This window comes from Serinus canaria, chromosome 8 (assembly GCF_022539315.1).
Source record: "Serinus canaria isolate serCan28SL12 chromosome 8, serCan2020, whole genome shotgun sequence".
NCBI lineage: Eukaryota > Metazoa > Chordata > Aves > Passeriformes > Fringillidae > Serinus > Serinus canaria.
Genome location: NC_066322.1, coordinates 23,265,947 through 23,550,630, shown reverse-complemented (window position 1 = coordinate 23,550,630; position 284,684 = coordinate 23,265,947). Strand labels below are relative to the sequence as shown.

Below are 284,684 nucleotides of genomic sequence, written 5' to 3'. Positions count from 1 at the left end.
TAAAAATTATATGAAAACATTCTGGCCACTCTCAAACCAGTGAAAGGCAGTAGCAATATGCAGTTCTGTGTTGTTATCACAAAATTCAGCTCTATTTCTTTCTTTGAAGTCCAAAGACCTCTGTGAAGTGGGGTTTTCTCACCAGCTTCTTCTGCTGCTGAACAGTAAGGAGAGGTGAGGGGAAAGCCAGGACAGGTTGACAGGATGATGGGGAGAAGGCTGAACATCTTGCCCAACCCTCCCTGAGTCTGCTTTGGTACAACCTTTTCTGAAGAACTGCACAGAAAATCTACTGATGTCCCCTATCCCTGAGCAGGGTCCCAAATGGATTGAGTGGGGTGCCAGTCTCCTGTCACCCCCTTCAGAAAACATCTCTGCAAGAAGGAGAGATTCAAGTCTGCCTCAAATGGGGGTCAGATGGTGCTTTTCATAGCAAAAAGACAATGGATACCCAGAAGAATGTCAGTCACCAGTGACCATGGGGACTGGAAGGGAATGTGACCTTAGGAATAAAAGAGAGAAACATTTCCTCCACAGTCTGAGCCTGTGGCAGTCCATGTTCATTGTAGTTTTACAAAACCATCTGAGGGTCACTAACAACTTCCCTAAATTGCTGAACCACAGCAGAGGGAGGAGTTGGGCACATGATTGTGTATTAATACCAACCCAGGTGATCCAGCTAAATATAGGGATAATGCAGCCTTTCCTGGGTGGGGGTAAGAGATGAAAGCCTTACTGACAGTGCTAGAGGAGAAGAAAGGAAAGCTGCAAGAGTTCTGCATCAGCTCCAACAGCATCTGCAGTGTGCTGCTGCTGCTGGGATGGGGTGCTTCAGGCTCCAAAAATGATGGAGGCATCTCCCATAAGGTTACTCTTGCCCTGGGAGTCTGAAGAAACTTTAAGCCAAACTAAATATTAACCTGCCTCCAAGGACTGTGGCAGTGTCATTTTTTATGGGTGTGCTACGTTTGAGACCATGCAAACATCTGTTACTGGTTTGTTGTTTGTTTGGAGTCTCTGTGTTTGTGTGTGTGTGTGAGTGTGTGTGTGTGAGTGTGAGTGTGTGTGTGTGTGTGTGTGTGTGCACTTTTCAGAGGGGGAAAGAACTGCCAGTCTCTGGAGCTCACTGTGATTCAGAGGCCCAGGTGCTGTGCTAAAGAAAAGTGGGATTGAACCACATTAAAAAAAACACCTAAAAGATCCTTAAACAAGCCTCTGCTAATGTTCAGAGGAGGACCACTCCATCTGGCTCCTACAAACCCTTGGTTTTCATCTCCTGTGCAATGGTCCAGGGAGATTTCCCACCTTTGCACAACTAAGGTAAGGAAATGCAAAGTGTGGCTGCCTCCCTCGGTGGCCCTGGGGCTGTCCTGACCTCTGTGACCTGCTCTTGGCATTGCAAAGGCGTGGGGCAAGCCTGAACCTGCAGATCATGCTATTTGTGACTTCTGCTCTCAACCAAAAAGGGGAGGGCAGTTCTCAGTACCCAGTGTCTGTCCAGCAAAGCCTCTCACAAATGGAAGAACTCTGTCCCATCAGCTTTGTTGGAAACCTTTCTCACAGTTCCTTGTGCATCTCCTTTCCCCAGATGTGTCTGGGTGGTGTGCAAGGCCTGATTGAATCTCAAGTGTAAAGACCAGCTGAAAACAGGGGGTCTAAAGGCACCTGACAGCAGTGGCTGTGTCATTTGGTGTCATAGCAGGGGTCAGTCTGCCCTCAAACATCTTCCTCACTCCGTGTCAGACCTTGAGGTGTCTGCATGAGCAGGACCTCACATTTCATTAGTTCATTAATGTGCAGAAGGTGGAGGAAGAAGCCTTACCTATTTGACTCTTAGCAGTCACCCACGCTTGTGGCTTTAGCTGGTGGTGGAGCAGTTAAATGAAGGAAAAAACAGAGTAACTTAGAGACTGAGCACATCTCAGGGATCAAAAAGCAGAGGATGACTGTTTTTCTGTTTTTGTTTCAATGAGGATCAAATCAATGTCCTAAAACACATCCCAGGAGCTGGGGAATGAGACCACTCAGTTCATCTCTGCAACAACCTGTGCTCCTGTCCTTCCTTTTGGAAAATAACTGCCCCATTAATCTTATTCCATTTAACTGGATTAAGTGTCATCTATATTTTGTGTGCTGTGACCAGAGAGGAGCCTGCACACCATGCATAATCTCATGATGCATTTGTGTACAACCAAAGAAACACTGGAGGAGGTTCAGCCTCGCCCAGCTCCGTGGTGTTGGACAGGGAGGAAATCAGCCCAATAATTTCTGAGACTGCATGGAAATGCACCAAAGGTTGTGTTTCTGTGGTCCAAAATAGCATTAGGCCTGCTTGGAGTGTGACTAACCATTTCCAAAATAAAAGGAGCCTGTTTTTTCCTCGCCATGGTGGGGGCCAGCACTGATGTCCCACCTGGGCATGTACAGGGTTTGGGGGGACACAGTGTCACTGTGGCCACTCAATTTCCATTGAAACAGCAATAAACTCTTCTTGGTTCCCTACCCCAATGGTGCAAAGCTGTATTGGGCTGTATTTGAAGAGGACTTTTAGGGTACAAATCCCAAGCACTATGATTTGTTTCAACATGCATGTCCTGCTTGTAAAGTGCTGTGTAAAACCCAGTGTTGCTCTCAGCCAAAAGGGTATGAGGAACAATGCAAATGATTCAGAAATGTGAGTGCTGCAGAGCCCATAAAACACAGCAGATGTAAATAAAGCCAGCAAAAGAAAGTCTGCATCCTACAAAGCTGTACTGCAAAAGACTCTCATAACAATGGTTGCAGAACATAATTTGTATTGTAGGACAAGCCCATGGTATCCTCTATGGCAAAAAAAAAATCGTATGTAAATCACAAGAATCTTTTCCAAGATGCTCTAAAAATACATAAATCTTGCAGGCAAGGAGATGAGTTGGAGACTGGTACACAATTTGCCCTGCAGCAGGCCAGGGAATTCGATCTGCTGCTGAAAGAGAAACGATTTTCCTAGATTTATAGACTGTAAATATTTTATTTACTCTCCAAAGAAGGAGTCCAAAGAATGTATACAAAGGGTGTGCAGGGCTGTGTCTTCTTTGGTTTGGTGTGGCTGTGAAAACAAATTGAAGCATTACTGGAAGCCAAGGGAGTTCAGGTGTCCTTTGGTCCCACTCTCCACAGGAGGGATGGGGAGATTCCTCAGGCACATCCATCCTGCAGTGTCCTCACACTTAGCTTTCTTCCAGCTGGGTCTAAGTGAGCTGTGAGAGAGCACAGCCTCTCCCTGCTCTGTACCCTCCAGGCTGTGCCTAAGGGCACTGAGCAGGGGGTGCTGTGTGCACTCTCCAAGTCTCACTGGAGGTAGCACTAATATTTACCTGTTTGCATTTCAAATGAGAGGGAGTCTATTTAACATCATCAGCAATTTGGTCAATATTGACAGGTGGAGAGCTGGATGATGTTTTCATTAACTCCAGCGCTCTACAGCTCTGTGGATTTCCCCAGGAGATTGTTTTCTGTCACCAGAGTGTGACCAAGACTGTGGAGGAAGGGCACTTATAGGGCTGTCTACTAAAATCCCAGGTTGTTTCCTGAATGATGCTAAAAGCCCCTCCAAGGTTTATTCTCCATCACTGCTGCTTCTGTCCCAGAAACCAGATGTCTGTGCTTGGTCCTTTAAGCACCTTCTCTCCCTCCTCCCTCTCTGTGGGCTCAGGTTGAGCCCCACAAATCCTCAGCTCCACATGGAGAACTCCATTTTTGTCCTTTTCCTGCCACACCACCCCTGTCTGTGGTACAGCTGATACTTGTCCTTCAGCATCTGTGTTATAATAATAATATAGGTGTGACTGTGATTGTCCATTCCTAGGGTGTGGTTAGCTGGGAAGAGGAACACAGTGGATTTCTTTATTCATGGGTACCCTTGAGAAAGCACATTATGGGATATGCTGATTACACTGCAGTTTTCAGGGGCAGCCATCACAGCATTCTGTAGACAGAAGTGGATTTGTTCTCAGAATTGGTCCAAGGAAATTGGTCCTGATTCCCATGCTAGAGATGGAAAAGCAAAGGCAGAAAAGCAAGATGACTTGCTCGAGGAGTTGTCTGTGGAGGAAGAGTGGGAGTGGAAATCCCATCTGCCAAAGAAGGGATTAATCCAGACTACAGGAAACGTGGGAGATGACTCAGCTGCAGATGATAGGAAGGTTGAAATGCAACTGAAAGCTGGCCTGAAATCTGGATCAATGTGAGAGAGAGGAGCTGCATTTTTGAAATGGTGCAGAAGAAAGCCCCTGTACATGTGCAGCTGAAAGGGGAACCAGTGCCTGGGCCTGGGTTTATCAGCCAGAAAACAGAGACTGTGAACTGCAAGGTCATCTCCACTTGGCTGGAGCCCTGCTGGGCAGCAGGCTGGGAGCAGAGCTGCCTGCACACAGAGAGGCTGAATTCCAGCCTCTGAGCAAAACACCCTCCCTGGATCAATAGTTCTGTTCACTGCAGAGCTTGCTAGGCAGGGTCACAAGAAAGGAGTTGTTCTTCTCCTACTGAAAATTCTCCATTTCTAGCCAGTAACCATTGCCAGTTTCTGTCTGTTGTATGTTGCTGGGCTTAAGTTCATGTTACTTCACATATTTTAATATTTTCTATCTTTAAAAGTCATGGCAAAATAGTCCTCTGTCATGCTCCTAAGTGTTTTTATCATTCAGGGCTTTTTTTTGCATAGTGGCAGAGATTTAGGTGAAATCTAAAATTACAGACACAAATTATTCATAAGAATTTCAGAAAGTTATTCTACACTGGACCAAGTCTATCACTCACCTATGGTAGTTTTTCACTTTTCAAATATTTCCCAGGCAAACAATTCCCAGGAAGATTTTTTCAACTCTTAACTCCAATCTTTGTATTCAACCACCAAAACACACTTTGACCTCTGCATCATCTGCTGCTCCTACTCAGCTCAGTTCTTTGATAATTCACAGAATTCACAGAATGACTGGGTTGGAAGAGACCTTAAAGATCATCGAGTCCAACCCATGCCCCAGCACCTCAACTAAACCATGGCACTGAGTGCCACATCCAGGCTTTTTTTAAACACATCCAGGGATGGTGACTCCACCACCTCCCTGGGCAGACCATTCCAGAACTTTATCACCCTTTCTGTGAAAAAGCTCTTCCTAATATCCAACCTGTATTTCTCTTGGCACAGCTTGAGACTGTGTCCTCAGGTTCTGTAATCCACACTGATGTCATGAAAGACATCATAGGAACAACATAGTGAAAAAACCAGTGAAAAACCCAACATAGTGAAAAAACTTTATTCCTGAAATAAAGAAAAAGCGTGTCTTCGGCACAGGATGAAAATTTCCTGTCAGCAATGACTTAGCAACTGTTTTCTCACTGGCTTCAGGATTTCACAGTGCTCTTAATGAAAAATATTTCACAGTGCTCTTAATGAAGAAATATTGCACGGTGTGAGTAAAACTCCAGGCTTGGATCACGCAGCACTGGAAGAACTCACCTGTGCCTTCCTTCCAGCTGCTGGCAGAGCAGACACCTTGGTGCAGAGCAGTGCCCAGAGGAGCAGAGACCCCACAGGAATGAGCAGAGCCCAGTGAAATGCAAGCAGGAAGGTTTTCCCTGCTCTGACAGCTCCTGTCCCCCCGTGGGCTGCAGGCTGGGAGCAGAGATGCTTTCACAGCAGCTCTTCTGAGTTGCAGAGAGCAGAACACGAGGCAAATGTAAATCCTCAGGACAGGGCACCTCAGGCAGCTGAGTCTGGAAAGCAACTCTGGCTCACTTGCAGGGAAGGCTGGTGGGGTGGCTGGAGCAGTTCCCTTGGCAGCCTTGCAGCAGATGAACTCTGGGTTGTGGCCGTGCTGTGAGGTGGCTGTCTGTGTTTCTGCAGCTCCTGTTTGTGCACACCCTGGGGCTGCAACCTGCTGCTGCTTCTGTATCTTCAGCTGAAAGGGAAAACAAGGAAGTCTTGCCTCCCGTGGCCCCAGGATGCTGCATCTCCTCTGAGCCAGACCAGAAGTGTCCTGAGCTCTCCCCCTTATTGTCACTGGCATCTCTTGTGACCACTGCCCAAGGATTAAAATGAGCTGTCCAAGGAAACAGAGCATTCCTGCTTGATGTGAAGCAACTGTCCTACCTGGGATCCACACCATCCTGACAGAGGTATTTGCTGATTTCATCAGCAGAAATAACCCCTCCCTTCTGATAGTTGGTTTTAATTTACCTCATCCCTGCAACAAAATTTCCTCTGGACGCCAGTGAGGGGTAAAAGAAACTTCAAGAAATAAAGACCCAATAAAATATAAATAAAATATACCCCTAAAGGGTGTAGTATTTTAGAAGAAAGGCATCCTTCAAAGCAGTCCAGTGGGTAGTGAACATGATGCCTTCAAAGCTGGCAAGCACCCAAACCAGCTTCAGTGTTTGGATAACTGAACATCCTTCTCTGGAACCCAACTGTGGGAGAAACTGATGCAAAGATAAAAATTTCATTTGCAAAGAAGAGAAGAACTGGCAGAGACATACACATATTGAGACCTGAAGAGAGAATTTCTCCATAAAATTACACATTGATCTGGTTTTATTGCTGTGGAGTTTGAAGTCTTGAATGGTGCTGTAAATGCCCTGGTATCTTTGCAGTCCCTCACTGGTCAGGCACTGCCCAGGCTCCCCAGGGAATGGGCACAGCCCCAAGGCTGCCAGAGCTCCAGGAGGGTTTGGACAATGCTCTCAGGGATGCACAGGCTGGGATTGTTGGGGTGTCTGGGCAGGGCCTGGAATTGGATTCTGTGATCCCTCCCCAACCTATTGGGTTGATGTCAAGTCTGTCACCAAAATTAAATATTGTAATACAGTTTAGTTCCTGTAGTCCTTAGGGCCACAATACCACTTTTATCCTGAGTCATTGCTAACAGCAGCCTGCCCTAGGTTTAAGGGAAGCTGCAATAAATTTTTGACTGGGTCAAGTCAAAATCCTACCCTTTCCTGAGGTGAGCTGAGCTGTAATTCCCACCTCTGTGCAGTGACCAAGGCTGAGCAGCCAGCTCAGGATAGTGCTGGGCAGGTGACGGGCACTCATCAGAGGGACAGTGCTGTCCAGACAGGCACAGTCCCTCTGGAGTGAGCCATGGAAGGATGGAGAAGTCAGTGCAAACTGAGGAAAATGTTTAGGTGTCACATGGAATGAAGTGAAGAAGATAGGAATTAGCTTAATAATTGGGAAATTATTAGTTTTCAAAACAAAACCCTGTGGATTCAGTCCTCAGCCCTCGCTGTGTTTCCATACAGGACCAGAGGTTTCTCTGGGGAAACCTGTACAGAACCACACACCTGTGGCAGGGTGGGCTCCCAAGGGACCCACCAGCTACTGCTTCTTGATCCAATGCTGCAGCAATTCCTTGCCAGGAAAGGGAGAAAATGCCCATTTGAGTGTGCAACATGCCCATTTATTAGCAATTTCATGTTCTGGATCTCAGCTTATTCATAGAAGGATCATCTGAGTGTTGAAGGGAAAATTCAGCTGGTAGTCTGCAATGGCAGTGACACCTCCCCGAAACTCCAGGTGGGATTTTTGCTTTCTGAGAGCAAAACCACACCAGGGTTATGACCCTGTGAGAGGCTGAGTGAAAGCAGACCCAGCCATCAACGCTGATCTGAGAAGGAAATGTGTTGGAGGTATCAGCAGGAAAACACTAGACAAATTCAAAATGCACACAGGCTAACTTTAAAGGTAAAGGAGAAAACTCCTTTGGGGCAAATGAGAGGAGATTTCTTCTCTGGAAGGAAATCTCTTGAAGAAAATCTATTCTTCACAGCAAACAGCTGGTATATTAGGGGGAATATATTTAAAGCAGCTTAATATTATTGAAGGGTGTGCAAGCTTAATCATATTCATTGACATGTCTTCTTGAAAGGCAAAGTCAGATAGACAGAGGACCAGGGAAGTGATCAGATTTTATGATCAGCCCTGAAAAAAAGGCATGGAGTAATAAAGCAACTGTGGAAAGAGAAGGAACAGTTTGCCACACTGAGCCTTGTACCACGGACTCAGGATGTTCATCTTTGGTCTGGTTTGTGTGTATTTTATTGTTCCATTTCCAAACTTCCTATCTGATAGCATGGGAAGAAATATGTATTCTAGGCAGATACCTCCATAAAGTACAGATTTGTTTAGTGGAAAGCCGGATGTTTTCAATGACATGTGGGAATGCTGAAGCTAAAAAACATTAAAATAGCTACAGCTTGTGGTGCATGTCAACACAGAGGGAGCCTGCTCAAGAACACTGTGCAATGAGCTGCCCTTCTTCCACTGGGGTGGAAGTTATTGCCTGGTTTTTCCTGTTGTATGAAAAATGTGCTGCATTAAAGATTTGCTTTAGCAAAGTATTTTATTCTCCCCGTTGAAAAAAGTGAAGAATAAATCCTTTCATTTTCAATGAGAATTTCAGATTTTTGAAATCTGAGTCTTCCTTGTTGCTCCACGTCACGTTTGGAAGATGTGATTGGGATTTGGAGTGGGGAAGGGATTGTTCAAAGCTTCTCCACAATGCCATGTGTGATTAAAAAAAGTCTTTTAAAAATCTCATTGAAATAATGTGTATTCCTGATTTAACTCTCAAATTTCTATGCATTTGCCTGTGAGAAGACAGCCCTGTATGTGCTCCTGCTGCAGTGTTTAATTCCTGCCAAAGGAGCTTTCTGGAAGGCAGCTGGAACTGTGTCATTTTCTGTAACTGATTATTTTAAATACACTGGACTTCCATACAATGGCAACTGGCCTTTGAGCAAGGCCATCAAGAAACTGAAATAAGACACAACCTTGGCAGTTTCCAGGACACAAATGGAGCACATGTACAATGGACATGATTAGAGAAATGTTATTTTGTTAGCAGTGGGAAAACACTAAGGAGGAAGGAGAAATTTTGAAGGGTTTACAAACCACACCAGAAATGAGGGTAGCTTCTAGCTGCAGCTGGAGCTGATGCTTTTTCCTCTTGCTGTACATTGTAGAGGGTGATCTTGTCCCCCCAGTGAGTTGCAGCTGGGTCAGTTGCTGAAGATTGGAGGTGGGCCTGATCTTAACAGGCCACACCTGCAATCAATGAGAACTAGTGCTAGATAAGAGTAAGGAAAGAGGAGTGAGGAGAGTCAGATTGCTGCCAGGACCTGGCACAGTCAGTGTGTAGAGGAGCTGCCTGTGAGCAACATCAAGAAGGTATGAAGCTCTGATAATGTGAAATCCTCGTACTATGATGATGATAGAACCTTTGCTATGTAAGACAACAGTACATGTCAGCTTAAAATTCCAGCTCTATAGAAGAAAAGAATCTTCTACCACGAGGGTAGAGAAAAGCTGACATCGGTTGCTCAGAGAGGCTGTAAGAGCTCCATCTTTGGAGACATCCAAAATTTAACTGGACATGATTCCAAGCAGCTCTCTGTGCCTGCACTGATGAGGAAGTGGGAGTGAGTGGAGGTCCTCTGGAGGCCCTTCCCAACCCCTGTGGTTCTGTGCCAACAGCAGCTTGGTCTCTTTCATCTGCACATCAAATACCACTGAGAGCTGGATCTGTACAGCGTTCAGTGATCCCACCTGTAATTATAAAAGTGCTCAGCAACATCCCTTTCTGTCTTGTGTTTAATTTAGAATATCTTTTCTCAGATTTAAAACAAGAGAAACTGCCACCATTCCTGTTCAGCAGCAGCTTGGTGAGCAAGTACCTGAGCAGGTATGAGCCCAGCTGGAAATCCTGGAACACAACTGCAGCCCAGGAGGATTAACTGGAACAGCAACAGCGGCTGCAGCTCCGGTCCCCGGCTCAAACCTGGAGCACAGACCTGCCAGGAGATGACATTAATTTGTTTCAGGGGATGTCCTTGCATCACAGAGAGCAAACCCACGGCTGCAGTGTGTCACAGGGACCCCGAGGGCACCGGGGATGACGTGCACCTGCGACACGTGGTGGCCTCACGCTGCAGGAGGGAAAGCTTTCAGCCCTGCTCAGCAGTGCCATGCAGGACAGGATGTGAAGGAGGATGTGTCCCCCCTCAAAACAATGTGAGGCTTATTTTTTTAATCTAGTCAAAATACAGAGATTGAAACTTGGCTGCAAAACCTGGGCCAGCCTGTCTACAGCAGCGGAGTGAACCAAGTTATTGAGCCTTGGTCCTTGGAGGTGCCTTTGGAATTTTACACCATGGGATTCTGAATGCCTGCTCCATTTTTTTAGGGATACCTTTCTGGTTAAGCTGAAAAGTTATATTAATTTCTCAAAGCTTTGTCTACTTATGCCTACATTCCTGTTAAGCTCAAACTGCTTCATGGGAGTGACAGCTCAGATGTGAGTGAAGGGCCAAGTGAAAATTATGTGGAGATCTCATTTGACAAGGCCACTTCAGACAAAAGAAATGTTAAACAAATAGCCTTACACAATGGGAAATGGTGAACTTGGGCTGACCCTCGCTGGTGGCTGGGTGCCAAAGGAAAGTTTGAAGCTACCCACATGTTCCCTTTTGGAGAGCTCTCTGGGTTTAATGTCCGGCGTTTGTATACCATTTAAAATGGAAAATGAAGAGTGTTTAATTATCTTCCCAGGGTATGACAGCTGATGGAAATTAAAATGTCTGCCCAGAACTCTGCTTCACAGAGCAAATCCTGGTAATTACTCAGATGATATAAACCTGGGCCATGTTAAGCCCTAGACCACAAATAGACGAGACTGGATAATTTTGCAATGCAAAGATAGTACCAAAGAAAATGAAATTATTCAGGTGCATCTCCCTGGATGAGCGTTGCTTTTGGGCTGCCATCTGCTGCCACAGGCACCTACAAAGACCATGGTCTGGCTAACTTCAGATTTGTCTGCTTGGGCAGGGAACACAAACACTGGGGGAGAATATCTTTTCTCAGGGTAGATGGAGTTAGAAGAAACTTTTCAGCTTTTAGGACCGCAAGTCCTTCAAATTTTAAAATAAAACTTCATTTTCCCTGCCTAATATAAACCAAACCATGGCCAGGAATATGAACTCTGCCTACCACAAAAACACCCTAATATCCAGTCACCTTGCCATTACCTTCTGGTATCCCAGATTTACTTTTTGTTGGCCGCTACAGAAAAGCTGCAGTCCAATATTTTAAATATTCTGATCATTGCTGCCTGGAGTAACGGCAGGAAAACAAATTACTGAAGGGCTTGATCTCATGGAGAAAAAGCCACTCTTTGAAATGGAGAGCTGCCACCATGATGTGATGGCACCAGTCACAGCTGCAGGAAAATGCAGCTCAGGGTTTGAGGGAGGGGGAGCACAGACCCCTGGCCAAGCTGTTTTGTGCTGGGCACTCCCTTCTAACTCAAGATGAACCTGAGGTTCAAATGCAAGCGCCCTGAGAGGCTAGAAGGTGATTAGGGATGGGTTTGGGGGTGTTGGTCTCTCCTCCCAAGGAACAAGCAAAGGGACAAGAGAAAACAGACCATGTTGCACCAGGAACGTTGTAGTTTGGATGTTGGAAAATGTTCTTTGTCCAAAAGGTTGTCAAGCACTGGTACAGTCTGCCCAGGGCAGTTGTTGAGGGAGTCCCCATCCCTGGAGAGATTTCAAAGCCATGAGGACGTGGCACTTGGGGACATATTTTAGTTGTGGGGCAGCTGTTGGATTCCATGGGCTCAGAGCTCTTTTCCAACCTGAACGACTCTAAGATTTTGTGGTTCTATGTACCCCACCCCAGCCCTCATTTTTGGCAAGAACATTTCTTCCTCCTGGTAGGAGAAGGAGGGATATCTCCAGATGCTCAGAGCTCTGAGTCAAAGATGCTGTAGTTGACTGGAGAAGCTCATGGACTTGCTGGAATTACAGCCTGTTTCTCCCCATCCCTTTCCTGTGATGGCTGCAAGAGGAGCCATGGAGCCCTCAGACCCAGGCTCAGGGCACAGGTGAGATCAGACTGACACTGCCTGCATGTTCTCACTCCTCCTGGGATTTTGGATGACTGGGTTTCAGAGTAAGCTGTCTTGTGGGGATCCTGAGGAGCTGCCACAAACCCAGCTGCTGGCAAACCTTTTCCTGGTGAACTTGCTGGGTTGGACATGTTTTTCTGGGAGGAATGTTTGTGCTCTCCTCTCCTGCCACAGGTTCCTGAGGCAGAGAAGGGTGGCTGATGGCCTGGTTGCACTGATGCCATGACACTGTGGGACAAGGCTGGCTAGTCAGGGAACACAAGTGCCAGGCAAATCCTTCTCCTTGAGAGGCCTTTGAAACCCCCATGGCCACCTCATGGAAATACCATTGTACAAAATGGGCCTGAGGAGTGGTTTGTCTTCTGAGGAGAAGACAAGCTGGGTAAAATGTCATTATTGAATAGCAGGAGGAGCAAAACAGGTCAGTCCTTCTCATTAAATCCTTCCTTTGCAGAGATGATTTGACCCCAAGGAGCTGTAAAAACAGGCTGCAAAGCAGCTGAGCCTCCCCCATGGGCCACACTGCAGCAGTGGTGGGTGCTTTAATACCTGAATCCACAGACTCCTTGCAAGATAATTGCCCATCTCCCTTAATTCAGCTGACACCAGCTGAACACTTTCCAGCGTGATGACATGCTCAGTGCAGTTTTCAGGGACAAATTATAAATATTAAAACAAATTATAAACATTTCTAGCTACAGGCTAAACACAGTTTGGTTTGCCAAGTGGGGCTGAATGTGAGATGTATTTCTGCTGATGCAGGAAGACCCATGAACAAGTCACCCAGCTTTCAGATCCTTTCCTCTGCAAAAACACTAATCCATGGCACTAAAGTTACTGTGGAAACTATCAAAATTATAAAAAAGAACTCTTGCAGCCTGGTTTCTTGCAGACAGTCCCACACTGCTGCACCTCTTGCTCTGCTAGAGCTCCAGGTCCAGCAAACCTCCTACAACACACAATCATAGAGCTCTGCTCTCTTCAAAACAGCTTCAGTTCTGCTCTCCTGGATCTTTTCTTTCATCAGTTCCTCTCTCATGTCACCATGACCACCACTGAAAATGTTCTCTCTTCACCAGCCAGAGGACTGCACAAGCAGTTCCCTTGAGTTTCATTCCTGTGGGTTAGGTGGTGAGTACATCCATGGCCAGCAGCATCTGCTAAAGGCAATCTCCAGGAGGAAAGTTCTCCCTGTTGTTCCCTCTGTGGCAGCACCAAAAAGACATCTTTTCCCTACGTGCTTCTCTATTCTTATGAAGTTTAGAGAACTTTATTTTTATTTTTTTTAAGCTCTTTACTGCAGCCTGGTTACTCCTTTGGATTAAGCTGATCCCAGTCTGATGGTAACAGCCCCATTTCCACAGGAAACCAGGCTAAAAGCCCTCTCCTCACCTGCACTTGGAAGCTGCCGGTTTGACAATCTGCCAGAGCCTGCTTGACAAAGGCAGACCTTCCCATTCTTCCTCCTGAAATTACTTTCCCATGGAGCCTAAAGGTGAACTGCCAGGTCATTGATCTCACTGCAAACAAGGTATTGGCAGGAGATCTCCGTGGGGACAGAGTGTCTGGCAATGACACATGCTGGCTGCTCCTTACATTGAGCTGTCACTAACTGCTCCCAAAATGAAGAGGAGTCACCAAAAGTGAGCCACAGGCCATTGGACTTATTTCCATCAGTAGATCCAAAAAAAGTCACCCACTCAAAAGTTAGAACAAGGGCATGGCTTGTCACAACTTTATTTCAGCTTCAGTTCCCTTGCAAGTTCATCCAGTTTTTGAGTGGAGCCCTTGCTTTAATCTTTAGAGGAGCTCTTAATGCCAAGTCAACACAGGAGGCTGCCTCTTCCTCGTTACATTTTTAATCCAGGCAATGTCCACAACTGATCTGATAGCCTGGCCACACAAAGAGTCTTGCTGGCACCACTTGGGGACAAGACCCTGTGGTCCAGAGGAGGTCCTTGTCTAGCCTGTGAGAGCAGTTTTGGGGCCCATTTTCCACTTCTGCAGCAGAAGGCAGTGTCACATCAAAGCACACACTAACCACGCGTTCCTGAGCTCTGTCTGCTCCGGGGAAAAGTGTCTGTGAGCCAGTGAACTGCAGCTGAGAGAACTGATTAAAGTTGGATATGAAACTTTCATGCTGGCACTTCTGAGTGCTTGTACTTGCAGATCTAACAGCCCCTGTTTAACACCAAAGTTTGCAAATGTTCAGGCTTTTGAAAAGGAAAATGAGCTCCTGACTGCATCCAGAAATCCCACCCTGAGCCCATCAGAACCAACCTGGGCCACCAAGAAGGCTGAAACCCTTCCATGTGCTGCCCAGACCTCTGCCTTAATGCCCTGAGTGATGGGTGATGGGGCAGAGAGCACCCTCAGCAAGTCTGCAGGTGACACAAACCTGGGAGGAATGGCTGAGGGACCCGGATGGAAGTGCCATCCATGGGCATCTCAGCAGCCTGGGCTGGCAGGAGCCACACAAATTTCAACAAGATGTACAAGGTCCTGCCCCTCTGGAGCACCAACTCCAGGCACAAGAAGGTGCTGGGGGCCAACCAGCTGGCAAACAGCTTGGCAGAAACCCTTCCCTGGCTTCCCCAGATCCTGGCTGGGGTGCCCTGCCTGAGTCCCAGTGAGAGGAGCAGGTGGTACCTGCCTGCCCGCAGCTCTGACTGCCTGGATTTGTGCAGATCACCACGGAAAGATGTAGAACAGTCATTTCAAGAGCTTGGCATGAGGTTTTTTGTGCTGTGGAAGGGACTCAGGGTTCTGCTAAAGGAAATGGAAACCAGCAGAACTTGTGCATGATCTGATTCACAGCCTTCTGCTCCTACCTTGTACCTCCAAGTCTATTTTAATGCAGTAAGAGTTGGGACATACACCCTTTTTTCCATGATGTCTGTCTGTCTGGGACAGTGAAATCAAAAGAAAGTTTTTAACATCAGGAGGAGAACAAATGAATTACCATGCTCAGAACCCTGGGGAGATCAATTTCTCAATGCCTACAGAAGTCTGAGAAGAGCCAGGGTTTCAATATTCTCTTATTGGAAGCTGGGACAGTGTGAGAGAGCAGGATGAAATGTCTGAAAAACCTGACTCTTGTCAGGCCCCAGTACCAAATGTGACTGAGGATATTTCAGCACATCCCAACATGCTCTTGCAACTCAGCAGAAAACTTCTTTGTCACAAGAGGAGCTCAAGGAGCAGCATGGAGCAGGAGAGGGTCCCCTATTGATTTGCATCTGTGGGAATGATTTTGTAATTTGTCTTGTTAGCCACAACCTCACTCAGTAGGAGAGATTTGTGGCTGCAGCAAGGAATTTATTAAAGCAACACATGGCACTGACCAACAGTTTATTCCTAACATGATGAAGAGGAGCTGGATTTTCCCTTTTTCCTTTATCTTGTGGAAGTGTCCAACCCATGCAGGAGACAGAAATCTCATTTTTACACAGCAGTGCCCCCTGCCCAGGGTAGGCAGTGTCTGCCAGAGGAGAGAAGAGCTGGGGCTGTGCACACTGAAGGGGTTGGAGGTGCTGTCTGCAGCAGAAATTGGCAGGGGAGAGAGAGACTTTCTCCTGAATTATTCAGAGCTGTTAACTAGAAGCCAGCCTAGGGTGAGATGAGGCCATGGCATTAATTTTGGTGTAGTTTAGACCAAGACAAAATGAGTGGCAAACCTATTTTCACTGTCCATACACAAACACAGCTCCTCTGACGTGTCAGGGCTTTCAGCTTTATCATCCACTGGTATTCTCTCACCAGAAGAGATGGCAAATTTAATCACACCACAACACGGGTATCACTGGTCACCAAAGCCTGAGTGCACAAAGATGCTTTGCAATTCACATCCTACCCCTTCACCAGGCTTTGAGTTTGTTCAGGGAGGATGAGTTACATGGTCAAAAATTACACACGTGGTGGGTTTCATGGCTACCAGCCAGAAGAGTCTGCACTCCAAACATGGCACTTGGTGCCTCTGGCTAAGCCTGGTAAGAAGCAATCATAAAAACAGCTCTGGGGGAAGCAGCTGGCTTGACTTTTATCTTGGTTTTCTAAATTATGCATCTAAGTCATGTTTCTAAGTTTACCCTCCCTAGAAAAAGGCCAAAGTTTAACTGGCTTTTCCCCCTCTAACTTCTTTGGCCACAAAAGTTTCCAGTGGTGGAACAAATTCCTTCCAAATGCCAATCAGCAGCCTCAAACCCAGCATCCTCATCTGCAGCCCCTGGGGGAATCTCACCCTGCACTGGGGCCTGCAGATGATGAGTTTTAGCCCAGCAGTGTCCAGGGGAAGGAATATTTCTTTCCCATTCCCCTGGGGGCTTCAGGGCCATTTACAGGCTGAAAGAGCTCAGCATGACATGGGTGTGAACTTCTTGGGTTTTTCCACTGGAGCTGGGTGCCTGAGGCACTGCAGTGATGCTGTACATCTGCCCAGCACACCAAGCATTATTGGTGGGCAAGAGAGGGACAAAAAGAGCAGTGTCCTCGAGTTTCTCAGACCCTGGGACAGATCCAAGCAGTGTGGCTGTATCTTCAGCAATTTACATTGTGCCATGGGTGTTAACCATGGCAAAGGTGATCAAAGAATGCAGTTGGTGCTCCCTGTTCATCAGACAATCCTCAGTGCTCTCAGCTTCCCCCTTGCTGTGGTGCTGCTGACCAGGTCCTCTCACCTGAGCTCAGCAGGTAAGAGGACCTGGCCAGTGGCTCATGGCTGGGTTCTCATGGGCCTCACATGGCTCCTGCAGGAGAGCAGGATGAGCACAGGTTCCTGCAGGAGAGCGGGATGAGCACAGGTTCCTGCAGGAGAGCGGGATGAGCACAGGTTCCTGCAGGAGAGCGGGACGAGCACAGGCTCCTGCAGGAGAGCGGGATGAGCACAGGCTCCTGCAGGAGAGCGGGATGAGCACAGGTTCCTGCAGGAGAGCGGGACGAGCACAGGTTCCTGCAGGAGAGCGGGATGAGCACAGGCTCCTGCAGGAGAGCAGGATGAGCACAGGTTCCTGCAGGAGAGCGGGATGAGCACAGGGTTCCTGCAGGAGAGCGGGATGAGCACAGGTTCCTGCAGGAGAGCGGGATGAGCACAGGCTCCTGCAGGAGAGCAGGATGAGCACAGGCTCCTGCAGGAGAGCGGGACGAGCACAGGTTCCTGCAGGCACAGCGGGATGAGCACAGGTTCCTGCAGGAGAGCAGGATGAGCACAGGTTCCTGCAGGAGAGCGGGATGAGCACAGGTTCCTGCAGGCACAGCGGGATGAGCACAGGTTCCTGCAGGAGAGCGGGACGAGCACAGGCTCCTGCAGGAGAGCGGGACGAGCACAGGTTCCTGCAGGAGAGCGGGACGAGCACAGGTTCCTGCAGGAGAGCGGGATGAGCACAGGCTCCTGCAGGAGAGCAGGATGAGCACAGGTTCCTGCAGGAGAGCGGGATGAGCACAGGTTCCTGCAGGAGAGCAGGATGAGCACAGGTTCCTGTAGGCAGAGCAGGAAGATTAACCTGGGATGCTTCTGGAAAAATCTTGCCATGCAACTTTCCACCAACAGATGTGAGATTTGTGGTCAGGGTCCCTGCTGCTCCCTGACTCCTCTCAGGAATGAGGTTGTCAAAGACACTGTCCTCTACATTTGCCTTCACTTTGGAAGTAGTGTCAAAGAGCTCTCAGTCCACATCCATCCTCTCTTCCCCTGTTTTACCAGTGACCTGCTGCCTTGGATTTGCAGCTGAAGTCGAGTCAAAGCTTCCAGATTTTAACCCCAAAATCAGGTTTATCGAAACAGGATCCACTTTCTAATAATTTCTCTGTCAGTTGCTCTAGCATTTGGGACACTTCAGTGTCCAAATGTCATAAAATCATGAAATGGTTCAGGCTGGAAGAGACCTCAAAGCCCATCCTACCCCCTCCATGGGCAGGGACACTTTCCACTGTCCCAGGGTGCTCCAAGCCCCATCCAGCCTGGCCTTGGGCACTGCCAGGGATGAGGCAGCCACAGCCTCTCTGGGCACCCTGTGCCAGGGCCTGCCCACCCCATTAGAGAGACAAAACTAGCCATTTCTGGAGGCTAGGTTCCTAATTCAGAAATCCAAGATAAAGCATTGCCTTGGAATGGCATTCCAGCCCCCAGCAGCTCAGGGCAGGCCCAGCTCAGCTCATGCCCAGGTTCTGTGCCAGTCTCCCTGTGGAGATGGTCCCTCACCAGCCTGGCTGGAGCCAAGCAGGGCCCCAGGAAGGGCAGGGACACCAGGAGAGCCTGGGGGTCTCTGCTCCCTCCAGCCAAGGAGAGCTCCCACCACCATGGCCAAGCACGGCAGCGGTGCCTGCAGGGAGAGGAGGGCACGGACACCCTGGCACAGCTCAGGGCTGGCACTGCCTGTCCCTGCAGCAGCAGCAGCTCCTGGAATACCTGCCTCTGTGGAATACCTGCCTGTGTGATAGGGCCATTTCCTAGGAGAGACTCTCAGCCACTCCCAGGTTTCACGTCTTCGCTCCCCAGGGCTTCTGGAAACAAATGGAAAGTATTTTCCTCCTGATGTTTTTAGCAAGCATATGCCAGGAACTGGCAGGAAAGACTTAGCATACTATTTGATTTTTATTTTTTTTTTTAGCATGTCGTGGGTGTAAAATCTCAGGGCAGTGACTCAGGACACGAGGGGAATACCATTTCCTGATGGATGCAGGGCTGAGCCCAGGCATCCATGGTGACTCCCCCAGCCCTGCCCATGCCACTTGTCATCCTGACCTTATGTTCCAGTCCGAGGGCAAAGGGGCCTATTTTTTCCTTTCTGTTAATTTTAAAGAGATAAATATAGAGTGAAGCGACCTCCAACCCCCTTGGAAGTCTTTGAGTTTAAAGCCAAACATGTGAAATTCAGCAGTAGCTCTTTTTTATTTATGGGCTGCTCATTGTTTAGCTTAGCATGAGGTTGTGCTGTGTGCCTACCAGCGTGGTTAATTAGCACCAGTTAATTAGCACCAGGTCAGCAAGCTCTGCAGAACAATGACGTGTTTTTTGCTAAAAGATTATTTTCTAAGGAAAAAAAAATATATATAGTGTCCAATAAATAAAAATAAAAATAAAAATAAAGATAAAAAAATAAAATAAAAATAAAATAAAATAAAAATAAAAATAAATAGTGTCCAATGTTGAAACATGATGGGTTGTAGTCTTCAATAAAATTTCCCAAATACATATTTTTGTTTTGAAGAGCCACCTAGGTAGCTCTGGCCCCACTGAATTCACCAGGGCTCAGGTCTGGATTCCCCCCTGACTCTGATACAACTCCCTGCAGTTTTTATCACCCAGAGCATGAGTTAGAGACAACAAGAGATGGTCATCTCTAAGGAAAAAATTCTGTTCCCGGAACAGCAGCTCTGAGAAGGACCCAAGTGAGCAGCACTGACCAAAAATGGGCTGTGATATAAAATTGGCTTGAAATTGAGACCCTTCCTGGAACTGTCCAAAGCTTTTTATTTTACCCAGGGTGACTGCAGGACTAATAGGACACATGTCCATTAGTCTGCAGGAGGTTACTGGAATGAATAATAATGGATTTGACAGCAACCCCGAGGTAACTCAGTGGCTCTGATGCTGCTTCCCAATTCTCCCATGTTTGGCTTTCATTCTCCCTGATTTCTGCTTTCTGCCACATGAAGGAAATTTAAAAAAAAATTATTGGGACATTATTTTATGGGGAAAAAAATTAAAATTAAACTATGACCCAGATTTCTGTTTAGAGAGGACTTTGCTTAAGGGTCAGGGAAAGGGGCACAGCTACAGTGTCCCCTTGGAGAGCCAGGCTTTTCCCAAAAGGCTGGGGAAGCACGAGGTTACAATGATAGGTGACTGGATCACAGAACAGTTGAGGTTGGAGATCTCTCCAGGTGTTTCTGGAGGTGACCAATCCAGCCCTCCACAAAGCTGGACCAGCTTGCCCAGGACTGCATCCAGGGCTGGATAGCTCACAGCCTCTCCTGACAGCCTGCTGCTTTGTCCATCCACCTGCACAACAAACAAGTTCTCCCTATGTTTACGTGGAATTTCACACATTTCTCTTTGTGCCTCTTGCCTCTTATCCAGGCACCACTGAGAAGACCCTAATTCATCTTCACCCCTTTCCATCTATTTTCAGGTAGGACAGAGACACAAGCAAAGTTTCCTCATGGAAGATGAACATGAAGGTTGGACCTGAGGAGGACTTATGGGGACTTAACCATAGTTAAGTTTGCTAAAATAGGAGCTGTAACTGTATTAGGATCATCTGTGACTCCAGAAGAGCCCCAGCCATTATCTTTTATGTCAGAGGGAAGCACCAAAGCTTTCTCCTGGAAAAAGCAAGAGCACTTTTCCAAAGTTTGCATTCACCCCAAAGCTGCTGCAGATGGAGGAGATCCCAGGCTGTGGCTGGGGACAGGAGGCCACTGGCACCCTCCAAGGGCAGGAGGGTGCTCTTTTCAGCCAGGAAAAGGTGATTTTGGAGAGTGGGTGCTCTCAGGGCCACGTGGAACTGCCAGCATAGCCTGGGGAGGTGCAGAGGAGGGAGAGCAAAAAGCAGAACTCCCAAGGACTCCTTCCAGAATAGAGGGAAGCTCTTCCCAGGCTGAGCCCATGGAGGCATGGCACAGCTTGATAAGTGCCTGCAGAGACACCATGAGTGTGAGCCATGGTGTGAGAGGGGAACCAGTGTCTTCTTGAGGGCACAGAGAGCTGCAAATGTCTGGCCAGGCAGAGCTCAGAGCAGATGCCTGCTTGCAGAGTGTCCTGCTGCCTCCAGAGAGGGCCAGCATCTCCATCCATCACTTCCTGAGCTCTGCAGGATGAAGGGATGTTCCTGGGGAAGGGATTGCACCAGCTGGGAGCTGCTCACTGTGCTTTGATGCTTTTGTACAAAGTGCCTGAGTGAGAAGGAAGAAAGGGACCTGGGAAACCAAATTTGTATGAATTTTGCACAGAGCTCTGTGCTCAGGCTGGCAGTCCTAACCATGCTGCATTTTCATGTCACTGAGAAGAAAAGCATTTGGTTCTGAGATAGCTCTGAGTAGCACTTTATCTCTGGGTGGTTGTTCTCCCTCTGGCATGGGGGGAAGTGCTGTGCTCTCGAGTGACATTCCTTGTTGTAAACAGAGATGGGAGCTCTGTCTGTTATGGGAAGCATTTCCTCAGCCAGGACACAGAGAGAGCACAGCTCCTGCTAGACCCCAGGCAGAAATGCTCATTTGAGTCACCACCACATCCAGCCTGGAGCAAAGGCTGGGCTGCTGGTCCCCAGCTGAAGCACAGGGACCCTGTGCTGTGATGGGACACCATCCTGGGTGCCTTGTGCCTCCAGATCCACCTTCTCAGCAGGCTTCCCTGTGAAGCACAGCTGGAGCTCAGGGCCCTGGGTCAGGCACCCAGCTTTGAACTGGGCTCCTGTGGGGTCACTGAGTGCCACAAGTGGGAGCAAACTGGCTACAGAACCTGGGCATTAACTGGATTTGAATCACTTGCATTTCCATGATGGGAAAAGATTTCAGATCTCCACCCACTTTTATGTAGCTTTTGAAACTTAAATAAATTCCAAGTGTGAATTTGGGCTTGTTCAGCTTCTTTATTTGAGTCAAATTCTGCATCAGTTGTAGTCGTGAAACATCCTTCCCCTCCACGTCTATCAAAGGCTGAATGTACAAATAATTTCCAAAACCATTTGGCATTTTCACACAAATTGTTTCACTTCTGCATTAACAGTCCATACCCAGGGAGCAGCATCACTCTCTGGTACAACCACTCACCCCCTGCCATGTCAAGCTGTTCCCTGGAGATGGATACCACTGGCCCTTTGAAAACACCCAGCATGCTGCAACATCCTCAAAGCTCCCATAGGTTCAGGATGGCTGTTCTTGTCCTCTGGAGACACAAACAAAGCACAGAATGTACCAGTTGGGATGTACCAGAGTAGATCTGTACCAGAAAATATGTTGCTTGCTTCTATGACAACACTGGAGACATGAGGGAAATAAGACACTGCACATCCCACACATGAAAGAGCTGAAGCTGCCTGCGATCCTGCAGTGACCATAAAGCCATCTCATCAATTAATATTTATTTATTTCATGACTCAGGTGTCCCTTGGTGCACAGCACCTGAGTCTGACATCTCCCTCCACAGCAAGTCTTGAGCTGACTGTAGCTGTGGTGCCTCTGATCCCAATTTTAGGAGCCCTGAGGTGAAGGGAGCCTGGGTGCCAGCCCTGTCTTCTGCTCTCCTGATCTAACAGGGAAGAAGACAACCTCCCTCCCACTCTGCAAACAAGATTATCTGTCAGTGGTCTGGTACTGCAGAATTTAAGTACTATCTCTACCAAGGCTGCTCCTAAAAGCAAGGTCCAAGTGCTGGAATGCAGGGTCAGAAATTTGGGGCTTTTTCTTTTCCCCCTCCACCAGGGTGCTTGGAAGATAAAATGTCCTGCTGGAACCTCATGTGCTGTGGAAGCAGCATGAGAGTGAGGACAGCACGGGGTGCCCATGGAAAGGTTTCTGGCCGTGCCTTTGTGCAGGGCACAGAGTTGTGGCTCCCAGTGGAGAGTGGCCAGGGCACTCACAGCCCATCCATGTCCCCAGCCCCACCTGCAGAGGAAGGAGGGAACGATAACTCCAGGAGTGACTCCAGGTGTAAGTGGAGCCCTAACCTGCACCCCACTCCCAGAATGGGTCAGTGGGGATCAAGAATGGATTCTCACAAGCAGGAAACACTGTGAGATCTCCTGACTGAGACCTGTCCTGTTCAAGGGACCAGGAGCTGCCTGCAGCCCTGAAGGAGCTGTGAGTGAGTGAGGGCTCACTTGGGCTGACTCCTCATCCCCCCTCCAGGAGCTCCTGAGATGGGCAGGTTTGAAGGTGACATGCAGGGTTATTTGCTGTCACTGTGCACCTTCCCCTTAGTTCTCTGCTTCTAACTTCACCTGAGCCAGTGGGAGCAGGGGGAGAATTTTCCTGAATAATGTCAGCTTGTAGCTAAGAGCTTGGCATCTGGTGGATCAGAGGCTGAAATCATTTGTGCTGCTGTCTGCACAAGGCTGGGAGGGATGCAGAGGAGGCAGCTTTAATTAAAACCAGCAGCCATAGATCATGAAGCAGCCTTATCAATTTGCAGGGCTCTGGAGAGTGCTGGGCAGTGGGGATGGGGATGGCCCCCAGCAGGACCTGGAATAACAGCTGGGCAAGGAGCAGAGATCCTGGGGCAAAGCAAACCTATCAGCCCTGGTTCTGGCCTTCTCTCCCCAGACAGAGCCCTAAACCCAGCCCACTGAGCCATGTGTGACAGGGCTGAGCCAATGCTCCCAGGAGCTCCCTGAGAGGCTGCTCCATCCTGCTGGCCAGCCTCTGGGGTCAGGCTTTGGGTGGGGGACATCCTGGGGACACAGCCACCCCCAGCCAGTGCTGGGTCAGTCTGAAACTCCTCTAGACTCCTACACCACTGAATGGCCTCAGGTATTTGATGTGGGCAGCAGTGGAGATGAGAAATATTTTGTATATATGTACAAAAATAAATTTACATCCCATCCCTGGAAGTGTTCAAAGGCCAGGCTGGACAGGGCTTGGAGCAACCAGATAATGGAAGGTGTCCCTGCCCATGGCAGGGAATGGAACAAGATGATCTCTAAGGTCCCTTCCAACCCAAACCAGCCTGTGATCCTATAACTATATGCATAAAAAAAGCATTTTAAAAAATCTTGCTTACAAAATCTTTATGCAGCAGTGCATTAAAAAAAAAAAAAATCTCTGTGCTGATTGTGCTGGAGAGAACATCCAACTGTAGAAGGCAATATCTATAAATGCCTGTTCTAAAAGGTGAAGCAGCACATTTAAAGAGAAGCCTTTGGCTTTGTGCTCAGGGTTAAGGCAGGCTGAAGCTCTGCATTCTGCCCCTGGCCGTGGATTTGCATCACCAGAGTCTGATCTGGTGCTCAGCGGGGCTCAAACTGGGAATATGCCTTTGCTTTTCATTAGAGGTTTGGATTTGCTGAAAGCAGCTAGATGTATTATTCATGAGCATCTCCTGTGGAAGTCACAGACCAGTTTTCCTGGACTGCATTCAATGGAACAGATTTCCATGGAGCACGGCAATGGGGCTGAATGTCTTGTGTGACACTTCTGTCAGCTACGCTCAGGGAAACTCATGAACATCCCAATCCACAAGAGACTACAGAGTTACAGAGTTTGCTGCCTCTAGGAATTTGAAAATTACAAGTCAGGCCTCAGTCATAACTTCTTTTTTTTCTTTTCTTCTTCTTTTTTTTTTTTTTTTGTCTTTTTAATACAATGAAACCTCAGGGTCTCTATTTGCTTAGTGGTGTGTAAGCACTGAGTTCTTGTCCTCAAATACTCAGGCCCTCATAGTTGTGGAAATAAATCTATTTCCAAATGAAAAGCCAGATTCTCTGGCAGTAGCAGCTCTAGAGAAGCTGACTGCATGTTTCATAACTCTTCTGGGGTGAGCTGAACACCCCTGCAGGTTATTGCTACCACCTGAGGTGGATCTCCTCCATCTGGACTTGTGTGTAGGGCAGGTTATCAACCCTGAGCTTAGGAACTGGGAGCTGGTTTTAAAAATCTCCCAAACTGAGCCTTCCCAACCAAGCAAGGAACATCTGAGGGAAGAGCTTGAATCTGTGGGCTTGATGAAGTGTCCAAGGCCAGGCTGGACAGGGCTTGGATCAACCTGGGCTAGTGGAAGGTGTCCCTGCACTTGTTGGGGTGGAACTGAAGGAACTTTAAGGTTCCTTCCAACCCAAACCATTCTGGATTCTCTGGTTCTGTGCTTATCTCCAAATGATGGCTATGAAAAGGGAACTTTCCTGGCTCCTCTTGTCCTGGGGGTTGCTGGAGCCTGCACAGTCTGTGCTGGCAGCAGGGGCAGAGAAGCTGGCAAAGCACAGAGGTGCCCTCTGCTCTTGCTTTAGGATGACACAAAGAGATTATTTTAATCTTAGGTCTGAACTGCTGCCAAGCTTTATTTTATATATATATATATATATATATATATATATATATATATATGTATTTATATATAAAGGAAGGCAAGCATGGGAAACTTATGGGTACATTTTAGCCATGTGAATTATGCTGCATCTGTTCCCATTCATTTTCCCTCCTCCAGTTCCCACATCTGACTCCTTGGACCGATCCCATTGCTCTGCCAGGAGAGTGGTGGCAAACAAGCACCCAGGGATGGTGTTCAGCTCAGATATTGAGGTGCTGGATCAGCTGCAGTTGGGAAAAGCAGCACACACAGAGGACTCAAAACTTCAGATGCAGTAAAGTTTCATGATGGAAACCAGCAGCTACCCAGCTTGTGTCCCTCCCCCTTGGAAGACAACATAAGCAGAAGTCTTTCAGAAGTCACTCATTTCTGTGAAATGCTGCCCCTATACATCCTTAATTGTGGAAACTTTGGGGTTGCCAAGTGGCTTCTGAAGAAGGTATGGAGCACTGGTCTGGATGTGATGTTGGCTCAAGTTCATCAGCTGCATTTAAGCACCCAACACTTTGCCTCTTTTAACACGAATTGCTGTTGAGCATTTTATTTCACAGCTGATCTCTTGAAACCAAGTCCCTGTTTGTGAGGAAATGGGGCATCTCCAAAGCAAACTGGGCTGTGCTTCCTCCTGTGCTCACCTGGGCTGGTAGGGCAGTGCCTGGGGTTCAGGTTGCACTGGAAACACTCAGCACAGCTCTGCTGACAACCTTTCCACCCCAGCAGTTAATCTCTCCTGCTGGCAACCATCACTGTTTACCCATCCAAACTGAATGTCCCTTCCTGGAGCGTGTCCCTGCCAGCACAGCCTGGTGGGATGGAGGCAGCTGGCTCTGAGAAACTCACTTACAGCTAAGCCTCTGCTCCAGGGGACCTCAGACACCCAGTGCCACAGTTGTGTCCCCAAAGACCAGGAGCTGCCTTTCCCTTCTCCCAGAGGGAAAGCTGGGGTGTTCCTCAGGGCTGGAAGAGGATCAGGCTGTGAGGACCAGCTGTGCCACCTCGCTCAGAGCTGCCCTGAGTGTGGCAACCCAGGGCTTGTAAGAACTCCCAGTGGCAGCAGGTTCCTCCTCTCACAAATTCCTGAAGCTTTTGGGGAGGGTTGAGCCTTGCTGGGCTGTCAGGTTCTAAGGAGCTGGGCCTAGGAGAGGGGAATTAGAGCCTGTGGGAAGCTTTCACCTAGAAAGCCAAGCTCTGACTCAAGCAGCTGTGCTGGCTTTGTGCAGTGGCCTCCCATTGTGGGTGTTCACAGGGGCTGGGAATGCTCCCTGGCATGGGAGGTGTTCCCATTCTGTCAGGGCAGACAGAGAAAGGGCATGGAAGGGAAGTAAAATAATGGAAGCTCTGTTAGCCTGTCCTAAAGCATGAAAAAGCTCAAATAAAATTGCATGGGCTTTTTGAGAGCTCAGGAGATTGTGGAGGGCACATCTGTGTGTGCCATCTGGGATGAGAGCTCTCCCAGCTCTCATTTGGTGCTGGGGAGGTTGGACTGCTGGATATCAGAGAATTTGGCTGCTGCCATGTCACAGCAGGCTGAGTCATTGACTGCTGGGTCCCAAAAGTGCTCTGCTTTTCCTCCTGCCCTCTGCTCCTGTGCTGCTCACAGGTATCAATCAGCCTGCAGGGTGAGCAGGGATGTGCAGACCCTTGGGATCTCCCCAGCACAGAGTTACAGGAGACTTCTGACTCAAAGCTGGGTTTCAGCTATTGTTCTCTGGGTTTGGGGGAGTTTTTATCTGTTTATTTTACCTTAGCAAACGAGTCAAGCTTCTTATTTCTTCAGGAAAACAAACTCTTCAAGCAGATGGCAATCCTTGGGAAGCTGCAGGGGTGCTGAGGTTCCATGCTCATTTCTGATGGCCCATCTGGCCAAGGCTGGACTCTGGAGCCTCAGACTCCCTGCTCGAGCATCAACAGGATTGCCTCTTGTGGAACTTGCCAAAAAGAATAATTTTGGAGGAGGGTGGGATATTTTTGCTCTCAGCCCTTGTACAACACCAAGTCTTGTGGGGGCACCTAGAAGGGATCTGTGTTTCCTAAAACACAAGAGCTCTGATGGTCAACAAGTGAGAGAGCTTTTATTCAGGCTTTTAAAATATCTGCATAACTCTAGGTTTGGTGTGCAAAGTTTTCTGTGTTTTTATTGTATCCTTGCAATCTCCTTTTGGCTTTGACCTTTGAAGGACAGTAAAATGAATCTGTTTATAAGAATGCTGAGCCAATGTGGAGACACCTGGGTTTTCTTGCTTCTTCTTATTTTTTAGGGACCTTCAGCAAGTTGCTTAGCTTCTTTTGACCTTCCCATCTTCCCTGGCTTAGGCACATGGGGAACTTAAGAAGAATGCACTGTAAGAGACTCAGTAGTACTGTTACTTGTGAATGAAAAATGAGAATAACTTAGAGATAAAAGATTGTTAACATAGAGGGAATGTCTCCTGGAAACTTAATGCAGGCTATCAAACGCTCAGTGTATTGAAAATGTTCATAAAATCAGATTTTTATTCTTGCAGAACTTTTAAATGGCTCCTAAGATTGATGAGTACTGGCTGGCTGTGTATGTGGAGACTTGCCTGGAATTAATTTAAATTTCCTTGGAGATCATGCGACTTTCTCGAGGCCAAACATCCCAAATCAAATATTTCTTGTGACAACCAGCACGTTTGCTCAATGCCTCTGTGACAGATGCAAGCCTGCTGCTCTCTTGCTGAAGAAGAGTAGGGCAAAGCAGTGATATCACCGTCCAATTAAGGCTGTGGGTAAGAGGCTGGGAAGGGCAGAGGACAGCCTGTCCTGCTCTTGGACAGGGCTCACATAGCCTGGTGACACAATTATAAATGTCCCAACAGGTCTGCCCAGCCTCTGCTGGGTTTGCTCACTGTAAACAAGTCCCCAGAGCCATGTCACATGAGCTGGGGTGTCCTCCAAGCAGATCTCTCACTCTGGGAGATGGAGATGGAATGTGTCCCAGGACCCTGCAGGGGGAGGGACAGGAGGGGACAACGACCCCAGTCCTGGTGAGGCCTGTCTGCAGCCACATTTTAAGGAGAACCAGCAAAGGGCTTTCAGGCACAACTACAAGAAGAGTTGTTCCCCCTGTTTGCTGTGAGTGGGGGCAGGAGGGCACACTCAGGTGCTGAGCATTCACCACTGGGGCTTTGCTGGTGTAGCAATCGGAGACAGCCAGGAGCAAGCTCAGCCTGGTGGGCACGGGTCAGTGCAGGAGGGGCTCAGCCCATGTCTGTGCAGTGGAACACTGCCCTGCCCCAGCTGGGTGTGAAACCACCCTGGGGGTCTCACCTGCACAGCCCCAGGGGGATGCAAAACAAGGGGTGGCCACTCACCACCTCAGCTGCCAAAATTTGGGGGGGGAGAGACAATTGCAAGTGCTAAAGATGCCAATTAGACCTCCAAATAAAGATGCCAATTAGACCTCCAAATGAATTGTCCTCTGTGGCTGGGAGAAGCAGCACTACTCAGCAATACATGGGAAGCTGTGTGGGTGTCAACAGAGACTTCAAGCAGCCCGTTGAGGCTGATGTTTTATTCCTGGTGGAATTTGTTCATTTAGTGTTTCCCTAGTAGACATTTGGAGTAAGGTCCCTGCTTGCTCAGAAGCTCTCAGTGAGGTTTTTAATGTCAGTGTTGATTAGGAACATGGATTTTATGATGAGGTGCTCCATTGTGATATCCTCTGGATAATTATTTCCTACCTGTGTTCAAACAAAACGTTAAATCAACACAACACTAAAATCTTCCTATGAGCTCAGTGCTTAATTACATTTTCTTCAAATGGATGCTAAATGACAAAGATATCTTTTCATGGACCAGAATTCATCACTATTGCCTTATTTTATTCAAACTTATCAATACCTGTCTGTTCCTTTCTGTGCAAAAATAATCTCCTCTGGTGCAGAATTCTCTCTTCCAAGGGCCATTAACAGCAAATCATTCTATGGGTATTTAGCTAAAGAACATTTGAAATTTTCAGCTGAAAAAAAGGAAATGGATTGAAAAACCCTTTGAAAACTGGAAGACTCTACTGGCATCATCACTCAGCTCTTGGGCTGATAAATCAGAGCTTTGCCAGCTTTGTGTCTCTCCAGGAGTGCCAGTAAGTAAGGTACAAGGTTTTTTTTTCTCAGAGCCTTGATGTTTGTCTGTGGCAGGAATGGAGCTTTGGACTGGTTGGGCATCAGAAATCCCCTCTGGAGAGCAAGATCCATCTGTTTTCCCAATCTCTGCCTGGGTTCTGTGCTTGGTTACGTGACTTCCCCTTGAGAACATTTCCTCTGAATATTGTTCATAAATATTTCCAAGAAACCAACAAACTATTGTTTGGCTTCTGTCTTTATCTTGTTCTTTTTTTTTTTCTTTTTTCTTTTTTTTTTCCTGGACTGCTTTTCAGCAGGGAACATTGCTGCTGTGGGTCTTTTCAGCAGGTTGGGGAGGGAGGGGGTATTGTTCCTGGGTTTGGGGCAGTTTGTTTGGATGGCTGTTGACTTTGTTGTTGTTTTTTTCCCTCCATTCCTGACAGTCTGGGGAAGTAGGTGGTTCCCTGTTTTGTTTTCTTGACCGTTTGTGAATTATTTATACAGACAGGCTTTTCTGGGAGGGAGGTTTTCTTTGGGTTTTGCTGTTTGCTTGTAGGGTTTGTTATATCTTGGGGCACTTTTTGTTGTTGTTCAGCTTTTGCTACCCTGAAGTTCAGTTTGCCCTTTGTGACTTCCAAGGGGCTCCTGTGGCTGGGAGCTCCTGTAGCTGATTCTGGACAGCCTGACTTACAACCTAAAAGTACTTTTCCCTTTAATCCCAGTGCTCAGGGAGAGTGCAGGCCCAGGAGCTGGGCTTTGATGATCCTTGTGGGTCCCTTCCAACTCTGGATATTCTGGGACTGAGCCTGTGGATGAGGGAAAGCAGTGGATGCCACTTGTCTTTAGTCAGGCTTTGATGCAGCATCCCTCAATTTTCTGGTGTCCAGTTTGGGAACACTGCCAGGATCCCAGGGCCAGTGGTTTGTGCTCTGTCTGGAGGATCTCACCAGGGGGGTTACTCAGGGATTCCCCCAAGCCCTGTCCTGCTCCTGCTCCTGCTTTGGGAAGGAGGGTGACTGGAGGCATCTGGCTTTGAAGAAAGTGGCTTGGGAAGGATGAGCAGTGAGCCCACTGCCAGGTCATCCAGGACTTCCAATGGAGCTATTCCTGGATTTTCAGGCTTAGGAATACTTTTTGCATTGCTCTAAAGTACCCAAATAGCCCCTCTGAGCTTTATTTCCTCAAGTGCTGATCCTACAAGGCATTAACAAAACTCCAACACACACAAAAAACCCAAGAAAACCCCAAAGAACCACAGACACAAAACCCCCAAACACAGAAAAACCACTCCAAATAATCCCAAGCACATTCATTCATTTGCTTTGCCACTCTACAGGTCACACTGGGTATTTTACCTGCCTGCCTTAGCCAATTCCCAAAAAAGGCCACCCACAGAATGTGTTTTATCCCCAAGGCATCCCTTCAAACAGGTTTCTTCCCTGTCTGTCAGCCTGCCCTGCTGAGTGTAACTGGGCATCTCCAGTGCAACAGGTCAGCTTTAAAAGAGCCAACAAAATTTACCACTGTTTGCACAAATGGCAAAAACTTGGATTTTCTGTATTTTTGGTTGAACAAAATAAAATCTGGAAGCTAAAATATTAGGCTGGGGTGTTTTTCCTCATTCCTTGTCATGACTTCTGCATGCACTAAAAGTTATGAGATGGAAGGAGCTTCCTCCTGCCTTGCTTTCTTCCCCTCACCTTATGCACCCTGAAGTTTGGTAGGTGAACATCTGGGAGGAGCAGATCTGGACCAGCCACAGAGGAGGGCTCCTGCAAGCCTGAGAGAGGCAGTACCACCTCTCCTGCCATGCCTTCCCACTTGAACTTCCACCTACAGCAAAACTGGTCCCAGCCTTCTCACCAACTCCCTGACCTGGGAGCACCAGGATGTTTTTAAACCCAAGGTGCCCTGAAGCTGTTTCATCAGCTCTGTCAAAGGTCACAGTTCCCCAGTGAACTCTCCTGCCAGGTGGAGCCTGTTTTGGGGAAGTGGCCATGGCTCCAGACCTGGACCCCCTTTCTGTAGAGGGTGATCTTGTCCCCCAATAAGTTGCAGCTGTTTCAGTTGCTGAAGATTGGAGGTGGGCCTGATCTTAACAGGCCACACCTGCAATCAATAAGAACTAGTGCTATATAAGAGTAAGGAAAGAGGAGTGAGGAGAGTCAGATTGCTGCCAGGACCTGGAGAAGTCAGTGTGTAGAGGAGCTGCCTGTGAGCAACATCAAGAAGGTATGAAGCTCTGGTAATATGAAATCCTTGTACTGTGATGATGATAGAACCTTTGCTATCTAAGACAACAAATGGTGACCCCGACGTGATTTGGGACTAAACTATATTGCCCTGTGGATTTGGAGGAAACTGGATTTGACCAAATAACCCCGTGGATTTGGGAACAGGACTTGAACACTAAACTATTGGCAAAATATATCAATTACAGCTATTGGTGTTTGCTAAATATGAGTGTAAAAGACCTTGAAGATAAGTGCTTTTGTAAATTAGGAAAAGCTGTAGAACTAAACTAATATTTAGAAATATATATCTGTCTGTGCTGTAACATGCTGTTTTGAACATTTGTATAACTCTTAATTCTAAATGAAATATACAAATATGTAATAGTGTTAATTTATTTGAATATGTACTTCTGGAAATGCTGCAACTGTGGTTAAAAGAAAAAGGGGGAATTGTAGAGGGTGATCTTGTCCCCCAGTGAGCTGCAGCTGGGTCAGTTGCTGAAGATTGGAGGTGGGTCTGATCTTAACAGGCCACACCTGCAGTCAATAAGAACTAGTGCTATATAAGAGTAAGGAAAGAGGAGTGAGGAGAGTCAGATTACTGCCAGGACCTGGAGAAGTCAGTGTGTAGAGGAGCTGCCTGTATCAAGAAGGTATGAAGCTCTGATAATATGAAATCCTCGTGCTATGATGATGATAGAACCTTTGCTATCTAAGACAACACCTTTCCCCCTTTTCCTGGGCTCCTTCCCTTACCCACACTGAAATCTCTCAGCTGGGAAGAAACTCTGACTTTCCATTCCTTTGGCAATTATCAATTCCCTTCTTATGCAGCCCTAAAAAAGTAAAAATGAGCAGGCAGTTCCTTCATCACCTTCATGAGAAGACGTGGAAATATTGTAAGCTGATTTCACTCCTGTCTCGTTAAAGGGAAAGAAATAGCCAGTGGTATAAATATGCAATTAAAAATAGCAGCAATTAGAGTGTCTCAAGAATGAAACAGGAGCTTGCTGTGAGGTAGAGCTGCTTTCCCTTTTGCCTGTGCTTCTAATTCCAAACTCTTTGACGTTGGGATCTAATCTTAACAGCTGATGCTCAACTCCTGGTTTTGCCCACGCGTGTTAAATGTCATGATGCAAACTCAGCTCTGCCCCAGACCTCTGCTGCCTGTCTGTGGTGCCAGGATAGCCACACCTGGAAACCCCTGCATGCTTTTGCATGGATCAGCTGCATTTTTTCGTGGACAGAGAAAAAGCTGCCTTCTGGGGTGAGCCTGGGCCTCCTGCTCTCTCGTGTGCTGCTTGGAAAAGCAATATATGATGCAAGCTGAGACCTCAGCATCACTAAAGATCAAACAGTCCCTGCAATGGCCCTGTGTCATAGAATCCTGCAATGTCTTGGCTTGGAAGGGACCTGGAAAATTATTTTATTCCAACTCCCTGCCATGGGCAGGGACACTTTCCACTAGCCCAGGTTGCTCAGAGCTATTTCAGCAGAGCTCATTGGTGCAGGACAGGGTGGGAGCCTCTGGAAACCCCAGCTGCAATTCTGCAGCATCCTTGAGGCTGTTTGGAACTCTGAGAGACTTGAGTGAATTAAAATACTTTTCAAATGAATTCCCCAATCCAGATACCCACCTGCACCCCAGTTGCTCAAGGCTGGCAGTTGTGGCTGACCCACTGTTTGCCCACCATTATGTCCATGTTGTGCTTTTCTAGTTGACGTTTCAGAGCTTGCCAACACAGAGGTGACCACAAAGGGTATATTTCCATTAATCCTTCCCATGCCATGCTTCTGGAGCCAGCTGCTCCTCCTGCACCAGTCCATGTCCCTCTGTGAAGACATTGGGATGGGATAGGATGGGCAGAAGTGATGGCAAATGGAGATTTCAAGTCCCTGTGTTGCTCAGCATCCAATCCCTCGTGCCTGCAGCTGCCTTCAGTCAGAAAAACAGAACACTTAAAAACCAGCACGTTTTTCCCTCCTCTCCATTCTTGTTGACATATCCTAGTTGTATTTCTAGTCCATTTTTGACATATTGTTAGTAAAACCTGGAAGGTTAGAGGCTGCACAGGGAGGCAGCAGCAGCCAGGCTCAGTTTCAAGGAGTGCTCTCCATCTGGGGATCACAGCTCTGTGCAGAGCAGGGAGGGGCCCTGAATGTTTCAGGCACTGTCTCCCACCTGCAGCAAGGAATTACACGGGCACAAAGCAGCACCTTGTGCTCCTGACACATCCTGTCCCCTCCACAGCAAAGAGCTGCTGCTACCAGACCTGTGTCTAGACACTATTGACACTCAGACCCTGGCTGAGAATAACAGCATCCAGTGAGTTCCTCAGGTTCTGGGCTGTGTGTGGCTGGCCCCAGACATGTGCAGAACTCTGCACACAAGTGGGGGGATGAAGAGGACCCTCAGAGCCTGGATCCCTCTCCAGCTCCCCCTCCCTGCATGGATGCACTCACCTGGGAGCAGTGCAGATGGAGTTTTACAGGGATTAGGCACTGCAGGGCTGCTGGCCTCACAAAGAGCTATTTCAGCATTCCTGTCCCCTGTGCTGCTGAGGGCAAATGGATGCTGACTCAACCCTCTGAGCAGCCCTGTGTCCCTGCCTGTCACCATCATCTCTCAGTTCTTGCTGTAACATCTGTGTTTGTCCCTGATGAGATGGCAATTTCCTTGGGGCAGGGAGCACGACTCAAACAGAGGAGTTTAATTACCCCAAACACCCTTTCCATTGCTCCTGCAGGGATTTTGGCTTCCATAGCTCCTGTTTGGATGAAGCCATGGCTCAGGGAAGTGGCTCTACCAACAGGCACCTGTGTCTGGGGTGGAGACAGTGCCTGCAGCAGTGCCAAGCTCTGAAGTTCTCCTCACTGCAGGGATGTCCTGCAGGAAGGAGGAATGGATGGTGGATGGGGAGGACACAGCAGGGTGAGCCAAAAGCAAACAGGTCTGCACAGTGCTCCTGGCTGCCAGCAGAGCTGAGGTGGGCTCAGCACACCTTGGCCATCAGGTCTGGGTGGGTATTGGCTGCAGTTCCTGGTTGGTGCTACCACAAGATGCAGATCCTTGTCTGAATGCTTGGATGAAGTGTTTGCCTCTTTTGTTGCTTTGTTTCCAGAGAGTTTTGCTTAACAGGCCATGCAGTGGGATGTTTTTTCCTGCTGCAGGTCAAAAGGAAATGGGGAAGAACTGGATTTTTTAGGTAAAGCAGGGACCTGCCTCCTGCATGGCATCAGAGCAGCCAGTATGGAAAAGCAGCATCTGCCTGAGATGTGAAAGACACCCAGAAACAGGGACCCAACCCTTGATGCCAACACCCATCTGCTTTTTAACAGATGCCTCTTCATCTCCACTCCTGGGAGGTGCAGGACTGCCCCAAACACAGCTTTTACTCATCCTGTCACAGTCCCCTGCTCCACGGGCTCCAAGAGCACTTGGAATGTTGTCCCCAGCTCTGTGCAATCCCCATGCTCTGTATGCTTCTCCTCCAGGCCTTTAGCTGAAAGCACAGCAGCATCTCCTGGAGCAGGGTGGCTACTGCAAGCTCAGCTGCCCAAGTGCCACCACCAAACCCCCAGCAGAGTTCCCTCCATTCCAGACCCTCTGGATTTGCTCCCACGGTGCCAGGGATGCCCCAGGGGCAGTGTGTGTCCTGCACATTTCCTCACCTTGGTGAGAAGGAGGCACCTGCTCTTGGAAACTGCCTGCTCATTGTTCAGATATCCCTCAGGAAAGTTTATCAGACCTGACCAGGCAAACACCAGGTTGTGTGAAGCATTTGGAGGGAAACCAGGAAAAAGGAGCTGGATTGGTGGCACCACACTAAAGGAGACAGGAGGGATTCACCCTACCAACAAGACGTGCCAAATGCTGGATTTTATTCCCAAACAAATGGTCTCCTGTAAAGGAAAGCAGCTGGGGATGTGCACTGTGGGCATCCCTGGCCCAAGGGTAAGGAAACTGGAAGAATGAGCCACCAAACCAGGTCCTCTGCATGGACATCAGGCAGAGTGCTGTCCTTGCTCTTGTCCTCTGTGAAAATGAAGAGGCAAATGCAGAGGGGCAGTGAAAGGCACCTCAGAGGAAACAGCAGCAGAGGGGCCAGGTAGGATCTGGGTCTCAAGAGCATCTTCCCTGTTTGCAGTGACCCCACCTCGGGGTGCACAGCCTCGGGGGGCAGAGCCCAGCTGGATGCCAGCCCAAGCCCACCTGCAGCTCCCCCTCCCTTCTCCTCCTTGCATTAAAAAGGTGGAAAATCCTGGAAGCAAGCAGTTGCTCCCATGGCTTAGAGGGAGCTGGAAGGAGAGGAGGGTGGATGTGAATGCAGATTTCTTGTCTGGTGCCATGAAAAGGCACTGCTTGTACTACAACAAGCCCTGCAGCCTCAGCAGCCAAATTATTTGTTTAATTAGAACTGCCGTCCTTGATGCATCTTGACTTGCTAATTAGGATTTTAAGTGCTTGTGAAGGAGTTGGGATGTATTCCTTCAGCTTCAGACACGTCTCCATCGCCATTGCTATTCCTTCCTCCTGCCCTGTGCCATCACCTAAGTAACATCACTTCTGCTTCCAGACAAGCTCAATTCTCTAAAGCAGGAGGGAAACACAAACTTCTTTGCTTATTCATGCACAGGGAGCTCTTATTTGCATGAGAAGAGATGAGGCTGTGGAGCAGCACGCCCTAAAATCTGGGGAGAAGGGAGTCTTTGCACTAGGCAGGGAATAATGAGGCACAAACGGGGATAAACTGATTTTTTTGCTGCTGCTCTGCAGCATTTCTGGGTTTTTACACCCTGTTTTCATCACTCAAACCACCCCACTCAGCTGATCCCCAGCAATGGTGGGCTGGGAGCACCCCTGGCAATGTCAGGGGTATTGCAGAGGGCAATTGCTTTGGCAGGCAATGCAGAGGGGATGTCCTACATGACTGGATTCCAAAAGCAGGCACGGGTTTCTGAATGGGCACCACGGCTGCTGTGTCAGTCAGACTGCTAAATTGGGTTCAGCAGGAATGCTGACAGGCCTGGACAAAGGTGCAGCCAGAGGGGGACTTGTTGGATCTGGACACTAGCTGAGGACTTTGTTACACTGCCCCCACAAGCAAATGAACTTTGAATTACCCTTACAGGGAACCTCAAATGATGCTTCTTTTATTTTTCTTTTTTTTTTTGCACATAGGATCTGGCAGCTGTACAAATCACCAAAAAAAGAAAAATCCGTTATTTCACAGATTTCTTCCTAGTTTTTGGAATGTTTCTTTCTGTAAGTACGAAGATAGGAACTATTAAAAACCATTTTCAGCAGTTCTCAAAGCACACAGTCATGGCAGCTGCTATTTATGAATGATGTTTGGGAGGTTCTGTCAATGGAAGAACAAACAGATTTTTGTACGTGCACAATTCTGGATATTTAGCACACAGAGGCACTTCCCAAATGTTTTGTGAGAACAAAAAGCCCTTTCCCTGGCTGTTTACAGATGGCTTGCAAAGAATAAGTGAGAGGTTCAAGCATGGCTGAACTGAGCAGCTGCTGGGAATTCAGATAAATGATTTCCAGCCCTGCTCTCCCACAGCTCTGCTTTGGAGGCTGCAGAAAGGAGACACGTTGCAGGGTCGTGCTGTCCATCACATCAGGGGTTTGAAGGAAATCTTGCCTCATTTCCACTCCCCCCACCTGCTCTTTGGGAGCTTATTCTTTAAGCACTATCACTGCTGAAAGCTTTTTAGTGTTTAGGTTCCAGCCACGATCTCATGGGCTTTGGTGAGCTTTTGGAGCTGCAGGAAGCTTGTGTGAGCAAGGAGATGAAGACAACTCCTTGCTCCTGGATGCCACGTGCCCTGGGATGTGTCCATCCTCGTGATGAAAAATGCACACATCCTCCCCTTAGGTTTCCCCAGCATTGATTCTGAGCTTGCATGAGCGGGGCAAACTCTGTCTTTCCACATTTCCAAGGCTCTCTTGTGTACTTTCTGTAGTGATGAAGTGCTGAGATGAAGAACACAGCATTTCTCTCAAAGCCAATTCCAATTCAAGGGCCTCCAATTCCTGCATTGCCAATGTCTGCCTCCAAAAAAAGCTGAGTCAAATAATGAAATAAAGTCACCTGTGAGGTATCCTCTGCATCCCCCATCACCAGAGCTAATAAGATAATCCCCCATTAGGCTATTCAAGGCCATAAAAATGGGTTTTAAGTCCCAGAAATGTTTTACTTCAATATAAACAATGGGTTTTTCTAAGTTTCTTTTACTTCTCCTTGTTTGCTCATGAATTGGGAATCTCTCACATCCTGTACAGAAGCTGTTTAGGACATTTCTTTCTTTGTAGGTGGGGTTACTGAGCCTGCAGGAATAGTTGGCTCAGACTTTACAGGAGGCAAACTGAGGCCTCAAAGGCTATTGAAACCAAAACATAATCAAAGTAAAAATGCACTTCTCTTAGGAAGATGTTTCTGCACAGCTGGTCTAGAGCAGGAGGAAGCCCTCAGTGGTGCAACAGGGCTTGTTAGACTGGACCTACCACTCTGCTGTGCTTGAAACTTGTGGAGAGAACGTCCTCCCACCTCTGAAATACAGGCTTCAGCCAGGGCATCCTGAGGGGAGGGTGAACCAGCAGGGTTTGTCTTACATCAGTCTAGAACATGGAATAAATATCTTCACTGTCAGATGTTTGACATCCTTTAATTTTTCATGGTGACTTGCTCTGGAGTGTCAGAGTTCCTACTGGAATATCCAGTAGAAAAAAGAAAGGATGAGTGGCGCTTGTGCTCCACTGCCCTGACACAACAAGGAAATGGAAAAACAAAAACCTTAAAATTTACATCCTTTCTGCAAGGGCCAGTAAAATGGCTCACTCTGCATCAGCTCCTACCCTCACCCATTAATTTCTCAGGCTACAGAATTTGATTAAATCTGGTCCAAGCTGATGTCCCTTGGGTGGGAATGGGTGTCACATCAACCTCTGCCCTGCTCAGGACAGGGACAACTTAGGGACATGTTCAAGGCAGATGTTGCTCTGGGTTTTGTGGCCAGCTTTGGGAATGTGTCTCCGTTTTTGGTCCCCAGACACGGTATGTATCCAAGAATGAGGTTGTTATGAGAGCCCTCAGAAACCTGAACTAAGGTAAGCAACACTCCAGACTGAAAGGTCATGGAATCATAGAACTTTTTAGGCTGAAAAAGACCTTTAAGATCAAGTCCAACTGTTCTGTCAGCACGGCCAAGGCCACCACTGACCCACGTCCCCAAGTGCAACATCTACACAGCTCTTAGATCTCTCCAGGGATGGAGACTCCACCACTACCCTGCACAGCCTGTGCCAGGGCTGGACAGCCCTTTCCATGAAGAAATTTTCCTGGTATCCAACCTGAACTTCACCTGCCACAGCTCAAGACCATTCCCTCTCCTCCTGTCCCTGTCCCTGGGAGGAGAGCCAGACCCCCCGGCTGTCCCCTCCTGTCAGGAGCTGTGCAGAGCCACAAGGTCCCTCCTGAGCCTCCTTTTCTTCAGGCTGAGCCCCTTTCCCAGCTCCCTCAGCTGCTCCTCATTGGACTTGTGCTTCAGTGGTCAAGTGGTGGTGAAAAAGCCCTGGGGGCTGGTTAGGAACTTCAGCTCCCCATGGGTAGAACCAGCTGGGCACAAAAAAATCTTTGTCATTGGCTAAATTTAGATTGTGGACTTTTCTGTAATTCAGTACCAGTAAAAGGAGGAGTTGTGACCTGGAAAACTGCTGCCTGGTTGGTGTGGAGAGGTCCCTGTCCCATCTCCTGGAGCAAACACCATTTTGTCCTGCCACCTCTGGGGAGCTGTGCCCGCATGCAGAGCAGCTCACGCCTGCTGCTGGCACAGCCAGGGCTGTGGGCAGGAAGGTCAGCAAGAAGATACATGTTCCATGAGGGATTGCTGAGCTGACAGAGAATGCCCAGGACAGACTTCACTCAAACCTGCTCACACGCTGGACCCTCCAGTCACCCCCTCTTCAGACCAAAGGCTGCTGGATCAAGTGCATAATAGAGAATTCACAGAGACCTAGGGGGACTGGGAAGCCAAGTGTTTGACAGCAGTGCTCTGCTCTCCCTGATGTTCTGACAGTTCCCCTGTCAGGCCTTATCACACAGCCACTCCTGAGTCTGAGGGATGACAAAATGAATTAGCTCAGCCGAGCTAGATGACGTTGGAAACAAACATCTTTCATCTGCTGAGTATTCCCTCTTGGAGCTGTTCCCACCCTGATGGCTGTGAGGGGCTGCTGGCAACCACACACTTCCTGCTGCTTCCTTCAGCTGAAGGATGGGCACCCAGCAATGGCATCCCAGAGCTGAGACAGGCACCTGCCAGTGGGAGCTCTCATCCTGGGACTGTCACCAGGGCTGGGCTCTGCTCAGGACCTCACCAATGGTGCAGAGCTAGAGGTCAGCAGCTCCAGTGCAGTGATGCACCACAGTGCATTGGTCAGCAAGGCATGCACAGGCTGTTGGAGGCAGAGGGAAGGTGCTCTGAGGGCCTGAAACACTCTTGGATTGCACCCATGCTCCCTCTGAAGTCAGCAGGAGCTGGCTTGTTATGATGCCTAAAGAGGCTGTCCTGGAGCAGAGGCCAGACAGAGTGAAAGGAATAAAGGAGGAATTTATTAAAAGGCCTTCAAAGGACACACCTGGGGCAGTACAAGAGACTGGCTGTGGTTCTGCCCAGGATGGATGGCCAGACACAAATTTTCCCACTTTTGTAAGTTTTGGTCTATTTCCATAACAGGGTCAATTGTCCAATTACAGCTTCAGGTGATGCAGTCCCATCCTCTCAGATTGTTCTCCTTATTTGCTGTTATTTATAGTTCTTGGGCCTAAAGCTGCAACACTGCCCTTGGTTCTCAAGCTGGAGAAGGATTGTTTTGTCTAAACACCCTGTGAAGAGAGCTTGCTAACACTTGGTATACAATTCAGAGTCACACACTAAGGCAGTACAGAATCTAAAAAATATGAAAATTAAAACTTAAAGCATCAGTTATACTATTACCTTCTCCTTCTATTTATCTTGAATGAACTCTAAAAAAAATGGTTTTAGATATCCATGCTGAGAGCATTGACACTGACATGTGAAAACCCCATCTTGGAAAACAGTCCTGCTCAAGGCAGTGGATTTTGTTTTAAAATCAGAGCAGATCAGAGGTGTCTCCCAGACCTGTGGGGTAAAACCTTGCAAGGCATCAGAGAAGGAGCCAGATTTGTGGAGGAGAGTATTGAGGATAGATTTCTTCTGCTCTAGCAGGGATTTGGGATTAGGACTTTAGTTGAGCACCTGAGAGGTGCATCTCAGTGGAAGGAGTCACCCTGCAAGTATTTGTGTTTACTGCCTGCAAAATATCAGCATGACAGAGCAGGAAGTGACCAAGGGAAGGACCAGCACCAGCCACAACTGCCCAGGGTTCACCCCACCCCAAACTGGTGTACTGACCACATCAGCCATGCTGGACCTTCAATCAGTTTGTTGCAAAGAGATCTCTGCTCATGAACATAAATTTAAATGCAAAATGAAGACCTGAATCCACCTACAGAGTGCAAAGATGAGCCCCCAGTTGCAAGACAAGCCAGTCTAAAATGAAATCAATTGCCAGTTGAGGTGCCACCTTTGTGCCACCAAAGGACACAGGAGATGCATTTCAACCCCCTTGAACAATCAGGCTTGTTCCAGCACCAGCAGTAATAGTCACTTTTCCAGACAGAATTGACATTATAAATGAGTTGTTGGTTAATTTGCTGCTATGTTAAGATCATTGATTCTACGGCTACATCCTGAAGCAACAGTGCCTGAATATAAACTACCCAGCAGCAAAATTATAACTGCATTTGGATGCAGAACACAACCTTCTTATCACCAGACTTTCAACCCAGAGTTTTGGGGTTAGTCCTGCAAAAATAGCTTGTCTGCCTGAGTGAGCATGTGAGGGCTGCTCCTCAGCCTTTAACCACCAGCAGCTGGGAAGCAGCTCAGCACTGTCTGTCTTTCCAGAGATCCAGGCCCACCTCCTTGTGGAGCTCAGAGCCATATGAAGGAGCCCAAGTGTCAGCCCCTCACCCTGCTCCAGCCAGAGCCAGAACACATCCAGATTTGGTGCTTTGGACAGGGTCATCCACCAGATTTACAGCTGGCCTGGCATTTTGAGGACATTAAAACAGCATCAGTTTTAGCACTTGTAAGGGCAGGACCCCACAGATGAGCCACGAAGATGCTGGTCCTCACCTCAGTGGTGGAATTCCATCTCTTGTGGAAAAGCTTTGTGCTGGAAGTCTAGTGGGAAGTGCCCCTGCCCATGGCAGGGTAGGTAGAACTGGGTGATCTTTAAGGTCCCTTCCTTAAAGGAAGCCTAAACCCTCCTGGGACCCTGTGATTATCTCTTTTCAAAGCTCCCCTCCAAAATTTGGCACTATATTTATAACTTCTGTCTTTCCCATCCCAGCTTTAAGGGAACACATCATGCTCCTAGGCAGGTGTTGTAAGGAAAGCTTCCAGGCAAAAAAATCTAAGGAAAGGGGGTAAAAAGCACAGGAATGTCCCTCACTGGGGGAGCAACCATGAAAAAAACCAGGGACCATGAGTAGTAAAACTAATGGTGAGGAACAAGGCAGGAGCCCAAGTCATGCAGCTGCTGGAGCAGAAAGCAGAGCCATAACAGGACAATGGGATATTTTTCCTTAAAGTTTGCATTGCTCTCCACAGGAGCACAAAAAGACCTTTGCTCACCTTGCTCTGACAAGTTATACACAGAGGTTAAAAAGATTATTAAACCTGACCGAGTGGTCCACCAGAGGAATAAAAAAAACCTTTAAGCCCAAATTATTTGGTGTAAGTAGGACAGTCCAAGCTTTATCCTTTGCCAGGAGTTTGGTTAAATAAATGCTTTTCTCTGAGTGAATAAGTGAACTTCTCAGTAAAATTTGTCAGAAAAAACTCCCAGTGGACAAGGCATTGAGAGGCCAATACTGACACATCCCCAGGCACTCAGAAATACTTTTTTTTTCCTTATCAAATCTGCTTTTGAGATAAATAGCCCCCTCTCTCACCTACCCCTGTGTGTTTTTATACACACCCACACACAGATATGTATATATGAATACATAACTATTTATTCCCAAAACTTAAAGCAGCTTTTAAATCATGTGATGAGATGTAAATACTCATCTCCCAGGCTCAGACCCATGCCTGAAATATCAGGTGTGCTCCCACCTGGTTTGGAGCTGGCTCTGGACCCATCAGATGGCAAGCAAGGGCTATAGATCCTGATCCCATACATCTCCAAGTCACTCCAGCTAAACCATGTTTCCTTGGCAGCTGAGAAGTGGGATAATAAGATTTCTACTCCAAAGATACGTGCCCAGAGCACCAGGCCTTTAATTATGCAAAGGACTGGAGCCAGCTTCCTCCTGCCTTTTCAGATAAGTGGTTTCACCGAGAGATTACAGCGAGCAGAATTTGGCACCTGGCTCTGCTGGCACCAAGGGGCTTTTGTTCTTTGCCCATGCTGTCTCCTGTGCTTCTCCCAGGATCCACCCGAGTGGATCCAGTTGCCATGTCAGCAGATTAGTGCCTACAAAAGAGCAGCAGCCCTGGGCAGACACTGAGCATCTCCCAAAACCTTGGAGCTGAGCGGTGCCGATGCTCATTTGTGCTCTTTGTCCTACATGGGAAAGGAAAAGCTGACTCCATTCTCATTCTGCTCCAGTCCCTCTGGGAGCCAGAAAAGCAGTGAGTAAGCCCTGCTCCTGCTGAGCTGGGTGCTGCTGGAGGCTGCTTTACTGCAGAACAAACTGGTTCTGTGTGTGCCAGTGGTACCTGGGCCATGGCAAATCACAGGAACCAGCAGAAATTCAGCAAATCCCTCTAATGCCAGTTTGGCAGCCTCAAAGCATCTTTCACTGTCTGATAACTAGACACAAAACCAGCCTTGTTTTCCTCTTTTTCAGTCTCATGGTGGCCGGCTGTAGCAGGACAGCTGGGCACCAAGGCAAGGGCACCTTACCCGTGGAGAGGCAGGACAGGGCTGCCTCCTGACTGGGGCCACTCCTGCTCTCAGATAGCTTCATACCCAGAAATTAGCTGAAATCAGATCTGGAAAGAGTGTCCTTTAAGTTCCTGTGGATACAATGAATTGCTGCACTAGCATGAAATGTGCAGAATATGTCTTGGGAGCTTTGGGAGAAGCAAACCCTGGTAGTAGAAGCTTGGGTGGAGGCTTTGGAAATTGCCTTGGTGTTGGGTTAATGCTTCTAAGTGAAGTGAACACTAAAGCTAACACAGACTTCAAGGGGAAGGGGTACCCCAAGGGTAAATCTTGGAGATAATTGAGATACTTTCCCTATATTTTAGTGTTTACACAGAGGAAAGACTTCATAGCTGCATATTTACAGTGACTGTACAGAGTGAGAGTGACATCTGAAGAAACATATAGGCTTTCTTCTCCAAAGAGAAAACTGGATCGAGACAAAAATGACCTAAATAAACACTGGAAGATCATAGGAAAGTATTCCTTGGAGGCAGAGAAAAGGAATACATACATGCAGATGGGTATTGTTCTTTGGAGAATTTCAGCACATCAAAGGAGGCTGGTATCAGCCCTGGAATAATATCAGAAGAAATGTCTGAGGAGAAGCAGAAGGGCTAAAAGAAATTTATCTGGGCAGAGGAAGGTACAATGGACTCCAGTTTCAAATACTGAGGTGGTTTCTGCCTTTTCCATGTATTGCTCACTGAGGTTGAGAAAGAACAACCTCTCCTAGCTCAGAATCTTGTGAGTACTGGAGAGGTGGACAAGTGGAGTTTGTGGTGGGTCCAGGAAACAACAATCACTTATTGGGCAAGTTTATATAATAAATATTATCATTTATGGGCTCAGTTTTCTATTGTGAGCACAGAATAAGGTAACTACACTTGTATCTGCTCTATCCCCATATTGGAACTGTTCAGCACCCCATTGTGTCATAAACCCAGAGTATAATTTAGGAAGGAAAAAAAGAATCAAAGCAAATGAGAGATGGACTTCAGGAATACGTCAGGTCTGTGTACACCATGGAGCACTGACCTCAGAGTGCAGTTGAAAAGGATATCATAACACATCAATCTGGAAGCAGAATGTACAGTTTATTGCAAAGAAGAAAGAGAAATCCAGGGCAGAACTTGCTCACTCCTCCTCACATCCATCTTTCACTGCAGGTAGATCAGATTACAAGAACATGCAGCTTCTGAAATGACTGTAAACTCAACTGGCAAACTGCTGGGCCTCCTGAGCACCTCTCCATGTGAAAACAGCATAAAAACTGAACAGCTTCAGGAAAGAGCTGGGTTAAGTGGCCCATCTTCAGTGTGCTGTCTGTGTGGATGAACTGACACTACTAGGCACAAAAAATAAACAAGCTGTTGAAAGCAGACCTGTGTGCTCTGAAGCAGCTGGGTGGGTTCTGCCCTCTGGTTTGTCTGGGTGGCAATGCCCATCAGGTGGTGGGTGGCTTGTGTCATTGTGTGCTGTCCCCATCAGCCCAAGAGGGCTTGGAAGATTCACTGAGCTGTATTTTCAGTGTTAGGTTCCTCCAGTTCTCAAGCCCAAGCAAAACAGCCCCTCTGCAATCCAGGCTTTGGGTGAGTTACACATTGCAGGGCTGAATTACCCTCCCCTGCTGAGACCCAGCACTGGCAAACCCAGGCCACCAACCCAAAGTCTCCCCCTCCTTCTTCAATTCCATGGCTTACACTGGCATATCTAATATTTAGGAATATTTAGAAATACCTCTGACTGCAGGGGAAAGCTGTGCCAGCCTGGAAGAACAGCTTTAGCCTGAGGTGCTCTTTCAGGAAGCTGCTGCCTGTTGAGCACTGAGAAAAGGAAACCCAAGTTTACCTTCAGCACTAATGAGAGGCTCTCCTGGGTACTCTGTAAACCTGGCCAGAGCCTATTGACCACAAGTTCAAAGACATATGAGGTTATTCTCAGGCCAAGGAGATGCTGAACTAGAGAAACACCACAAGGATCCCAGCAGACCCCAGAAAGAGGATTTGTGTTTTGAACATCAGTTTTCTCCCTTTCCTCTCATGGCTTTGCAGGAGCCTCACAGGGTCTGGGTCCATCCTGATACCTCTCACAGCAAAGCCTCTGAAAAGCTTTGCATGAAAGACATGGAAAGAAATAGGAGATTTATGTTCCTTTCCCAGCCTGAAGGACCAGCCAAGCATGTGGTGATGCATTTCAGGGCTGTATTGGGCTGGCACATCACCTGGACATGAAAAGGCTCTTCACACTAAAAAAAAACCCAATAAATGTCTGCTGTTGGAGCCACTTCCTGGGGAGGAAGTTGAAAAACTACCAGGACAGAGAGCTGGGATAGTGCCCAGTGCTTCACTGGAGAAATGATCCCAATCTCTCTGGATCTCATACCCATGGTCCAGGACCACCATAAACAGTCATGGTATTTCTAGGGGACACTGCTGCCAGCACATGGCTTTTAAGGTGTCTAAGGAATAGCCCTGGACAGCCTAAAACTGTTTGTCCACCAAGAAGAGAACTCAAAGAGCTTTTTGTACTGATGCTCCCACGCTGGATTTATTTGCTGTTATTTTCCTGCTACCTTGCTGTGCTTCTTATATACCACCTATCATGCCATTTATATACTATATTTATGCATCTACCTCTGTGCAACCCCACATGGGTGGAAAGCAATGCAGTGTCACCCAAGCTCAAGCCCTAAAGTGCCCTGGCTGGAGCAGGGATGGCAGCAGGGAGGATGCCAAGGAGAAAGAAAATTGTTCCACGAGTGATTGCAAAGGGGAGATGCAGGCACAGAGGGGGAAAGCCTTTGCAGGCACTGTAAGGGAAGGAGGAATGGCTGTGGATGTGCTCTAGGGAAGGGGAGTGGGCTGATCCCACTGGCAGAGCTGTAGGCACTGCCTGGACCAGCTCCAGCACTGGCACAGGTGCAGTCACACAGAAGAAACACATCTCCTGCCCCCTGGGGCTCAGCCTCTTTCCTGGGAAGTGAGGATTTACAAAAATAGGAAGCTGGAAATGCTACTACACAGCAGCTAAATATAGCCTGAGCAACTGAGGAGCTGCAGCCCTCACTCCAAAACCAAAGGTAGGGAAAGAACTCCTCATTCCCTGCCTGGATGAGGTGGGATGGAGGGAGCTGCTGGCCATGGTAGAGGTTCCCTGGGGAGCCTGGTCAGTGCCTCACCACCCTCTGGGGAAGAACCTTTTCCTGAGAGCCAGGCTGCCTCTCCCCTGGCACACTTCCAGCCCTTCCCTGGGTCCTGTCCCTGGTCACAGGGAGCAGAGACCAGAGCTGCCCCTCAGGAGGAGCTGCAGAACACACAACTGAGCTGCTCTTCCATAGGGCTTCTAATTTTGCCATCCTTGGAGGTGTTCAACCTGTTCCCCCCCATGACAGATGCCTTGGTTGCAGTTGCCATGTTTGCCAAATGCTGATTTTGGGGGCTGATTCCCCAAAGGCAAAGAAGCAGTGGAAGGTGGACATGGGGTTCCCACCACAGAGATGCCAGCAGTGGGGCTGGGGCTCAGCAGATGAGATCACAGTTGGTCTCTGTTTTGCTTTTTAACAGCCAGTAACCAACTTGGAAAAGTTGGTCCAGATCCAGAACGGAGGTAAGCAAATCACTGACATCACAACAAAAGGGAAATTGCAAATTTACTTTGGGAAGGGGAAAAACAACAAGAGACTCAGAAACTGAACTTCAGCACCAAGACTAATAATAAACCACAACAATTAATAAACCAAAACAATTAATTGGGAAAGGGGCCAGCAGTAAGGACAAAATGAACTAAAAGTGACATTGTTTGGTGAATGGAAAGGCTGAGGCAGCCTGATGAGGGCCCAAGCGTGGGAAGTTATCTAAAAATACACAAAGCCCCAAAGCTCTGAGCATTTCAGCACCATCTGGAGACTCTGGACAAAGAGGAGCAGCTTGCTACTGTGGGACACATTGAGGAGCAGGGTTTATGTGTCTAGATGTGTATCACAGCAGTGCACATCACCAGCTGGGGGAAACCAGGGCTCAGGACACAAACCAATCTGCCATGTATGAAGTTACAGTGGAAGGTGTCTCTGCTCATGGCAAGGGTTGGGCTGGGTGACCTTTAAAGGTCCCTTCCCACCCAAACCATTCTTCTGTGATCCTGTGATTCTAGAACTGCACACCAACCCTAGAGCAGCCACTCTTCTGGGAAGGGCACAGTAAACCCAACAAGATGTGAATATATTGGTAGAAAAACAAAACTAGGGAAAAAAAGAAAAAAAAGGTGTTTTTGCCAGTTTGCTGGGCTGAGGGAGGCAACATTCAGTCAGAGCCCAGCTCTCCATCCCAGAACACCAAGTGTCAGGAGCTGTGCTGAGCCCTGGCCAGGAGACTGGGACTAAATTAAAAATTAAAATTAAGCTCTCCTTATCTGAACCTGAACACTAGAAATTAGTAGACACTTACAGTCTTAATCTCTGTTCCTCAGATCTCTGTCTGCAAAAGGAAGCAGCATCACCCCTGCCTAATTTCCTCATCTAATTACACAGGATTACAGAGCTGGCAGCTCACTAATATTTATGCTTTGTTTGAGATTCCAGTAAAACACCCCAAAGGCAGGATTTCTGTGTTCAGTGTCACGTCCAGACACCCTTAGATTAATAACTTATAAAGAAACATACTAATGAGAAGGAGAAGAAAGACTTCTGAGTGACTCCACATTTACCAAATGGAAAAATAAGTATTGAAACCTATAACAAAGGACTTTTCAACACTTATCCACAAGGAGATCAAGTCCAGGTTCAGGATGCACAAGCAGCCTGAATTCTGGGATCTCCTAGTGCCAGGCTTTGCTCCCCTGAAACTTTCCATAACAGACCCAAATTCCCTCTTGTTCTGTGGTACCAAACCCAAGGAGGACCTTGCTTGAGGAGACATCCCTGCTCTTTACAGCTACCACAGTTGTATCAGGGCAGGGTTTAGACTGGATGTTAGGAAAAATTCCCTCATCCAAATGGCTGTCCAGCCTGGCACAGCTGCCCAGGGCAGGGGTGGATGGATCCACCCATCCCTGGAGGGATCTAAAAGCCCTCTCTATGTGGCACTTGGGGATGTGGGTTGGTGGTGGCCCTGCCAGTGCTGGGGGATGGTCGATTTCAGTGATCTTTGAGGGATTTTCCAAGGTAAATGCTTCCATGGGTCTGTTGTGGGAAGTCTGTTTCTGGCAGGACTCCAAGGATGAAAACCAGCACTTCAAAGCTGCTGGGCTGCTCAGGCCATACCAAACCCTTCCTGGGTGCTGCAGGTGGAAAGGGGCAGCAGCAGAGGACTCCACCCACTGCTCCACTTTGTTTTTGCATCCCAGAACGGTTTGGGTTGGAAGGGACCTTAAAGCTTATCTCATTCCCACCCCTGCCATGGACACATTCCACTAGCCCAGGTTGCTCCAAGCCCCATCCAACCTGGCCTTGGGCACTGCCAGGGATCCAGGGGCAGCCACAGCTTCTCTGGGCACCCTGTGCCAGGGCCTCCCCACCCTCACAGGGAACAATTCCTTCCAAATATCCCATCTAACCTTGCCCTCTGTCAGCTTAAAGCCACTCCCCTTGTCCTGTCACGACATTCCCTTGCCCAAAGTCCCTCCTCTCCAGGAAGGTTTAAGTAATACTATTTCCTTCAGGCAGGAAGAATTGCCATGGCAGGGTTTCTTCTGAGGGTTTTCCCCTTTCCTTTTGTTTAGGAGAAGCAGGAGAGGTGTGTAAGGGGAGCTCTGCAAAGCTCCAGCATTCCCAGGGGAGGAAGACTCCGGCTTGGCAGTCTCCAAGCGCCCTCTGGTGCAGACACAACCAGCAGCTCCAGCCAGCTCTGCCGGGGGATTTATCCAGAACATCCATGCCAGATGTTAATGGGGCTGTTTGGGGTTATGGAAAGGGAGGTGACAGCCACCCTGCCCTGTGAAGGCAGCGCTCTCCAGGAGAGAGAGCCCTTTGATCTCTGCTCCCTGTGCCCAGGGACAGAGCCCAGGGAAAGGCTGGAGCTGTGTCAGGGGGGTTGGGATGGCTGTCGGGGAAAGGTTCTTCCCCAGAGGGTGCTGGGCACTGCCCAGGCTCCCCAGTGAATGGGCACAGCCCCAAGGCTGCCAGAGCTCCAGGAGGGTTTGGAAAATGCTCCCAGGGATGCACAGGGTGGGATTGTTGGGAGGTCTGTGCAGGGACAGGGGCTGGACTGGATGATCCCTGTGGGACCCTTCCAGCTCAGGATATTCTGTGACTGTGTTGGCTGGACACTGGCACAGGGCTCACAAGACTTTGCTTCAGAATTTACTCAAATTTTTAGTGGCAAATGGGATTGGTCTGGTGGAATTGAGAGGATCAGCTGGTGCCTGGATTGGAGCAAAGACATAGATGGCTCTTCAGAGACCCAGCAGAAGGCAGGAAGCTTGGAAAGAAGGAGGCATTTCCAGATAGCACAGAAAGATAAATTTGAGGGTAACCAAGGGTATGAAACATGGGTCAAGAGGGCAGTGAACAATAGTAAGAAATTTATTGAGATAACTAGAGCAGTGAGAAAGAGGGGAAATAAAAAAGCAATGAAAAAATCAGCAGAGCCATTCTAGTTGGACACTGAGAGCTTGATGGCCAGGCGAGATACAAGAGGAGAAACATGTAGCCAGGTGGGGGTGCAAAGAATGACTAATGAGGCATCAGGCAATGAATTCTGTCTGTCAGGTGCTGCAAACACAACACCCAGCATGGAGCTGAGCAGGAGTCAGAGCATCATTAATTCAGTGAGGTCTGCTGCAGGCAGGGATCCGGGGTCTCAGTGGGAGCATCTGGGAAATGAGGGAATGAAACAGAAAAGCCATCAGCTCCCTGGATACTCTGAAATATGAGCTGCAGCTGCAGCTATTTTTAGAAGCATGAAATATCCTGAGTGGGAAGGGAGTCACAAGGATCAGTCATGCAGTCCAACTCCTGGCTCAGGACGCTCCCACAATCCCAGCCTGTGCATCCCTGAGAGTGTTGCCCAAACCCTCCTGGAGCTCTGGCAGCCTTGGGGCTGTGCCCATTCCCTGGGGAGCCTGGGCAGTGCCCAGCACCCTCTGGGGAAGAACCTTTCCCTGAGCTCCAGCCTTCCCTTGGGTCCTGGCCCTGGAGGACTAGAGGAGGTTAACAAGTAGTCCATTTACACAGGACATGGCTTGCAGGCTAGTTGACAGCATTTAGATTCTACTGAAATCTGCTGAAAACTACTTGGGACAAGCTTTTAAACATCTAATTCCTCTAGCTCTGCAACACTAGTAGGTCAATTAATAAATTCATATGGATTCTTTATTAGGGAAAAAAAATGTTTTAAACAAAAAAGCTTTTGCTGACAGAAAAGAGGAAGATTAAGATGGCTTAGCTTTAGCAGTAGCAGTGTTATTATCTAACTGCTGGGGCTGGGTCCCAGCAGGAGATCCTGTGGAAAACTGGGCCAAGATCAAGGATGGGTTACAAGAGCCCACATTTTCCTTCTAGTGATTTCTGAGAAACTCAAGTGTTTTGCAGAGATGCTGAGGGCCACTTTATAGGGAGTGGGATTGTGCTTAAGATGTGGAAGCAACACCCCTTTACCTGGCCTCTCCTTGCTGCCATGCCAGCATGCCCAGGAAGCAGAGACAATGCTGAGCCAGATTCCTACAGTGCTCCAGAGCTCACACAGCCACAGAGCCCTGGGAGATTCCCAGGGGAGCAGCTGCTGCCCAAACAGCCCCCCGTGTTCAGAGTGGGCTCACAAAGGGCTGTGGGAGCTCTCCTGGGCACTGCTGGCAAGCTCAGCTCCTCCTCATGGACCTGACAAGGCTCTCCTCCCTCTCCACCAGCATTTCTTCACATAAAATGTTCTCTGTGTGCTGCAAACAGTGAGGCTGCACTGGGAGAGGTGGGAGATGGTGCCAGCAGTGCCTCAAGGAGACACAGTCTGCATAAGCAAGGGCTCCCTTATGTAAGAGCCCGCTGTCAAAGCCAGGCCAAAACAGCCCTTTGCTTTTCTGTCATCCTTGACTCGGTGGGGAAGCATCAATGCAAACATCCGTCTGCAGAGAGGAAAGGCTTGCAACAATAATCTACTGCAAAATGATACTCTCCAGATTTTAAAACACCTGCTGTTGGTCAGGGCTATTCAGTGAAACGTATCAAGCTGCTCTTGGCAAATAAAACCTCAAAAAAACTCTAAAAGATAGCAGTATGGAGCCTGAAAATCTTCTGGGCTGAAATAAGTGCTGGATTGGCAGCAGTGCCATGGCTCACACTTCCATGGATGTATCACAAACACTTAAAGCAGAGTTATGCTTGAACACTTTGGGCACAGGACCAGGATGCTATGGATTCAGGAATGTTAATGAGCTACTGCTCTGAACTGACAGACTTCTATGGGAAGTCTCTTCCCATCTTTATTCAGGGCCTGGAAGACCAGAGGCTTCAGTCTGTGTGTTGTTGACTTGACAGAGAGAAATACTTCAGGGGAATGTAAAGGAGCAGCACAGCTGGCTCCAAGCTTATTTAACATCCCTGTGTTTACACTGTAATACCTATGGGACAAACAGTGCTGTGATATTATTAGTTCTTCTCTGCTTTTTTTTCTTTTTCCCTCAGAAATAAAGAATCACCACAATCTGAAGAGGCTGGAAAAAGGCCTATATAACCATTTCTCAGTGGGACACAAGAAGAAACAGAAATCAAAGCCTTCAGACATAGTTTCTCCAATTTGACCTGTGAAGCCTGGGTCAGCAGCTTTCAGTGTATAGAAAAGGAGGCTCAGGTTACGAGGCTCCACTTTTTGTGCAGAAAAGTAATAAAATGAAGGGAAAAGCCAAGCATCAGTCATGCAGCAAACTGCAAACTGGCAGTATTTCTCAGAAACTGAAGCAAATGCAAAGGAATTTGCTTTTAGGGTTAAGCATGGGTCACTTAAATAGCAAATCTGCCACATGCCACATCTGTTACAGCCTCCTTCACACAAACCAGCTCTTTTCCTGTAGGGCTGAAATACTTCCCAGCTTGTAACAAGGACAATTTACCTGGTGGCAGGTAGCCTAGCCAGGTGTAACACTTGCTTTATGGAGTAAGCCATGGATCCCAGGAAATATCAATGTCAGGGTCACATGCAGCATGGCAGGAGTCAGCACACAGGGAGCCCTTCAAGGCAGGACAGCATCAGACCAAAGTAAAATGATGGTTTCCTCCATGAAGGGAGCAATGCTGAGAAAAGCAAAGAAAAATTATTTTTCTCCATGAAACCCATGGATAGCAAAGCTTAAATGGTCTTTCATTTCCAGCTTGGTTTTTTTGATTCTCTCCCATTCTTCTACTCATGCAAGAAGATAACCTCTTGTGCTTCACCTTCTGAATGTGTGATCCTTGGCCACACAGTTGTCACACAGAAAACCCTGTGCTCAAGAAGCTGCTCTGAGATGTTATTTGATTGCCAGGGAACTCTTAAGTTTAACCTGGAGACCTTAATGGAAAAGATGTGGACAATTCCTGCAGAAGTAACTAAAAGTCAGTTATTTTCCTCTTAACTCTAAGCTGAAGCACCTCCTGGGCAATCACTTGCAATATGCAGGAGCTGCGTCCAAAGACAAAATAAAATAACTCCTAGGAATGCCAATGGCTTTAGAAACTTAGCTGGTGCCTGAAGCAGGTAACTGGTGTGCTATTACAGCATAGATGGTGACATACTTTGGTGTTTTAGTTGCCTCTGGTGCTGCTATGATCAGTTTTCCCCTGCAGGGAAAAAAATTAAAATAAGGTATTTCTGTAGAAGAGCCTTTTCTCCAAAAGCAGAGGGAAGAAAGCCAAGTTCAGAAACGTGACCTGGGGGGCAGCATGAGTGCTTCTGACAGGGCTAAGACTCTGTAAACTACAAAACCCTTCAGCCCTGCCACAAGCCCTTCAGACTTACCTGTAACCAATATTTACAGTATGGGTAAGGATGTGTTTATTCTGTTGTGTGCCTGACCAGATAAAGAAGAAGCACAGGCTTTACAAACACTTCTCAAGAGTATTTATTAGTCAGGACTGATCTGTGTCACTGAATGACTTACTTCATACCTCAAATGGCATTTCATCACAGTGCAGCTGCACGAGCCTTTGTTCTCCCTGAACACATCCTTGATATGCCAAGGCAGACTTTAGTTCACCATTTATTCACATCCAACAGTTCCTGAATTTGTTTGGGTATGAGCACAGGAGTTCAAGAAACGTTCTGTTTTCTCTGCCCAATCATTTGAAAAGTTTCGTTCTTTTCTTCCTCCACTGTTTATTATCCACATCTTCAGTATCACCAGGAGGATCTGGCATTACAAAGCCATCAGTCATTTTATAGTAGACTATTGTGGAGTCTGTCTCAACTATGGCCAAAGTAACTGACAGCAGGGTGTCAGGATCCTCTGGAGGCAGAGAGGCTTTCTTCAGTATTTCCCTTAACCTAGGAGAGGAAAAAAAAAACACTTAGAGAGGAATCCACAACCACCTACAATGGCACAAAGGTAGAATAGCACCATTTTTATCCAGTCTGTTTTCACTCTGCAAACTCATCTTCATTAAAGTGAGCAAATATCTTTTCTAATAAAAATCCAAAGTTGTATAATCAAGCAACAAAAGAAAATAACAGAGTCAGTTACACACATCTCTGCTGGAAATGGCTCAACACATGCTTCTAAGCTTTGTTTAGGTGTACTTACATGCATGTCCCTCAGCCATCCCTTATCCACCACAATCCCAGCATAGCAATCTCTACTGGCCCTGCTTTCAGCAGACTTATATAAGAAATTTAATTGAGTAACACCTGGTGTTCAGTTGGAGGACTGAATAATTAAGATGTGTTCCATTTGCAGAGGTAAGTCTTCCAGTCCTTGTGCCACAGGTCTCTGCCAGACTGTGGAAGGCCCAGGAGCCCAAGCCAGGTTTCTCTACCTCCCTGTCTAGACTAGAAGCCACAAGACTAATGCTCTTCTTCAGAACAGTCAGCCCAAATAATGTCTTCCTTAAAAGCTCAAGACAAAGTTATGCAATTTTTCCTGTTTAGCTTATTCTAAGAGTAGCATGCCAGTTACTTTATGGTTCAGAGCTCAGGACAACACTGATCCCTGGAGTCCCTGCATTCCTGGTCTGACTGGGGAGCAAGTTCTGAAGGAGTGTGGTGACCAGAGACAGACCCTGCCCCCACACATCAGGTGCAAGAGGGCTCCTCTGAGATTGCTGGGACAGGTTACATTCCAGGGGGAGTTCAGCTGTGTACCAGGATAAACCAGTCCTGGCTTCATGCACCCTGGAGAGCTCACCCAGCAGAGCACAGGCAGCTCTGAGGCACTGCAGCTGAAAACAGGGCTCTGTCTAAAGGCAGCAGCTTTCAGACTTCAATCACCATCTTCCCTCAGAACCCCTTTGATCCTCTAATAAAAGCCAAATGGAACGTGGCAGAGAATGAGCAGCAGCCTGGAAAGCCTCGCTGTTAAGCCCATGACCTTCTTAAGGATCCATCTGTGTTCTGAGCTGTGCATAATCCAGCCTGGTAAATTCAGGAGGGCCTCTCCTCCTGCCTGCACCACTGGCCCAGACACACAGCAAGGCAACACAACACATTTACTTCATGCCACAAAGATACCACGGCTGGGAAAAGCACTATCCGAGCCCTCCCACACCAGCACATTTCCTAACAACACAACAAAGTGAGAGAGACTGTGCTGGCCACTGGCAGAGACAATGCAAGAAACTCCTTCAGGTAATGGGACATCTACTCCTGTGCTCACTGCCACCTCAGCAGGCTCTGTCTGCAGGTTTTTTTGGCAGGTAACTTACCCGGAACCTCTGACTCCTGTCACTTCCAGCCCCTGTGCAGAGGTACCCCCAGCAGCACAATGTCCTGCCAAAACCCTGGCAGGGGACAGAGCCCAGGAAAAGATGACAGATCTCCTTCCTGACACATGCAGAGAGCAAGGATCTAAAAGTCACATGCAGAATCATGAAATGACTTGGGTTGGAGAGGACCTTAAAGCTCACTCAGTTCCATTCACGGGCTGGGACATTTCCCTTATCCCAGTTTGCACCAAGCCCCGTCCAACCTGGCCTTGGACACTTCCAGGGATGGGGCAGCCACAGCTTCTCTGGGCAGCTGTGCCAGGGCCTCCCCACCCTCAGCAGCCAAGTGTCTGGAGAAAGCTCTAAGCTGGCAGACTGCTGGCAGAGACCCCGTGAGGAAAGAACTATCCACAAAGCAGTGGACATTGATCTCTCTTCCTCCTGTGAATGCAATATAGAAGTAATGATAAAATGACAAATTAAAGGGCACAGCTACCCAGGAGAGATATTTTGGGAGCCAAAGAAAACAACTTGTGTTGAGTGTGGACAATGCTGTATCTGAGAGCAGACACAGGCAGAGGCCTGGATTCACCTGTCAGCCAGGGCAGAAGCTCTTTCCTATTTTTTTTAACACCTGTCACTGGTTTTCCTGATAGACTGTTAAGAGGAGGAATGGAACAGTGAGGCCACACATCTACATTTCTGATACTCATGATTTCTTCTTATACTGCCAAGCACAAACACCTGAGATTTTATTTCCCCCTATTTAGCAACTAGGACTTCAAAGATGCCCCATGATCCCAAAAGCAGCCAGGTCCTGACAACAGATTAATGACATTTCTTCTTCCTTTTCAGGAGACACGAGCTCCAGGATTTATGTAAGGAGCACAAAGACACACCATTGCATCAGGATGATCTGCTAACTCTGCTGTCCACAGATGAGGAATGACAACTGCAAATGAACCCTTTTGCCCTTCCCCCCTCCCCCCACACAGGCAGCCCCAAGACAAGGGCTCTCATTCATGCATACCACAGTAGCATCAGTGCACTGCAGCACATCTGCAAAGCGGTGAGAGGCTATCTTTTAGAGGGATAAGCTTTGGAATTCAGGAAGTCTGTGTCAGACATCCCTTGCCCTCCTCCCCTGAAGGCATCCCCAGCAGCCTCTCTGTCCAGCCTCTCCTGCTCACAACGTTCCTCTGCATCAGCAGACACTGAAAGGAGCCATGGGACCTCTGATTTTACCGTGCCTGCTGCCTGCCATGAGCAGGAAGATGAAATACTGCAGGAAAGGTATAGCTTTTGTAATCCTTTTAATGCATCAAATACTGTCTATGGAAAAATAAAGAAAGGCAAGAACCCTTTATTTCAAGGCTGCCCATCTCCTAAACAGCTGCAGTCAATGATGGAAATAAAGTCCTAGGCAAGAAGCCCACATGGTAACACCCCCAACAGAGTCAGCTGATTTAAATTACCCAGTTAATGGCTATCAATAAGCTCATTAGTGACCAGTAAAATCTGCTACACCATACAGGTGATGATAACCATAAAAGATGAATCTGCTTAAATAAAAATGGATTTAACATTTCTGAAAGCGTCAAGCATCAATGAACAGAGGAATTCAGTGCATCCAGCAGTCTGACAGATGCCAACAGCCTCAACCACCTACATTCTCCAGCACCCTGAGCAGCCTTTCCCCGAGTCAAAGCTGTGCCAGGACACACTCTGGAATTAGTGATCACTGACAGAACACTGACACCAAGGGGCCCATGACCACTCTGGGCTTGGTTCCCCAGCTGTGCTCCAACAGTGTGAGACCCACAGAAGCTGTAGGGTCAAGCCTTTGGCATGGCCTGGCTCTCTCTGGGTCTTCTTTTTCCACAGGAATTCCAGCATGCCCACTCCACTGTCTGCACAGCCAGTTTTCAGCAGAGTGGAGAGACGTGACATGAGAAAAGGTGCAGCTGAGAAACAGTTCCTGCTCTTCTGCAGGGTCCCAGTGAAAACTCAGTTGCCTGATCACTCAAATCCAGATCTGCTCCCAGCAGGCCAAATCAAGCAGGACAAAGCCCTCATTTCCCATCCAGGAAGCAAACTCACATTCACCTCATGCTCCAGGAGGTGCAAAGGACTTCACCTCAAACATTCTGTTATCCAAAGAGCTGGCATTTCTAAAACACTTTGCATTAGAAAAAGGGCTCAGAAAAGGCTTCCTAGATACAGACTAGAGTCAGTAGGGATTGCTTTTTTCTACCCAGGAATTAGTGATAGGAGCAAGCTTAACTTACTTAACATTGTGCAAGGAGCACTGCAGCTAAGGGAACAGCACTAGCAATGTCATCCTGCATCTGTCATTACTGCTGCATTCAAACTTAATGATGGCACGGAACTGACCCAGTCTTCTATTACTGTGGCAATTAATAGCTTTAAAATAAAACAAATTCCAAAACAAAACAAGAAAATCCATACAAATCTACCCAGAGAGCAGAGGGGAATGTTGCATCCCTCCCCTACCTTAATTTTGCACTATGTAGGCCCTCAACACCCATCAGAAATCTGTGCTGTGTTTCCCAATATCTGCTCCTAACAAACAAACACCAGGTGTACAGCTGGTGACCCTGAGCTTTCAACTGACTGCAAAAATCAACCAAGGGCAGAATCAAAGAATTCAAGCAGCAAGTTCTGTGATGAACAAAGCATTTCAGAGACACATCCCATGCAATGCCTCTGAGAAGCAGCATCCCTCTGCAAGCTCAGAGCAGTTTTATGGAGGTAGCATAGAGCTCCATTGAGCTGAAATGGAACTACTGCCTTCCATCCCATAAAAGCCAAAGGCTTCAATCTGCCCTTTATACTTGGATGAATAATTCCATGCAGGCTTGGCCAGCCTGAACAGCTCCCTCCCCTGCTGGCCAGGCAGGGCTGCAGAGCGCACACAAGTTGGTCTCTGTGCCCCTGCAGAGATCATTACCCCAGGCACTGGAGCGTGCCATTGTCCCAGCCTGGGCCAGCACCATGGCACAGGAACCTCCCAGAGGGCACAGTTCCTTGGATTTAGCCAGCACTGCAAACTTCACCACACCTCACCACCAGGAATGCTGCTCCAGACCCTACTGCAGGGCAGGCAGCATGAACCCAGTGCCTAGAAATATGTGGGAAGGAGCACATAGGGCTGTAAGGAGGTGTAAATGCACACCACTATTCCTTGGGATTTGTTCCCAAAACACACAAACAGGGAATGCTAGAAGAAACTCAGTTTTTGTAATGGAAAGAAAAAAATACATGCAAATAAAACACTACATGCCACATTGGTCAGGAGAAGGAATTGAAGCCCTGAGGAATATTAAAGATCTTTTTTCATGGAAGTTCAAGAAGAAAACAAGAGAAACCACACAAAAGGGAGGTATCAAAGTTCAGCAAAGTTCTACAGGACACACTTACTACTGGATGTTCAACCACAGTACTGCATAACCCACTCTGCTGCGGGAGCTGCAATCTTATTTAAAATATTGAATTAAAAAATTAAATAAAAATACTAATAAAGAGCTTACACTTAGGAGCCACTAATTATATTTTAATGTGTGATTTACTGCATGAGTAAATTATGCTTTTAGCAAGGGAGTTACTGACAAAACTGTGAAGAGGATGCAAGATTCACGTCACACTTCCAGTGCTTTAAAATAACAGGATTTTTCAGTTTATAGCAAGATTTATTTCACAGTCTACAGACTTTGAAGACAGTAAATTCCAGTCCTCAGATTTCCTTCTCAGTATGCTTATCAGCTTTAAAACAAAACATTCATGTATTGCTTTCTTCTAAAGTAAGTTAGCATTTTAACAGAATAAGCCTTTCCCAAACTTCACAGGTCTCCATGACCTCAGGCAACTTCATCCTTCATTTACAGCACTTGTACACAAAATACAAACAGAGCAGTGACGTGTCCTTTAATCTGACAGTTTATCTGCATCATTCTGCTCAGACAGAGTTATTTGTCTAGGACAGACAGTGCCCAACTCTATTAGATCTGGGACCTCACTCCCTGGTCCCTGAAGGCTCAAGGCTTTCCAGGCTCTCTGAAAATCCAGCTGCCAACACTATGAGCTCTCCTAACTTGCTGAGCTGGGTTTATGCAAGTTATTTCTGCCAGCTCTGAAGCAGCACTCCCAGGATTCACTGCTTCCTCCACAGTGGGGAGCCACAGTTCTGGAATGGACAATGAGATACTTGGCATGCTCTGAGGTGTTGTAGTGAGCAGCAAACACAGCCCAGCCTATGCACCTGCAAACTCCTCCCACAAGCAGGAGTCCCTGCTGAATTCAGAGGCTCTCCAAGCCTCAGCCAGCTGTGTGTGGGTCACAGCAGGCCAAGACAGACAAAAATTGCATCATATTCCCCAGGGCTTTGCTCACAGAAGATTTAGCAATCTTCATCTGAAGAACACACAGAGCACAAAGCCACTTCTCAAGACTCTCCTCCACAGCCCATAATTCTGTAATTTAGTGGGTTCCTGTGTAGCCACAGCTGGATGAGCAGATTCCACCCAGCTCTGCAGAAGTGGACAGTGAGCTTAGGAAGCAGAACAGCTTTTGCCTTCAGCACTTATCTGTCATGCCCCAGCTGGACATGAGGAAATTTTGTAATAGGCTAAAAAACATTGAATGGGTTTTAATTTTTGTAGGGCACTCATATTTGTCATTTGCCTAGGTGTCCTGCTGGTAATTTCCACAGCAATCTTCCTGTGGCCTTTTAAGGACACACTTCTCAGGGGCAGCCAAGTTGGGAACTTTATGAGACACCTGGGAAGGCAGAGCTTGGATGACATGGATTTCAAGCAGAGAACCACCACTATATTTCTCTGGAAGACCAAGCCCACAAGTGTGACTGACTAATACAAAATGTGAGATGTATTTAGCACATTCATAGTACTAAAATCCATTTTTTTTCCCAGTGAATCACTTCCTTTCTTCTGCCAATAAGAAAAACACAGAGCGGAATGAAAATGGAAGTCTGATTTCAAGGTGTCACTTCCAAAACCTACTGGTTAAACAAGGAAGTGCTGCCCATAAATGCTGCTGTCACTGGCTTCTTTTGCAGTTAGCACAATTCCAGGCCCAGAATAGAGACAGAACATTTTCACCTTCCCAAATCCCTCCAAGGGCTTATTTTCAACACTAAGCAAGCTGCTCTCACTTGTACTCACACCTCCTCCCCTGCTTTTAGCAGGTAACACAAAACCACAAAGTGCTGCTTTGAACAAAATGCAGATGCACATTCAACACCAAACACAAGTGTTGTACACAAATACAACCTCCCAGCCTGACAACATCCATGGGTATTGAACACATACAGGCCTTTATGGACACACCTGGCACTGCAGCCTGGGATTCAGCTCATTTTAGTGACAACACACCCTGTGGCACTGCTCTGCAGCAAAGCCTGGTTACAAACTGTACTTTTAATCAATGTGATGCATTCACTCTTTGCCTCTGCAGCACACATCCTTCCAGTACTGGATTCCAGACACTCCGGTGCCAGAGGCAGAGCAAACAGCATCACCACAGAACAAACAAGTGCAGAGGCTCCCCGTGAAAGGCTCCAATGACACAGACTAAGATAGGACATGCATGCAGTGGAATGTCTGTCATTAAAAATCAATCAGAACATACTCTTAGCCTCTACCCAATGCCAGGAATCCAAGTTTTCAGCCCAGGTGCAAACACACTATACTAACCAAGCACAACAGCTCAGCATGTAGGTAGAATTCCTCAAAGATCCCACTGATGCCTTCTATTTCCCCTAAAACCTTTGAGCTGAGAGGTGCAGCACGTACCTTTCATTCACACACAGACACATCTGCTTGCAGACAGGCTGAATGACACCCAGCATTTCACCCTGCAAGGCCTCTCAGCAGCTCTCCTCTCCTGTGCAGATCACATCTCCAAGCCCTCAGGAGTAATTGACCAATAACTTGCAAATACAATATTTTGTTCAGCACAAAACCAGTACTAAACCCCACCAATACCTAGTAAATAATCTTCTTCCCCTCACCCAACAAACAGCAAAATTATGAGAAAAGTCTGTTAGTGAGACATTGATCTGACACTTCTAAATTCCAAAATAAAAAGCAAAACCATCACTCCTAGAGTACACACACACACCTAATAAGTGCAATTAATTAACTACCTACCACTGTGTCAGGCTGCTGCCCACACAGCAAGAGGAAGCAGCAAAAAAATTTTTAGAGCCAGCTCCTAGCTAGAGTGGGAACAGAAGAAATTGAAAAATGTACAACCTTGTGATGCCTTTGAAATAGTTCAGGTTTTCAGAGTCATCATGGCAGATACCAGTAAGAGAAGGCAGCTTTTATCAGAGAGTAAATCATACCCTGTGGCTGAGGCTGCTCCGGGGGCCAGTTAAAAGAGACTAAAACTACTGAAGTGGAAGTGTTCTAGGCTGTAAATATCTGTAATGTAACAAATTCATGGCTGTGCTGTCTTCTGCTTGAAGAATTGCTTTTGCATGTGTTAGGAAATCAAGCCAAAAATCACAGGCACGTGAGACTGGATGTAAAGTGAGAGTAGTTTCCTGTTCAAAGTAGCCAAATTATAGCTTGAAAACAAAAGCAAAGCAAACCATACAAGGCTTATCCACAAGTCTGACAATAAAAAAGCTGATTCTTAGGCAGTTCCAAGAGGATTTCTTTCCTCTTAGGTCCTTTGAAGTCCAGTAACTCAGAAAGCATCATACATTTCCAAGAGTACAAAATCAGCACAGGAATGTTCAGAACATAAGCTGTGAAGGCCTTGTGTTCTAATCTTGTCTCTCAAACACATACTTTGGTGTCCACTGTTATCTCCTAGCACATATGTAAGTCCAGATAACAGGAAGTGTTTATCAGTGGGCATCAGTTTCTGCTTGACCTCCAAGAAGCACTTCCAGACAGGGAGAAGCAGAGACTGATGCAAAGCTGAGGTTTCCTTGATGTTCCAAGCTGCCTGTGTGTCTGCAGAACCCAAAATAACTCTGCTTACAGGCTGACAGGCTGCTTTCCTCTGATATTCTTCCATTTCCTCCTCCTTGCCCTCTTGACCAAGCCATCCCCAGCCTGTAAAATGTACCTGTGCCCCATTTCTGTCAGCGGTAACCCGAACCGAGCAGTGAGCACACCCTCACCTCTCGTGGCTGATCAGGATGTGTGCAGGCACTGGCACCATCACCTGGAGCCCCTCCTGCTCCCTGGCTCGGGCATGCAAACACACCAGCTGCAGCTCTGCCACGCCCACCGGCTGCACCTCGTGCCAGCTCCTCCCTGGAAAGGTTCGTGGGGGATGAGAGGGGCAGAACACAGAACACAAGTTTTAATCAGTCAAATAACAAATGCAGGATCTAAGTTAACATCTGAAGTTTTCTTTTCCCTCCTCCTTTTCTTCACAGGAAAATTCCATTCATCTGCCAAATTCCCCTCCTGAGAAGCAATCCTGCTAAAGAAATCCAAGGAGCAGGAGCAGCCTGCTGGCTCCAGAGCTGCACTGAGGGGTGGTGAAGTGATCTGACAAAACTGCTCTGCAAAAGGCACAAAGAAGATAAAACCACACAGCTTTAGTCACCTGACTCGGCACCCTGATCTGTGAAGCAGCAGGTGCTAGAAGCATGGTTAATGATCATACACAGTTCTAACCTCCTGCTTGAAGGGATAAGGATGAAGTTTTTGCTGCAGAACTACAGAAACCTTCTTTTGAAGCCTATTAAGGCATTTTCTTCAGAGGTATAACAGCAACAGATGCAGCAATTCCTGGACTGTAAAATCCCTCCCTTCCCTGACCTTGAGAAGCAGCAGGCTCCAAGCAAAACTGAAATATTTTTCTTAGGCTGGCTGGCTGCCTACTCACAGTCCCTTTTCAATAAAGCCAACTTGGAAGAAGCCAGACAGAAGTTTATATATCACATAACTCTGCTCCACTCTGAGCAGACACCAGCAGCCTACACTGGATTTCACAGGACCGTTTTGGCCAGAAAAGCCCTCCAAGATCATGGAGTTCCACCAGTGACCTGACACTGCCAGGTCCTCCACCAAGCCATGGCCCTAAGCACAACACCTACAATTTATTGTATAAATTACTATATTGTTTCATAGTATTACTACAATGGTTATAAATTACTGCTACCACACTTGCAAATGATCTTCTTTGCTAGAGGAACCACTGCCCTTTCTAGAAAACATTCCAGCACAAAACAGGCCAGCACAAAAGATTCAGACATGTGCTGAATGGTGACTTTTGTGAAACAATATGATTGAGTAATTTCACATTAATCTGCAGGTGAGGACTACTACAAGCTCAACCACTGAACTTGTCAGTTCACCTTCTGACATTTCTTTTCCTCCCCCTACCCCTCTTTTGCTTTTATTTCCATGCTGACTGCCTTTTCCCTGAACACCTCCACCAGAAAGTGCTGAGTGAAACGGCCCCTCATCTCTGCACAGGCTCCAGGGAGGCAGAGGATAGAAACTTCCAGCACAAAAACTCTCAAAATGGGCCCCAAGGCCTTTGGAAGGAAAGGTCCTGTCCCAGTGCAAACAATGAACTTAACAGCACCTAAGGGCAGAGGCATTGGTTGGGATCCAGCCACTTCCCCCATTTACCTTCCAAGAGGTCCAGGTACACCAAAAAGGCAGCGTAGACTTGAGTGCTGTCAGACACATCAAGTGACATCATTTCTGTGAACTGAGACCCAGAGAGGAGCGTTAATAAAGGAAAGTACAGGTTATACTAAGAATGCACAGACCATCTCTACAGCCAGCAGAACCACTGGAGCTTCAAACCAATTTGAAGGCAATCAGAAAGCAGGACTTGTTTCCTGACAGTATCTCAAAGGCTCCTTTTTCCGCATTCCCCGTATTTTAGCACTTAAAAAAAGCAAGCAAAATAAACAAACACAAGAGGAGTCTCAGCTATTTCTGGAACAGCTCTAGCTTTGTGGAATTTTACCTATGTCGGGGTAAATAATTGTACCTATTTTTGCTGCAACACATCAAGGTAAGACGATGGCCAAATTAAACACCTCCATGTTTTCGGTGTGGTAAAAATTAGGATGGAGTCGAAGTTTAAGGCATTTACGTTTCCCAGCTGGGATCCCATGATTTATAAACCTCCGCCCCTGCTGGCAGTGGCATTCCCCAACTACCCCACGGGCTCGATAAACCAAATATCATGGATTAGATGGGCATCTCCTTCCAGAACCCTCCAGGGGGGACCCGACGTGCACCTCGAGAGGAGAATCCTGCAGGGTCCGCCCGGGAGAGCGGGTCCCCCGAGACACCGCGGGACCTCCGCCCCGGCCTACCGTGGGATGAGCCGTGATCCAGTTGCCGCCAGCTACCCCCGACCAGCTGCCCTGTGCCCTCGGGGCCCTCCCGGCAGCGGAGGAGCCCTGGCCCGGATCGGTGACCCCCGGAGCCGGGCAATCGCCCCTCCAGCCCGGCCCGGCCGCCGGCTCCATGCTCCCCGCCTGTGTGCAACGCGGCTTCACTCCGGGCGGCGCAGCACAGCACTCCCCGGAAACTGCCGCACCGCCACGACAGTTCCGCCGCCACTCCGTTCCTACCTCTATATATATATATATATATAAACATATATAAACATGTACTCCTTTCGCGGTCCCTTCTCCTAAAGGCTCTAAAGAGTTATCAATCTGCAGTGTCCAGAGCTTTGCTGGACTGCATAAGGGACGTGCATTCAAGGTACTGCCATTAAAAGCACCTTGGGCTGCTTTACCAGAAATATCTCTGACTAATGCCAAGTGCCTCAGGTCTGGCTTATCAGCTCCATCTGCCTCGGTGACTCTTCTGATGAATTTCAAACAGTGGCTATTCTATAATAAAATTGGTATCTATGTATGTAACACATAAATTGTATCTATGTATGTAACATATAAATTGTATGTGGTTTGTAGGCACAGGAAGTAATATTTGGGCCAATCTAATTCGAGGAATTTTGTGGTAAAATGAGCAGCTGTTTTGGTTGCTTAAAAAGTATTGTGTTAGCCAGCACTTCAGTTCCCTGGGCACAGAACAGATAGCTAGATGGGATAAAAAAATCCAGTCTCCAAGACTTTAATGGAAGAGTTGACAACAGTGGTTCACTCAGCTGCTGGGAAAATAATTGGATGGATTTGAGTTCTTAGAAGCAAAGAAGCAAGTGAAAGGAGATGGATCCACATCAATCTCTAGATGAGTCAATTTACATCAGCAGGATGGAACCTCTGTTTTCCTCAATGTGGGAAACAATTTAGAAGAAATCTGCCTCAGAGAGAATTTGTCACCTGCCAAACCGAGGGATTATGCCTCTGCCAGAGACAGCTGTCATAGCTGGAATCTCCTTGTTTGGTGTAGATACTTAGAGAAGGCTGAAACAAATGGCTTAAATTGATTTCTGTGGGACTTACATCTGCAAAAAGCCGTTTCTTCCTCAAAGCTAAAATATTCCACCACAGAGTGGCTCATTGTCTTGTCACAGCAGGATGGAGTCTGGTCTTTACAAAACCCCACAGGATATAATTATGGCCACCAATAAAGAAGTCAGAATGAGCACAGATTTCTTTGTACATGGACATGAAGTCATACACATTTACAGGTGTTGGAATGACACAAATTGTCAGGTAACTGTTTACCTGAGCTCTCCAAACTTTGCCCCAGCTGTGTGTGACTGGGAGTGAGAGATGAAGATGAGCTGACTCCTTTCTCTTCTGCATGGAAGAACATCTCATGTTTCAGGCTTCTGCTGCTCTCACTCTTTTGTGCTCCACAGCAGCCAGCCAGCACAGGGAGTTGTGTGAGCAAGGGAACATGACTTTGGAGAGCAAATCACTGGCTTTGGGATGCTGCTGGAGTCTTTTCACTTGCCCCCAGCAAATCATTATGGCTCTGATGCTGCTCCCAAAATAAAAAGAAAAGAGGAGTCTGAAAAGAGCTGAAGGTAGTTTAGATTTCACTGAGGACATCAAGAGCTGCACAGGGTAAAGGCACACTCAGAGCTCTGGCAAAGGCACGCAGAGGAGGGGCTTATTTCTGCTGAAACATCCCAAAATCAGGACTGTGACCCAGCTTGAGTGTCCAGTGGATGGAAAATGCCAGCCTCAAGCCCTCCACATCAAGTACAGTTTGGCAGGGCTAGTCCCCACCCTCCAAATGCTCCCGGGGGCAGCAGGGGAATTCCGTGTGTGTGGACTGGGCTGGCTCCTGTGGAACTCTAATCACCCCATGCCCGCTGCAAGGCTGCTCCTTCTATTTGGTTAATGAATCCAAGCATGAAAGCAACATGTGGTAAACTAACCATCACAGAAAGGCCTCATTAATGTACCATTCTAGAAGGACAATGATAAAGGCATCGTGAAGGGCAAACAGGAGCAACACATTTGCACTAATTGTTCAGGAAGATGGGTACAAACCGAGAGAGTTTCTCAAATTTTAGTGCAGATGATTCTATGACCCCTGGAGATTTCTTTATTGAAGTTTTCTAGAATGATCCTTTTTGGAAAGTCATCTGATCAGGAAACTGAGACAATATAATGTAGTGTGCTTGATAAATTAGGTTCTAAAAGCAAAGAGGAGCAAACATTACATATATAGTGTGTGTGTGTGTGTGTGTGTATTTATGTATTTACTACCTGGATGCAAGCAATTCACAGTGAGATTATGGATAATGAAACAATTGTTTGCTTGCTAAAGGTTTCATCATTTTAAGTGTTGCAAGCACACAGCTAACAGTAGCACCTGCTCAAAGTGGGTCTGTCCACCTTGGAGAAACTTCCACAGCAAAACCCAAATATGCTGTGATGAAGCCCTTAGAGTTAATTAGAGATTGCATCTTGAAAAGGATCTAGCATGCCCAAATCCTATTAACTCCTAATAGAGCTATGATTACTATGTCCCTTTTAAGACCATGACCCAATAATTTTAATTGCTGGAATATGTTTTATGTATTTTTATGCTAATTTGCCATCAGTCTATTCTAGGGAACATTTCCACGGTGGGTAAGTCAATGAAGTAGAGGGAAAATCTTCCCTGTATTTCCTGTCTTCAGAAAAGAGGTGCTGAGAAAGCTGGGGTTGTTCAGCCAGGAGAGGAGAAGGCTCCAGGCAGACCTTAGAGCCCCTTCCAGTATGTGAGGGGCGCTTATAAAAAAGAGGGGGAGTGACTTTTTAAATGGGCAGATAGTGATAGGACGTAGGGGGAACATCCTTAAACTGAAAGAAAGTACACTTAGATTGGATATTAGGAAGAATTTCTTCCCTGCGAAGGTGGGGAGGCCGTGGCACAGGGTGCCCAGAGCAGCTGTGCCTGCCCCATCCCAGAAGTGTCCAAGGCCAGCTGGGATGGGTCTTGGAGCAACCTGGGGCAGTGGAAGGTGTCCCTGCCACGGCAGGGGGTTGGAATGAAATTGTCCCGAAGGTCCCTTCCAACCCAAGCCTTTCTATGATTCTACCATAATAATCTTCCAGCTGCGTTCGAGCTGGAGCAGCGCATCCCTCCCGCAGCGTGGGATGGGTGCGGGGTGTGCGGCTGCTCCGTACGGACATCCCGCGGATGTTTGCCAAAAACTTCCTGATATGAAAGCTCAAAGTTACTTTAATTCCCTACCTGTGTGGGAAGGATGAGGGCGAGATCTTCACGTAAGCCTCGAACAAAGGGACATCTCAGCGTTAGCAACCACACTCCGAAAGCCTCTTTAAAACCCAAAACTCGGATGGAGAAATGCGGGCTTTGCAGCTTTTACCGCAGGTGCTGCGCTGACCGCAGCCTCCCGGGGCTCGGGGGTGGGGACAGGGTCGCACGTGGGGTCGCTGCGGCAGCGCGGGGTCCGGCCGGTGCCGGGGGGCGGTAAGCGGGGCCGGCAGGGCGGGCGGCGGCGCCGCTCGGCTCCTCCTTCCCCTTCTCCGTCCTCTCCGTGCCCCTCCTCCCGCGTTCCCTGTGCTGGAGCTCGTTCTGCCTGCCGGCGGCTCCGCGGCTGCCCCTCGCCCATCATGGCTGCGAGCGCGCCGCTGCTGCTGCTACTGCTGCCGCCGCTGCTGCTGCGCGGCTGCGGGGCCGCGCCCGAGCCGCCCGAGCCGCCCGAGCCGCCGGGGCCCGAGCAGCCCGCGCTGCCCGAGTCGGCGCTGCTACAGCCCACCGTGCTGCTCGCCATCCTCGCCCGCAACGCCGCGCACACGCTGCCGCACGTCCTGGGCTGCATCGAGAGGCTCAGCTACCCCAAGAGCCGCATCGCGCTCTGGTAAGGGCCGGGGCGGCGCGGGGAGAGGAGAGGAGAGGAGAGGAGAGGCGGCTCTGCGGGCTCTGCCTGCTCTGCGGGCGGCGGGACCGGGGCGCGCCGCCCGGGTAGGGCGGAGGGGCGGCGGCTGCGCCCAGCCCGGGAGCCGGAGCTGTGCTGTGGCGGCCGGGGAGAGCTCGGCCCCCGTTCCGCGGTTCCCCCGCGTGTCGGCAGCGCGGTGTCTCTGCCGGCAGCCGCAGGGAGATGAGTTATCCCAGCAAAGCTGGCCTGGAGCCTGGGAACATTCAGCGCCGGAGCATGTGTCCAAATCCGCAGGCACGGAGAGCTCCGGCGGGGAGCGTGTGGCTGGCTCCCGGCTGGTAAATCCCGGGCTTTGTGGGAGCCGCTCGGGATGTTCCAGGGCTGGAGAGCGGCAAACTGGGTAGGTGGTGGTGGGCATTGAAAGGAGCATTGTTGCCAGGCTGGAGGCTGGAAGATGGATTAAAAGATGTATTCAGAAATCGCAGCATGGGGGCAGCTGCGGCGGTCAGACAGGGGTCGGGATGAAGGAATTTGAGCAGTTTGGGAACTGGTCAATCTGCCTTTGCAAGGAGACAAAGAAAAAAAATAATGTTTCAACCTGACATAAGTGTTGGGAAGAACAGGATCGCTTGGAAGAACCCCAAACAGAATTTCTTTTTTCTCTGTAGATCCCGATCCAAAGTTAGCTGAAGTCCGTGGTGGGACTCCTGTTAGCTTAAAAAGTCAATAAAGTTTCGTTTTACTTTGAAGGGGCGTGGGGAGGACCTGCCCCCCAGTCACATCACTGAAGTCACATTAAACAGATGTTTCTGTGTGTGCTTCAGTAACATGGTTGTAATTTGTCTCCAAGTACGGGGCTCTGCAGTACGTCACTGCATGGATCTTCTTTTTTGTTGTTGTTGTTTGTTTGGTTTTTTTGTGTTTTTTGTTTTGTTTCCCCCCCCCCCCCTTCTTTTCGTGTTTAAGGTGTACAAAGCAAGTTATGCTATCAGGCCAAATTCAGGGTGCCACACAAGTGTGGTGTGGAATCACAAGCTGGTGTGTGGCACTGGGTAAATTCGCATTCCTCTCTTGTGTAGATCTGTGACTCCTCATTCATTTGTTACAGTAGGAATTTTGCCAGTTGAGATTTCCTCATAGCAGATGTGTATAAAAACAGATATTATCAGACCCCACATGGCCTGTGATTCAGCTGAGCTTGGTGTTTATAAAAACTTGTGGGAGTTGCAAGTGCTGTCCTGATCACCAAAGCAGAGCACATCTAGAAATGCCTCTTGCTGTACAAGTGCAAAGTAAGTTTTATGTGTGTGGGGGGGTTAAGTCCTGCAGATAATTGGTTGGCTCTACAATTTTTTCAGTGCATTACTCGTATTATCCTCACTAGACTTAAGGTCTCTGCAATATTGTGTCAAAGTATTGTGGGGACTTTAACCTAGCTTAAAATACACTAAGGTTCTTATAAGAAATCACTCCCTTTTTAAGAGGATTGCACACAGACATAAGGCATGGCTAAGCTGGAAAATGTGCTGATGAAAATGTCAAGATTGATAAAATGAGAGTGACTAAAATTGTCACAGCCACTAGAAGAGAAGTTCTGAGGATGCTCTGCGTTGCCACAGAGAGTGAGAGGTACCTGTGGGGTGGCAGTGGTTCCTTGGAGGGGTTGAGTTCTGCTCTTCAGTAAGACTTGAGCTTTTCCAGAGCTGGGAATGTTCAGGACACAAAGTACCCACTCAGAGCAAGCTCACATATGATATCTATAAAGTCTCTTGAGAACAAGTGAAACCATTCAGTCCATTTCTGGAAGAATCTTGTGTTTCAAACAGAGTCCTTTCAACAGATGAATGCCAAGATTTACCTGCGTCCCTGTGTTACTGGGATAGCTTGGGGGGAGGAGGGCAGGAGCGTGGGGTTTGTCATGGACTTGCATTCTTCCATTGCCACTTATATCCTCCTTCAGCATTTTCTTGACTAAGTCAGCATTTTTAAATGCCCCAACATAGATCTTGAGAATGAAAACTAAAACCGTAAATCATCTCTCAAGCTCCCATATGCTCTCTCTGCGTAGCTGGAGGGCTGAAATTGAGCAGTGGATTCCTCTGACGGATTTCTAGGGGGGAAGCTTTATGAATGACAGTAAAGATGGGTTAAGAGATAATGAATTTGAAGCAGGCACTGAATTCCTTTGTGTAGTCTGTGTCAATTAATCCCAAGCTCTGTTACCCTGATACCGAGCAAAAGATGTGCGCTGGGCAGTTTTGTGTTCCCTTCTTACCTTTGGTTTTAATTATGATTTAATTCTGAAAGTGATTGTGAGCAGCCTCGGGAGGACTTGCCGGCTCCTAATGAGCCGAGCAGGCCATTTGGTCTGGGGCCAGCTGGCACGGCCAGCCATGGCCTTGCACTTAAACCCTTCCTTCCCTCCTCGATTCCCTCCGGGAATCAGGAAATGCATCCGAGCTGCTCCTGGGCCGCTCCCTGGCCCGCGTTAACCCCGGCTGTCCTTGCCGGGGACAGCAGGCCGGGTCATCCCGGGATTGTGCTGTGACTTCAGCTGGGAATTTCTGTGGGACAGCTCGGATTTCTGTGCTGGCCCTGCGCAGAACTTGGCCATCGGTGGCCTGGGAGCCTTTGGAGCCGGCCAGCCCAGCGGGAATGGCAGTCTCCTGCTTTGGCCACAGAACCCGATCTGGTCCCATGTCACCACGGAGGTGCAGTGCTGAAGGGAGCAGCTGTCCCTTCTTGTGGGGGAGGAAGGGTCACAGCTGTCCCCTCCGAGCGCCCAGATACCCAGCGCTGTGGGGAACGGGCTGGGGCCTGCAGCAGGAGAGAGCCCAGCGGGAAAACCTGGCTGTGGGACACAAGTGTCACAGCAGGAGAGAGCCTAGAGAGAAAACCTGGCTGTGGGACACAAGTGCCACAGCAGGAGAGAGCCTGAAAGGAAAACCTGGCTGTGGGACCCAAGTGTCACAGCAGGAGAGAGCCCAGCGGGAAAAGCTGGCTGTGGGACACAAGTGTCACAGCAGGAGAGAGCCTAGAGAGAAAACCTGGCTGTGGGACCCAAGTGTCACAGCAGGAGAGAGCCTGAAGAGAAAACCTGGCTGTGGGACCCAAGTGTCACAGCAGGAGAGAGCCTAGGGAGAAAACCTGGCTGTAGGACCCAAGTGTCACAGCAGGAGAGAGCCTAGAGAGAAAACCTGGCTGTGGGACACAAGTGCCACAGCAGGAGAGAGCCTGAAGGGAAAACCTGGGAACCAAGTGTCACAGCAGGAGGGAGCCTGAAGAGAAAACCTGGCTGTGGGACCCAAGTGCAGCATTTTTATAGCCACAAAGGTTCCTCTGATGTGCTGCTCATGTGGCTGAGCTTCTCCCGAAGCTCCCTGTGCTCCCAGCCCAGCTGGGAAACTTGCAGAGAAAGTGTTCAGCATTGTTCGTGCTGGGCTTGGAGAACTGCAAAGGGACAGAAAGAGATCTTTATCTTGGACAAAAATGACCCACAAGTTACACAGTCAGTGTGCCCCAACCCTCTTTTTTTTTAGTGGGCGAGGTTGTGGGGGTTTTGTTTTGAGCTTTATCAATGCTGAGTGTTTATCTGAGGTTGGTCAGTTACAGTACGGAGTGTTTGCTTGTCAGGAAGGTTCCTCTTGGCTGCAATAGACAGCCTTTTAAAAGTGTGTGTATTCAGCAGTTTATCACATTGCCTTACACTTTCCTTAGTCTCAGATTAAGTGATGGTATAGCAAGGAAAATTGCCTGTAATTTCACCTTCTGCTTCATCGTAGTGGGTCACCTGCTCTCTCCTCTCTTAGTAACCTGGGGATGGAATGCCTGCATAAATGAGTTGGTGCTTTGGAGCAGTAATTAGGTCCTTTTGTGCTTGAAAATCTGCTTTGGGGATCAGCATATGCTTATATTTCAGAAGTGATAATGTGAACAATAGTGAGCCAGGTGGAAATTTGGGATAAATCCCTTCTGAGAGATGAATGGATGTACTGTAACACAGCTCCAGTGAGGAAATAGTTTCAACTTAAAAGAACTGGTTGAAGCTAAAAATAGAAGCTGATGAGATCAGTGTAATAATTGTATTTCATAATTATGTATTATTAGACTGGAACTAGCTGATGATATCTGAGCATTTTCTTATTCTTTCGTGCTTTACTTTTCAATTGTGAAGAAATTCCACATAGAGGGCAAACTCCAATGAGATGCAGGGATCATTTAAAACTTTAATGGCTGTGATTACTCTCAGGGAAATGTTGGCTTTCAAACACCCTGTGTTTTCTGTCCTTGTCTCCGTTTCAGCAACAAGGTCACTTTAATCTTCATGGTCATTGTTAGTCACTTAGGAATGCTGACATTCCAGTCTGCTGGCTCTGCCTCTCCTGCTTCTGTCCACGGGTGTTTTGAATCCAGTTCAGGTGTGCTCACCTGTGCTGTGACTTCCATGTGGCAATATTAAAACATAGGTTTTACAAATTACCTGACTTTTCACTTGAAAAAGTCAATTTCACTTGTTCTTGGCCTGTGATTTAAATTTTAGTGGGATTGAGTTTCCCATTTGTATTTGTAGATACTTCACATTTATTTATTATGTAGTTTTAATAACAGTCAAAGACTAAGAGGGGCAAGAGTGAGATGGGATTTGCACAGCTTTGGAATTGCAGTTAAGGTAACCTTCCTGTTGTGCAAGATGTTGCAGAGAGCCTTTCTGCCAGAGAACTTGCATTTAGATGACTGCATCAAAAGAAAGAATAGGAGTAAATACTTCCAATTTCCAGCTGGGGAAATAGGGGTAGAATGGTAAAGTAACCTACATGAGATTGTTAAATTTATCAAGAGTGCAAATAGAAGAATCAAGAAATGTCAGTTATAAATACTTCCCTTGCCAAGGTTATTTTTACACCAAGATGCAGAAAAATTATATAAAAATGGAAAACCAGGGAAGGATAAAGAACTGTTCCCATCCCAATATCCATAATCACTTTTTTTTTTTACCCATGGTTTTCTCTCCCTCTTCTCAGACTTGGCAAACTGAAGCAAATGGCATCATGAAATTACTCAGTAGAAACATTTGAAGGAAAGTCAAAAATTACTGCTGTGCCTTGCTGAGGTCTGCATGGCAAAACACAAACCACTCTTCAGCTAAAAACTGTGTTGTTCTGCAGAGAAGCCATAAAAGAGGCATGAGCTGTGTGATGGCAATGTGAGGGTAGCAGGAGTTTCTTTCTTTTTCCCTGCTGTGGTCACAAATTGCCAGATTCTGATGCTTTTTGGATGACATTAAAGACCATCTTGTCCCACACTTTATACTGGGGTCTAGTACACAGCAGTGTGAATGTTGGGATGAAAGAAAAAAGGCAAAAATAATTTGTTATCACCATAAAATGAATAAATAGCCCTCCAGAGGTACAGGGATAATACCATAAAATTGAGATCTTGAAATGTGTAGGAGTTCTGTGACACTAGTGAGCATAGTACATTGTGTGTGTTTAGTCATTTTTTATACCTGAATTCTGCATGGTCTGTATCTCTGAAAATGTAGCCATTTATTTTGGCTGCTGTCTTTTGGCACCCACCTTTTGAGACAGGGGTCTACCCTGTTGTCTGTGTGTCTGTCCCTTGTGTCATGGCTGCCTGGTGCCTTGCAGTGCAGGCTGTGGGTTTAGAGACTGGAATCCAATAAAATTATCTGTTCCCCAAAAGAAACAGCAGGCAGAGTTCAGTAGCAGAGGCTGTTGTTTATGATAAGCATTTGGATATTTTCAAAGGTCAGGAAGATGTAGTTTTCAAGCTTTTTCTGTCTCTTTTCATCTGTACAAAGTAGGGATGAAAAGACCTCAAGGAGTAATCTAGTTCATTCCTGCCCAGGGCAGGGTCCCCTCCATCCCTTCCTTGTCTTTCCCTCAGGGTTGGGATTCCTCATCCAGTCCAGGCTGCCCAGGTTGTGCACTGACCTGTCTTTTGAACCACCTTCAGCTGTGGGGAAGGTGGGAGGCAGCTGTGGGTCCAAGGACCAGCTGCAACCAATATTGGCTGTTGAGTGCTCCTATTAATTTGCCCCTTTAAAAAAAAAAAAAAAAAAAAAAAAAAAGTCAATTTCACTTGTACTTGGCACACCAGCTATTTCAGCTCCTCATTTCTGGTGAATTTGGGGGTAGGGATGAGTTAGGTCTGATCCAGGGGGAACCTGTCCAATTCCTGCTGTCATATTCATGTTTCAGGGACAGAGCCCTCTCCCCTTCCCCAGTGCTTCTCCAGCTGAGCTAATGCATGGATCTCCTGGGATGGTTAGTGCTGGAATGCACCTCCAAAGGTTGGCTGCTCCCAAAGCCAGCTCTGATGAAGGCAGAGCACTGTTTCAGTTCAGGTTTTAATGTCTCCAGGGATGGGGACTCTGCAATCCCTGGGCAGCCTGTCACTGTCAAGGACTGTCCTGGAAATTCATGTGGGCTGAGGGTGGCAGACCTTTGGGATAAAGACTGTTGTTCCACCCACTTTTTCTCCTTTTTCTTTCCAATTTTCTGTTAAATGGAACTCATAATCTTTACAGAAAGCTGCCTGGTCACTGCCCATCAGATTGCTGAGGAAGGGACCCCCGGGTGTCTGAGTGCAGCTGGAGAGGGGTCAGTCCCTGGGAGGTTTGGCAGGGCCCTTCCTGAGGAGACCAAACCAGAGATTTGTGCTGAGCCAGAGATGGAAGGGCTTTTTTGATCTCTTAAATAATTGCAGGTATGTGATAATTTATGTATCTGAGTCCCCTGGGACTAAAAGTCTTTCTGCACTGGGTCAAGATTCTCTAAAACCAGATCTGTGATGCACATGGTGTGCAGAACATGGCCCAGCACTGCTGCCATCTCTCATCCCAGGAGGCTCATCTGGGCTACAGGGTGGAGGGAGGACCGAGGTGATGTGGGGTGCTGTCTGTCAGAGCCTGGAATTTCCTTCCTGTGGGATGATGTCTCAGACTTAGTATTATTGCAGTCTATTTCTGTGCATCTCATTTCCTTTATTCTGGTCAAGCATTGTGCATGTTGATGGTGCTTATGGCCAAGGGTGGATTACAGCTAAATGGGACCCACATGCACCAAAATTTCAGGGTAAAGAAAGACAGGAATCAAAAAACTTTTGGTGTTCTCTGATGAAGTGGGTTTTTTGCTCTCTTCTATGGAATGCTCAGCTCCTTCATACAGGCATGTGGCACTGCTAATAAATTCATCAATTAAGAAAATCACTATTCTTTTTTCCTTTTTTTTTAATGTGTATAATTTGCCTCATACAGTGCCTGAATTCAGATTTTAAGCATGAAATGATTAGTTTTGGTTGCATGTGCAGGCACATGCATTTGTCTGTATATCTATATCTGGTGTCCTTGGGCCAGAGCACTTTTGTTACTGTAAAATGATGCCAGTTTTCTTTCTGGAAAAGTTGACAGGTAGAGTAATAACAGTATGTTGATTTTAAACTTTTTCCATGTGATTATGGATCTGATATATACTTTCAAATGGAGTTCAGTCATTAAAGTTTTATGTGAACCACTTAGCTTGTAATAAAGTTCTGCAACAGAACACATTGTTCCTCCTCTTGACATGATGTGGCACTGCTAAAAAACAGCTAAATTTTGTACTAGAGACTGAATTCACTGCAGAGGACTGAAATTATGCTCATGGCCTATAAAGCAGAATTTCTTGTATTTCTTTGGGAGAAGTGGTTGCTTATTTGAGGTAGCTGTTAGACATTTTGGGAAGTGAAATCTTACTCAGAAGTGAAGGCTGCTTTCATTATGACCAACTGTTTAAGTAGTCAGTGTGTTTTTTCCCCTTTCTAATGTGTTACTAACTCTAGAATCAGGAAAAACTGAGCATGAAAGCTGGTAGTGTTGTTTTGGGAATATGCCTTCACCAAACTCTGTTCTTGCTCTTTTTCCAGGCATTTATTAAAACATAGATGTTGATGAGATCTTTTATCATCTGTAGTGCCTGAGTGGTTGTAATACATGGAATAAATAGATTTTCCAGCTATTTCTTTCTGTCTGGATGGACTGATAGGAATGGCCCACCTGTTATAAGCAGATCTTGATCTGGAGAAGGATTTTGATGCTGTCCCCCTGGAGCTCATAAGGATCTAAATTGATGCTGAAGCAGAAGACAGTGGGAGTCCATGTGGCACTACAATGCCATGGTAGGGCTCATTTAAGCTTTTTCACATTAGTTTTGTAAGGCTTCAGCTCCAAAAGAGAATTGTTTGCTGGATTTTTGTTTTGTTTTAAAAAGATTTTTTTCCTGTAAGGAAGAAAAACATGATTTAGAATTATGCTTCTTCTCTCCTTTCCTCACAGAGTACAGGCTTCCCTTGATTCTAAAAGGATTGTTTGCTTAGTTTTGCGCTTTGATCTCTCTGCAGAGGGAAGGTTATGTGTGGCTGCAGCCTAGTTTGAATTTTGCCCAGTGGCAACAGTGAGGTTGTATTACCTGTGAAGGGTTAGTTTATATCCTGAATCTGGTTGCAGGTGCTTATCTCTTCAGTTAGCAGCTCAGAACCTTCAGTTAGCAGCTCAGCATCTGCTCTTAAAATGGGTGCTGCATTGTACCTGTGGGGCTAGAATGAGAATTTAAGGTTAAATTCTCCCTTTGAGTTTTCCTCAGTACTTTCAGTCATTTTTGTAAGATACCTGGGAAAATTCAAGGTCAGGTTTGATGGGGCTCTGGGCAACCTGGTCTGGTTGAAGATGTCTCTCTCATTGCAGAGAGGTTGGACTGGGTGGCATGTAAAGGATCCTTCTCCCCCAAACCATTTCAGGATTGGAGGAGAAGGCTGTTTTCCAGCGTTCCTGCTTTGAACTGCTAATTGTGACAAGGAAGGTAAATATTAAAACTCTGACAAATGCAAACCCTTTGTTGTGTTTTTTTTTTGGTTGGTTAGTTGGTTGATTTTTTCCCTCTGTTTTTTAGCTCAAACATGTGAATTATTCCCTACAAGACTAGACTTCAGCCAAATGAACTTAAGTCCTGTAGTTGGACTTCTGTACATTGGTTAACCAAAAGCCTGCTTCAGGCAAGTCATAAAAAGATGTTAGCTTGGACATGTGATTTTGGACAGGAGAAGCTGCCAGAGATCTGTTCTGTCCCCACAGTTTGTGTCTAGGAGGCAAAGAGGAACGTGACCAGTGGAGCTTTGCAGCAAGACTCTTCTCTGTCCGTCAATCATCCCCAGTTCATGTGAGGAAGCAGGAATGTTACATCCTCTTTGCATCAAAAAGAGAACCAGGAAAACAAACTGTGTGAGTGAGATGGAAACGTGTTTCCAGAGCACGTGCTGAGCTCTGTGCTTGGCTGCCCTGCTCCAGGGAGCTGTTTTGCCTTTTCCTTGGGGTGTTCCAGAGTGTGTCCTTAATGCTGGGAGCCCCCCTTGTGGTTCATTGAGGGTGTGTTTTTACCCTTGCTAATTCTTCTTCTGAAAAGACAACAAGTACATTCCTTTAGTCTAACCAGAACTTGTAATTAACACCATAACTCATAAAGACAATGGCAAAAATATTTACAGTTCAGTGAAAAGCACAGCAGTTACACTAGGCTGGCAAAAATCCTAATTAAAAAAAAGACGTTGAAATATATGTCAGCATAAGAACTGCATGATTAGGGTAATGATTTGTGTTTTCATTTTGGAAAAACAGTAAAAGGCAAGCTCTTTCTCTTTTCTGTAAACTGAAGGATTAAAAGGAGTTCTAGTGTCTTCAGGAACTGCTGGCCTGCATTTTATTTCTCCTTAATTCTTGGCTACAGTTGGCTAGAATTACCAGTGGGAGAAATAGCTGGAATAGCTTTCAGGTTTGGAAATCTAAATATTCAAGCATCTGTTTTACTGGTGGGTTGTACAGGCTTAAAAAGTCAGGAGGAGGAGTGGTGTCAGTAGGGAGCAAGGTGGGATAATCTCCTGTGCTATGGACAGGATCCCTTGCTGCCTGAGTGATTACAGTGAAGTTAGGTCTTGGGAGTGGGAAGACTTTGAGAGCTCCAGTCACTTCTGCAGATCCTACAGATGGAGAAAAGGGCTGATGGTGGTGGAGTGTCTGACATGACCTTGTGATGCCCCTGGATTGAACTGGGGTTCCTTGGAGGGTTGTGGTAAGGAGTAAGATTTGGAGATGTTAATTTTCTGGTGCATTCTGTGTGCTGGTAGAGTTGGGAAGCAAATTGGTGTTCACTTGGCTGGATGGCATTTTTCTCTCTCAGCATGTGCAGAGGGTTTCTGGAAGTCCTTTACCTAGAGTGTACTGCACTTTCAGTGCCTGGAACTCCATAGCTTCTCTAGTTTGCCTTGGCTCCAGCTCCTTCACCCCTTTCAGATGGGAGGGGGATGTTGGTAGAGATGAATCCTTTGTGTCCCTTTTGCTACACAGGACAGCTTAGGTGATAGATGGGGCTGGGAGTTCCAAGCTGCTGTAGATTGAGATATGAGCAGGTTATTCAGGCCCAGGAGGTTTAGAAAAGCCAGCTGCTGTTAGGGACCAGGCACTGCATGTGCTCTGTGCCATTTGTATCTGGTTTAGCACAACCAGTTCTTGCAACAACAGAGCAGTAGCCCAGTACTGTGCTCATTTTTCCCAGTCTGACTCCCTTACCATTACTTGACTCACTCCCATGAATCAGTCTCTGGATGCTGCTGGTGTTTGCTCCAGATATGTGCTCCTTCAGTACAAAGCTCTGGATGGAGTTTCTGTTTATTTGTCTCTGAGATGGGCACCATGGTTTTGGAGGAGCATACCCAGCCTCTTCTAAATTGGTTGGTAAAGAATAATAATTGCTTTTGGGTCTTTTGCCTCCTCAAATATTTTCTTCCTCCGGCTCTGGCTGTCAGAGACTATGGTTGCACATATTTTTCAAAACACCACTCTGAAATAAGTTCAGTGTCTGTGACTGGAATATGAAAATGTCACTGGTGCTAAATACTGTCTCTTAATTTATGATTTCTTTTAAATTCAATTTTTTTTTTACTTGAAGCAGGATTTAAATGAAAATTATCATATATAATTTTAAATGGACATTAAGTTACTGAGTGTGTTTGTTGTGCCTGTTTTATCACTCCTAACATACACTCACTCCCCCTTCTCCTTCTATTTCTCACACAAACAAGTTATTGCTTCCACAAAAACTCTTGTCAATGAGATGTTTTTTCAGACTAGTGAGCTCATGGCCGTCTGCTGGCAGAACTCTGCTCTGACTTAATACAAACGAAAGCTGCTGCCAGGATTTTTTGGCTAATACCTGAGCCTTGAAGGAAGCTCTGTTTCACAGAGCAAGAATTGAGCTGCTGTCAGTGGTGCTTCCAGCAGTCTTGCCTACAAACTTCCCATCTGGATTTTGGATGAGCCAGTCTTTGTATATGTGGTGCATATTTAAGGGGGGAGGAATATATGTTCAGGGCTAGGCTGGGCCTAAGCAAGAGTTTCTTTTCTGCACTCACCAATTCATTGTGCAGTGATGTTGGTTGATTCTACCTGTGGAGTGCTTCAGTCACGTCCAGGTTTGCTCTGTTGCACTTTTGCAAGGTGCAGAATTTGTTGCTCATGGAGTGTGGGGATCAGAATGACAGGTGACAGCCAGAATAAAGTCAGTGTCCCACAGACATCTGCTGAGGAGAAATGTGCTTCAGGTCTTTTACCTCTCCAATAGAGGGAGGTCTCCAAGAAGAAATGATGGTGTGTTACATCTCCCAGCAGGAATTGCCCACCTGGCATAGCTGACCAGGCTCCCATAGCTCCTGCAGATGTGTGGCTTGTTGGGTACTACAAGGACACCTTTGGGATAACCCAGAGGTTAAGGAAAACATCTGGTTCCAATAGTTTGGACACACAGCTGGACCAAACCTCCAGCCTTTCCTCAGGTAAATGTATTTATTCCAGGTCTGCTGACCCAACAGAGGTATATTTCTTCCAGTTCTATGCTGGCATAGAAATTAAGAATATACTTGGAAGAAACCAAAATAAAGGGCTCAAACCCCTAGATTGCAGCTAATTAGATCTTGTATTGAGTTACATGATCTGAAGAGGTTAATGAAACTCTTTAAAACCAGAGTTCTACCCAACTGCAGCCCCTGATAAGCTGGCAGAAGTTTAAGAGCAGAATGATTTCTCAAAGGAGACAGAACCATCCTCTGTTTTTCCATGAACTGTCTTTATTTTGTGTATTTAAGGAATCCCTCTAGTGGCCTGGTACTTCTAGGACATATCAGCTGCTCCCTTGCAAGCTGATGTTGCTTATCAGTTGCTGCTATTGTATAGATTTGAGATGGAGCTATTGAGGGATTATTTGAAAGGCTTTAAAAGAAGGATCTGAGATAGTTTCAGATTAAATTTTTTTTTTTTTTAAGTGCTGAGGTTTTGGGGTTTTTTTGTTTGTTTGTTTGGGTTGGGGTTTGGTGGGGTTTTTTTTCAGTGAGTTTTTTGTTTGGGTTGTTTTTTGGGAGGGTTTTGTGAGTTTTTGTTTTGTTGGGGTTTTTTTGAGTCAAGCAGCTGATGATAAATCTTTGAATTCCATATGGGGCCATTAGCCTGCACTGTGCAGTAGATCATATTAAATGATCTATTGAATGTAATTCCCAAGAAACCTAATAGCTTCAGCAAATAAAGCAAGTCATTAGGTTTCATTTTATCTGCTGATACATCACATCTCTGTGTAAGCCCCAAAGTCTTCAAAGACAGTCATGTTATTTTGTCTGTGGGTGCAAATTTTGTAGTATCGAAGAAGTTGTGGCATGTTATCTGCTCTTCCCTGTGCAGTGCTGGGATTGGGGTTAGGATGGTGTTTACCCCTGGCAAAGGGAGAGCCTGGGACTGGATTCCTGCATGCTCAGCAGAGGGACTGTGGGTTCCTTGAAGCTGGACATTCTCTGCTCTTTCATTCCTCCCACAGCGATGCCTTGTTGCTGAGGTATTCCAAAAATTCAGTTTTCCAGCCTTTGCAATTGCCTCAGAGCCCCAGGGAGCTGAGATGTCCAGGCCTGGGAATGCTGCTGGACAAGTGCTGCGATGCGTGCCTGGGCTCCTGGGCCAGATCATGTCCCTGACATGTCCCTGTCCCCTGAGGGAACAGTCAAGTCCAACACCTGCAGGTGTGCTGGGGCTGGAATGAACTTTATCTCATGCACTTCATCCCTTGGAATGGAGATAGCTAAGATGGGAATCTTTCCCATTGGAAAACAGCATGCTTACGAGCCCTGCTCTGCAGAATAAAGGCACATGTGCATTTTTCAGGGCTTCCAGTTACCCAGTTTCCTAGGAACTGTCTGCTGAAAGACCTAAGTGCCCATTTCCTCTCTTTATTTACATCCAGACAGTGATGGGGGAAAAAACTACCTATCCTCAACCTGTGCATTTGTGGTCAGGATTAAACCTTTAAGAGATAAATTGTGCATTTGCATTCTTTTCCACACCTCACTTGCTGATGCAGCCTTCAGTGTTTGGCTCTCCCAGAGATTTGCCTGGCTTCAGTGGGTGCTCCCTGGAATTTGTCCCTCTCCAGTGACTGCTCCCTGAAATGCACACAGAGAACAGACCAGCAGAAGGAGAGTTGTGATGTGTCATGCAGAAGAAGCAATCCCATCCGCCAAGTGTCCCTCTGATTCCATAATCCAGTTTCCTTAGCTGGGATGGGAAATGCACAGCATTACTTGCAGAGGGCTGCAGAGCCTTTAGCTTACAAGATTAGAGTTAAGACCTCACTGTTTTTCTTTGTCTTCTCTTTAGCATTAAGTCAGCCATCAGCACAGCACCAGTTTTCCATCACTGTGAGTCCAGTCAGTCTTTTCCAAGAGACATTGTGTTCTGAGCCTGGCATCTGTAGTGTGTCCTGTGTGCTGACCCCACAGCAGCCATGTGTGCAGCACATGTGTGTCCATAGGAGCAGCCCTGTGGATTTCTGTATCCCTGAGTGAAATGTGAGATCACCAATTGAAGAGATTCAGATCCATAAATTTTAGCTAGTCCAAAGTGTTTGGAATTTAAAGTAGAAATACTTTGTTTTTAATTTTTTTTTTCTTCTCTCCAGTACTATTATTTTACTGCTCTAAAACTCTAAACCCTCAAAATCAGGGACCTCATATCAGAAAACCCAGAGTGGTTTTTTTTTTCAGTGCTGGAGGCGAAATACTTTGGATGGGAAGAGAGATTTTGTCTGTGAGTTTGTGAGAGTTTCTTAAAAGCAACACAGAGAAAAAGTTGTTCTTGATATTGGTCACAAATTTATCACTAGTCTGACAAGTACTCTGTGAATGCACTAAGTAAACTGCTCTACAAAAGCTGAGTATCTGTAGTCTATTTCAGTGTATATTTTGGAAGGAATGTTAGCTTATTTTATCATTCCTGGCCCTGACACCCACTCCTTTTTTTGTGACTTGGGAAAATCCATTAATCTTTTTGGTTTTGTTTCTCTCTCTGTAAAATGAAGCTACAATGCTGCCTCAGTGCAAGGTTGAGACCCTTGCTGTGGGTTTGGGCTTGGCCTCTGACCACTGTGATTCACATCACCTCATTCCCAGGGGTACATTGCAGAAGAGCACACCTAGCCATTCAAAGCAAGAACACTCTAAAATCTATCAGGAAAAATTTCAGAAGATTTTAATTGATGAATTCATTATTTCATCCTAGCAGAGTGGTGTTTGTTGTGTTTTTCCTCTCCCCTTATACAGGATCCTGTCAGCATATGAGGTTGTCACCTTTTCAGCTGTTTCTTCATCGGAAATGGGATGGGCAAAGTTACATCCAGGAAAACTCTCTACTTCATCTGTAAAGGTTGAATATATTTTTCCTGCTTGGCTGCAGTAGTTGTTTTTCTATTCTCTTAATTATGTATAAAACATGTTCAGCCATTTGCCAGCAAATATGATGTAATCCATTTATTTTCAAGCAGTGTACCATTCCATGCAATTCAGAGAACCTCTGTTTTCCAGGGTAACTGGCTACTTCAGGAAAATTAGACCAGAATTATGAAGTCTCAAGTTCCATGCTGGCTTCAGCAAAGTCTAACTCTAAAATAACTCACTGATGACTGTAAGTGTTAGTTTAGTGTTGGTGAAAGCAAAGTTTGGCTTAAATTCCTTTATGCCAAGGGAAGCCTGTGCCAGGGAGAGAGTAATGAAACCTGCTGTGTTTGTGTGCTGTGAATTTGCAGTGGAGCAGGGGAAGTGTCTGGTCTGATGTTAAATATTTTGTATTGTAGGTGTGTCTTGTAGGTTCACAGGGATGGTGCTTTGGTTGGGTTATTAAGCTGCTGATTCTGAGAGGGAAGAGCTGGTCAGATCTCCAGTGTTAGCACTTCAGTTCTGCTTTTTCATTGCTGATTCCTTGATCCCAGGATGTGGGAGGTTAAATGAGTTTTGTGTTTCTGTGTGGGTTGCTTTTCATGGGTCTTCTCTGAAGCTCTGATGATCCTTGAAAAGGCAAAAATCTGATATTCCTGGGTCTGTGACTAACTCGGGTGCTTTATCCTCTGGCTGTGCAACTTTGTGGAGTGCGACAAGTGGAACAAACTGCACCCTGGGCATCACCCTGGCTGGTGCCTCACACAACCTCTGCCTGCTTGGGAGGTGAGGGGACCCTGCTTCGTGCAGATGGTGGAGAGGAAGGTCTGCAAATTGCTTGGAAGATGGACACAGAGGGGAGGTCAGGCCCCCAGCATCAAACTCGGTTTGACAGTGCAGTGAAGATGTGATGTGGTGAAGAGCCTGAGCTTCCTGCAGGCATTGAAGTGCTTGGAAACAGGGTCTGAATTAATTAAGTCCACAGAGAGGGCATGAGTCAGTCCCTAAAGCCTGGCTGGCGAGTGCAATGTTATGTAAGATCATAGAAAGTGACCTTCAAGCTCATCCAGTGCCACCCCCTGCCACAGATGGGGACACCTTCCACTGTCCCAGGTTTCTCCAAGCCCTGTCCAACCTGGCCTTGAGCCACAGCTTCTCTGGGCAATGTGTGCCAGGGCCTCACCACCCTCACAGGGAACAATTCCCTCCCAATATCCCATCTAACCCTGCCCTCTGGCAGTGGGAAGCCATTCCCTGTGTCCTGTCACTCCAGGCCCTTGTCCATTCTCCAGCTCTTTTGTAGGTGTGCTCCACTACAATGTCAGCCTGGCTCCTTCTGTGGTTATCCTGTGAATTGGGAAATTCACCTCTTCCCTGCTGTAGAGGTGACAGCTCTGCAGCCATTTGCCATTTTATCATTCAGAGACAGTGACAAACCAGCTGGAACTATGCTGAGCCTTTGATTTATTTATTTTTACTTTTCTTGCATTGCCTTTTCTGTATGGTTCTTTTTAATATTAATGCAAACTGCCAAGCTGGTGCATGTGCCTTGACTTAGACAGATTGTCCTGACCTGCACTCATCATCTCCTTTCATTTCCTGACCATATGGCAGAGAGCAGCATCCTAGGATATGTGTTTTGTGGACAATATTAGCTTGCTTCAGGTGGCTCCCACCAGCTGCATCACCTTGGATATCTTTGGATGAGCTTGGAAAGAGTGTGGGTGGAGTTCATGCCTCTATTTCCAGGGGCATCTGCTATATGGCTAACTTTTGCTACTGTGTTTTGAAGTTTCTTTACCTGTTTTTGATACCCTGGGCCAGATTGAAAAGTGTTTTTAAAGCAGAAATTCTTCTCCTTTGCTTATAACTTCTTGAAAGGCCAGGTTGGACAGGGCTTGGAGTATCCTGGGCTAGTGGAAGGTATCCCCCCCCCCTAGAGGAAGGGGGGCACGATGACCTCCAGAGGTTATTTCTGTGATTTTTATCTTGTGGTGCTGAATTATCCAAGAGGGGCCAGGGGGTTCTGTTGTAAAGCCCCTGTGCAGCAGTGGGGTTGGCTGCCCCTTGGGACAGCCCTGGGGCTTGGAAGAGGAGGTGCTCCAGCAGCAGGAGGAAGGCCAGCCTGCCTGCAGGCTTGCTGTGATCTAGGGCAGTGCCTGGTTCCCTTGGGAGATACAAGATGTAAAACGTGGCAGCTCTTCTCCTCCAGAAGAATTTGTTACAGATCCATGGTTGACTTTTCTTGCTGTACCTCCTGACTGTATTTTGAAAGCAGATTCTGTGCTAAAGTTTTCCATCCCAAAGGTGACTGACTTGCTGGTACAGAAGCTAGAAGAAATAGTCAAGAAATTTACTTCTGTTTCTATTCCTCTGTGTCTGTACTACATGTTATAAACACCTGGGATTTTATCATCCTTGTGTTGCCCAGTTTTCCTGCAAGCAGCCAGTAATTCACGGCCGGCTGAGGAGAGCAGGAGTGTTTATGATGTGCCTGTGCCAGCCTTGGCCCTGTTATCTTGCTCTGTAAGAATAAACTGGAGTTATTCTTAGTGTCTAAAGCTCCATGAGTTTCTGGGTGCACAGACAGCTCATTGTGCTGCCTGCTGAGACAGTGCTGGGGATCACACAGTGAGGTTTTTAGCGGGCGGTCTGGGTCCTGGGGAGGATTTTGGCTCTGACCCTTCCAGCAGCACTGAAAGGGGAATGGTATTCCGTCAGCTGAGCGTAAACCCAACATGTTTTTCCTGTGCAGCATAGCAAATTTTGACTTGGGTATGATAGATTTTTTTTATTACCTTACCTTTCACAGGCAAACTAGAAATAGTTCACAGACATCTGCTGATCACAGTTTGAAAACTGCTGTTCTCAAGCTACCCTGAGGTTGAATTCTTTGGAAAAATTCTCACTGACTTTGTCTGCTTCTGTAATCACAGAATCACAGGAGGGTTTGGGTTGACCTTTAAGCCCATCCAGTCCCACCCCCTGCCATGGGCAGGGACATCTTCCACTAGACCAGGTTGCTCCAAGCCCCGTCCAGCCTGGCCTTGGATGCTTTCAGGGATGGGGCAGCCACAACTCTGGGACACGTCTAAGTAAGATAGCTGGTACAACACACCCTGAGGGTAATCAGCTCTAGGGGCAGGGATGGAATTACCCTCCCTTATTGGGCTTGGGTTGGTCTGTGTTCTGTGTTATCCATTCCTGGTGGGAGCATTGCAGATCCTTGGGGTGGAAAGAGTTTCCCTGAAAAGCAGTGAAAAAAAAAATTGTTGTAAATGCTTTTGCCTGTGCAAGGCAAGTCTGGAGCTCTCTCTCAGGGTCCAAACCTTTAAACTTGGCCTGGCTCCTTGAGTGAGAGCAGGGCAGAAGGAGCTGTTGGATTGACAGCAGCTGTGTGCGTGTTGACGGCGGTGCTGGGATTTCTCCATGTGTCTGTAACAATCCGTTCATCTGGCACATGCTCCTGCTGCAGCCCTCTCCGTGCCCAGACACTGAGCCCTTTCATGGAGAAGTGCAGAGTCATATTTCTGAGTGCAAATTAGCCAGGGGATTGTTAGCAGTGTGGGCTTGGCCAGGCTCATCTGAGAGCAGCTCTGGCGCTGGAGCAGGGGAGGTGTGGGCAGGCACCCCGTGTGTATGCTGCCAGCAGATGGGGGAACCCAGGGCTGGCACCCCTGCTCTCTTGGGGGGCAGCTTACACACAGGGCCAAGAGTCCTTCAGCCAAATTTGACTTGCTATCTCTCACAATTAGACTTTTCCATAGGGTGGTGCATCAGGAATATAGTGCTTGGCACTAGGCTTATTGTCCTGTGTGCCCCAGGAGTGCTCAGGACCTGTCCCAGCCTGCTGGGAGTTGCTGGGATGCTGCTGGGATGCATTGCTGATATTGCACTGGGTGACTCAAGGGTGAGGCTGCTGCACTAGGGCAGTCTCGAGCATGGGACCCTGTCTGAGTCCAGACTTACTTCCTGCCTCTAAGTCCCCTTTTCCAGGCCTTTGTGGGCAAAGGCAGATTGTTATTCTGGTGAAATGGATGTGTACTGGCAGGGCACATGTGAGCCTCAGCTTTCTCTGACTGTACAGCTCACAAGGGGCAGGGGAGGAGCAAGTACTGATGTCTTCACTCTCTGTGACCAGTCATAGGAAGGAAAATGAGGAAATGAGGAAATGGCTGGAGCTCAGGGAAAGGTTCTTCCCCAGAGGGTGCTGGGCACTGCCCACGCTCCCCAGGGAATGGGCACAGCCCCAAAGCTGCCAAGGAGGGTTTGGACAGCGCTCCCAGGGATGCACAGGGTGGGATTGTTGGGATGTCTGGGCAGGGACAGGGTTGGACTGGATGATCCTGAGGGTCCCTTCAAATTCAGCATATTCTGTGTTGATCAAAGGAGCCTTCTGGGAAGTGGGCACAGAAAAGCACAACGTGCCAGGTCAGCTCTGCAGGTCTGTGCAGTCCTGCAACGTGACTGCAAAGGTGGCATTTTTCAAGCTGTCATTTAGTGAGTGCACACATCCAGCCCTGCTGAGCTGGAAGGTGTCTCCCAGCACTTCTGCCACATTTTTTCAGGAATCCTCGTGCATACACCCAATGCTTTACTGTCGAGGTTTTCTGTGTGCACCTGAGAATGCAGGCAGGTAGCAGCCTGCTGCAGACACCTCTGGAGGGCTTGCTGCCCTTGTCCTGTTGACAGTCCTTTTCAGCCCGCAGCAACAGCAGAGGAATTCCTGGTCCACTGGAGAGGCACAGAGTGTGGATGGAAAGCAGCCCTGAGTTCAGAGCTGACCTCAGACAGACCTGTTGGGGTGGCAGTCCTGTTGCAGGGTCTGCACAGAGGGGTTGTTGAAAGGCTTCTAAAAAAATAGTAAATTACTGAGTGAAGGGCTTCCCTCAGCCCTGCTGGTGAGCTGGAGGCTGGTGAGCTGTGTTCTGAAGAGTGCTGCAGGGGGAAAAAAATCTGTGTTTCTCTGACCTTTGCATCAAGCTGTAGATAAAGTTTGAAAGTTCCAGGGAGTCTGATGTGAAAATATGGAGTAGTGTTGGTCTGCATTAACTGTTTAACTTTGAGCATCTCCTACCCATCTAAACATAGCCCCTTTGCCACTTTGTTTGTAGGACGAGCAGTTTATGGCCTATTCTTACATTTCTCTTCTCCAAATGCTTTTGGACCTCTTCTCCAAATGCTTTTGGATCTCTTCTCCAAATGCTGAATTTAGGGTTCATCTCAGAGAACACTGTTGCTGGCACTCATTGAGCTCTTCTTCCTGTTCTCTTATTCTGTTATTTTAGGTTGGTGATGGCCTCAAAGAAAAGCTGTCTGACAACTTTTGTGAAGAATGGCTTCATTGTTGCCTATCAGCAAAATTTTCACATGAAAGGGTCAGTTACTCTGTAAAGCTCTCCAGTGTCACACAAAACATCCTGCCAGTTTCCAGATCACAGAGCAGATTCTCAGTTGGTAAAAGAAATTGTCCTTTGCTCCAGAATTAGCTTAGTGTGTTTCTTACTGCTGCTTGAACTCCTAATTAATAATGTGAAGCGAAATATTCCATTTTTGTCCCTAATTTCTTATATTGGTTCTTTCAGCCAGCACTGGACAAGAGATAAAAAATCACTTGTTTGTAGTAATTTAATTACACAGTATTCCAGCAAGAGTATGTTTCTTTGTGTTGAAATTACTTTTGGTCTTGTAGGATGTTTAGAATGAAAATTATTTGTAATGAAGTCATATTTCATATTTTAAGTCAAGAGTTCTTAAAAATGTCTTGCCTGGAAGGGTACATCCTTACACAGCTGGGAGGAATGGAACATACCAGCCTCACCCACATCATTGGTTCTGTTCAGCCAGTCCTCTTTGTCTCTGGAAGGGGCTTGGAGCAACCTGGGATAGTGGAAGTTGTCCCTGACCGTGGGATAGGATGAGTTCAAAGTTCCTTCCAGCCCAAACAGTTCAGTGGTTCTGTAATTCTATGGTTCTGTGCAGAACTGGTGAAAGCTTCTGTTGGGTGGTGTGGGACAGGTTTGGGAAAGGATTTGGGTTTGTGTTTCCCTCCCTGCTGGGTGTCTGGTGGCCCATGGTGTGAGTGTTCTCACTGGGGTGAGGCAGGCTCTGAGACCTTGACCCTGCTCTATCTGCAGGCTTGGTGCAGAGACCAGAGCTTTTCAGGTGTTTCTGTTCTGGGGGAAATGGCAATGTGTTACAGGCCCATATGCAATGTAACCATGGAAAAATCAGTGGTGCTGAGCACCTAAATATGAAACCCATTCATTTTTTTGTTAGCAGAGACAAGAATATTTCTAAATTCCAGCATTCCTTCCCAGTGGCTTACACACTTGCATTAATCTCAAACAGCTGCATCAGCTGGTGTCTGAGTTAGTTGCTGGAATCAAGCTATCCTTTCAGAAATTACACAACTCTTGCAATTAATTCCTCCTTTGAACAATTGATTTCAGAGGCCAGTCACCACCCTGATCCTGCATGTATGGGATTTCCTGGGCTTCCCTTAGGGGACTTGTTCCCTTGAAGCCAATTCTGTTTGGAAATACTCACAAGATGCAGCTGGGTTTTTGTTTCTTTAAAGCTTAACAGCTTTAAAGCATGGGGAGCATGGGGAGAGCTAAAGACAGAGGGAGGACTTGGGATTGAAGTAGCAAGAACTTCCTTTGCATTGCAAGAGAATTCCCATTCCATGGATGCCAGGGAAGCTGTTGACTTCTGGCATGAGTGAGCCACAAGTGTTGATTTCGATTAGATACAAGGAAGAAGTTTTTTACAATGAGAGTTGTAAGGCCTTGGCCCACATTCCCTAGAGAAGCTGTGGCTGCCCCTGGATCTTTGGCAGTGTCCAAGGCCAGACTGGACAGGGTTTGGAGCAACTTGGGATGATGGAAGGTGCCCCTGCCCATGGCAGGAGGTGGAATGGGATGGGCTTTAACGTCCCTTCCAACCCAAATTATTCTGGGATTCCATGATTCTGACGTGGGGATTGAGGGACAGTAAAGTGAGTGATTTCTTGAGGTAGCAAAAGAGCACAGATCCTGGTGTGCACAGAAGTATGTACACACATACATCTGTGAGTCATTCACTTGGACTTGGAAGACCACTGAAGGTTTTAAAATCAGTGCTGCTGCCAACAAAATCCATTATCCACAGCTGCTGAAGGGCACTGGGAAAGAGTTAGAGGGGAGCCCTGTGTGCTGCATTCCTGTGCTCTGAGGTCCTGTTCTTGTCCAGCTGCCCAGCCTGGGGAGCAGTGCTGCTCCTGTTACTGGTTCCACGCTCCCACGCAGCTCCCTGCCACCCATCTGGGCCCAGGTGGCCTGGGGACCAAGTTAAAATAAAAAAAAAAAAGAAGGTACTTCCAAAAGTCTGTCCTTAATTAAGGAAACCCAAGAACAAATGCCAAGTCCCTATGAAGCCAAAAAGTCTTATACATACGTTAGAATTTTGGCACTTTATTTAAATGCTTAAGCAGTTCTTTGAACTTGGGCTGAATGTTCAGGCTCTGTTTATGAAGTGTGTGAGCATAGTTGTGCTGAAATAAGTGATTTAGATGGTTTGGATCTGTCCAGAGTCTCTGGACTACATTGTTGGTGTAGCCATGGGTACCTGGGAGATCTGAGTTTCAAATTCACAGATGTGAGGTAGAGCTGGCAGACCTGAAAATCATCTATTACCTGAGTCTGGTCTCTGCTGGATAAGCAAGAGCCATATCTGCCTGTCAGTGAGGGAGTGTTTGGAAGGATACAGGGAGCCCTGCTTGGTTTGTTGCATTTTTGAGATGATCCTGGGCAGGAGAGCACAGAGTAGTTGACAGTAACTCCATTTAAAATCATACAATAGACTAATCAAATGGTTTGGGTTGGAAGGGACCTTAAAGCCGATCCAGTTCCACCCCCTGCCATGGAGAGGGACACCTGCTAGAGCAGGCTGCTCCAAGCCCTGTCCAGCCTGGCCTTGGATACTTCCAGGGGTAGAAACAGACATTTTCACAGCTGAAATTAAATCCTTCTTACTGTGCTTCAGAAGTGTTTTGCTTCTGTCTTGTTTTGAGTTTTTTCCTTCCTCTTTAGAATCCCTCCCTGCTCTTCCAGTCTCTTCTGGTGCACTGTTCCTGGTCAAGGTAATTTGTCCCTGGCTCCCACTGGAAACTGCCACTTCGGGAAGGGGGGGGGTTATATTTTGACTTGGTTTTCTAAGCCTGGCAGCTTTCAGACAAAAAGAGCAGGGAGAAATGACTCGTCTGTTACTTTATTTACTGCTTGTTTTGGGAAAACTAAATCCAAATTTATGTTTGACTCATATTAGGGCTCTGTGGCTGGACTCTGCTTTTTCAGTTATTTTTGGCCAGGCTGATCTCACACCCAGCATGAGCAGGGCAGCCTGGGTGACAGGAGCTCAGCTCCACTCAGACCAGGAGCTCTTGGGGCAGCCTCAAGGCACTGAAAGCCAAAGGCTTTTATGCAGGATCTAAATTCAGAGGTTAAAACTCCCATCCTGTGCTCTGTTCATTGTGTGTCGTTAGTGTTGTGGTAAAAAACATGGGGCTGCTGGAGTAAATTATTAATAGTGGCTGGATGAAGTGGTGTGGATTTTTCCAGTGCTCTGGGGTCTGAAATCCCTGGAGTCTCCCCAGAGCACTGAGGGGACCCCCCCCCATGCAGTGCCTGTTGCTGCTGGCTGGGCTCAGGAGGTGCTCAGGTGTGGTAATCACATATCCTCTGAACAAAGAGAGACAAAGCTCTCCCAGGATTTTCCTGGAAAGCTGTGAGAAAGAATTAAAACAATTATTATCCCAATCTCTGCACCTGGCAGGCAATCTGTTTGTCAGAGATGTTTACAAGAAGGAGTTGTCCTTTCCTGACCAACAGGTGAGAGAAGATTCCTAAAGGCCAATCAGGTCTTAGGTCCATCATTGTTTCTATAAGAATGATGGATTTCTAATAACAGAAATAATAGTGTTTTTCATGCCTTCTGATGATGGAGTCTCTGTATCACCTTTGTCCCTGATACCCCTTCGGTGATACTCGGGAAAATGCTGAGTCCTGCTCTGAGGACTGAGCTTTGTCCTGGAGTGTTTGAGCACCTCTGTTAGCACAAGTTGTGGAACAGAGCACACAGAAATGTGCTTCCTCTGTAACCTCTCTCTGAATGTTTTATTGCTGCTCAGCTCTCAGGAAAAGGGCCAAGGGGAGGTACTGGTGATTTGTCCCCAGTTTCTCTGTTACAGGTGTTGGGAATGATCTACTGACAGGCTTTCCTTTGACTCTGGGCTTTGCTTTGGAGGAGACCCTGTTGGTTTAGGGCACGTGCTCATCCTATGGCTCTTGCTTCACTGGAACTCAGTATTGGACCCCATCTCATAGCAAGCCTCGTGGGTGAGTTGAGCCCCTGGCTGCAGGCAGAGAGGAACTAAGGGAGACAATTAAAGTGGATATCCCTGGGGTTTCCTGGAATTTGGTTGCATTTGCAACTTAGTTCTGCAAGCAGCAGGAGGCCTGGAAAGCCAAGTGCATCCTCCTGTGGCCCATTTTCAGTGCAACCCCAGCATCAGCAGCCTCCTGCCCGCTGTCATCCTTTGTGTGCTCTCAGCAGAGTGATGGGAAGGGCCCACTGGAACCTGGGTGTGTAGATTTGGCTCTCACAGCCATAAAGGGTGAACCCAATACCCTCCTCAAGACCAGCAGTCTTCAAAACACTGACAGAAAGGGAAAGGAAAAAGGAGCAAAAGCTCCTTACAGCTTTTGTTTTTGAAAGCTGGCTGCCTCCAGCTAGTCCTGACTCAGCTCTGCACTGCTTGAAAGTGAAGCACTGGCCCCTGTTTGAAGCTGTCCTTCCCACCCTGTTTGCTGAAGGGAGAAGGTGGTAAATGTTGAATTCAGTAGGAAAATTACTGCAGTGCCCGGGCTGTGGAGTTTGCCTCAGCTTGTGTCTCAGCATAACCCCATACTCTTGACAAGCCAGCAGCACACAGGATGCATTTTGTCCTCTAGTATTTTTCCTATACAGATGGTGAAGGTGAAAATTTTCTCCTCTGACCCAGTGCTTGAGGTAAATGAATTAAATAGCTTGGGAGAACAGGCCAGAGTGTGAAGAGGTGAAAAGGGGGGATTGTTATTTTTAATTCCCGTTTTGGGGAGGAAAAGAGGAGAACAACCATCAAAGCCTAAATTAGCTCCCCCTCGCAAACATAATTTGAGGAGACATTATCAAGCTAAAAATATGAGCAGTTTGTAAAAGGAGCTCTTTTCTGCATGTGCTGCTGCTCACATTACTGAATTAAAACAGGAGGTGCTTAACATCGTGCTTTGATTTTCCACTGTGCATGATCCATGAGTATTTTTGGGAGGGGGTACTTTGCTGAGCATGAACAATGAGGGCTTGTGTCCATGGTACAGCTCCTGTTAAAGCCAAAGTCAATATTGAAGTGGTTGTAGTTCTGTCGATATAAGCCCCTCTACGAACATTCTCACTCAAACTTTTCAAAAATGTAACTTCTGTTTATTGGAAATGGGTTTAAATCTGAGTGGGAAAAGCTGCCATGTTACTGGAATAGAGGTGTCCATCTGCAGGTATGTTCTGGTCTATTTATTAAACTTTCTTTTCTGAAAAGAGTGGGAGGAATTAGAATTTTTGCCCTCTGTTTTTTCCTGGTTGTGTTGCACAGGCTTAGGTTGTAAATCATGTAGGGGACCTTTTCTCTTTAATTAAATCCTAGATGTTTTTAATCAGCTCTTGAAAATGGTGGTGCTGATCCACTCTAAAAACAGGATTTGAACTTGGTGCCAGCTCAACAGTGTTGCTGATAGACTCCCACACAGATAATGGTGCTGTGCTCACCACCTTGCTTTCAGAAAATACACCCAAAAATCCAGGCACTAATGCCTTAGCCTAAGGGCCGTGTGGACAAGGCGTGCTCCTGGTGAGCTGAGTGGAGCTGGGTTACAGTGATCCACTCTCTTCCTCCTGTCAAGTGCAGATCATGGATCAGTAAGGATAAGAGGATGGAGTAAAAACACTTTTCCAGCACAGGCCAGTGGGCAGAGGTGGCAGCATCTCTTGTGTGACGTTTTCTCACCACTAAACTGAAGTCTTAGCTGTGTACTTGGCTTCTTGAGATGTTACAGGGTGCTACAGAAGAAGTGTTTATAACATGGAGTGTCCTGATGTGCCTCTCAGGGCTCGAGGAGCTCTTGCTCCCAGTGAGAAGTCCTGCTCACATTTTAATTAGCTTGTTTTTCTTGAGCAGGGGTTGTCATTTAAAAAAAAAAAAAAAAAAAAAAAAGAGGGAAAAATAAAGTCTGTGCCTGTTTTTCCACACAGTTTGCAGCTATTGCAAACACAAGAGCTGCTGTTTTTTTCTGGGGGAAAAGGTGAAGATACTAGTGGTTCAGGTACTACAAAAGGAGTCAGTGCTGATGCTGTTTGATCTCAAATTAATTTATCTACTAAACTAATAATGATAATTGCTTTTGTAATGGCTTGGGTTGTTTGGGGTTTTGGAGGGTTTGGCTTGGGTCTTTTTTGTTGGGTTTTTTGAGCTCAAAGCTGGAAGAGCAAAGGTTTGCCAAACTGCTAGTCATAGGGTGTGTTTCATCCAGGGTGGAACAGACTTTATTGCCTTTGAGGACTTCTGGGCTAGGAAATGCTGCTGGGTGGATAGTCCTGGAGAGAGTGCTGTCCCTCCTTTGTGCCAGAGCCTTGGCTGATCCCTGCCTTCAAGAGGCCTGCTGGGATGTGGATTTACCTTCCATGTATCACCATGACAGCCTGGGCACTAAAGTCATAGAATGATGGAATAGTTTGGGTTGGAAAATGCCATTTTCTTCCAGCAGATTCCTTGTGGGTAGATCTAGAGATCCCTTCAGCTCCCATTTCCTCATATTGCTTCTATGGGAAGAGCATCCTTCATCCCCCTCATTGTGCTTAGGGAGGCAGAGGTCTTCCTCTAACTCTGCCAGTCCCTGTCATTCAACTTCAGGGTTTCTTCTGCTAGTCAGAGATTTGGGCTTTGTGGAGCAACTCTGGTAATCATGGTAACCCTCTCCTCCGAGGTTGGATCACTCTACATTTTCATGTTGTCTTGGAAATTTGTGTTTCATTTGAGAGCTCTGGGTTTCTGTTGCAAAAAGCTCCCCATCTGAAACATTTTGGGCTTGTGTGTGCACAAAGTTGAATGGAGAAGGCTGAGATGGGAGCAGCCAACATGAAGCTGAGATTAGTTTGACATGGATGCAGCTGGAGCTTCCCCTTTCCCTGCCCAGACTGCAGCAAATCCCTTCACATATCCCCACTGATACTGTGTGAGGTTAGGACTGAGATGAGGTTAGAAAGAATGGGAAGAGGCTGGCTGAGGGGAAGAGGCACATGGACTCTGTGAGAGCTGTGTGCTTACTTTAAAGGTTCTCCATGGTCCTTAAGGCTGGTCTGGACCTGGAAAAGAGGATGTTGTGGGATGAGCTGCAGCATTCCCCAGGGTGGCCACCCTCCTCTTGGCCTCATTGTGTGATGCTCAGTTGCACTGTGGCCCCAGTGCCACCTTCTTGATGCCACTGCAGCTCCAGTGACAACCATGAACATGAAGCCATTTCCTCAGGTCTCTGGTATTTTAGGAATTCTGGAGCTGTTTGCTGACTGTGCAGCTGGAATGTGGGAGGAAAGCACAATGAGGCCTGTGGAACACTTGGTGGCTGTGGGAGCCCGAGGAGGTGTGTGAAAATGGGCTCCAGGGGATGAGCTCCATCCATGAAACACATGGAGCAAGTTGGACTTACACCAAGTCAGCACTGAGACTCTTTAGTCCAGTTTGAACTCTTTAGTCCAGAGTAGATCTACACTGCAGCACAAGGCAGGGTCTTGGACTAAAGCAAGCCCTGGAGCCATGGCTAAGCCCAGCCTTGCTCTGTCACAGGAGAGCAGTTCATGACACAGGAACCAGCCTCTAACACTTGCTGAACTTTCACTATTTATTGTTTCAGCAAACATGAACAAATATTCAACAAATAAGCCTCCTGGCCTTAAGTGATTGTGATGTTCTGACTATAAATAAACTGAAAATCCAAGTTCTTGGTTCTTTTTTACTTTAAAGCAGGCTAGGCCCCATGGGAATGGTATGTTCCTGTTGCACAAATTGAAAAGGGTTCATGTCCTGGTTTTCATCTGTAGGGTCATGTGGTGACTTGGAGTGGAGGTATTTTCCTGAAATAGCTTTGGAGTAGCTGTAGGGTTTGGGATGTGGCTCCTGTCTGCATGTCCTCTCCCCTGGCTAGAGGGAGCTCTGGCTTTAAGTAAGGTGGAGGATGTTGTGGGAAGTGCCTTTGGGTCTCTGGAGCTGGAGGATGAACCAAGAAATGTAAAGCAGTTGGGGGGAGCTTCCAGCAACCTCCCTCAGTGATGTGTTTCACACTGGCTTTACTGTCTGCACCACACCTTGTGGGACTGTTTATACTCCCAGAGGAATTTGCAGGGATGATAAATTCCCAGTGGAGCTTGCTGAGCTGTGCACTGCCACAGGACTGTGCTTTCCTGCCCATTCCAGCTAGGAAAAATGAGCAGCCCTGTCAGTGACAGGAGTTTGTGGTGGCGTCTGACACAGCAAACCCTGGTCCTGGGGAGGAGCAGCTGGGATGGGACTTGGCTCACTCATCCTGTGACTTGAAGGCTTGAGCACCTCAGGCAGAGAGCAGGGTGTGGGAGCATTTCCACGGGATTGCTGTCAGGGATGTGAATCTGTGCCTCCTGCTCCAGTCTGTTCAGCTCAACCCTGAGGGAAAAAGCCATTCTTCAGCAAGCACTGTGTCCCTCCCCTCCACTGAGGGCACATTTTAGTCATTTGTTTCAGTTATTAGATGGTTCTTCTGTCAGCCCACAGGCTTTGTGCGCTTCCCCTTTCCACAGTGGTGGGTCTCAGTCACCAGCTGCATGTCTTGTCTTTTTTTGGTGGCTGGGCTGGACAGAGAGCTCCATGGTAAAGCAGGGTTTAGTCACAAACCTTGTGCTGACGTGCTGCCTTTGCTCTTGCCTTGCCAGGGCAGCCACGGACCACAACATTGACAACACCACAGCAATCCTCAGGGAGTGGCTGAAGAATGTGCAGCACCTGTACCACGACGTGGAGTGGAGACCCATGGAGGAACCCCCGTGAGTACCTGCCAGGGCTCTTGGCTGCACAGCCCAAATTCCCAAGGTTTTCTGTTTCCAAACCAGGAGCTGGTACTAAATGTCCAAGTGTTAAAATGTGGATTGTTTGCTTTCTGGAGTCTGTCCCATTAAAATTGTTTTCTTAGGGAAAAAGGTGAGGTAAGGTCTCTAGAAAGGTCTCTGACTTTAGTGAAGCACCTCTTGCAGAATTTTGTGGAAGAAACTATTTTCCATTCAGTATTTAGCATCTGTAGCTGCTCTCTTTGCATGGTAAACAAATTACATCAAGAGCTACAGGGAATTTAAATTACCATTCTTTATTTGCAAGGAAGTAGAGAAATTATAGCCCAGCTCATAGTATCTATGAAAGCTCTGACACATCAAATATTCAGTAAGTGCTGAGCCAGAGAACTAGATTTAATTCCACATATTGTGCCTTTACATGATTTGCAAGACCATTGCTTTGAAATATGATGTGTTGGATTTTTATTACTTTAATTTTTATTTATTTTTAAGATCAGCTGTTCCTGGGTTTGATTTCTTTTCAGTTTCTTTCATCAAGGAAAATTACATCAGTTTCCTCTTCCTTTAGGCCTGCTTTTATATTCGAGTTCCTCACTGCAGTGATGGGGAGCTTGTGGTACAAACCCCCAGGGAGTGCTGGTTTAATTGACATTTTTAATCCTTTCATTTGAATTGAGTTTCCTTCGTCCTGCCAAACTTTGCTTAAGTTCTGCAAAAAAGCTTTTGAAATTCTTAGCTCCTTCCCTGACTTAACTCTGGCACTGTTTCAAAGTCCTGGATTTTTATTCCTCCTTGGGATCTGCCCTGGGTTCCCTTCCATCTTTGTTAAAAAGCCATTGCTTTTGGAGCTGAAGGCAGAGCCATGCATGTGACTTTGCTGCCGTGCTGGGGCTGGTGGGGCCGGGTGTTGGGAGATTTAGGAGCTGCTCCTGGGATGTGTTAGCAGTTCCCAGTAATTCCCAGAGCCCTGGGGGAGGCCAGGCTGCCTTCATCTCCACATCCCAGCCCTGCTGGTGCTGCTGGGCTGAGGGGGGGCTGGATTTACAGCCTAGAAAATGAGTTTGTACCCCGGGTCAGGGGAGTCAGGGAGCTGCAGGTGGGTTTGGAGGGTCCCCTCTGCTGCCACAGCAGCTCCTGCCCTGGCTGGTCTCGTCAGATAACTGGCACTGCTTGTTCTCTGGTGCCTTCTGTGCTCATGCCAGCACAGAACTTGGAATTACTCTCCCTCAAAACCTCTTCTGGTTTGCCTGAGGTAACTCTAATGCTGTTTTGCTTTCATAATGAAGGCAGCAATGGAACTCTTCTTTCCCTCCTCTCTCCTCCTTGGTCTTTCCTCCTTGGTCTTTCTTTCCTCCTTGGTCTTTCTTTCCTCCTTGGTCTTTCTTTCCTCCTTGGTCTTTCTTTCCTCCTTGGTCTTTCTTTCCTCCTTGGTCTTTCTTTCCTCCTTGGTCTTTCTTTCCTCCTTGGTCTTTCTTTCCTCCTTGGTCTTTCTTTCCTCCTTGCTCTCTCTCCTCCTTGCTCTCTCTCCTCCTTGCTCTCTCCTCCTTCTCTCCGCCTTCTCTCCGCCTTCTCTCCTCCTTCTCTCATTTTTCCCTTTTTTTCCTTTTTTTTGGTGCAATAAAGCCCAGACATGGATTACAGCCAGTTTTTGTTTCTTTTCTAGGTCTTACCCAGAAGAAGTGGGGCCGAAGCATTGGCCCAGCTCTCGATTCACTCACGTGATGAAGCTGCGGCAGGCTGCCCTGCGCACGGCCCGGGAGAAGTGGTCAGACTATATCCTGGTGAGCACCAGCTTTGAGCTATTGCTAAAGCTTTCCAGGTGCTCACCTGGGTACTGGGGGCTGTCAGAAAGTTTTCTCTCCGGCTAAAGACAAGTTGAGATGTCGTGGGTCATTTCTTGGTATGGTGAGCCAGAGACTTTGGAGTGAGGGAGGTGAGTCCTGGCTAAGCTTGGAGCTTTCTCCACAGGCATCAGGACTGAACACAGTCCTGGTGGTGGGAGGTACCTGCAAGGGTCCCCCAGGTTGAACCCCCAGCTGGTGAAATCTAAGGGAAACAGTTGTGCAGGGCAGTTGTGGGAAGATGCTGCCTTTGGTCACTGTGAGGGGGGTGTTCCCAAAGCCTCCAGTTAAGGCAGGCTGAGGTGTGAGGGCAGTTGAGGAGTTGTTCTTGATGCTTTTCACAGAAAGAACTCACCCTGAATTTCCAGTGGTGTTATTTTCCCTGGCATCTCCCTGGTCCCTGTGCTGGCATGAGGTTGTATGGAGTCAGGGAAGATCTCTGCCCACCTCATTGCTGTGCCCAGGAGCAGCAATGAGGTCACAGGAGCAGCAATGAGGTCACATGTCACAGGTTCCCTGTGACAGCCCTGTACCCTAGGGAGTCAAACCCACCAGCTCACTGCTTTTAGGGTGTTTTTTTGCTGACCTCGTGGAACCTTAAAATTGTTAAGGCTGGGGAAGGCCTGAGATCTGAGTCCAGTTGCTGACCTGCCATGTTCACCATTAAGCCACATACCCAGGTGCCAGATGCACACATTTTTCAAACACTTCCAGGAATGGTGACTCCCCCCTTGCCCTGGACAGCCTATTTCAATGCCTGGCCATTCTTTTAGAAGGAATTTTTCCTAATATCCAGTCTAAACTTCCCTGGGAGCAGAGCCTGACCCTCCTCAGCTGTCCCCTCCTGTCAGGGAGTTGTGCACAGCCAGAAGTCCCCACTGAGCCTCCTTTTCTGCAGGCTGAGCCCCTTTCCCAGCTCCCTCAGCCACTCCTGGTGCTCCATTCCCTTCTCTGGACCTGCTCCAGCCCCTCAAGGTCTTTTCTCATTGTGAGGGGCCAGAGGTGCCCTAGCAGTGGCAGCACAGGGGACAGGCACTGCTCTGGGCCGGTGCCCACACCATGGCTGCTCTTGTGCCTCTGGCTGCCTCACTCCCAAAACAGCATCAAGGGATTCATATTGTTTCATCTGTTAACAGCTTCTTTTTCCTCTTCCTTCTCTAGTTTATTGATGCAGATAATCTACTGACCAACCCAGAGACCCTGAACCTGCTGATAGCAGAAAACAAGACCCTGGTGGCACCGATGCTCGAGTCCCGCTCGCTCTACTCCAACTTCTGGTGTGGCATCACTCCCCAGGCAGGTGACCTCCAGAAGGGTGCTGGGGGCTGTGTGACTGCTGTTCTCCAGGGGCTCCTGCCCCTCCCTCTGGAGCAGCAGGCATCCTTCCTGTTCTCTGGGCTTCCCCATCTGCTGCTGTAGCCTTCTTCTGCACAGAAGCTGCTGTAGCTCTGAGGTGGTGTTAACTCAGGGTGTGATCCCACACAAACCATTCTGAACAACAGAATTTTTTTTAAGGTGGTTCCATGTTTCTGTAATGGCCTTAAACCCTTTTGTGCTTAATTTTAGGCCAGTTTTTTTCTATAGTGATGCTAATCCAAGAGGAATTTGCTTTTCTTTCCATAGATCTCCATTGTGTCCAAGTTATCTTTCTCATCTATGAACAAGGTTTTTGAAGTGGAAAAAATTGGAGTTTCCTGTTACATTTTCAATGTTACCTTTTCGTGTTACTTCTGATCCCCATAAGAACTGCACTGGGTCAGAGCACAGGCTCATCTGCAGATGTCTAGGGAATAGTATAAGGATAGGGCAAAAAAGTGAGTGTTACTTCCCTAAAATACCTTTCTTTTCTCTAGCAATCCCCTCCCAGGTTTTTGAGGAATATGTTTGTCTTTAAAGCTCTCAGTGATTTTTTTTTAATTCTACAGAAATCCCTCTCTGAATTTATTTTTTGTCACCCACTTCATCTTCTGGCAAGGAGTTCCACAGTTCATACCAAGTAATTGGATAAAAATAGCAGGAAAAGGTCCTGAACTTTCCAAATTCTTGGGAAGTAAATAGAGAGATAAGAAAGGGAGTGTGACGAGGTGTGTTTGCTTGTTTCACTTGGGTTTGTTTGCTTTATTTGAAAATGGAGATATAAACTTCATAGCAAAGGTATTGATTGTGCTTTAAGGCTAAGTCCAGAGTCAGCCAAGGTTTTCCAGTGGGGTACATCAGCCCTGCTTCCCAGGCTGGAGTGGATCTCTGCCCATGTGCACTAGCCCCAGCCCTACCCCTCCAGCAGGAAGTTTCCACCATTACCAGCACTAACTGAAAAAAGGGAGGGGAAAACCAGCAAAGGCATCTTGCAGAATTTGATTAAAATAAAAAAAATCCTGCTGGAGTGAACAGGAAAGTTCTCCCTTTATTTTTCCTTTTCTCTTGCTTCTGCATGCAGTCCCAGGGATTCATGTGCTAAACTTTGCTCTCCCAGGAGGCTTGGGGAGGGAATCACAGCTGGAGCACATCCTGAAACACATCCTTCCCCCAGCACAGGGCCACAGTGAGCCAAGCCCAGCTCCAGACAGGCTGACATTTCTCTGTCATGGAGCAAAACTGGGGAGAGGCAGCAGTGTGGGGGGGTTGGAGCCCTCCTTGCCTACACGTGGTTTATGAGCAGGAACAGCCCCAAAAACCCAGGGTGAGCCACTGGAGGAGGAAAGATGAGTGTCCAGCATCTTCACTTGTGGGCATTCTCAGGTTCAAGGGTGGGTGTGTTAACCCTTCCTTTGGTGGGAATGCCAGTCACATCTCCTCCCACCTGCTCCTTCCTGTGTCAGTCAGGATGGCTGTGTTTGGGATATCCCATCCTCACAGTGTGGTCACAGTGCACCTGAAAGGCAGAGGGAGGTGGCAGATCCATAACCAGGCCCATTGCACCACACCATGGCCCCACACAGCCCAGGGCAGAGCACTTCTGCTGGCTTTTGCTCAGCCAGTGCCTGAATGCTCATGGAAAACAGAACATAAATGGAGCTTTAACTACTTTTAGTGACTCATTGTTTCTGTAAAGCCCAGAATCTGCTCTGGATTCAACCATCCAGATGTCAGTTTGATGCTCTGGGGTTTTCTTCCTGGAGAAATTCAGTGTATTTATTACAACATGAGCCACACACTGTGGGTGTTGCACCCAGAGTGCTGGAAGTGTGGAGGAGCTCCTGGGTTCAGGGAATTTCCCTGGAGCTGACTGACCCAAGTGCCTCCTTAGGCAGAGTCAGGAGGGAGTATCAGCCCTGCTTGGCCCAGGGTGGAGGAAGCAGGGGTTCTTACACAGCTGATGGAGACTGAGATGTTGCCTTCACTGCAGTGACAACAAATGATTCTTTTTAAAGATATGGATAGGATAGAATTTATGGACAGAATTAATTTGCAGATCCTACTGTCTGGGATACTAAATGGACTTTGTGCCTGTTGAGTGTGCAGGATGTCATGGATGCTCAGCAGCTTCCAGGATCAGGCTAAGTGCAAAAAGGGTTTTGAAGAACCAGGAGAAAATAGTCTGAGGTCTCAAGCTCCATTGCAGGTAATTTTGCAGTGGAAAGGTTGGGCTCTCCAGGAGCTCCTGTAAAGTAGCTCCTGGAGCTACTTTATGTTTTGGGAAGAAGACTGTTTCTAAATACTTGACTGAGCTGTTTCCAAACTGGGGACACTGAAAAAGCTGAGAGTTGAGCCCTGAGAGTTGGTGAACCTCTGCTGGAGAGCTCAGGGTGTGAGCTCTTGGTAAGGACAGCTTTGAAACAGGAAGCTCTTGTGCCAACAGCCCCCTCTTTTTGGTTTCAGGGCTACTACAAGAGGACCTTGGAGTACCCCCTGATTCGGGAGTGGAAGAGGATGGGCTGCTTTGCTGTCCCCATGGTCCATTCCACATTCCTCATTGACCTGAGGAAGGAGGCCTCTGCCAAGCTGGCATTCTACCCCCCACACCAGGACTACACCTGGAGCTTCGATGATATCATGGTCTTTGCCTTCTCCAGTCGCCAGGCAGGTGTGTCCAGGGTCTCTGCTGGGTAGGGCTCCCTCCTAGGGACACACAGACCTCCACTGCAGCCTCGCAGCCCAGAGGTCCTGGGGGGAGCTTCCATGGGGAGTTCACACCCTGCTCCCTTTCCTCCCTGGGATCTGGCCAGGCATGACCAGCAGCAAGTGACTGGAAAGGTAGTTTTGGATTGCTGCTGGTTTCAAAGGATGTGGGTCCGGACTGTTCTTGGGGTGGGGCAGTATTTCAGAGACAAACCCTGGGGTTCCACCCTTGGCTGGTGTCACAGCAGGTGAACACAGGTGGTGCTGGGAGAGTGGAAGGTGGTCTGGGGTGAGGTATCTAAAGTTACCACTTCCAAAAGATCCATGAGGAAAGGGGTGAGGACAAGAGACTCCATAGGATCCTAGAACAGTTCAGGTTAGGAGGGACCTTACAGCTCAGCTCATTTCACACCCTGCCATGGGCACAGACACTTTTAGTCCCATTTATTTCTGGAGAGTGGCACTTGGGAATGTTCTGTCTCCAGCTGTCCAGGCTGCCAGACCTGTGTGTAGCACTGTCAGAGCTGAAGGGGGCTGCCAGGACTGTAATGGCCATCTGTGTTGTTCTTTGCCTGCTGTGGTGGGAAGGGAAAAATTTGGGGCATTATAAGAAAAAAGGGATTGGTGAAACCTCAGCAGCACCCATAAGTGCCTTCTGTTCAGAAGTGAGTGGGTTGTGGGGTGAATTACCAAGGAAAAGTTGTTCATGAATCCTCTGAATGATGTGCAGTTGGTGCTCCCTGTCCTCTGCAGAAGATTTAAAGTTAAGGATAGCAGGAAGGGCTGCTCCTGGAAGCAGGCAGGCAGGGAGAAAGCCAAAGAAAGAAGGACTGCTGTTGTTGTTGTTCTGCAGGCTGAGCCTCCCTTCCCACTGATCCCAGACCAGCACAGCAGCCACCAGCTGCCTGTAGCTTCCCTTCTAGTGGTGGGTCTGGTTGGTGATCTTGTTGTCTTGGCAGACTGAGCAGGGTGTTCTCAGAATCAGCTCCAGAGGATGAGGAGTGTCAGATAAGATGAATGATGGAGGAGAGGCAGCAAGAGCTGGGACTGGAACCCTTGGGAGGCAGAGGTGAGAATTGAATTGCAGAGCAGCTTCAGGGTCCTGACTTTCAGAGTCAGGACATGAGTGCAGAAGCACAGAGTGAGACCCCCAAGGCCATCCAGTTCAGTGTTTCCCCAGCACTGCCAAATCCATCACTGAACCGTGTCCCCAGGTTCCACCTCTTGGCTCCAGAGGAGAGTTGAGTTTTAAGTTTGGAGAGCAAAGCAGGCTGCTTAAAATCTATCCCTCCACCTCTTCCCTCTGACAGCTCTCCCAGAAGTGCAGCCTCCAACCCCTGTGGTAACTGCAGTGCATCAGCTCCAGCTGCTTCAGAAATATTTCAGGGATTCAAACCCATCATTTTTTCCTTCTGTCCTAGAACACCAGCTTTTTCCAGGACTGACCCATGACATGAAAGGCTTTGCTCCAGCTGTCTGGCCTGTTCATCTGCTCAGATTGTTGACTTGTGTCCTGAGCTCAGTTTTGTCACCCAGGATATAGCATGACATCCAAGTTCAGAAATGTGAAAAATGTGTGAGCTTTGAGGGAAACTTCTTTTTGGAGTAATTTCCCTTACTTTCCCTCAAGTCAGAAATGATCCTGGCTTTTGTCCAGGCCAAAAGCTGTGCTTAAAAAATCATCAATTCCCAACAGGCAGTCTGCTGCTGGAAGCAGCTGTTCTGTGATGCTCCAAAGAGCATCCCACCTCTGAGAGAGGACGTGGCCTGTGTGGGAGTGCTGCATCTGAGCAGAACTCACAGTGGGTGTGTTATTGCCAGCACTGGACTCTGCAGAGCCCCTTGCACTCACAGGAGAGCTTTCAGCCAGGTCAGCCTGGAGAAAAGGAGGCTCAGGTGGGAACTTAGAGACCCTTCCAGTGCCTAAAGGGGCCTCCAGGAGAGCTGGAGAGGGACTTGGGACAAGGGATGGACAGGACACAAAGAATGGCTTCCCACTGCCAGAGAGCAGGGTTAGATGGGATACTGGGAAGGAATTGCTCCCTGTGAGGGTGCTGAGGCCCTGGCACACATTGCCCAGAGAAGCTGTGGCTGCCCCTGGATCCCTGCAAGTGTCCAAGGCCAGGTTGGACGGGGCTTGGAGCAACCTGGGATAGTGGAAGGTGTCCCTGCCCATGGCAGGGGTGGAAGGAGATGGGCTTTAAGGTCCCTTCCAACCCAAGCCATTCCATGATTCCATGATCTCCTGAGCTGCCTTTCAGCCTGGGTCTCTGAAGCCCTTGAGCCAGCCAGCAGGAAGGTCTGGTCACAGGGGAGTGGGGACAATTTTGGTTCCTTAACTACAGCTGTGGTTTTAGGCTGTGACTGTAAATCCTGGACACTGCCTTTAAAGCCCTTTAAGAATAATAATACAAACACCTGTAGTTCTTCTATCCCTTGTAGCAATCATTTAACTTCATTATAAAAACAGAGCTGGAGAGTGAGTCCCCCTCCCTCCTTTATGGGAGCTTTACCATTTTCAAGTACCTTTTATCCCAGACAGAGCAGGAGCACTGGTGTGAATCTGTGCAGATTATGTTCAAGGCAGCAAAGATAGGAACAGAGATCACTGAGCCAGATAAGATTAGTTGATTAGATCAGTGCCAAATCCATTCATGTCTGCAGGTAGTAGTTTTTTATTCTGCCATTTACCTAAATTGCAGCTGACAGCTGAATGTGTTTTGGCAAGGAGCATAGCCAGCAATTTACTTGTAGAACTTAAAATGAGAGAAACACCAGAGTCATTAGTGCCAGCAGTTCCACTCTGCTAAAAATACCATGGATTAGGGGCACTAATAGATGAAAGTGTCAGCACACCAGGTAGTGTCTGCTTTTCACTTATTTCCTCGAGGGAGGGGGCTGGTTAAGCTTGTTTCATTAAAAAAAATTTAAAAAAAGAAAGACAAAAGCAGTTTTTGGCCGGTTGCTTGGGTTCTAGCAGCTTTGATTTGGGTTAATTAATAAAGCACCTTACCAGAACTCAAAAACAACAGAAATCCTTCCCTTGGCTTCTCTGGATGTGGCCTTTGAGCATGTTGCCTGATGTGAAAGGCAGAGTTACAGCCAGTGGTGAGCAAATCCTTGTCATCCCAGAGGGAAAAGCGTTCTGCTAATGCTGGGATGTTCCCACTGGGTGAGGCTGTGCCCTGCAAATGCATCTACTCCAAGGACAGGCTTTGCACCTTCTCTCTGTGTCCCACCTTCAACAAGCAGTTGCAAAAGCTTTTGAGTAGAAGGGTGTTAATGTTGTCACATCTGTTCTCCTCACTGGTGTCTCGCTCTGGGATTTTCCTCTCCTCTTCAGAGCACAGTAAAAATTAGTTCTGGAGAGCAAAGGACTGTGCTTGGTGGTGACTTGGCATTTCAAAGGATGTTATCCTATGTATTCCTCGAAGTCCTTTGCCAGCACAGGTGAAAGTGTATCACCTGTATTTCCTAGCCAAAGCAAAAGGAAGCAGTGATAAAGAATAGAATGGGTTGAGTTAGAAGGGACCTTAAGGATCTTCTTGCTTCAGGGACACCTCCCACTAGCCCAGGTTGCTCCAAGCCTCATTAAACCTGACCTTGGACACTGCCAGGGATCCAGGGGCAGCCACAACTTCTCTGGGCACCCTGTGCCAGGGCCTCAGCAGCTCCACAGGGAGCAATTCCTTCCCAATATCCAATCTAAGCCCACTCTTTCAGTGGGAAGCCATACCTCCTGTCAGCCCAGGCCCTTGGAGGGTTAGTTAGGCAGCCAGTAGGGACTGGTTTTATGGGAGAGGCCACTTGCTGTCAGCCAGGCAAAACAGAAAGTGGAACTGGAATGATTCTGACTTGTTTGCTTATGAAGCAGAACTTCTTGGGACTGAGGTCCTGGCACAAGTGTGTTTGTGGCAGTGCAGTGCCCTGGTAGCAGGCCTGATGGTAGTTTCTGCTTCTCTGTGATCCCCAGGAGTCCAGATGTTCATCTGCAACCGGGAGCACTACGGGTTCCTTCCCATGCCCCTGAAGCCACAGCAGTCGCTGCAGGAGGAGGCTGAGAATTTTGTGCACACCCTGATCGAGGCCATGAGTGAGTTGCTGTGCCCTTGCTGTGATGGATCCCCCAAGTTAATGCCTGCAGAGCCCTCCTGCCAGCAGCCCAGCTCTCATTCTCTTGGAAGCCTGCATCCCAGCCTCTCTGCTCTAATCTTGTTTTGATATGCAGTTTTCAAAATTTTCCACCACTTTTCTACCTAGGGATGTAATTGCTTCATGGTGAGGTCAACCCCATCCACAAAATCCCTCAACTTCCCCAGATCAAATGCACCTTTCACATGGAAAAGCGTGCTGCATGTCCATGTTTTATTCCTGATGTCTGTCTGGCACATGGCTGCTGGCTCTGGCTTTGCCATGTGGTGCTTCCTGCTGTTCCCATGCTGCCGTGGCTCCTCATCCTGGCTCCGGGATCCCGGGAGGGAGGGAGACACCTTCAGACAGGTAATGTCCACTGCAGGGAGTGCTCGAGGGCGACTCCGGGGTCTCTCCTCTCTTTCAGTCGATCGCCCTCCCGTGGAGCCCTCTCGGTACATCTCTGTCCCTCCGAAGCACCCTGACAAGATGGGCTTTGATGAAGTAAGGAGCCTGCTCTGCTGTTCATTGTCTTGTCTTCTCACTCATCACCTGATCCTTAACATCCCTTCCAACTTAAACCATGCCATGATTCTGTGTTTTAATCCAGCCAGGAAGAGAAGGCAGAAGTGAGGCTGTAAAAAAAGTTAACTCCCTGTTCTTGTGCTGTTTGCTCTGCATCTGACTCTGCAGAGCAGCTTGGCCTCCCTTCCATCTGTGACAGAAATTGGGCCTTTGGTAAAGCTCTCCAGCTTTCCAGTGGCAGGATTTCTTTCACCTGAGAGAGACACTGGAGAGCTGAGAGCAGGTGGAGGATCCAGGCTCTCAGCTGAGTTCTGGCCCACCTTGGATACCCCAGGGATGCAAACCATGGGAGAGGGCTGGAGAGGGACGTGCCAGGCTCTGATTGCCTGGTGTCTGTCATTCCCAGAGCCAGCAGCCCCTGTGTGTGCAGCTGCCAGGGTGGCTCTGGGACCAAGGGAGTTGTGGGGATCAGGAGAGCCTTTGTCTCCTTGGTGTGCTGTGCTCCATCTGTCTGTGGGGCTCCTGAAGCTGAACCCAACCCAGCTGCGTCTGTGTTTAAGGCACAGCTGGTCCAGGTTTTTTCCATGTTGTCCTTTGTGGCTGTGCTGTATTTATCCAGTTTATTATTCTTTCATTTGTACTGAGCTGAAATTTTTTCTGCTTCTTAGTGAGATGAGGATTTGCTCCATGGGCTACAAGGCTGTGCTTGTACCAGCCTGTCTGGAACTGAAAAATATCCCTGAGCCTCTGAGGGTTACCTGCAGTGAGGGCTTGAGTCCTCAGCCCTCCACCAGTCTCCTCAAGGCTTTGGATACAGCCCTGCCCAGACATCTCTGTTCTCCGCCTTGGCTCTCTGCTCTGGCAGGGATCATAGTGGATTTTCAGTGCCAGAAGGAATCCCAAAAATCCTTTCTTTTACCATGGCCTTGTACTTGGATGGTGGCCTTTCTGATGATCCTAAATCCAGGCAGTGGCAGTGTTCCTCTAGGATTGATGCTGCAGATGGTCATGTTACTCTGATACAAACCTAAAAATTCTGTGTCTTTGGAAATTACAGACTTGGCTCTATCTGGCCTCTCCTCATATTCTTCATCCTGAAAGAGCAAGTTTCCTCTGTGAACACCCATAAAAAGTAGTTGTTAGAGAAAAAAATCCTCTACACTTTCAACTCAAAACCAAGTTCAGCTTTTCTTTTTGACAAATTCTAGACCACCTGGAGCGAACACACACGTGGTATTTTCACAAGACCTGCTTTTCCAGTGGGGCTGCTAGAGAGGGGTGGATCAGGGCTTCCCTTCCCCTCCCTCCCAGCTGGGAGGCTGATGTCCTGGTGTCTTATTGTTCCTCCCAGATTTTCATGATCAACCTGAAGCGCCGCAAGGACCGGCGGGATCGGATGCTGCGGACGCTCTACGAGCAGGAGATTGCAGTGAAGGTAGTGGAGGCTGTGGATGGAAAGTGAGTTTTGGTTGGGCTTGAGGATGTTTTCAGAGTGGGATGTGCTTTACTGCCTCACAGCATCTCCTTGGATGCCCTGACCTACTTCCAGCAGGGCAGGGTTGGCTGCGGGGGGAGCTGAGCTTCACTTGGATCTCCCTGACCATTTGTCTGGGGCAATTCTGCTCTGTTTCTTTCCTCTTCTGCAATTATTCAATCTCTGTGAGAGAACCAGGGCACTGGGCTTCAGACTAGGGTCTAGTTCAGGTTAAAATCACAGGTTGCTGTGAATGGAGCAGTTAACTCTTGGGAATATTGTCCATCCCAGTGCTGCTTGTCAACTTACAGCTAATATTGTACATCCTAGTGCTACAGAGCTGTGGTGCTGCAGTGTTAACCCTGCCACAGCCCTCTCCAAGCTCACTCTAAGGTCTGGAGCATAAGTCTGTTGAGGAGCAGCTGGGGGGGCTCAGCCTGGAGAAGAGGAGGCTCAGGGGAGACTTTCTGGCTCTGCACAACTCCTTGACAGGAGAGGATAGCCAGGGAGGGGTCAGGGAACAAGGGAGAGGACAAGAGGAAAAAGCCTGAAGCTGTGCCAGGCTGGACAACTGAGAAAAATGACTTCATGCCAAGGGTGGTCAGACACTGGCACAGGCTGCCCAGGGCAGTGGTGGAGGCCCCAGCTCTGGGAGAACTGCTGGGTTAATGCTTGGATTTGGGGATATTAGAGGGCTTTTCCAATATTAATAATTCTATGATTCTAAGCTATGTTAAGACCTTTTAATTATGAGTAACCAAGGCAGAAATTTTGAGTCTGTGAGTTGCAAAAAGGTCTCAAGGAGGCAGGAGCCCACATACCATCTAGTGGTCTTGGAGACTTGGGATCCTATCAAGGCCTCAGAAAATTAATCAAAGCCAAGCACCTGGCAAGAGGATGGTCCCACAGGAAGTTTTTGGCAGAGTTAAAGATAATTGATGGTCTCATGAGAAGTCTTTGGCAGAGTTAAGGATACTATTTATCAGCTTGATTTAGAGGTGTTAATCAAGAAGTTAATTTTCCTTTGTGTTTTTGAGCAAAACAAGTGTAGGAATTTCTCAAGGTGTGGCTTTTCCCTGAACATCAGCAGCATTCCCCATGCTGTGCCTGTGTCTGGCTTTAAGTGACTTTTTTTTTTTGCAATGGTGATAAATACTTTGTGTTTCCCAGAGCACTGAACACGAGTCAGCTGAAAGCTCTCAGCATCGAAATGCTGCCAGGGTACCGGGACCCCTACTCCTCCAGGCCCCTGACCAGAGGAGAGATCGGCTGCTTCCTGAGCCATTACTACATCTGGAAGGAGGTGAGGGTTTTGGGGGGCCTTGAGGGTCCTGCAGAAAGGTGCTGTGTCCTGGTGCACAGCCAGACCTGGTGCAGAGCACTGGATCCAGCCCAGGTATCTGAAGTGTAGGATAGGAGTGATTTCCTTGGATTGCAGGGGTTTTCTTGAATGCAATCACCTTTCACACCTCCCCTTTCCTTTCCCAGTACATAAAGGGGCTCTAAGAGAGCTGGAGAGGGACTTGAGACAAGGGATGGAGGGACAGGACAAGGAAGAATGGCTTCCCACTGCCAGAGGTCAGGGTTAAATGGGATATTGGGAAGTTTTTCCCTGTGAGGGTGGTGAGGCCCTGGCACAGGGTGCCCAGAGAAGCTGTGGCTGCCCCTGAATCCCTGGCAGTGTCCAAGGCCAGGCTGGATGGTGCTTGGAGCAACCTGGGCTAGGGGAAGGTGTCCCTGCCCATGGAAGGGGGGTGGATCTGGATTGGCTTTAAGGTCCCTTCCAACCCAGACCATTCAGGGATTCTGTGATTCATTTGCCCTCAGCTCCAAGTGATTTTTATCAGAACATTTACATGTTTCTGCAGTCCATCCAATATCCTGCTTGCGTTTTTAGAAGAAAGGCAAGAACGTTTTAAAAAGCAAATGGGGTTAAAGAAACACTCCTGGCTTTTCCCCCTTATTCTCCATCTGAAAATGAACAAGTTCCAGTGGCTTGGCATATCATGTATATGTCACAGAGCGGTTCTCCAGCTCCCTGCCTGCGTGGTCTGGGAGGCAGTGCCAGGTCAGGGTGGCCCCAGTGACAGCAGGGCACCCATGGGGGCCACTGTGCTCACATTGGAGCCCTCGTGTTTTAGGTGGTGAGCAGGGGCCTGGAGAAGACACTGGTCATTGAGGATGATGTGCGCTTCGAGCACCAGTTCAAGAGGAAGCTCATGAAGCTGATGGACGACATCGAGCAAGCCCAGTTAGACTGGGAGCTGATGTAAGTTCTGCTCCTCTGGGAGGCCCTGGGCACGTGGGGAGGTTGGCAGCTCTGCTGGGGTATGGCAGAGGTGCAGGGTGATGCTGCGGTGCAGGGGATGGTGGCACAGTCTTCTTGGTAGCTCTTCCCACCACGAGAGATCCACACTGTGGGGCGGCTGTTGCCAGGGCACCATCCCTGCCCATGTGTGGACAACAGTGGGCAGGTTGGTTGACCTCAGCTGTGTTGGAGATGCTGACAGAGGAACCAGCACAGCTCAGTCCTGAGCCTCAGACTGTGCCATCTTAGCTCCCTTAGGAAGCCTCTCACAGCTGTCCAACCCACTGGGTTAAGACATGGATAGTGGTGCAGGATGGAAATCTGTGAGCTGGGTCAGGGGCTGCTTCTGGGACTGACCCTTTGCCCTGGCCTGGCTGGCACAAACAGTCTTGTCCTAATTGCTCCGGATTCACTGTGGTCCCCATCTCCTTGATCTTCTGACTCCTGCAGCTACATTGGCCGGAAAAGGATGCAGGTGCAGGAGCCCGAGAGAGCCGTTCCCAATGTCCGGAACCTGGTGGAAGCTGATTACTCCTACTGGACCCTGGGCTATGCCATCTCCTTCCACGGGGCTCAGAAGCTCATAGGGGCTGAGCCCTTCAGCAAGATGCTGCCCGTGGATGAATTCCTGCCCATCATGTACAACAAGCACCCTGTGTAAGTCCCTCTGTGGCTGGGGGAACAGGGGCTGGGTCTCGCTGACTGATCTTAAACCAGGTTTTTTTGGTAGCCTGGTTGGTGGGGACTCCTCGTGGTGGTTGGCTTTGTCCTGGCACAGGTGAAAGGAGGTGACAGAGGAGGTTGCCTGGGGCAGGGCTTGTGGGCTGCTTGTCTGAGGCACTTGTCTGTCTCTGGGAGCAGGCTTTGGTTGTACAGGTGTGTGTGGTTGTAAGGACATGGTTCTGGCTGTATCCCAGCAGCTACCCCCACTCCCAGACCAGTCTGCTCCCTGGACTGACCATGTCTCTCTCCCAGGGACAAGCTTGGCACCAGTGTAGGTTCCTCTGTTGCTGACAGCATTTCTCTCCTCCGTAGCACAAAGTACATGGAGTACTACGAGTCCAGAGACTTGAAGGCCTTCTCAGCAGAACCCCTGCTTGTTTACCCCACGCACTACACGGGGCAGCCGGGCTACCTCAGCGACACAGAGACCTCCACCATCTGGGACAACGAGACCGTGTCAACGGACTGGGACAGAACCCACTCCTGGAAGTCCCGGCAGCAGGGCAAGATCCACAGCGACGCCCAGAACAAGGACGCCCTGCCCTCCCAGTCCTCCCTGGACACCCCGTCAGCCAGGGATGAGCTATGACTGCCCACCTCCCCGGGACTCTGTTGACAGCTGAACCTGCCTCACACTTTAGCTTTTCACCCTTGAAAGTTGTAGAGCAGCTCTTCATGTGGTCTCCTTCCCACCACTCCCAAGGGCCGTGCACGGGATTGGGCCGGACACCTGCCCAGGCCGCCGAGGACAGGGTGGGACACCAAGGAGGAAGCAGAACAAGCATTCCAGAGCCAAGCAAAAGCCCTGGCAAGCTTTTGTTAGAAGAAACCAGCCTGGAATGACGTGGTTCCACAGTTCCTCGTGTAGAACACTGTATTTATAAAGATTAATATATAGAGGTGTACAAATGTCAGTGCCTTTCGGGATGGCTGTACCTGGGCTGCTCCCTCACTGTTACTCCTTGTAGGTCTGTAGGCTTTTACCACCCTGTTTGCTGAGCATCTGGGGGATTTGGGTTTGTTTTCCAAAGGGATCCCTATCAGAATCAAGATGTTTCCCCAAAGTGTTCAGTGCAGAAGAGCAGTGCTCCTCTGTAGTGTCTTCTCCCCGTCACACTCCCGTACAAAAACAGTGCTGGCTTCCCATCAGCTCATTTTTAATCTTGCTGCATCCCATCTAAACAGGCCTCTGAATCCAGAACAGATGTCTTGGAATGTCTGAAGTCATGGAAGCCATGCAAGTGGAGGTAGCTGGATTTATTTGTCTCTGCATTGCCTGAAGGGAATGCAGGCAGAGTTGGTCCATGTCACATCCTGCTTCACCCCTGCCTCAACTTAGTCCTTCAGGAAAACAAAACCCCACGACCTTTGGGGGTCTATTGGCAGGCCTGATTATTCAGGCCCTAAAAGCAAGTGTAGGAGTTTTGGGAACTTAAAAAGACAGAAGTTAGGTTGCAAACTCTCCTTCTAAAACCAAAAGAACCTACAGCAACGTTACTCTCTGAACAGCCCGCTAGAATTGTGTGTTACAGGACGGAAGGGCGACTTGCCTGGATATTTTTTTCATGTGAGGAGTGAACTTTTCTGTGTTTTGGATGAGTTCTGATGTTTTTGCTGTTGGCTCTCATGCCAGCAGGATATGGTGTTTATTTTTTTTAAAAAAACCTTTCTCAGAGGCCAGGTGATCATGGACTATACTGGCACAGACCCTGAGCTTCTGGGCAGCGGGAGGATTCCCTCCTGGAACTGCCATCTGGGGGCTCACCTGCTGGCAGATCTGTGCATGGAGTATGTGTGGCTGGGGTTTTGGTTTTAATTTTTGTTTGTTTTGAATAATTCCTGATCAATGTTGTGCTTTCTGCTGCAGAAGACATGTTATTACCTGTCAGCCGGTCTGATAATACATAGAACCTGGTGCAAGATGAGCAGCTCTGTGTGTTCTTCATTGTGTGGGAGTGTCCTGGATTGGTTTGGGTTGTGGAAGGCACCTCTAAAGGTCACCCAGTCCAACCCTCTGCTGTGGGCAGGGACACCTTTCACTAGACCAGGTTGCTCCAAGCCCCCTCCAGCCTAACCCTGAATGTTAACTGAGGTTAATGGAAGTCCAGCTCAAAGGATTCCTGGCTGTGTCCCTCTCCCATGGAGTCACTGGTTGTGATTCTGCAGTTCCCACCTGGAAGCCAAGTTCCTGCTGGTGTCCATGTGTGTCCTGGTGAGTATGGAGGTTGCCCCGTGGGCCCACACACAGCCTGGGTCATTCCTTCCTCACAATCTCTCTTGCTTCCTCTGTAGGTCTCTTGCTTTATGAGCCCACATGGCTGTGTGAAGGATGTTGGAAGTCTTCACCCCCTCCACCCCAGCACCAGGCCTTGGATCTCCTCCTCTGGAGTGGAATTTTTCCAGTTACAGCCTCATCTCACACATGGCCAGTGGGAGATGAGGCCACAGTTGATCATGATACCACCTCCATGCTGGCCAGAGCTCCAGTGAGTATTGTTCCTCTTCCACAGGTTAACTTCCTGTCAGTGGACCAGTCCATTGGTTCTCTTTCAAGGGTCAGGTTCCCTCCATTAAACAATAAAGTGTTCTTCATTGTCTTGTTGACATGTACAACCACAGGCCAAATATGGCAGTGCCTTAGGCACGACCTTGGGTCCCTGACACAACTTTGTAATTTTTTTTTACTCAGCTAATGGGTCTCAAAACTGAGCAGGAGCAGCAGCTTTGAACCAGCCTTCTGGCAGCTTCTTCACAAGGCAGGCTGTGGTGGCAGGCCCTGAAAATGATTAAGTGCAGTAGGGACTGCTTGGAACCCACCAGCTTGGTCTTCACTTTGGGTTAAGGATGGAAAAGTGCTGTTGTGCTCTCAGTATGGCATGTGAAATTCCAGGTTCACTAATGGATTGTATTGATCCTGAAGGAAATGGAGTGAGGTCCTGGTGTTGGGTTTTGTGGCCTGAGGTAGGTTAAAAATCAGATTCAGGTACTCTTTGTTTTGTCTTCCTTAGTGTAGCATGAGAGGCCTTTAAGTGGCCAGGGCAGCTGTAGTTCAGGGACTGAGTGTGAGACTTGTGGGCAACTTTAGGAGCCTCCCCTCATGCTGAAATGATTTGTGAGATGGCAGAAGGGGCTGTAGTGTGTAAACTGTTTATCTGAATGTTGGTATTGTGTGCAACAAGGTAATGATTGGGAGAGCAGGGGGAAAAACACCATGTTTGAGACAATGGGGAGAAATAGGTACACTGAAAGGCACTTATTTTGTATTATCTGGCCTCAGAAGTCATTCCGTGGCTCAAAAGAGAATAATTTTATGCAGAAGACATAAAACTGGTCTGCAATCTTAATTAGCCAGTTACTGAAATCTTTAAGCTGAAACCTCAAGACATAGCACAAAATATCCCTGTCTCTCAGAGGCTGTGTGCATGGCTGATGCACTGGGAGGGCTCTGGCTTTGCCGCTGAGAAGTTAAAACAGTACAAGTGGAGAGGCTGAAGAAAGTGACAAGGGAAGTGGTGTAAGGTGTTTTTGCACATCTGAAATGCACTAATAAAAGGAAATTGACTGATTCCAGACAAATATTAATGAAAAACAATTTATATACTTATCATATAAAGATTACAGGTAAGCAGTTAAAAACATAACATATATAAACATTTGCAAAGTGTAATTTTAAAATCCAGAACATTTATGTTTCAGCTTAACGCTGCCATACACCCTCTGAGGGAGCAGTACTATATACAGTAGGAGCTATGCTATGTACACAAGGAACTGCACTGTACAGACACCAAAAGCAGAGGAAACTGAACTTCTAGTTTTGCCCTAACTCTGGGCAAAGGTTAAGGCTCAGTAACAACCTCCCCTCTGTCACGCTCTAAACAAACAACTGGAATTCATAAATTGTTCAGGCTATGACCTATACCAGGCTTGTGGGACCTGCCATAGGACTCTTGGATGTACAGCAGACCTACAGTCAGTCTGTTTTACCTACCTGTAAACAGAAGTGATAAATCCAAATGTAGTGTAAAACTTACCTGAGCCCAGTGTTGCAAATTAGTGCCACAGAACTGGGGGTAAAAGGCCCAGGCATGGATAAAACTCGATTTTAACTAATGATCCTTAAGAGTCCTAAGCTGTTTGTTTGGATAATAGCTCCTAGATCTGTGCAGGGATGCACAGTGCTACCAGCAGAACCAGAGATACTCTGTATAGTTCATGTGTCTCAAATCAGGGCTGCATACAATCCAATGTCTTATGGCTTTTGAAGAGGTTCAAATCTCAGTTCCAGCAGAGGAATTGCACCTTGGGAGGACATCCTTCCTTCACATGGGAGTGCACAGAAAAGGCATCAGGTTCTGGTCCATGGCTTAACCAAGCCCAAGCCCCATTGTGACATTCAGACCTCCATCCAACACAAAGTAGTGTCTGTTTGTCCCGTTCATGACATTCATGCAAAGGCAAGTGCAGTTAATTCATTTTAAAGTTCTTTGGAAATAAGATCCAAAATGGGTCATTCTGTGGTGTAGAACAAGTGCAAAAAATTCTCAGCTGGTTCAGGCAGACATACTCAGAACTTGCTTCAGTTCTATAAAAATAAGTTCAGATGATCTTCTGTATAATACTGGCATGAAGGAGACCCTTTTCTCACAGAGATGGCTCATGGGGTGTCCTCCAGACAAATGCAGCAGCCTTTGCACCAGGGCTGCCCATTGCTCCAATTGCACATTTTCAACAGGGGATTCTGACAGATTCCCTGTAACCTGGGAGGGCAGCACAGGTGCAGCCTCAGCCCAGCAGCTCTGCCCTCTTCCTCAGGATGAAGTCGAAGTTCACGTGGCTGTTCATGCCGTAGAACACGTTGGCATCACGGGGGAACACCAGCTCTGCACAACAGGGCCACAGCAGAGTTAGTGGGGAGGGGGCACAGCAGCAGGAAAGCTGAGACAGGACAGGGAGCAGGCCAGTGTGGGCAGGGCCATCTCCCTGTTCTGCCACAGCAGCGTCGGGGAGCAGCTTCCTGCAGGAAAGGGAGCAGGGCAGGAGGGAGAGGCCAGGCCCAGGCCATGCTCAGCCTGGCAGAGGCCTTGGCAGACTCTCAGAGAAGGCTGCTGATGGGTGTAGGATCTAAGGGCCTGGTACGAGGGAGGCAGAACATCACCCCCACCCAAAATCCTGTGGTCACTCTATGGCTGTAAGGCACACATGAAGTCAGCCTGGCAGCCCAGGAGCTGGCTCTGCCTGTGGGAAGGGGGCTGTGCCGACAGAAACCACCCCTGAGCAGCCAGGGGGTTCTCACTGTCAGCTGTGACCTGTCAACAGCATTTCTAATGCTTCCCATTTTACTCTTCCTTTGAAATCCAACAGAACTTCCCAGGCAGCAGCAGAGTTCTGCTTCCCTACCTTTGTCCTCAGAGATGACCTGCACGAGCTCGTAATCTTCAACTGCATCAGGCTCGAGGTTGTGCTTCAGCAAGGCTCGCTGGGTGACATCAGGGATTCTGTCTTGGTTGGTTATCTGCAAAGATAAGGTGCAATGAGAGATTCTTCTCATTCACTCTTCTGATTTAGTAGTTAGCAAAAACCTGACTGTTCTTGAAAGAGATGTCAGAGAACTGAAATAACAGGTCAGTAACAAAGGAGCAGGTGCTGACAGATACTAAACTTAGCGTTTTTGACATTCGGAGGTGGTGGCTTTTTAGTGCAAGCTGACACAGGTACAGAGACAGTGCTAGTAAAGACAGCAGTAGATCCCAGGGTCTGCTCCCTCTGAGAGACCTCACTCTCACCAGCCACTAAAGCCCCTGTGAAGAGCTGCCCCAGCTGCTGTTGCAGGCTCCTACACTTCGTGCTTCCTTGGACATCCCGCAAAGCTTTCTGGCCTTGTAGCTGGGTTTGCTGTGTGCTGAGGAAATGCATTTGGAGCAGACACACCTCCAGAGCCTCCTGCAGTCTCACTAGCAGCCAAATGCATCAGGCCCTCAGGGAACAACTTGCTGGATTTGGGGAAGTGAGACCATTAATCAGGAACTAAAGATGCTGAGAACTACCCCACATTTGTTTCCCCCCAGCTGAGCTAAGCCACATCACCCAGGGTACAGCACCAGGGGCATTACTGGGATATGCCTGTGGAATGAGCAGAGAGAGAAATGCCTGAATTCTGGGACTGCTGGTCTGGTGAGAGGAGGGAGATTCTCCCATCTTCACTGGGAGAAGCTGTGGAATTAAAAGGTATGTCAGCTCCCTCCCCTGCAGCTCCCTGTTTCCAGAAACCAGCTCCTGGGGAAAGCTGCTCCAGGGAAAATGTACCCTCTTATGTCAAAACCTCAGTGTGCTCACAGTGCTTCACCTGGAGCTTTCTGATAAAACACAAACTCCCATTTCCAGACCAGAAACTTCCCTAAAGCTGTTTCAGAACATCTCGTTCCTACCGGGCTCCACTCCGCATGGCACCATGTGCCATTTTCCCGTTCCAGCCAGGTTTGATGAGCCAGCTCAGTGAAGGGGGGCTCCCAGAATGCAGTGATGGGTTCAGTCACCCCCCTTGGGCACAGCTGCCAATCCCAGAGTCGTGGCACTCACCAGGATGCTCTTGTAGACGCTGCCGTGGAGCCCATCCATGCTGACGCGGATGATGCAGGAGCCCTCGCTCTGCCGGTTGTACACAGGCAGCACCCTGGGGGCACTGCTCTGCACCGAGCCTGAGTCCTTGGAGGGGATGGAGCCACTCTCCAAGCCTGAGCCAGCATCACAGATGGAGCCCTTGCTGGAGCCTGAGCCCTTGTCAGAGCTGATGGAGCCCTTGTCAGAGTCATAGCCCTTGTCAGAGCCCACGGAGCTCTTGTCGTCACTGGAGGCCAGCAGGAATGAGGGTAAAGATGACACCCCTGAGGAAGGCGTGCTCGTGGAAGAGTCAGGAGAACAGGAGGATAAGGAGTAGCCAGAGATCTGCACAACAGAAAGGAAAGTGCTGTCACAAAGGGGACATTTGGTGTGTGTGGTCGTGTCATTGTGCCAGAGGAACAGGAAAAAGCTGAAGGCGCAGATAAAACTCAGTCACCCACAGTCTGCCCAGCCTGCTGGCAGGGGCATTCCTTCTGAACTGAGAACTGAACGTCACTTGATTGATTACACCATTTCAATGACAGTTTCTGTCCTGCTGGGTGTGCTCTGGCCTCACTGTAAGAGCAGGCCAGGAGGTGGCAGCAGATCCAAGGAACAGCCTGAGGCTGTGGGCAGCCAGCCAGGAAATGGGACCGGCTGGGAAGGAGCACAGGGTGTCACAGGCACTCCTGCTCCAGGTGAGAACCTTTACACAAGTGGAAATACACACACCCCTCCCCTCTGCCATTCTCCTTGAAACTGCCCCCTTCCTTCCCCTGCTCAGCATTTGCCTTTCTGCCCCTGTGCCTTCCTCAAAAGCTTCCTGACAGAACAAACCCACTGTAAGGGACAACACAGAACATTGTGCAACAGCCCCGACTGGACTACTTCCACTTTTACACATTTCTCTCTCCATTTCACTAAAACCAATGCCTTAGTCAAGACCAAGAGCCTTGGGCAAGTGCCTTGGGCCTGCCTGCAGCATGCAGAGGCCCCGGGTGTACCTTTTTCAGAGGGTCCTCAGGACTAGAGATGGGAGTCACACACACATCCTCAGTTTCAGAGTGATTGAACTCACACGATGAAACACTGGCTGAATCCGTGCTTTCCCCGGAGCTCCCTCCTACAGGAGAGCCCTTCAGGGGTTGTTCTTTGGGTGGGGTGAACACATCAGTGCCCAGAAAAAGTCTAGTATAGAAAGAAAGAAAGCATAAAAGCCAGTAAGTGAGAGCAGGGCTGAGCAAAGCTGTCCCTTGGTTCAGAGCTCTTACATTCTGGAGTTTTTTCCTCTCTGGAAGGGCCTGTTGTCATTTCCTTTGTGGTGTTTATACAGTTTGTCCAGAGGCTTTGTTAAAAGCTAACACAACACCCTCCTGACCCAGAGTGCCCACAGCTGCAAGGCCACAACCAGCTCGTGCCCCACAAGAACACTCCCCTTTCATCTCTTCACATTTTCAGGTTCATTTAACAGAAAAAAGGGCTTCAAAGGGCAAATTCACCCCCCTGCCAATTCCTGCCCTCTATTAGGGTGCCACAGGTACCAGGTTCTCTCTAGAAGGCTGGAGATACACACAATAAGGAGATCATAAGGTGTAAATTAAAGGCACTCCCTCTCCAAGACTCATTTCTAAATGCAGGTCAAGTGACTTGAAAGGAGTGTCAAAGGCAACAAGCTGGTCTGACCCACCAAGAGGAGGAGCAGGGAGCATCAGCATGCAGTTATTGATTTAATACTTAGAGAGGTGTCACTGACTGCTTTTCTACAGTATTCATTTGCAAAACACATTCAGAGTGCCGATATTTTTACTTCAGTCTTGGAGCTTTATTCCATGCAGCTTTCCCTGCATTCCTGCTAGACTCCTGTTTCCCATGTCCAGCTGCAGGCCCTGTCATCTTTGTGGTATTACACCAAATTGGACAATGTCCCCATGATTTTTTCCTCCTTCTCCAGCTGGTTGTTTCCACTATCAAATGCCTTTTTGCTAACCTTAATTTTCATATTAAAATCCTGAAAGGCATTTTTGCATGTCTATAGCAGTTTAGACTAATAAAAGACCAGACTTTATCCTCATTTACTCTGTTTTCCTGCTGCATTCAGTGAAGTTATTACACAAGAGGTACTGAATTATAATCCAGCACTAAAATGGTTTCCTTTTTGACACCACAGGAAAGATTCTTTATTCAGGTCTCTTCTACCTTTAATAATCCTCATGATTGCTTCTAGCAACACAAAGGGACAGCTTCAGCCACAAGGCTGCATTTCTCCTTAAAGCAATGCAAGACTGTGGATCCCCAGCCAGGTTCTGCAGCTGATTAAATGAGCACTGCTTGTTTGACTTATCCAGGTCCCTATTCCCACCCCAAAACCCCTCTGCCCCATCATACTCACGTGCTGATCCTCTTCACCATGCTTTTCTGGGATTTTGGAGACAGGATGTTGGTATCAGCAGCTGCTTCAGCCTCACGGGAGAGTTTGTAACTGCAGGGCAGAGGCCAGCAGGTGAATATTTGCAGACAATGTCATTTAGTTGTACAATGTCATTTAGTTGTACAGTGTTATTCAGTTGTACAATGTTATTTAGTTGTACATCTCACAGCAGCAACACTCAAGAAATCTGAGAGTCCTTCAGTTATTCTCACATCACAGAAGGTTGCAGCACCACAAAGGGGAACACTGCTCTGCCTGCACTTTACTGGGGCCAAGGGGATATTTCATCCCCTTATAATGGGTTTTAAAACTCTGCATTGTTTGCATGTCCCTGCCCTGACCTGCCCAGGTGTGTGGGGGTGAGAAGAGAGGTTTCCCAGCTGCACTGAGCACCTACCTTTCCTCCTCTGTTAAGTGTCGCTGCCTCCTGAACCACTGGATGAATTTTTGGTCTGGTAACAGGCAATAGCTGTTGCAAGAAGATTGCAGGAGCTTGATCTGGGCAATGACTTCAAATTCCTAAGAAAAGAAATAATCACATAGAAAGTCTAATTAGAAAACAAGATTATATTCATTCACACAACGAGGGATCCAGGACAAACTTAGCTTGATGTGAAGTTCCTTTTCAGCTGAGTAACTATTTCAAGAACCAGTTTTTTAACAATAAAGGTGGGATTTTTTTCCCTAGGATCCATAATGTGCACTCAGACTTGCTCCAGAGGAATGTAAAATGCTGCCCCCTTAAGGCATGTGACCAGAGTGTGCTGCTCTTCTGTAACTGCACTTGTACACACCCTACAGAATAACCCTGGATTGTTTAGGGCAGGTTACTGAGCAGTTCAGGGAGGAAATGGCTCCAGCCAAGCCCAGGTCTACTTTCAACCCAAGGATGGAGATTTGGCCTGACTTCACTCAGCCCAAGGCAACCCCAGCACCTTTACTCCTACAGGACATTACTCATCTCTGACCAACAAGGATCAGGCCAAAAGGACAGACTGACAGCACCCTCTGTACCTGGTCTGCTCTCTGCAGACTTTCACCTACAAAGGGTTTCCAGCAGGAGAAGGAAGGTATTTACTAACTGTGTGTTCTGGAAAGCAAAGGTCTCCTGCCACTAGGTCTGGTTCAGCTGCTAAGGACAAATGCCCTAGCCCAGAGGGTATCAACAAACCAAAAATCACAGAACATTCAACTTACCCTTCGTCTCTTCTCAAAATTGATCAGGCCACCCTGTTGGAAGGAAAGAGAAGGGATCAGAGAAAAGCCAGACTTGTACCTTGAGATAAATGCACAAAAATTCACACAAGTTCCAGTTAATAACACTGCATATTGCTTCCCTTTTCTTTTTGTAAACTCATTTTAAGAGCTGCAGAAGGAGAGGATGCAGAAATGTATAAATTCAGTTGGGAAGGCAGGGAGGGTATTCAGGGTTCCAAAAAACTGCCCCAAGTTACCTCAACATAGTCCTGAAGGGCTGTGTCAAGCATGATGAGATCAGTCAGGAAGGTGCCAAGGTAAGGGACCGTGCCTTGCATCACTCCCTGCAAGTGAGCAGAGCAATGCTGGATTAACTGACTGAAAAATGAGAATAATTACAATTCCAGAACACTCCTGTGTAAGAAAATGAAATTAAAGTCATCTGCTTAACCAAACATCAGTCCTATAATTAAGTTTTCTTTCATTACATCATTTTCATTAGATAATCTAGAATTTAACTCTAATTCCAGTGAGACCAGGATGCTCCCACAGGTATTACCCAGTGGTTTTGTATTACAGTATTGGCATCACTGATTCCCAACATAGGTCCCCAGGAAACCCTGCCTTTGGGAGAAGCACTGAGGACCAGGGACAGGGTCCCTCTGTCACCTACTGCAAGAGGAGGAGCAGGGGAACAGTCCTGGCCAGCCTGTGTGAGCAGCTTCTGCTTCATCCCTGTGGATTTTTACTTAATTGATTATACCTTGTGATAGTGAAGTCAAATCAAGCCACCATTTTTTCCTCTCCAAGAAGTGACCATCTTCCCCAGCCATGCACTGCATTTTAATGCTAATTAGCCACACTTTAAACTTCCAGACTGCCAGCACTTGCAGAGTTCAGGCTGGCTCTACACTTGCAAAGGAAACACTTGTTTCTACCATCCAGAAGTATCTGTATTTTTTCCAGTCAAACAACTACACAGACAAAAATCATATTCAGCACTTTTGCCTCCCTATTCCAGCTTTTTCTCCCCGTGTCCTTTTAAATCTTTGCCAGCTTAGAGACAAAAAACATTTTCACCAGCAGACTGGACCCTAGACACATTTTACAAAGCAATCTCTGTAGAAGCCTGTGCAACTTTCAAGCTGCTATGTCAGAAGCTTCATCAGCATGTTTGAAAGTAAATGAGACTTCTGCTCTGCCAGAGCTAATTCTCTTTATCACAAGAACTCCAGTATTTACAGCAGCACATATTTTACTACATGGAAATTGTGTTTCTCTCTAAAGTGTAACAAGAGTAGATAATGGAACTCTTTCTTGTAGGACCAAAAAAGAGAGCTGGAAGTGATGACCACATGTTTATATCCATCAATCCCCTCCTGCCCACTTGCTCTGGGGAAGACCTTTCTAGATTTTGCTTCTTATAGAACTGACTAATTAGGCTTAACCATGTTACCAGTTCAAAAAGGAGAGGAAAACCCCCAAACACACCTTGTTTTTTTGAAGTTGCAGTCGTTTCTGTGACTTTTTCTGATTTTCTTTCTCACTGCTGTCCAGATTTGCAAATTTGGATGTTGCTTCCTGTGAGGTAATAAAGAATTAAAGGCAATTAATGAAGGATCCAAGTGGTAAACTGGCAACTACATGCATGTAAAATAGTAATTTAACCAGACAAGTTAAGTCAGCAAGAAACACATGCTGTGCAGAAACGTGGGCCTACATACATGCTGATTTCCTGGGACTCGGATGCTGACTGGGAATTTTGGCCAAAAATCACCCAAGATGACTGTGAGGGAATTTTTCTGCAGAATGGCTTTGGCAAAGCCAAGTGCTGCTGAAAATCTCTTGGGAGTTTAAATCAGAGAAGCTCAGACATACTTCAGGTGTCCAGATGCTCTATCCCAATACTCCTGACATGAGGAATTCTGGTTAATTCCCAAATTCAGGCCTGCTACAAGTAAACATCTCCACCTTGTGTAATGCTTTGTTGTTTTTCTTATGCTGCAACACCAAAGTTCAGCCACTGTGCCTTACTGACTAATCCAAAACCAGGAAATTAAAGGAATGGGTTTTCATCCCCACAACTCCAGTTTTCCTATGAATAGATGAGATATTTCACCATAGTTCTTTAAACCTTTACTTCCCTGGATGCACAGGGGATGTTGCAGTTATGTGTTTCTTCCAGATGTGTCACAAATCATTATCAATGTCTGTTCAGGAGGAGAGAACACTGCTCCCTTTCCATGCCACCCCATCTGTCTCCAATGCCATTTTGTTTCCTCCACCCTTGGATTTGCAGGATGGACAAGTAAGGTCCAACATGGCTTCCCTTACAGGAGCTATTTATAGTGAAGGAAAACTAAGCCTTTGAGGATTCAGTGGACATTAATCCTCCAAATGGTCCAAGATGAAAAGTAGGAGAAAGGTTCTAGCTATTCTGAGGGATTTTTCTCCTCTCACTGCTTTCAAAATGTTTTTCAAATCTGCTTAGGGCAGCTGGAGGGTGATTTACTGGGAGCCAGAGGTCTGGGCTCAGTCTGAGTTGTTTTGTCTTTTAATATTTAGTTAAATAGGTTGTACTGAATTCACATTTTTCCTCTATGCTTATTATGGTCTCACCTGCTTTAAAAATTACCTACAGATGTTGATAAATGGATGATAAACAAACCAGACTGACAGATGTGAATGTGTCCACCCACCACTCCTGAGCAAAACACAGATCCCAAGGCAAGGGGCTGAGGGACAAATGCCAGACTGGCTGGACAGAACTGCCAAAGAATTAACTGCTTAGTGAGTTTATGAGGAACTTTTTTATGTAGATGGAAAAAACCTGCCACAAACATTCCTTAGTTTTTGCAGAAGAGCCTTTCCCTGCCATTCTTCCTCAGCCCTTTCAGGCTCCTGAGTTACTGGGGTTCACCCAGGAGAGTGCATAAGTCAAACTGCTCCACACAGAGCCTGCTTTGTTGTCCATCTGGCCACCCACAGAGTAGGAAGCCTGTTCCATCAGAATTCCCAGCCCCACTTCCTAGTTCTAAGAAAGGTGCAGGATAATGGGATAAACATCTTGGACTGATTCCTCAGCTGAAGGTGTGGCATTGTTCCAGTGACCTCATGGGCTGAGGGGCTGCAAGACCTGCTGTCCATCCAGATCATCTGCCAAAGTCTGCTGGCTGTGGTTATCCAGGCTAAAGCTACTGATTCTTCCAGGAACAAGGAAATCAACTCTCAGCCCAGCAAGAATTTCAGGTTTTACAGCCTGCTCTTCCCTAAAGCACCACAAAAGGTCCTTGAGGAAGAGATGAGCTTTAGCAGCTGGTTTCAAAAAGAGTTAAAGATTTCAGAGATCACAAGTTCAGAGATCTCAGATTTCATTGAGATCACAAGTTTTGAACTCACACCAGTTCTCACCTTCATCAGCAGCTCCCTACTTGTCAGGTAATTGTCATGGTCTGAGAAGATCTCAGACAGCTCTTCATACATCAGCAGGATGTCCCTGCACAGGAGAAGACAATATCATTTATGTCATTAGCAAGCACTCTAAAATCCAATTAAGTTTCTGTTTCTTTCTCATCAATTGTTAACAGTTCCACTTATAAAAGATAACAGCACCAAAATGCACCCAGTGAGATGCTGCACATCTCCTGGGAGCCTTGGTGGGACATTCTGGTGCTTCCAGCAAAGTCTGGCCTCATCTGACAGCAAAGAAACGCCATCAGCAGCCCCTGGGCAGGGCTTTGAACTGTCAGTGCAGTGTGAGAATGGATCAGGGGATACAGAGGAACAGAAAAACCCAAGTTCTTGGTTTTTGCCCTATCCCATGTATTCTGGAAAGCTGGAAGCATGTAAACGTAGGAGTAGTTTTTTGCCCAAGACTATAAACACAAGATAGGCAATATTTTGACCAGGAACACAGGGCAGCAGGAGGAAAATCCCACCTCTCTGGATACTGTCTAGCAGAGCGGTATTTTAATTTATCAAAGGGAAAGAAATCTGGTTTCCCCAAACTGAATGAGCAGAAAACCATTTTTTCTAGACAGCAACCTCTGGCATCTGTGGGGCAGGTAGTAAATATTTACACAATAAAGTGTTCCCCTGGAAGAAATATTATCTTCAGAACTGAATTTTGTAATTTGGGAATATGTTTTATGTAAATATCAGCACCAGGAGAAGAGTTGGGAGGATTTGTAGCAAGCTGAATCTCCTCAAACTTCATGGGAGAGAAGACAACAAGCAGAAATTGTGGTGACCTGAGAGTGGTGAGCATGAGCTGGGTGAGAAGCCAGCACTAGTTTTTCTAGGGAGGTTGTACAAGACCCAATATGCTAAAAAGGACAGAATCCAGTATCCCCAAGGGCAGGTTGTCCCCCTCAGTAGAAAAGAGGAGCTCACAGGAGGGGGCTGAGCCTCCCAGGAATGGGAGGTTCTCCTGACAGGGCCCATGTTAGTGAAGGAACAGAACAGGAAGGGTGACGAGAGGATGAAGAGAAGCACTGAGCCCTGTGGCCCTTGGGAACTGAGGGAGAGGCTTACTTGGAAACACACATCCAGGTGGTCTTCAGCCTATAGATGGAGTTGGACTGCAGAGCTGAAATGATGGCCCTCAAGGAGGAGAAGTTCTTCAGGATCCTGCATTCCTGTGAAAGGAGCGGTTGGAAACACAGGAGCATCAAATGTCAGCACTGCACAGACCTTGGTGCTCCTCTCTCTGAGCCCTGTCAGGCCTGCTACACATTCTCACTGCTGAGCAGCAGCTGTGCAAATACTGAGCATCAAAAATATCACTCCCCACTCCAGCCACCAAACACTTCACAAGCTTTGGCATTTAGAGCTTGTTTTCCTCACTTTCATGTATTTGTGGTGTCACAGCTTCCAGTCCTCCAAGTAAAAATAAAAGTGGAACTGAGTCCATGAAGCCATGGTGAAAGGCACAAAGGTTATACTTCTTAAAAAGCTCTTTATAGTTACCAATCCCTTTTACCCCTTGGGGAGAAAACCAGGCTTTGCCTCTTTATATGTGGTATTTAAAATGTAAACCCTCAATCATCTCAGTGTCAATTAAAAATAAAGACATGCAAAGGAATAACCTGTTATTCAAGTATGTGCACACTGTTAAAGAGAAAAACCTTCCCAGCTTTTCCAGAGTTGGGATCAAATCTGAACAGAGAGACTAGCTCATGGATGTTTCTTGTGCAGCTACTCTGTGGCAAAAGCTTGGGTGGAAAAGGATAATGAAAAACTAAAAAAAAGTAGCCCAGATTCCTCATAAAGTGGAGGGAAGCAAGAGGGCAAGTCTGGTCTGTGACTCCTGGAAATGTGCTGGTAGCTCAAGAACGAGAGCTTGGATACCACAGACTTCAGCACAGGTGTCTGTACATGCAAATCCAGCAGACAAAACACCTGCCAATTTGACTGCTGCATGGATATAAGAATGTATTCAAACTCCAATTCTGCTTATCAACATTTTTATGAATCTGATTCTTACCCTAATAATGCTTATTATGTAAAGGATCCTTACAGTGAAAACAGACATGACTGAAATAAATCATGTAGGACTGAACAAGTGTAAAGCAACCTCAGCATAAGCAAAAGTCAGACCTTAATCTATCAGCATCTCTGTTCATGAGCTGCATTAAAGTGACTGATCAGCTAAGGAGAGTACAAGCTCTCCCAGTTACTGACCCACAGAAAACTGTGCTAACTGGGAGACTCCATTTATCCAAGTGTGGCTTAAGCAGAGAGCCAGGGCCAACAGCACCTGAAGCAGGTGGGCACTTGGGTCAGATAAACACCAAGTTCTAGATCATGGGGCAGGACTCACTGGAAGTGAAAGCTATTTTTGCATGGCTTGGGGCCAAAAAAAAGCCACATAACAGCTCTTCTCCAGAGACTGACATGTTAAAGAATGAGTCCTTTCTTTTTGTTCAACCTGAAATTTAGGTTGTGGAGAACACGAATTTAGAGGCACAAATTATCAGCTTTTCTTCTTTCTTCCCAGTACAACAGGACTTTGAGCTGGAAGAACCAATTTGGAACCATCTTGAGTTAACTGCACACAGTATAATTTAGAGCACAGTAGGAATTTCATTTAATATTGGATTCAGTGTTCCCAGTGGTTCAACCAACTGCACACTAAAATTGAGCAAGCTTTCATTTGCATGTAAGAAGAATTTTTAAGACCGGTTTTAATAACTTTGTTTCATGCTGTGTCCTTCACAGAGGCAAAACCAGAAAGAATCCTGTGCAGAAACAGCTTTGATTTTAAAAATTTTAAGCATAACAGGACATTAATTATTTCATTTTTATTTTTATTTTTAAAGAAAATATTGTTTGAGTGAAATTGGCTGTTCCTGCTCAGGAACCTCAGATCTAGGTGGAGCAGAGGGTTGGCAGTAGAGAAAGTATCCAGTTTATCTTTTGAACCAAGAAAATGGATCCGAAAGTCATGAAGAGATAACAAACGCGGAACTCCGTGCTGCTAGGTTTAGTTATCAGTGAATAACTGTACTTTAATGAGTGGATTATTTTCTAACTTGGGCACCTAGCTATTCAAAACACTCATTTGCATGCACAAAGCAAGCAGCTTTCTTCAGAAGTGGGCAGCTAAGTAAATGTGCACCCAGCTGCTGTACATGTGCCATTATTCTGCAGAGTGTGCACATACATTTTTCATGTGTTTCATGCTACAACTGGAGCACTTAATGAATTAAGTAAAGGGAGAAGCACAGAATCAGCAGGGGTGTAGAACAAAATTCTCCATCCACAGAGTGAGTGGGATGAGGGCAGTGCCTTTCCTGACTTCCCCAGGCCTCCCTTCTGCCTTGGGATGATGATGAAGTTCTGTCCAGCTTGCCCCAGGAAGGAGGCCCTTATAGCTGGTGCCCTCTGCCACTTAGATCTGCACATAGAAACTGGAAATCAAACTTCCTAATCCCTTCACACAGGCAATAAAGCATCCACCAGATGATGATAAAAACAAGCAGATGTAAGTGCCACAGGAGAGGTCCAAGACCTTCCCCATACCAGCTTCCTGAACCATGCAGCTGCCAGAGCTCAGGTGCCAGGACGGAATGCTGCCTCTGGAAGCACAGAAGTTGCCAAGGTTGGAAAGCCTCTGGCTTCAGCTTTTTCTGACTGTTGTGCAGAGCTCAAGAAGAATCCATGGGATTCTCAGAAGTCAACACACATCCACATGGAAGTGCTTGAAGTGCTCTCTTCCAGAGAGGTTTTGTTTATTGCCAGCTGTCCAGTGCTCTGAGGGGAATGAGGAGCATTACAGTAAAATATTTAATCCTAGGAAATTAGCAAACTGGGTATGTAAAGCAGGCATGGAAAAAAAAAAAAACCTTCTTGCACAGATTAGGAGAAACAGGATAAGAAAATGGAATCTGCTACAATATCCTCTTGGAAACTCTGCTGAGGCACATGGAGGACAGAGCTACTGCTATCAGCTACTTGGACTTCTCTAAAGCTTCGTCATGGCCAAGTATCAACCCCATTTCCATGGTGGGGAAGAACTGAGGAGAGGAAGGGCAATATTCATTTGGCATCACAAAGAAACCAGTTAAAAACAGAAAGAATTAGAGCTAAGATGGCCTGGGACCAATGTATACAAGCCCTTTCTCCTCTCCCAACTCCTTCACTCCAAGGCACCCACCCAAAACCCATTCAACAGAATAAATGCTTTACATGTGCAATATGAATCCACTTCTCAATGATCTTGGCCCTCTGCTGGATTTTGAGCTCCCTGGTCCCCAGGATAGTGCTGATGACACATTTGGTGACTGCATTGAACTGAGTGATGGTGGCTCTGACAGTTGGAGCCAGGTTCTTGTTTTCCTTCTTATCCCTTTGAGACCAGATGGATCCCAGACAGTGGTAGGGCACAACTCTTCTGAAGAGCATCTAGAGTGAAACAGAGGTGTGGTAAGCCAACAGCTTTCTTCTAAATCTTTTATTCACATGAAGAAATACAGGTTTAGAGGACAAATTTGACCTAAATCTAATATGGTACTTAAAGGTAAATACTGGTTCTCTCTTAGTTTAAAATATCCTTTGGCATACTCTTTAAAGGCTTGATGCCCCAAAAGAACTGCCAGCTAAACAATACTGGGAAAATAAGGGACACCTTTGTATCAGCTGCATAACCAATATAAAAATTTTTTATATAATGATATTTAGAAGGGAATTGATAGAGACAAAGCAAAATCTGAGCATTACAGTCCAGAGTTCCTAGACATCTTTAAGCCACGTAGTGTTATAGTTAAAATGTGCTATTTCTCAGTGCCAATAACTTTTGCAAAAGAGGCTACATGTAAAAAACAAACAAAACCAAAAACCCTTCAAAATGACAGAAGGAAAAAGCTCAATGACTGAAACAGCTGGGATAACCACAGAGCTGTGTTCTGTGTCCCAGAAGCAGTCCTCTTCTGGAACCTTACACTTAAAGCAATGTAACTTGAAAAAATATGTCTTATTTTATGAAGTGATATTATATGCAATACTCTACATACCACATCCATGTATGTCAACTGTTCTGCCACAACGTGGTCTTGGAAAGAGGAGAATTCTTCTGGACTGCTGATCTCCAGTTCCTCCCCATCAACCAGGTCACTGGAGGAAGTGCTACAAAACCCATCTGGCCAGGATGGAAAACACCACTCAGTGAATTTATACAGCAAACAATGAATCAAAGCAGGTGTTTATTTTGCAACATTACTGTATTACAGCAGAATGCCCCAAGGGCCCTGCCTGATGTAATGGCCCCACTGTGCCACTGGAGTGAGAAAAATGACCAGAAGATTAAACTGGCAAAGAAAAGGTGGAGTAAAAAGAAACAGAGAGAACAAATCTTAGCAGAGAAGTGGCTTGACCCATTTGCTAAGTATTCTTCTGAAAGAAAAAGCATCACCACCACCCCAACAAAAATTCCTTATTGATATTCCATAGTTTTGTTAATCTATTTTTCAGTATTTACAATCTGAAAAAAAATCAAACTACAAAGACATGAGGCTGCAGTTATACCCCCAAAATACTGCATTAGGAATGCTCTTCAATCCAGAAATAAAAGACGGTACCAGATTTCCTGGCACCCTTTGTGGTTACATGGGCTGTACTGAAGACACTTTATTCCAGCAGCCTTCACCTTTTCTCTCAGGGAATTTTTCCCAGGAAATGGAATACAGTGAGCACCTAAAATATTCTGCTGAATAGTTCCTCTAAATCTGCACTGAGCAGCAGAGAGGAAGTGAGAGAGCAGAACTGTCCTCACTGAGGGACCTGAGCCAGTGCAGAAAGAAAAGGGTTCCACAGCTGCAGCCTTGTCACCTTTTGGCTCCCAGAAGCTGGGAACCAAAAATTCAAACACCAAGAAATATGCCCTCGTTTCCCATGGTAGAGGGGAAGAAACAGAAAGTGCCTGAAAATAAATCCTAATTCCTTTTACTGTAAGGCAACAGTAACCCCATAGGGAGGGAGAAGAAAATAGAGACTTGTTGAAGACTAACAACTAAAGTACTGAGTTTACTACTGGTGAGATTTCATTTACAAAAACAAAGAGTGTTATGCAAGACTTCATACCCAGTTAAAGCAGAGCATGAAAGCAACAACAGCAGATAATGTGATAGAGAATCATTGCTTTTCAAAATACTTCATTGTTCCTTCCTCCAGTAATTAACAGAACATAATCACCAATGTAAATTGCTACAGTTTTGATGTAACAAGTTATGTCTACAAGCTGATTTCCATCTGTACATTTGAATTGCACAATTTATTGGCAGAGCTCAGTGGGGTAAATGGAGACCTCTGTTCTAGGCTACTTTTCCATGGCTGTTTTGTAACAAATTTGCATAATTAAATGGACTGTACTGCTACAAGAATCTCACTCCTTTTGGCTTTGTAAAACCTCCTTTTCTTTTTGGCTCTTGAAATTCAACTGAAAATCCTCACCACTGAGCTGCAGCCCTACCCAAAACCTCACAGCATGCTTAAACCAAGGTCCTGAAGCAGAGTGTAACTTTTCCTTTTGTTTTTCATCCCTCTTTTTCTCCTTCACAGACATGTAAGCAGTCTTTTCCCTGCTCTCCAACAAGCTGGAATCCCCTTGAACTCAAGGATCTCATCATCTTAGGACCCCTCTGATCCACTCAGCCCTCTCAAAGTCTGACTGCCTCTTGAGTGTACTGAGAGCAAGCACGTGCCCCTCCTGACCCTGCAACCTCTGCCTCTCCTTGTTTTGCTTGCTCAACCTGCAAGAATTGAGGCCAGAAGCAGCTTTTATCTTCCTGTCTGGTACTGCAATCTAATCGACTGGCATGGCTGAGGGCAGCACAGAACAGAGGTTTGATTACCCAAATCAAGCTGTAGGATTACAGCCCAAATTTCAAAATTCAGAACCCAGCAGGAATGCTTTGGGACAGTAATTATGAACAAAGACTGCAGAAAATCTATCAGGAATTTTGAAAGAAAATGTACAAAGATGGAACTCTGATGAAAGTAAGGCAATCCTAAAACTCTCTTTTGCAAATCCCACAGCTTCATTTCATTGCCTTCCTCTTATTTTACTCTAATAAGCAGCCTCTATTCTGCCACAATTTAGAAAACGTTCTCATTCCTATTGGCCCACCTATGACTCAAAAATAATGTTTTCAGCTGTCAGTTGAGGAAACAAATCCAGAAGCAGGGCTGCTGGGTACTTCTGTTGACTCTGAAGAACAGATGAACCCAAATAGAGTTCTCATGAGTTTTCTTTGCTTGAGCTGGGAGAACCCAACCCAGGAAACGTCAGCACGAGCAACATCTGAGCCATCCTGCTTCCTCACCTGTGCTCAGTAAGGGCCTTGGCTCTGGGCATTCCTCCTCTTCCTGTTCATGACTGAGTTATTTTGGCATTTCACAGCATTATGCATTGACATGGTATTTCTGGAGCATCCGGCAGACGTGACTTTTATGGGATGAAAGTGGGGGGGGGGGGGTTTCTGGCATTTCCTCTATCGTTTATGGCATGAATTATTCCCTCTCACCCCTCTACCCAAGCTGGAAGTTGATTCCAGCTCTCATTCACACCCTATGTGAGCTCTCTCTGCTCCCCAGCTCTGGCACAGGAAGTTTTCTGACCAGGATACAGGGAGGTGTCAGGTTTGTGTCACTACAGTTCACTATTGTTCCAGCACACTGTGACCCACAGTAACGTAAGATTTTCCTCTGTCCTTGGATACCAGCAGCCAGCCACTCCAATAGGAAAAAACACCCACAGGCACTTCCTTAGACAAGATGGTAACTAGGAAGAAAAGCTGCAGGACTAAGCTTGTGACTCAAGCTGTATTTTGTCACAGCTCTGTACGCTGTTTTTGTTTGTTTGGGTTTTTTTGGGGGGTAGGTTAAGTGAGAAGCCCACCTAGAGAACAGCTGTGTGTTTTAACTCAGTGACAAAGTGGGAAGTGTGCTGACCATTAACCAGTTGGCTGCTGCAGCAATCTCAAAGCTTTGGCTAAATATTTGAGAAGTGCTGAATTTCCCAAGCCACCCCAGGATGAACAGACATAGGCACATCACACTGTAACACTATTTCATCCCTCACATAGAGGTTGGGTTTCCTTTTAAAAACCAAGTCAAAGGTCACTAGTGAGCCTCACAATATTATTGATAAGCATGAGAGGTGGTGAAATGTACTGCACATAAATCCCTGGGGCATCTTACAGTCTGGGAGGACAGAAAGAGAGAAGGGAATGGTAACTCACCAACAGCTTCTACTTCTTGGTTCTGAAACTGCTTCAAGAGGTTCTGCACCCTACTCTCCATGTCAGAATTGGGCATGTTGTTCTTCAGATAATCCAGCAACTTCAGCAAACACATGTAGTCAGGGGGCTCCCTGAAATCCTCCGAGCACTGATCGAGCCAGGCCCGTAAGACTGATGCTATTTCACTGCAAGGAAACAGAGAGAACACCCTGTTTGCATCCAGATGGAGCTGAGTGTACCTGCACCCAGCAGAACCACAGCACATGAGACAATCACAGCCCACCTGAAGTATCTGTGCTGAGCTGTACCACAGCCATGTTTAACAACCACCAGACATCACACACACCAACAGCACAACAGAATTTCTTCATTCCATCCTGGACCACTGGGATAAGCTCAATGCTTGCTCCATAACCACTCCCTGGGATGTGGGAAAATAGCAGAGAGGAAACAAGGTATTCATGGCTCCTTCCCAGTGGAAATGCTAAATCAAAAGCTTCCTCTGGGGCCTTTCACCACCTGCAGAGTCTGGGGATCATACTGGAGATCCACATCCCTACACACCATGTTCCTCCTTATCTACAGCCTTAGTACAAAGCCTGCCTGCTCATGAAACTGTGGCTTTCATGGAGGAAAAGGAGAAAATCCCAAACCTAACCCCCACAGGCACACACAATGAGTGGGACTGCCTCATCTGGGAGGCTAAAACCCTTGCTGCAGCACAAGCCTGCCTATGCCAGAGGCAGCCTGGGAGTGCCCAGAGAGCTGAGCTACAGGAGACACAGTGGTCCTGCTAATCTTAGTGACTGAAAATGTATCAGCAGAGTCTTGATTTCATCAGCAGCACAAACCAAGCACAGGCTGTCAAAGTACAGCAGGCAAAAAGGGCATCCCACTCATGCTGGCAGAGCAAGGAAAGGATGCTTAAGGAGCTGTAGAACCACTGGATCTTGCTCAGGTATCCCAGACTTTGTTAGGACATGCAGCTAAAAGAACATCAACCCATGGACAATCCTTCTGCAGACTGAGGGGGATGAGGGGAAAGCAGAGCTGATGACTCAGTGTGGTTTCCATCCTGCCTGAAGCGGGGAGGCAGGGGGAAGTGATGTGTTTGTTTGCTTTTCCTGATTTATGTAGGTGTTCATCCACACCCATCCATTAGATTGGTACTTAGATACTGCACAATATGTTTGTGGGATTGCCCTTAGATCCTACATTTGCAGGGATTTATCATCATTTCAACAGGATTTTGTAAGAAAATAAGACAATTTAAGCTATGGTTTTCCAGACATAATTTGCAATGTTGTTAACAATTTTCAATTCAGTGTAGCAAAAATAGAAAATTACTAAAAAAAAAAAAACAACCACTTTTCTTAAAACTTTAAGCTCCTTATTTCAGAATAAAAGGCACAATAAACACCTAAACATCCTGAGAAAAAGGCCCTGAACTTTCCATGTCTCCAAACCATTTCTATATCTCAAGTCTCTTCCAGCACAGGAAACTCTCCACTGGAGCTGTGTACAAATGCTGACACATTCCTGCTGCAAGCTGGGAAACCATAGCAGTCTCTGGTTAACTCAGCTGCTCAGCAGCATCCAAAATAAACCAATAGTTAAGAAACAGTAAAGAGAGTTTCTCCTACTCTCAGTGTCTCATCTGAATTGTGTAGGTTTTCCTCAAAACTCAATTAACTTCTAATACCAGACAGATTTCATACAAGTTGCATCCATTTTAAGTCTCTTTTTCTTTCCCTTCTTGTTCTGGTAATGTGGCAACTTTGAATTTTCAGTTAAAGTATTTGAAAATCTGTTGGCAACATTCTTTGGTTAGGCTTGCTGACAGGAGAAATGTTGGAATTATTATTTCAGAGCTATGAAAAGTATTTACAATCTAAAATTAACATGCAAACACATTCTGGATTTCAGGTTTCATTGCAAGCTGTGGCACAGCCAGCAGTGCCAGACCAGCTCCACAGCCCAAGGCCAGGAAACACCACAACAGGTAGATGCTCCCAGACTCTGCCACCACCCTCCCAGTTTCAGTTGTCCTCTCCAGCCCCACAAACACCCAGAATGCTGAACAGAGCACCAACAGTCACAAACACCACTGCCCTATGCCCACAGCATTTTCCTCTCATTCTTCCCCCAGGCAGGGAACACTGTACCTCACTCCATGCCCAAATAGTGCATTCCCTCCTGCTCTGTGCTCCTTTTCCCCACCCACACCACCCCCCCTCAGGTCCCAAAACCAGAAGCCAGGCTAGGTATTCTATTCCTACAACCATTGGCCAATTCAGCCATGATTTGGAAGGAGGAGCCTCTCCCCAGGGCAAGTTTTTGTACTAATATTGTTCACACTCCCTACACTAAGCTCAGTTTCCAGAGGCTTGGTTGGTGGCCACTTTCTTAAGCTGAACAATAAACAGAGTTTAAGACAGATACAGTCTCCCAGAGCAGGGTGAAGAGTTCACAGCTGTTACAGACACTGAATTTGCCAGCAAAATCATTTCAGTCAAGAGGGGAAATAAGAAAGAGAGAAGAGGTACACTGTGCCCCAGTGATCTCCTGCTGCCCAGCTGTTCTACTGGAGTGCCAGGGAATAATGCAGCTTTCCAGAAATGGGCTGGACACTTGCCCAAATCTTGCAGTAGCTTTATATTTGCTGTCCTTGCAAAGAAACTCTCCATACTTGACAGAATCAGATAGGAACAGGGGCCTTCCAAGAGCTCAGACAGGAAAGAAACATTATAGACTACATTTTTCATGAGTTGATTATGAGCTATAAATTTTTCCTTTCCTGCCTATAAAAAAAAAAAAAAAACACCTCAATGCTTAACTTCTGTGCTGCTGGCCACAGACTCCAGGCTCTGCTAAGCAATGCTTTCAAGTCTCACACCTATCAGAAAGTCTTTTAATTTCCACACTAGCTTTGACTGGAGCCCATCTCTGAAGGTTTCAGTCTCCAAAACCTATCCAGGTAGGTGGAGAAGTGTATCTGAGCCTGCTGGTTCACAGACTGGGATCAAGAACTCACCCACCCTCCTCTGCTCATGAGCTGCAGAAGGTCACAGGGCTGTGGCAGCTCCAGGTCCAACAGCTCTGTCAGCTCAGCAGGGCACAGGGGAGGTGGGAATTCTCCAGGGCTTTATCTCTACTAGGAAGACAACTCTATCAGTCCTGACAGGATCTGACAGGAATTAAAGACAGCTTTTCACAGAATCACAAAATTAACTAGGTTGGAAATACCTTTGAAATCATCTAGTCCAACCTATGACACCTCCTCATCAACTAAACCATGGCACTGAATGCCACATCCAGTCTTTTTTAAACACCACCAGGGACAGTGACTCCACCACCTCCCTGGGCAGACAATTCCAGAGCCCAAAGAATTTTTTCCTAATGCCTAACCTGAACTTCCCTTGGCATAACTTAAGTCTGTGTTCTCTGGTTCTGCCGGTGGTTACCTGGGAGAAGAGACCAACCCCACCTGAGCACAGCCACCTTTCAGGAGGCTGTAGAGAGTGATAAGGTCTCCCCTGAGCCTCCTTTTCTCCAGGCTGAGCACCCCCAGCTCCCTCAGTGGTTCCTCACAGGGTCTGTGTTCCCAGCCCCTCTCCAGCCTCATTGCCTCCTCTGGATGTGTTTGAGCATCTCAATGTCCTTCCCAACCTGAGGGCCCAGAACTGGAGACAGCACTCCAGGTGTGACCTCACCAGTGCTGAGGACAGGGGAAGGATGATCTCCCTGCTCCTCCTGATCCAGGCCAGGCCCATTGGCCTTCTCAGCCACCAGGGCACTCTGCTGGCTCATGTCCAGTTGCACCCCCAGGTCCCTTTCTGCCTGGGCACTGTCCAGCCCCTCTGTCCCCAGCCTGTAGTGCTGCAGGGGCCTCTTGTGGCCCAAGGGCAGGACCTGGCATTTGGACTTGTTAAACCTCAATTTCTGACCAAGAAGGCAAAAGTAGTGTTTTCTTCCTACCTCAATTATTTCTAAAGAATGAGAAGGGAATCTCAACACTTATGGATAATAAGGGGAACCTCAGTTACAAAAAGCAGTTAAATTATTAATTTCTTATGAAATTCCACAAGAATGTGCACAAAACTAGCTATAATTTGCCAAATGCATACTTAAGCCCATTGAGAAAATACTCATTACAGATGGCTATTCCCTTTCCTCCACTGCCCAGGCATTAACACTCAGGCTTGCTCACACAGACTAAATTAAGTCACCCATGTTTTCTCAGTTTTGCTTGTTAAATCAGGGGTAAAATATAAGCAAACCACAAGAAAAGGCTGCCCCAAGGGTGGCTTCTCACACCCAGTTTGTTTATAAATACCATCCTGATGACCTCCAGCAAATTATCATGTCTGTCTGATTTGGAAAAACCTTTTTCAATAACATATGAGAGACTTTTGCTAGGACACACGTGAAGCTGCTAAGGGAAGAGCTCTGCTTGCAGTTCTTTGTTTTAATTGAGATACCAATCATTCTTTTTCTTTCTAATTATTCTTTTCTGCTTGGTTCTGGTTGTTTTTATAACTCCCACTGCCCTGTGTTTGACTCTGCTTCTCATGTAACCACACTGGTTTCTGATGTTGTTTGAGTTTAATTTGCTTTACTGGAATGAATAATTATTGCTTTCCCAAATGCATCTTAACTGCTCCCCACCATGGACTTCCCAGGCATCAGAAGCTTCCAATCAATTTTCTTCCATTTGTCTCACATTCCTTTGGTCTCTGTTGTGCTGGAGTACAATGTTTCAGGACATTTTACTTCTGCAGTGCTGTAACTGTGCACATTGATTTCCAGTGGGGCTGTTTGGTTCAGAAGGAACCAAAAGACACAGGGCTTTGGTCAGGAAGATCTGAATGCACAAAAAGCCATGGGAGAATGTTTGCTTGTCACTATGAAAAACTCCAAATGCTGTGGTACTACATTGAAGGCTTTGGGTAGTTTTTATTTTAATGCAGAAGAGGAGAGGTGAACATGCAAGACATGCCATGTGGTCACTGAAAAATTCCTTAGTTTTCTCTATTTGCACTATTTCCGTCAAATGCTGTGGAATGAAGCAAGGTTTCAGTTTAGCTTCAAGGTGCTTTGTGGATCTGCAGGTTCTGAACACTGAAGCAGGTACATAAACACTGTGTGGAATATTCACATAATTTTTTAAAAAATACGTCTTATCCATCAGACATTGCCCTCAAAATACACCACAGCTCTATACTGTAAGTGCAAAAAGTACAGACAATTTCAATGCAGAAGGCAGTAACCTGTGGGCTTACAGTGCACCACAGAAACAATGTTCCTTCCACACATTCCCTCTGTTTTTGCTGTTCCTCCTTCTTTCAGGCTCCATGAGGTACTTAAGGAGTCATAAACTCTCCTTCTTATTGTTCTTAACTTCTGCAGCATTTTTTTTGTGTCAAACCAGTGGAAATGCTTTAAATTGCATCCCACTTCTAATGGCCCAACTGGCTTTTTAAAGCCTCTGAGCTGCCACAACAGGAGTCTGATGAATGCAGGAGGTCTCTGGCCACAGACCACAGGCTTCCCCATGAGATATTTTTCCTCTGAGAAATACAGAGTTAATGGCAAGAAATAGCAAGGCTCTACTGCTGATTCCTCCTATTTCTCCAAGTCATATAAAACCAAGAGCACAATTATATCATGTTTCTGTTCTATGAGAAAAGAGGGCAAATGCAATTATATTGGAATTATCCCAGACAAGAGAAAACCTGAACGACCAGAAGTACGCGTTTCCCAACAGGACTACAAAGCCAAATGCCTTCCAGATACCACTAATTGTTCCTAAGAGAAAAGTAGCCAGAGCAACTGAAAGCAATGGAAATTTTTAAGGCAGGAAAGTGAATTCATATTTATATGGGATCAGTTTAAACATGCACATATACCTGACAAATAACTGTCTGACTTCATTGTTGAACCTTTTTATAGACATGGATTTGAGTAAAGATATCAAATTCACACAGAAAAGGTATCTTATGAAGGCCAAAGGATCAAAATCAGCTGTTCTGAACTACATTGATGAAAAATCTGTCAGAAAATTCATCAGAAGTTGAGCTACCACAGGAACAGGACCACAGGCTTTATCCATTTTTCTGTCCCTGGCTGTGCAAAGGTGTTATGTGCCAAGAGGGAAGAAAGCACAGATGCAGCAGGAAGCAACTGACAAGGCTGGTAAACTGTATGTATGCCAGGAGGAAAATACTTCCACTAAAAACAAAGAAAGAAAGGAACAAACCAAAACAAACACTCTCCTACTAAATGTTATTTGCTTGCACACTCACCTGCAGGTTTAACTAAAAACTGATGCACTTTACCCAAAGCCCAAGTGACAGAGGTAATGTCAAGATTAACTTTCACCCCTTTTCTCTCCATCTCATCATCAAAGTCCTTTGGGTCCACAAAAAGGCAGCTGGGGGATTAATCCCACCATGGTTTATACTGGTGAAATTAATTCCTCACCCCCAGTATAAATCCTTCAGCTATTCTGCAGGAAAGGGTACAGCTTTAGCTCATGTTTTATGACTGAGATCAGGGAATGTCAAGTGGTTTGCCCAAAGTTGGAAGAGACCCTAGAGCTCAGTCTGGATGGAAGTGTGGGAACCACTGACTGACTGTTATTGCTTCTACCCATGACATAATGCTGCCTCCTTGGTGCCTCTAACCAAGTTTTAACTACCAGCTGTTCTTTGAGGAGTTCTCATGGCAAAATCGGAGCAAAACATTTTACCAATCAGGAGAGACTGAGGGTTGAGTTCCAATGTCAAGTCCCATGGGGCAAGAGGAACAGAAAACCAGTAATGCTGACAAGAATCAAGCATCTCCATTCTGTAATCAAATATAACCATACATGCCACAGTGCATGCAAACCACAGATGTCAAAGTACAAATGCTGATGACCTAAGGCACATTTTACACCCAATGTCTAAAGATAAAACCCTAGGAGGATAGCCAAACCACCTTTTTCTCATTTAAACTGCAGTTCAAAACAGCTTTGCTATTTCTTTTGCAAATGAGGATGACCTCAGAATTTAAATTTCACTCTAAAAGCAGCACTGTAAATCACAGGGTACTAACAGAAAAGACCCAGGCACACACGTTGCCTGAGTCACCCTCAGCTTTGCTCTGCAGGCATTGCTGCAATGACAAAAAAAATCACTCATAAGCAATAACCATTTACTGCCACAGATAAGGCAGAGAAACAAACACTCCTTGTTTGTTTAATCAGCAAAATGCTGGCCTAGATGTGTTCATCTCATGTTTAGTTCCAAAAGATGCCTGGATTGTATTATTGGATATGTTACAAGACAATTGGCACTTGGCCTTTCCACAAGCTTGTTTAAGCATGCAAACAGTGCTGTGGATTTTCAATAGAAACAACAGCTCTGCTGCTTGCATCCTCCTCCAAGACCAAACCCTGTCTGGGCCTTGCTCCACAGTGCAAATCCATACTTACGCCCTGAGTACCATCTCAGATTCCAAAGAATTCAGGTTTGCCACTTCTCCTTGGTTTGAGGTCTCCAGGTTTCCAAACCTGAAAAAGGAGATAGATGTTTAGAAGAAACTCTAGTGAATAAAAGCAAAATCCCAAATAGCATCATTCATATACAATTACCATAAACAACTACAAAGTGCTTCCAGCTCAAACTGCAAGGAATCTTAACAGGTGCGCAGAATTAAGGACCTTGAAGATTATCTCATTTAGGAGGGAAAAAATCCTAAAGAAACAGCCAGTATCTTCCAACACAATTTATTAATTTATATGAATTCCTGCACACAGGAGGAATCAATCAAACAGTGTCTTTGCTCATAGCTCCAAGACCCTTCTGCTTGTTTTCACTCCATCCTTTCCCAGGGCAATATTCCAGTGTGCAAAGAGACTGTGACACAACCACCTTCTCCAATACAGCTTCTGTGTCTCTAGCACCTGCCATTCCTAACAGCTCCAAGTGTTATCTCAAGGTTTCCTGAGGTGGCAAGTGCTCACTTTGTGCCCAAACACCTGATAATAGTGAGAAAAGCCCACAATGCTGTGAAAACACCACTGGGAAAGAGGGAACCATGGGCACAACTCCAGCAGTGCCAAAGGGAAATCTCTTACCTACAAGGCACAACCCTGTGCCTTGCAGGCAGGATCATCCACTTCATTTTCAGGGGGAGTGCCCATTGTTTCAGATATACAGCTCCATAATCATCCAGGAAGAATCCCATGGCTCCCTACAGGCAGGATTAATGAAGGTGAATGCCTACTCACTGTCCAGAATAAGACAAGCTGATTTTATCCATTTAAGTTTACACATCTCAATTAACTGAAGAGTTAAAACAAGTGCATCCTTATGTGCTTGTGCTACAACAACGTGGTAACATCAGACAGAGAGAACACAGTGAGCTGTATCCTGAAGGTTCATGTCAGAACTGTCACAAACTCATCCAAAAACATCACAATGGATGGAAGTGGTGGTAGTTTTATGTTCCCCTCAAGTATTGGTCTAAGACTTCCTATATAAGAATCACAGACCCGTTGTTAAAGGGAGAGGATTTCACTCTCCACTGCCATCTACTCTATAAAATGCCTAAAACATGTCTTAGCTAGTAGACAAAAGGCACTTTTCCCCTGCCAGGGAAATTTTTTAAAATAAAAATTAGATTTTTATATTCAGTTTTCAAAACTTGCAGTTAACTTTTTGAGGAAAACTTATTGAGTCCCAACGTCATTGTTCTACTATTGAGTGAAATATTAAATATGTCTTTGCAGAACATCAGGCACTAGTGTGTTTAAATCCCACTAGAGACACAAACTGAGTTTTACAGCAGAAATCCTTAAGTCAGCAATAAAGAGCAGGCAGTTTTCTGCGCAAAACTGGAGAAAGATACAACACTTCCTCATGTTGCCAGATGTAAATCTCTGCCTATCTCTCATCTCTCCATGAACGACAGGTCATTAAATACGGGTTAGGAGGAGTTAACAACACAAGTGATGTGAAGAACAGCCTTTCTGCAGCCTTCCAGCACTGTTCTCACCAGCTCCCGGACAAAGAGCCTTTCACTGCCCAGCCTTGTAGGAATGCTTTGCATACAAAAAGAGACACGAGAAACAAAAGGATCCTGTAGCTCACAGAACCTTTCAGCCTTGCTTGGCATTTGGGAAGTTACAAACGGCACTCAAAGGGACTGACTAAGCAAATGAGACCAGAATGTAATGGGTAATACTGAATGTTTAAATACTGGAAAACAGAGTGGAAAATGCATCCCTGCATCTCTGTTAGGAGAAAAGGAGGAAAATACTCTGAATAACTCAGAAATAATAAGGAAAGGTAGTCTGCAACAGCCCCAAACAAAACTCTAAATAAGCTTGTAAGCATTGAAACAAGCAATTTGGAAGGCCAGATCCTCAGGAAAAATAAGGTGGTTTGAATCCTGCACACATGGAGTCATGGAAATGAAATCACTTCTCTAGCTGAGTAGACAAGCCACCTGATATAAAGGAAAAAGAGATTAAATAATAGATGCTACAGGAACAACAGTGAGTCAAACACCACAAAGCTGCTGTCCCAAAATGTGTGGCTCTGCTACTGCAGGACCCACTCCTTTGACACTCCCCCTCTGCCTCCTGTCCTCTCCCATCTACCCTGCAGCAGACCCTCCTCCTGCAAAAGGAATGAATGGGAAACATAAATCTAACTTGTTCCTCACTGTCATTCCCCAGCTCCAGCTCTCCCACCAAACACAGTCTCAATCCCTCCTCTGCAAACTGCTCCAGACAGGGACTGGTTGCTACTTTCTCTGTGCCTGTGCCAAGCACAGCACAGCTCCACTTCTGAGGAACATGGTTATCAGGGCAAAGTACATTATGGAAGAGAGGAATTTGGCCTCCTTCTAACCTCATGTGGATAGCTAACCACTTCTGGCTTCCATCACACTTTGGAATACCTGCCTAGGAATACCAAAGGTACCACACTGTTTCCCCACATCCAGGGCCAGGAGGAGCTGCTCTCCTTCCCTCCAGGAACTTCCATGGAAGTCTTAACCATCAAAATGCCACCAAGATCTTTTTCTTTCAACTCTCCCTGCCGCCTTGTACCAAAGAACTAGAAAATATCAGAATGTACAGTGTTAAAAGCTTGGCAGGTTTCCAAAGCTGCCTGCTGCACTTGGATGCCAAACTCCCATGAATGCTAAAGGGATGTGGATGTTCAATTACTCCTAAATAGCTTTGGAAACACAAGTCATCCCACTCACTTCTCAACATACCAATCTATGCTCAAGATTTTGTCTGATAGATTGATTTGACAGACTTCTAATCTATCTTAAAAGAAAACCTTTATAGGCTGAATTTGGCTGAAAAAACTAACAGGGCTTCTGTCTCAAATTTAATCAAAAGCAAAAGGGTAATGTGAAGTCCTGGAGGAAAGAAAATTAAAAAATGCAACAACCGCATTTCTGAAACTGTTTCTAAAAATAAGTTTCTCTTCAGAACAGCATCAGCTTTTTTACTTGCTTTCCTGACTCAGGGAAGAGCTGGAAGAGCTCACCTGCTTTTGGACACCATAAATGCTTCCTGCCCCAAATTCAGTCAACAATGCACTGCTTGGACAGGATACTCTGCAGACAGCATCAAATGACCAGCAGGTTTCCCCACACTCTTAGGGTACAGGATGTGCACACTTCCCAGGATGTTTTCCCAAGAGTCCCAGGACTTTTTGTGTAAGCTGGGTTTGGGTAAGTCTAACACATTCACCAGACAATTCTGCACCCACAGCAAATCCAGCAGAAACTGAACACACTGGGCTTGAGGGTGATCCAAATACATTGTGGAGGAGGCTTTTCAGTGAGTATGTCCCTACAAAACAAATTATCCGGCAAATGGTGTGGATGCTGTTCCCTCCTCCTCTCTCCCAGGGAGCTGTTCACCTGTAAAAAGCTGGAAGGGCCTTTTTTGATCTGGTCACATCACTGTTTTCCCCGGACCAAACAACAAGAGCTCGGCACTTGCAGTTGTTCCCTTACTCCACAACCCTGCTCTATTCCCAGGAATAAGAGACAGGGCTCAAGCTCTTCAGATGAAACTAAAACTGACAACAAATGCCAAAACTGTGCTGCCTTTGGATTTTTTTTTTTTTAAGAGATTGCCTCTTTCATTATTACTTCACTGGCACACAAAACAAAACACAAATTATGCACTGACACCCACTTTAGTCTCTGATTATTAACAAGTATCACGAAAAACAAAGTTGCAAAAATGCAGGCTCTGGGCTACTTATTCTCAGCTAATCTAGAGATGAAAACCATGCTGGTTAAAATCAATTACCATCCATCTTTTTTTTCAATTTTTTTCCTTGTAACATCTGCTTTTCTTCACAAGTCCATATTCCTGAGCTACGTGTATATCATTCTAACTTTTATAGCTTAAATTTAATCTATATTTTCTCCCAAGCCATAAAATTCTAGACTATCCATGATACACAAAGAGCCAAGAGAAACACCCATGCATTCTTAAGCACTACGGTCCTAGGACTTGTGAGAAGGGAAGGAAGTGTAACCTCCTAGGATTTCCTCTGGATCCTCTCATGTATTAAAAAAGTCTGGGAATGATGCTGACAAGACCAGGCAGCCCATTCCTCTGAAGGGGAAACTGTAACTTGCTCAGAGAGGTACCCAAGCCAGCAAGATCAAAAACAGGCTCAGAAAAGAGAGTTCTTTTCTGTGGAGACAGTTCTCTTGGGCTTTCCTGCCCTCTCCAGACATTTCCACCTCTTTAAATCAGTGTGAGAGGAGGAAGTCAGGGCCAGCTTCCTTAGAGCCTCAATGCTTTTATATTCTTGTATGTATCCACTGTCATTTTTTATCATTTCTCACATTCTGAACCAGAATTGGTATGGACTGAGAGATAAAGCACAGAAAGTTACTTGGTTAACTGTAACCGAGTCTGCACTCCAGGATGGCTGCTCTTTTCTCAGCTGACTGCTTACCTGATTGTCAGGTTATTATTATTATCTTTTCTAACTGAGCCACACAGCTTTCCTACAAAGCAGCCAGGACTATCAACTCCAGATAGAAAAGAAAAGCACAGATAATTTATCAATGCCTTGTTCCTTATCTACCTAGTGGGAAATAGCACAAAATTAAACCCTAGGAGTTCTTATGCTCCTTCTCTGTTCTAATTACTTAATGCCAGAGCAACCATTTCTGTGAATCACAGATTTTGAAAGTGCAACAAATATGACACTCCCAAAATAAGAGCACCCTTGACCCAGCCATGCCTCAGTTAGAATTTAGGGTGAGAAACTAATGCTGTGTGTCCCAAGCATTTATGCAGACACAACTGCCATGATTTAACAGTCTGACCATAAAAGCTATTCTTATAATATTTAGCAGTTCTTGAGCTGTCTGCAGAAATTTATGGCTGCATATTCCTGAGATGTAATAGAACAGGAGAGTGAATTCTTTCTTGTGTTTACAATCCCTGCTCCGAATCAGCAGCCCCCAAAAAGGAGAGATAGGTCTAAAAATACTGGTATCCAACAAAATTTTGGAATCTATTTTAGGTATGACTTTGCAGCCCATGCATTCTGTTGGGTTTTTGGAGGAAACTTGAATTAATTTTGCTGTGTTGGTCCAGCTGGGTTCTTTAGCAGCCAGACATGGCACACTTTCCTTACCTATGCTTTGATGAATGTTGAGATGTGAGCAGCAATGCATTTACAAACTGGACCTTTACACTGAAATTCTGGACTCTGAAGTATTGTTGACAACAGGTTATTAAATCCATGCCCACAAAAAGCAAGGGAAGAAGTTCCTGACAGCTTTCCCCTGTTCTGTAAAGCATGGGTCCATTTCCACTGGAAATTTCCACAGCAGTGGCTCTTACCTGTCCAGAAGAAGCTCCAGCACTGCCCTGGGAGAAGCAAAGGCCCTGTACGTTGCAAGGAAGATGCTGATGTAGGAAAAATCCGCATCTCCAAAAGCTGTGAGAAGGTTCTCCACCAGTTTCTCCAAAGTTCCAGCTTTTATAGCCCTGATCTTGGATGTTTCATACTGTCTAACAGTGTGTTCTGGGGGTAACTGGTCTCCTTCACCCTACAAAAGGAAACAAAAAGCACAAAAATCAGGCAGGATCCCTGACACAGATTAAATCCTATCTTTGCACAGGAATTGGCCATCACCAGTTACTAAATGATTTTGTTGATTTTTGGTGCTCTCCAAGCACCAAATGCTGTATCAAATAATGGAGCTTTTAAGTAAAGTTATTTTAAAACATTTCTCTGACATGCTCAAAAATACATTTTACAGTGTGACCACTATCAAGTTAAGTCATGAGTCCACCATATATTATTATCTAAAAGTCAATCCATTATCCCACAAAGAGTCATATTACTGAAGGGAATAAAAGTGATCATTCAGTGTTTCATTTAACTTCTGAATAAACATGAAAACTGACCATAACTTAAGCACTGGCACTTGTGAGTCCCCTGCTGAAAATACCAACTTTGGGGTGTCACACAGGACCCAAGGTCAGAACATATTTGGTGCAAAAACATTTCAAGATACTTTTGCAAGGAGGGTGTCAAACTTGTCATGCGAACAAGGCACCCTAACATTCCAATTTTCTTTTAGAGATTCCACTTGGCACAATATTTGTCCATAAATCTAGGGTTTGGGATTGTGTGTGGGTTTGTTTTTTAAGCAGCATTTGTTTTAAATGCTTACAGCCTGCTTGGATTCTGAAAGAACATTTTTTTAAATTACGTGATTATTTAGAGGGCAGTTCAGAAAAGTATTTTCGTGGCTGTACTTTGTAAAGTATGTGGGATAAAAAATGGGATTATAAATAAAAAATGTCCAATATTTACTCAAACACCTTGATAGTGAGGGCACAAAGACAGCATGTTAATGACAGTCACTACCAACCCTGTCTCAGGGTACTGACAAAACACAAAGGAAAAAAATAATCTATTAATAAGATAATTTCAAGAGATACCCCACCCACTTCCTATTTACATCACTACCCTCCACTGCTTTGGAATTGTTTCTAATAGACATCCTTTTCAGTTTTAAACAATATAGATGTCTTTAACATCATTCTAAAGATTATTATTTACAAAGCTCTGCTATCTCATTTCCCAGCTTCACGAGATCCAACAAACCCTTGCTGCCAATATTAAAATACAACACCAATGCCTGTATTTAAAAACAAAAAAACCAAAACAGGCTAGACAGTGAAATATTTTGCTACATTTTGTTCCATGGATCTTTAAAAGGTGTATAACTTGCAATGTGTCTGACTTAAAGATGCATCTGGAAATATGTGAATTATAAAAATGAACTAAAAGTGTATCTGGAATTATGTATGACACCGTCATTACAGAAAAATTATTAACAGAGTATGTTGTCACCACTATGTAACTCTCTTACATTCAAATTTTCCTTAAGCAAAACTTGGTTGCATAAAAAAAATTGCAATTTTCTGGCTAACTCTTCATCTTACAATTGTGATACACTTTTGAAAATAACTAATTACACAATACAACCACTTTCTGACAGGGAAGAAAGTCTGCACCACTCTATTTAATTCTTAATTTTTGATCCAGCATGCTGTCCCACTCACAGTGTAATGGTTTACAGGCATATTTACTCAGGGCACATAAAACCCTCTCATCCTCCCATGTTAGTATACTCAAAACAAGGGCAAAATCTGCTTCCAAGAGAGATACACGCACAAAATTTTCCATTAATTGCAACACTGCAACTTCCCCAATACATCATGTTGGGAGAATGCTAAAAAGAAACAAAACCCAAAAAAAACCCCACCAAAGCTTAACAAAACCAACCCAGCTTCTGAAAAATCTAGAACTTTGTCAGCAAAACATCAGACTGTTAGAAATCATTGTGAGAGTTCTGGGATTGCTTGTATTTGTATTATTTCAGTCATTCTGCCTGTAAGTTTAAAAGGAAAAGGGACTTGGCAGACAAGCTCAATAACAAGCTTTGAGAACAAGACCTTGTGGGCTGAGTTTCATACTAACAGGAAACTGCTCAGTCTGGATTTAATCAAGAGGGCATCTCTTCCCTGACACAACCAGGCTACCCAAAGGCAAAGGAGTTTTCATGTTTGCTTTAGAGCTCTCTGCTCAGAGGAACCCTCTACTCACTGCCATGAAAAAATGCTCCTAAAGCTCTCTGCAATTTCTGGCAGGGGTGCATGGTGACCAAAGTTAGTGGTACCAACAAATGATACCAGTTTTGCACTGTTTTGTGCACCCAAAGAACAAAAAAAGCTCCCCAGCTCCTCTCTGTCTCCTTCAGCACCGTGTCCAGTGGTTAACACAGACCTCAACACTTCAGGGCTTCGGTAACATTTTCTTGGTCCTCTAAAACAAACAGATATGACATTTTATAATCTGATTTATGTCTTTTAAAATCTCATTTGAATCTCATCTTCATTTTTCAGGCAACAGATTGTAACCTTGATAATCTTCAAGTGTAAGTGATGAGCAATTAGCTTCCTACAAGACAGACAGCACCTTTTAAAAGCGAATGTAGAAAGACTAAATGGAGGTATATACTTGCAAATCCTTCTTTTCTGAGGTTGTGTGTGTACTGATGGAGTATAATTCCAACAGCTTGACTAACCTTTGGCAATGCTGTACCTTCAGAGGGGCCCACTGTCTTTCACATGATCATCTTACAGCTCTACAGCACTAAACATTACCTACATACACAGCTCTTGCTGAAACAGGAGAGCTCTGTGCACACCAAAACACTTCCAGGCTGAAAAGCTTCCTCCAAACATTACCTGTTATGCTCCAGTGGGAATATAAACTAACTATAAACACCACCAGTGCCTAAACAAATGCTACAGCCTAACAAGAGGGATTAGAGACTCAAGACAAAAAAGAAAATTTAAACTCTGATCAGTACAGAACCAGGCTGCTACCCAAACAGACACACAGAACTGCAGTCATTGTCTTAGAAATATCACTGGAAAGAATTGCTTTCACCCAAAAAACCCCACTGCTCTGCACAGGTTTTTTCCAATGCAAATATTATCTGTTGAGATTCTGAAGTGAGAATCATGGAATGAAGTCAATCTAATTGTTTTTCATTACGCAGACTGGAAAAAATACTAAATCAACTGGGATGAACAATAAGAAAGAGAGGTAGCAAGTATTCTTCAGGCTCAGCCATTTGAAACATTACCACTCCACCAGAGATTTGTTTTATCAGAAATTCTGCAGTTTTTTTCAGAAGCATCTAACTAGCACTTGAAATGCATTTTTACCAATTTTGACAGATTCTTAAATGCTTTTCACTTTCCTTGAAACTTACAGCCTTCCCAGATGGAGAGTTTTCCACTCTGTTTTTATTAACTTAATGGACAGACACCCTAAGCTGGAATAAAAGTGCCTGAAGTGCAGTAACTTGTACATCAAGTCAAAAAAAAGCACTCTAATCAAGATTCCCACTCTTTGTCTAAATATGAGTCTGTTTTAACCTCCTCAAAGTAGAAATTAGATGCTCTTTGTGATTTTAACTTTTTTTTTTTTCACATTGCTTCCTTACACACAGGTTCTCCAACACATATCTTTAATGTCTACACTTATCCTTGGGGGAAATAAAAAAAAAAAAGAGGGAAAAAAAATCAAATCATGGAATTTGAAAAGCTGAATTATGGTACTGAAAAAGCTCCAGAAATATAAGCATCAGTCCAAAAGAAGAAAAATCTTTTATTTAGCGTGCAGACACACATCACTAAAGAAAACAGCAAGACAGATGGAACAGAAGTCGTTTAGCTGTCTTAGTCAAGCATTTTGGTAGAGAACAACTGCAAGGACATTAACAACTTTGGTGACAAAGCCTTTCCTTCCAACAAGAGACCTCGATGGAGTTTTTAACCGAGTGGAGGAAGCGGGATCGCGCCGCGGCTGCCGGACGGACGGACAGACAGACCGACCCACAGCAGCTGACATTCATCTGCACCGACTCCCAGCTCCACCGCATGACCGCCGAACAAAAAAACCCTCTGAGAAGTGGCGATTTTGCCCAAACAATGCCACCCAGCAATGCCTGGGCTAATCTTATCGAACAGAGTCACAAGTGTTGCGAGAGGTTCGGGCCAGGCCGTTCCCAGCCCGGCCGCCGCCCGCCCTCAGCGCTGAGGGCCCGGCCCGGCCACAGCCCCGCGGGTCCCAGAGCGGCCCGGCTCCGGGCACAGAAAACAGCCTGCAGGGGGAAAATTGAGAATTTGGAGCAGAATTTTCAGTCTAGGAAAGCTCTGTGCCCAGCTGCTGGCACAGAAAATAGTCTGCAGGGGGAAAATTTTAAATTTGGAGCAGAATTTCCAGCCTAGGAAAGCTCTGTGCCCAGCTGCTGGCACAGAAAATAGTCTGCAGGGGGAAAATTTTAAATTTGGAGCAGAATTTCCAGCCTAGGAAAGCTCTGCGTCTAGCTGCCAGCACAGAAAACAGTCTGCAGGGGGAAAATTTCAAATTTGGAGCAGAATTTCCAGCCTAGAAAACCTCTGTGTCCAGCTGCCAGCACAGAAAATAGTCTGCAGGGGGAAACTGTGCATTTGGAGCAGAATTTCCAGCCTAGAAAACCTCTGTGCCCACCTGCCAGCACAGAAAACAGTCTGCAGGGGGAAAATTGCGAATTTGGAGCAGAATTTCCAGCCTAGAAAACCTCTGTGCCCAGCTGCTGGCACAGAAAATAGTCTGCAGGGGGAAAATTGCAAATTTGGACCAGAATTTCCAGCCTAGGAAAGCTCTGTGCCTAGCTACCATCAGGAAGAACAGACTACATGGGGCAAAACTGCAAATTTGGAGCAGAATTTCCAGCCTAGAAAACCTCTGTGTCCAGCTGCCAGCACAGAAAATAGTCTGCAGGGGGAAACTGTGGATTTGGAGCAGAATTTCCAGCCTAGGAAAGTGTGGCTGGAAGTGCAGGGCTTGGGTGGCCAGCAGCGGATGTCCTGCAGACAAAGGCAGATGCTTTTATCCTACAGTGCACTTGGAAATGAAATGAAATAAAATTATGCCAAAACTCTCCACAGAACTCTCTCCACTTGAATAACTCTCATTTCCTCGTTTTGGATACTGTTAAAAAAACAAACAAACAACAACAAAACCAAACCAAACAAACAAACACAAACCAAACAAAAGAAAAAAGAAACATCAAAACACCCACGCAAAACCAGAATTCTGCATGCTGACTGCACCAAACTCAGAAGCCAAGATAAGTTTATGAACTCTTTCCTAAACTCCAAAAAGGAGGGGTATTCCTGGATTCCCAGTGCTCCGCCCTTTTCCTTTCCTTTCTTGCCACATAAATACCCGTTCTTGGCAGTGACCCAGAGCTTCCAGGACCAATTAATTCCATGATCATGACACAAAAGGCATTCTTGTTTTCTCCTCCGAGCTAACAGCCTGGCTGGTATCTGTCTGAAGCACTGGCAAACAGTCACAAAAGCTGCGGGGCAGATTTAGAGGGGAAAAAGGGAAAAGGAAAAAAGCCTCTTACAGAAATGCTGCTGCTCAGTTAGAACCTTTCACTCGGACACCTTGCAGCTACTTAAAGACACTCTGGGGGAAATAAGAAACAAGAAATAAACTCCGTGGTGCTGAGCTGTGCATTCTCACACCTTCTGAAGCAATGCAAGTTTTGACTCATTTGGATATCAGTGAATTTTTTGGGACCAGCTCTACATGAATCAAAGCAAAAGTAAAGAAGTCTTATTCGCAAATCACCTCTCCCTGCACGCATCTAAAGGAGTTTTAGCAAGTGCATTACTAAATTGAATCTTCAAAGAGGTCTAGGTTAAAATGGCTTTGTGCAGGTCTCATAAGTGTTGGAGCTTATCCAGCCCTGGGAACATAGAAATTCTGAATTTACCCGCTCAGAAGCACCTGTGCAGCAAGGAACATAGCCATATTACTCACTGAGAACCAACTGGTCCAGGAGGTTCACTGTGCAGCATACAAAGTTTTTAAATAAAGAAAAAATCACCTGGACAGCTCCAGATCTCCATCTCTATCTTGTACGATTTAGGCATTTACCTTCTCACCACTTCCTACCTACAAAAAGCTCCCTCTTCCTGCCTCTCACCTCTCTTGCTAGAAAGACTTTTACCAAAACCAATCCAAGGCCCCTCACCCTCTTTTCTCATCTGACTTGGTGTCATCATGGAGCTAACCGAACCTGAATCTTTTTGTTTGTCATGTTTCACAGATCTGCAGTTCACCACAACCCTGTTCCCTCTTAGGCATGCCAGGGATTTATTATTTTCATAACTGGTATTATGAAATATTCCTTGTGGTGGTTTTGACTGGACACTGAAGCTTAGCAAGTTCCTAATTTGAAACTGAAAAGCAAGGAAAAGAAACCAGTAAGTCAGGTAAGACTCTTAGTCATGTGCATCTTACATTGTTGGAGGTATATCTGTCATCAAATGACATTTACTACAAACACTCTTGTAGTCCAGTAAATAAATGTGTCCCACACTAAGTATCTTCCCAAAGCCCTTCTGTATTAGAAGACAATTATTTGTAAAACTCAGTATCTTCCTCTCTTCAGTGCCCAGACACACCAAAATGTCCAATCTCCAAACCAAGCAGTAAATAAATATTCAAAACAATAAACAGCTAAGTGAACAGAGCACCAGGATGAAGGCAAGGAAATTAGTGCCCATTTTGGCAGTACAATCAGCTCATTTTCTAAAATATTTTGACTTCTGGAGCCAAATGAAGTGTTACACAGTGTCTCCCTGAGAGAAGAGCTCTACAGAGTCACCGGGGACTTGCGTAAAGCAAGCAGTGATTAATTGTGAAAAGTACTAACAGCTTTTCCAGGTATGGATTACAGAAGGTCCTTAAGGAGGTAAAAGCAGCTGGGGCAGCTCCCCTTTGCCCCAGAAACAGCAATTACTGCTTCTGTTCACAGCCTTTATCTTAACTCCTCTTCCTCTTTCCCCACACTCTCACAGCTTCCAGTCCGCCCTGGAAATCCGGAGGTGCCAAAGCACCCAGGAAGCTTTACTGGGAACCATAAGGGAGAAGAGGTGTTGAGCAAAGAAAACTAATATAAATGGTGGCAGACAGCTCAGACTTTTCATTTGAGTCTGAAACAGCTTCTTGTGATTCTGATTACAGATTACAGGGACAGGTACAGTGCACTTGCCATCTGACAAATACTGACAGGTTCAGTCTCATAGCACAGCAAATTCCATATTTATATACAATATTTCTAAGCTGCCTTGATGTTTAAAATGACAACTCTATGCCTACCTAAGAAATGCCAGAGAAAAGCTATTATTTAAATGTTTATGCAACAGTGGTCAGAAAGGCCTTTGCCATGTTTCTTTCATGAAAAATGCTGAAATATGCTGTCATTTTTTAATAAATACCAAACATAGCAAAAAGAGGCGGTGATTGATATTACCACTAACTCAGTCAGACAGATTTCATATGGTATCATGATTTTTGACTACCAACAGAATACTTGTCCTGTAACAAGTCACACTATTTTTTATCTGCTTCCAGAAATGTAATTTAAATTAATTGTGGAGCTCATCATCACTTTCTGCTTAGAGTGCAGAAACAAAGAAGGCCCTGTATGAGGCAGCAAGCAACAGTGCTAAATTCAAAATGGATTTAAGGATGCCACAAGTAATAATTCTGTTGCATAATAGTAGCACAAATGCATATTACATAACCCAAAATGCTTTTATTCATCCTAATTGTATTGTTGGCTTTCCTTTCACACTGTAAAGCTTGCTCAAGCAGTACACAGAAATTAAATTTATACCGAGTCAGGAAATCAGTGTAAACTGCCACTGTATCCAGTGTAAACAACAAGGCAGGAGTGATAAATTACTAATAGTATGAATAGGTGGAAATTAAACCTGTAGGTGAGGAGGGGAGATGACATGCCTTCTGACAGAGGAGAAAATACCTAGCAGAAGACTGATTCATATTTTTAAATAAACTGAACAATGTATTTTTGTGGAACAACAAGTACCCAAGAAATTATGTTACATGTCTCATAATAACTAATTATTATTATTATTAATGTGAGCAATCCCTAATGCCAATTTTTCAAAGCTTTTAAGAAGAAATGGCTTAGAAGTCAGTAACCACTGTTATGACCATAGCATGGAAACATACCTAAACTACGTTATAAACTTCATTTCCATGGCTGTGCTTTTTACTACCCTTTGTTTTGAAACTAAGAGGCCTCTTCAGGGTGGGGTCTGAGTAGAAAAGCAGTAATAGGAAGCTAATGTTTCCTAAAATTAAGTGTTACCAGCTTGAATATTTATTTACATGCTGAAAGAGTCCAAAAATATTAACTCAATCATTAGTCCAGCAAAACTGCATTTTTCCTATATTATCTAGATATCACAAGGGATGAAGCATGGTATCTCCTTGTTTTCCTCTCCTGCACACACACTCCCCTACAGAGCCAGGGAGTGACTGTGTTTGGCCACACGTGTGTCTGCAAGTCATGGCTACATCCTTGTCCCAGCTGTACAGGTACTTTATGAGAAATTCTGCATTTCACAGGACCAACAGAGACTGTGACAACTGAACTACCACACACCTACACAAATGAGTGCATCCTCCTAACTGCAGCACCAGTGGGGAACCCTCCTCTTCTGCCCCAGCACAAGCAGTGTGAGCTGGCCCTGAACCCTCTGCAGATATTTGTGTTTTGGTTTAAGAATGCTGTGTTGCACTTGGACTGAGATCCTTAGGCAATGGACATAAATCAAAACACATAATTATGTGGAAGTATTGAGTCAGAATGCAAAGTAAGCATAGCTTGCAAGTAAGGGGGGGAAAGAAAAAAATGCCATATAATTCAGAAGTTGTCCACATTGGTTTGATTTTTCTTCTTTTTTGAGGGGGTTGTTGTTTAACTACCCACCAGGAGTTAATAGCATACCTCTGCTCTTCTCTGTCCTGTTCTCCCTGACCACCTGATGTTTTCCTGAACAAAGTGCCTGTTTTTGCAGGAAGAATGCAAGCCTCATGCTTTAAGTAAGTGTGCAAGAGTTCATTCACATTTTCTCTGCTCCAGAGAGCCAGGAGCCTGGAGCACAGCCAGAATCAATCCAAAGCACTCCATGGAAGGAATGCAAAGGCCTAAGATCTGCCTTCCAAGTGAAACACGTTGTTGTTACTCATGGGGCATTTCCAACAGCAGCACAATGGGCTGCCATCTCCAAACCAAAGACACCAGCCCTGCCCTAAAGGGTTTCTACTCTAAGAAACACAAAATGCATCAGAAGTACAGCCAGAGATTACTACAAACCAAGCAAACAAAAGCAGAGGAATATCTTCATAATAATTTTCTTGCTGGAAATAATTTGCATGGAATATTAAATGCACCTCAGGAGCATTTAGTTAATTAATTTATTTTGTACTGAAGACAACAGCTAATCCAGATGAGTGCACTGACTTGTTTGCATCCCAACACCAACACATCTCTGAAATGTTGTGAACCTCATCTGACAAGTTCTATCCACAGCAATCCTCTAAACAACTGAAGGACATTGTGCACTCAATTCGAGTCAAAACAAAAACTCCATTTACTCAACACATGCAAGCTTGTGTGGGGCATAAGCTACATTTAGAAAGGAATAAAACCCTTGGTAGCTCTAACATGATGGTCTATTTCTGCTTTAGGATTTATAGATACTAACAGAGAGCCACTGGGATCTGGCAGTCTAATGAGATCTACCACAAGCCTCCAGTTTGAAGCCCAAGGGCTATCTCAAAGCATTCAGTCATTCCATATTGTTCAGTCCTTCTGAGATCTTTCAATGGAAAATGCCACTTAGTAATAAAAACATGCTGTTTTACATGCACAGAGAGGAGCCCATGCACTCCCCAGAAAGGAAAAAACAGCTACTGAATGGAAGAAAGGTTGAGTCTCTGTAGGGAGAAAGGCAGTACAAAGCAGGTGAGGGGGTGGGAGGGGAAAAGAAAATAATCCTTTAAACTGCTTTCAAACCAAAAAAGGTGGGAAGAATATAAGATAAAAAACAGATTAAATACACTACAATAACAGGATTACTCCACAAAAGCATTTGAAATGCCTACACCTCCTTAGTGCCATTGCGGCCCAGGGGCAGAACTGGTGGCTGCTGTCATAGCCATGTGCAGAACAGCCATGGAGGTGGCACAGGAAAAAGTCAGAACTCCATCAGTCTGCAACCCAGAAGAGCAAAAGGTTAGTGAATGCCACCATGCAAAGCGGCACAAAGCTTCACACCTGAGGTGGAGCTGCCAAAATCTCATTTTGATTGCCAAAGCTGCTGAAGGCAAGCTACATTCTAATGTGCAACAGATGGTTTATGCAACTAAATGGAGATAAATGTGAGAGGCCAGAAAAAAAGTCTACTGAAAGTCCTACTCTCAGAGGTCCCACACTGGCATACAGACCTGAGAAAAGACCTGAAGGTTTGCAGTAGGTAGAACATTACATATTTCAGCACAATGCTTGGAAGTGACAACAAAAAGCAAACAAAAAAATGTCTAAGGAGCCCACATGTAGAGCACCCTGCTTTGCTCAAGCTGCCTCATTTTTAAAGCAGCTATTCTGAAGCTGAAAAGGAGAAAGCAAAGGGAAACCCACACAATTCCTACTTTTGCAGAGTCTAAAACTGCACAGATGCAAACTTTTGCTTTACACACATAAAAAAGAACAAGATCTGAGCACCCAGAGTTCTTAAGCAGGAGGAGGTGGCAGGGCTGCTGGAAAACCAGCCCACACCAAAGCCTTGTACCACGTGGCAATATGGCCCTGACACCTCCTGGACATTAAAGTCCTCATGATTCTTTTGATAAGTACCTCTGTTCAATCTTCTTCTCCCTCATTAAACATTTGATGCAAACAAACTGAAACCAGAACTTTATGAACAGCCACACACAATAATTCTAATTTTAAACTAAACTAGCTGTTTTCCCTACTCTAACCAGATGCTATAGAGGAAGGTGAAGAAATAACACACACCATTCTGAATAACAAGTCTAAAGGAAAAGGCTCTTCTCAGCTGCAGGACATGTTTGTTTCATCCCTAAAACACAAAAATTAATGTATTGTGTTTTGAATTTCATGAATTTGTTTTCATTATTTATATAAATGTTCAATCCTTTCTGAATCCTCTTGGACTTGGCTGGACTCAATTACTCTGCCAGCAGCAAGACCCTTCAGGTTAATTACAGTAATGCAAAATCACTAATTTATTTCCCCCCTTACTTTCACAACCACCCTGGAGATAACATGTCCCTTCTCCACTCACTGTTTTGAAGGCTTTTCCTATATCCTCCTATTCATTCCCAGAATGCAGCCTCAGTCCTGTGAGGATTTATTGTAAAACTTGCACATCAACCCCCGTTGCACCAAGACACAAATATAACAGTCCTCACCTTTTTAGAGTCTCCAACCCTCTCCACCTGTGAATCCCCTTTCTAGGTTCTCCTACCTTTGAGATGAGGAGCAAGCACCAGGAACCAGTGAGGAGTTACTGTCATCTCCCTAACTGTATTTTCTGAGCTTCACTTCACTCCCCCCTTCCCTGCTGTAACTTAATATTTGAGCTTCCTTTCACAACTGCTGTTGCATGGGGGGCAAATGCTTCCACAGAACTCTGGACTCTCAGAAGTCCAGGTCTTCTCCCCAGGTGGTTTTAATTAATTCACTTCTGGTCCTAAATTGATTCCAGGTGCTGCTGTGCCTTGCTAAGCAGCTGCTCCTCGCTGCATGTGTCACATGTGAAGAAGATATTCATGTGATTAACAGTGTGAAGCCACTAAATAAATATTACCATGCAGCTCTGACAGCTAATCCATCTCCCCTGACTAATGGTTGAAACCCTCCAGCAGCCTCAAAACCCCAGCCTTTTTGAAGTCACGTTGTCCCAGAAACACTTTTTCCCCCATCTCTTTTCCACCTCCCCAATGAAAGGGGAATCTCCCAAACCCAGGTCACAGCACTGAGGCTGAATTTTAATCCCTAATCAATCCTACTTTTGTGCTGTTTTACATTACAACATCCAACGTAGTCAGTCTAGAGAAAATCTTCAGCCATGCTTTGAAACTTATTTGGGTGAAAGGTGCTGTAAGAATGCAAGACCATTATCTCTTCACTTGGATATGTTTCTTCTTTCCTTGCAGTCCCTAAGTTGTCGCCTGTTGGTGGCATGGTGCTAAACTGAAGTACAGTAGCCAGACATTAGCATGAGTTCAGTTTGGTCCAAGGTAAAATGATTTCCATAAATAGTAAATGGATTTCTACATCCAAAACACAGAATTCCTCACTATGGCTTTAATACTTTATTTAATTTTGAAAAAAAAGAAAAAAATTAAAAGAAACACACATCTTCATAATCAATAAAATTCTTATTTCATTAGGTGTAAAAACTTAACATGGACTATAGTTGAGCCCTACGTGCTAGTGTACCACCCAGGAAGAATTACAAGTCACTTTAGAAGAGCTTGTATGGCCACTAAACATAGTGCCTTTTGGGGTGAATCAAGGGCAAAAGTACTTTTGGGAGACTGCAGGAGCAAACTGACACACCTTCCCAGAGACAACTGCTGATGAGCTGCTCAACCCTTCAGGAATGAGGTTCCAATTCCCTTTAGGAATCGTCTTTCACAGTCTCTGATACTATCTTAATGTGGTATTAACACTAAGACATCACACACCTTTTGCCCCTGCTTTACAAGACACTACACAGTGACTACACAAAGGCAAGGAAGAGCAGGATGCACACCTAGCATTTATTTACCCTGTTACACAAAATAACCCTGCTTTCTCCAAGGGGCTAAGCCATGATGTGGTGGCTAAGCTACCACTTTGTGCTGGCTTCTTCACACGGGTGCACCTTCTTACAGTGCTGGCTAAAGGAAATTATATATTTAAAAAAACAGCAGTAGTAAAAGATGCAAGTTCAAAGCATGCATTTACACACATATTTTTAATTAGCTTTACCAAGGTTAAATTTAAATCCAAGTGTGACTAACGTACATGAAATGTTTCAGCCTGTTCCTTAAATGAAGGCATCAAAACCCCAGCAGTGAAACTAATGGTTTCTCCAGGGCTGTTCTCTGTACAACATCTCAGTCCAGTTCATGTGCTGCAGCTCACAAGCTTTCCGATGACACATAGCCACATTCCTTGCCAACTCTTCCTTAACCCAACAAGTGACCTACATCTAGCATTCAGAGAGAAAGTGCAAGTTCCTTTGCAGAGCAAGCAAAATTTGGGGCTTATTCCTTTCACCTAGAGCTTAAAACAGCAAGCAAGATAACACTCAGTGATGTCAGCAGCAAGGCAGTTAAGGCACTGGAATTTAGGGAGAACCTGTAGCATCCAAGTAGCACAGTTTAAAAAAAACAGTCATCCTGGCTGTCAGAGGAATTCCCAGGGGAAAGCAATTACAGCACAGGATGTCATTCTAATCCTGCATGTCACAGGTAAATGCCAAGGGCAAGTTTTGTCCATGAGCAGGCTGGCTGGGAGATATCCAAAATGCAGATACACACAACCAGTGCAGGAACAGAACAGTCTCCAAGCAGCTTTACTCAAGAGACTCCCTTAACCCTTTTTATTCCACTTCATGTAGGAATCCTTAGCAAGAGGTTCCCCTGCACAGCCCCAGGAAGTCAGGCTGGCCCTGTCTGTCCCTCGTTCCTCATGGCTGTGCCAGGGTATCCCAGCCCTAACTCAGCCTTCGTAGCACCACAGGATTAAAGCACTGCCACCCTGTCAGGCTTTGGCAGATTCGAGTGGGAGGTTTTACACTCAGCTGAGAGCATAACACTGTGCTACAAAGCCAGTCACCCTTCTAATTATGTATTTTGGATTTGGAACTGGCAAAGTAATGGAGAATAATCTTTCAAGCTTCCTTTTTAGAACTCTTAATAGGCTCAGTTTTCATTTTTGAGTGTCTGCTGCACACACAACCAGCTGATGACTGTACCCAAGACTGCTACTGAGGATATCCCTGCAACCTAAACCAGGAAGCCAGGAGAAAATTATTCCATGAGAAGTCATGAATAAGGAGTATGAATGGTACCATCGTACTATTATGCCCACAACTGAAGGAAGGACAGGAGGAAAGAGCTTACTCCAAACCAAAACACAAGCTGAGCAAGATGCCAAAGCTTTCTTCTGCATAACTGAGTACCTGTCTGGAGGTAAAATCATTCTGTTCCTTCAGAATATACTACTTTGTGGGTCTCCAGCACCCAACAGCCATCTTCCCCCAAGCAAACCCAATGTGAGCACACCCCAGCATTCTTCCTTCTCCAAGACAGCTCCTCAGAGACTCTGGAGTGGATGGCAGCACAGCTCAGTTTCATAGGAAGCCTGTCCTCTCCTTGGGAGCTGCTTTTCTGCTTCTGCCAAATATACGGCCAGAACTACACCCAGCCCTTGGTCTGGGCAGTCAGGACAGGCTGAGGGAACCTGATTTAGCAGAGGGAGGCTGCTTTAGCCAAAAGTGACCAACACATGCTCTAAATCAAGAGACAAAACAGCAAGCTGCAGCAAGGACAATGATCAGCCAAGCCCTTGCCTGCTGCTTCCACAGCAAACTGCACTCGACCAGAACATCTGGGATCTAAGGGTAAGATGAAAAAGAAATCACAGAGCTGGCTCAGAAGGGCAAGTGGGAGGGCAGGAGCAGCTCAGAGAAAATGTGAGGTTTTACTTCTTCCTAAATGTTGATGATTCCAGGCACCACTTAAATCTCAACCCATAGTTAGGAGGTCTGTGCTGGAAAGACAGAAATCCAGACTAAAGCTTCTTTCCTGACATATTGAGCAAGTCAAGAGAGATGGTTGTGTCCCAGGTCCCAACTGGGATACAGATTAGTTAGCCACAAGTTTTTGCAATGTTTTTCTGTCTGAACTCTCCAGCACAAACTTCCTGCCAATATATGTGACTGTGGATGTGTTTAGAAGCCAAACTTGTGGTCACATGCAGTTTTCAGTGCAAGGCAATCACTCGCACTAAACAAAAAAAGTAAAAATAAATAAAATTTTTAAGAATTAAAAATTTCTTTTTAAAACACCACAAAATTCCCAGTAAAGGTAATTATTAAATAATACTAGTGCTAAGATTACACACAAATATTAAGTGATAGATTTGCTACTTTTCAGCTTTTTCCTCTCTCAGCATTTTAAGGTACTGAAAAGCACCCTTCTAACAGCAGTTCATTGACAATTTTGGAAGAACATGTTCTGCTATACACCCAGCATTACAATATTAAAGACACTTTAAGACAAGCTATGTTTTGCCTCCATCTCTGCCTGAACAAACTCCAGAGCCAAAAGTTCAGCTGTAGCCAAAAAGATAAAGCAAAAAGTAAAAACCAAGTTTCTAAAATCTCCTCTAGATGTGTAATCCATGCCTAATGAAGCCAGGCAGCCTGTCCCTAAGTGAGCAGACTCTTTATCTGTTATCTGGATATTTAAGACCCAAAGGAAGAGGAGTCCTTGTCATCCATCAGTAAAGCAAGAAACTTGATGGCGAGGATGGACTCTGAAAGCTCAGCAGTCATTTCAGGAGTGGGGAATCAGCACTGAGGCTCGGGGAACTCCAGTTCCTGGCTGCATTTCCTGTGACCCGCCCCACTAAATACTCACACACTGTAGGTCTCTTCCTCACTCCTTCCCAGATGAAGGACTCTGACAGGAAAGCCATTTGCAGGTAATCAGGAGCCCCTCGTCTCTAAGCGGCTCGTTCCTCACCATCCCCTCCTCTCCCAGGGCTGGACAGCGGTGGCCCATCCCTCCCTAGCTCCTGCAAGGGGCAGATAAAGCACTCCAGCTGCTTCACGGGGGGCTCAACAATAGCCACTTCACAGCATTTCAAAACCTCGTGGGCTTTTGTTTTAGTCATCTTGTCCACCCGCCCACACCGCACCCATGCCTCTATTCTTCCTGCACCAGTCTCCCCCCATCTCCCCACGAACTTCTCCACCCGCTGCTCTTTCCCTTCTCTCCAGCTGTTCACTGCTTCCCGCAGGTCACCGGCTGGAGTTCACCTCCCCTGGCACTGTTCACCTCCCCTGGCACTGTCAGCACATTGCTCCTGGCCACAGAAATTCAGGTATTTAGCGGCTGATCTACTCTTACATCCGGAGTTGGGCTGTCCTTTCCTCCCTCTGGCTACAGTATGACTCAGCTCGTCTCTGTCATTGCACGGGTACCTGGCTGTCGGTTCAAGACCAAAGGCCCCCCAACATTTCTCTCTTATGCTTTGGTGCCTTTTCTTCACGGACAACAGCACCATCCTCTTTGACATCCAGCCTCCCTATGGGCGGCATTCACATCCTCAAAGGGAAGCTGAATCCCATTTTTCAGCTTCTTTCTGAAAATAAAGCTTCACAACACAATATTCTCTTTCTAACCACATCATTCAAATTCCTTGCTGTGCTCCCAAACCTTCCCTTCCAGTTACCAATATGCCTTTTTCTCTAGCCTGACATGTCTTTCAAACTGATGACTGTCCACCCCAAATCCTCCTCTTCCCCTCTTCTGTGTGTGCCATCCGTATGTAAAAATCTCTTCTTCTCCATCCTTTTCTCTCACAAAGATGTCAGGCCACGTACCTCAGCTTCCATGGCTTTTGCAGCTTGTTCCTCTCTCTCTAGGATCTTGGAGACACCAAACCCACTTTGTTTTCAAAAAAAAAAAAAAACCACATTCATGCTGGCTCTGGTTGAATTCATTGAGTTTGGGAGGGATTCTCTCTCAGGATTTGTAGAAAAGTACATTTGAGTTTTGAAGCTTTGATACCAATCATCAGCTAAGATGTATGTACAGACAATCCTCTTTTAATATCACATCTGCACATTCTTTTAAGTCAAAACAGTGCTTTTGTGCAGCATCTCTCACAATACTGAGCTCCCACTAGAGCTTTTAATATTCCCCAATACTCTAGTGCTTTAAGTCTTAAGCTTCACTAAATATTTAGTGACTAAGTATGTGGTGACAAACCAGTGGCTATTATTGGCATCCTTTGATGTCTAATATTAAATTTAAAGCTAAAAAATTCAGTGATTATCCAAAAGCTTTACACTACTGAAAGTTTCAGAACTGCTGATGCCTGCTTAAGTCACAGCCTGTTTCTCTTTCTCTTTTGTTAGTTGTAGAAGTTTGAAACACAAGAAAGGCATTTCTGTATTTCAGTAGGCAAGTGTTTATGGTGCTGTAGTTGGAATCTTATGATTGGCCTTTAAACAATCCATTCTCTCATTACAGGGCCAACCATTCAGTGACCCTAAATGGGTTCTTAGGATGGAGACTCTTAAGGAAGGTTTATTAGACTTGACCTGCCACAAGAAGCTCAGTGCTTCAGAAGGGGTCATACTGCTGAGTGGACTTTTACAGGACACAAACTGACAGTGAGAAAAAGTTTTTTAAAGAGTAAATCCAGGCATGCATATGATCAGTAAGTGAGTTACTATGTTTGTTACTGTGAAGGCTCAGTACTTGCTGATGTACAAATAGGTTGTTGACCTTGAGTCTTCAACCTAAGCCTGACTTAAAGTACCATGAAAAAATTTAAGACCATCATTGCTAAATCCAACACCTTGTTAATTTAGTGCTAATGAGTTTCAAAGCACAGAAAAAAACCATAAGCCCTTATAAACTCCAGATTAAAAAAAAAACCAAAAAAAAACCAACCAAAAAACAACAAAGTCACCTGATGACAGTTCTAAAAGAGACAATTTGGCTCTTCAAAGCCAAACTGCTGGGGGCAGGGATGGCTCTTCATAAATAATGCTCTGGGTTAGAGGCTATTTATTGATTTCAGGACCACAAAAAAGCCATTAATAAAACAAGATCACAAGAAGAGCTTAAAATACCTTATGTTCTGAAAAGCTTAAGGGAAACAAACAGCCCATATGTTACAAAATATTTTAACGTAATATACACAAGACTTGGGGGTTTTTGCCCATGAAAGAGACTAGTCTGGAAGCCAGAATCACTGATTTATGCCCGGAACAGGTGTGGATTTCTGACACATTATCTCCTTCCCCACAAACATTCTGACCTCAAAAAACCAACAACAGACACAGGAACCTGACAGTCACTGTCCTGACCCTGTAGTCCCTGGTTCTCCTATTGGGATGGGCAGCATCAGCTGTGGGGATGACCACAGGAACGTACAAGCTCCCTTCCTCTGAGAATAGGACCAAGGCCTGGCAAACTCCTTCTATCACAAGGAACAACACAGTCCAAGCAGGCAAAAAAAATCAGACTTTTTTTTTTGTATTCAAAAAGCAGACTTTTCTAAACTATGTTTATGGGACACAGACACACTCAAAATGATCCTCACCTCTTCCACAAAACCAGCTGGGAAAGTTGCAGGAGCTCAAATACACTTGGTAATATTTTTTCTGGTAAAACAGCAGGCAGAAATGGGAAATCTGCCACTCAAAGGAAGCAGATTTGAAATTATCTGTTCTGATTAGTACTCTGTGTACTTCTTGGAAAAACGGGAAGGGGAGAAGGGGAGACTCTAAGCACTATCTGTATGCAGGACAGAATTTGCTTATTTCTCCTGACACTGGTTTCAGCTCTGCTGTATTGCTTCATGTCACAGGAGCTTCACAAGAAAATGACTGGATATAAATCTCAGGGCAGTTTTAAAAGCCTTTAAAATACCAGCATGGATGCTACATCAAGCCAACTTCTTATATTACTGCCTTTGATCCCAAAGGAAAAAAATAAACATAACAAAATACTATGAAAGTTACAGGCATCTCCTGCAGACCTGGCCACAGCTGCAACAGCTGCACTGATTCCAATGAAGTGAGGACATTTTTTATCAGCTGGGGACTTGGCCTGATTAAGGTGAAGGCACTCAGCAGCATGTCAAATCAACTGTGTGCATTTAAGCCCATTTTACTTACCATTAAAGCCTTAGTGCTTTGAAAAATATTACAAAGCTGTAATTCTTGCAGAAAAGCAATTAATTTCTCATCTGGCCAAGAAAGCAATACAGAAATAAGACCCAAACCAACATTCCTTTAAGTTCAGAGGAAGTTCTGCTGACTTTGAGGGACCTTCACCAGTCAAAATAACATAACTACTTGTTTGGAGACCTGAGATAGGTTCCTAACAGCAGAAACGAGCCATAGTCCAGTCTGAAACAACTGTTAAATGTTCAGCTTCTCAGGCCATAAACTGAGATCCTTGTTTCTGCACCAAGAATCACCTGATACGGGGCCACAGCTGGTCAAATTGTTTTTACAGGTCAAGAAAAGAGGAAGAGTCAACATAAGGAAGAGTGTTATTTCAGATGACCCAGGCAGACTAGTTCAATGTTTAGTTTGTTGTTTTTTGTTCTTTTTTTTTTCTTTTTCAAATATAATGAGAGCAGCCAATGCTAGAAGTTAATATTGTAACAATTCCTGTGGAATTCAGCTCCCTGGACGGCTCCGAAGTCCATGAGCAGCCCTCCCCAACGCCTCCGTGCTAGCCTCACTTACCCCCAGCCACCTTGCTCCTTTGTTGGCAGCCTGCTGAATCTGCACTTTTTTAAGGGTGACATTGTAGACAGCTCCGTCTTCTACCTCTTCACCCCCATCCTGAAATGTGGTCTGCCAGGAAAAGGAGAAAGAAAAATAAGATGAAAAGGAACGTTCTCCCCCTTCTGCTGACCACAATCAGTCCCAGGTGCTCTGCTGCTCCAGGCAGAGCAGAGATGGGCAGCACAAAGTAAACACGGCAATCAAAGCAATCCAGGATACCCTTAGGTTGAGGGAACACTGGAGATATTCTTGGCAAGCTGTCCTTTCCTGTGGTATCGAGGTACCCGGACTTTCCATTTAACTGTTTTTCCCAGACTAGCACATATTTTAAATAGTTGCATAAAGTCTTCTAAGGAAAGAGGTTGGTTTTGATTAGCAGCCGTCTATTTCCTTCCCCCCCCCCCTTTTTACGGCAATTAATCTCTTTGGCCTTTCATTGAGAGAAGGATTCGCACTTTTAAAACTGCTGAATTACTTCGGCACTCAGCCTTGAATCTTTGAAGCTACAGAGCATTTAAAACACAACGACATTTTCACTCTCTTGAGAAAGAGGGATCTGAAGCGCTTGTGATTTGCTCTTCCAAAAAGCTTATTATTCAAGAACAAGAAAAAAAAACCGAGCAGCTTTAGAGCCGGGGGAAAGCGGCGGGTGGGGAGGGGGCACAGCATATCCCGGTACCAGGCACGGCCGGCATCGGACACGGCACCCCGGCACCGGGCACAGCATCGCGGGAAGCGGGCACGGCACCGCTGGCACTGAGCATCGCCGGGCAGCGGGACCAGGGCAGGGCAGGGCAGGGGACGGGATGGCCGGTTACCATTTTCGCTCTCCACAGCAGTTTCATCCTCGGTGCCTTGCCGGGCGCCGGGTCGGACGCGCCGCACTTCGCCCGCCGCGGGCCGGGCCGAGCGGAGCCGAGCGGCCCCTGGGCTGCGCGGGAGGGACGGGCCGGGGGAGGGACGGACAGACGGACGGACGGGCAGGGGGAGGCGGCCGCGCCTGGCGCCGCCTCGGCCCGGCCCGCGCAGAGTTTCAGGGTTTCCTGTTGATGGCCCCGGCGGAGCGCCCGGCCCGGCCCGGCCGTGCCTGCGCTGCCCCGGCAGCCCCCGCTCCGCGTCCTGCCCGGCTCCCGGGGAAGCGCCTCCTCCTCATCTCCCTTCCCTTCCCCTCCTTCCCTTCCCTCCCTTCTCTCCTCTGCCGCTGCCCGGGTAGGGCGCCGAGGAGCAGGGGCGATCTTGGGTCAGGTGTCCGGGCTGCCGTAAGGAAGGAATTTTAAGCTGTGCTTAACTGTAAAAACTTACTTCTGCCACTTGGGAAGTAAAGCAATGAAAGGTTTTAGTAAGCCCTGCCCGGCAATCGCCGACTTAGTCCTCACTTTTATTCTGTATCGCTCACAAAGAAGCCCCCATGAGCCCCTGTGTGGATGCTCTAGCTGTAGGCAGCTGCATGCTGACACGACGATCTCAAGACACCCTAAAACCCCACTAACTTCGTTGCCTCCTGAGCTGTCGTTAATTACCTATATTTTTGGGACTTAAAATAAGGATGATTCACGTGCACAAATTCCCGTGCAAGGCAACGAAAGTGCCAATAATTGAAACAGAGCTCAGACCTCGCAAAGCCCCACGCTAACCTCCAGCATGTTCCTGGTTTTATTTCCAGCAGTGTTAGTACCTGAGGAGCATCTCAGGCTCGGGGGCTGTCAGCACTTCTACCTCTTAACATGAGAAACCAAACGGATGCCGGGAACATTATTTTCAGCTACGAAACCAAGACTGAGCTGTGTGGTCACAGGTGCCCTGATCTGGTCACTTGCCAGGCTGTGCTTTTTGTTTACGTGTGTGATCGTGAAGTGGTGGGCAATAAACAGACATCAATAACCTGACTCAAGTGTACTGCACCAAATAATTGAAGCGTAGATCTCCCAGAGTCCTGTGGCTTCTCCTGTAAAACTGCAAAGAACATTCGTAATGCTTTAGATTTTGCAAACCACTCTTCCACATCGTAATTTTAATGTGCAGAAAGCAGAGTGCATTGAACCCCTCGTGGCCAGCCCAGCACGTGTGTGAGTACCTGCAGAGCAAATTGCCATTGAACAGGACCAACATACCAGCATATGCAAATGCATATCCAGCCACAAGAAATGCAACACCAGAGCAAAAAATTTACTCTGAAATAAAAGCTTTTTTTTGGTGAGATTATGTCCTGGTGCTACAGTACATGCACTACCATCACTTTGGATGGCAGTCACAGAGCAATGGCACTCACTCTGATTCTTTACTAAAAGAAAATGCCAGTGAGTTAATACAGTGGGAAGGAGCTCCTCTATTTGATTCAATTTAGCTTCTCGTGAATCACATGTTTTGGACTGGATCCCTACAGAATACCTTATGGACAGACAAGCTCAGGACTTTCCATTCAAGGCAGAGCAAAGCCCTCTCAGAAGGGATGTTCCTGAATCCTCTTGGCCACTGACAAGTGACAGAGAGAACCTCCATGGGGAAGGAGCAGCAGATGACCTCATACAGTTTAGCAAGCAGCAGAAAGCTGCCATTTTTATTCATTGGATTTGCCATTAGTCATGAACAGAGTTAGATTTTCTTCACAGATTATTTTTAGGGAGATACAGTGCCCAGACTTTTAGAAGCATTGAATTGTTTAGATTGGAAACAACCTCTAAAATCACTGAGTCCAGTCATGTCACAGTGAAAGGTTACAGAAGGGGCAGTAATCAGACATTCTATTGATAACTGTCTGCCTTGGGAAAAGGATATTTCAAAGCCCCTAAAAATCTGCCTTATATGCGCAAAACCTGATTCTTTAATACTGGAAAAGACAAAAAGCATATGTAACACTTAATTACATTTAAAGTCCATCATATAGTGTACAACCACTTTTTTTGAGACCAAGAGACAGAGTCTGAATGCACAGGAAAATATGCACAGGAAGACCAACCAGGCTCTGATTAATCTAAAAGATGTTCTGTAAAGATTTCAAGGACAGAAGGAAGCTTGAAAATGAGGAAGAAGAATCTGCAACTCAGTTTAGTAGAACTGCTGGTTTGCTTTTTTAGCAGACTTTAATCACAAAACTGATCTACGCCAATGAACCATGCGGTCAACACTGTGTTAAACATTTGGTACTTTCCAAATCATGTTCACATGCAATAACTACATTCCTGCCATAATCTAGCCCTGTGCCTGCCCTTTTTACCAAAGCAGAATTGTTCCTCTAATATATCTGAGCACTTATTCCCTCCCACTCACAACCAGAGAGAAGCACAAATCCACTTGTGAATGCAACTTTGCACTTCTCACAGTGAAATGTTATATAAGAAAATACTCTGAGGTCTGGAAAGCTCTCAGACTGCAGATCATTGACCACTTACAACCCAACAAGGACTGGCCAACTGTGCATAGAGAAATAAGGTAGCGGCAGAGTGATGATTTTCCCTGGGTTTCAGCTGTTGCTGCAGCTGGCACACAGACGCCTGCATGGGAAGGCAAAGCACAAGATCTATAAAGCAGCTGGAAATAAAGAACAGCTCTGACTGCCCCTGCTCAGGGCCTGACAGGAGGAGAGGAGGAAACAGAAGTCAGATACCCAAATATGGAAAATATTTGGGAGAGCAGAGGAAAAGGAGAAAGCAACAAGGTGATGTAAGAATGATCCCTGATAGCTTCTCCAGCAGAGAAAGAAATCACACAGCCTAAAAGGACAAAGCTATGTATCTGAGGTGTGCATGCAGCTCACTTGCACTGGGCAAGGATGTTCCCTGGGAGCTGGGGGAAAACCACACCACTGTCTCTTTTTTAAGTTAAGCCACAGTTTCAAGGTCCTTTCAAATGGCAGCACCAGGCCAAGCCATTTCCACCCCTTGGTGCTTGAGTAGGCCAGGAGCCAGAACTGGTTGTGTGTTGGTTATGCAAGACACTTCCTAGTAACCATGTCTTTGTAGTCAACACCTCTGTAGTATTACCTTTCTCTCCAAAGCAATGCCACCTTAAGGGTATACCTAACTGTTAAGAGAAGAAGTAAATTCCATGGGACACTCTGTTCATTCCATAGGAGATACAAGAATCCATCATATAGAATAAAGCCTGTCCAAAGTGACACCCCTGCCATGGATAATGCCTTTGAAGTGAGTGCCTACAAAAGAAAATAAATACTGTTTCTATTAAGACTGTCTCATTGATTGTTATTCATCTGGTTTCTTTAAACCATATTTAGTTCTTGGTTCTTGCTTCCTGTTTATGGCACATGCTCTCAGTTTGATAACTAACAGGTGCTGTGGCCTACAGTTCTGGAGACTGAAACTAAAAAAAATCATATGCAGGTGAACCAGAAAAGCTAGATAATGCAGACACTGTAGAAATCCAAACACCAATCAGTTTTATATAGTGTTTCTCTGACAGCCTGCTCTGACATGTGGCTTGGCAGCAAAGAGCTCTCCACCACAGACACAACAGGAGCTTTACCTGGGAGTGTTCCTTTACATTGTGCACACCCAAGTTGCAGCTTCCCACTCCATTACACAGTCAGTTTGTCATTTGCTGCCTTAGAGCTGCTTAATATTCAGTGTACTGCAATCTCCTGAAGGTCCTTTTTGGCACAAAGCACCTCACAGGCACATATCTCACATTTCCATCAGTACAGGCATGCTCTGCATGTGCTGCAAGGTGATGTAGAAGGGAGCAGAGGTGAGCCAGGTCTCCCACCTGCCTCAGCTGGGATTAGTAAACTTGGTTAAATATATTCTTTAAATGACTGAGATGCACTATCATTACACATCAGTCAGTCAGAAAAGTTGTTAGAATCAAACATTGAATTTCTGTTACAAACTACTAACTAATCAAAGTGAACAAAATGCTGCATTACACACTGTATGACTGCTTTTTGACTGTCTGCAACCTTTGCAAGCCTCACCCTGTGCAAAAGGGAAAGCTCTGCTCCCCCTTCACTCTGAAAGACATGACAATGCAGTTGCAGCTCAGTAAAGAACCAGACACACAAGTCCATCATAATCTGTCTTCCTGGACACCAGAGCTAAACAGAAGCCTCCAAGTAATTGCAAATATTAACCAGCTTCATTGTAACATGCCAGAGGAAATGCATCAGAGCTCCCATACATAAAACTAAATTAATGTTTCATAAGGCTGCATAATTAACTATGCTAAGTCAAAAACTGATGTAGTTAAGGAAGCACATCCAGCCATCCCTGACCCTCTGATTTCACATGTGATTGCAGTTAGATAGGCATGCACTGTTTCACAGGCTGTGCTGTCCAAAGAGACATAATCTCAGATCTGGGGGGCATATCTCCTTCAGGAACAGTGAGTCCCTGCACTCCCATTGGGAAAGCCTTCAAAGCAATGCTGGGTGTAAAGCCAGGGGCACATGGCTGGGCAAGTGCAGCCCTGCTGTGTGCTGGGGAGGAACAGCAGTGTACTGTATCCCTGAGCCTCTGCCTCCAGAGGGGTGCAAGTAGTGCCTGTGTGCCTCAGAGTCTGGGTTTAGCTCTGTCCCCACTCACTCTGGGCTCCTTGGAAATGACCTGCAGGAGCAGAGGCTGCAAGTCCTGGAACTCAACTTTCAGTTTCACAGACCACTAAACACCCAGAAACTTTTTGTAAACCGTAAGTGCTTGGAGAGGTCTCATGTTCTTGTTCCATGCCCACATGATCCTGCAGCTTCAGAGCAATATCTTTCCCTAATTTTATGCTGCACAGCTCCTCAGTTGCTCACAGTAAATCCTCTCTGCTGTACATTTCAGCAGCTTTGAAAGAAGAAACAACACCCTGGAGTGCATGCTGAGAACATTGTTTTCTGAGACTCACAACTCAGTCAAATCAAAGCCAAAACTAAGACACTTCATAGTTATGGCTATTTCAATGCCAGATTTTAGCCCACAGGCCTCAGCTACTCACACTGCAGAGCTGCTCAGAAGAAGGCAGCAAAAAGTCTTTATGGACAGGAAAAATAGTTTTCCACTCTCCTCATATTCACAAATGGATGAAATGTTTTCACTCAAACTTTCCAAAAAGTTCACCTTTGAGCAGAGGCCAAGGGCCTTATTTGAACAATTTTAAAACTCTCTGCAAAGAATAAATACTTAATCATATAAAAAGGCACTGCTCAATTACAAATTTGACTGTGGGTAACTCTCCTGACATCAATTTCATTGTCATGGGACCTGAATCAATCTCAGTGCTTACACAGAACTAAAAAAAAAAAAATTATCCCTGCCTTCTCCAACAAAAGTTATGGAAGACTGAGAACAGAAGGCTAATATATCCAGCAATCATTTCATCTATACAAGAACACAACAGTGCCATAACAGAACACACCAAAATGCCTAAGCCAAAATCTTCTTGTCACATATAAAATAAATCAAATTACTCTCACATTGTTACTTGAAAGATTGCCTTCACTGTGTTTCAGATCTCTTCTTCTGCACCTAAGTCAGGTTTAATAATTAAATTGGCCGTTGCACAAACATGTATTGGGTTGATTTAGCACAATGCTGATTTTCCCTCATTGCTCCCTTAGGCTGATTCTCCATAGGCTGATCTCTACACAGGCTGATTCTCATAAGAAGCCTCATACTTTCAATACATTTACAAATTTATCATTTATATTATTGGCTAGTTAGTACTCAATTCTCCTCCTCATTCCCAAATTACTTGCCATGGTTCCTCTTCTTTTTGAGCAAGCTTCAGTTTCCAGAAATGTAAATTTAAGAATTTGATTAAATGTATTCTCAAAACTTCCCTTCTGCCCTGTTTCATTTTGCTTTGATTACAGATATACTACTTTATGCCTTTTATGGCCCTGTTACAGTACGTTTAAACAGGATAAATCTCTGTTGGCTATAAGGATCTTCATCTCCTAATTCTGGCACAGTGTCTTTTTCATTTTTCCTCTTAAAAGAGAAATATTTCCTCCCCTAGAAGCCTGTATCACTCTGGTATTCTTTAGTCCAAGCACTCCCCAGAAGACTCTGGGCTCATTAATGATATAGGAGTGTCTGCTGTTTGGGATACTGGGAGTGCTTCCCCTTCTGTCTGGGGCCCCTGTGCCTCTGAGCAGACCTTTGTCAGTGAGCTCTGTATTTATATCTAACTAGCTCAAAGCCCAAGGACTTGGTCCCTCCCACCCATTGGGTTATAACCAGATGGCAGCATGTCTTAGGTTTGACTCACTCCCTTCATGCACACAATGGGTAAATGAAGAGTTTGAATTTCAGTGCTGTTCCTACAAAAAATCCTACTGCTTGCATTTTCTTGACCTCTAAGATTAAAATAAAAGGGATAAATTAATCATAAAACCATTATGATATTTGCTTTTTAAGTCTAAATGATCCATATTAAATTTAAGAATTATGTCTCCCCTTTATTGTGGGACATGTTTCAGGATACTCAGAAGTTTCTAGACCCCAATTAAGGATCCTGATGAATGCCTGTCATGTCAGAGAGATCTTCTGGATGCTGGAGATGGTTGCACACCATGGACAATTTTCTCAGCCAGATCTAAAACAGTCTTGCAAGCTTTTTACTGACTCAAAATTTTTCCCAGCACTCAGGCAACAGTAAGCCAGAGTTGTCATGCTTTCTCCTCTTCACTGGGCTAAAAGGGAAATAATTGAAGGGAAGCATCAATTCATCTTATCTATAGGTCTCTTGATTTTTTTAATGCTACATTCATTCTATCTGATTTCACCAAATCCTACAAAGATTTTATAGTCCTTCTACAGAGCCCAGGAGGCCCTACTAAATCAGACTCCTGTTAAATTAGAAAGCTTCTCCACAGCTTTCTTTTGAGCGGGGAGGAGCCACAAACAAGAGGATTGTAAACAAATGTGTAACAGATAACTCTATGAATAGATATAGTGGTCCCTTTGCAACATGATGCTTTTTCATCATACATACTCCTCAAACAATTAAAATTGCAGGGTTTTACTTACTACTGCAGCCTTGTACCCTGGAATCTCTAAATCAGAAATTGTATCTTTTGAGTGCAGTGCAATCAATCCAGGTTTGGGGAAACTGAGGGTTGGGGGTTTCAGGTTACTTTTTTCTTTGATTAGTTTTACCTCCTTCATCTCTAAAATATCCTACAGTCACATAAAACAGTCTGTACAACAGTGACTTGCCTTCTTCAGCTTCCATGAATCTTCCTCAGGGGAGTTGTTCTTTCATCATCTAAAAACTCTCCAGCAAGTTCCACCCCTGGAGAAGAAATTCTGTAACTGTTTGAAAACCAGACAAAGGCAGTTTTAAACTGCAGACAGCAACACATTTACTTCTAATTTCTGTTTTTTCTCTCTCTCATGAGACACAGCAGTTGAGTAAAGTCACAACACAGATGAGGAAGAGGCTCAGTCATGTCCATCAGATGCTGTGCCAGCCACACACACCACAGCACTCTGCTTTAATAAATAAGTGCTAAACATGTTTATGGAAGTGGCCTGTTTTGCTTGGGGAGGCAAAAATGCCTTTATCAGCATAAGTCAACTCCCACTTTTTCCCCTTCTGCTGCTGTGACTCTTGTCTTCTACCTACTGCAGACTCTGAGCTTTCCAAAGCTCACATTCCTACCCATTAGATCAGTAAAAATGCAGCATTAAGACTTCCTTTTTCATTCACTTATTTTATACTCACTTTTAAGACCCCTCAAAACTCAATCTCACTTTTTGACTCTCCTTATTTTCATTTTAGAATCTTTTCATCTCTACTGGTGCTTCCTCTCACAGATCAATGCCTACTAGAAGCTCCCCAAGGATAAAGGCATTGTCTATCCTAACACTATATTCTTGGTATCCATTTCAAAATTATACACCCAGCTTTGAGGTGCACCTTTATCCTGATGCCAGAAATGCAACAATGGGACAGAACCAATATTTCCTTTACTAACAGATGTTTAAAAAATGCCCAGCCCTTTTTGAGGCATATCCCTAGTGATTTATAAATACTTGCTTCTGTTGGTATTTACCTTCACACTTTGCCCTACATCCTTCCCCTTGTTTGTTCTGCCTCTGTTCTGCCTTTTGGTTTCCATGCTGTGCTCTGAGACAGACTCCTGCCCACTTGCAGATGTTCCAGGACAGGGCACAAACCCTCCCTATGACCTTTGGGTGCTGTTACAGTGCAAGGACAGATTTTATGATGGATCTCTCAAGTCCAACATCCAACACTCCTGCCACTGGTGCCGCTGGGATGTAGAGTAATAGAGCACAACTCACCTTGAACAAATGATCAACCCTTATAAAAATGTTGTGAATTTCTGGGAGCAGCACCTTCCAGCTAAAAAGAAATCCCTCTTGCTACTTGGCTGCTGCTGCTGTCATCCATCTGTCACTTCCTTGAAGTGCTGCTGGTGACTTCAGCAGATTCACTTGCAAGGGAAAGGTGACAGGATTAGACCCACAGGCTGTAAACACTTCACTCCCCTCTGGGATCACCTGGCTTTATTATTATTGGCACAATGTGCTCAGGCAGCAAAGACATTCATTTAAGGATACTTGTTTCTATTTCCAGCTCTATTACATCTATTTTTGTTTGAACTTATTTAAAGGCAACATTATCAACCCAGGAACAAAAGTCAGGAAGGAGATGGAAGCCCACAATGTTCTAGACAATGACAGGAAACAACCTGTGTTTTGACAGTTCCCCCAATTCTCTTCCAGATGATCTTTACCAGAGAATTAGACAAAGTCCAAAAAGCAAAATAAAACCCAAAACCTTGTGAAGAGGAAATCCTCTTGTATAGGTGCTAACAGAGTGGAAAATTTCAGAGAAAATTCAGGTCTAGCATCTAGCCTAGTGACAACCTACTTAGCAAACTCAAACCCTATCCATTGTACTGGGATGACATACTTGCATTTCTAAGGTTTTACAGAAAGACTTCCTCAACAAAACCCAAGACCTTTAAAACTGGCCAAAGTTGAACACTGTTATGCAAAATTGTAACAAAAGTTGGCGCAGAAGCCACTGTTTTGTTCTGTGGAGATCAGCTGGAAACACAGGAATAAACAGGATGGAAGAGCCTCTTTTCAGGGGCATATTATAAACAGCAAATTAATTGTGCAATATGTTACTATGCTCAGGGAGATGAGCTGGACTGGAAATCAAAACCTAGAGTAGATAATCATAAAATGTGCATTAAAAACCATTAAACCACACACCAAAAAGTCAAAGGAATGTTAAATTCTTTCACTTTGGGTTATAAGATGAACACTGAGAGATCCATGGAGGAACATTTCTGGTAAAGTTACTCCATACTTGTCCATAGCTGAATTGTCAGGACATATATATGCACTAGATAGGCAACTTCTTCAGTCCTGGTGTACCCACACTTGCCTTCTGCATTACAGGGATTTTGCTCAAATCCTCAAAAAAAATGAGCTTAAACATACAGTCTTTCATTCATAAATCAGTTCTGACCTGAAGCCACCTTGCTAGAGAGGCCTATGCAAACTGCAAAGCAAGTCTTTGGCAATAGTGCAAGAACACAAGAAAGAGTCAAATATTACAAAGTAATACAGAAGTACAAATAAAGTGGTCACCAGTGCACTGAGGAATGGAATGAAATATCCAGTGCATTCCCCATCCAGCACCAGACAGCATCAGGTCCCAGAATGTGAGATTTGTCCTGGATTAAACCTGCAACAAGAAGTGAAATGGCTCCACATCTTCCTCTTTCCCCAAATACATGTCAATCATTCTTTATGGATTGTTTTCTAAACCTTTCCTTTGCAAAGCAAAAAGAAAGCAAAGAAGCCACAACCTTATCTTTTTTCCTAAGAAAAAAAGAGAATTTAAGCTCCAGGCGCGCAAGCAGCCAGCCGTGCATTCATCACCACAACGTGGCATGATGTGTCACTTGAGAATCTGGCACCCACTTAAGAAAAGGAATTCTGCTTATTTTTGTTCCACTGGCTAGTCCAAAACCAAGTGCAAAGTTGCATAATCTCTCCAATTCTGTTGGAGAAATAACAGGATAACCAAGATCCACAGAAGAGGGAAGAAAAAAAAAAGGAAAAAAACTCCCAGCCCTCTTTTCTGGATAAGATGTTATAAATTAAGAAGCAAGGGTTCTGTAGAGAACCCTTACTCTCCCAGGCAGGATTCTTGGTCTTCCAGACTTCATGCATTTCTTTCCCTCTCTCCCTTCCTCCCCCAACCCTTGATGACAGTATTTGGCAGGAACTTCTAATTTAAAAAAAAAAAAAAAAAAACAAACACCAGACTGCCTTTGTGCTACCCCAACAAACCTCTCTGGGGAAATGATGTTCTTTGCTCAGCAATTCCTGTTCAGCACAGAATGCTAGCACGAGGAAAGCAGCTGGAGTGACTTCCTATTCTCCATTCAGGCCTGGCAGCCTCAGAACAAAGCCTTACAAAAAGAGAGGCTGAAACCAGCAGAGAATCACTGACAAAGAAGTGCACAAGGAACTCTGGTAAGATGTTATTTCCAGCACTCTCACAGCAACGCAGGACTCAGTAACAACCTGAGCCACCAGAGGCCTGGAAAAGCCAAGGGATGGTTGTGGATAATTCTGTGGCTGCAATCCCAACAGCTGCCATGCAGGCACGTAAGGATATTGTCCAGTTTCATCTGAACACCAAGAGATTTACTGCAAATCCCTTTCCACAAGCAACTCTAACAATGCAGCTATCGCCACATCTCCCAAGCCTTCAAGATTGTTTTGATGGACATCACTTATTTTCCTGAGAAACATAATGTCTGTTTACAAGTGCATGGAAAGCCAAAGCTTAACCCAAGGATTACAGACATTAAATCCTCCTATTCTCAAGCAGACTGCTCCCCAAACTTTAATTTGAAAATCCCTATATTACTTGCTAATTTCCTTATGGTTAAATACCAACATCCAAAGCATCTGAGATCACAGCTGAGTTCTGGAAGAGACCCAAGAGTTAAATCCCCAGGGAAGTAAGGCAAGGCTGATAATTGGGTTCAGACAGGGATATATATTTGGGGTTTTATGACAGTGATACTGGATAACACTCCAGCCTTGCATTTTCCCCTCTTTTTCATCTTCACTAATTTCTTCCTTTTAAGAAAAGGTGACCTTTTGCCTCTCATCACTAATCAGATCTAGATAACACTAAATAACCTTTGCAACAGCCTGGCTACTGAAGGTTTAGTGAGGGGGGAGAAGAGAACAGTGTTGCACCTCCAAGGCAATTTAACTCAAATTTGAAGGTCTGGCCTTTCCTGAGGCTGTGTCACCACAGCACTCTCACGATTGTATCTCCAGACAGGATGGGTCCCCTTCCTCCTCTCCCACCTCCCTTTTCTTTAATCACCATGGATTTCCTTCCCTGTAACCTTGTTGCCAGCTCTTAGCCTACTCAGTGGACAAATGACAGATTCCTCTGGTTCAGGCTGCAGTTGAGGGAGGAGGAAAGCAGTTCCTCTAATAGTATTTAGACAAGAAGGATGGAAAAAAACAATCCAAAGGAACATTCAACTCATTAAATGTTGATTAACATAAAAATACATTAAAGGAATGCCCTGCATGTAACATAGAGGGCATTAATGAACTTGTTCCTACATGTTTAATCAAAAGTCTTAAGAAAATACGTGTATCACATCCATGTTATGACTAGTTCCAGGAGCAGCCCTCACCCAGAGCAATCCTATGGCAGCAAATCCTCTGCCTGTGCTAACCTGCCCTCTCTAATCTCTGTTGGTCTCTGTGCTCATACAAGAACAGAATACACCACCCAGATTAAACACAGATATTAAACAGGTATGCTAAAAAAAGAGAATCCACAGCAAAACTTAATTACTCTCCAGGGGAGGGAGACAGCAGGGACTATGGAATCCCTTCTCAGGACATTATTGTGCTGCTGGAAAAGTATCTAATCTGGGTCACTGTTTTGCCTTTTCCTGCTCAATTATTTGAGGAATTGTTTTACAGTCTCCTTTGAAGTAGGTATTCAGGCCAGCAACAGTGCAAAGTGGGGAAAAGGCTATCTTCAAAAATGGTTAATGAAGACCAAAAGGGAATCTTTGCAGTTTGTCATGTTTTCACTGCAAATAAAGGTGCATTACAGCTGGGAGAGGATCTACACAATGATGGCTCAAAAAGGCTCTCAGATAATGGATTATGAACATACTTTGGTTTTAATCCTCCATCTTTCACCCATAAACCAGAGCAGTAAACCCTGAACCTCAGTACTCCCTGCCCATGGCAGGCAGCTGGAACGACATGACCTTTAAGGTCCCTTCCAACCCAAACCATTCTGTGACCCTCTGACAGTCTGTTTACCTCCTGCAATTACTTTCTTGCTCTTAAGCCAATTTCCAGCAGAAAAATGCCAGCAGTCCCCAAGCTACAGCCACAGCTACAGCTGCATTGCAGCTTCCCAAGCTGAGGCAGCTTTGGTGGAACATGTGACATATCCCAAATTCCTCCTCTGTTGAGGAGGTGGGTGGTCCTGCAGGTAGGGCTGATACAGGAACACATTTTCCCACCTACTGTTTTCCTCACAATAAGGGGGGTGGTGGGTCTAATTTTTGTTTATGTGTGTGTGTCTATTTTTTTTTTCCAAGGGCTGCTATTTTCTATTAAGAGGAACCTCACAAAGCTGTGTCATTTCCTAATTAATAATAGGATAATTATTATCTACACAGGCCAACTTAAAAAAAATATTTATACTTTAGAGCAGTCTTTTCACTTTGTGATTCAGTATCTTTGTTAATCTACAAAAGGTCATGTAGAATGGGGCAAGTGAAATATAGAACATTGCTGCCCAGCAAACAGAGGTTCTTTCATGGAATCATGAAATGGGTTGGAAGGGACATTAAAGATCATCTCATTCCACCCCTGCAGGGACATCATCCCCTATCCCAGGTTGCTCCAAGCCCCATCCAACCTGGCCTTGGACATTTCCAGGGATGAAAGGGATGCAGGAATGGGATATAATCACTTAGAGTCACTTGGAAAGGGGAACATGGGCAGCAGAGAAATACCTGCAAAGCGTTGGCCTGGTTTTTGGTACATAAGCAGCAAGGCAAAATGAAAACTCCAAAACATCCAAATATAACAAACTGTCTGAAGAAAAACATTCATTAATTCAAACACACAGCAACTACTACATATATGTAGGGAAAGGAATACATCTTCCCTTCACCTGTGCAGTCTGACTCCAGACTTCAGAGCAAAGCTGGCAGAAGCAGATCAAACCCAAATTCCATAGTTATGCAAATGAGGATCATACCTGCAGCAGCCATAGAACAGGGGCTGCCAGACCCTCAGCTCCTGGGCAGGACTTGCCCACCATGGGTACTTCATAACTCAGGCAGGTCTGAGAGTCTCCAAATGCCTGAAAATGGGCACATGGAGCTGCCCTACACATATCACAGGAGTTGGAGTGAATTCCCCTCCTCCATACTGGATCCATCACTGTATTCAACCATGCCATAAAAGAAAAAAGTTGGCTTTCCTTCCTCTTAAAAAGGGACATAGCAATACCCTGAAATCACATGGCTTCCAGGCAGCTTCCCAAGCACACTTTATTTTCATTGACTAAAGTAATGCACAACAATGGCAATTGAAAGCAGATTTTCCTACACTATAAAAAGTCGTATTCTATTAGAAAATAGCAGGTCTTAAATCATGTTATTTAGCCAACACCCATCTCTGCATAGTGAAAGAAAATGGGGTATCTAGATAGAAAAATATGAGTAGTGTGGGATGCCCAGGCTCACAGCATCCCCAGCATCTCTGGGTGTTCCCAAAGTACACCAAACTCTGCCTTCTCTTTTTTCTTGACATACAGCCAGCACTTTTCAGTTTGATAGGAATCACCAGGCAGTTGCTCTGGAATCACCTGGCAGTTGGTGGTGTAATTACTGCCCTGGTAATCAGGATTTGCCTGGTTTACTCTGTGAGCAGTCACAGCTCACAGTGGGTTTTCTGCCAGCACAGCTCTCCTCATTCCTAGAGAAGAGCCTGAAGAGACAGGTGGAAATGTGATCAGATTTGGACTGAACATTGGTGCAATATTCTACATGTACAAGGCTCATAGTTCACACCAAAATTAAAAAACCCTTTACTGTCTGTCTCATAGCACTTAGGCCAGTAATTGGTAAAACCTTCCCTGGTCCTGTGCTTCTGGAAACCATCCAAACTCCACTGATCAGCATGGAAGCAAATCTGTGTGCACACTTATCATTTGATCCCAAATCTTAAATTATTTTCTGAACTGATATTTTCTAGGAATAAAATATATCTCTTTGAATCCCAAGAATCATCTTCCTTTTAAAGGAAAAGAAGATGAAGCAGAATATTTTTTTAATATATATGTTACATATGTGTGTGTGTGTGTGAAATCTATATGTTATGTGCAGTATAGGAAAGGTCTCATCTCCTTCCATCTCTAAACTTTCATTTTCTTCCTCCATATTTCCAATCTGTAAACACAGGCTCTTGGCAAGCTCCCTGGCTCTTTCTTAGGGCAAGAGGAAATCTGTCCAATTGTTTGACAAACAAAGCATCCTGATAACATTTTATAATTAATATGTAAGAATTTCTCTGCCTGTAATCTCTGGTGTGGCCACACTCAATAGAATGGGATTATTTTTTTTCTTTTAATAATCAAAATCCTGGGTTATTTCTGTAATTTTTCTTTATGATTTTTGCTGTCCTAAAATTTAACCTGGTTACCCTGTCTATGGCATGTAAATGTCCTTATTTGTCATTTCCCTTAGGGACTGCTTGCTGCTCTATGGGTTTCAATTCTACTCTTAATGGACAGAATTCTACTCTTTTAATTCTACTCTTAAAAGACACAAAAGGGAAAAACACTTCTTTTTAGGCATATAGAAAGGGAAACAATCAAGAAAATGAAGCCCTGGAAAAATCTCTGGAAGTGAGGTGATAATTCCAATAACTTTCAGGCTAAACAAGCCACATGAGGCAAATTTACTGGAATGGTTTTGTGAAGGTCTGACTTTCACAGGAGCTCAAGCAGGAAACATTCCCAGCTCAGGACCTAAAACCTGGCTGATCTTTATGGTCCCTTGGCAGAGTGCAGAGCACCAGGGCCCTGCTCCAGGGCCAGGAGCAGCGCTCTTGTGGCATGAGATACCCCATATCCTCCTGTGTTCAGTGAGCTGGAGAGCAGGCAGTGTGGTTCAAATGGTCTGGATATGGTGGACAGATCTTGCTTCTTCCCTCATATCCTTTGTTTCTTATTTTTTAAACCTTAGGGCTGCACAGGAACGTCAAGTCTCCGGCTCATTACAGGACCATGTGACTGCTCTGGACTTTGAACTCAGATAAACTCCCTTCTGAATGAAAACGTGTAAAATGCTTCCAGCAGAGATTATTTTGCACCAGGCTGTACTAAGAAATGCAGCAGAATTTCAACAGTCATATTTCAGAGGCACGAAAGAGAGGAACCATCCTTGTCCTGAGTGCAGCATTTGGGGGATGCTCCAGAGCACACCTCCCTTTACCCCCACACTCACAGGAACACTTATGCCAGCTTGTGGAAGCAGATCAAGGTTTATTTTGGGGAATAAAACATCCTGATTCCATCTAATCACACATCAGCTTCTGTCTAATCAATGCACACAATTTTGCTTCCAAAAGCCATCTTCAGAAATCCCAAAACCACACATTGACATCAGTAAAATCACATCCAGACTGGCCACGTTGGGATGGATCAGAATTTCTGCATGCTTTTTAGCCTGGAGAGATACCAGAGTTTATCTAATATTTGGATAAAGAAAAAGAAAATCCCAGGCCTGATCATTAGGGTGTTTTTCCCTAGGTGCAGACCATATGGTTTAGACCCTGGCTCACTTTCAGACAGAGTCATTAGAGACTGTTTTCCCTGTGGTTTTCACTGGATAAAGCATTCCTCTTCAGTTCCTCCTGCGAACATTTGTACTTTGTCATGGGGCACTAATCAGTACCTCCTGCCCTCTGCCCCAGACAGGCATTTTAGCAAAAAGTTAAATAATTTCTTAAAGGTAAAATTATATCCCAGTCCCCTCCAAATATAGTTGGGAGGGGCAGAGATAGAATTATAATTTTAAGCATAATTGGAGAAATAGAGAGAGATGAGATAGAGATAGATAAACATGGATCTGTGAACACTCATTTTGAGTTCCTAGGGATCCATCAGACACTATCTCCTGTATCAGAATGGTGGTTCATGGAGGGGAACAGCCTTGGCAAAGGAGCAAAAGGCTGGTGCTGCACATCCAGAAATGCACTTTGGTTGGGGAAACGCTCTTCCAATTAATCCATCCAATGGGGTAGTTTGGGATTTGACTCCCATCCTGTAAGGATGTGATACTGTTGATTGAGGAGATTGAAAATTTGACAGGTTTTGATAAGGGCAAAGCACCAAGCAAAGAAAAAGAGGCAAGTTTCAGGGGGAGATGTAAAATTTCCAGTGCCTCTGGTTGAAAAGCTCTAGAGACACTTAAACGGAGCGGGAGAAGCCATCGGCTCCATCCGGCAGAAAATGACACACCTCCCTGAGGTGCGACATTGCCATCCTGTGGCCATCCCAGCTCTGCAGGAACACCAGCAGGGAAAGGAGGAACCGGAACGTTATCCCACATTCGCAGCTTCTTCAATTGTCTCAGGCACTGGCAGCCTGCAGGAGAGCTGGCGGGGGGTGACCCTCTCTGGACACCCCTGTCCAAAGAAAAACACTCGTTTCTCCAGAGCTGCCCTCCTTTATGCCAGGGAGCAGAGGCATTTTCTATTTCCCGAGGCACAGCACTGCCTGGGTGACACTGCCCTGGACAGAACAGAGCACAACTGACCATCCAAAATGTACAGAAACACCAGAAATGACAAATGGAAATTCCTGGTGTGAGGCAGCCAATCTTTAGGAGAAATCTGAATGAGAACAGCACAATGGGCTGGATCAGGAAGGAACTATAGCACATATATATGCAAAAATATATGAGGACAATATACAGAAGTTAGTATTGCGTCAGGAGTGGAAAGCAAGGCAAATTAATAAAATTATTAATTTCAGGAAAAAAATTAAATATGACAGAGAGCAAAACAGGGTGGAATGCAAAAGTAGCTGTGATAAAATATGCAGATGGCAATGTTTTATAGTGGAGCAGCAACAGAATTAAACTGGATCCAGGAATGATGAGGGGCAACAAGAGCAGCAGTGAAGACAAATAATTTCCTGCTTGAGCCAAAAGCTGTTCATCCACACAATATCTGTGTTTGCCCTCCTCTGGCACCCTGGTACAAATCATGATTCAGCTTACTCACAGAATGGCCCACTGCTTACTGGAAATACAGCCTCAGGGAGGGGGACACAAACTTCCTAAGAAAGGGAAAACCTTGGTGCAGAAGTACAACAGGAGTTTTCTGTCCAGCTGGCGCATCAGGCAGATAAACACACAAATCATTTGGAAAGAAACTCAGCTGGACATTCCTTGGAACACCCAGATTTCAGCTATAACAATCTTGTAGCAAAACTTCACTAATAAAAAAGGGCAATAGTATTACTTGAGAAATGAAAAAAAAATATTGACAGGCACAGAACAGCAGCTCAACTCCCACAGATGCCTGGCCCCACAAAGGCAAATTATTTTTGTGCTCCTGTCTCCCAGAAACTGACACCAGGAAACATCTAAAAGAACCAGCCTGCTGTCACCATGTCAGCTGGGAAAGATCCTTTTCCACTGAACTGCCTAGACCAGGGAGGAACCTTCTTCTGCACCACAGAATTTGCAAAGAAAGATTGCAACAGTCCTACAGTGGAAAGTTAAAAAGCCACATAAATATTTGCTATTACCCTGAGCTGGACCTGCTGACATGGTAATAATACCTTTAAAAGTTCTTTTTTTTTGATGGTGTTTGCATGGTTCTTTGCCATATTGAATGATGGAATCACCTGTAACAATCCTGAAGTGTGGCTGTTTCTATTGTGCAGTTTACCCTCTCTAGGATGAAAGAGAAATTTTTACTGGTTTTTTTTTTGACAAAAAGGCTGATTTGTGAATAATGCCCCCAGGCTCCAAGAGTTTTGTTCTCTGTATAAACAACCAAGTTTCCATATGCTGCTACAAGTTTCAGTAGCTTCTTGAAGAGACTGTGCACTATTATTTCTGTATAACACATTTTGTGTGTGGCATCACAGGGGCAGCCCCTCGTCACCCAGCTCTGCCAGCAGGTGCACAAAACCAACATCAAATTAACCTAACAGGAATTAAAACATCTCTTAGGACAGCCTTTCCCCAAGGAATGGAGGGGATCCCAGCTGGACAGCAGAATCAGCCAGCCTCCCAACAGCCTTTCCCAGCAGTGGAAGGCAGTCTGCTTCCTCAGATGCCTCCAAGCCAAGGAGGGCTTTCCCCAGGTACATTTCTGCCCTCTCAGAGGGAACAGCTGTACCCCAGACCCAGAAACAGAATAAGGCATTTAAAAATACCAAAGGAATAATTCAGTGGAAGTGGTCATTCTGAAGTGTTTCCCTGTGGCACGCACCTGCTCTGAGGATGGCACAGACCCATCCACTTTTTGGTGTAGAACTGAGATCACAGATGGCAAAAAACACCAATAAAGTCCCCTCCTGCCAAATTTAACCCATGGAATAACCGTGGGTCTCAAATAATGGATTATGAACATACTTTGGTTTTAATCCTCTACCTCGTAAACCAGAGCAGTAAACCCTGAACCTCAGTACTCCCTGCCCATGGCAGGCAGCTGGAACGACATGACCTTTAAGGTCCCTTCCAACCCAAACCATTCTGTGACCCTCTGACAGTCTGTTTACCTCCTGCAATTACTTTCTTGCCCTTAAGCCAATTTCCAGCAGAAAAATGCCAGCAGTCCCCAAGCTACAGCCACAGCTACAGCTGCATTGCAGCTTCCCAAGCTGAGGCAGCTTTGGTGGAACATGTGACATATCCCAAATTCCTCCTCTGTCAAGGAGATGGGTGGTCCTGCAGGTAGGGCTGATACAGGAACACATTTTCCCACCTACTGTTTTCCTCATAACAAGGGGGGTGGTGGGTCTAATATGTGTATATGTGTGTGTGCGTGTGTGTGTGCCTATTTTTTTTTTCCAGGGCTGCTGTTTTCTATTAAGGGGAACTTCACAAAGCTGTGTCATTTCCTGATTAATAATAGGATAATTATTATCTACACAGGCCATGTGTAACTTAAAAAAAAAAAAAAAAAAAAAAAAAAAACCAAAAAAAACACAGTCAGGCTGTGGCTATTTTTTGACTCCAAGGTCACTAGGTGCTGTTGGAGTAGGAGCTGAGCAGTCCGGGGAGGGCAGCTCCGACCTCACCTGGAGCCACACAGGTCCTGCCCAGCCTGGTGCTGTCATGGGGGGGACAGAGGGACCCAGACAAGCTCGGGAAGAGGCTCGTGGGAATCTCATGGAATTTAACAAAGCCAAGTGCTGGTGCTGCACCTGGATCAGGGCAACCCCTGGGGTCAGTCCAGGCTGGGAGGGGCAGATGGAGCAGCCCTGGCAGAAGGACCTGGGGGTGCTGGGGATGAGAGCTGGAGCTGCCCCAGCCCTGAACCCCCTGCCCTGGGCTGAGCCCCCAGCCTGGGCAGCAGGAAAGGGATTGGGATTCTGTCCCTGTGCCCCTGGGCTCAGGTGAGACCCCACCTGCAGAGCTGCCCCAGCACAGGAGGGAGCTGGAACTGCTGGAGAGAGCCCAGGGGAGGCACCAGGATGGGCAGAGGGATGGATGGAGCAGCTCTGCTGGGAGGGAAGGCTGGGAGAGATGGGATTGTTCATCTGGAGCAGCTTTGGGGTGACCTCACAGGGGCCTTGCAGTGCCTGAAGGAGCTGATGGGAATGACAAGGACAACACTATTTACAAGGGCCTGGAGGGACAGAACAAGCAGGAATGGCTTCAAAGTCAATCAGAGCAGGGTGACAGCAACACCAAGGTTGTGATTTCAATTCTGGTATGGGCCATTTACTTAAAAATTGGATTCGATGATGCTTGTTGGTTTTTTTCCAAATCAGAATATTCTGTGAATCTGCGAAACTTCAAACTGAAAGAGAGTAAGTTTAGATTGGCTGCTGGGAAGCAGCTGTTCCCCGTGACTGAGGGCCTGGCACAGGTTTCCCAGAGAAGCCGGCAGTGTCCGAGCCCAGGCCGGACGGAGGCTGGAGCAGCCTGGGCTCGTGGGAGACGTCCCTGGCGTGTCCCTGGCCGTGCAGGGCGCGGTGGGCCGGGCTCTGAGGGCCCTTCCAGCCGCTCGCTGACAGGCTCCGCTCGCTGACAGCGCTGCCGCTGCGCCGGCGCCGCTCGGGCGGGGCGGGCCGGGCCGGCGGCGGCTGCGCGGGGCGGGCGCGGCCATGGCGAAGCACACGGTGTCCTCGGCGCGGTTCCGCCGGGTGGACGTGGACGAGTACGACGAGAACAAGTTCGTGGATGAGGAGGACGGGGGCGACGGGCAAGCGGGCCCTGATGAGGGCGAGGTGGACTCGTGCCTGCGACAATATCCTGAGGGCAGCGGCGGAGGCGGAGCGGGCGCGGCCGCCGCCGGGGCGGCCTTATAGGGGAACATCCGCGAGCGGCACCGCGGCGGGCGGGAAGCTCTGGAACGGGAGAGGGCTGAAGGGAAAAGGGGCTGAAGGGGAAAGGGGCTGGCAGGGCAAGGGACGACGCTGAATGGGGAAGGGGCTGACAGCAGGAAGATGCTAAAGGGGGAAGGGGCTGACAGCAGGAAGAGGCTGACAGCAGGAAGAGGTTGAATGGAGGAGGGGGCTGGCAGAGGGAAGAGGCTGAAGGGGGAAGGAGCTGGCAGCAGGAAGAGGCTGAAGGTGGAAGGAGCTGGCAGAGGGAAGGGGGAAGAGGCTGAAGGGGGAAAGCGCTGGCGGCAGGAAGAAGCTGAATGGAGAAGGGGCTAGCAGAGGGAAGGCGGCCCAGCTCCCTCCCCTGCCCGCAGCAGCCGCAGTTGCCCCAGGGCTGCGCTCGGGGAGGTGTCCCAGGGGATGCAGACAGGGGGTTCCTGTGCTCGGAGACTTTCCCATGCCCACTACCGGAGCTGCCTCGCCCAGCTGGCCCTTGGTCACTTTTCCCTGGGCTGCAGTCCCGGTGGCTGCTGGGGCTCGATGTGACAAGCTGAGACCTGTTCTCGAGGGCTACAGATTGCAGAAGTGATAGGTAGTGGTTTCTTTTGCTTGGATGCTCATTCAGGGAAAGGCCTAGGAAGTATTCAACAGTGCTGGAACTATACAGCTGCTTGTTGATGCTGCTTCCTGCCTCAAATGGCCTGGAAATTGCTGTCTTGGTCTGTAATGTCTTCTTAGCTGGTGAGGGAATCCCTTCATCAGAGTGTTTTCAGTCATGCACAAGCCAGCTACAGATACAGCTGTCCTGGTACTTGATGTCCATGTACTGGTCCTTAACCATCTGGCACAGGGAACATGATGGCTGCACTGCAGGCAGCTCTGAAGAACCCTCCCATCAACACAAAGAACCAGGCAGTGAAGGTAAAATAGCAGCTGCTCGCTCATGGATTACTCCCTAAAAATCCTTTCCTGTCTCTGTTACGCCTGTGCCACTAGTTGTACCTTGAGGAGGCCAGAGGAGCAGAATTTAGGGTATTCCCTGATGTTGAAACATCCATGACCACAAGTGTTTTAATCTTGTTTAAAATACTGAAGCTCAGGTACAGTACTGTCCATGTACCTTAATCTTGGTGCTGGGTCAGGTGGGGTTTTCCTGCCAGTGCTGGTTGTGCTTTGTGTGCCCAGGTGTCACAAGGTGCCTGTGTCTGACTCAGACCAGACACGGCAGCTCACAGATGTAATCGTTGTCTGCTCAGGGAACCAGGGTTGCAGTTCTCACCTCTGACTAATGAAACCACCAGCAGTGAGCCTACAAAAAAGGAAGAATTGCTTTTTGTCACATCCAATCAAAGTGAAGCTCTTAAAACCTCAGGAAAAGCAAGCCCTCCCCGTGTGATAGTGTGGGAGTCTGCTGGGTACGTGCATTTCTGAATATCCCCAGGATGGATCCTGAATAGCTCATGATTGCAGTGGTGGGAGGAACAGGCTGATAAGATATGGGACTGCCCAGCTGGTGAGTGCCTGCAGTCATTTCTGCCTGCCCAAGGAGAGGCCCAGGGGCATGGTTCCAGGCAGAGCTGTTCCTGCAGCCCCAGCCCTTTCCTGAAGGGTTTTACAGAGCTCTGGGAACCAGCTGTTACAAACAGAGCTTTGTCCTCACATTAATGACTTGTTTCCATTAGCCCTCTATTGAAGGATTTAAGAATACACATTGTGGTGGAATTGAAGAGGGCAGAATGATGAACATTAATACCTGCCTTAATTTTTGGTTATTGGGCAGGATATCTGACATCCATAGTTGCTGTAGGGGGAAGGTGCCTGAGGTGTTTGTGTGATGGAATTATTCAAAAGGCCAGCAACCCTGAGACATTCTTCTCTCATCCTGCCTCAGTTAGTGATGGATGAACAGGAGGAGTTGCTCCTTGCTGATGACACGGCTAATTGTCGCTGTAAGAACATCTCACACATTCCCAGGCCTGAAATGACATCCAGATCCAAAGTTATACTTAATATTAATGGCCAGTCTGCATCCAGTGTGCCTGGGACTGCTTGGAAAGCACGTGGCTTCCAGCAGTCATCTCTTCCAGGCTGCCAGTGGCATTTCCCTGGATCGCATTAATGGTTGTGTCACGTTGAGCAGTACAGAGGTATGGAAAAGGCTCTGGTGGGAAGTCGGGCCAGACAAGCACTTGATTGTTATAATTATTTTGGAACTTGATAGATCTTGAACTTCCATATGGGCATTTACCATTTAGCCATAATTAAGGAGTGCAGAATTACAAACACTAACAGAGGCAGAAAAACTAAAGCAGGGCAAATGTGTTAAACTCTTACCTTGTTTATCCTTGGGAGGACGTGTCTGTTATACCTTACTATGACAAGCTCTTAACACACCGTCCTCTTCAGAGGTGTTAAAGATAAAAATGCTCTAAAGCAGTTTGTTTGAGAGAGAAGCAGTGTTTGGCTGTGGCTCACAGCAGGATGGTTGTGTCTGTGCCTGCCTGTTGACAGGACCGTGCTGAGAGCATCGTGCTGAAGGTGCTCATCTCCTTCAAAGCCAACGACATCGAGAAGGCGGTGCAGTCGCTGGACAAGAACGGGGTGGACCTGCTCATGAAGTACATCTACAAGGGCTTTGAGAGCCCCTCTGACAACAGCAGTGCTGTGCTGCTGCAGTGGCACGAGAAGGTGAGTGCGTGGGGACAGCTCCTGCCAGAGTGCCCAGGCCCTGAGCCTGGCTAGAACCCCCTTCCTGGCTGGTGAGACTCAAGTGCCAGATTCAGGCTGTGAATCTGGAGCTCACAGCTGAGTTACACCTCCTGCCCACTGCTGTTTCCTTGAGTAAACACCCAACAGTCAAAAGTTGGGTTTCTCTTAGACTAAGGCAAACAAAATAGTTTCATCCAGCGATTCAAGGAGAATTTCTTTCCTGGAGGGAAGCAAAATTTGCAGCTGGTTATGCAGGGAAATTAAAGCTTAATTAAAGTTAAAAAGCTTTCTTAAAATGGAGTGTGATTATCATACCCTGGCACCCTGGCTGTTGGTGTTTTGTGGAGGGCAGACAGATACTCATGTGCAATATAAATGTGATCCATGTAATTTCATAGACTCCCAAAATGGTTTTGGTTGAAAGGGACCTTGAAGCTTATCTTATTCCATAGGCAGGGACACCTTCCACTAGCCCAGGTTGGTCCAAGCCCTGTTCAACCTGGCCTTGGACATTTCCAGAGATAGACCAGCCACAGCTTCTCTGGCAAATCTGTACAAGGGCCTCCCCACCCTCACAGGGAAAGTTTTCTTCCTGATACCTACCCCTACTCCCTGTCAGTTTGAAGCCTTTCCCCCTTGTTCTGTCACTCCAGGCCATGTCCAAAGTCTCTCTGCATCGTCCTTGTCAGCCTGTTGAGGTGCTGGAAGGGAGCTCCAGGCTGCAGCTGCCCTGGCCTGCTGTTCACTGCCATGTTCCCTCTGCAGGCGCTGGCTGCTGGAGGCGTTGGGTCCATTGTGCGTGTTCTGACTGCCAGGAAGACAGTGTGACTCCAGCAGGGAGTGTCGGTGTGACTCCAGCAGGGAGCACCAGCCCTGACCCCCTCCCGGCACGGCCACCCCCGCTGGGGGCAGCTCTGCCTCCCAGCTTTGCCTTCGCCCTGCTGCTTCTGTCATACCCCACCAATGATGCATCGTGATCTCCTCTGCAGTTCAATCCTGGAAAATTATGAAGGTGGAATTTTACTTCTAACAGGAATCTTTGGTACTCGCCAGCCTTTCAGTGACATATTCAGTGATGTAAACAATTTGGTGTTTAGAGTGATTTGCATTTGTGTGTAATTGTGGCAGATTTGGACCTGACTCTCTAAGCAAGTGCTAAGGGACACAGGGCAATGTCTTAATTTTTTGCTAGCCAAGCAGCATTTTGAGCTAAAATCTTGTATTTGAGAAGTGGGGCAGCTATTATTAACACAGGTAACTGGACCATATTGCCTTTGGTCAATCTCTGACCCTACATCTGTGAATAGGAGAGAAAAAAGGCTCTTTTCCAACCCCAATTATCATTCCAGAGAGCTGAGTATTTTCCTTAACCTGCTCAGGTTCCTTGCCATCCGTCTGATGCTGGGTCCACAGTGGGAAGGTCACAGTGGGATGGAGTTGTCCATCATGCGGTTTGGAAAAAAGGTTAATGGTCCATTTACACTGGAGCCCAGCCCAGTGAACTCTTCTTATTTTGGGGAGCAAAGCTTCTGAGGAGAAGAAGAAAAAGCAGCTTTTACACAGCAAATCACCTTTCAGCAATTGGAAAGTGATTTGGTTTTGTCAAGCACAACTAAATCGCTGCTTGGGGTAATCTGAGAAACATATCCTGGTATCTACACCATCCTTGCAGAGTCTCCCCTGTTTTTGTTTTCTGGTTGTTTAGGGTCTGTAAGGACACCAGACAGTTCACATTCCTGTTGCATTGTGCCTCATCATGTTAGCTATTGGGCCAGTCAGGTTCCCAAATAGAGAATTTTAAAGAATTAGGAAAGCCCAGGGCATGCCAGACCACGGATCACCGTAGAAGGTTTAGGGCCAGGACTGAAATATGTGTGTTTTAATTTCACTATTTTACTACAGTTCAGTTGTGTAAAACCGTTGGGGACCTTGTGAAATCTTTGCTGTTTTTTGATATCTGCTTTGTTTTTGTAATAATAATAAAGACCAGACAATAAATCATCACTGAATATTTGCTCACTGTGTCTGACATGCCTTCAGTGGAGACAGGAACCAGCAGGGTTGCCCCTAAACCATTCAGTGCCTCCCTGATTCTCTTCCTAGGATGCTTCTGCTTGCTCACTGCCCAGAACACAGGCACAACCACAGGAGGCACTGAGATCGCCAGGTGGGAGGCTCAGCCTTGCTACAGAAAGTGTCCAGGTTTCACCCATAGATCTGTACAGAAATTCTGGTCATGCAGCCAGGGTTCTGTCCTTACAGCTGCCAGGGACTGTGATTGGCTCCTCTGGTTCTTTCTGCTTGCCCAGATCTGCATTAAGACATCTATGAACCTCATTTGAAAAGAATAAGCTGTAATCCCAGAGAAGTGGGAAAGTATTTTCCAAAGCAATTGATGCCAAAGCACATCAGCTGCCTCTAGATGGCATTAGATAAATGAAGTGAATAAATGGAGTGGTCTTAAGGTTCTGCAGATCCCCTTGGGTGAGGCTGTGATGGATTTAGGAACATTTACAGAACACGTACATCAGTGTTTCTGTTCAGGGATGTGCTAAAACACACATTGCTATGGGGATGGGGCAGGATTTGCAGGGGCAGCTCTGCTGGTAATGAGTGACAGGAAGGGAAAAAGTAAATCTAGTCTTAAAAAACAGTCTCTTTCCTCAAAATCCTGCCTTGCTTGCATTGGTGGATGGTATGAATACCTGACAGGGGTTCAGATTCCTGTTAGGAGAAGGAAGCCTTCAATGGAGAAGCTCATGCAGGTCAGACTGGGAAGGGTGACAAGGTTTGCACCCTTCCTCAGCTCTGCTGTCTTCAGCTTTAGCCAGAACACATGGCCATGACACCTTCTCATCAGATCCTGCTTTTGTGCTAGTTGAGACCTGCTGCTGTCCTCACATCCAGCTCAGTGTCTGCCTCCATTTGGGAAAAGAGCTAAAACCCTCAGATCCTGTGTAGAGGATCCAACCTGCCTTCCTGGGAATGAGCTGGACGTGCTCCTCCACTTCTCCTGCCCAATAAAACTGCTCACAAAAGATCTTCCCTTGTGCATAATGGGGGGGTTCTTTGTTTCTGAATCTTTTTTTGACACTTCAGGAATTATAAACTGGTACATATTGTAGCTGTAAAAAGTCAAAACCTGTGCAATGCACCCCAGCTGGATTTTGGACATTTCTCTGTTTCTGACCCACCTATTGGCAATTTGGGTTTGCTGGATTCCAAGAGTCTTCCACAGGAAATGTCACCATGTCTGTTACTCATTTCCTGTTGGATGTTATCATAAAAGAAATAAGTTTACCTACTGAGTCAGCTTTGGGCAGAGAAAGAGGAACAAGAGACTCACTCTTGCTGCAAGGACTGTTTATCACAGCTCTGAAATCTCACTGTTAAGTCACAAATACCCAGGCAGAAGGACAGCTGCTGTGAGCATTACAATGGGGGTGATCTCTCATACTCCTCCAGCTCCTCTTGTACTGCTTTTGGGATAAACCTGACTGAGCAGCACACCTATTCAGATAATTAAATGAGCAGGAAATTAAGCCTCCAATAAGGTGAATCATTCGCTGCTCCATGGGGTCTCCCATCCCTCACAGGAATCAGAAAAGGCACCTAGAGGGGTGTTTTTACACTCACCATGTTGTCATTCCTGCCCTTTTTACCTGGGCATCACTTCAGCTTGTTGCATCTCCCTCTGCTTTCCTGGAGATCAGTCTTCCATGCTCCCGTGGGAAGCCCATAGGAGGCAGGGGGGATGCTGAGGGCACACATACAGCTGGAGAACCAGACAGCCCCAGGCTCAGAGTCCTGTTTGGTCCTACTTTGGATTAAAACCCCAGTCTTTGCTGCTCAGGGCCACAGGTTTCTCCATCAGCAGTACCCAGAAGTCACCTCCCCAGCCTCCCTCCCACTGCTGGAGTTATGTAATTTGCTAGGGAAGTTTTGGTAAAGGCTCAAGAGCTGAGTCTTGCTGACATATTTTAAGCTCTTACAAAATATATATCACATTTTTGGTAGGTGGGGCAGAGGCAAAGTACTTCCAAAAATGCTTAAAAACCATGTGCTCCAAACCTGTGAGTCAGCAGTAGGTCAGAATCCTGCTATCACCGCGTGCCCGTGCTCATCTCTTGGCGCTGTGCTCCCAGCAGTGCTCCAGAGCCAGTTATGCTTCCTTGGCCCTAAACCACCTGGACAGAAGCAGGGACCCTAGGGACATGGTGCAGCACGGCCACTGCCCCGGGAACCTCATCCATGGGCAGCTCCATGGGCCCTTAGCAGGGAACTCCAGACAGGGACAACACGGTGGGGTCGGGAAGGACCGAGGGGGTGCCTTGGGCTCTACTTCACCTCCCCACTCGGGCCGACAGGGGAGCCCAGCCCAGCCAGGAATCGTCTGCAGGAACCGCTCGGCAATGATGAGGCTGCGCTCTGCAGGGCACTGAGGCGCCCGCAGCCCAGCAGCAGCACCAGCAGCCCAGCGCTCATCCTGGGATTTTGCAACCTGAAATTTAACCTAATGAACTACCCAGCTGACAAAATCCATGGCTTTTAATCTAAAAACGGGAAGATCAAAACCCGAGTGGGCGAGGAGTGGCTGCCCGAGAGGAGCAGGGATGCCCCCCATGGACACCCGCTGTGTCAGAGGCAGCCCCTGCCTCACTTCCCCATGCCGGGGCTGATGCGAGCGAGGCTACTTCCTGCCGGGTTTGTGACACGGCGGGGGAAGGCAGAAGCACGGGCAGAGGGCAGCCAGAGAGGCCGAGCTGCGCCACAAGGAAGGACAGACACAGGGCGAGACGACACGGGGATCGTACATCCCTCTCCCACCACGCCATGTCCCTGGTGGAGACGATCCGGCTGTGGCAAGAAGGGGTGTGTGCAGCGGACAGGAAGGAGTGGAGCGCTGCCCTGGATGCCTTCACGGCCGTCCAGAACCCCTCAGCCAAAATCTGCTTTAACATCGGCTGCATCCAGCTTGTCCTGGGGAAGCTGGCGGAGGCGGAGGAGGTAAGATACAGCCCCTAGGGCCGCTCATCCTCTCCTCTCTGGGACTTGCCCAGGTACATGGACATGGTGGGGAAGGAAGGAATTAAAAGGATCACGGTCTAAGGGATGGATTCAGAGCCTTTTAAAGCTGTGAGGAAGGGGACAGCCCTAGGCTGCCAAACGTGTTCTGCCAGTGACCCCGAGGTGAGGCAGCAGCAGTGATACACGGCTCACTGCTCACTCTCCCTCTCTCCAGGAGATGACCATGCTGGCAGATGGTTCAAAAAAACCCAGGAGCCTGGTCCAGGCTCTTCCCCATCCAATGCCCAGTGCTGCAGGGAGACACAGCCCACAGAGCCCAGCTTGGGCAGCTCGGCTAAGGCTCGGCTAAGGCAGGATAGGTACAACTGCTCTATGTCCTCAGGTTTTTTTAGATTTCCCCTTTTCACCCCCCCCCCCCCCCCCGCCCCCTTTGCCCCACTCCTACCTCTGCAGGCGTTCACCCGGAGCATCGGCTGTGACAAGCACCTGGCTGTGGCTTATTTCCAGCGGGGGACCGTGTTTTACCGGAGCCAGAAGTGAGTGGAAGAGTTTCAAGTTTCATTTTTGCCACTTAGAGAGATGCAAGCATTCACCTGAGGATGGCCCCAGGCAGGTTGGTGCCCCAGAGCCCAGACTGAAACCTGTCAAGGTCAAACAGGCTCCTACTCTTCAGCACTGCAGTCCTGGGATTAACTTTCAAAACTTCTCTCCTCCCCTGAGGTGTCTGAAACACTGCAAGGATAGAGGGGAGACCCTGAACTCACCAAGTCTGAGTACAGGCTTAGAGGCAGGCAGGTTGCCACCAGGAGCTGGTGACACCTTTGTTCTCTGCTCCCCAGCCACGGAAAGGCCATTGAGGATTTCAAAGAGGCGCTGGCTCAGCTGCGAGGCAACCAACTCATTGACTACAAGATCCTGGGGCTGCGCTACCGGCTCTTTGCCTGCGAGGTGAGACACACCTGGCCACCAGCTGGATCCCAAAGCTCTGCTCTCCTGCATCCTCCAGCAGGAGAAATCTAAAGAGGAGACAGCCAGCCTCTTTTGTACCTTGCAAAAACCAAGCAAGTGGGTGCAGTGCCACTTGTCCTTTCCTTTCCTTTCCTGGCAGCTCTGGCTGCTCCAAGAGCTCTTTCCCTTGCTCCCATCCCTCCAGCAGATTCTCTACAACATTGCACTGGTGTACGCCACAACAGAGAACTGGGAGAAGGCTGAGGAGCACCTGACCCTGGCCATGAGCATGAAGAGTGAGCCCCAGCACAACAAGATAGACAGGGCAATGGAAGCCATCCTGGTATGGAGGAGCAGGTCTCACAGCCCCTCAGGGAGGGAGGGAGGGAAATCCCACTGATGGCACATCCAGCTTTTGGCAGGATTAAAATGCTGTGGCAATGGATATTGTAGTGGGACACAAGTCTGTGGGAAGAGCTTTGGGTAACTGGGGAGGCAGGGATGGGAAGATGGGATTCCATGGACTGTACCCAGGCTGGGATTGGGCTGTCATGGTGGTGGTCTGGAGCAGCCCCCAAGCCCAGAGCAGAAGGGACATTCATCAGTCCCTGCTCTCGCCTCCAAAGTCTCCATGACTTGTCTGTGCCACAGAAGCAGAAGCTCTGTGAGCTGGTGGCCATTCCTGCAGGGAAGCTGTTCAGGCCAAATGAGAAGCAAGTGGCCCAGCTGGAGAAGAAGGACTACCTGGGAAAGGCAATGGTAAGATCTATACTATTTATTCAGGCCAAGCCTGTGGGCTGAGAAGAGCTGTTGACTGCCTTATCATCCCTCTGGGCTGCTGTCTGCTGCCTGGTAGACAGCCAGAGACAGGGAGCTGGCCTCTGCCTCAGGGATCCCCCAGGCACGAAGAGAGGGATGGCACACAGGGATCTCATGCGAAACAGAGAGACTGCAAGAATACAAGAGCTAAAAGCATGTTCCTGCTGAGCATGGCTTATTTCTAGTTTGTCTCCTTAGTGAGACATGAGGGATTGTCATTCCAATGAGCTGGAATGATCCCACTGGAGCTTCAACTCAGGCCAACATTTGACACCCACAACCAACCTACAGCTCTTCCACTGCTCTGTTTGGAAAGGACTTTTCAGCTCAGATAAACAAGCAAGGTTTCTCCTGTGAGTGTGCAAAATCCACTCACTGGGATACCACCTCTGGGTTCAGGCTCTGGAAGGCAGCACTCATCCAGAAAAGGAACCAGGCACTGGGGAATCAGACAGCCAAGAGCCAGGCATGTCCTTGAGTGCCAGAAATATGCACAAAAATATGTATCAACTTTCTAAATTACATTTAAGGTCACCTGTAGGAGCTATGGGCTTGAGCTGAACATGGTGGCTCCCTTCAACATTTGTGATTAAAACAGAATGGGAAACTTTTAGGTTTTAATGCCTCAAACCACAGAAACAGCCAGGCTAAGAGCAGAAAACTTACCACAGCTGAGAGGGAAGCTCTGGTACCAGAAGCACTCAGCCTTTAGTCCAAGATGCTTAGCCTAAAATCATCTCCTGAGCTTAAAGCATCCTGAGCAGCTTGGCTTGGCTAACAGCAAAGGAGGAGGGTGGACATCAGAGGTTCGAGAGGGGTCTATGGGCACCAAGTCACTATTTGTCTCTGGCCCTAGGTGGTGGCCTCTGTGGTGGACAAGGACGATTTTTCAGGATTCGCTCCCCTGCAGCCACAGGTAAGACTCTGTCAGTGAACAGCATGAACAGCATGCTCAGGGCAGGGTGACATGGGGGGCTGTCATCCACACTGGGGAGCAAGCAGCACCCTTACCACCCTGAACTCTGTGCCACCGCCGTGGGGAGGAGGCGGGCACTGCTTCCACAGATCAGCTGCTCCCTCCACCATCAGGGAGCTCATCCCAAACCCACCCACAGCTGGGGCTGAGGTTAAGCTGGTTCCCTGCATGGGGAAGTAGTGGGTGGGGTGATGGCTCTCTGCAGGGAGCCGTCCCTGACCCTCCCCAAAGGATTCATTAGGGATCCTCTGCCTAAGCCCGAGTGGAGAAACAATCGCAGTTTTGTTTTCACTTTGCACCCTCCTGCCCATTCCACAACTCCTTTGCGTTTCCCATGCCATTTTCCAGATGATGTAATGGCATCTTCCCATTCCTAAACATTGCAAGAGTTTTTCCAGGAGGTTTTTGGGTGGATATGGAGAAACACAGCACAGCACCACTGCACAAGATAAATGACAACCTTCTCAATGCAGACAGTGTTGACAATTTCAATCATCTGTGAACTGAAACTAAAATCAGGAGTGAAAAGAGGATCATGCCTCTGAAAACCAACTGTAGGTTGAAGAATGTGGAAACTCTTCCTTAGAAGGAACAAAGCCAGTGATATTCCTCATGGCACTTAAGACAGCTGCATGTGGAGGAAGGAACAGTGCTGGGGTGAGGGCATGGTAAAAGGCTGCAGGACATTTCTGCAAAGCAAACAAAATCCTCTGGGTTACTGGTATTTTCCTTTTTCTCTTCCTATTGGCAGGCCTCTGGTCCTCCACCCAGGCCCAAGACCCCAGAAATCCTCAGGTAAGTTGGATGAAAGATGGATAACCCATGCAGCCAGGCACAACCCCATCTTGCACTCACACAGCTGAGCATCCAGCTGGCACCCAGAACTCAGGAGGAATGGGGAATGTACAAACATGGAGGCAGAGGTCTGGATTCTCCCTACAATGTAAAACAGCATTGCCAATATTCCTGACCTGTGCACTGCTCCCACACCCAGGGCCCTCAGAGGGCAGCCACACCGTGTCATGTTCGAGTTCATTCCTGAGACTGAGGAGGAGCTGCAGGTCCTGCCAGGAAACATTGTCTTTGTCCTGAAGAAAGAGAAGGACAATTGGGCTACAGTGATGTTCAATGGAAAGGTATTCCAGGAGTGTGCTAGACAGGAGGGGCAGACAGCAGATTATGGCTGATCTTCTGCAGAGGCAGAGGCCTGCCAACAGTAATTAAATAAATTTCTGACCAAAGTGTCTAATGTCCACCCTGGCTTAGGCCACGGGATTCAGTGAAATCCGCCCAACCTGCAGAAGCTAAACTGCAAGCCTCAGGAACCCTCCTGGATACTGGGGAGGGTGAGGACACATCCAGTTGTGTCCTCCAGCAGTGGGCTGCCTTCTTGCCAAGCAATCACTACTCATCCTCTCTCCTTCCCCTGCAGAAAGGGATTGTCCCCTGCAACTTCCTCGAGCCTGTGGAGCTCCAGAATAAGCTGCATATCCAGGTGAGGTGGCCCAGGAGGAAATGGTGTCCTGGGGAGAGCAGATCTCAAAATATTCACCCAACACCTGCTTCCCACTAGGACCCATATATGTGACTCCCTCCCCCTCATGATGCTGGGCTTGGTTCTTCTGGCTCACGGTCACCTTATCATGAGCTCAGAGACCTGCAAAATCTGTGTTGGTGGCACCCTAGCAGTAGTTGGCAATGCTGGGGAGATAATGGATCTAGCTAAGTCACCCCTCCCAGTTCAAGACCCAAACAGACTTGGGGAAAAGCAGGTTGGAGGGGGGCTGCACAAGGCAGCAGCACCCCAGCCCCTCAGTAAGGGTGGGACTGACAGCACTGTCTTCTTCCCATGGCACAGGAAGAAACCCCTGTGGAAGCTGAGATCCCTGAGTCACCCACCTGCAGTGTGCCCGAGAAGCCGCGGCGGCTGGCACCAGGTCAGTGTGGGCAGCTGAGGGGATGGGGGGCACAGGGTGACATCACCCACAGCAGGCTGAGAGACATTACAACAGGAGAGAGAGACAGCAACTGCAGTGCTGAGGATGGAGTAAAACAGTGTCTGTGGGGTGCCTGAGGAAAGCAAGTCCCTCTGTGCTTTTAATTTGCACAGGAGTAATGAGGAAAAGGGCCTGGAGATAGGAATGGGGCAATGACCAGTTTGGAGTCAAGGATATCCATGATAGTTTCAGTGCTGCTTGAGCTGAGCTAGGCTTAAAGGAGCTGTGTGGAAGGGATTCCTGGCTGGTTCCTGGATTCCTACCCAGAGTTCCACATCTCAAGCTCATGTCCCCAACAGAGCAGCCTTGTGGAGCTGTCACAAAAGGCTGTGGCTCTTGGAATTAAGGACAAACACCTCATGGACACAACAACCCCAATGATCATCTTTATGGCACCAAAAGCCATCTCAGATCTATTAGTGGGACCATGTTCAACAATGTAGCTTGGGCTCTTCCTGGAATGAGCATAGTTGTGCCAAAGCACTGCCAAAATGTAAATCAGATCCTCATGAAGAGGCTCCCACAAAGCTCCATGAATCGCCCTGCCTGGAGTCCTGAATTTAGCTTTACAGCCTCACTGAAGGACAGGGATTGCCTTCAGTTTTCAGGATGGACCTAGGGAGATCAGAAGAGCAAAGACAATAAAACCAGCAGCTCTGTGATGATATTTTTTGAATCCACGCATGAAAGATATCCCACCCCTCACGCTCCCATCTCTGCAAGAGGGAAGGCACAGAGCCAAAGCCTCTGCTCAGTGATTATATCTAGACCTTACAGAAGAATGCCTATGGCAGAGGCTGTATCCATTCAAGGGACCGCTGCTGGCTCCAGGCTGGTTGGTATAGCTGGAGATCATGATGGGCTGCAGGAGGTCTGGCTGTGTGTTTAGACATTTATCCCATCCAACCTCCTGAGCCACCTTTTTCCTCCTCCCCAGACTACGTTCCTGCTACCGTGGCGCAGCCAAGAGACACAGCAAAGGTAACGTCCTGCGAGCACACCCCGAGGTCCTGCTGTCATACCAACCTGCATTTACCAGGAGACTTAGGGCTGCTTTTTGGGAGTTCTCCAGGCCCCAGGTGAGGGGGCCACTGGATGACTCTCATCTTAGTCAACCTGAGACACTTGAGAAGGGAGAAACAGGAGAAAGCTTGACTGGAATGCACATGCTCCTGGGCATGGTCAGCACATCAGAAGGTCACACGGGGAAGAGATGGGAAAATACAGCAATTCCAAGTTTAAAAAAAAAAAAAAAAAAAAAAAAAAGGGGCTTGGAGGGTGGGCACAGCTCTAATTTGATCACCCCAAAGCCACAGTTTGCTGCCAAGTTCCTAATCTATTACTGAGCTCTCTCCTGGGACAAGCCTGGGTCTGCCAGCCAATGTCCAAGCACAGCTTGGGAGGCACAATCTAACTCAGGCAACCACAGTTTCAACATCCCTGTGCTTGCCAAGCCACAGAAGGTGACATCCCATTTCCTGCCTGCAGGAGGCTGAACCAACTGTCCTCAAGGTGCATTACAAATTCACAGTGGCCCTGAGAGTCGATCAGGGCCACTCCTACAGGGAGCTCCTGGAGCTGGTTTGCAAGAAGCTGGAGCTGCAGCCCGAGCACACGGAGCTGAGGTGAGGCACTGCCAGCCCCAGTGAGCCAGGGCTGTGTTCCAGCACTCCTCACCTGCATCCCCTGCAGGTACAAGCCTGTGGAAGGCCAGGAGCTGGTGACTCTGAGTGCAGAGAATGTGGAGGCAGCCTGGAGCCAGAGCAAGGACAACTGCCTGACAGTCTGGTGCAATGGCACAGAGGTCAGTGACAGCTACAGAGGGCAGCCACCTTCTCTTCCCTCCTGCCTTTCTTTTCCTTGCCACCAGAATGGGCTTGTGGCTTTCAACAGAAGCCAGCAACCTAATGAAAGGCAGAGGAGCAAAGACTGAGTGGAGAGGAGAAGCAGAGCTCATGTCTCTTGCCCTGCTACAGAGAAAGAAAACCAAGAGGCTGTGTCCTCACCAGCTTGTTTCCTGCCTAGGGAGAGGGGTTTGTACCAGACAGCAAACCAGAGGAGTCACTGCAGGAGGCAACACCTGGGGAGACAGGACCAAACCATGTTGTAGCTCAGTACAGTTATGAAGCCACCCAACCTGAAGACCTGGAGTTTCAGGCAGGAGACATGATCCTTGTTTTATCCAAAGGTAATTGTGCTCCTCCTGGGACAGGAGTGGGGAGGGACCCCCAGCTCTGGTGAGAGGGAGGGTGGTGTGGCAGCAGCAGAGCCCCTCCGTCTCTGCCCTGAGATTCCACATCCCCGTTACACACCCTTCTGCCAACAGATTTTCATCAATCCCGTTTCCACCACAGCCCTACCAAGCATCTATTCAGGAGTTACACTTGGACTGTATTTAAGCTTATTGATCACAGTGGATTCTTTCAAGGAGATGCCTCATTTTAGCTGCCATCCCCACAATGGGAGCAGGCTCTCACTCTCATTCCTTCCACCTGGAACCTTTTTTTATCTCCTTTTCTTGTTAAGAGTACAATCTTTCTTTAGTAGTTCAATATTAGCCCTTAGTGTTTCTATGGGAATTGAGGCTTGAGTACAGACTAAATCTCAGGAAGATCAATGAAGAATTATATACACAGGGCACACTCCCCATCTTATTTGAGCCTCTGAGTGAAATCAAGCCATCAGGAAATAGTTGTAAAGGCAAAACCTCCTTATATTTAGCTATCTGTAGTTAAGTCACTAATTTCTGGTGGCTGGCAGGCTTTGGCAGTAATACACAATCAGTCCCCCATCTAACCTTTGACAGGTTAGATTTTGTACCAGGCAATACTGATGACCCCCTCCACCCCAAAATCCTACCTTCCCCTTCATTGCTGAGCTAAATATTTCCCAGTACAAAGCTGGTTCCCCCACAGCAAAACTGCCAGAGCTCCTTGGCTTTTCTTACCCAGGGTAAGGGGTTTTGGGGAGCTGTTTTAGGGTTTTTATGTGAACATGAGAAATAGCTGACAAAACACTTCAGGTGTAACCTGAAGAGGACAGACCAAGTATCAGATAATTTCCTCACTCTCCACACTCACTTTGTTTCCACTCAAGGCAGTTTCCAAGCCCCCTGGTCTCTATTTTGATCCAGTTTCCCAGCCCCATTTGATATTCCTTCTTACCTTAGCACTTTACTCTCTTCCTCATTTCTCCCTTTCCTCCACATTCCACTCCCTGCTGGGTCTGCACAACTCCAAGTTTTATCAGCAGAAACACCATAAAACACTGATCTCAGGCCTGTCTGCATTATGCTCCTCTATATTCCTAGGGTCATAAGAACTGTGTCAATTTTCCCTTCCAGTGAATGAAGACTGGTTTGAAGGCAAGTGCAAGGGGAGGACTGGCATCTTCCCATCTGCATTTGTTCAACAGCCCAACACTGAACACCCAGAGAAGTGATCACAGAAAAGCTTGAAGTTGTGGAGAGAAATTAAGAATTCAACTGTTGCCATTATGTAGTCTGCATATTAATCCCTGCATCTGAAAATGAACTTTAAATGTTATTGCTACTTGTATTAAAAGCTTTATATTTTATCTTGCATCTTTTGCGTTCTCTTAAAAAGGAACTTGTTAAGAAGTTGCTAATTCCTGTTAGGAATACGTTCTTTCCTAAATCCTGTGCTTGCCAAGAGACTTGCCATGTTCCCCCATCCTTAAAAAAGCTTTTCTACAGACATGCCAGAAGCTGGGAACACCCACAAGAGGGTGGTGCAACCTGCATTTACAGCCCAAGAACTTAGAAGACAACACATAGCCTCACCCTGCTCCAACTCAATTCAAATTCACAAGGACTTTAAAACTCCCACCAATAAAAGCAGATACATTTTCTTCGGGGCTGGGACCTGTGCTTCAAAATTTTTCCTGATCAGTCAGAAGATACAGTAACTTCGAAAGACACAGCCTGGAATCCCAGAGCTTTACTCCAAAGCTGTTAAGGGGGCAGGGGCTGCCACACTCTGGATTCTATCACAGAAGTCCAGAAAACCCCACTGCCCCAATAACCTAAATATCACATTTCTTTTTAAAGGAACTTATTCTGGAGACAATAAACACCTGTAATTTCTAAACCAGAACATCTCTGGAGTTTCTTGTCACATACCTGGAAGCATGGAAACAGTGAGCACTCTGGTCTGCAGGCAAGTCATTGGCAGAAGGATCTCTGCCCTCCCTCTGCACACTACACACACTCTACCAGGATGAGTCTGCAACTAGGGAGGAGTTTTGCAAGCTGCTCCCATCCTACATATTTAGTTAAGTACGTAAAACACTACACAGGCAACATGAAACCACAACCAAATTATCTGTACCAAGCCCAAGCCAGAATCGCTGTGATTCACTTAGGTCTGTTTCAAATTAAAAAAAAAAAATCAACTTCAAACATTCTTCTGGCTTCTACAGAAAAGTAATGCATTTTTAAAGGCCTGAAGCCAAGTCACACAGGAAATAAATGCTACACACAGACCTGGATGGAGAGAACATGGTTTAATTAAAGGCAAAGCTGATTTCGGCAGCTGCAGTTCTTGCACAGACAGACAGAAAACACAAAAAAAGCTTACAACACAAACCAGTTTCTGTTGGGGGCCCCTTGCCTTGCTCCTCCAGGTGCTGGAGGGCGGGCGGGCTCAGATGCATTCCCGAAGCCGGGTGCTCATGCACAAGTGGAACGGTGCAGCTGGGACCTGGCCCGGCCGGGAGTGAGATGGTGCTCCTGGTCTGGGGTGCAAGAGTCAGTGACGGTGCAACACGGGAATGCCGCAGCTGCCTGGGCGCACAGCTTGGACACACAGCGGGAGGGCTGGAGGGGACACACAGGGTGGGCTGGATTACCACCGGGTGGGAACTTCACTGTTTGGACTTGTTAAAGGAAATACAGCTTTGAAATGCAACACAGAACAGTGATGTTGCTCAGGTGGAGCTCGCAGGGAGCTTCTCGCACCCCCGAGGGTATTGGGTCTCCTCCGCCTTCCCTTTTTGTATTCTCTGGGGCTGCCCAGACTCCAGCGTCACTTCGGCTCCTGCATGTGCTTTGTTCTGCAGCTGAATTCTAGCCCAGAGATCCTGAATCATCACACAAACCCCTACTGCTAAAAACAGCAAATGGACATTGAGTCTGTTTCTGTAACTTCCCTGGGAAATCTAACAAAAACGCTGTACTTTTCTTTAACAAAACTTCCAGTCTTCCTTCCCCCTAATAAATAGCAAATAAAACGTTTTTTTTTCCTTTTCCCTTCTGCACCTTTTCGTCTATGAACAGCACTGTGCTGTTTCCGTGTGTCCATGGGTGCCTTGGATTTGTTTCTGGCACTGAAAGCCTGGGGCTGCAGCTGGGACAGGTTTCTGCAGAGCTGACCTGTGCCTCACCGGGCGTGCGGATGCCCCATGCTGTCTGGGCTGGCTGTCGGATTCACCCAGCCCTGCTGGACCCCTGATTATTTTCTGCCATGGTAATGAAACTACCAGCGTTCAGCGAAGATGGGAGGATGGAAAGAGAAAAAACGAAACCAAACCGAAACAAAACAAACAAACAAAAAAAAAATCCATTGAAAGCTTTCTACCTACCTATTAAAATGAGTCAGGCTGTGAATGCACAGACTAGCCTGCCCTTTGTGGGGCTAGCCACTATGCTACAGTAAAATGTACAGGAATCACACATTAATTTAAAACCCCATAGCAGTTAACTTGCTTTTCAGCAGAGTGCTGTGAGGCCCCATGTCACCCCTTATAGCTCAAACACCTACTCAGAGAAGGACATTTCATGCTGGAGTCTCTAACCCACCCAAAGCCTCTGGGTGAAGCAATGCCAAGTGCCAGACTCTCTTTCATGAAACTCCTTTGCTAGTCCGGGATACAGAGCCCCACCTCATCACCACCCACTGTGACTGGAGCAGCAACTGGGGCTTTCATTGCTACACACTGACTATGAAGCACGTCTGTGTACAGAATTCAGTGTGATCTTACTACTGAGATAGTAATAAAGATGTTTAGGAGTAATTTCAACTACATTCTCAGTCAGCGAAGCAATCATTAATGGATTCCTATTTTATCTCCCCAAAGAGAAGAAAAGGATTGAGAAGTTCTCATTGGCTTCTCCCATCTGCCCTTTGCTCTCAGCTCCTACTTCCCATGTGGCTGGGGACATGCACAATGGAGAAGGTGAGAGGCGGTGATATTGGGTTACTGAGTGAGCCAAACAGCAGTTCCTCTCTCCCTCCGAAGGGCCCGGGGGATGGGAGAGTTCCTGATGTTGTTTGCTTGCACTGCAGACATTTTGTGCACACTCAGTGGGTTGGTGGAGCACTTACGCCCTCCTGACAGCAAGGAACAGAAGAGAGGGCTGCCACCTGCACAGGACTGTGTGTGCCAGTCCCACAGACCCAACATGCCATGGTTTATGGAGCCGTCGTTGGAAGGGTTGTCTCCTCTGTCTCAATGCGGCGGATTCATGGCACCTTGTCCGCGCTGCTGCTTCTGCTTCTGCTGCATCAACAGCTGCTCCAGGGCCGAGGGGCCGGGGTGCATCATGGAACTGGACCAGATGGACTAAAAACAAACAGCCAACACTAGCACCTCCTTGCATTACACAGCCCCTCTGCCAAATGGGAAAGCAGACACCATGTTGTATATGCTCCCTCTTTATCACTCATACCTGGCTTATCACAAAAGTTAACCAGCTTCAAAGAAGACCTAAAAAGAGGCTCCCTGGAAGAATTTTATCCTCCTCCAGAATCCTCATTACCATAAAAATTCATCCCACATTAACTATTACTAATTTCAGACTAGTCAAAGCTAATGTTAGAATTTCTTCCAGTTCTGCCAGCCTGGGCTTGTTCCACAAAATCTCAAAACCAGCAAGAACTGTAAATTTGTGACATCTTCCTGCATTGCTGACACCTCCCACACTGCCTCGTGTAAGTGAATCTACAGGAAAAACTCTGGCTTCTGGCACTGAACTCTGAGACTTCCAACAGGCTAATGCCCATCACTTGATCATCCAGCCTGCAGACCCATCCCTGAGCACAGTCCCAGCCAAACCCACCTTCAGGCTCTCCATAAGCACAGCTGAGGAGTCCTCCATGGCAGGAGGGCCTTGGACTGCCCAGGTACCACTGGGAGCACTGGACTGGTGCCAGCTGCTCTCCGAAGAGGACGATGTTGTTGGGAGATAGTCCAGACCAAACCCTCCCATTGCTAAAATGGCAGAAAGACAAGTTCAAAGTGAGATGGCAAAACCAGTGCAAAACCAGCATAATCAGGATGGTGACTGACAGCTCCATCCAAACTGGAACCCAGCACTTGCCTGGCTTATCTGTTTTCCAGCGGTCTGCGACTCTCCGGTCTCTGTTGTCTGGAGTCCCAATGGGTCCAAAGTTAGAGAAAGGAACAGAATTGTGGTTATGGGTTGGAGGGGAGCTTGGCAAGCTGCTGGGGTTGGAGGAGTGAGGAGACTGGCTGGCTGGTGTTGAATGATCTAGGGATTACAAGGGAAGAGGAAAAAAGGTCAGCAGAGACAGCAGGAGCCTCCCAGTTTTGAATATCTTAGTGCTGATGCTAATTTTGCCATCACCCAGTTTGCTACAATACCGAAGGTCAGTTTTTATTCCCTCCATTACATGAATGTAATGTAAATTCCTAAATTCTGAACGAAAAATTTACATGAACAGAACGACTGTGTTTAATGCTTCCAAGAAAAACAAAATCCAGGACACCTCACGAGGGCTGGCTAGGCAAAGCCAGTTTCCCCCATGTCTCTTGAAGAACTTGTGTCAAACTAAATGAATACCTGTCTCCAAGTTTGACAAACCAATAGAAAAATTAGATTAGACCTTGAGGAGTTTGCAAGTTTACAACTTGAACTCCCAGGTCTGAGAATGTTTTTGCACTTATGTGAGTCTTAAAACAACTAAGACCAGAATTCATTAGTGAGCAAATGCCTCTCTGCTTTATGCTTCCTCTCCAAAACAGGAGAGGAAGCATAAAGCAGGCTGTCCACAGGCAGAACAGAATAAATCAAGAGGTGAAGGGAGAGGGACTTGAAGCCATGTGAGCCAAAAATCCTGCTAGAATAAAGCACTTTGCAACTCCCTCCACTTCACCCATAACGGCTTCTCCTGGTTGGTTGCACAAGTCCCACCAAACATCTCATCCAGTGCAGATGATTTTTAGTGAGATTAAAATCCAGGTGTAATAGTTATGGTTTATGCCTTTAAGATAATTACTAAGAAAGAAGCTGGTCTGCTTTATGGACTGCTTAACAGTAAAAAACCAAATGCAACAAACCCCACTACTGTTTCCCTCATACAGTTTCTTTTTCAAATATTTGCATTATGAAATCCAGCTACCCATGCTTTTTCCAAAAAAATGCAACACAAAGTATATGGATGTCTGAGTTAAAGCACTACTCCCAAATGGCTGTCAGGAAACCAAGTTAAAGAGATTTCAGGATTTATCACCTCCTACAACATTTATCCTGCTCAACTACTTAAATTAAAATCCAAGTTCTTACACTGTATTAATTACAAAATCCCCTCGTATTTGTGCAGATATATAAAGCAAAACAGAAACCTTCAGAGATCTTGCCAAGCAAGTTTGGTGGGTTTTTTTTTCTTTTTAATTTTTTTTTTTTTTTTTTTATTTCCAGTCACATATAACTTGCAGGTGGTTTAGAATTAACTCAAATCCTCTTAAATCACAGACACAAGAAATGCCATACCAGGATTACCTGAGCTGGCTGGAAGGGATGGAGACCACGGAGTCCCTTCAAAGAGAGAATAGAGTGAAGTCTCCTGATGGGCAACTGAAGGGGTGACTTCTGTTTTTGTGCTGGTATTGATGTTTTTTCCATATACCTCATTGAACATGCTGTTGTTTGGATATCTTTCCTGAAAAAAAACCCAAACAATATAAGAGCTTGTGTGTTAGACTTATTTCAAACACTGAGACTGTACAAAGGAAACAATTATAGTTCAAAATAGTTCCTAATTCCTTTTTCACTTCCCAGCCCCATCTTCTTTGACCATTTAATTTAAGTCCATCACATTCTGAATCAGGACAGATTTCTCCTGGCTGAACTACAAAGTCTTCACAAAATCCTGATTTCCAGGACTCAGAAAAGTTCTATCAAGACCCTGCTCAATTCTCTGGAAGAGAACAGGTAATTCATTGCTCATAGGAAATAAAAACCTACAGACCATAGCACCCTGAGAGGCATATTTTAAGTCAATTTCATTACTTCACTAAGAGCAAAGGGCCCCGGAACTCAGCAAGATTCAAGAGTACATCTGCAGAGATACAGCTAAGATGAATTTGGGAAGAAAACTGATAAAGGCAAAGATTAGGGTTGATACAGAGTGGAATTACACATCAATGTGGATTTCTTTCAGGTTTTCCACTGGCTTAACCACAAGCTGAAACTGCATAAGATGTTGGACTCTGGCTCTCACTCACCTGATTTAGAGAAAAGCCACTGAGGGACAGGAAAGATGATGACTGAGACATCAATTCTGATGGTTTTTCCAGCAGGGACTTCTTCAGAAACCAAAAAGGGGAAAAGCACAGTTAGTGCTCAGTGTAGGGACCAGGAGGAAAGTGTCTAATCAGAAACTGCCAAAGTGGTTTTGGTCACATTTACAACTTGTCTTGCATTTTACATCCAGCACCTTGGAGGACAGGGGAGGCAAGCTAACAAGTGCAAAAAATCAGTAGTTTTCCTACTACCTGTAATTAATAAACCAACAAACATTACAGCTGAGAGTCTCAGACCCAGAACAGGTTTTCAAATGCAAAGTTTAATACTCTGATACATCTAAAGGGGAGACTCCTGGCAAAAATACCTTATGGTTGTGTAAAACCTTGTACAAGTGAGACAGGATCCCTCCCAGTGACACGAGGACTCTTTCAAACAAGATTAGACTCTTGTAGACTCTTGTATGTGGCTACTGACAGAATATTCTTTTAGTTCTGAGATCCCTGCTGTAGAGACATTCTTAGACAGCGAGAGCAGCTAAGTGCTTTTCAAATTAGGTTTAGTAGTCCAACATCATTTAGTACTCTCTTATTTCCATTATAAATTACTTGAAGAGAGGAAGGAAAAAAAAAATCCAACCCAAATGTTTAAAAGAAAGGTGCCAAAACTCCTCTGGACTTTTTACTTCCATGTAAAGATATTACAGACCATGACCTTTTTTTGCATCACCTATGCCACCTCCCTCTCACACAGTTGTTATTTCCAGTGTAATATTTCTTATCTTTCTGTTTGGTTCTTACTATGATGGAGTGAAAAACAGTGTCTCTGAAACGAGCCTATTCAGAGAAAAAATAGCTAAATTATCACTGACAGAAACCAAAGAAAAATTACCAAGCTTGGCTGGTAGATAATGAACATCTCAAATCTAGGATGTGCATCACCAAGCCATAAAATTAGTAAAAACATAAGTAAAAGTGTGTGTGAACCAAAACAAAAGCTGTAGTCTTGTTACAAATAAACCCCATCCTGCACTCTCACCAGCTCAGTATGTCAGATGTTTTAAAATTTGTTATTCAGACCACAAAAAACAGAACTAGCATCTTTCTGTCTTAAACACAGCCACAGTACCTGGAATATTTTTGCTTTCATCCTGCAAACTTAAGACAAACAGACTCATTTTCTTGGCAAGCAGCCCCTAGCTTGTTAGAGTTTCAAAGTGACAGCTCATTACTTTGAAAGCACATTTTAAAAGCCAGACAAAATTCCCACTCTGCATATCCACACGACTTGCACAGCGAAGGATTTCCTTCCATTTGGCAGCAGACACAACAGCAGGAGCTTCAAAAGAAGCTGCTAAAGCAGCAGCTATTAGTTTCTTAGCAAAGTTATCTAATGAGATAGAAATTAGTGTCTTTTGCAACTGACTCCTTGGAATGGCAGGTAAAATAACTGAGGAAGAGACTTAATCAGAGATTTGGAGTGGTCAAAAGTAATTCTTTGTTACAGCTACTAATCTGAATGAGTGTGATTTAATGAACATGCTTGTAGCCGTAGTAGAAAGGCATGCTGCACTTTCAGAGGAAATTTAAAAATTCAACAGCTCTGAGACCCCTCAGCTAGTGAACTAGGGAGGTTTTAATATAAAAAAATGTTTAATATAAAAAAAAACCTCTGTCAAAAATGACTGTATTTCTATAAGAGTTACAGGATACTTATCCAGTTAATTGCTATTTTCTTCCAAAGCCATCATTCTTTTTTAAGAATCTCTTCTGCATTGAATAGGGCAGCATCCCCCTGCCTCTATGGAATTTTTATATGCAGATTATAATCACAGAATCATATCACAGAATTGCATAATGGCTTAGGTTGGAAGGGACCTTAAAACTCCTCTCATTCCACCCCACTGCCCAGGGACACCTTCCACTATCCCAGGCTGCTCCAAGCCCCATTTAACCTGGCCTTGGACACTTCCAGGGATGGGGCAGCCACAGCTTCTCCCCAGCCTCACAGGGAAAAATTTCTTCCTAGAATCTCATCTAAACCTATCCTCTGTTAGTTTGAAGCCATTCCCCCTTGTCCTGTCACTACACCTGGTTCTGATGACTCCCCACAGCCCTATCAGTGTCCCCTCACTCCCACTCTTTATTACTAAGCCCATACAATTACAGAAGAGCAAGCGCATTAAATGAGGTATCATGATGCTCAACACCTCTCCTGTGGACTGTACTTACAAAAACCCCACAGTTACTCTGATTTCTGAACAAATTAGCAGGCCTGGATTCAGCCCAAAAGCTGTAGTTTTCACCCCTGGGAAAACTAGCTCAAAGGTGAGGCAGGAAAGTAGACAGGAGGTATGGGGGAGAGAAAGGAATTTCACATTTCTTATAATTTCACAGAAGAAAGAGATGCCAGTTAAGAGTGAGAAGCAGCAGTATTACATCAAATACATACAAAGAGGCTTCGTCCAGGAAGAGAGGCGAGAGGCCCCAGCAGAGCTGGGTAAAGATCAGGAGGATTAGAGAAAATCAGCTCTTCCTCCTCCTCCAAGGCAGCCAGACTCTTTAACAGGTCCGGAGGAAGCAGAGGGGAGCTCTTGGGGTCCTAGTGACAGAAATGAGCACAGTGAGACAACAGAAGGCAGAAAGAACAGCCAGAGCAGGAGAGAGAACAGCAAGAGGAAGGCAGAAAGCAGCATGCAGAGGGCGAGGTGAGAATGGTGCTGAGGCACACACTGAGAACTCTGAGCAGAAACAACCACACAGCCAAAAGCGCACGGGGAGAGGACCACGCATCCAAGTGACAGCAGGGAGCTTTAATCAGCAGAGCAAGTGCTTCCCCTTGCATCCATGCCACACTGAACCTGCTTCCACGTGCAAGGACAACAAACAAAACCTTATCATTCTTCTACAGCTGACCTGGGAGTAATTTAGGTTTCAAGTAGAATTATGTTTCTTCATCTTCTTTTCTCTGCTTGTGGAGTTTAAATCCCATGAGACTTATTTCCACTGGTGATAGCTGCTATGCCAATGCTATGACCAGCCCCCTGGGCCAGTAAATCTGCTCAGTGCTGGCCAGACTGCACATCTTTACTTTTGTGAGGGATGCTTAAAGCACAAGCATCACAGGCATAGCTTCTCTCTGCAGCACAATGTGCTGGCACCTTGGCAAGGTTTCCCTTTTAGGAAAGAAGACAAGGCTTTGACCCTGTCTCCATCTAAAAACCACAACCTGACATCAGGGTAGTACTGTACATTGTCTGTACATTGTACTCCTGTACATTGTCTGGCTTTTCTCTTGGAAGGAAAAGCCAAGTGATATCAGCTGACCTTCTCCATGTTCTGAGTGCATTTACAGAGGCACACCCAACCAAAGGTTTAAAAGGCCTCTGTTTAAGCTTCCTTATAAACATCACCAGAAGCACTCACAGATGATTCCAGGACTGTTAATAAATAACAGAGATTGGTGGGTTTATAAACACCAACATGAAGCACGATTACATCAACAGAAGTAAAGTATTCCATTTACTGCAACTGGGAGCTAAGAAAGCCATTTAGCTCTCTCAGTGTGGTGGGATTTTCAGGAAGAACAAACAAAAAAATCCAAGACAAGACCACTACTACCATCGTTGACTGCTCAACCTATTGCAGCCTCAGCCATTCAGTTCACTATAGCAGTGTTAGGAGTTCACCTAAAGTGCAATAATTCAACTGCAATTATTTGGGTGGCTTTTATGGTTTTCACCAGTTGCAGACAAGAATCTTCCCCAAAACTATGTTTCTCAGCCTGGCAGACAAAGCACAGAGATGGATGTCACATCCATAGTGAACAAGACGTACATCTACTTGAAACCAAATCTTCAAGAGATACTACACGCAGCCTACTACAATGGGGAATTCATTACTTTGTGCTGGAACCCCAGGTACTGATGCTCAGGTCTCTTCTAAATAACTTTACATTGACCTACTTGGGACCACAGGGCATTCCTGAAACAGGGAAATGCCAAGAGTTGCCAGGAACATCAGAGCTTTATTTTTCCCCACTTGCAGCGTGAGTCTTACCTCAAAGGTCATCCTGGAGACAGCATCCTGCTCGGAGCGGAAGACTCCCTGCCGCTTCCCCCTGCGGTCCATGCTCGACTGCTGGGTCATCACCCTGTTGTCCGTCATGCCATAGGAAGAGTCCCAGTAATATTCTGGCACCTTGACTTCTGAGGGGTTCTGGTTATATGGCTCCATTGGGAAAGGCTTCATTTTTTTCTCCAGAGGTTGCTGTTGCATCACAGGAGGCTGTAATGACTGTTCAAAGAGTTTGAGAGGGTCCTGGGCCTGCAGGTAATAGGGCTGCTTTACAGACATGATCTTCCCCAGGGAGCCTTGGACTTGAGGGGGGTTCCAGAGCTGCTTCGACGTGTCTGTCTGTGGATACTGAGGCAGAGACACAGGATTTCACCAGCAGGGAGGAACAATCCATGTTACCTGAATGCTTATCTCCATCCAAGCTGTCAGCCTGGCTCATGCGTGATAGCTAATCAGAATGTTTGTGGAATGTCTGTGTTATTCATCAAAAGCAATTTCCATAGGCATCCAATGCTCTCTAGTCAAGCTTTAAACCAACAGCCAAGTATAATCCTTACTCTATCCAGTACCTTTTAACCCAAAAGGCTACAAACTAAACCTTTAGTAAGGTACTGAGCCAGCATTTTGCTGCCCAGAACACATGCAGGGTCTCACCATTGGGTCCAGATTTGCCAGAAGGGAGATTTTCTCCAGCACAAGGTGAGCAAAGGAACTAAGAGCTGTAAGGGAACTGACACTGCCACCAGTTAGCCAAAAGGTGAGTGCAGGTGGAGGTTCACACTCAGTCCTCATCACTCACACTAGAAAGGCCTGAGACAGACATACCACCTCCATACCATGTCTGTATCAGAAACACAGAGCAAACAGATGACAAAACAGACATTCCCTTCCAGTACATACCTTCCTTTCAGTTACAGATCATATGTTCGCACCCACTAAACTTCAGCTCATTTCCAAATTTGCCCAGAAGTTCACAATCAAAAAATTCTTTAATGACAATTTTGAAAGGTAATCCAGGAAGACAAGTCTTGAACATTGCCACTTATTTTTAAATAAAGCCCGGCATCTAGCACAGGCCAAGTTTACCTGCTGGAATCCAGAGTGGTGTGGTGGGCTCTTCCCCAGGCCCTGCACAGCTTTCGTGGGGGACTGCTGCTGCTGCTGCTGGGCCAGAGCTTGGACCTGTAACTGGCTTGCGGACTGTGCTGTTGCCTGAGCTGGTAAAGATGAGAGGGGTTGCTGGGAAGGAGGTGGTGTTTGCTGAGGTCCCTGGGTCATTGGCCCTGGTCCAGAGGGCCGTTGCTGGCTGTAAGGAATGTGGGACTGTTTCCCACCTTGCACCTGGTTTCCTGCAGGCGAGTGAGCTGTGGGCTGGAGGAAGGTTCCTGGGACAGAAACACCACCTGGGAAGGTGTACCCCGTGCTCATGGAGAAAGCCACAGGAGGGGGGACAACATAGGTTGGAGGAGGAAATCCTGGAAAAGATTAAAAAAAAATGCACCTTTACACAATTTGACAAAGCATACAACTCTCTGCAGAAAACTTTTAGTGGGGGGTTCTCTTCCTATGCTGTTCATTTAGGGAAGGAGGCACCAGTCTGCACACATGCACTACAGTGTTGTTCCCCACCTTGGCACGTGCATGGCTGTAATCACACAAGAACTCCAAGTTTGTTTTGGAGTTTTCTTGTAACGTTCCAGGGACTGAGAGCAGTCAGCATGGCAGTATTTGAGGGTCATATGTTTCCACATTCCTGTATTCCCTGCCTCCCAATCTCTGTGCTTTTTCTGACCCCCACTACCTTTTCCCTTCATTGCTCTTAGGTTTTTGATGCTTTACCCCCAAAGTTTCCTCCCCTTCAAACACATTTTCAGGGACTAAACTTCTGCAGGAACAAACAGAAGCAATCAATACAGTAAGTGTACTGCCTGCTCTCAGAGGATCCCCAGTCTCTGGATCAATTTAGAGAGAGACAGATGGTAACCAAACAAATCCTCATATCTGTAAGATCAGTTCCTTCCCTGCAGTTCACACTGAAAAGCCAGGTTTGGAAGGCAAGCTTTAATTCTGTGTCTCCCAGGTCAGATTTTATGCTGACTTGGGACAGGGAAGATGCCCATCTGTCTTATATTGAGAAGCTCCATATAACACATGCAGGGAAGACACAGCTTCCAGTCATTTCCTGAGCAAACATGGATGGCAAGGTATGACAGGCAGACTCCACAGCAAAATGGAACACAGCGCAGCAACAAGTAAGACCACACAAATTACAGTTTCAAACATGAGCACCACTACTGAGTTTTAAAGCAAGCAGTGTGATTGATCTTTTGCAATGGAGTCTGAAGCACAGGGAATGCTTCAGAAGCAGTGCTAGCAGAAAGCTTTGTCATGTTCAGACTAACTACAGGAAGAGCCTAGCGTGAAGTTCCTTGATCTCACACCCACTAAACCAGAAGGAGGTGGCAGATTTCATGACAAACCTCGATTTCAAAGCATAAGGAATGTTACTTATCTTGTTTCAGTTCTGCTATGCCCCTTTTTACCATTTGATAAGATGTTCAACAGGAAAATTCATGGTCATTAACATGACCTTCCAGAAGCTGTACTAACCACTATTACAGGATTTTCTTCAGTCAACAATAAATGACACTTCAAAATAATGATGCAAATTACCTGGCCGGCTAGGAAGGGGAGGGAAGGCTCCTGGGTGATGAATAGGGATGAACTGGGAACTGCTGGCCTGGCTTGGAGTCTGAGTTACAGGTGTTTTCCTGGCTTCAGATACCGGAGTCTTCCTCATCTCCGTCTGGGATTTCACCTGATGCAAAAGAAAGTACAAAGAAATTAAATCACTTGTCCTAAATTTCCACATTAACCATAACATGTCTCAAGCCAAAAATTAAACTCTCAAATTGTCTGAGCATTTTTTTTTCCCCCTAAGTAAATGAGAGACCTTTGGAACACAGAGCCCTCCTCACTGACCTCAGGCAGATTACCCTGCATGTCCTCAGGCACTTCTCACCTCAAAGATTTTTACTCAGAAGATGCAAGAGGCTCCTTCTCTAGCAATGAGAGTGAGAAGCAGACATAGTAACTCACACCATCCAAGGAACTTACCAGGCTGCTCACCTGCAGTGTTTAAAAGCAAAAAGTGCAGATGCTACTATGCTTCTCCTAGGGCACTGCTTCAACCAAGTTATGCTACTTACCTGCTGCACCTTGAAAAACAAACACTGCCACACTCTTCCTGGGGAGTTCTCTCAGCCTAATCCATACAGTGATGTATATGCACAAACTCCACACTATGGAATTCTTTTGACCCAGAGCATACAAGACAAACAGCAGAAGTGCTTCACCTCATTCAGTTTACTGTGTAACTGTGGGGTGTTATGTAAAAAGAGCTGCACCAGTTAAAGGCAGAGAGAAGAATGGAATGTAATGTTTACCTTATTCTGAGTCTCCCGCGGTCTGGGTCTTCCTGGGGAGGAAGACAGAGGGGAAGACTACTTTCCCTTTCTGTTCAGCTCGGCAGAACTGCCTGGAATGCAAGATGGAGCAGGCAGGAAAAAGACAGCAAGCAAGGAACCCGGGCAATACAGAAAGGGCCCAGGAGCAGACCTGACACCAAGCCTCAAAGGTGAGTGAAAGAAAGGGTTGTATCAGGATCAAATTAAAAAAATTCAAACCAAACAACAACAATAACCCCCACACCATAACTGTGTGGGGTTTATTTAGACATTTAGTGCTGCTGAGTTGAAAGGAGTTACAGGACAGTTGTTTTCTGCCAAATTACAGTAGTAAAGGGATAGATGAATTAATATCCTTTCTTAAGTTCTTTTTCAAATTGAGTTTCCCCATTTAGAAATTATGGGAGTGTAGGGTTCTTTCTGCATTTGTAAAATTGGGAGATTTGGGTGGATTTTTCATTTCCCACTAGAAAAAGTCTGCAGGGAACTCCACCTCAAGGTTCTGGCTGATGCTAAGCACCATGAACAATGCAGGCCCTTGCTCCTGCTGCACCTCTTCACCCTCCATCACGTTCAGCATATTTAACTTACACTGAGCTGTCCCTTTTCCCTCCATAAAAAGCCAAATATTTTTATAACCCATATCAGGCACTATGCATTCTTTTATGGAAATGCTGGAGAAATCAAAGACAATCTTCCTGCCATGGCATTTTAAAACTCAAGTTCTATCCATCAAAAACTCAAGTATGCTATAAAACATTTCCAGAGGATGGCTTCCAAAAGGCCCCCTGCATGACTTACAGTTAACTTTATAAAAACATATGTTACTAAAATTAATTAATCAAGACAAATTTCAGTTCCTTCCTTGCTTCTATTTGATATCACCTCAGAAGTGTCAATGCTACCAAATATTCACCCCCACAACACCCCTAAGTGTTCCTACATAGTGCTTGAGAGAGGCACCATTTTATCACAGGGACCTCTTAAGAGTGTGCTACACTTTGAGTTAGTCTGCACTGAGCTTCCTTGGCTCCTAACATGATCTTCCCTAGAGAGTAGAGATTCAACCCAGATCACACCCTGCCTGAGCATGCAAGTTTCCCATGTATCTGCAAAGCAGGACTGATCACCTCTGTACCACATTCCTCACATTTTTGCAAAGTAGGAACTACAGCATTTAAGCTTTTGAAGGCAATGAACTATGTAGGAAATAAAGCATGAAATCGTCAGGAGTGCCAAAGCAGAACACAAACAGTCCATCAACTGGTATGAAACCTATCCTGGATTCTCAGTGTGGGGGGAAGCAAGCCCTCCCTCTACTCTGGAGCAGGTCTGGATAAGTAAGCCCACCAAATTATATGAAACAAAAGGCATTTCACTGGACTTGTTGCCCTAAATACAGCCGATGGAGCTAAAAAGCCAAAATTAATTTCTATTCAAGAAGAGACAAACAATAACAGACAACATTAGAGCAGATTCTGCTACAGCTGGGTTTGTTGTATCTTAAGACTAAATCAAGCAAATTTCTGATACATAAGCTATTGTCCCTACCCAGAAAGCTACACATAATCCTCAGATCTGGCAGGTTTTTATCCACCTGAAGTCCTTATTTTGCAAAACAGGGGCACAAAGACCAAAACTGGGAGTTATGCTCAGACCTGCAATGACATTCCAGATCCATCTGACAAATAAATAATAAACTTGCTATTCTAACCCACCTATGTTGGTTTTCAAACACCAGAATCATGTTCCATGACTCACAAATGATTGCCCCTTGGTTTCTGTAGCCTTTACAGAAATCCTTTGTACCCTGAGGTATGGCTCCCCTGCAAAACCAACTGGATAATGCTGCCAGTTCAGACATTCCATTTCATAACCAGGATGTTTAACAGCAAATCATCAGGAGGAAAACAGGGAGAATAATCCAGGGCTCCTAAACAACACAAGCTGGAAAAACTGAAAGAGATGTTTGTCTAGCCTGGGGAAAAGACCTCAATTGCACAGGCCTTTGGAGCAGCTGCAAAGAGGAAGGAGAGTTATTCTGCAGACCTGTCCTGGGCAGCAGTAATGGGCTTACACCCATCACTACCATTGAATGGTTCCAGTCATCATCAGGAAATTACCTGAAATACAGCCAAATTGTCCAGGTACAGATAAGATCAGCCCTGACACTCTCTACCCCTCATTTACTATGACTCAGTGGAAGGCAGAACAGCAAATTCACTGTTTACTTGATATATTTCATATTTAATGCTCAAATAAATAGATAAAAAACCATGCCCCTAAAAAATATAACTGGTAAAAGAGCAGCCAAAACCAAACCATTTTGACCAAGTGCCTGAGCACAGATTAATGATTTAAGAGCACAGTGGCTTTCTTTACTTTGACAGAAACTTGGGTGCACCCACACTACAGAGGATCTTACTCCACATATATACAATTTGCTGCTTTTTGTGTTCAGTTTGTTGAATGTGCACCAGTCAACTGAAGTGAAAATGCAGAGTACCCAGTTCCTTGACAAGAGACCCCAGAATGGCATCACCATCACTACGACCTGGCCACGTGAACTGCCTTGGTGGCTTAAATAATTTGTGGAATAGGTAGAAATCTGGTTTTTAGGACAGTTATAGCACCTCTCATTGCACTATTTTTCACCCTCTCTCTCCTTTTAAGATAGCATCAAGGAAAAGTAAAGAGATGTTAAGATCACCATCACCTGGTCTTTGAGGTAGAAATATTTTATACTATTGAGCAGTAGCTGCAGCGCCCACAGCAAGACCTCACCTCTACCATACTCCACACAAGCAGAGACTGCCCTGACACAACATGGCACTGTCTCAGCACAGTATGCCTCTGAGCTAAAGGCTTACCTGAACTGCCACATTCTGCTTTCCTGCTTCCTGCATCTTATCCAAGCCGCATTTCTTGGTCTCATTCTTCCTTTTATTGTTATCCTTCTTCCCATCATTCTTATTTGCTACTATTCCCTTGCTAAAGTCCCGTCTCTCCCTTGCTATGTCCTTTGGGGGGTAGATGCGCCCTTGCTCTCTGTTCATCTCCCGGGGCTTGATATTCTCTTTGAAGGTGACCATGGGTTTTTCTCCTGCATCACAGCTGTTGCTCAGGCTTCTGCCAGAGGACAGCACTGATTTGAGTCCAGGGCTCCCATCAGCACACAGTGGCTCGACCATGGATGTCTCCTGCAAGGTGAGACTCTCTTTGGCTTCACTAGGGTCCTCCAGTAAGAGCTCCGGGATTTCTGTCACAAACAAGAGCTTTCCTACCTCGTTTTCACATTGAATCAACCTGAAAAAGACAACAAGGAATTAAAAAGCAAGTACACACACTACATTACTTATCATAATCAGTCTGTGAAGGAATAGCATGCTGACCCACTGAACATATTAGTGCTGTCAGCATTTTGTGCTCACATTACAACTAACTGCTGTGTTGAACAGAGAGAAGAATAACACTCCACACTGTCTCCTGTGTCACCTCAGCTTCCAGCAGCATGGGAAATTCAAAGTACTTGCAATTACCTTGGCTGGTTATCAGCAATCCATTTGCCTGTGAAGATCAGGCGCTGCTGCCGTATCCGACGTTGCTGCCCTTCTTTATCCCCTGTAATTGCCTGATGGCCTTTGGAAAAATCCAAGTTCCTAGTATTGAAGCAGAAGAGGGAATATTAATTACAAAATTACCCGCTGTAATAATCTATTTTTCTAGAAATATGTGCCAGCATTGCTCTATTAAAAGCCCTGAACTTTCACCAGATATTATTCAAAACTGGCTGTTAAGAGATGTCTGATTTACACATGTAATTCTCATCTGGTAAGTAAAGAGGTTCACCCACCTGAATGAGGGCCTCAGAGCCAGGAATCCTTGCAACTCAAATTCTTCTGGAAGCGGGGTTGCTGGCAGATAGACAGTAAAGAGCATAAGGAAAGCACGAAACCATTGAACACAGGAACTTATTGCTTATTCGCTCCTTATTTTCTCTTCAACTGTAACTCCCCACATCAGCAGGAAAAACATTGTTTTTCACAATTCTTTACAGCACAGACTGTAGGTGTCCTTACCATTATTACTGGATAGATCTTCTTCATGAGGCTGGAAACTATTTAGAAGAGAGATCAGCCAGGGCCATATGCTAAAAATTAGAAAACAGGCAAACCCTGAGTGAAAACTGCATAACATGGGACGTGTTTGCTTTACCAAAAAAACACTGAATGCTGTTACCATCACAGTTTACATTAATCCTCTGATTCTCAAGAAAAGTTTCTTGAAAAGTGTCAATGAAAAGACCACTTTCTTGAAAGAATTACTATTACTAAAAAGCCAACCTAAAGTTCCCAAGGAAGCCAGGCTCTCACAGCACAGTGTTCATTATCTAGCAGGCCAGAGAGCCTTTTGTGAATTTAACCAGATAAACCTAGAGTGTGAGCAAGTGTTGCAAGCACCTGTCTGCAATTCTTGCCTTGCAGTCCCAAGCTGATGGCTCTCAAGGCATAGTCAATTAATCAGTTCAGGCAGCAGAAGAATTTATCAAGTCACAGCTGTGCAGAAGTACTTCTGCTCCGTGAACAAGAACACTGTACTGTAATGCTGGAGCATTTACCACCAAGGGAAGAGACTCTAAGTAAGGGCTGCACCAAGCAAGACCATTAAACTAGAGGTGAACTTGCAGTCCCCTGACTTGCCCTCACAATACCAGTGACAAGCAATGACTGGAAATTCTTCCCAAAGGCCCTGGAGCAAACAATTTTAAAATCACACTGATCATTGTGTTAACATTTAACTGCTACCGCCAGACTGTTTGCTAGAAGCTCCCACTCAAAAGCCCAAAAATCCTTCTGCTTTACTAATGGGCACCACAGAAACAACAGAAAACTATTTCAGGATGCCCACTGTGCTCAGTATAGGAGAAATGAATTGTGTCCTCCTCAGCAAGGCTTTCAGCCATCATCCAGCCAGGAAAATGCACTGTGTCCCCAAGAGCACTGTACACCCTCAGCTGCTCTCCTGCATGGCTGCAGGCATAAACAGCATGATCTTCATGATGATTCTCTACACTACACTGAGCAACAGCTCCTTCCCATGACTGACAAGGAACAAAAGAAGGAGAAAACACTCCAGATATCTTCAAGGCAAGTAAAGTCAATAATATGTTGTCCAGAAAATTAGTTCCTTCAGAGAATCCCAGAATGGTTTGGGCTGGAAGGGACGACCCACCCTGTGCCATGGGCAAGGACACCTTCCACCACCCCAAGGTTGCTCCAAGCCCCATCCAGTCTGGCTTTGGACACTTCTAGGGATGGGACAGCCACAGCTTCTCTGAGCAAGCTGGGCCAGGGCCTCACTGCCCTCACAGGGAAGGATTTCTTTCTAACCAATCTAAATCTACTCTCTTTCAGCTTAAAGCCATTTACTCCATGAATTACTACCTGCATGTTCTCTCTGAAGAGACTACTTGATATCAAGTAGGTATCTTGCCTATTAAAATACAGGCATAGGTCTTCCTTCAGGATGTATGAATGACAATAGTTATCACCATCTCAAAACCACATCTGAACTCTTTTTTCCTTTACCTTGCCTTAAGGAACTCTGTGGTTTAAGCTCCCAAAACTCCACAGGGCTTTTTGTTTCTTATTTAACAAACCAAAGTTATAGGCACCCCTGCTCCCCAAGCATCACACCACTTTCCTTGGAGAGCCCTTCTTAGGAACAATACTCATCCAGCTGCATAAGTAGCACCTTACAGAATCACCTTACAGAAACACTTTACTGAATCACAACATTCATGAAAAGTTAACAGACTATTAAAAAATTGTGAGTTTTGAGCAATTTAAGCCTTAATTTATGAGATTAGTGGCAAAAGTGAAAAATCAGAACAACAGTCCAGAACGGTTATGCCTGTATTGACATTTAAAGAGCCCCTCTACTAAACTGAATTTAACTCCTGGGTGACTACATTACAGCACTGCCCAAGTGATGGTTTAGTGCACAAAACTAAGGCAAGTATTCTCCTGCCACTTCCCTCAGTAATCTGAGAAATCATTATACTAGATAAGACTACAGGAACACTCAAGTAGTTATGCTCAAACTGGACATTTTAAAATAGATTCCCCCCCCAGAATGTAAAAAATTTACAGCAAACTTAAAGACAATTAAAAGATGTAACCAACAAATGTAACCAACAAATCTCATGTGTTATTTTATGAACTTTTTAGCACATACACTTTCTATCATTTTGATGATGAGTTGTATGATCACTTGTCCCATGACTAATTTGTGAGTCAATAGTAATTAGGACCTTCATGCAACAAAATGTAACAAGAGAAAGATTAACACTCACTACCGTCTTTCATCAACCACTGCCTCCTGGAAAACACTGGGCCTAAGTTTCAGCCAGTCCATTGAAACCTTCACAGCTGGAAGAGGATATGCAGCCCCAGAGTCCTCCTGGTAGTCATTTTGTAAAGGACACTTGCACAGAACTCCAAGAAATGACACTAGAAACAGAGTAAGAGGAAAAAGCAAAAGAAAAAAAAAACATTATGTGGGAATGACACTTCAAAGTTGACCAAATAACTCAATCAAACATATCCACCCCACAAACCCCTATTCTAAGAGTTAGTTCTTTAGAACAAGGCAGACCAGCTACCTCATCTTAAACAATCCATCAACAGATCACAGAACAGGGCTTTTTAATAGTTTTCTACTACGGAGCAGAATCCTGATGTTTATATCTCTTCAACTGTCATGGCAAGTCATTTTGGTAAGTTAAAAAAGTCAGCTGAGTCAAGTCCACTGCAAAAACAGTCACTCACCTATTTATCAGAAATTATCAACTCAACTACCTACCTCCACTTTATTCACTTCAACCAGCAGGCACACAAATGCACTGGAGCTCTGCAGGCAGGCACCCAGCCCAGACCCCTCAGAGCACAGAAGCTGAGAAAGAGGACCCACACCCATGTGACCATGGTGCCTTCTGAATCACCTCCAGGCTGGAATTTGGAGAAATCCAGCTATTCAGAAATTCAGGTGTTGACAAACAAGGCCAAGCTGACAACAGGCTCAAACAGGTTAAGCAAATCAGCATTATGTGGCTAGAGTCTAAAATGCTCTGCACTCTCACTTATCTCCTGATTGATATTACCAAAGGCAAAGAAGTAGCTGAGGTCCTGGTTGACTCAACTTCAAATTCAGCCCTGTTGAATCAGAACCAGTTCCATTCAAAGCAACTCCAACTGTATGCAGCCAACTGGGGAGCAGCCCCCAAGAGGGGTACTACTCACCGCCAAGCTGGATCCAGTTTTGCACCCAAGTTAAAATGCTCTTTCAGAACCAGGAAAATGATGCAGAGTTCTGTAAAGCTTCAAACAGAGTAAGTCCGGACAGAAATCCAGTGTTAGTCAGCACTGCTGACAAATGATCCTGTGTGACCATCATCTCTCACAACCTTCTCCCTAGTGTCTATTCTCAGCACTTACCTCAGCCAGCCATTAAACTAGATCCTGACAGGAAATTACTAATGGATTCCACATTAAAATCAAGAGAACTACAAAAACCAATTAGCTCCCACACTTACTGAAGAGAGCCAGGAGCTGTGTCCAGCAGAGCTGCTCATCCTGGCTGTAGCTGTGCTGCTCTGTTTCGTTGCTGAAGTCTCTCAGGTGGTGCAGTTGGAACAGGTTAATCACAGTAATATGGACTAACTGCTGAGAGTTGAAGGCCTTCTGGAACAACAACCTCTGCAACAAAGACACGGAGTGCACGTATTTTTAGATGGCAAAACACATGCTTGAAAGGACTGGTAGGTGCTCCCTCACTGCTTGACTAATGTTTCTGCTCTTATACAACATTCATCCTGGATTTTATTTTCAGGTCATCCTCCCAGCACAGCACTGGGCTTCCAAGTAGGACACCACTGCTAAGCAAAAGGTTTTTGCTTATACACCAGCTCAGACACACTACAAATCAACATCCCCTTGCAAAGTGTTCTCTTCCAGAGCAAGTGCAACTTGGAATGTGCACAGACAGAACTGCAAAGGCCCGTAGATTCACTGGGTTTGTCTGCCTTTCAAAGAACCAGCATGGAGAAGGTGACACTAAAAAACACCCCAGGAAAATTTAACTTCTGCATGGTTATGCATTAAAGACTAATTCCACACCTGACTTCATGGGTCATGAAATGCCTCAGTGGACTAAAATAGAGACAGCTATTTAGAAATGTTTTTCAGTAACTCTGCTACAAAAGACACCTTTCTCAGGACAGGAGAAGAGACTTCAAGGCTTTTTGGGTGAAAAAAGGAGCTATCCTAAATCTCAGCCAACGCATCTTCAGACAGAACAATCAGGGAATCAGGTGGATTAACTAGTGTAAGCATCAGGAGAAGGTTTAAGCTCCACATTCACCCTTGACTCTCATTTAGGGCATGAAGCACAAGCACTGTACAGCGGACAACTGAGACTGGCAGAGCTGCCAGGGCCTGGCTGAATGCTCTCAACCCTGCAACTGCACTCCTCAGAGTTAAAATGAGCCACAAAGTTCAACTGATTCACTACCATACAGCCAACTTCACATCCACATTCAACTCGGTGAAGCCAGAAGAGTTGCTCTCTGATAAATTACCTTCTGTTGCATAATATAAACAAAAAAGGCAATCTGAACAACAAAGCAGGGCTCAATTAGCTGTTTTAACACTCAGGATCAGTCCAGAAAATGAAGACTGCTCCACATGCCTGAGCAATGATCATAATTATTGATAAGCACTGTGGAAAAGCAGTACTTTTTCAACAGCCAGCATCACACATGGAAAGAGAGACAGAAGTATTTTATTTTGAAACAACACAAACTGCCAGGGTTGGAGCAGCCAATTCATAGGAAGTTTTGTGGATTTTTGAATTTATTTTAAAGACATTGTGAACCTAACTGTAGCAGCACAATTCAAGACAAAAAAGTATAAAAGGACTGTAAAGAATATTTGTGATTTTTTATATTGCTCAGACCACATTCTCATTTCCTATTTTTGAAAAGCATCTACTGCTCTGCTGAACATATTCATCCTCCCTGATGCTTTTCCACAAATTAGGAATCTGAAGCAGAGCAGTGTCCAAGAGGTATTTACCAGTTAACACTATGTCCTCCCTGAAACTATACTACTTTGCATAAATACCTTACAAAATTCTTTTGTTTTGATCTTGTCTGTACTGTCCAACATAATAATGAGCTGGGTCTGTAACCAATGGGACTCCTGGAATTTCCATGGAAAACGTGTTCAGCATAGTTCTACTCTGCACAAAGTAAGGTTGTATGGGACACTTTTCAAGGGCAAACTGTTAACAGGAGAAGCAAGCAAGTTTTCCAAGGCAGATTAAAAGCAGCCTTAATAACCACTGAGAGTGAATGATAAATACCCAAAACATGAAGCTCTCTAAATTCCTAAGGCCACCAAGCCAAGACTTCACATATTAATCAAGTCCTTTTCACAGATATCCAAGAATTATCCAGGTTAAAGAGCACAGAATCAACAGAGATCACTGATTTCTCCTGTATCTCCACCAACAATGGACCGTGTGTCAAATGGGGAAAATCCCTAAACTTGGCAGAAGTTACCAGAACTATCCAATGCTAGCTGCAATGCAAATCTTCTTAACTAGCTACTTGAACCTGCATTTTATCATGTGAAAGAATGATTACTGGACTGTAATTTCTGAACTCAGCTGCTAAAAATATTCTCCTCAATATACTAATTAATATGTTGTTAGAACTAACCTTGAACTGTTCTTCCAGCTTTTCTCGAAGAGGGCTCAGCTTCTCCAAGCTCTTACTCAGGTACACATGGCCATGAAATTTAATAAATGCCTTGATGAAGTCAGACACGCTCCATCGAGTCTTCACCTCATCACGACTGCATTTAGAACAGAAATACCTGACTCAGTCTTTGGAATTACACACAGCTGCACATAACACCACAGAATTACTCAAAAATGAGGGAGGAATGTCCTGCAAAGATACTTTTTGTGTTGGCACAAGATGCTTATTTCCTGCATTCACTAATCCCAGTCAGGAGCATCACAAACTATTCTTTGTTCCATGCACCTCTGAAGACGCTCTGAATGAACAAGGGCTGAGGGATTCCTGTTTCCACTGCCAAATACAAATAACTTCTAGCAAGGCAGGTACTTTCAAAAGAAATATCTTCCAACTTACCTGAGTGGCAATAATTTACTTAGTCTCACCTTTCCAGTGCTTTAGAAAGTGCTTTTTGTAGGTTAGTGGAGGCAGCTGGGAAAGGAAACTTCACAGCAATGCTTCTGCAGTAGTAGAAAATTGTGGTCAAGTGGTCTCCTTTGGAGGAAGCTAGAATAGCCAACTGATTATAAGGCTGACCTAAGGGAGAAAAAGACAAGCTGTCCAACAAGTTGTCCTGGGGGGAAACATGCTAGATTTCAGAGTACACGTGGTCACTTGGAAAGGGAGCATAAAGTCCTCTGTCTTCAACAGACAAGGCTTAGATGCATTTGCTGACCCTTCCACCCCAGCCTCAGCTCCATACCACTTCAGTGGAAAAGCTTCTAAATTTGTGGTGCATCAGCTGTTTGGGGTTTTTTGTGGGTTTTGTTTGTTTATTTTGTTTGCTTGGGTTGCTTTTGTTGTTTGTTTTGGGTTTTTGGGGGGTTTGGTCTTTTTTGTTTGTTTTTGGTTGTGGGTTTCTGTTTGTTTGTCTGGTTTGTTGCCTTTTTTTTTTTTTACTTTGGATGGAGAAGGATTGGGTATGGGGGTATCTGATTTTTTTTGCTTGTTTGTTTCAGGGAGTTGAGGGGTTTTTTGTTCAGTTAGAATGCAACTGGCTAAAAAATTGAATTACTGGTTTCAGCAGCTCAAAAGTAACTTTCTATCACCATCCCTACATTTTGGGCCACTGGAAGACAATAGCTAAAAAGCTAGCTCACTGACTCAAAGAACTCATTAACTCCCATCAGAAACTATAAATTGGCATGGGAATAAACAATAAAAGAAAAATAAAAACCAATGCTGGTGTAAAGCAAGATTTCATTAATTGCACATTATAATGTATGAATGTAAGAGTATAGCAGTAGTGACACCTTGGAGTAAAGCTGTGTATTATTTCCCTTGTTTCTAAACCTGCACAAAAGGAAGCAACACAGATCATGCAAACAACCATTATCTAAATGATTTACTGACATGTGAGGCTTTGTTGTATGGTTGTGTGGAGAATTTGGAGAGGGATATTTATATAAAAGCCCAGGTTTTCAACTGCCACAGAAGAAAACAATATCCCAAATCTTCCTTTGGAATTATGAACTGGAAAGGTATCCCAGACTCACCATTAGAAGGGACAAGCTGAGCTGCATGTCTATAGTAAGATTCTGCCTGGCTGGTCTGATTCCTATAGCGAGCTAAGGAAACAGGAAAAAAACCCAAGTTGAGGCACAAAACTCCAGTCCCCTGTAGTTACTTTCATAAAATGCAACTTACCTGAAGAGCATTTCACTAGTACTTCAGAAATAAGCATCAGAAGAATGTGCAATTACACCAAACAGCACCAAGATTTGACACATTTAATTCTGAGGTGACTGTTTTGCCTCAGACCTAAGACTGTCTTACAGACAAGTGTCAAGAACACCACATACAGAGAACTAAAAATTTTTCACCCCTCTTTGCACGACCACCAACTAGATCCATTTATAGGCTGTTCAAAAAGCAATTGCAGATTCCTGTGAAAAGAGAACTTTCTACAACACAAAGTTTTACTCAAATCAAGAAAGAAATAAACCTGTTAAACTTAATGTAAAGAAGAAACCCCATTTAAGGGAGATTTCTAACTGGTTCCCTTGTACATAAGATATTAGTGTTCTGGAATGGAGAAGTGTGCTAGCCTGCTGCAATGAGCTTTTGTAATAGTTACCAGTTTCAGCACTTCCCTGTGCCTGCCAGCTAGAACATGATTAAATGCTAGGAGACAGACTCTAGCAGATCACTAGCAAGCCAGTGATTAACTGTCTCCATGTGTTAATGTGTAACACACACTAGATAAGTCTGAACAGAGTTTCTTTCCAGGTCTTTCCCCCTGCTGCAATCACCACAGGCACAATCAGCAACTAGCTACTGAAGTGGAGCACACTTGCCCCAGCAGTTACCCTGGTACATGCAGATCCCTCTCTAGAAGCTGAACACAGACAGAACTCCACATCCCAGCCCTTTCCTTCTGAAACTCACCAATATCTCCCAGGTGGACAAGGCAGTGCTGGCAGATGTAGGAGCAGGAGCTGGACTGCGGCTTCACGATGGCGCTGGTGTGCGTCTGTTTATTGCTAATGATCCCCAGCTGGGAAGACTTCACACGGCACGGCAGGTCTACATTAAAAACTGTGCACAATTCCTGGAGTAACTGCAAAAATGGGCTGGGTCAGTGGCAGCTCCAGACAGCCATTGGAAAGGCATCAAAACAAGTCACAAAACTAACAGAGCGCCACGCAGAGGCGTGTGCTCACCACTGACGAGCCAAACCATATTGAAGGCGAACAAGTTCAAGTTACTAAAAGTGAGACTTGAAAATACATTCTCCATATGGAATTCATTGAGTTCCATTGTGTCCACTGTGGTCATCTGCCCAGTAAGAAAAAGCTCTGCATCCCAAACCAGAAAGCAACTCAATCCTCATGATATTTAAATCACCAAGGATTTATTGTCTATGGGAGGTATACAGATATTGTTGGGTTTTATGGTTTTGCTTTGTCTTTTTGGTTTGTTTTTTTCAGTACGACATTCAAGACAAACACAGTGGGTTTTATACCTTCAAGAAGTGACAGTGTTCTCTGAAAATAATAGAAAGGAACATCCCTCACCCTCCAAAGCAGCTTTAACTTTTGAAAGAAGCTGGAACATAACCAAGCTGATAAGCAACATAAGGCAATATTAACAGTTCAGGGGCTGAGGTGTCAGCAAATATTTGCACTAAACCAACACTGAGACTCTTTCAAGGAACAAGGCATCAGCTACTTGATCAAATATTTCAAAAGCTGACTGAAAGAAAGCCTCAACTCTGCCATTCTAACTAGTGCTTTTGAAGTTTTTCCTAACAGATTCCAGCAAATACTCTGCAAAGTACTGGCAATCAGAGAGTGAAGGGTGTTTGTTGGACTGATTACTAGGGTAAAAAATGCAGGTAAAAAGTGACAGACTTTCTCCCAGCTGGGAACATGCTCAGTGTCCAAATAAAACAGACCTGCAGGAGGGCTGCACTTCCAGATAAAGGCACAAAGAAAGTCCATGGCTGACAGAGACACATACTCTGTCAAGATGCGACATGATGCTTTTGCTTGCTGCAGAAAGAGGTTTGTGTTACACCTCACACCCCTTTGCCTCTGTCTTTATACAGTAAACAAAAAATCCCCAAACAAGAGAAATCTCACAGATTAAAGCTGGATAAAAGAGAGCATCTTGACATCTTCAAAGACGCCAAATTAAGAAAATTCATGCTCTTGTTTAAAGATGTCACTTGGGGAACCCTCACAGCTGGAGAACAGGTACCTTGGCTGAGCCAAGGCTTTAGACTGAAAATGTAATTAACATCTCAGCAAACAGAGAAAGATGACCCAGTCTGTAGTGTCAAACTCAGAAAGAGTAAAATTCCCTGATCCACTGCAGGAAAGAACAAGGCTTTTGCAAGACAAACTGTGTAGAGGTAGAACACCCTTGGCAACCATGACAGCCTGTGAAACTGGCTACCTCCAACAAGCAGCTTTACAAAAAAACAGCGCTGAAGGGGAAAAAAGGGTAGCCACAAGGATACTCTGGGGTTGGCACTGCAGGTGTCTGGAATCCAACTAGGAAATGATACAGTACAAATGACCAGCTGTGAGTGCTGTAAGCTGAAGACAGTGTAAATTAGCCACGACAAAGTTTACTCTGAACACTGAGAGAGGATTCAGCAACCACAATGTTGTTTAAGCAGACATCAAATGAGGGGAAAAAAGGAAAAAAAGGCAACTTGACCATCTTTACTAAGGCCATTATCATACACTGACTCTTATTCTTCATAATTTAAATCTAATGAACTCTAACATAGGAAAGAACATAGGCAAAAATATGTCAGTAAGAAATAAGTATATTAATAGGAATCGCACTCCTTTGGCAATTAACTGAAAACATTGCAAAAGATTCTTGGCCCAAGAGCACTCAATACAGTTTTGCTTTAGGGGAAGAAAAGTTTCTAGAAGTCAACTGCTCTAATTGTTGTCAAAAATAAAGATTTACACCTCAATGCTCATTGCTGGTGTTAGGAGTCACAAGGAAGAGGCAAAAAACAAAACATTAGGCCATCACACACATCCTGTGCATCTGCATTTTCTGCACATATTTCTGTTCCTGAGTAACTTAATCCAAGAACAAACTGATTATTCTTGCTTATCCTTCACTATACAGCGAATGAAAAGGAATGAAGGCAATGGCCCTCAAACACATACATAGGAATGAGAAGCCAAATGGGAATTTTTAGAGGAGCAGCAGGAAAAAAGTACTAAGAGTACATCAACTAACTCAGCTGCTGGGCTTGAGGTTTTTGTGTCATCATTTCTCTAAGACATTACAATTAAAAGACAGAATTCCTCACCATAGGTCACTGCAGAGATAGAGTAAATGGCTTTAAGAGGGACTGGAGAGCCAGTGAAGGCTAGACCTTCTAATAGAGGATTCACACAGGTGGTAGTAGAAGAAGGCAACAGATGCACAGCAAGAAGGCAAGAGACAGTGCAAAGAAGCAACATACTAACCTCTTCTGCTGCTTTATGATCGCTCTGAGCAGGCACAGAGCACAGTAAGTAATGGACCTTGGCGTTACCCAAAACAGTGGGGTTTAGGTGTTAAAGCAGATTCTATTAGAAAGGAACCTGAATTGCACCAAAACAACTACCAGATGCACAGAAGTTTCAGCTCAAGACTGATCAAAAGAAAGCCCATCAGAAGCTCTGCAGACTTCTGCCGCTGAGAGCACCACGGTTTGCAAGGTGCACTGCTCAATCCAATACAGCAGCAGTTTCCTAAGCTAAGGGCAAAGAACAGATTTTACCCACCTAAAACTGACCCTTCACCCATCCTCCACTTTGTGCAACTCACCTGTGTGTAGAAGCCACTAGCTGCCTCTAAAAACAGAGAAAGGTTCGCCTGAACTTCACTCCGATTCGGATTTGCTCTGTTTTTCGCCTGACCCTGGAGTGTTGTGATCTGATTTTTAAAGGCATGATTCCAACTGAAAATAAAAGAAGCATTTATCTTTTTACTTTGGAAGTGTCTTATGCAGATGGCATAAATAACAGGAAAGAACTGTTTAATTACATAGCATCAGACATGAAGAATATTCAAATTCAGGCAACATTCAGATGAGAAGAAATGTTAAATATGGAATCCATATATATATATATCTCTAACATACACGTGTATATATGTATATGGTTAATGCTAGCATCATTAATATTTGCTTGCAATTGTTCTATTTTAGGTAGCAGAGAAGTCCCTCCCTAAAACAAGATGTGGGGTACATAAATCATTCAGGGTTAAAAATCATTCAGTAACTGGAAGCCTGGAGAGGAGAACCCAGCCAGCCTACTCACCTGGTTTCCCTCAATGCTGAAAGAACCACATGCTTCTGTTAACTAAACTTAATACAACCCATGTCTGCACCTTAAATAACAGGGAATGGATTCAGGGCATGGAGAAAACCCAGCTGGATCTTACCCCAATTTCTAAGGTGTCATCTGCAACCCATTAATTAACCCCATGAGCAACCCTGATTATTCCTCCCACTGCCCAGCTCTCCTTCACAGGGCTTAAAACACTGGTCCTCAGCAGCTCCTGTTAGACCTTGCTCAAAGCTCCAGGTGATTACATCAGGCAAATTTCCTCCTTTGAGGAAAATGCAGACTTCAGCCCTTCCCTGAGAGCAGCGGAGACTGGTGCTCCTTAGCCTCTCTGCCTCCACCTGGCTCTCCAAAACCCAGTCCTGCATGACATGGCTGCCTCTGAATTGCCAGAGGTAAAGCACTAACCTACTGAATGTTCTTTATCAGCTCTGCAATGCATTCTCATGTTTCACCCACAGCACAGCTCTCATTTTAAAGGAAATAAGACAACCATTCCATAGAATTCAACTGCTGTTCTGGAAGTCTCAGGGTTTCCTGCTCCCCAGCCCAGATCACATACATATAAACAAATTCAGTGAGGTACTTACAGGTCCTGCTCCACTTTTTTATCTAAAGCATATTCCAAATCAGTAACTAGCATTTTTTGATATAAGTCCTGTAGAGCCTGTCTGGATGTCCAGACTTCTGCTGGACCCAGCTTTGAATCTGAGCAACAAGAAAGAAAAAAAAAAAACAAAACCAAAGTCACACAAATTTATGGAGTTAATCTGATTTTTCACTAATTTACCAAATGAAAGAATAGAGCTCAGTGTCAGATACACACCACCAAACACCTCTTTTTATCAGTTTCCTCAGAAGAGTGAAATACAAGAACTACAGAGGGGTTGAGGGCTCACTGCTTAACTGATAAGTCTCCTACAACTCCAGAACTAGATGTGAACAAAGTTAGCAGCTGGCAAGTTTAAAAAAAAACAAACAGGTAGGAGGATGTGGTTCTCCATAAGTTATCAAACAGCAGAATTTCTTGCCACTGGATGAATTTAGAAAAATTTCCAGTGTAGCCAAAAAAATAATTAACAGACAATAAATCCATGGAGGGATGCTAATAGGACAGTGCATGGACACACACTGTTGGTGTTTCAAGAACACTGTGGGCAAGTACTGCTGTGTGCTTGCCATTTCCTAACTCTTCAGTAGCTATCTGCTCCCCATCCCAGAGGGTGAGTGCAAACACTGCTCCCTGCTATTGAGTTACAGAGTCCAATTTCCCATGGCTTCCACAACCACCTGGGCTGGGACTGCAGGAGCACAAGGGATGGGCCTCACCCTAGGGAAACCATCCTGATACAGATGGTGGAGCCACTCCTGTTGGGTAAAGCGGATCCAGGTGGTTTTAACAGTCCTATGGGGACTTACACCAGCCTGCTACTTTCACTACACCCAAGTGGCAAGCACAGCTGAGCAAAGGTTCACAAGAGCAGCTAATTTTACTGCAGGCCTGATTCATTAATATAAACCATTTCCATTTCCCATTAATATATATAGCTTGAGTCACAGCTCATAGCACTTCACTGCATCTAGGGCTGCACTTTCACAACACGTGGTAGTGCTCAGATCAGCATTTCCTGAACCAGGTTCCTTAAAATCACCCAAATCCTGGCTAATCCCAAGTACAGCAGCTCCTGTGCTGGTCTGGGCAGGTGTCTCAGAGAGAAGTAGAGACATGACCTTTATTTCCAAATGTTTAGAACATCCAAAGTCAACTTCAAAAATATGTATTAGGTACAGGCCAAAGGGGCACAATTGTTAAAATACTAATTATTTATTGATATACAGAGGACAAGCCTTTAACATAAGGTCACACACTTTCCAGAAAATTCTTAGGAACAATAAGCAAAAGGAACACAAAAGGAAAGCAAAACCAGGAATCAAATATTATTAATAAGCTATATAAACTGTATAATAAAGGCAATTACCTGTCATGTCAGCCTTCAGGACTTCTGCCTGCCTGTAAGAAAGCAAAATGACAATAAATTAGAAACAGAAAGATCAAAATAACTGAATTATGCCAAAGCACATTCATGCAATGGTGAATCTGCTTACAACTTACTCTGCTCTAGTTCACCCCATGCAGGATTTGAGCTACTGTTGGTTCAACAGCATGACTGCTTTTAGTTCATCCCATAACAGCAGTCAACTGTTCACTTCTCCCTGCTTATGACTCCTTCTGAACAAATACAAACCAATAATGCTTACATTATAGTTTATATTTTCAGCTTTATTTGGCAGCAGTGTCCTGCCAACATTAGGGATAATTGCCGGGGACATTTTTATCAACTCTAAGTTGTCACACATGAAATGCAGGACCCAACAGAGCCAGAGTAAAACAAACTCCCATCAGTGTCTGTCAGCACCTCAATACAGCCCTCCTGCCCCCCATGCTGCACAAGTTTTTTTAGGGAGAAGGGATAACACAATGGCTTCCCCAATTGCCTCTCTTCCTTGAACTGCATCCCTAAAGTAATGCTTTGATCAGGTTTCCAAGGAAAAAACCACACAGTACACACAGAAAGGTGTGTCAACTACAGGGGATTACCTACAACTCCTGCACTGAGCATCCTCTGCAAATCCCCTCTGCTGGTGAAGGCTGGCAAATAGTTTCCCAAAAAGAGGAACACTGGGGCAGTCCTCAATAAATAAATATTTCTGAATGGCCAGTGCCTGTCTGAATGGTCAGTGCTTGTCCAAGCAGGCAATGGAGGTGCTAGAGTTAAGCACTGTGTCAACGTTACATAAAGCTTCAAGGAGCAGCCCTGCTGGCCTGTCTGATGGACACAATTAACCCAGGGCTGGCAGAGGGGACACGAGGCTGCCTGCTTGGGCTGGATTGGGATGAGACATGTCCCTCTGCTCCTGATGCACTCAGGTGGTGATGTATATTTGGAGAGTGCAAGCTTTCCACACCGGACATGGAATCCTCCCAGCATATGAAATGCTCCCTTCACCTGCCTCAGAAAAGAAACACAACAAAAACCAAAACAGAGTTGGAAAACACACTGTGCCTAACATGAATGTCAGATGTCAGCTTGGAAAAGAATGGAGAGCCAGGAGAATGTACCACCTAATCCCTAGAGGGGCTGTGGAAATCAGCATTTCTCTTGCCAAAGTGAAGTTGTGGTGACTGTAAACAGTTTTTCAGTTTGTTCTGGGATCTACCTACTGGCCATAAATTATAGGAAAGGTTTTGGGGTCCACATGAGAATTAAAAAGGTATTAGAATAGGATATAAATCATTAGGAACATGTAAATTGGTAAGTTCCTTTGCAAAATTTCTGTTTATTAAATGCAAGCATTATCTATAACAGCTCACCATAGCCATCCCCATCTGAAAAGCAATGGGATGCCCCAAGAGCTTTAACTGTCAGGAACAAAAGTCAGAAGTGAACCTGTACGTTCCTCACCTGATCCAAATTCAGTAACTGGAAGCATGGAGAGCATTTAATGTCTTTAAGACAACTTCTTTCAGTTGTCAGAAAGAAGAGATAACACAGACAAGCAATGCAAATTTTAGCTAATGTACGAGGAGAAAGCTGAAAGCCCAAGAAACATTTCTTCCTCATCCACACAGAGGTAACAAAAGGTACTAATGTGAAGGCACCTAAGTGATGGCTCTCTGTGGCTGCAGCCAGCAGGTTGGGAATGAGCAGATCCTGCCCCCAGGGTGCCAAGAAGAAAGAGACAAGGAGGGACAGCCATCTCCTCCGCAGGCTGTGCCCCAGCAGCCCCTGCACTGCTGACCTGCAAGTCCGGTCAGGCACAGAGCTGAGCCAAAGCTGTGCTGCTGGGACTTGGCAGCCAGCAATGCCACTGCTCCCAAGGAAAAGCTGACTTGCTCAGGTGCTGGAATCTCACTTTTCTGAACAGCCAGCCAAGTTCCAACAGTCTGGCTCATGCTTCAAACATCTTCCAGTGGTGTGAAAGTCTCCTCTGAGCTGAGAACACAATCTGTGCTGCCAAAGCCACAAACACTGAGAGGCTCAGCCCCAGCAGGACACGCAGGACTGTGCCCACAGACACGAGCCCAGAATTCTCTTCCAGGCACAAAGGCTCTGCCCTTGAAAAGCCAAGAACTGCTCCTCTGGAAATTACTTCTGCAGAACTACCTTCCACTAAGTATAACCCCTAAAAGGGGAAATGTAAAAGCATTTTTTAGCACCGGTTTTCTTCCACCAGCAGTTTGCCCTCACTGCTGCCTAGAGAATTTTGGTGAAGAGAGCCTCAGCCTCTACATCAGTGCAACTGCTGACAGACTCTCTGTAAATGCACAGACCTAACCATTTGGTTAGACCCGAGCTTCTACCAAAAAGACTTTTTTAAAAACACTTTCTTTTGGAAAAGAAGACTCAAGGTCTCACAGAAGAAGAGACTTTATCACCAGTTGCTTCACCGGCCATAACACAGACTGCCTTGCATAATGTATAAAATTGCAAGAAGCAATACTGAAGAGATTGTCACTGTCATTTTCAACAAAATGCATAGAAATTATTTCAATACTTTCTAGATGCCAAAGAAATTAGGAGAGTCAACCTAACATTAGTATGCTGCTTCTCATTTCCACCTAGACACAATTTGTTTCAAATAGCTGCATTCTAAGCCAGGATAAGAGGGGGCAGCCTGGGTACAAAACTTGTTCTGCATCAGTGGCAAAATATTAGCAGCAAGAGAGAGAGAGAAGATAAAGATGCACTGTCTGTTCATTAAACAAACTTTGCAATGGGCCTTGGCTGGTGGTCAGGGACTCCTAGTGGGCACTGACTGGAGTTCACTGGTAACAACTGATAGGAGTTTCTCACAGTGTCAATGGCTACTTCTATCACCCAGCATTTTTAACAAGCTTTTCTGGCCATATATTTTTTTGCACCACCTCACACAGAATTTACATTAGAATGACTCATTCTGGGGCAAAAAAGGTTGCCTGCTAGAAAACCTGGTAGGGCTTATTTACACATTATATCATTGCAAGAATATTCTCAGGTACCTCCTTGCTCAGCTGGACTCAGCAGCTCAGTCGAGCTTCCCTAAGTTTTTTTTTATCCAAACCATAGTTCAAAAAACTTTATTTCAAGTATTTCCATATATCACCTCTTTATAATTTCCTAACCAAATATGTAGATTCAGCTCTGTGCTTTAGTCAAACTTTAAACTGAAATACAACAGCCTCCCATCCAATTCAGTAAAAATGTCTGATAGCTAAAGGAATTTTCATTTTATTCATAAAATTGAAAAGTTTCAAAACTTTAAAAACAGTAGTCTAGACCATCTCTTGAGGTTCTAAAGGTATAAGATAAATAAAAATTTAAGTCCCCACAGGAGACAAAAGAAACTTCTCTTAAGAACCTGAGAGTATATAAAGCTCTGTTTTGCTGGACCTCAGAGGCTACATTTAATCTGGAATGAACCACTGGACTTGGCAAAGGAAGACAAGAAAGACATTTCATTTTCCCTCTTCCAAATTTTTACCATTCTTGAACAATTAAGTTTTCCAAATCAGAACAAGAAAACAAGTTGTTTCCCTTAAGCTGGTAAGCACTACAGAAAGAAAATCCCACAAATAGTGGGATGTCTCTCCCATATATATATTTTGAAGTGTTTACCCCATCACACTGAAAGATACATCAAAAGGTCACATAGTCACACCTTCTCTTTAACACTAGAGCAAGTTTGCTCAATCTGATGTTAAAATCATGTAAGAAAAGATCATACAGCCTCTCTGGTTAACTATTCTGTTCGAGTTTTCCTCTTGTTGCCATCTGACTTCCAACTATTTGCATATCACTGAACAAATGGATCTATTTTACCATTGTCCCCAAAAGAACTCATTTCTGTTCCAATATCTGTCTTCAGTACAGCTATAATTCAAGCACTCAATCACAAATTTTCAGCTCTGCATACACCACCCTGCATCTCTAATAGGGCTGTACCCATTCTACAGAAGCAGGGGTCTGCTAACAAGCTTCATTATCAAGCACAGATAAGCCAATGAAATTAAGCCCAACTTCTCAAAGCAACAGTTTTGTGTTTCCCAGCTACCATCCTCTATTTTTTGGAAGTCAAGCCTCGTTTACACTATACCTCTCTCATTTTCACAGGGAGGATTCACCAGGCATGATCTGCTGTGGCATGACAAGTTCTACAAAAAAAACATGGAAAACCCCAGATCTCACAAAGCCAACAAGAACACCACACTGCTTTCACCCTTCCTGAAGGGAAACTCCACCAGGTTTTCCCCTGCCAGCCCTAAGCATCAGCAGCTGTATCTGTTCTCTCATCAAATCTCAGTAACACAACCCCCCAATAAGGAATTGAGGAGTTACATGACTAAAATGGGCAATGAATCCAGGCAGCTGGGCTCATAAAAGCCATCAGAACCCAATCTCATTACTAAAAACCAAAAAACATTAAGTGGTCAGGAGTTTCACTCCAAGCAGAAATTCACACTCCTGCAGTTCTCTTTCCTGGAGATGTGTGCAGAAACTGTTCCACAATAAATAGCAGCTGCAGCCTAATGTGCCTTAGCAGGAGGTGACTGATCCCAAGGCTCATCAAGGGCAGTGCCAGAAAGCTTTAATTCTTTTGAAAGGCAATAAAAAAAATACAGAGAATATATAGAATAAATGTGTGAAAAGTTTCATTTTGTGTAGAAAAGGTAAACTGTCTATACTAGCATACTAAAAGTCAAACACTATTTAAATTTCATTATTTCAATGTTTGGCAAGGGTCACAGCAGAAGGAACTTCAAAGCAACAAACTGCCATTTTAGATTTTCCTCAAAATAAGTTATCTTCAACAAAAATTTATATTAGTTTTATTACTTGGGGGGGGGGGGTTTCTTTATTTGTCTGTATTTAAGCATACCCATGCTGATTCAGGGCAGGTGGAAGCAGTAGGAAACACTAACAGCATGGACACTGAATATTCCACAGCATATTTAGGGGAGATTGACTGTTCCGAAGCCCCCAAGCACTGTATCCAAGACATCATTCACATCTGGAGTTTAGTACTTCAGATGGGAAGAAAACTTGCTGATACAAATGGTTGACAGTTTTTTTGAAAATAAGTATTTTTCCTTCAATTCCTAAGAACTACCATTAATACTTGCTAAAACTGAAAACTTTCCTTACGGTTTTTAGAGACACTCTGGCTACTAATCCTTTACAGCTGGTACACTTTGCTAAAGGTTGAGTTCTCAAAGATAACCCTGACTTGCCTAAACTTTTGTAGACAGTAACTGTATCTCTAACTATGACCTGTCACAAGGAAATAGTTTTACAGCAATCTTAGGATTGTGCATAAACCTAGATGGTTATGCCTGAAGTACAGTAGTAGCAAACTTGTGGGTAAACTTCAGCTTTTATTTTGCCTCCACTCATTAATTCAACATCACCTGAATACAACAGGCTTCAGACAACAGCTCCTGTTAACAGCCTCACATACCTTTTCCTGAAAGGGCAAATGGATGGAATCAGGATTTTGCAGGGGTATATAGCATGCAATAATGATTTTACTTAATTATTTGTGTAAAGACTCTACCTAATCATACATCAGACATGTACTGGTAACAGTTTTACTTCTATAGAACAAGTTCTTACTGTTCCAAACTTTCAGGTGTTGCCACCTAATTTAAATGACCATAGTTTGGACAAAGTTCTGGAATTGTTTGCTTTGGGAGCTGGCAGGTTTGAGCGATGTCAGCTCTTACTGAGTTAGCAAGAGATCTTCAGCCTGTGGGTCATGGAATTAAATCTTCCATGTGCCTTGGAAGGCCACTGCTAACACACACCAATGAAAAACACCTTTAACAGAATCATCTTATTGTCAATTTTATGTGCTAAGTAGTCTAAATCTTATTATTCCTCTTACAGGCAGCTGAAGCCAGGGTACAGCTAATTTCCTTGACCTGCAGTTTAATCAGATTATAGCTGTAGATCAAAGCCACAGAAACAAGTACTTCATTACCAGTAAAAAAACCAAAAAAACCCCTACACGTCTGCAAGTAGATATTAAAGCAAAGCAATCACCACCTGAATACAAACCCCCTTCACAGGGAATCCCTGCTCTATTCCTTTTGTGTTCTCACTGTAGCTGAGGAGGATGTTGAGAAATGGGGACACAGAGCATGGTTTTTCCTTACCCCATCTTCCTTCCTTCTCCTCTATTAGAAGCAAGTCATAATAATCATCCTCAAAGAACAACCACCAAAAGCAACTCTTCCCAAGTTTGATCAGAGCTGACAATCCTCCTCCTTGGATAAGGGTAGAAGTACCCTTGCAGTCAGCTTCATTCAACTCATTTTCTTCTTCCAGTTTCAAGGAAGTCAGTTTCTTTGTCTCAAGATTTTAAAACGATGTGCCTCAAAGGTAAAAGCACTCCTAAGGAAAGTTAATGTGTTCTTAATCCCTGATTTAATCTACAGAGAGGGAAATACAAACCTCCCATACTGCTCAGGCTTCTGGCATTCCACTGCCTCCACTGGCCTCTCCACTCTCCCCCTCCTTACACAACCTGGAGTCAGAACATGAGCTAAATGCCTCAGAAATGGGGTCCAGCCATTCAGGATCAGCAATATGTCTCCATCTGTTCCACAGAACTCCAAAATTTATGCCAGGAGAGTAACCTAAAAACTATATACCCAACAACCTGGATTTTCCAACTCAAGCAAGAACAGCTGGCAATAAATGTAATGTTAGGACTAGCTCGGGAAAGCTCAGCTGTGTTTCCATAGTAATTTTTAAAAAATACTGACCATGCTGTTCTTTAACCCATCATCTTGACCAACTAGTTATGTGGAATTTTATTACAGACAGCAGGGATAAAAATAACCTCTAAATGGATGCTGCCCAACAAAGAAAAGCACAAGAACTCCAGTCACCTTTACCTTGTTTACCTTCCAGGACATGACAGTGTCCAGTGGAGCTCCATAGGTAACCCTGACACTATTTTCAGTATAGAAAAATTCTGTTTTAGTAACAGTAATAAGAATTTATTAGCTATAAAAAAGGCATGCTCAAGAAATAATAAATGGATATTTAATATGTGTGGCAATTCAAGACATTGATATATTTTCATGCTAAGGAATACCTTCAAAAGAAATCTTTTAATAACAAACAGTAAAAAAGTAATACTTTTATGGAATACCCTGGCACATCCATACAGTACCACATTTACTACACTGGCTGACAATATGTCAGCTTTGCAGCTGACCTGAGAACAAGTGAAAGGCAAAACATTTAAGAACAAATACATAATCCATCTGTGTATCTCCTCCAATCTTTACACCATTCCTTGGATTAACAGATTTTTCAAAACTAAGGCAATCTTTAAGGTACAAGTCCACAAAAACTTCAAGACTGCCCTCCAAACCTCTGAGTCATTGACAGTCCTCTCCCTTAGAGGAAGTTAGACACCAAAACAAAGCTCTGCTCCCTCACTACCCACAATTAGAAGCTTTGAGGAAGCACACAGAAGGGTTACCAGTTCTTAGGACTATGGCCCGAAGAGGGAGGTGAGAGGTTTACAACTGAACTTGCCATGATAATTCCCACAAGGTTTAGACTGAGCAAGGAGAAGCACCAGACAAAACCTCCCCAAACTATGCTCTTGTAATAAACATATAGTGTGATGTTTGCTCTTGCAAATGTTAAATGTATAATGTTAAAAGAAGTTCTGTTAAGATCTGGTGGTTTTTTTATAAAAGTTTTATAATGTTGAAAGTTGATCTCCACCCATTGGGAAGGCTGAAGCAAGAACTCCCAGAGGTGGGATGAAGGAGGAACTGGGTTGAAAGAGTGACATATGCATGAGTGTGGGGAGGGTTGGCTTGTCAATAGCATAAATAAGGATTGCTATGGGTGTGGGCTGTGTGCCTCTGGCTACAGCTAAGCACCCAGCACTGTCCCTTTTTCTTTATTCAGTCCCTTGTTGTGATTCAATAAACTTTTGAAAGTTTTAAGAAGTGAGGTGTCATTTCTCACACCCTTTTTTTCTCTTTCAAACCCTGAAGAGAGCGTACACTATCAGGTCTCAGTGGTGATAAAAGTATAGTAACACCAGCAGTAATTTGCTATGTTACAGTTCACGACTTGGTAAAACCACTTGTGTTAAGGGGCTAGAAACTGCAGACAACAGATGTTAGAATAAGTGAACATTACTTCTTTTAACAGCTTTTGCAATGAAAATCATTTCCAGAATTACAGAAAGTGCAGATATCTGAGCACTGAGATCAGCTTCACATGGGTATCATCAAATCAGTTCCAGAAAGTTCTGCTCTTCAAGTCAGCCCTGCAGAAGCCCAGTCAGGTGAGGCAGCAGATACCAGCCCTCCTGGACACTGCACAGGATCTCCCAGACAAGTGTAGAGAATCCAGTTCAAAGGAAGGAAATTACAGTCAGTTCAGTGCCCCACCTGCCATGCAGACAAAATGTGCCCTCTCACCTGCCCGCAGAGCTGCAGAGCAGTGACACACATTTCCCTTAGAAAGACCACTCCACTTTGCATCAGGAGGGAAACAACTGTGCATCTAAATTCTGACTTTCACCTCTACAAGTTTCCTGCTGCCTCCAGCCTCCACTATAAGCTTGGAATATAAAACTCAGATCTCTTGCTCATTTTTGGTGAACCCCTTCCTCTCAATCCCTGCCTCAAACTGCCCCTTGCACAGAGGCAAATGTTGACCTTTATGCTCAGTAAGGCTGGAATGACTCCAACAGAGAGAAAATGATCATTTAAGAGGAGTTAGTTACTAGGAATTTGAGATACTGTCTTCATTGCTAAGCAGCAGATGGATAAAGACCAAATCCATTAGATGGTACCAACAGAGGGGGCAGAAATAGAGCACAAGTAATCCCTCATACTGTGTTTGTAGCAGGTTAGCTATGACAGATACAGCAGAGTTCAGCATTTTCAACAAGTGCTCTCCAAGTCCTAATACTAAGATCTATGCCCAGATAGTCAAAGCCTTCCAAAACATAAGCCTTAAAGAAAAATGATTGATACTTAAATATTGTGGTCATTCAGTAACTGTAAACTGGCTTTTGCCAATCCCAATCACATCAAAAGCACACAAAACACACATCTATGAACAAACATGACATAGCCAAAAGTTTTAAAAAGCTCTTCATTATTAAGAGGTTTGAAAGGACACCACATGGTGCACACACCAGCCTTGACAAAAACACACCCTGATTACATCTGGATATGATCCTAATTGCAAGCTGCATCTTAGAAATTATTTTCAATTCTCCATCTTGAAATTACATGCAAACCATACTCTGAAAGCACAGTAACAGCAGAAGGCTGAACACCAGTCCGGGAAAATTATATCCTCCATTTATGATAATTAAATGGGTACTCAGTACATCACTGCCAATCATTTACAGGAGTCTCATTAGCTGCTCCCCATTCTCAATCAGAAACACATAAGCAATGCTCTCCTGAGATAAACTTACTTTCCAAGTAGAGAATATTTGAATAATTTCTGGCTTAGCAACACACAACTCACCCGCAGTCCTCTGCTGTTGGTTCTCCTCAGTTCAGGAGTGGCTCATCCAGAAGAGCTGCTGCCTACAATACCCAAGCCCATCACCAAACACATGGTACTCCTGGAATATGGGAAGTTACTCAGTTCTGTATTCAGCTGAAAGGGAAGCCTACGACCAATCCAACCACCTTAGATCTAGCAAATGTTATTAGCACAGAAGGAGGGAAGCAGATGGATACACTACTGTGTACAAGATACTGGATACAAGAACTGTCCTCTCCAGGAAAGGTGCAGCTTGAAGCTTTTGAGGCCCATCAAACAACAACAGGTCTGGAGGAAACCCAGCCTGCTTGAAGAGATGCAGCTCCATGGCACAAGTCCAGCTGACCTGTGTAGCTCTGCTCCAGCAGGGCCAAACTGCCACTGAGGAGATCTGCTGCCACCAGTGCCCCACTGAGTGCTGCCAGGTACTCCCAGTTAACCAGTAACCTCCTTTCCTGTTTTGAAAACTAATGGATTGGTTAGGAGCAAGCACCTGAGTAAATTTATAACTCCCAAGGTTAAATCTACTTGTGATGCCTAAATATTTTTATTAAAAAATGAAAGATTATTTCAAATATAAATCTCAAGACCTAAAGACAGAGTCTTTTCTAGTTCTAGGTCAGAAAAGTTCACATGATGTTCAGCTGACTACAAATCAGTATCTGCTTTATGAATCATATAAGGAAAAATGTGGGGGTTTAGCAAACCTTTACTAAACATAAACTGTAGAAAAGAATAACATGAATGCAGTTTTCCAGACTGCAGTCTGCCTTTCAGCAGTCAGACCAGACCTCATTATCTTCTGCAAAGGCTGAGGAAAAGGCTCCACAGCAATGGATTAACACATCCCACCTGAAGATCAAATCGTAAGCCTAGAAAGGCCCTCAGCCCATTCCATCACCCTGATGTTATTTCTGACAATCATTGCTTGTTGTTAAAGCCCTACCAAGTCACCTCCATAGCCCAAAGCAGCACCCCAGACACTGCCAAATCATTCCCACATGGCATTATGCCTTGCCTTCAGGAACTGCTGTGTGCCTTGGGTTCACCCACTCCAGCTCCTTCCTACCACCAAACCCCACAGCAAAAATCACCAGCCTTGCTCAACCCACTGCTGCTTCTGCAACAGGGGGAAGGGTAGTGACCCTCCCTCACTCAGAGAAGACATTCCCTGAATCTCTGAGACACATCAAGCAAGAAGAGACAATGCCATCAAAAGATTCAAGATGTGACTACATAGTTACCAGTTATTAACTCAGCATTTGTGTTACTCAGGCTGCACAAGCCAATGCAGCCCCTGCATTCCATTTTGCAATCAATTATAGACTGGATTTCACAGTCATTTGTTTTGTGTAGTATACCAGCATGTCCAAAACAAGTTTGAAAATAGAATAATTTTGGCTCTATGCTTCAGCATTTGACAATAAAGCAGGGAACTGAGGTGAATCATGCTGCTTTAATAACTAAAATCTGAAATCTGAATGTTCAAGAGCATTTTCCATTATACACAAAAGATTTCCTGCACCTGAGTCCTTAAAGGCCTAAAGATCTTCATGACTTTTGGATGTGTCCTTCTTGAAGACAAAACACTCTTGACCCACATCACCTAGTGCTCCAGCATAGCAGTTCTCAAATAATTATTTCAGGAATTAACAATCAGTTATGCAGGACAGAAGATACATTTTTGTAACCATCTTTAATCAAAAAGTAGAGAATTTTAACTGATCTTCAATGAGTATCCCCAAATTCTTAGCACCTAACAATGTTATAGGCAGACACAACACTCTTTTTTAGTGCTGACTTCTGACTGGCCACCTATGATGGAAGGGACCAAAATAGTCTGTAGTTGCACAAGCAGCATCAGCAAGCACTTGACATCTTTATTAAAAACACACTGGAAATATTTTTCTGGGTACTTTTAAATGTTAAAGATTATTTTAGTCCTTGATATCAAAACCAGAAAACAATTACTCCAGCTGAAGTCAGAGCAAGCCACAATCCCCTACAGATATCTTTGCCCCAAGCCCCATATCTCTTACCATTTACCTCAAAATAAAATAAATCTCTAAATTAAATAGTCATGGTATGTTCAAGCTGGGTGGAATACCTGCCAGACGTTCATGCCCTGGCATAATCTGTGTGACATGCTCATAAATTAAGGCCTGCTGTAATAATTCAGATGCATGTCAACAATGTATATTAAGGATTTCAGCACTTCTTTTCTAGTTAAAGAATTCATATATATATGTTCCACATTACACCTATCAATGGTATTAAGACAAATTTAAATCCTTCTAGATTTTTACTGCAAGTTACTCTGCATATTTTCATAACTGAATTTGCAATCATTGACCAATATAGAGATGTCACCTTTTTTTAAAACTTGAAATAATATTTCCTTTATTTTTCTAGTAACTGAAGCAACATGTTTGAGCTCTAAGAGCTGCTTTAGTTTTCATGTTTTTATACACTTTTGGTTGGTCTGGGTCTTTCTTTAATACTTATAAATGCAGCTTAAATCCTTTGAACACTATTCTTACCAACAGATTGGCTTTTTCCTGGGAATATCGGGCTGGATCAAGTCTCCCTCCACACAAGTTTGGTTATGGCAATGTCATAACAAGTATTTATACTACTTCAAGACAGACAACTTCAACAGCCAGAAGTCTTGTCCCATCCTTCCTTCTCCATAGATATAGAGGATTAGCATTTCCATTTTCAGTTATTATTAGGCTAGTTTGGAAAATCTGCCCTAAAGATCCCTCATAACAGCTCAAGCATACCTTGAATTAAGAGCAGGAATGCCCAAAGGCCCTGCCAAAACCAGTACTGTCTGCAGAAGGAATCAAAGCTGTCAAAGGTTGTTTGGGTTAAAAAAAGATTACCACAGTCATTGCTGCTGGACACATAACAATATTTACATGCTTTCTCCACATCATGGCCAGACCAATACAGAACATGGCAAATCAAATACCAGGAGAATTTCACTGCAACAGACAGTAGCACAATTTACAGGACTATCATCAAACAAAGGGTCTTTGCAACAGATTTATCAAAAATTCATTTATTCTTCATGTGTAGGGAAGTTAAGATGTGGCAAATAACATAGCGCAGACTGTGGAGGGTTCAGGGGGCCCAAAACAGGCAGGCTCCAAACAAATGCCCTTTGCCATAGCCTGACCAAACATGAACAACTCTCAAGGCCTCATTAAATCAAGACATCATGAAACACCAAAGTCTGAAATCAAGATGCTTCATGCCCAAAAGGCCTGTTTTTCTGTTTTCCAAAGAAAAAAGTAGTTTCCTTTAAGCAGTTCAAGAAATGTTCCCCACACTATTTTGGCAGAATCATTCTTAAAGGTTCCACACTCAAAATTAATTTCTCATTTTCTAACAGCTAGAGAGTAGCTCTCAGATAATTCAGCTGTACAACAAGCAGGGCCTGCAGACTCAAAACAGACAATGCTTCAGAGGAGAGGAGGGGGAAAAACAAAATAAAAATCAGCTTTACCCATACCACCATCAGACATAGCAGAAAACTGTTCAGTGAGGCTGAGCACTAGAGGACACTTTCAGCACCAAAAACATGAAATAAAAAAATGAGAAATAGACTGCTGATGTATTCAGGACATAGTAAGTGTTTTCAGAAATATTATCTTTGTTTTCCCTGAAGATGGAAGAGAATATTAATTCTAGCAGGACTCCCAAGTACCTCAAGGGTATCTCTGATTTGAGTCCCATCAGTGAAATTCAGCCTGTCACCCACAGCTCTGTAACAATTCCAAGAGATTCAGAGACTCCTCAGCCTTCTGGTTCCTTATGATAATCCCTAGAGTGTAGAAGCCAGTGTGAATAATCCAAGAGAAGTCCGACTGGAACACAGAAAGAAGAGAAAGCACACCTAATGTCACTCCAAAAAGTTTATACTACCCCAACTTAGAGGATTACATTGATCTGAACAAGTACCTGCTGATTTCACTCAGAGGAATTTAAAAACCCAACTTCATAACACTGTTTAAGCCATTTCCCCCTCATTTGGTCATCTGGGAAGTCCCCAAGTTTACAATGAGAAATTCATCTTAAATTCAAATGGGAAGAGTGGCAGTGGGCAGACAAGTGTAGAAATGTGGCCCAAAGGCAGGACTTGGAGCAGGGCTCCACAAGTGGCAGCTGGTGATGACTCCAGTACAGCTGCAATGCTTCCAGCAATACCCTGCCCAGTGCAACAACCCAAGTGCTCAGCAGGCACACACAAACAAAGCCACCAGCCCTTCTCCCTGGAATCATGAGAAATGATGGCCCAGAGTCCTCACGTCACTTCACAATAAACAATCTTTTATTCCTCTATTCTGTCCACAGCAGTAAGATGGAGAAATAAGATACCATATCCCTCCCTGAGCACAGGAAAACCTGTGTTTCCCAAACACCACTAAAATCTATTACCTCCTTCATAATACATTAAAAAGTACAGAATCAAAGTATGCATCTCTGCTAATGATTTTAAGGAAAAAATCTGTGGGTTTATCCCTCTCCTGCCTGACAGCAGCTGCACTGTTTTTCCAGTAAGATGAGGACAATCTTCAAGTTCAAAGTAATGAAAGCAACAACTAGTGTCCTCCCACATATATTCCTTACAAATTCTAGCTTCATTCTTTAACTGCTCTTCTACCAGCCCGCTGCTATGAGTGAATCTCTACTACTGTTGTGAAGATGAAGAACCCTTAAAGCTCTACAATCCCCAGCAACTCCTCATCCAACAAAATCAGATCCTACAGCAAATTATCCTCTTTTCCCTCCCCAGCCACCATGACTTGAACTGCAATTACTCCTCTTCTATACTCATTTTTGCTGGCTAAGCAGGGCAGGGAACATGCCAAGGCATTTATCCATTAAGTCGCTGATTTCTCCCATCAACCCAACCTTTCTTTCTCCAACAGGAAATGCCCACAACAGCCAATGTGGCAAACTAAAAAAAAGCAGGGAAGCTTCAGTTTCCAGATATATTGATTCAAACAGATTTAAGTTGCTTAAATTAAAAGTTTGTGATACAATTCAGTGCCCAGATCAGCTTATTTAGAGGCCAAAATCATCTCACTGGACCAAGCTACGGTTACTTCATACGAATTCTTAGGATAGAAGAAACAGACTTTACAAGTAGCCAGAATATCACAGTATACTTTACACTGAATACTTAAATAAAACTAATAAAGCTAATTCACCAAGAAAATGTACTTTCTTACCATGCATTGAAATGAAGAAACTGAGGAAAAAAACCCCTCCAACCCCCATACTCAGGGACAGCGGCAAAATGCTTTGGTGCCCTCCCTCATTAACACTTCAGACAAGCATCACCTGGTTTTAATGCCACAACAGAACTCTCTTTTCCAATAAGGATCAAACAGCATAGGAATATGCAGGTTAGAACAAGAACTAATTGCTACAGGAATCATCCCAGCCATCAAAAATAAATAAATAAATAAATAAATAAATAAATAAATAAATAAATACAGTTGTAACTTTACTTACACTAACCTGCACTTCTAGGTCACTGGAACACTGTGGTGCAAGTAATCTCACAGCAGAGCACAAAGAGAGTGCAGTAAGAGCATACACTGTGTTCTGCAGCAAGGGGAGACTCTCAGTCCAGACTGGAAAGAGGGGTATGGTTTGTTGACAGTGACACCAGGTACATTCTATAAGGATGCTATTTTAAATAGAGCTACAGCCATATTCTAGGAAACAGGACACTATTTACTGGGGTTGTGGGTCAGTGAGCACTTTATTGATAAGGAGCACTATACTATCACTTCAAGCAGCAGTCCCACCCCACTCTTAACCATTAGTGCTTCAATCCTCTTGCACAAAACTTCACTCTTTTTGTCAGCACATCTGTAGTAACACAATGAACGGGATCAGGAAACCAACTTGGACCAAACCCCATGGGTAAAAAACAAAACTAAAGCAGTTTTAACCTAGTCTGGTTCCCCAGTTCAGCTTCTTTAGACTTGGCCATAAACTTACAAACTTATGCCATCACATCAGGGGTGAGGGTGAGGGAGAGTGAGAAACTTCTGTCAAGAGCTTTTCAAGTTTAAAACCCACCAAGCTTTGGCCAAGCTTTTGCCAAGTGCTAAGCAAGTCACATTCTCTGGTGTGCAGTTCTCTGGTTACTGGCACATGTCCACCTTCCTGCCAGCCCCTCCCAGCAGGAAAATATGCCCATCACCTGCTAACCTGCACAGGCACTGCCATCCCTGCAGTTCCCTCCCTACAGAGGAGCATGCTCACACCCCAGCACAGAAACCTGCACACCACAGCTCAGGAAAGTTCTGGAAGTGCTGCTTTACCCCAGCTGGGCTCTGCCTGCTTCTCTCTCACCAGGCACACTCATCTGGATCACCCAAACATAATCACCTTGTTTCCTTAGGAATCTAGGTATGAAAAACAAAAATTATCACAGGTGTGACAGTGACTTTAGCACAAGTTGTCCCTGGATGACTGGAAGGATCAATAATTTGGATGCCCATAAGAAAAAGGGAACAAATAATTGCTGCCCAGACACCTGAGGAGTACGGTGTGTGTCTTGGGGCTCACAGCAAGATGTATTTCCTTCAGCAGAAAGCTCAGTAGGGAATTGCTTGACACTTTGTGATTCTTTTCACTTCATAGGTCACCAAAAAAAGCTTGTTGATCCTAAGTAAACAGTAGCTATCATCAATTTTTGCCTTTTTAAATCATTATTCTCACCCTCAAAGAAGAATACGAAGTGTTGCTCATATTAAATATTGGCAGAAATTCTAGTTATTAAATGGTGAAGCATCTTGTGCAGAGAAAAAAAAAAGACAAAACTAGAAGGGACACTTTTATGTTCCCCAAAGAAAACATATTGCTATGAGGTGTCTCCTGGAAGGCCAAAGCAGGCCCCACTATCTTGCTTAAAATTCAAGAGTAAACACTGTATGAAAGTAGCATTAATCATTTCAGAAAACAAAAAGCTGGAGAGAATACTTTCCAAGACTGATTTGGTCAAGTTCAGATACCAAGACAAATGAAGAAAGCTGTGGAACAACTGGAGCAAGGCCTCCAGAGCAGACAGGGCTGGAGCACTTGCATTTGGGACTGGAGCAGAGGCTGTGGAGCCAGGCTAGGTCAGTCTGAGGCAGGGAAAGCTCCAGGGCACCCACACATGCCACATGCCTCCAGGGAGGGGCTTGAGAAGATAGATCCAGGCTCTCCATGTGGGAGCACAAGAGACAATGGGCATAAGATAAAACAGGAGAGGTTCAGACTGGATGTACAGAAAATCTTTTCCACCACAATGGTATTCAAGCAGCCCCAAAAGGCTGGAATGCCTCCATTCCTGGAGGTTTTCAAGCCCCGGGCACTTGGTCTGAGCCCAGAGCTGTCCCTGCTGCGAGCAGGAGGCTAGACAGGAGCCTCTTGAGGCCTCTCCTCCAGCCTTGTGACCCTGCCAACTCCAGGAAGTCCACTGCAGGGACACAAGGTTCTCTATTAAGAGGTTACATTTACAAACCTTTTCCTTCATATACAGCCAAGATAATTAAATAACTTAGTCTTGCTGAGACTCATTCAAACAGTATTCTGGTTGGTGCCTTTCCAGCACAGACAAGCATCACCTCTACATCATCCTGACCAGGAATCAGTACCAGAACATGCTCACACACAGACTGCAATTACCTCTGCTCTAGCCTCCTCCTTTAACAGAGAAGAAACACTGCAGAGAGGTGTGTCACAGGCTGGCAGACAGCAGAGGAGTAACCATGAAGAGACACAGCAGATGCAGAAGTTAATGGAGCTACTGATGAGTCTTCAAAAAAGAGACCCACAATTTGAATTATTAAAGCAGTCAAACCTTTAATGAATTTGGTTATAGCCTCATCATAAGGCTACAGGAATCTACCTCCTGGTTCATCAGCACTGGAATTTCTAAGCAATGTTCAAGCCCTGTAATTCAAGCACCTTTTATTCTACATTTGTGCTTGTGCTAAAAGTCACAGTTTACCAGAGCAACGCCACATTTAACTGGTAACTGAGCTCACATCTTTTTTAAATGCAGTTGAGACAATCATTTGTCAAACTGCTAAACTTCTGAATCCTAGTTATCTCATTTTTGAACATTAACACATAAAACTGGCATTGAAGATCATTTCTATAAAGTGAATAAACATGGACTAAAGCTCAACACTGGCTTCTAAAATGGACATGCTCAGAAGTTTCTGGGCTATTGTGTCATAAATCCTAGCAGTGATATTTTGCTTAAAAGTGATTTATTTTATATCTAGCATAATACATTAAATGTGTAGTTTAAGACAAGTGGCCTGCGAGATGAATTTGTTTTCTGGGGAGTACTTGCAGATTCCCCAAGCAGCACAAATAGCATGGATACAAATTTTCAGCCAGTTGTGATGAACAGATTCACCTGAACAGGGAGACTTGAACAGTGCCCATCTCCTAAAATATCTTTTAGGTTCTTGTCTCCTATGAGAACCCTCTGAAAGGTCTATTCACCTTATCAGATGCAATGCAAATCTTTGAGAAGTGACTCAAAACAATGACTCCAGTGAAGTACGTAGGAAACCAGATGGCAGAGAATATACTCCAATACTCTCGACAGGTGACTTTGAAAAGGATAAAACTGGGAAAAATCCCCAAAAATCTATCACAACATAGGAAGATGATTTAAAAACAGACTCTCCTGCAACTTTTCAAAGACCCAGTACATGAAGCCTGACCTTATTTTCTCTTCCTGGAAGACTTCTGTAGGGGGCTCATGTTTTCCTCAGTTCTCACAGGTTGATTGAAGGGGCACAGTCCTTCAAGGATAGCATTTTAAAATAGCTGATTCACACACATACAGAAAGTGCCACCCAGAAGTGGAGGAGGTAAGGTAGTCCAGCTAAAAGTCCATTCTTCCCCACTCATCTTTTCAACAGCTTGATTCTTGCAGAGTCATTATTTCACTAGGTATTCAATCATTACATGTTCACCTTAGAAATCTGTCTAAAATCCAAATACACAGACAAATTATTTCTTGCAGAAACTTTTCTGTCCCTCCTTAGTGTTAAGACAATGAAGACAGCAGAGACTGTTTGCCTCATGTCTTCATTTGGCACAATGTTTTGTTAAGCTGCCCACTCACATTGTTACACTTTGGTCTATTCCTTCTTCGTTATAGTTGGATTGAGCCTGCTCTGCCACAGTATAAAAAGGAGTATGCCCTCCTCCTTAAGACAGAGGACTAACAGAACTGGCTCTGAGGCTTAATTCCCAGTTCCCTTTATGAGCTTGGGCTGCAGTAATCTGCAGCTGCATTTCTGCCCTATGCAAATCAAACAATTTAAATGTACGTTCTGTGGATGCAAAAAGCATTTCACAGCTTTTCAAGGAAACCTTCCCCAAGCATACCTTCTACAGAGAGAACAAACCCAAATGGTCTTCAGAGGCAGAAGGAAGATGATGAGAAGTCTACAAGGGGGACTGTCCTGTTGTTTTAGGAAGAGGTAAGGTCCTTGGTGACAGAGACACTGACTGTAACACATTAGTTTTGTGCACACGCTTCAGTCCTGTTGCTCTGGCACAATATAAACAAAGCAGTCAGGAAAAAGCAGGAACAACCCAGGATGAGCTGAAGTGTGGGAGGAACAAAGAGAGGAGAAACTGGTGATTCCTGCCCACAGCTTGCAGGAAGGATTTCCAGCTTGGCACAGCAAAATGCTAAGGAAGAGCTTGGTGGTGCAGGAAGGTGACAGGAGCAGGGACATGTGTAACATGGTACAGCCTCCCACAACCCAAAGGACACGTGCACTCACAAGAAGGAACAGGGAGCCAGATGTTACAATAACATTAAGACATGTCCTACAATAAAAAAGCAAGTCTTTTTCTGATAGAAGACTGCTAATAATAAAGCATTTAAAAGCTTTGTCATAATGTAAGAGGAAAGAAAGAATGAAGAAGTTTCATGACAACATAGGTGTACTCACCTGGAAGAACAAAAGGTCATAAACTCACTATGAGATAAAAAAGATTACATTTTTTCTCTTCTGAAGAAATCAACTTGAGGTAGAATCTGGGATAACAGAAGGAAGCAGAGGTAAAAGACAAGATGAGGAGGAAGAGAGGAATTTGGAGAGCTGGCAAGGAGAGACAGCTGAAGTGTTTCAGAACTTTGTATAGAAGGTGCTTTCAAAATGTAAAATCCTCATTGAATTCACTCCTTCTAAATCCTTCCCAAGCCCTGAACTCCTCAGAAGGAATGTGCATGCCCTTTTGGCATACCTACTCCTTTTCCATGAGGCGTTCTGGAAGCATCAGGGGTGACACAACACGATCAACCTGGACAGTTAGTACCTTACAGCTACTGAAAAGCCCTTCGTAGCTCACGAAGCTGCTCTCCAAAACCACTACAGAATCACTAGAGAACGAGCATTTGGGTATAAGTTCACCCAAACGGTAAGTTCACCTCAAAGCCTTTCAAAGTTCTGCTGGATCAACGTGAGCTATCTCGTGCTCTCGACGTGAGGGACTCGGGAACGGTTCTGTTTCAAAGCACAGCCCTGGCAGCCTCACTCCTCTCCCAAGCCCTCAGCCGACCGTTCCCGGCACCGACCGGCTGTGTCAGCCGTGACTGAGTACTTCCAGCTGATGGCGAGGGCTGAGACACGAGTCCTGCTACTCCCGTTCTCCCGGAGCACCTCCCGGGGCTGCGAGCACTGCTCCCGCTCCACAGCCGGGGTCAAACTTCGCGGTCGCTCCGCAGCGCTAGGTTACCCCGCCACCCCCTCGGGGAGCGATGGGGAATTCCGGCAGGGAAGCCGCCGGACTCTCCTACCCTCCCCGCGGCTCCAAGGCACGGGCGTGACCTTGCTGGGGAGCCCTGGGCCATGCGGCAGCCGAGCCCGGCCGCCCGCGGGGCCCGGGAGCGCGGCGGCCGGGTCCCGCACACCGGCCCGGGCACGGCCCAGCGCCCCTCAGTGCCGCTGCGAGGCCCGAGGGCTCCAGGTCCGCCCGCTCCCCGCCGTTCCTGGGCCGCCCGGCCGGGGCCTCGCCCGCCCGCCGCGCTCCGGAGATACTCACCGGAGATACTGCGCGCACAGCAGGCTCATCCTCCGCCGCTCACCGCCCGTCCCGCCGCGGCTCTCACAGCCCGGGCCGGCCCGCCGCCCCCGCGCCACCGCCGCCGCCGCCTCCCGCCGCCGCCATCTTCCCGTGCAGGGCCCGCGGGGAGGAAGGGGCGGGGTGTTCCCGCTCTGCGCTCCGGTCGGTAGGGCAGGCCCGCCCGCGCCCCGCCGGCCCCGCCGCTCCGGCCTCTCGGCGGCCCGGGCAGCCCCGGCTTTGCTGCTCCGGCACCGGCGGCGTCCGCTCGCCACTCTCCCGCCCCGCCGAGCCGCTGCGGCCCTCCCGCCGCGCCGGCCGCGCTTCCGGGCCGGACCCCGCCCCCGCCGGCACTTCCGGCGGCGCCACCGGCAAACCCTTCCCCCGCCCACTGCCATGGCAACCGAGGGGGCGGTGGGGCGTCGCCATGGCAACCGCGGCGCATCCCGGGGCCTGCATCCGCCGCCCGAGCCGCGCCGCCACACCGGCTTTGTCACCGCTCCCTCTCTGCCCTCGGGGGGGCGGCTTGCCGGGAGGCCCATGGGGCTGGCGGGAGCCCCGTCACAGAATTACAGGAACACAGAACGGGGCAGGTCGGAAGGGACCACAGTGGGTCATTGGGTCCCACCTCTCGGCTCAAGCAGGGTCATTCCAGAGCACATGGCACAGGATTGAGTCCCGACAGGTCTGGAATACCTCCAAGTGAGAGACTCCATACCCTCCCTGGTCTCTGTTCAGTGCTTGGTCACTGCACAGGAAAGAAGTTCTTGGTCATGTTGAGGTGGAATTTCTTGGGCATCCATTTCTGCCCATGGTCTCTTGTGCTGTTGCTGGGCCCCAGGGAGCAGAGCCTGGTCCTTGCTCTGACCTCTCCCTGCAGACAGGGACAGACAGGGATGAGGGCCCCTCTCAGCTGGGTCTGCTCTTGAGGCTGAACAGCCACAGGTCCATCGAGAGAGCTGTTCCACGACTTCCTCATCTCCTCAGCCTCCTCTGGACCTGCTCCAGGTCTCTCCTGTCCTGACACCATTAGGTGACACTGAAGTGGTTTTTTTCTCCAGGCTGAATAACCCCAGTTCTCCCAGCCTTTCCTCATAACAAAGCTGCTCCATCCCTCTGATTATCTTGGTAGCCTTGTCTGACTCACTCCAACAGCTCCATGCTCCTCCTGTGCTGGGGACTCTGGATCTGGACATAGTGCTCACCTCAGCAGGGAGCCAGGACATGGGCACATCAGGCAGTAACCTTGCACCTGGGTGCAACATTCTATCACAGCTCAATATTTACAGTATTTCCACTATTTATCCCATGTGATCCCACCCCCTGTGCTGACGTGGTGACTTGATTTGTGCCCCAATTTGGTTTTTTTATGGCAGGAAAAATCCCACTGAGTTCAGTGTCCATTCAAGTAAATGAGCCAGCTTGAAGAAATGAGGCAGAGGAAAATTTGGGATCAGGTGAGCACGAGGTGTCTGGCTAATAGAAGTTGTGTCATTTGAGTAAGTGACCTGAGGACAAAATGAAAGATCATGTTTCAAAAATAAGTCCCCCACATTTTTTTCAGGTTGAAAATATATATTGAAAATATATTCAGGTGTGGATATTTTCATGCACAGAGGTGGAAATGGGCTGCCCTCTGTCTCTGTGCCAAACTTTGGCTTTTATGTCTTTGAGACATCACATTCTCCTGCTGCTCAGCATGAAAACCTGGGATCAAGCAAAGATGAGTGAACAGCTCAACAGCTGAATGATGAAACATCCAATTCTCTGCAGGTTTGGTGATTATTTCAATCTAAATGTTGTGATGTGGGGAATGAGCACTCAACAGCATTTGAAGGAAGAAACAAAGCAGGGAGATAGCTAAACAATCCTAATTTTGTCCTCTATTCTTCCTGATTGGTAATTATGTTATAATGAGTAAAGTGTATTTGTTGTCATCCCAGATTATCCTACTCAGATTTTGAATTGTTAGTGACAAAAGCCTCATCTTACCCTAATAATAACCTCTTTTCCCCAAATATAACCTGTATGCAAATCTTCAGGAATTTCAGCTGTGTAGAGGTTTGTTAAGCCTTCATTATTCCCTTGCAAATATCACCCAGAAGAAAGAAAAAGTTATAAATTGGCCTCATTTCTTAGAGAAATTTCTTCTAATCCTTATAACTCATAAAGTAACAGGTTTCCTTTTAATTTTTTGAGAATAAGTGCTGCACATTCTGGGCAGAAGTACCCTTTCACACTGACTAAAAGCTAGCTCACTTTTGGAAGGGAGAGAGCAAGCAGCCATTCCCGGGGATCCATGCTGAGTGCCTCGGCCTCAGTGCCCATCCCAGAACCCAGCTACAATCCCACCTGCACAGACTGATCCCAGCTGTAACCTCAGACCCATTAAAAGGGCTGCCAAGACAATTGCACCTGTGGCCAGTGCTCAGCTGGTGTTGCTGAGTGTGCGCAAGCGAGAAGTTGGTTCCCAGGCTGACCTTCCTCAGGAGGGGACTCAAATGTCAGGCCAGTGTCCCAGAACATTGCACAGCATTTGGGAGCAGCTCACAGAGGCCACAACCAGGGTGTTAAGTCCTCAACCTCGATAGATCTCCAGCTTTATCTCATGGCACCCTTGGGAATCTTCTTCCAGTGCATGAGGAACCAAGCCCTGACAAAAGCTCCCCAGGCTACTCATAAATCTTCAAACCTCAGTTATAAATCATGTCTTTCACTGGCTGCTTTTCAGCCTTGCTTACTCCTTCCTGGTTTGAATGTCTGCTCCTACAAATGGTCATCCAAAATGGAAGATTTCTCCCTTTGGCCCGGGCTGTTCCACCCCATGTGGCCTCAGACCTGGTCACTGTGGGTTTGGCAGCTCCCTCCATCCCAACAAGGCTCCCACCACAGCAGCTACTCCCAAGTGCTTCCATTTATTTTCTCTGCTGTTCCATGAGCAACTGGGTCAGCTTGGCCTGTCTGGCCTGGCCCAGTCTGCCAGCTCAGTCTGGCTTCTTTATATTTGCAAATCCTTTCCCTCCCAAGGGCTGGGTTTGCAAGCCTGAGTTTTGGCTAGATACATTCAGACTATATCTCAAAAATGGGTATAAACTAAAAACCTGCTTTTGTGGGAACCTGGGGTATTATTCCAACTGGGCCACCAGGTGAACCCTTATTCAAGACTTTTTGCTCATTAATTCTCAAGAAAAGGCTTCTTTATTTTTTTTCGTTTAAAGTACATTGCTGCATTACAGAAATTTCTTAGAGTCATAGGGCTGGCATGTGGGGAGCAGAACTGAATCTACTTCTTAGCCCTTATCAGAAAAGGCTCCAAAATGTGCCAGGCTGGGTTCACAAATGGTTTAAGCCCCTCTAATTGTCCTTTTCTCTGAAAGATTTGAGTTCTTTTGAAGACTTTGCAGTCTGTCAGTTTAAAAGCCTTACGCTGGAAGGTTTCTCCTCCTATTCCCAGAGGAGAGACAAGGTGAGAGGCAGCGCTGGGAGAACTGAGGGGTCCCCATCCCTCACCCCAGTGAACACAGCCATGATCTTCCTGCCTTCTGCTGCATGGCCCCCTGCTCTTGAGGCCTGGCCGTGCAGATGGTGAAGAGTTGGAGAACTCCATGTGCAGAAGTACCCTGGTGTGAGCCTCAGGCCATGTTTCAGGTGTGCTCGACAAGTCTCAAGTCCCATAGAAAACGATTTTGCAATGAGTGCTGGTATGAGCTCCCTGTGTAGGCAGGTCCCTGTGTTTCTCCATGCTGTTTTCTCCCTCAGAGAATAAACCCCAGCTAATCATCTGTAGAGGGTGATCTTGCCCCCCAGTGAGTTGCAGCTGGGTCAGTTGCTGAAGATTGGAGGTGGGCCTGATCTTAACAGGCCACACCTGCAATCAATAAGAACTAGTGCTATATAAGAGTAAGGAAAGAGGAGTGAGGAGAGTCAGATTGCTGCCAGGACCTGGCACAGTCAGTGTGTAGAGGAGCTGCCTGTGAGCAACATCAAGAAGGTATGAAGCTCTGATAATATGAAATCCTCGTACTATGATAGAACCTTTGCTATCTAAGACAACAATCACCCTTCTGTCCCCTCTGTGTCCTGCTGTGCCAGCTCTGCAGGTGCTAGCTCTGCCTGCCACCATGGGCTGGGTTGGAGCTCAGATCCGGCGGGGGTCTCGGGGTGGTCTGCACAACAATCCCAGGGAGGGGTGGCAGGGAACATCTGGCTCCTGCAGCTGGGGCTGCTGTCTTCAGCCATGGGAAACCTGCACCCACATGTTCAGGGAAAGCAGCAAGTGAAAGAAAATACATTCTGGGTTGGAAAACACTGAGGGGGAAAAGTTGAATAGCCACTGCACAGCTTTGCAGGCGTTGCTCCTGCATCAAAACCTGCTGTCGCTCCCCAGCCAGCAGCGTTGCTAAGTGACAGCTGATTTACCACATCACTCACCATCCAACAGGCAGCAGGAAAGGCAGGGAAGAGCTACAGACAGGGTTGCCCAGACCTTGTCCCCACCATGGCCAGGCAGTGCATAACCTACATCTGGACAGGTGATCTTGATCTTTCACTGGTGTTTAAGGTCAAACCCCGGTGTGAAACAAAGCAGGCAGAGAGATTCAGCTGCATGGCAGGGGCTGTCAGCAGGATGGGTTTGGCATCACCAGACAGTGGGAGAACTTGGCCACCAGCAGTTTTGTCCACTTGTGCCTTCTGCAACAGCAGCACTAAATACTCCTACATCTGCAGGTTGTGTAAGCTGCAGAAGGGAAAACATGCTCCCCTGCAAAATTTCCTATGCAAAATTAGCAGGGAATGGGGTCAGGATTAACAAAAAATTCAGCTGTCTCACCTCAACTTCAGCCTCTTCTGTAAAAAAGGAATCAGTGAAGAATCTTCTCATAAAGGGCACACCCCCATATTTCATATCAGGGCAGTTGTACGCCCTCCAAGGAAGGGGTAGGGCAACATCCTGAGTGGGAATGTACAGGAGAGGAGCACCCATTTCCCTGCTGGCAAGACCTGTGGTTTAAAAGGCAGAGTTATGCTGTGCATAGTACCAGTGGTAAACTGCAGAGACACTTCTTTTTCCTGAAGTCATGAGTCTCTCTTTTTCAGGGTAAGCTTGGAGGAGCAGCAGAGAAAAAGCCCAGCACAACCCCAAAATCTAATCCCTTTGAATCATCATATGTCTATACAGAGCCAGTAAGAAGATAGAGCAGGGAACAAGGGGCAGAGCACACCACCTGTTCTCAACATCTCTCTTCCTCAACACTAGCTTAGTCTGAATTAAAATTCAGGATAGAAATATAACCTCAGAGGTGTTTCCACACCCCTCTGCAGTGAGAGAGACCACCCCTTGCTATCAGTGTGCGCTCCTGAGAGTGTGAGTGCAGCCAGGCCCTCCTCAGCAAGGATTTAAGGGTTCCCTGAACAAACAGATTCAGCATCATCTCGGGTTCATTCCCTAGTGGTCCTGCTCCTTCATATTACTCAGGCTGATGAGTATCCCAGCACCTGGCTGAACTGGGAGGGAAAAAGTTTTCAAGCAAAAGACTGTGAATAATTAATCTTAGCAGGACAAGGAGAAACACAGCACAGTGCTGTGGGTAGGGCTAAAAGCCTCTGCCATGAGAAGGCAGAAATTAATGTCTGGGGAGCATCCTCTTAAAGACAGAGGAGGAAGACAGATGAAGGTATCAAAGGAGACCTGTGGTGGAAAATAAATCCCTGCTGAGAGGAAAATCTGTGTGTAGGAGCCAGAGATGAGGCCAGGGCAGCCCTCAGGAAGGGGCTGAAGGCAGCTGCATGCAGCTCTTCTTAGTGGTTGTAAGCAGAGAGGGCTCTGCCAGCCCTTGCTCAGGGCAAGGAGCTTCTTTAGTGGAGAACAGCAATGCTGCAGTCCTAAAAATGAGACATTTAGAGAATTAGACAGCTAAGTAGTCTGGTACTAGTTTGCCTTGCAGTAAAGTCTGGTTTTTAGTGGATGAATAGCATCTATTTAATGTTGGTCTCTTTCAGGCAATGAAATTGATGAGTTGGGTGAAGCTGAAGCCCCACAAGCTATTTTCCCTAGAGAGCCCCAGAAAAGGGTGCTGCAGCAATGTTGTGCTGGGGCTGGAGCAGCTGGGAGACCTATGCAGGTCCCAGGCTGGGACCACCTGAGCAGCAGGGGGAACACACATAGCTGCTCACGAGCACTGAGTTGTGCAGATCACAGAATCAGGCTGGAAAAGACCTCTGAGGTCATCAAGTCCAATCTATGACTGATTACCACCTTGTCAACTGCATTATGGTGTTAAGTGCCATGTCCAGCCTTTCCTTAAACACCTCCAGGGACAGTGACTCCACCACCTCTCCGGGCAGCCCATTCCAATGTCTAATCACTCTTTCTGTGAAGAAATTCCTCCTGATGTCTGTTGGCCTAGGACTGTGTCTCCTCGTCCTGTCCCTGGTTGCCTGGAGAAAACACTGACCCTCCATCGGGTTACACCCTCCTTTCAGGGAGTTGTAGGGCGTGATAAGCCCTTCAGCCTCCTCATGTGCAGGCTACATCTCGTTACATCTCCTCAGTCCTGGGGATGCCAGCGTGTCCCTGCTGCGCCTCTGTGAGTGTGAGCGTACACAGAGCGGATGCGGGTGCGTGCCCATCCCTGTGTGTGTGCAGCTGTGCCGGGCCGTGTACCGCTGTCCCCGCCGCGGGACGGCCGTGTGCCCGCGGGCTGTGCACATCAGAGCACAGGCACACACGCGTGTGCGGGACCCCGCGGGGGACGCGCCCCGGGCCGTGCTGCCGAGGGGCGGCCCCGGCCCGGCTCCCGCAGCCGCGGCGCCGCCTCCGCTCCCGCCCGGCCCCGCTCCATCCTCCGCCCTCCTCCCTCCCGCAGCCGCACCGAGCCTCAGACCGCGGCGGGGCCGGGCAGGGCCGCACCATGACCGAGACCACCAAGACCCACGTTATCCTGCTGGCCTGCGGCAGCTTCAACCCCATCACCAAGGGGCACATCCAGATGTTCGGTCAGTGTCCGCGGCGGCGGGGCGGGCCGGGGGAGGGGGGAGGCCCGGGAGAGCGCCTGGAGCCTCAGCCCTGGGTGGGGATGTGGGGATGGGGCCGCTGCGGGGCTCGGGGCGCCTTTCGAGGCTCGGCTCCGCTCCCGGGGCCGCGGCGGGGCCGGGCGCTGTCCGCGGCTGGTGGTGCTGAAGGCGCCGCGGGCGGGGACGGCCGGGGCCTCCCGAACCTGCTCCCCATCCCTGGCAGCTGTCGCCAGCCCTCTGGGGCTGTCCCCCTCGGATGGCCGCGGTCCCCTCTCTACACTCACATTCTCACTCTCCCGCCCCGCAGCCCCCGGGGTCGGTCCTGGCGCTGTTTGTCCGCTGCTATTCGTCCTCGGGTCTGCGAGACTGCAGCCGCTGCAGCACTTCCATTTCCTCTGACCAGGGAGGAGATAGAACCAAGCAGCCATAGCCAGGTACAAAAGTCAACAGAAATGCAGGCACTTAATGGAGATATTGGAGTACTCAACCATTAGATTGATACTAGGTCGAAGGAACGGGAAACGTTTGTGTTGATGATGGATAGTACCGAGCGTCCCTGTGATGATAGAGATGATGGGGATGCTGGAATCACTGCTACAGCCTGGCAAGACAAGAGGGAGGGAAGGAGGAGAGGAAGGGCAGTCTCCATCAAAGGCGGTCTGACGTGCTGTAGATACTGTTTGGGTAAAGCTCAAAATGCCTGGAAATCCCAATGCAAACAGTGACTCTCTTGGCTGGGGAGGAGTCCTGGGAGGGTGAAGTGTCCACTGCAGACCACCTTGGAGTGCAGAGACAGGATTCATCCTTTATGTGAGATAGGAGATCTAAGGCTGGGAAGCAGATACTGAAGGTCGTGTGCTACCAGTGGAGAAGCATCCCTGGGGTTTCTAAAAGCTGTATATAAGTTTCTAAATATATAAACTATATAAAAATACTTTAAATCAGCTTGGGCTATTTCTTCATTAGACTTTGTTTTTGTAGAACATAATGAGTTGCCCATCAGGTTAGAAAATGATGGTTTTCTAGATGCAAAGGATCATACTGTTATTCCATTTCATAAGTGCCAGCAAAATGCAGGCCTGGACACCAATATGCTTGAAATTAAATATATATATATCTTATCCCCGAAGTAAAAAGAAATTGCCAATAAGGGTCAAGAGGAACTATTTAAAAATAAAAACAATTATTAAATTTAATTACAAGAACTTGGTTGATGGAAGCAACCAGTGATGAAAAAGATTTCTGTAATTCACCTTTAGTCTTATTTTGATTAAGCAACACTAAAGATATCCATGCAGCCCTTATTCAGTGGGCAAGTAACAACAAGTAACAAAATGTATTTTAGAAAATAAGCATCAGTGAGATGTTAGTATGCAGTGCATGTTCTTACAGACTCACAGTAAGATTTTCTTCTTGCTCAGAACTCTTCCGTATCTTTATCAAAGATGTGAAAGAAAATATATAATCCCTGATGGCAAAAAGTGGCCATGACCCCAAAGTGGGCAGAATAGCAATTCCTGCTGGTAATGAGTCAGTTGTGCTGCCTAATTCTGGTTGTTTGCTAAAAAGGGCTTGTTCAACAGCAGAGTCAAAGGCAAAGTCATATGTCCAGCAGGGAAGAACACACTTCAAATATAAACAAAAGGCAAATGTCTTCTGCCAAACAGCAGTGGTGTCAAGGACTGAGGGGGAATTGTGCACAACCCACTGAATGCAAACTCTGTGTGGTGCTGCAAATAAAGCAGCAAATGTGACCCTTGTAGATATGAGCAGGGGAATATCAAGCAGAAGAAGAAAGGTTGTATTATTTTCATGTACAGCATTAGCAAAACCCTTCTCTGAGGAACAGTGAGAAGAATTACATTAGTTTTGGAAGCCAGGCTTTGTGGCAGGAGACAAGGGAGGCTCACTCTAAATCCATCCTTAAATATGTTGAGGGGTATCATATATCCCTGTCCTATGCTTAGGGGAGGGATATGTGATATGTGATGAAAGTGGGCAACTTTGCTCAGCAGAATAAGTATGGGTGAGATGCCAAGAGTGGATCACACAACCACTTCAAACTACAAATCTGTTGTGTGGGTTTGAGTGAAGGTAATCAAGTAGTATGAGAAAGTACCTGGGTACCTGGTGAATTCTCTGTCACATGAAGGCTGTAAATGAATACTCAGACATCTCTCACGAAGACAGGTTTTAGCTCAAAAAGGGTGGTTTGATATGGATTTTTTCTATGCATGCGTCCTGTAGAGCTCCTGGAATACAATACTTGAGATACCTGATAGGGACAAAGGAGACTTCCATGAAGAAAGGACACAGAATTTAGCTTCTAAATCCATCATAATTTTTGTTTGAGGAACCCTTCTCCCCCCAAAAAAGTGTAATCCTGTGAAGCCATAGGAATCTCAACCAAAATCTGAATTACTCTTCTAGCTCTGCACTGTAGAGTCCAACCAAAAACCAGTGCTCTACTCTGTAAATAATGCATTTCAAACAGCTGAATTTAGGCAAAAAAATATTGTCTTCATCATTCAGACAAATATTTGGGCTATGAAAACCTAATAGGAGGATTTTTTGCTTAGCATAAAGACGATTAATCTCTTTAACATATGGCACTAATTAAGCCAAAAGGAAGTACAATATTTGCTCAGGTATGTCACTGTAAACACACTATTGTATGTCAACCATCATTTTTCTCAGTGTGGCTTTTACCATGTTTTATTCAGACCAAAACCCAACCTTTTCCCATAGGATTTTTGCCTGAATAGGGGATTAGTTAATTATGTGGAAGTCTCTTCTAGAGGGGGAAAGATTTCCATTGAGTTATTCTTTCCATTGGTCATATGAGCTTAAGACTCATCAGTAGGATTCCAGAAAGCTGGGATTCTTCTTACAACCCCAAATCTGCAACTGCATCCCACCACTGAACCTTGTGAGCAGCTGAACTTACTGCAACAGAGCTTCCAGCTTCATCTGCCAGTTAAAATTCTGGATCGCTGGGGCTCCTCAGATAAGGCTGAATCCTATCCGTGTATACAAAATTAATATCATACATCTAAATTAATACTTTGCCTAAGATATATGACATATAACAAAAAAGTAGGTGAGACACAGTCATGTACAGCCATCCCTACCAAGGGGTTGAGACAAACACCCACATAGTCCTGAAAACCCTCTGAGTTATTTGTGGTATCATCTGTGCTTTGAGAGGGTTCTGAATCACAAATTTCAGTTGTATTTTCCAGCTTTATGTGGCTATGAGAAAAAGTTTGGCATGTTACCGTGGTGGGGAGGAAAGACAGAAGGACAGAGGAGGCAAAGGTTGTTTCCAAAGCTTGACAGAAACCTTGGTGGCCTTTAGCCCAAAATGAAACTCCATTTATAGCCAAAGGAGGTATGGAAAAGAAAAAGCAGAGCCCAATCAAAAATCTTAATAATTGAAGAAAAATAAGATTCAGAACAAAGTCCTGCATTAAAGCCACATAAAACCCCCACCACTGTTGGATGCAAGGAGCCCACCTGCTCACCTCAGCCAGCACCCACCAACCCCAGGATGTTCACTTTCATTTCTGCTGCCACTCAGAGGAGCACAGAGCACGGGCTGCTGCTTGTCCCTCCTGCCCTGCAGCCAGCTCAGGAGGGGAACCTCTGAGACATCCCCAGGCTGATTTTGGGTCTCAGCACAAAGCACTGGGGCACACTGAGTGGCACAGACACCCAGCAGTGGGATCTGATGGCTAAAGTGCATCTTCTCCATCTTGGCCTCCTCACAGTTTGCCTCCTCCTCCCTTCTCATGCAAGCAATGCCACCCAAAGGAGAAAAGCCAAGGCACCAACATTAAAACCTAATCCATGCAGCTCTCCTCACACACCACAGCCCATGCTGGCACTCTGCCAGACAACGAGCTTGTGCTTGCTTTGACAATTAAATCACTTCCCCCTGTAGTCCCAGCTCAGGGAGCCCTAGCACAACTGTGTCCAGAGCTTGAAAACCAAAAGGTAGCTCTGTAGAGCAAGGGAGAAAGCAAATTTTTAAATAAAAATATATAGTTCATTTTGCAGATGGTCTTGGGTATAATGCTGGGATTAAAGGCATCACCAGACAAGGTCAGAGGCTCCAGGTTCTCTGTCATGGTGTTTCAGAGTGGGAGACAGAGCCAAAAAATAGCTGGATTTGGAAGGAAGGTGCTGAGAGTGGTTTCTTTGTAGATTCTGCAGTAGGAAGGGCTTGTACTGTGCTGTGGATATGAGAGAATTGAAGGATAGTTCTGATGATTTCTTCAAATTGAAATGAGGATTTTGTGGAGTGAAATGGTATCTGTTTGATCCAATATGCTGTCTTTTGATACTGTTTTTTTTCCCTCTATTTTCTTGAATTAATTTTTCTTCAATTGTAGAAGAAAAGGCCCCTCTGGAATCGCCCACACCCCCTATTTTGCACTTTAGACATTTTTTTTCTTGCCTTTTTAAAGTTCTGAAATTCTTCACAATCCATTCTTTTCATGTGCAGACTTCTGTCTTCATTCACAAAGCCTTGCTCATCAACCACAATTTTATTTCTGCCCAGCTCTAAGAACAGCTTCATCTCCAGGGACTGGATGACCCCTCGACTCCCCTTTCCACCTCTGCTTATCAGCCTGCAAGTAGCAGAGCTTCACTGGGGCCTCCCTGCTCTTGCAGAGAAAGATTTCAGCCTTCCTCCCTTCCTTCTGGATGCATAGTGCCCACAAAATCCAGCAAGGTGGAGTTTGGGGTCCATGGGGATGTTCAGAGCTGGTTTCAGAAGCAGCAGGTTGGGTAACCCCCCAAAAAAATGGGACATTATCTGACTTAGCTTTTTTACAGCTAGTTTTTGGGTACTATGAAGCACTTGCTGGCAAATAGAAGATTCTAATCAAATCTGTATCATCTGACTGTATCCATGCCTCATCTCCTGCATGTGGATTTATGGGGTGATGGATTGCTCCAGGTCAGCTTCCTTGGGAAGAGACCTGGAAGAGATTTGTAAGATGTCACTGTGATGTGACCCTCTGATAGGGAGTTTTGGTACCTCAGATATTTTAAACCTGTTTGACCATGGAGTTTCCCCACCTACCTCATTTCAAGCAGTGTCCAGGACCTGAACTTGCACAGAAAAACACTGCCAGTAAATAGCCTGAACCCTGAAAGTCAGCAAACCCCCACTACTCTTTCCTTTTTGTCTAATTAAATTTTCCTTAGGTCCTTTGTGCATCTGTTATTGAAGAGAGTTAATATCCCAACTAACAGTTGAGTAAAAAACATTTCTGGTAGAAAACAATGAAAGAGGACTCTGCTATCAAACATAAAACCCTCTTGCTTGGTTCTTAAGAAAACTTGAGCAATTAAAATCTCAGCAGGCTGCTCTTTGATTATCCACTGCAATCCTTGTAGAGGAGCAGCACTGAGGGCTGCTGCATCCCACAGCAAGGGATTTGAGATGAAAGGATGGAGTCTCTAAGTAAAGGGGATGAAGAGGCAGGAGCTGAAGCTTTTGTTAATGATGTATTGTCTTAATGTCCTGAATTTCAAGAATCATTTTTTCTTCCTTGATTGAGATGACTGAACTGCAGAGCAGTTTAATGAGAGCGTCACTGCCTGGGACAGAGCTGGGAGAAATGCCTGAGCAGTGTGACAGCTTCACCCTTTCCCCTTTGCTTTAATAAGAATACATCGGCAAATGTCCAGAAGCAAAATTCCTTCCCCCTCCATCTAACAAAAGCTTCTCAAGTGCTTGAGAGAGACTTTGCTGTCTGCAACACGAGTAAGAAGTGGGGCCCTGTGAGGCTGCCTCTTCTCCTGGTTCCATTTCCTCCTCGGCTGAAATGGGACCGCGTAATGAGCAGGAGGGATCGATGGATGGAGCGCGCGGTGCCGTGCGGCCGCGGGAGGACAGACGGACGGACAGACAGGGAGAGGCTGGCTGAGCTCCGCCTGGCTTTGGAACTCAGCAGCATCCGGCAGAGCCCAATGGGGATGACTTGACCAGGGCAGATCTCACTTAAAGCACCTGGGGTGATGTGTCAGGCACGGGGAGCTGCGGCATCCCTGCTCACCCCTCTGCAACACAGCCATCCACTGACACCCGAGCCGCTGAAATCACAGCCAGCAGCCGACACCTTTCCTCGGTACGAGGGCTCTGGGAAGGTGAGCTGTGCCTAGTGCCAAGTGCCCCTGGCTCAGCGGGGCAGCGACACCGGCCAGCCCAGCCCTGGTGCCGCAGTGGCTGGGTCACATCACACCTCCATGCCCAGCACTCGCCCCAAACATACTGAAACTGCTGTGCTGGGAGGACAAAGCAGCACCGGCAGGACTGCAGCACCCATGGCTCTTCTGGGGACTGTTTTATATAAGCTGATGTCACATTCCCATCACTGCACCCCATACAGACTCATTTTTCACAGCCTTTATTACCAGCTTCCTGCATCTCAAGCATCTCCTTTTCATAACCCAGAGCGAGGAGTTTTCCTGAGCATGAGACTAAACTCCATCAATAACTATTCAGGGATTCTTTTAAAACATTTATGAGCTATTAAATATTTAGTAGTATTTATTACAGTCTCTGAGCCATCACATTGGCTCCATGATAATGCCACCTCCCAAAATGTGCCACATACCTTCTTTTACTTCCACCAACTATAAACAAACGTGGCAGTGAGAAATCCAGTCCTACAACCTCATTCAAGAAGGAAACAGGGGCTCTGCTTCTATTTAAAAACCATTTGCACTCACTGTAATGCTCTCACCTCCTGCACTGTCTTCTCTGATGCTTTTTAACATCAGCCTGTGCAATGCCAAGGTATCAATTAGCTGCATGCTAAACACCAGCAGCCCACATCTCTCACGTAACCTTGGGCAGCTCATTTAACTGCTTGAGTGGTGCAGTGGGGGGAGCCACATCTTTACATCTTTCTGCTGCTGTGGGTCAGGTACCCCAGGGATGGGGGCCAGGGGTAGAGTGGGTCATGACAGTGCTGATGCTCCTGAATCTGAGTGGCAGCTGGCCCAAAATGGGCATCCTCACCTCTGGACACTTCGGCTTCCAAAATCCCTTCTGGAGCAAGGCTGGGGGGCTGCAAGAGGTCCTCTGAGCCAGGGAAGTCCACCTATGCTGACATGTAGCATAAGTACCTCCACTCTTAATCCTAACCCTAACCTCAACTTCCACCTGGGACCAGGGAGCCCAGAGCAGCTCTGGGAAGACCCAAAAATCTCTGAAGACTGAAAAATCAGCATAAGATAGACACAAAGCCAGGGCACCTCTGGATTTTGACATGAGCATGCGCCCTCTCTGGTATTTATAATCCCTCAATCCAAGCACTTCCATAATGCCACCAGTGCCCAGCCAAACTGGGAGAGATTTTCAGATGCCTGTGTGGAGAAAGTCAATAGTGCCCATCACAACCCTGAAAATAAACCAGAGCCAGGGCACAAGCTCTCATTCCACTGAAACAGTTGTTACTAAAGGCAATCTGGCTCTGAAACACCTTTTTTCCTCCCCCTTTTCAGCATCAACTAGCATTCTTCAGTAAGCCTGAGCCACTGGATGTATCTTGGCCATAACAGCAGAAATTTGCTAAATCAATATTTGGGAACAGGAAAGCCTAGATTCTTCAGAAATATGCATTTTCAAAAGCCACTGTAGGGCTTGCCCCAGGAGAAGATTAACTGAGATAAGTCTGTTTCAGAGCTGGAATAGGAGGACTGCACAGGCAGCCCCCATGGGATAGGTAGAGAACCCATCTCTGAGCCAGGCAAGGAAAAACTTGCAGAGCCCCTGCTACACAAAGGTTTCTATTTTCACTGAAAATCCAACAGCCCCTAATAGAGCTTAAGCCTTCCCTGAGGAGATGACGTTTCTCTGTGGTTCATTGGCAAGGGAAAGCAGAAAATCCACTTTTCCCAGGACGAGTTGAGGATGTTTAAACACTTAACTATGCTTCTGGCATCTTTGCTTTGTGCAAAGACATGGTTGATGTTCCTTTTTGGGGAAAATGGGGTCTTGGGAATGAGTCTGCAAAGAGACAGGGTTTCACTGCTACACAGCTGCAGTAATGGGAATGTGACATCCCTCTGGTGTCACCTTGAGCCTGAAATCCTACCAGAACTCTGTCACCCCACACCCTGACCAGCATCCCCCAGCCTTTCTGCCTCTCTGTAGCTGGGATGTTTTCTGCCTGCACAGTCCTGGTTCAGCCAACACAGATCCCAGACAAGGTCAGCATCTTCAGATACCTTGCCAGCAAAGGCAAGCCCTGGGTCAGACACACAGGGGTCAGCTCCATGTGGAGGCAGCCCAAGACCAGCCAAGAGCTGCTGGACAAAGGCTGCTCATCTCTGCTACATGGGGAGCTGGGAACCATAAATCCTCTGCTCCTGCTAGGATTGTGATCCTGCCACGTGCCAGCCCAAAGGAGCAGCACCACACATGCCAGGACGTAAAAAGCACTGCCTTTGATGTGCTACAACAGCCTGGAAATGAAAACAAACAGAGTGCTTCCACAGGGAAATTAGGGCACTGGAAAACAAGTGTGAAAGTCTGTTGGGGTTTTATTTCCCTTTCTTTTTTTTCTTTAAAGGCACTGTGTGACACCAATTTCCCTGAGTGAGATGGGGACTGGGACCTCTCCAGGGATGTACATTAAGGTGCCTGTCTTATTTTGGATTTTCTATCCACATTTTTACTAAAGTGACATATAAAACCATGGCAGAATAGTGAAAATCTTGCCTTTTGCTGCTACCCTTTTGCTGGGTGGGGGGACAGCTAATGCACCATGACCTTTCACTTTCCACTTCAATTCAACAAATACAAAAAATCATCTTACCTAGAGATGATTAATCCTTCTCCAAGGGCTTCTAAGCAAGTTGTTTCAGTGCTGTCCAGCAGAAGACAGTTCAAAAAACCTTCTTTAGGTGAGGGCCTCTTCTTCATCCATTTTTAGAATCACTGAATGGTTTGGAAGAGACCTTAAAGATCATCTTGTTTCAACACCATTCCCTAGACCAGGTTGCTCCAAGCCCCATCCAACTGTCTGGTAAGAGTTGCTTTTACCTCATCAGATGATTTCCCTTACCTCTTTAGCCCCAAAATCTCTGAGATACCCAGGTGCTGAACACCTCATGGAGGTATTTAACATCCACCCACTCAGCTGCACACACCTCAGGGGAGATCCAGCAGGGTGTTGAGAATGTTCCTGCTCTCCCTGCAATACCAGAGTGGAGATCTCCATGCAATAAGTTCCATTGCTTCTCTGTAGAAGTGGAGAGAGTGGCAGCACTGTGCTGATCACAGAAAAGTAGGTTCAGTCCCTTCCTGGAGGAGCTGGTGGCACTTCAAGTCAAGAAGAGCTCCTCGTACTTCTCCTTATGTTGCTCACCTGATGGGCATTGTCTGCTCCCTCCCACTCCATAGTAGCAGCTCCAGGAGGGAAAAGCATCTCGGCCTGGCTTGTTCTGCCATGCTTTTCCTCAGATGCTCCTTCTCAAGCTCTAGGGCCTGAGAGCTCTTCTTCCTGGACTCCTGTGCAACTTCTCAGACACACTGACTCTTGTAATACTCCACTCATAATAAAAGAGGAAAAAATAGGATGTCTTCACTTTCAATTTTATCAAATAGGTTGTCCCTCTACAGCTTCACAGAGGAAACCCAGATTCTCTGGGACCAGCCAGGTCCCCTGCCCAGGCCCCATCTAGCTGGGGCTCCAGGAAATGCTCTGCTATTTCTAGATCAGCTTACTGTGACTCAGTCTCCTACTTTTATTATTTTTATTTATTTAGTTAGTTTTAAACACCTAGTTTCACCTTTCTACTTGAAGCCAGGAGTGATCAACAGATGGTGACAGCATGAGACTCATTAGTCATCCCTTGTGTGGCTCTGAGCTGGACACTGGTGGGGACCTGGGTGGGCTGGCAGGGTCAGGTCCTGCAGCTTCACCTCTCAGGGCCTTTCACAGCCTCCTCCTCCACCACAAATCTTGAGGCATTTGGTGGCCAGTGCTTTTTTTATGCTTATGAAAAGCTGATAAAACTAATGTGCAGCAACACCTGAAGCCCTGTCACAGTACATGCCACAGCTGAGATGGCCACAGCACACAGAGTATCACCATGCAATTTCAAAAAGATTCAACCCACACAGAGGAGCACCTTACCACTTCAGAAGGCTGCAAGCATCCACTCTTCCTGTTCTTCAGCCCAGCCTTTTATGCCCTCCTGTTGATGCACTGCACCTGTGTGCCCTCTGCTCCCTTTGGTGGTTGCTCAGTGCCCCTGGGCACTCCATGGCTCATTGCTGTCAGTGCTGCTCACCTGCTGCTCACAGCTGTGCCCACTGGGGATGAGGCTGGGCCAGCCCCACTCCCAACTACCACACACTGAGTGCCTACAAAGCCCTTCCCATATTTGTTATTTCCACAGTGCCTGGGTACAGCTATGGACTAATGGGGTGGGGGAAAGTGTAACAGAGCAATTAGATCAGAGATTAAAATCTTTTAAAAAATCATTAGGGGGCTTAATGGGATTTTTCTACCAGCTAGAAGTCTCCTGAGAATCTGACTGAAATTGTCTAAGAGGCACTGAGCATGAGGTAGGACAGGTTATTTGGGTCAGTGGGACACTAGGATCTCCCCAGCTTGCCTTGGGAAGGGCCAACCCCACGGTGAAGAATCAGTCTCCTGCTTCTTCCCAAGGAGAGACCTCTCTTGAAGAGCAGTCAGGGCTTGCTCTGGTAGAAATGTTTATTCTGGGAGCCCAGGGAAGGGAGATGCCATTAGTGTCCCCAGCCATAACCAAGATCTGACAGTGGGTGAGGACACTGGTTGGGACCCAGAACAAGGCTCTGGGGTAGGCAGGAGAGCTGGGCTCTGGGAGAAGGACACCTCTGATGAATACATCCCTGATCTGGCGTTCAGAGGGGGCTTTTTTTAAATATCTATATATACATCTATATACATACACATCATTCAATTAGACTGAGAGTAAGTGCTGGCTCCTTGCCCACACTGAGCTCTGGAAGCACCATTTAGGTTCTGCAATGCTGCTAGCTTGAGAATAAAACAAAGTGTGCTGGCATATCTGGGTCACTCTCTCCTGCAAAAGAGGGCATTTTAATGGCCATGTCCCACCTCCTGTCCAAGGCTGTCAAAGGCCAAATTGCTGAAAATAAAAATGAGACACTTGGGAAATGGTTTTGCCTTCTCCATCACCTGTGGCTGTGCAACTTCTCTGTCCCACCTCTCAGGGCCGTGCAATGAAGGCTGTGTGAAGTTTTCTTGCCTCCCTGCTACCTTTTGTGTGTTTTCAGAGAGCTGGCACAGTGTGAGCAAGCTGCAGCTTCAGTCCCCTGTTGGGGGAAGAACATAAATCAGAGCTGGCCTGTGGCTTTATTCTGTAAGGAAAAAAAAATAGAAAAAATGAAGTCTTAGGGTTGCAGATGAACCAAGTACAAAAGCAAAGCAAATACAATTTGAAATTACAACTTGAAAAATTGAACATGATGAATATTTGATTTCAGTAATGTCAATTTAGGTGATGGAGCACTGCCAGAGGAGCCCAAACATGTGATTAAATATACTCAGTGAGAACCTCCAAAAAGTAACATCTCTTAAAAAAGGACTGATTTCCCATTGGGCAAGTGGGATGCTATTTTTTCATTCGAACTGGACAAAACCATCACTTTTCAGTTTTGTAGCCCTGGAGCATATCCTCTGTCTTTCCCTTGGAAAAGGAAAGCAGCAGAGATGAAAATACTTGAAGTGCATTTGCAGGGCAGGCGAGCAAAGCTGGGCTGGGAAAGCAGGAAAGTGTCAGCAGTGCTGGGATGGGTCCAAGTGTCACCCCTGTCCCTTCCCTCCCCAACACAGCAAGGCTGTGGTCATCCAGCAGCTGCCAGGCACAGGGCCATGGCTGAAAGCTTCCCATCCCACAAGTAGGCTGCCAGGGGGCTAATGCATGTCTTGGCAGAGCCACCACCCCAAGTTTATTTATGTCAACAATGTTTAAAAGCCATGGAGGCTGCCTGGAGCATTATGGACGATTTACTCCAGACAAGGAATGAGCTCTGCATTTACATTTACATTTCTGACATCCTTGCACTGGTGTGGCAGGATAAAATGTGCTGGTAGATAATACTGGAGGGGGTTTCTGTGGTCTGGTGTAATCTCTGAACATCACAGGTATTCAACAGGCAAGAAATGGGCTGGGAAAAGGATGGGAAGCTGTGACAGAGGACAAGAGGAATGGAAAGTTATGGGCAAGAGAGAACCAGAAGGCAGGTGTTCCATTCCCTACACTCTACTACTGCTTCTTAGCCCACATTTGCCCAAATATTTCCCTTGCAGGGATTTAATTGTCAATAAATATGTTCCTGTTTCCATGTATATTTAAATTATATGTGGTGTTTCTGAGGTAGACAACAAGCTCTTGGAAATTCAGATCCCGACTTAGAAAGCAGCCTCATTTTTACAGATTGTGCAGGTTAAAACCCAAATCAGCAGTTTTGATGGCAATACAGAACAGCAGCCTCTCTCTCCTGCCAGCAGCAGAGCCTCCCTGAGTACTGCAAGGCCGTCAGCAACCCCTGAGATCCATGCCATGGGCAGGGACACCTTTCACTAGAGCAGATTACTCCAAACCCAGCCTACCTGGCCTCAGCCACTTCCAAGGATGAGGTATCCAAAGCTTCTCTGGGCATCCTGTTCCAGTGCCTGTTTTCTGCCGAAGAAATGCTCTGTTAAGGCAGAGGGTGGTGGTGGATGCTGGGTGTGAGCTGGAAGCTGGAGCTGAGATGACATGCCAGCAGCATGGATCACGTTGCCTGAAGATGTGGAGAGGCTGCCAGGCTGTTTAAATACAGACCTTGAGATATTGGTAGCCAGGAAAAACCTTTGGCTTTTGCCACCAAGAACTTAAGGCAAATTAATACCATCAGCCACCCTTGAGAGCTTGAAGCAGAGTTTACATGCAAAGAGTTCAGCTCCTCTGAAAGATGAACTTTATAAAGGGGTCACACATGAAGAGGGACAAAGGAGTGTTTTTAATCTTCCTTTGGCAAGGAAAATCAAGTCAGGGCAAATCAGGAAATAATAAAAGGATGTGTTCATTTAAAACTCAACAGCTTTTTTTTTTTTTTTTAGTTAGGGAATTTCCTTTTAATTTGTATTTAAATTTGCATTATGATAAAAGGTAAATGCTGATCCACCAATCTTTGTTTCTCCCTACCTGTACAAAAAAACCAAACCCAAGCATACTGTGTTTTGCTGCATGTGCTCTCATGGGATTTTGAGGGCAGGAAGGATAATTTTGGTGCATCCAATTCAGGCAATCAAATTTTACTCCCTGCACCAATCAAATGATTTAAGCCCACTTTTCCCTCTCTGGAGGCTGGTGTGTCCAAGGCACAAGAGCTGGGAAGGCAGCCAGAGTGAGGATTTCAGGTGAGTCTGAGAAAGAGGCTATATTAAGGCTGGAAAATTTCCCACAGGCTGTCACAGAGGCCTGAGGCTGCTCAATGCTCTCGAGGGGAAAAAAAGGTCCATGGCAATTATATTTCTTTAATTTACTTTTAACTGACAGTAACTGAATAATATTCCCTAACATAAATTTCAAAATTTGGAAGAAAAAAAATTTTGCCCCAGTGACTTAGAATCCTGGAATGGTTTGGGTTGAAAGGGACCTTAAAGCTCATCCCATTCCAGTTGCTTCAAGCCCCATCCAACCTGGCCTTGGACACTTCCAGGAATGTGGCAGCCACTGCCCCACTGGGAACACTCACCCTTCAGGAAAGACCCCTCAGCATCCCCCAGGGCAGTGCCAGACACTGAGTTCAGTGTCTGAAGGATGTGATGCACAGTGACATCTTGGGATGGCTGATGGATCCTGAAATCACCACTTCAATTTCAGAAATGCTCCTTTTATTTGCAAATCCAAGGTATTTTATAGCTCTTGGAAAAAAAATTATCATTCTAAAGGTTCATCACTCTTATCTGCCTTTTTGCTCTTACCTTCCTTATCTTCTTTTCCCTTGCTACTGTCTCAATAGCTGGGGTAGATATGTAGGAGACCAGGTGAGTTTGGCAATTTGTCACCAGCACTTTTATCCTCAAATGCCATCTTTAGGAAATACCAGCCTGAAACTGAACATCTCCTAGCATAGCTGGGACATGGGCAGCACACAGTGCTGACACAGGCCAGGGAGGGATGGAGCAGCTGTGTGGATGTGGAGGGACTGGCTGGGCCATGGCTGGGGGCTGCCATGGTGGTGCAGGGCTCAGTGGGTTTTGCTAAACTCCCTCCACCCTTTTCCTTGTCCCCCCTGCAGAGCGAGCCCGGGATTACCTGCACAAGACCGGACGCTTCATCGTCATCGGCGGCATCGTCTCGCCCGTGCACGACTCCTATGGGAAAACGGTGTGTTGTCCCCATTTCCTCTCTGCCCCCTGGCTGAGATGGTGTCTCTGAAATCAGGGCTGAGCCCCGGGCAGCACTGCCTGACCCGTGCTCCCTTCATGGCTCTCTTCTGCCTGGGGCAGCTTCTGACCTTGGGAAAGTCTCAGAGAGGAGGGGGAGGATGAAACCTCTTGCTGTTTAGATAAAAACTGCAGTGAGACCCTAAAATTAACTAAAGTAAAGAGAAGACAGCAAAGAGAAACAGTCCCATCCAAAACGGTCATGGTGGTGATGCCTTAAGTGGGGGGTCGTGGGGTTTTTTATTTTAATTATTTCAAAAGCAAATTGGGTTTGTTTTTTTTTTTTTTGGGGGGGGGATATCGAAATTATGCAGATGAGTGACCTTTAGAAGCATTTGTCAAATTAGGAGTGGTGAGCTCACTTGTGTCCTGAAAGCTGGAGGAATTTCATCAAGAACCACCCCCTCAGGTTGGCCCCGTTGGAGCACGGTCTGGGAGTGGTGCTGGGAGCAAATCTCACCACCCAAGCACGCAGCCAAGGCTGAGCCCAACAGAGACTCCTCCCCTCCAGCAAACAGGAGCTTAAATAAACTTCTGTGGGCAGGAAGGAATCCTTCTGGCCCGTCTCACACCAGTGAGCCTGATGTTCTGCCCCAGAAGGGTTTGCAAGCCCAGGCTGGCCAGAGCATAAGGCTCCCTGACTGTTCTTCCTTCCCCTTCTTGTGCAGGGGCTGGTGTCCAGCCGGCACCGCCTGACCATGTGCCAGCTGGCCGTGCAGTCCTCCGACTGGATCAGGTGGGTGGCACAGCTGGCACTGCCATGGCACCAGCAGCCCCTGCCCCTTCCCTGCACCGTGGGGGCAAAGTCCTGCATGCAAAGCGGAGATGCCAACAGCTGGTAGAGCTCCAGGATGAATTTCCTCTCAGCCCAGGCTTGACTAAAAATCAGAGACGTTCCCCTCCCAGTCCCTTCCCAGTCCAGCAGAGAACAAAGAGGGTTACACTGAAGGGGAGCCCTCAGGATTTGGGGAGTCATTCAAGCCCCTCACTGAGCCTGAGGTGTCTGGGTGATACCCAAAATCACTCAGCTCCCTCCAGCCTTGTGCTGTGGCACCTCCCCTGTCCACACATGTAACACCAGCCTGAAGACTTTCACCTTCCCAGCACTGCCATGTGGCAGCTGGTGGTTGAAGTGACACCAGAAGCATCTTGGGCTGCCCTCAGAAAGAGGGTTGTGACACACATAGTCACATCCAAGCCCAAAAAAAAGCTGGTTAGTTGGGTACCAAGCATGGAAAGATGACCAGGCACACATTCAGCTCTCCAGAGCTGTTAGGGATCACTGTGCAGAAGGGCTGGAGGAAGGACATGGTCCATGCCAGGGCTGAGGGATCGAGGATGGCTGCTCATGGCACTGCTGGCCAGCCCAGTGGGGAGGTGGAGGCATGGGCAGGAGGTCCAGGCAGTGGCCATGAGTGACACTGTTGCCTTGCTGTGCTTCTGGCAGGGTGGACCCCTGGGAGTGCTACCAGGACACCTGGCAGACCACCTGCAGTGTGCTGGAGCACCACCGTGACCTGATGAAGGTGAGGCAGCCCCTGCACCGTGGGTGCACCAGGCTGAGGGCATGGGGACAGTGCAGGGCTGGGGGTGCCCTTCCCCCAGCTCATGGCCATCAACAGTGAAAACACATCAGAGACTGAGAGCGAGAAGAAATACATCAGAGACTGAGAGTGAGAAGACTTGCAGGAACACAGTGAGATCCTGACCTGGAAGGGGTGAGACCTTGTCACAGCTGCTTTGAGGTCTGGGCCCTGATGGCAGAAGGAAATGGAGCCCTCCAGCTGGAGCCAGCAGCCATCCTGAACCCAGCAATACCAGGAGGGCAGCAGGGCTTAAGGCAGACTCAAAGTAGGGGAAGGCATACACCACATCATTAGTGACGCCCTGCTTCCTCCTCCCTGAGGGAGGGAGGGGGGGTGGAGGAGCCTCCCCACTCACCAGCTGAGCCAGAACTACTGTTTGAACCTGACAGAGAGCTCTGACAGGAAAATTTAGCATCTGGGAATTCCCCAGGGAGCACAGCCCCCCCAGGAGGAAAAGTTCCAGGCAGTCCTGAAAGCCAAGGATGAAGGTGACTGCCCTTGGGTGACAGGGGTAGCAGAGCTGCTGGTACACTCAGATATAGGAAGAAAACCAAAGACAGGATGAAAGAGCATTGTACAAACTCACAGTCAGCCCAGACAGGAGACACAGGAGTAGCATTAGCCAGCCCAGCAGGATGTCCAGTGCATCCAGGGACTGTGGTGCTGAAACCAGGTGGTTGCTGGTGATACCTTCCTTTTCCTGCAGGGATGGGTGGAGGAGAAGAGGACATGTATGCTCCTTGCTAGCTTACACAAAAAAGTTGATACCACCTTAAACACAAGTCATTATCCACAGGGTCCTGATAGCCCCAGGCCCATTTGGTGAGGTCAGATGGGACTGGGCACCCTAAAGTGGGCTGGGATGTACCTGTAACAAAAGGTAACCTTGAACCAGGGGTGCAGAGGCTCTTTATAGGGTCAGAAAGGTTTTGTGAGGTTGCTGGGGTGAAGGCACTGTTCCAACTCCATCCTTCCCTGATTGCAGAGAGTGACTGGCTGCATCCTCTCCAATGTCAACACCCCCTCCATCACCCCTGTGATCGGCCAGCCCCAGAACGAGTCCTCGCAGAGCATCTACCAGAACAACAACAGTGTCTCCAGCAAGCCCACCGCGGGTAGGTGGTGGTGGCACAGGGAACAGAGGGGGGCTGCTTACCCCCACCTCCCAGCCAGGGCTGCCAAATATTAGAACAGTGCTCCATCACCTTATTTTTGGACAGGTGTCTCATCAGTCTTGGTGCACCAAGTCCAGGGTGGGGCAGGGGTGTGATGCAGGAGTCAGTATCCAGCACAGCAAGGGCAGAAGCCAAGAACAGCTTAAAATGGCTGTGAAATCTCCTTGGACTTCAGCTGGATATTGTCTAGACAGTGAGACCAACAAAAGGAAAGGCCACCTGGTACCAAGGGATGAACTGGCAGGAGAGATGATGTAGTGGGATTCCCTACAAATCAGACGGATGTGCACCATAAAGGTACTAGCTCAGAAGAGGGAACATTACTTAAATCCCATTAAAATTGGCATCTTATGATTTTCATAATGATTTTAGCTGCCTAGCTGGTCCCTTCAAGGACAGTGGAGCACTCTTGGGAGTTAAGACCATGAGAGGAGGTGTTGAAAGATACTGGAAGTAGCTGCACACACCAGGCAGAGGAGCATTTTGCAGAACCAGGGTGGCTGAAGCATGTGGAAGGGTTAATTGCACAATTTCTCTCCCATTAATTTTCCTTCTTCTCCTTTAGCAAAGATCTTGGGGAAGGTGGGAGAAAGCCTGAGCCGGATTTGCTGTGTCCGCCCGCCCATGGAGCGCTTCACCTTTGTGGGTATGTAGAGGAAAGGTCCAGCATCACCTCTAGAGACCCACTCCCCCCTTCCTCCCAACCCCTCTTCCAGGCTGGGCACCAGCACCTCTCTTTTGCTGCCCTTTCTCAGATGAAAACGCCAACCTGGGGACAGTGATGAGATACGAGGAGATTGGTAAGTGCACAGCCCCTGCCCACTGTGCTCCCACTCCTCTGGGCCAGCGCTGCATGGCTTGGGAGCATCTGCATGACAGCTCTGGCAGGCACAGGATCCTATCAACTTGCTGCCAGCTACTGGGGCTCAGGAATGCAACAGAAACAGCTCCAGCTGGGCTGGGCCTTGTCCCATGACAGACAACAGCCTGAAATAAGGGAGTGCAATGGGGACACAGCTCCCAGCACTGGCTCAGACCTGCCATGGCACCCTGTCCTGAGAGTCCCCTCAAGTGCCATCAAACTTGGCCTCCCATGGTGGTGTCACCCCATGCCCACATGGCCTGCAGCCCTTCAGAGCCTCAAACAGCAGCAGGAGAGATTTTGGCTGCCCGAACAGCCACGGTGCCCCTTGCTCTAAAGGCCTTTAGGGGTTTTAGCCCCACCAGACATCACCCAGAGCTCTGCATGGGGAGTTTTGAGACCCTTTTCACACAGAGCCTAGGACTACAGCCATCCTAGCACCATGCAGAGCCTAAAGCCTTTGGCCACCTGGGAATGCCAAATAAGGAAGAATTTTCCCATGTAGAACATGGAAAATTCTCTTCTCACCCCACTGGGGGAGGGGGATTATGGCTTCTATCGGGCAGTTGTGCAAATAAATTAATCTTTATAGGCCTGTCAGAGCAGAAAACTCCTTCCCACAGCACAATTTTCTTGCTGAGCTGCAAAGCCAACACTCAAAGTTGGGTGGGGGAGAGGGGGTTCCTTCTCAGCCCCCTGTGCTCCCACCTCTGGGCTTCTCTCCTCTCTTTTCCAGAGCTTCGCATCTTGCTGCTCTGTGGCAGTGACCTGCTGGAGTCCTTCTGCATCCCTGGCCTCTGGAATGAGGCAGATGTGAGTCACCACTGCCAGGCACCCCTCCATGCTCCTCCTCCTCTGCTTCCCACATCCAGGCCTCCCAGGAGCCACTAGGTCCCTTGGGATGGCAGGAGCCATGCCCACCATCTCCACTGCCTCCTCCATCCCAACCCTGTCATCTCCCCCACACATTTCCACAGGGCTTCCATGGTCCCAGGCCCTGCACCCTGTTAATGCAGAGGATGTCACCTGGGGTGGAGGGTAAGCCCATCCCAAGGCATGTCCAAAGGCTGTGCTCCCACTCCTTGTCCCTTGGAAGGAGCCAGTATCAAGTAGATGCCAATCCCAACAGAGTGAAGTGTGCAAGTAGGAAATAAGGTGTTTACAGGAGTGGTCCAGATGTTAGGAATTAAACATATTTATAGCCAAATCAACATCTTTCACTGCTGGTCCTTGCTGGAAGAAGCTGTATTTTCATGGAAGAGCACTAGCCCTGGAGAGGGGCTGGGCTGCTGCCCCACCTGCTGCTCCTGGCAGCTGGAGCCATGCTGGCTATGAGGGCTCCCCCAGCTCCTCCCTGAAATCAGTCAGTCAACACAAACCTCCCTCCTTGAACTTCTCAGCCTTCAAAAATCAGTTACCACATCTTCAATCCTCAACTTTTTAAAGCATTTAGGCAGCAGGCATCTCCTTTGAAGGGCTGGAAAAACTGAAACGAGCTGAGCCACACCCTGAGCCCAGCACAAAGGATGCAGAATCGACATCAAAGCACAGGGAGAAGATGCTTTCTGCAGCAGCACCTCCTCAGAGACTCCTGCTGCCAAAATTTGCTGACCAAAAGCTCTTTTGGATGAGCCTGATTTGTCTCATCTGAGACAGGTGTGAGCATTATGAGTGGTCCTCATGCAGCAGCAAATTTGGCCAAACAAGCTTGGAAGAACAATCCTCCCAGACCTCTGTCAGGACCAATACATCCATCCTGCTCATGAACCCTTCCAGCGAGGCAGAGATCACATTCACCTTGGGCAAACTCTTCTGCTGTCACCTCCTTCTGCCACAAGTTCTCCTCACAGCCTGACCTCAATGTCCACTGATAGGATTTAACCCTCTGCCTTTTATTTGATCTATTGCCAACCACTTACCTGCACAATTCCATGGTTCTGCCAAAGGCTGGTGACAAAGCCTCAAAGTTGCCCTCCATCTCCTTCCAGACCATGGTCCATCTTTCACAGGGCAGGGTGGGGCTGGCAGACAGTGGCAGGGTTTGCATGGGGTGGCTATAAAGCTCTCCACACTTTGTGTTGCTCCCAGATGGAGGTGATTGTCGGGGAGTTTGGGATCGTGGTGGTGCCCCGGGATGGAGCAGACCCCGAGCGGATCATGAACCACTCCTCCATCCTCCGCAAGTACAAAGTGAGTCAGCAGCTGCACCTGTGCCCAGGGAAGGCTGAGAGAGGACTCACAGTCTCTCTTGCCCAGGGGGACACTTTTGTCATGGGCCACAATGCATCTCAGGGTCAAGTGCTCTCAGCTGGTGGATGGGATGAGCAATGGGTCACCACACAGCAGGGTGGGGAGGCTGGAGTGGCAGATAGCTGCTTTCAAGCCATCCCTTCACTCCTCTTTTCCTCTTTCCCCTGCAGAACAACATCCTGGTGGTGAAGGACGACTCAAACCACCCCATGTCAGTTGTCAGCTCCACCAAAAGCAGGTGAGTGAAGCAGGGCTACTCCCACTACAGAGCAGCGTGTCCCCAGGCAGCCTCTCCATTTGCAGGGGCACCTGACCCACCCAAGTGGGCTGACCCCTTTCTCTCTCCCCACGCCCCCAGACTGGCCCTGCAGCATGGGGATGGACACGTTGTGGATTACCTCTGCCAGCCTGTCATTGACTACATCCTCAAGAGCCAGCTCTACATCAATGCCTCTGGCTAAGAGCCCGAGACCTTGCAGCGAGACAGCCCCCGTGTCCCGCCTGCCTGCAGCTCTGCATCTCTCCTCTCTCTCTCTCTCAGTCCGTGTCTCCATCTCTCTGCCCATCCCATGGCCTCCTGCCCGTGTCTGCCTCTCACCCCCAGCACCAACACTCTGTTGTGCAGCCATGTCCAGGGAATAGTTTGGTCTCTTGTTCTGGGGTACTGCCCTGCCCTGCGTGCATGGGGAGGGAGGAGGGGCTGGTCAGGGAGCCACATGCTCCCTGTGCTCCCAGCATGTCCCTGGGAAATGGTCCCCTCTGTCCATCTTCCCAGCATGCTCAGAGCAGGGGCTGCCTGTTCTGCATCATCTTACACAACCTAAGCTCAATAAATCTGGGTGGATTTTTTTTTTTTTTATTAAATAACTTTAGTGTGAGCCCT

At 46.2% G+C, this 284,684-nt stretch overlaps 7 protein-coding genes across 12 annotated transcripts; 4 read left to right on the top strand and 3 right to left on the bottom strand.

The window, feature by feature from the left end:
- Positions 1-53,327: 53,327 nt before the first annotated feature.
- On the bottom strand, positions 53,328-64,674 carry TSEN15 (tRNA splicing endonuclease subunit 15). Its single transcript, XM_009088435.4, has 4 exons — positions 64,484-64,674; positions 63,783-63,864; positions 62,315-62,450; positions 53,328-53,767 (listed from the first exon to the last, which is right to left on the bottom strand). The coding sequence occupies exons 1-4, from the start codon at positions 64,637-64,639 to the stop codon at positions 53,563-53,565; spliced, it is 579 nt and encodes a 192-aa protein (XP_009086683.1). The 5' UTR covers positions 64,640-64,674; the 3' UTR covers positions 53,328-53,562.
- A 3,575-nt stretch (positions 64,675-68,249) lies between these two features.
- Positions 68,250-114,369, top strand: COLGALT2 (collagen beta(1-O)galactosyltransferase 2). The gene is made up of 12 exons (XM_030226452.2): positions 68,250-68,409; positions 97,249-97,359; positions 99,047-99,164; positions 100,386-100,520; positions 103,044-103,248; positions 107,257-107,376; positions 107,842-107,918; positions 109,291-109,397; positions 110,584-110,716; positions 111,555-111,682; positions 112,172-112,378; positions 112,757-114,369. Exons 2-12 carry the CDS (start codon positions 97,346-97,348, stop codon positions 113,031-113,033), a joined length of 1,521 nt encoding a protein of 506 aa, XP_030082312.1. The 5' UTR covers positions 68,250-68,409; positions 97,249-97,345; the 3' UTR covers positions 113,034-114,369.
- Positions 114,370-116,001: 1,632 nt separating this feature from the next.
- On the bottom strand, positions 116,002-167,893 carry RGL1 (ral guanine nucleotide dissociation stimulator like 1). 2 transcript variants are annotated; one of them, XM_050977540.1, is made up of 18 exons: positions 167,798-167,893; positions 166,938-167,048; positions 147,294-147,502; positions 141,882-141,959; positions 134,405-134,589; positions 131,180-131,304; positions 130,356-130,571; positions 127,200-127,303; positions 126,078-126,162; positions 124,158-124,247; positions 122,924-123,010; positions 122,667-122,699; positions 121,867-121,988; positions 121,431-121,520; positions 120,046-120,229; positions 119,021-119,386; positions 117,842-117,956; positions 116,002-117,324 (listed from the first exon to the last, which is right to left on the bottom strand). In XM_050977540.1, the coding sequence occupies exons 1-18, from the start codon at positions 167,822-167,824 to the stop codon at positions 117,227-117,229; spliced, it is 2,325 nt and encodes a 774-aa protein (XP_050833497.1). In that variant the 5' UTR covers positions 167,825-167,893; the 3' UTR covers positions 116,002-117,226. The 2 variants fall into 2 exon arrangements, with proteins under 2 accessions (XP_050833497.1, XP_018767569.2); XM_018912024.3 differs by lacking the exon at positions 167,798-167,893 and adding an exon at positions 167,199-167,290.
- Positions 167,894-188,281: 20,388 nt separating this feature from the next.
- ARPC5 (actin related protein 2/3 complex subunit 5) lies at positions 188,282-193,272 on the top strand. The gene is made up of 4 exons (XM_050977501.1): positions 188,282-188,474; positions 189,399-189,470; positions 191,061-191,237; positions 192,024-193,272. The coding sequence occupies exons 1-4, from the start codon at positions 188,331-188,333 to the stop codon at positions 192,084-192,086; spliced, it is 456 nt and encodes a 151-aa protein (XP_050833458.1). The 5' UTR covers positions 188,282-188,330; the 3' UTR covers positions 192,087-193,272.
- A 2,680-nt stretch (positions 193,273-195,952) lies between these two features.
- Positions 195,953-204,602, top strand: NCF2 (neutrophil cytosolic factor 2). 3 transcript variants are annotated; one of them, XM_030226670.2, is made up of 15 exons: positions 195,953-196,265; positions 196,740-196,822; positions 197,126-197,234; positions 197,440-197,577; positions 197,889-197,993; positions 198,910-198,969; positions 199,781-199,824; positions 200,024-200,165; positions 200,462-200,524; positions 200,888-200,966; positions 201,964-202,007; positions 202,515-202,651; positions 202,719-202,830; positions 203,052-203,214; positions 204,370-204,602. In XM_030226670.2, the coding sequence occupies exons 1-15, from the start codon at positions 196,092-196,094 to the stop codon at positions 204,465-204,467; spliced, it is 1,551 nt and encodes a 516-aa protein (XP_030082530.1). In that variant the 5' UTR covers positions 195,953-196,091; the 3' UTR covers positions 204,468-204,602. The 3 variants fall into 3 exon arrangements, with proteins under 3 accessions (XP_030082530.1, XP_009086686.1, XP_018767574.1); XM_009088438.4 differs by having other exon boundaries at positions 197,886-197,993; XM_018912029.3 differs by having other exon boundaries at positions 195,954-196,265; positions 197,443-197,577; positions 197,886-197,993.
- A 933-nt stretch (positions 204,603-205,535) lies between these two features.
- On the bottom strand, positions 205,536-256,731 carry SMG7 (SMG7 nonsense mediated mRNA decay factor). 3 transcript variants are annotated; one of them, XM_050977341.1, is made up of 23 exons: positions 256,420-256,731; positions 235,723-235,754; positions 234,334-234,451; positions 233,223-233,355; positions 230,325-230,496; positions 229,433-229,504; positions 228,323-228,473; positions 227,856-227,991; positions 225,669-225,831; positions 224,430-224,586; positions 222,154-222,224; positions 221,928-221,988; positions 221,614-221,733; positions 220,945-221,380; positions 217,281-217,425; positions 215,942-216,082; positions 215,694-215,824; positions 214,590-214,955; positions 210,513-210,593; positions 209,788-209,947; positions 208,366-208,536; positions 208,105-208,256; positions 205,536-207,608 (listed from the first exon to the last, which is right to left on the bottom strand). In XM_050977341.1, exons 1-23 carry the CDS (start codon positions 256,446-256,448, stop codon positions 207,495-207,497), a joined length of 3,312 nt encoding a protein of 1,103 aa, XP_050833298.1. In that variant the 5' UTR covers positions 256,449-256,731; the 3' UTR covers positions 205,536-207,494. The 3 variants fall into 3 exon arrangements, with proteins under 3 accessions (XP_050833298.1, XP_030082241.1, XP_050833297.1); XM_030226381.2 differs by having other exon boundaries at positions 215,694-216,082; XM_050977340.1 differs by having other exon boundaries at positions 215,694-216,082; positions 224,433-224,586.
- Positions 256,732-263,348: 6,617 nt separating this feature from the next.
- Positions 263,349-284,339, top strand: NMNAT2 (nicotinamide nucleotide adenylyltransferase 2). The gene is made up of 11 exons (XM_030226717.2): positions 263,349-263,433; positions 277,781-277,869; positions 278,597-278,664; positions 279,376-279,454; positions 280,500-280,629; positions 281,255-281,335; positions 281,445-281,489; positions 282,288-282,364; positions 283,640-283,741; positions 283,972-284,039; positions 284,160-284,339. The coding sequence occupies exons 1-11, from the start codon at positions 263,349-263,351 to the stop codon at positions 284,260-284,262; spliced, it is 927 nt and encodes a 308-aa protein (XP_030082577.1). The 3' UTR covers positions 284,263-284,339.
- Positions 284,340-284,684: the final 345 nt, after the last annotated feature.

Coding starts and splice junctions, on each gene's coding strand:
- TSEN15 (XM_009088435.4), bottom strand. CDS start 64,639: ATGGAGCCGGCGGCCGGGCCGGGCTGGAGGGGCGATTGCCCGGCTCCG. Junction 63,865..64,483: donor GGATCACGGCTCATCCCACG/GTAGGCCGGGGC, acceptor TCTGGGTCTCAG/TTCACAGAAATGATGTCACT. Junction 53,768..62,314: donor ATCCTGATCAGCCACGAGAG/GTGAGGGTGTGC, acceptor TTCCTCTCCTAG/GTTAAGGGAAATACTGAAGA.
- COLGALT2 (XM_030226452.2), top strand. Junction 107,919..109,290: donor ACAAGATGGGCTTTGATGAA/GTAAGGAGCCTG, acceptor TGTTCCTCCCAG/ATTTTCATGATCAACCTGAA. Junction 109,398..110,583: donor GTGGAGGCTGTGGATGGAAA/GTGAGTTTTGGT, acceptor TGTGTTTCCCAG/AGCACTGAACACGAGTCAGC.
- RGL1 (XM_018912024.3), bottom strand. CDS start 167,276: ATGGAAAGTCCGGGTACCTCGATACCACAGGAAAGGACAGCTTGCCAA. Junction 130,572..131,179: donor AGTTGACATACATGGATGTG/GTATGTAGAGTA, acceptor GTTTCACTCTAG/ATGCTCTTCAGAAGAGTTGT. Junction 126,163..127,199: donor ACCTGGATGTGTGTTTCCAA/GTAAGCCTCTCC, acceptor TCTCCTGTGCAG/GGACATCCTGCTGATGTATG.
- ARPC5 (XM_050977501.1), top strand. CDS start 188,331: ATGGCGAAGCACACGGTGTCCTCGGCGCGGTTCCGCCGGGTGGACGTG. Junction 188,475..189,398: donor TGGACTCGTGCCTGCGACAA/TATCCTGAGGGC, acceptor CCATCTGGCACA/GGGAACATGATGGCTGCACT. Junction 191,238..192,023: donor TGCTGCAGTGGCACGAGAAG/GTGAGTGCGTGG, acceptor TTCCCTCTGCAG/GCGCTGGCTGCTGGAGGCGT.
- NCF2 (XM_009088438.4), top strand. CDS start 196,092: ATGTCCCTGGTGGAGACGATCCGGCTGTGGCAAGAAGGGGTGTGTGCA. Junction 200,525..200,887: donor AGAATAAGCTGCATATCCAG/GTGAGGTGGCCC, acceptor CCCATGGCACAG/GAAGAAACCCCTGTGGAAGC. Junction 202,008..202,514: donor AGCCAAGAGACACAGCAAAG/GTAACGTCCTGC, acceptor TCCTGCCTGCAG/GAGGCTGAACCAACTGTCCT.
- SMG7 (XM_030226381.2), bottom strand. CDS start 256,448: ATGAGCCTGCTGTGCGCGCAGTATCTCCG. Junction 235,755..256,419: donor CTGTGCGCGCAGTATCTCCG/GTGAGTATCTCC, acceptor GCTTTCTTACAG/GCAGGCAGAAGTCCTGAAGG. Junction 217,426..220,944: donor AGCAGAATGTGGCAGTTCAG/GTAAGCCTTTAG, acceptor CTTTTGCATCAG/GTGAAATCCCAGACGGAGAT.
- NMNAT2 (XM_030226717.2), top strand. CDS start 263,349: ATGACCGAGACCACCAAGACCCACGTTATCCTGCTGGCCTGCGGCAGC. Junction 278,665..279,375: donor CAGTCCTCCGACTGGATCAG/GTGGGTGGCACA, acceptor TGCTTCTGGCAG/GGTGGACCCCTGGGAGTGCT. Junction 280,630..281,254: donor CTCCAGCAAGCCCACCGCGG/GTAGGTGGTGGT, acceptor CTTCTCCTTTAG/CAAAGATCTTGGGGAAGGTG.